This window comes from Gasterosteus aculeatus, chromosome 10, assembly GCF_964276395.1.
Source record: "Gasterosteus aculeatus chromosome 10, fGasAcu3.hap1.1, whole genome shotgun sequence".
Classification (NCBI taxonomy): domain Eukaryota; kingdom Metazoa; phylum Chordata; class Actinopteri; order Perciformes; family Gasterosteidae; genus Gasterosteus; species Gasterosteus aculeatus.
In genome coordinates this window covers 7144088-7432445 of record NC_135697.1, presented here as the reverse complement: position 1 = coordinate 7432445, position 288358 = coordinate 7144088, and the positions used below count along the sequence as shown (strand labels likewise).

The 288358-nt window shown below is 46.6% G+C and overlaps 6 protein-coding genes and 1 long non-coding RNA gene across 13 annotated transcripts in view; 3 read left to right on the top strand and 4 right to left on the bottom strand.

Annotated features, from left to right (window-relative positions):
• The first annotated feature begins 54554 nt into the window (after nt 1–54554).
• Nucleotides 54555–139134, top strand: jarid2b (jumonji and AT-rich interaction domain containing 2b). Of its 4 annotated transcripts, none has more exons than XM_078081402.1 (19): nt 54555–55336; nt 94996–95122; nt 102506–102629; nt 113849–113918; nt 114015–114072; nt 122048–122272; nt 125157–125398; nt 129731–131177; nt 132200–132759; nt 134209–134301; nt 134480–134598; nt 134761–134831; nt 134956–135070; nt 135221–135326; nt 135415–135597; nt 135803–135933; nt 136028–136214; nt 136485–136592; nt 136828–139134. In XM_078081402.1, the coding sequence occupies exons 1-19, from the start codon at nt 55292–55294 to the stop codon at nt 137041–137043; spliced, it is 4227 nt and encodes a 1408-aa protein (XP_077937528.1). In that variant the 5' UTR covers nt 54555–55291; the 3' UTR covers nt 137044–139134. The 4 variants fall into 4 exon arrangements, with proteins under 4 accessions (XP_077937528.1, XP_077937526.1, XP_077937527.1 ...); XM_078081401.1 differs by lacking the exon at nt 54555–55336 and adding an exon at nt 56209–56877; XM_078081400.1 differs by having other exon boundaries at nt 54657–55336; nt 113849–114072.
• LOC120826105 (uncharacterized) lies at nt 97507–98843 on the bottom strand. Its single transcript, XR_005713212.2, has 2 exons — nt 98627–98843; nt 97507–98131 (listed from the first exon to the last, which is right to left on the bottom strand). It is a non-coding gene; the product is annotated as an uncharacterized LOC120826105 (long non-coding RNA).
• Nucleotides 139135–139553: 419 nt separating the features above from the next.
• On the bottom strand, nt 139554–163478 carry dtnbp1b (dystrobrevin binding protein 1b). 2 transcript variants are annotated; one of them, XM_040188066.2, is made up of 4 exons: nt 162999–163478; nt 145233–145400; nt 142126–142269; nt 139554–141496 (listed from the first exon to the last, which is right to left on the bottom strand). In XM_040188066.2, exons 1-4 carry the CDS (start codon nt 163042–163044, stop codon nt 141171–141173), a joined length of 684 nt encoding a protein of 227 aa, XP_040044000.1. In that variant the 5' UTR covers nt 163045–163478; the 3' UTR covers nt 139554–141170. The 2 variants fall into 2 exon arrangements, with proteins under 2 accessions (XP_040044000.1, XP_040044001.1); XM_040188067.2 differs by having other exon boundaries at nt 142126–142260; nt 162999–163415.
• A 23559-nt stretch (nt 163479–187037) lies between these two features.
• Nucleotides 187038–201269, top strand: mylipa (myosin regulatory light chain interacting protein a). Its single transcript, XM_040187824.2, has 7 exons — nt 187038–187302; nt 188410–188600; nt 196127–196312; nt 197503–197700; nt 197824–197988; nt 198392–198818; nt 199605–201269. Exons 1-7 carry the CDS (start codon nt 187216–187218, stop codon nt 199791–199793), a joined length of 1443 nt encoding a protein of 480 aa, XP_040043758.2. The 5' UTR covers nt 187038–187215; the 3' UTR covers nt 199794–201269.
• A 5756-nt stretch (nt 201270–207025) lies between these two features.
• On the top strand, nt 207026–213042 carry gmpr (guanosine monophosphate reductase). The gene is made up of 9 exons (XM_040187825.2): nt 207026–207482; nt 209148–209267; nt 209367–209450; nt 209528–209701; nt 209782–209863; nt 210171–210277; nt 210775–210817; nt 210911–211070; nt 211232–213042. The coding sequence occupies exons 1-9, from the start codon at nt 207396–207398 to the stop codon at nt 211413–211415; spliced, it is 1041 nt and encodes a 346-aa protein (XP_040043759.2). The 5' UTR covers nt 207026–207395; the 3' UTR covers nt 211416–213042.
• A 3472-nt stretch (nt 213043–216514) lies between these two features.
• atxn1a (ataxin 1a) lies at nt 216515–275197 on the bottom strand. 3 transcript variants are annotated; one of them, XM_078081397.1, is made up of 5 exons: nt 275057–275197; nt 257908–258070; nt 235221–235336; nt 221238–223526; nt 216515–219916 (listed from the first exon to the last, which is right to left on the bottom strand). In XM_078081397.1, the coding sequence occupies exons 4-5, from the start codon at nt 223074–223076 to the stop codon at nt 219353–219355; spliced, it is 2403 nt and encodes an 800-aa protein (XP_077937523.1). In that variant the 5' UTR covers nt 223077–223526; nt 235221–235336; nt 257908–258070; nt 275057–275197; the 3' UTR covers nt 216515–219352. The 3 variants fall into 3 exon arrangements, with proteins under 3 accessions (XP_077937523.1, XP_077937524.1, XP_040043756.2); XM_078081398.1 differs by having other exon boundaries at nt 274860–275082; XM_040187822.2 differs by lacking the exon at nt 235221–235336.
• Nucleotides 275198–285324: 10127 nt separating this feature from the next.
• The window catches only part of fam8a1a (family with sequence similarity 8 member A1a), a 4333-nt gene continuing 1299 nt past the window's right edge, over nt 285325–288358 (bottom strand). The window contains exons 1-5 of the mRNA XM_040189225.2: nt 288324–288358; nt 287988–288108; nt 287661–287784; nt 286825–286964; nt 285325–286529 (exon numbers count right to left, since the gene is read on the bottom strand). The exon at nt 288324–288358 is cut by the window's right edge and continues 1299 nt beyond it. Coding sequence (XP_040045159.2) covers nt 286388–286529; nt 286825–286964; nt 287661–287784; nt 287988–288108; nt 288324–288358 — 562 coding nt within the window. The 3' untranslated portion in view covers nt 285325–286387. The remainder of the gene's footprint in view (nt 286530–286824; nt 286965–287660; nt 287785–287987; nt 288109–288323) is intronic.

The window sequence follows — 288358 nt, the reverse complement described above, 5'->3', positions numbered from 1 at the left end:
ACCTCTTATGGTTATTCAAGTTACAGAGACGAGGCATCGGTAGCGGCGGCAGCTGACGGCTGGAATTTGAACCCATTGAGTGTTAAATTTGAAGCATATGCCTTATGCGCCTGAGCATCTACCGCACTTTTGGTTGCAGAGTTTCTATTGTCAGCTGCTACAGAGAAAGGTTCAATGAATCCACAATATTAATATTTTCAGATTTCATATTTTAAGACTCAACAGCAATTCTCCTGGTCCAATTAGTTCTGTTTCTTTTTTTAATTTCAAATCGCTCCGTCAATAACGTTGAATTAAATTCACATTAATTAATGTGCTTAAAGAGACACAGAATGCATTCAGACATCATGCGCAGTTATCCACAGAAAAACTTATTTGTTCACACCTTCATATTGCTGAGTCATAACATGCTGCTCGGCTGATGTTCAACCACCACATGCACCACCAACTTGCATTCGCACGCGTTCACACACACACACACACACACACGCACACACACACGCACGCACACACGCACGCACGCACACACACACGCACTACCCCCCAGCTAAAGACTTAGCTTGCTCCACATATGGAGGTGATTTCATAGATCAAAGTGTCGCTACAGCTAATTAATCTATATCAATGTTAATTAATCATCTTAACCTCAGGCTTCACAGACCACCCTCTAATCAGTGTGTGTGTGTGTGTGTGACAGACAGAGAAATATAAAAAGTTACATGTTTTGACTTTTAAATGTATACATGTATTTAATAGAAACCGCAAGCACGACTCGATTAGATACAGGAGAAAGAACAATTAGGAGAGGATACAATCACCACGCGAGAATCCTGTGAGCTCAGCTCAGAGGGGAAAAGAACGGGGGGGAAATAATTAACCTCTGAGACATTTACCTAATTAATTCAGTCCTTGCTTTAAATGAAATGAACTACCTTGGAGCAGTATAGCCGGTCAGTGGAACTCATGTAAAATGTATGTCGTCCTATATTAACGTGTGCAACAACAAGAGCTGCCACCACTTAATACACTGACACATGTAATCTTTATTCAACCTACACCCTTGAGGCGCACCGACATGAAAACAGCATAAACCTTTAGTACAAAGCCACAGCTAAATAAACTGAAGGGCTATTGACACAAGCGGAGGCCTATGCAGCCACGTCTCACATGCAAGTCTGAGCGTTTATGTTGGTGTTAATGATGCACTAACATGGAGCTCAAGGGTGGGAATTATGTTGCAGATGTTTGAACTTGTAGGACTGCTTGCATGCAATACATTTGGTTTTGCACAATATTTGTATTTGCTGTGGTGGAAGTAGAACATTACGTATGTAGTCTGACATGAAAAGGTGGAAAAGTTACATGTGTCACGTGTTACAGGGCCGCAGAGAGGAAAACAGCAAATCAACTAAACATCACGTCATTATGGGTTATGCTTTTATTATTGTATCCGCATAATTTAAAAAAGGTTGTATAAACCTTAATTAATCACTGTTTTAGTGCTCCACCGGGCACAGGTGCATTCTGGGTCGAGGTACGTGTACTATGAGTGAAACTACAAAGTTAGACGCTCTCCAGGCTGGAATGTCAGCAGCGACTATGTTTCCTGGCAACGCAGCATGGCGTGTGCTTGCAACTCGGCGTGTTACATTGTGCTGCTATTACGTTTTGCCTTTAGTGTAGTTGTTTGTGTTGTTGCCTGGATGACATTGTTGTCGTGATAAATAGTTAAGATAAATGGTCCCTCTTGTTGAGGGACATTTTTTATTTCCTATTTGACAGTGGGATCACTTTGGTACACACAAAGCAGGAGAAAACCACTCAATGGAAGGATAACTACAAATGTACACCATGGATCATTTTATGATGTTAAAAATAAAGGTGGCATTGGGCTGCATGTTGTTCGTGTTGTTTCTGAAAACACGATTTGGGGCATCTAACATTTAGTGTGATTGGTCCATGGAAAAAATACAAAAGTGACATTTTTTCACAGCCTGATAATCGGACAACATTGGTGGTTTTAGTGTGTCTTTGCAACACAACAGAGAGGACTTCTCAATGCGTTTAATGCACAATTGTGGAGTTGCTGCATACAGTGAGTACCCTACGACTGTTTTAATGCTAATATTTGTCAAAGAACCGAAAATGACTTTCCGCTACTTGACATAAACATGATCAGGTTTTCAATCTACTCATCAAAACTATTTCATTCAAACACCAGATTCGTTCAGCTCGACATCAACAACTGCCACAAAACTCTCAAAAGTAACCTTTGGCACCCTGAAGCAGCTTTTGCTCTAAACAACCTATACGCTCCATCAACAAAGTGCTCGAACTGCTGTATGTGTTACAAGTGTACAGTGCATGGGTCGGTCTGGAAAACGTAACCCCCCCCACACACACACACACATGCACAGATTAGACCGGCAATTGTGGGATCTGGACGAGTATCTCCTTCAAAGGCGGCTGTCAAGTGCTGCAAACAATCTGCCCGAGCATTCCAGCGGTTTAACACCCTGCTTTGAAACACAAGGCCCCGGAAACACCCCCCACTCCCTCTCACACTTCACCCCTGTATGTAATAAAAGTAACGGAGGGGTTTCTGGCTCCTGCCCACGGTGAAGAGAATTAGGGAAACCATTATGTCTGCAGAGAGGACACACGCATGCATCGAAAGTATCCAAAGACATCGATGTTTCTCATATCTGTCTCACAGAGTGCGCACGAGGACACTGCGGTGACGCCTCAGCTGAATGCCAGCTGTGTGTGGCCGCCCTGCACAGAGAAAAGAGCTGGCAGCTGTGGAGCAAATGACCTTACAAACAGGCAGCACATCTGAGATTAAGAAGAGTTTTATCATTTCATAGCAGACTGAAATAACACACCGGGGTCAGTGAGATTAAACCCTGGATAAAGGGTAAAAAAAAGGCAATTTCAACAATTTGATGTATGCAAATATATCATGACTATAGACAAAGTTGCATTATCTATTGAAAATGAGTTCATCATGATCAGTTTTATATATTTCTTACGTTCACATCATAGTGAGAGACTTTGTCATGATTAGATGTTGTCAATAGTTGTTCCCTGTGTTAGGTCAGCAGTTTAGACCCGTATTTATGTCTGTATGACAAAACTGCTGAATGTGAAAACAGAACTTGTCGCAGCTGCATGTTGTTGCTTTCCAGAAGCTGCTCCGACGTGACGTTTTAATCGGGCAAATGTTTCTGAGAGATATTCAGCTCGGCGGCACTATTAAATCCCATCTGCTCTATAACAACACTCCCAAACAGAATGCATAAGACACAACATACTATTTGTGACGTGTGCATGCGTGGCTTTGTGAATGGCTGCGTTTCTGTGCGAGCGTGCGTGGGCGGCGAAGGAGACGGAGCCAGCTCGCCACAAAAGTTGTCCAGTTGAACAGAGAGCACAAAGCATGTGACCAGCCCCGAGGAAGTGTTGCACATGTGCAAAACTTTTCAGCTTTTTAAAGCTCTGTGGTAGACAGACTTCTGTTTGTGAGATTTGACCTAAAGTGAGTTTCACATCCGTAGTAAGCGGGCTGCACTTTTATTTGGTGAGAAAAAAAGCGTGTGGAAGTCAGCGAGGTGCAAGTGCCTGGAGAAGCTCTCACTTCCCTGCAGGGGATCAGATTTCACTGCTCGTCAATGGTTGCCTTCCGTAACCAAGAACCGTAACCATTGTCTGCAATAAATGAACATTTCACCAACCTAAACCAAACATCTACATATATTGTAGAAAGAAGACTCCACTGAATGTAATCTGAGCCTTTGCAGTCTAATATTACTGGTCAAAAACAACAAGAACTCTTTGCTCGTTGTTTACCTGTTATCCTTTATGATGCGACTATTGTTAAGGATAGTTTGGGTAATTTCTTTAGTTTAAAATACGTAGGTTGTCACGGTTACACTAGCAATTAGGTTAACGTGACGGAACATTTTTGCTGATAAATTCTCCCCCAAAAAATGTTAACCGTGGATTAGGAACAGAAAACGAATATCAATCTCTTGTGTTAAAGTCTGATGCTTTGTTGACTCATCCTCCCTCGATGGACTCTGTGTCTATAACACAAGCATCTGACTTCCTCCCGTCATATTATTTGCTGTGGGCCACAGAGGAACGTAAACATGTGTCTTTTCCGGTCGCTTGCTGAAACAATTGACGAGTCAGGGTTGTAATGATGTGAGTTCTATTTTGGTTTTTGTGTTGCCGGGCAAGCCGAAGAACTTGAAGTGTGATGAACCTCGACCCCTGAAATGGGCGGAACTACGAGGTCGGAGACGCAATTGAAAGAAAACACACCCAAGTAAAAGCAGATTGTGAAACCAATCTGGGACGACTGTGCCACTCGGGGACGGACGGCCCCCATCAAAGGCAGCGTCCCCCCCTACCCACCCCCCCCGCTGCCGGGCAGCCCGTGCATGGCCTGCTGCAGGGGCTGCCATGGAGGTTGAGGTGTACAAGGCCAAGGCGAATGTCGAAAATGCGTTCGGTTTAACAAAAGATTTGTGACATGCGCTCTGCTGCCCAGCCAGCGTTGAGAGAATAATTCACTGAAAGATGGAAGCGTTTGCAGAAATATAATTTTGGTGGAGGCGAATCTTCTTTCCTCTTCCTGTCCTCGTTTGATTGTCTTTCATTTCAGAGGTGCACGCTGGCTTCCATTCCGGTCAGACCGTGGTATTCTAATTTGATTCAACGGTATTGCATATTTAGGAGCCCATGCACGCACGCCTGAGCAGATTTCAAGCCGCCGTGCACCTTCGGATTAGTTGGCATCATATTTACATTACACAGACGTTGGAATTCCTGACATGACTTTCATTGGCTGTGATAAGAGCCGTTTCAGAAAACCCGCGAGATGCCATCCTGAAATCAATCCGTTTGATTTCCATTTTTGGACGGGAACACAGCCCTTCCAATATTTATTCAGGTCAGGCCATCATGTTTTCCCACATGCTATGAAATCATTTGTAGTGGAAATATATCTCAAGTGCTCTCTCTCACCCCTCTCTCTTTCTCCCTCCCTCCCCAAACACTCGCACAGACGCACCACAATGGCATTTTCTAGCGGTTCTGTGCTGGCTAATTGTTGTGTTTGTCCTGCTTTGCCGAGTACGAGCAGTGCAGGTGGCAGGTTGCGTTCTATTTTTCTGCTAATCCAAACAACATAAAGTGTTGGAGACAGGCAACTTCCCCAATAGAGACCACAAAAGCTTTATTGCTTGTTAGGGAGGAAGGAGAGAAAGGGGGTCGGCGGGGTGGGGGGTGAGTGAAAACAAGCGAGAGATGAAAATAGACTGCATTTGAGTGTGAGTGTGTATGGTTGGCTCCCAAGTCTAATCCCCGCTGCAATCGCAGGACACGATAGAGACTTTTGGTCCTCCAAAGCCAGAGGCAATGTCCACTTCACGGAGAGGTTGGTGGGTGCAGAGCTGCGGTCAAAGGTCATCATCTGGATAGTTTTAGCTATTTGGGAACGTCCCCTTTAGCACTGATTGAGGTCATGCAGTGTGGCCTCAAAACCTGTGACCCCTTATCCACTCTGCAGTCATCTGGCTGTGTGCATAGAGGTTCCAAGCACAGACAAAACGTCTCCTGACGATGCAAATGAGCAAGAAACCCACAATGGGTGAATTCAAATCTGTTTTTTTTTATTTTATAAAGATGCTAAAACTCCTAAAAAAGACAATGGTGAGAGGGTTGTGTCACACCGCGGTGAAATTGTCTGTTGTTTTACTCTGTGGGGCATTTTGTCTTGTCATTTACGGTTTTATTTTGAAATAATAACTCCTCTCGTTTCAGGTCACTTACCCTTCCTCATGTGTCACCAGTCTGATTGTCTTCCCTGATTCCTGATTGTGTCCACCTGTTCCCCATTCCCCTCCATGTGTATTAATAGTCTGCGTCTCCCTTTGTCCTGTGCCAGTGTGTTCGTCATTACCCATGTGTTCTACCTCGTTCTGCCACGTCACAGGTTCCTTTTTGTTGTTATTCAGGATCTTCGATCGGCCCAGTGCCTTCACCTCCACGCAGGTTGTTTTTTGGTTTTGCTTAAGTTTTGTATTCCTAGGTTAGATGCAACATTAATCTTTCATAGTTCTTTGTTTTTCCTCCTATAAGGAGTGATTTTGTTTTGAGACGTTGCCTCCGTCAATAGAGTGCGTTGGTTACTTTGATAAATTTAAAAGCCTTTTGTTTTCCTCCTAGAGCGGAGTGATTTTGTTTTTTGATAGTTTTATAGCCACACTTCTTCCTGGTTTATTTTATCGGAAGAAGTGTGACCTAGGATAATTTCATAGCCCGCTTTAGACTCTGTCTGGAGGACCTTCGCTGCATAAATAAAGATCTCCTTTCCTACCTGAGAACCCTGCGCCTGCTTCCTATCTTCCTCTCGGGCTGACAGTACACACTGGCCAGTATGGAAGCAGCAGGGGAGGACCTTCTCGCGCAGGCCCTAGGCGTGGGCCGTCGCAGAATGGGAAAGCGGATCCTCAATCTGCGACTCCATTCAGGATTTTAAAGAAGGGCTCCGAAAAACTTTTGATCCGGTCACAACAGAGCGAGAACGGGCAAGAGAGCTCAGTGGGCTGAAGCAGACAAGAGAATCCGTCTGTGACTACGCCATTCGCTTCAGGACTTTGGCGGTGCAGAGCGGCTGGAATACCACAGCGCTTTATGACGTCTTTCTTAAAGGATTGGCTGCGCCCATCCAAGAGCGATTGCTGCCTCTGGACCTTCCTCCAGACCTGGACTCCCTCATCGCCCTCGCTATCCGAACGGATAATCGGCTCCTGGAATTTAGGGCTCTCCAGGGACAACGCCTGGACGCTCCACATCGCTCACAGCACTACCCCGCCCTCTCCGGGTGGGCTCCCGGCCGGGCGCCACCAGATCAGCGCCGGTCTTCTTCCCCGGTTGGCGGAGACGAACCTATGCAGCTGGGTGGTGCTCGGCTCACCCCGGAAGAACGGCAGCGCCGATTGAGGGAAGGTCGGTGTTTCTACTGCGGGGAGCTCGGTCACCTGGTAGCCGCATGTACGGCCAAGACGCCGTGGTTAGGCAACCGACCCACGGCTCCAGGCTCATCGACACGGGTTTTGACCTCCATTAAGGTACAACACAACACCACAGTCATGACGTTGGATGTTTTAATTGACTCAGGGGCTGACGAGAGCTTAATGGACTGGGGACTAGCAAACAGACTGGGGTTAAAGACAAAGACTCTCGCACGTCCCATCAGGGCTAGTGCTTTAAGTGGGGAAGCATTATTCACCATCACACATGTCACTGAGCCTGCTGTACTTTCCATAGACAATCACACAGAACTGATGAATTTTTTTTTGTTTCACTCACCGACAAGCACCCTAGTACTGGGATTCCCATGGCTTGTTCGCCACAACCCCCACTTAGACTGGCCTACGGGCAAGATCATGGGATGGGGAAAAGACTGTGAAGGGAATTGTTTGCGGGAGAAGCCTCACCGACCCATCACCACTTTAATAAACACTGTTTCTGCTCACCCCGTCGCAGAGCCCCAGTACCCAGATCTGACCTCCGTTCCCCCCTGCTACCATCATCTCAAGGAGGTCTTTAATAAAACAAAGGCCACGTCTCTCCCTCCACATCGACCGTATGACTGCGTCATCGAGCTCATCCCCGGCTCCACCATTCCTAAGGGTCGCTTGTATTCTGTGTCGGGACCCGAACGTCAGGCGATGACTGAGTACATTGATGCATCTCTGAAATCGGGGCTCATCCGGCCGTCATCGTCACCTGCGGGTGCCGGGTTCTTTTTTGTTAAAAAAAAAGATGGGTCTTTGAGACCATGTATAGACTATAGTCCACTTAACAACATCACAATAAAGAATCGCTACCCACTTCCCTTGATGACCTCTGTTTTTGATCAGCTCCAGCAGGCCACAGTCTTCACAAAACTGGACTTGCGCAACGCGTACCATCTGGTCCGAATAAGAGAGGGAGACGAGTGGAAGACTGGGTTCAATACACCGAGCGGTCATTACGAATACTTAGTCATGCCTTTCGGCCTCACCAATGCTCCTGCCGTATTCCAAGCCATGATTAACGATGTCCTCAGAGATTTTCTTGACCACTTTGTTTATGTTTACCTCGACGACATTTTAATCTACTCACCAGATCTAGACACACACAAACGCCATGTACACCAAGTCCTTGAACGTCTTCTCTGCAATCACCTGTATGTGAAAGCAGAGAAGAGTGAGTTTCATGCCGACACCATCTCCTTCCTGGGTTTTATTGTAGCCCCTGGAAGAGTCCAGATGGATCCGGCTAAAGTAAGCGCGGTGGCTGAGTGGCCTACGCCCGATAGCCGCAAGAAGGTTCAGCAATTCCTGGGGTTTGCTAACTTTTACAGGCGGTTTATCAGAGGCTTCAGCGCGATAGCTGGTCCCCTTCACGCCCTGACATCCCCCCAGGTGCGGTTCAACTGGTCCCCAGATGCAGAGGAGGCGTTTCAGAACCTCAAGTGTCGCTTCACCTCGGCGCCCATCCTTACTCTGCCAGACCCACAGCGCCAGTTCGTGGTAGAGGTTGACGCTTCCAATGAGGGGATCGGGGCCGTCTTATCGCAACGGTCAGCGGCCGATGGCAAGATGCACCCCTGCGCCTTCTTGTCCCGGCGACTAAACTCTGCACAGCGGAATTATGACGTGGGCAACCGGGAGCTGCTAGCGGTCAAGGTGGCCTTGGAGGAGTGGAGACATTGGCTGGAGGGGGCACAACATCCGTTTATCGTGTGGACAGACCATAGGAACCTCGAGTACATCAAACAAGCGAAGAGACTAAATTCACGCCAGGCCAGGTGGGCATTGTTTTTCAACCGCTTTTGCTTCACCTTGTCTTACAGGCCGGGGTCCCGGAATGTTAAACCAGATGCCCTGTCACGCATCTACGACCCGGAACCAGTGGCCAAAAAACCAGAACCCATCCTTCCACAGAACTGTGTGGTTGGAACAGTTTCCTGGCCGATAGAACAAGAGGTGAAGCGTGCGAATGGGGGGGCGCCTCCACCTCGTGGGTGCCCAGAGCATTGTTTGTTTGTTCCAGTGGAATTGCGCCCAAACGTGATTCGGTGGGCCCACACCTCGCTGCTCACCTGTCATCCAGGAGTCCGGAGAACAATGTTCGCCATATCTCAGCGGTTCTGGTGGCCATCCATGGAATCAGGGGTCCGGGAATACGTCGACGCATGTCCGGTCTGTGCTCGGAACAAAACGGCCACCGGGGCACGCATGGGACTGCTGCAACCCCTACCCATCCCATCCAGGCCGTGGTCGAACATTTCGATGGACTTCATCACGGGGCTCCCGGCTTCAAAAGGTAACACCACGATTTTAACCGTGGTGGATCGCTTTTCCAAGATGACACATTACATTGCCTTGCCTAAGCTACCTTCAGCTAAAGAGACTGCCCAAATCATGATGCAACACATCTTTAGAATTCACGGATTTCCCAAGGACATCGTGTCAGACCGGGGGCCCCAGTTCATCTCACGGTTCTGGAGGGAGTTCTGTCAGCTCATCGGTGCCACAGCCAGCCTGACTTCAGGTTACCACCCGGAGGCCAACGGCCAGACCGAACGGCTCAACCAACAGCTGGAGACAAGCCTCCGATGCCTGGTGTCACAAAGACCGACGGCGTGGAGCTCCTATCTGACCTGGGCGGAATATGCCCACAACACGCTGCCCACCTCTGCCACAGGTCTCTCACCCTTCAAGTGTGTATACGGTTACGAGGCTCCTGTATTTTTTTACTCTGAGCAGGAAGTTGTAGTTCCCTCCGCCCATGCCCTGGTTCGTCGCTGTCATCGCATCTGGGCCGCCGCCCGTCAAGTGCTCATCAGACAGGGGGACAGAGTAAAGAAGGCAGCCGACCGAAGACGCCGTCCCGCACCAGAATACAAACCGGGACAACGGGTTTGGTTATCAGCCAAGGATCTGCACCTCAAAGTCCCTTCCAAAAAACTAGCACCGCGGTTCGTTGGGCCCTTCCCCATTTCCAAAGTAATTGGCCCCGCTGCCGTCCGTCTCCGTTTGCCCAGGTCAATTCGGGCGTACCCCACATTCCACGTCAGTCAGGTCAAACCCACCAAGGAAAGCCCCATGGTTCCTATCGCTGAGCCCCCGCCGCCACTGGAAGCAGCCGACGGAGGCTTACTCTATAAAGTCAAGAGACTATTGGCCGTACGCAATAGAGGCAGGGGTAAACAGTATTTAGTGGACTGGGAGGGATACGGTCCTGAGCACAGACAGTGGGTCCCGCGGCGCCACATAGATGACCCTTCACTTATTCAGGACTTTTACAGAGACCACCCTGAGCTACCTGGACCGTCAGGTGTCGGTCCTAGAGGGGGGGGTTCTGTCACACCGCGGTGAAATTGTCTGTTGTTTTACTCTGTGGGGCATTTTGTCTTGTCATTTACGGTTTTATTTTGAAATAATAACTCCTCTCGTTTCAGGTCACTTACCCTTCCTCATGTGTCACCAGTCTGATTGTCTTCCCTGATTCCTGATTGTGTCCACCTGTTCCCCATTCCCCTCCATGTGTATTAATAGTCTGCGTCTCCCTTTGTCCTGTGCCAGTGTGTTCGTCATTACCCATGTGTTCTACCTCGTTCTGCCACGTCACAGGTTCCTTTTTGTTGTTATTCAGGATCTTCGATCGGCCCAGTGCCTTCACCTCCACGCAGGTTGTTTTTTGGTTTTGCTTAAGTTTTGTATTCCTAGGTTAGATGCAACATTAATCTTTCATAGTTCTTTGTTTTTCCTCCTATAAGGAGTGATTTTGTTTTGAGACGTTGCCTCCGTCAATAGAGTGCGTTGGTTACTTTGATAAATTTAAAAGCCTTTTGTTTTCCTCCTAGAGCGGAGTGATTTTGTTTTTTGATAGTTTTATAGCCACACTTCTTCCTGGTTTATTTTATCGGAAGAAGTGTGACCTAGGATAATTTCATAGCCCGCTTTAGACTCTGTCTGGAGGACCTTCGCTGCATAAATAAAGATCTCCTTTCCTACCTGAGAACCCTGCGCCTGCTTCCTATCTTCCTCTCGGGCTGACAGGTTGGTTCCTTTTATTTGTGTGATTGTTTCAGCAAATACCATTTGAATAGCAAATTCTGGAAAAATAATTCTCAAGAGAATCCAAGTAACACGTGCACCATGCAGCAGCAAGACATTGCAGTTTCCATTGGTTCTTTTCGAGAACATTTCATCGTTACCGGATAATAGCTTAAAAAGATGCTCTGATTACCTAAATCAAACATTACAAATTCACAGAAAATGGACCAAATCCTGTTTGCAACAGCCTGTAAACTGATTGAGCCTCAGTGTCGCTTTATACAATATAATTTTATGTGCTCCCACTGGGTTAATAACATGAAGTTTATGGAGTGTGCTCAGTAATTAAATAATGCAGAATGACTTTGAGGGGAACACAGTGGATTTTCCTTTTCATGGGTTCTGCTCCGCGGTCCTGTTGTGGCTCTAATGGGATGCAGATGGTGGTCAGAGTTTGGCTGACAGGCGGTCGGCACCGCAGACTGAGACCAGCGGGGAGTGTCCTGAAACTTGTTCACCACATTACTGTGCCCCACATGCCATGCCTGGGGCAACTGAGTGTGTCACTGTGTGTGTGTGTGTCTGTGTGTGGGGGGGGGGGGACATAAAGAGACAGAGAAAACCTCTGTCAAATACCTGAGTTAGAAAAACTAAAACAAATTGTATTCACCACATTATATGGACCCTTAATGAAATACGGGGACGCTGAAACATGTTGAAGCATGAGCTTTGTGTTTGATAATTCAGGCTTAGTGTTTTTTGTTGTTAGATGATACCATACATTTCACTAGACTTTATTTGCCTAACTAAATGTAACTGGAGTCACCAGACGCTCCAATTTCACCCAGACTCCGCGGCCCGGAGCCAGACTAGACCATTCAAACATACATTGCCATGGAGGCATCTGTTAGGTGGTACATACAAACAACTTGAAAGTGTAAGCTGAGCCAATTCTTCTTAAATCGAGGCTGTCTCGCTACCGGTTCCAGCAGCACGACACTCCCTAAAGCTTCACTTACAACTCCCACAAGTTAGTCTGAGATTGGCCAGACTGTGAAACGCCATCCAAGCAGCAGATACAGCATGATGGTTTCATGGGTCTATTAAAGAGCATCTATCATTTGCAGCAAGCCTTTTTTCAAGTTTGACTGAATTGTTTTTTAAATTTATTTTGTCACACTGACTCTTCCTGCAGTGGATTTACTTGCCAAAACTATACAGTGCTATAAAACATCACCAAAAACACACCTATGAGTACTGTCTGACCGTAGGACACAGTTTATAGGATGGATTCTTGTAATTTAGTGTATTTTACTAACATCATTTCACCACAAATGAATGGAGGCGTATTTTGCCAAGTTGTGCTTTGGGAAGAGCTCACGAGGGGACGGAGCCTAGGTTTTGGACAGCCTTTGAGAAAAGCCTTTTGATTAATCATACAAATCCTCCTCAGAATGCTCCAGAGGACTGATGGGATGTGGCGTTTCAAAAGATCTGGGGGTCAGAGGGCTTTTGAACTTTGACCCTTGAACTGCGGTTCTTCACAAAGGCCCGGAGACAAAAGACCAGAGCAAACGCTGCAGCTCCTGAGCTGCACAGCACCGAGAAACCCAGAAAATCCAAAAGGAGTTTCAATTTTGCAACCGAGAGTTTTGGAGTGTTATCAGGCCCAAAAAAATGAATTTAGAGGATTTCATAGCTAATTAGCATGTCGATCTGGACAATTGAAACAGATCCCCATTTGGAAATAACCTGTATGTTAACTACGAAGCCTAGATCCCTTCGATGGACAAAGGAGAGCACGGGGCCGAGTGCAGGACAGCTGGAGGAAGCCGCTGAGCGCCGCCCGCCCGCCTGTTTGATTAGCCATTAGCCTCTGGTGATGGGAGTAGCAGTCAGAGCGTCGCTCCCTTTGATTACAGCACGAGAGAATGCTGCAGAAATGCGCGTCCCCAGCCGATACGTCTCACTTCAGGGGGCTGATTTGCCTTGTTGCTTTTTTCCCCACCTCTCCTTTTGTAATCAGACACACTGTCATTATGGAGAAAAGAGAAGAAAAAAATACCAAAAAACAGTGAAACGTAATTATAAACAAACTGATTAGTGGAGTCAGAGCTTTGGAGGGGAAGGGGTTGAGAAGGTAGACTGACTGGAGAGCAGGACCGGACAGATAGCTTCACGCAGTAAGAGTCACTTGCAGGAAAGGCAACCGGCAAAAGTCAGGAGTGTGAGAAGGTTTGCGGCCCTAAACAGCAGAGTAGCTTTTAGGATCTGCCCAAGGCTCAGAGCAACATGTTTATGACGCCAGGGACTTTGTGATGACTTAATAAAGATTCCTTTCAACTTTACAGAATGTTTGCCATCTCAATGCTGCAACAGGTTAACCGCAGTGAAATACATGAAGGCTGCTTTTCACGCAAGTGCACTTTCTCTGAAGGATCGGGGTTCAAATGTTATTGACAAAATGTTTCCACCCTGTGAAGATCAAAATCTTCCTAGTGGCTCCAAGGTCACTGCTCTTCACTCTGATATCCCTGAATAGTAACTCAAAGATAACATGTATCCTCAGAGCATTCATTGAGTATCAGTAAAGCTAATTTCACACAAACTTGCACGTTGAAATCTTTTTTAACTGCGTGGTCAGCGTTTCATAAATTATAAATCAACCCCTAAAGAAAAAAAGTATTGGCCTTGTGATTCAGTGCGAGATGACCTTTTTGGCTCATTTTACTCCGGCAGAGTGGAGGGTGGAACACAACAGCTGGCAGTTCATGCCCCCTGCTATTTTCTCTCCAACACACCCCTAATTTCTTTTCGGCTCCCCCTCCCCTCCTTTCATGCTCGGCTTGCAGCAGCTCTTGTCCTGTGGCAGAGGGGCTCGTCGGCGAGGGGGGGGGTTTTGGGGGCGTGCGGATGGAGATGGTGCCGGGGCCCAGTGGAAAGACTCGGCCGTAAGATGGCTCCCCATCACAGCCCTCGCCTCCTTCAGAGAGAGCTTACTGGCTTCATCACTGCCTAACACAGACCCATGCGCGTTACCCTCCCGCTCTCCGGCCTACTCCCTTTTCCTCACTCTCCTGTTTACCATCCTTCCTTCTTAATTACTTCTTAGAACACTGGTATTTTAAAATAAAACTAAATGGAGGTCCCAGCGTGGCGAAGCTTTAGTTCCATTCAACACCTCTATTTCTAGAGGTTCCCTGGTGCACACTGTGTTTGCATGTGCGCCTCAGGGCTACACGGCTATCATCCACTCACAGGACCTCCCGCTGTGTTTCTTGCTCGGGTTAAACCAGCCGAACGGGACTCTTTGAGATCGAGTGAAATGGATTTGGATTCCCTGGAAGACTGCTGGTTATTGGTGAAAGGGTAATGTGATGTCAGTTAAATTGTTCCAAACAAATAATATTAAAATAATAATAAATAGCTCAGCAAGATCTCAACAACATTGTCTGGGAGGGATGTCTGGAACAAACACAAGACCTCCGTCCAGAAGACCGGTGTTTGTGTGCCGTGTACGGTGACATTTTGTTGCCAGTCAGAAGTGCTGTTAGTCTCCTGAGTCGCGCGCGTTGTCACTCACGAGCTCAGTTTTATCGTTCACATCCACGGTTTTTGTGTTTTCTGTGTATGAGACCAGTTGCCGGGAAGTCTTTGTATGTTTTCATAGTTTGTTTATTGGATAAAATCTAAAGTGCCAGAAACAGGAAAACCACTTATATTTAAATTTCAACCACTTTGCATCCAGAAGATTACTTTGCAAGCATGAGAGCCTGCGACGCCCCCAGGAGACAGACTTTACTTAGTGGATAAATCCCAGTTGTTACAGCCACTAAATGTCCTTTTCCCGTAGCTGCCACACGCTTTCCTCCCAGCAAAGTAGTGGCATGGAGGCCACAGGAGTCATTTCACAGTTTATTTATTACAGTTTATTTACGGGGATAAACTGTAAAATGTCGGACAGCATTGAATTAGCATCACCCAGCAGTCTAAATATCTGACCTGTCGGGGAGCTACAGCCAATAAGAGTGTTGAGGCATTCTGGCCTCTACGAGCCCTTTTATCCATTTGTATCTGTGCGATGCATCTGAGTCTTCCCTCATTCTGTGTCAAATGTGCTGGGTGGCAGCTGGGCCACATGGAGACCATTGCGATACATAATCTGTGTTCCACTCTTCTCAATCAGCGTCGTGTGAAAAGACGGCATCACTCGCCCCCAGTTTGCCCGGGGGGGATAAACCCTACAGCAACAGCTCTCACAGGGCTCTGGCTTTACTGTTTTAATCTGCTGATAGAATAGCTAACTGACTTTGTAGATACACTTCACTAAAAAACTAAAATATCGACCACAGAATTCTTACAGAGGTGACCGTCACACTTTGCAAGAATGACAACATTCCATGTCAATCCTTCCAAAAGTTGTTGACATTATGAAGGCAGCGCTAAAGTGGTGGACAGACCAGTAGTGCCTTTCCTAGAACCAGACCAACAGCATCGTTAAAAAAAATATATATGTTGACTACAAAGGGAGTCAGGGGAGCTAGACAGAGGAAGTGGCTGGGAGTTTTTTTGGCCAGCTCGTATCAGGGAGTGTTAAAGCTAACGAGATTGTAAAAATGCCGGTCTTAACAGGCAGCAGCAGGATGTGTGGTTATTAAAGGAGAGCAGCCAGGTACAAGCATGCAAAGCTGCACACACACACACACACACACACGTCTCATACCTGCTGAAAAACGCAGATTGCATGTAAATGGCGCAACGCATTTTCTATTCAGACTCACTCACTCCCTCCCGCAGCAGGACGACCACGTGCTTCATCCCCTCAAATGCTGCCGAGGCCGGCCGGTGCTGCGCGTTCAGCCATTACTAGATGGTGGAAATTGATTCCTGTGCAGAGCCCATGGTAATACAGTTAGAGCTCAATCAGCTAATTATAAAGCATGTTGTGTGTGTGTGTGTGTGTGTGGTGAATGAGTAGATATTGTTATGCATTACAAATGCAGACATGCACACACTTGCATGTAAGCGATAGCAGCTAAAAGGATTCCTCAAGGTGCAGTGTGGGAGTTTTCACTGTATTGCCAACCACCGTGTCCGTCCCTTCTGCTCTTTCCCTGTCTGCCTGTTTCTTTTATCCTCAGCACAGACCTAGCTGTCCGTCTCCAGTATTCTAAGCCAATCAGTCGGGCATTCCGCAAATCCTTAATGAGCTCACCGGGGATGTGACTTGACTATGGCGACAAGCGTCCGCCGCTTCGTAAAAAAAAAAAAATCAACATCCAGCTGCTGGCGTCTAATTGTCAAGTAAGTGGCAAATCATAGTAATAAGGCAGACAGCGGGGAATCCAGACTTTTACCAGCACTCACACACAAACACACACGCGCACAAATGCACGTGCACACGATTCACACACACAAGATGAAAGTTGTTTTCTTGATTGTTTTCTTTCAAGTACTTTCTTTCTCAGTTTTCCACCATATAAGATTACGTTTAAGGTTTTGCCACAGAATAAAAAAACAAACCCTACTTTTGTCTTTGTGTCAATGAAAACTAAACACATTTTGACATTCTGCATCTTTTTACAGTTACAACTCTGTGGACAAACAATGTCTCCTGGATACCTCAGTCTTGCTGGACTTGGAAATTTTGGAAATAACATCATAAATCTTTCACCGAATTCAAAAACAGAACCGACATGAGTCCTCTGCATGGCGCTTCGTGTAAGGCCGTGTTTTTACTGCTGGATGCGGGTTATGAGTGCAGTGGTTGCCATAGCAACACAGTCATAATTTATCATAACCAAGTGGCTAATATGCCTATGAGCGCTTTGTGATCTTTGACCTCACCCTCACTGGCTGAAACACTTAATATTCCCATGCTATTGTCTGCTAATTCTTCTCCCCCCTCACTCTCTCTCACTCAGCAGCTCTCGTTAAACGCATGTAATTGCCTAATTCAACATGCATTAGAAATGTAGTGTTTAAGTAATCATCTCAGATAAGATTGGCATTACATTTCAATTACCTTGTCGGTGCGTTATCTTAGCCGCAGTGTACATAACAATTAACTAATCACCGCAGCTTGACGGCAACAGCTGTTATGTATACACAACATGTAGTCACATATTCACAAAATCTTATTTTATAACATGTTTTCTTTTTAATTGTTGAAACTGTCAATCAATTCAACAGAGAGAGCCTGCTGATGAGATCGTGCCTACATTTATATGCAGAAAACTAAGGTGTAAGTCTGCTGTTCATCATTGTTTGTTTGTGCAAACATATTTAGTCAACAGTCAAATATATATAATAAACCAAATAATCTTAAACAAAGAAAACTGTTAATTTGATGAAGTTAATGGTAGGAAAAGAAACAGTTTGAGATCATTTGTCATGAATTGAGTTCCCCTTGAACTGCAGGACTGAAAGCCGTACAGATGACTTGCAGAAACCGTAGCAGATGTTTTCTGTTAAGTGGGGTTGCCCTTAAATAAGCTTGGGTTACCACTTTTACTCCTTCCCTCCGGCTACACGTTTTATTAAAGGAACAAGTGAGGAATATTGGCTAATAACTTCCTTACTTAGTCTTGTGGGTTTCTAGGGGAACGGCATCGTGCATGTGTGTGTCGTTGTTGCTGTGTGTGTGTGTGTGTAAGAATTCCTGCTTTTGTGACCCACCAGGTCCTGGTGGAAACCAATCATTTCCTCTCTTCTCCGTCTACATACAAAGACAATCTGGAAATATTAATATTAAAGGTTTTAATGTGATTGCATTTGGATCATGCTCCGATCAACCCTTTACCAATTACTCTCTCACAAGCACAGACACCCACACACGCGCGCGCACGCACAGACGGAGCTTGTGGAGGTGTACTCTGCGTGACAGGGAGATAAAGGTCATAAGATACAGAAGCAGAAATACGGGTAACAGCAGATTTGGGGGAGAGATATAATGTTGAATTTCATGTTCATGCCCGAATGATGAACCTGCACGTTTTCTAAAATACTGATGTTTGTCAGTCATGCGGGTTTGGACAGTTACAGCCGGAGATCCACTTTTTACCTGCAAGATAACAACCCGAAACAGTTTGATTGCAACTTCAAAGTGCAAGACTAAGATTTGTGATATTTACGAGGGAAAACACATGCTTTTTTTAATCCACTGTCATATCCTAGTCTGAATGAAAATGTTGCCTTTATTGTATTTGATCAAAAAGTATTACAAGTAACGTCAAAAACAAGTACAGCACCTCAAAAATAAACAGCTTATTCATTAGCTGTATTGAAATGTTGTTTACACAACACAACGGAGAATACATTAGGAGGATCATTTAAACACCAAAGAACTAGCAGAGCGGGATCTGAGTGAGATATGCGTGTGTTTTATATTTGCCCTCCCTAGAAATCATTTTTATTGAGTCATATTTAGAATATAGTTCTGCGCAATCTTTATTTTTTTATTTGCCCACAGCAAGTTTAATGCACAGAGAAATTGAAACATTTGTTTACAACAGATTGTTAAATTTGATTTATTTTATTGTCAAATGAAATGCGATGGAAACGTGTTATTTTGGCTACTGGTGAGGCGCAGAAGAGAGGAGACACGCAGCAGTTAGCGAGTCTGACCGCAGACTTATATTTAGATCAGGGAAACCACAATGTCTTGTTTCTCAACCGTCTCTTCTTCACTCACATGCAACATGGAAAGAAGTGCGCAGTTCCATCCGTCGCGGCGCTCTCTATCTCTGTGCGCCTCCCTCTCTGTTTATCTTTTTCCTTCTCACACATTCCACCTCTTTTGTTCTCTCACCTTTAAACACTCCCCCACTTGACTCTGTGCGTTCTTTATCTCACATCTTTGTTATTTCGTTGCGTCTCTCACTTGCTTGTTTTTCGATGTTTCTCTCATCTGCTTTTTTCTTATTTCCCTCACAAGCTCTTTTCTGCCCCTGGGTCCTCGTTCCTCCTCCACCTCACCATGCTTTGGCCCCCTGATATTCCTTCTATTCATCTGCAGCTGCGTCTGAATTGAGCTGAGCACATGTGCCTCCGGAGAAGCCTTAAAAAAAAAAGAAAAGAGAGGAGGAAAAAAAACAAACCGATTGTGGTGAGCAGTGACCCCCGAGGGTTCATCACAAACCAGACAGCACGCAGGGCCTTCGCCTGGAAACCTTTTGTTCTCGACCCTGTTTGGAGGGGGTAAAAGTGTTTGGGGAGCATAGAGCAACCTCACCGCGTACCTGAGCCAGGGGCTGAAAGACGAAAGGCTCCATGGGAGCACAAGACCTTAAAAGGAGGCAAGTCCGCCTCCTTTGACCTGTAAACCGCTCGTCTCATAAGAATGTTCACGGCCGGCAGATAAACTCGCTCTCCTTCCTTCAACGTTTGGTACGTCTTTACCAACGTTTGTTCTCACGTTGTCCCTGATAGACCGGGCCTGCACGCAAATAACGTGACATTTTCAAAGGGGATGCGGGATGGAGAGCGGGTCAGGGATGGGGGAGGGAGGGAGGGAGGGAGGGAGGAATGCGCATCGAGTGATCCCGTGATCTGCTCGCAGACGAGCCCTCGAACGCCGGCACAATGAGCACTCTATCGGGGAGCTAACCAGCCGTGTCAGGCCATTGCCTGTTTGATTAAAGGGCAAGAAAGAGGGGCTCTATCCGCTAATGATTAGGGGGCAGAACAAAACTTATTTTGTTTTTTCGATCGGTACGGCGGGGAGGAGGACCTCTCCGTGCAGTTTTGTCGAGTCCGGCATTAGACGAAAATGTCAATGTCTGACCTGATGTTTGGGTGGAAGGATACAGTGGCTTATCCAGGCAGAGGTCAGGGAGCCCAAGAAAAGTCAATATCAGATGCGGAGATGTGTTCAGGCTTAAGGAAACACAACACACACACACAATTCTCCGTTCCTCCCCGTTCCTTTCAGGCTGTCAAATAATTACACCACTACTTGATGTTTCCACCCGCAATGATGTTATTGCTTAGTGCCACTACTGACAGAACAGAGGCTCAGAACGCCGATCACACCATCAACTGTCTTCTTCTTTCGACGTTTACAATTTAGGGAATGTCCGTCAAACTTTATGCTTTTTAAAGCGGTTTGTTGATGAGCATCTCCTCGTGGCTCAAAGAAGCTTTCAGGAGAGTTTCAGTCTCACTCTCACAGACAGATCGAGTCGGTAGAGAGCAAAAGCACAGCTAAAGGAGAGTGAAAGGAGTTGGATCAGGGATTTTAGTCTATAACAAAGTCATTGCTACAGCTCATGTTGGAAAAGGTGCTCATGCTGTGTGAATCCAGGACAGACTGTTTTATTAACATTGATACATTTGTTCAGAAAATGTGCTCTGCAGGTTTAAGCTCTTTTAGTTCACACCACAAAGAATTAGGACTCTTTGACATAAAACATTTTGAAACAGCATCTAAAGACACTTTTAAAATGTAACTAATGTTACGTTATTACTGCACCTGTACCTTTACGATGACATGCTCAAAATCTCTGCCAACATCCTCTCTGTTATCAAAAGCTGACATTTTGCCTTCCACGAAGACGACACCACCAGAGAGCGAAATATCTGTATTTAAGGACCTATTAATTGCCAGTTCTCTGATCCTGAAGGGACTCTTGATTAGTGTCTCATTAAAGAAATGTGTACTGGAAAGGTCAAACTGTCTTTCAACTGACATCAGTTGAAAGACAAATAGAAAGTATGTTGTCTGCTGCAGGTGTCTAATTGGAGCAATCAAGTCGGTACTAATTATATCCAGGTTGTTTTAATTATACTACCACACAGCATTTGTCACATTTGTAACACCAGACCAGATCAGATTAATTAAATCTGATTATTTATCAGTATAATACGGACATACGAGTGGCTTTCGTGCAGATATGCAGGCAAAGCACCGAGCTGGAAACGTGCCGCTGACCCGGACGCGACGTCAAAGCCCCTCTCAACGCAACGAGGGCCCCGGCTCTCCAGCCAGGCTGCGGAGTCGCTCGTCTTCACGTGTCACTAAAATTCCATCTCTTCAGTCTACAACTCACAGTCTCCGACCTCCAGCCGAACTCTGTGAGAGTTCAAACTCTTCTTTAAACTTCCCTGCATGTGCATATAGTGACTATTTAAACAACGTGGAGCGTAATGTTCATTACAGAAAAAGCGTCATTACCATAATAAGTCTGTGATTCATCTCTAATGCTGGATGATTCCTTCCCCGGCAGTAATATCCTTTATAGCGACTGCTGGTGTGTCAGATCAGCCATAGATAGATTGATGGGTAGGTTCAAGGCATCTGTCTGCTCTGCCTTCACCCTCAGTGCATGCTGGGAAACTCTCATGCTTCTCTGTCGTAACGCTGTTTTCAACGTTGTGTGACGTGCGTGGAAAGGTTTCTTTAGTACAATGATATTTTAGGATTCCATATTGTGTGACAAAACTCAAAGGCCGCATCAGACCAAATGTGTGTGTGTGTGTGTGTGTGACTGCCATTGAGCATATCGTAGACATGCCTATTTTCTCTTAGTGCGCAGCATCCCGAAGGAGTACTAAAAACCAAGGCAGTGTACAAAAAGCCCGTTGGCCTGCAGCCTGCTCCGATGGCCGCAGCAGATGCATAAACACTCCTCACACTTACCTACTGAGGGCTAAATGCTGGGGAGTAACACCTGTGTGTGAGTAATGATACAACATCTAAACCTACAAAGTTTTGCATTTAGAGATTCATTTGCAGGGTGGGAAAGTGGGGAATAGATTAGAAGACCATTAGGGGGAAAATGGTGATTTTTCTTCCGAGAGCGTCATTAAAATGTGCCCCTCATTTGAATGCAAGCAACAACAAATCTGTAAGGAAACGTTTTAATGCGCACAGTGAAAAATGGTCTGCCAGTCGTGGAGGTGGTTAATGCAGTTAAATGTATTATATCCCCCAGAATTAGAAATAATTTGGTTTGATCACTTGGTCATTATTTTGTTACCTGCTTATCTTGAAAAGAAAAAAAACGTTTCCTTTTAAACTCTAATAATGTTCAATTTATAACTGTTGACTAGAGAAATGGAAGCGCATTGCAGAAAACTGACACGTTGCTGATATTAGCTTTTAAAAATCAGGGAGAGGTTTCTAATAAGTTGGCAATAATAGTAACACCTTTTTATCAGTAGAATAAAAGTAGAGTAGAATATACTAAAATAATCCCGAGAGCATTACGTAATACATTGTTACTACATACAGTCAAAGGGTAAAAAAAGGAAGTAAACCTTAACGGCTTGGCTAAGGAGCCTCGGTGTATTCATTGACTATTTTGGTTGAAAAAGAGCTCACTTTTCTTCACGACACGCTCACGTGATTTCCGGGGGGGCCGTGTGGTTCTACAGTCCCTGCTTAGTGGGCGTACCTTTCGAACGGAGCCAAAGGGCGCTATATTCTACAAGCTGTGCCTCTGCAGGATGTTTTTGTGAGGAACAGGGCCGCCCATTTGCATTTGAAGCAGCTCTGCTCGGCCCCTTTCCCTCCTGCCTCCACGGCCCCCGGCTAATGCTCTCTTGTGCGTCCGGAGTAGGCCTGTGCACCTGTGGATTATACACACACAGAGACACACACACACACGCACCAGGGTCCAGCTGTGGGCTGAAGTAGACCGCTCGGTTTAGTTAAGCTAGCAGTCCAGGCTTCCCAGGCCTAATGATGCTCGACTGGCCATCTGTGAGCCTCCACCTCTCTCTGAAAGACACAGAGGAGAGCAACTTCTCCTCCGCTTCATCCGAGGCCGCCCTGCTAATCAATCCCTCTTTTAAACGTCCGTTTACGCTAACAAGAAGATGGGTTATTTTCACTGCTTCGGCGAACGTTTGCAACTAAATAGATTCTCTCTCTCTCTCTCTCTCTCTCTCTCTCTCTCTCCTCGGCTTGCTGCGTTGGATCAAATCAGTGCCCTGCAGTTCTTCTGTGGACTTCCATTGGCCTGCGGAGGGTGCAGACAGCCGTGTCATGTGGACGAGGCAGCTGGCAGGTTCTTATTGGAACACACTCTGCCCAGGTGCCCCACACAACCAGTAGGAGTCACTTGTGCACGGAAAGTATATCCTCAATCCCCCCTCCCCCAAAACGACACCATGACACAAAAGTAAAAACTTGTGAGAATGTTTACCTGAGGGTGAACCGGAGGACGGTGTCTGCGACGGCGTTGCCAGTTGGATCCTCCGAACGAGAGCAGTACAGCTCTGTGTGTGACGGACTGCGTTATAAACCTGTGGGTAAAATGAGGTAGAGTCGTATTATGTTATTGCATTCGGAATGAGAATCTATTTCCTCATTGGAAACTTGATTCAAAAGATGAAAGAAAGGGTAGACCAGGGAGGGAGACCATTAGAACCCAAGTTTTCCTGTCCGCACTATAAAAAGAAAAGCACTAATTTGAACCAAAGTGGTCTGTGTGTCATGCGTTTGTACTTTTTCTCTCACTGACAGTAATGTAATTCAAGGGGACCACCTCCCGGTGCCAGTTGTCCGGGTGCCAGGCAAACTGGCACTTGGGGCACTGAACCGTTTAGGGCATTGGCATGGCACCTGCACGGGCCTCTCATCCATACATCTGGGCGTTTGCTGCCACTTGATGAAGCCAAAACACAGAATCTGGCTTCTCAAGATGGTGTTTCTGCTCCAATCCATTTAAGGAGAGATTTCTTCAAAGCTTTCATCCTCAAAAAGACAAAAACAAAACTCTGTCGCTGCAGTTTCCCCACTGTATCAGTGAAGCTTTTGTATATAATCCTTTATATACTTTATGATCTCTCAATTTGAATGAGGGTTTTTATGTAGTTGGCAAAATAAACGTTTGATTTATTTATTTTTCTTCTTCCTTGATACTCTCACAAAGCTGTGCTTTTACTACGAGCTTTTAAGCTTCATACATGGTGGAACAATTCAAATGATTTTTGTTTTCTTTAACTAAATGGCTGTCTCGTACATTATGTTCCTTTATCTGCTGCTGGCTGTTAAAAAGCTACGTCTGTTAAAAGAAAGCGAGTTTCAGCCAGTTGTGAAATGACGCAGTTAACGGGGGTCCGCTGGTTCCCTCGTATGGGCTGCTCACTGACTCGTGGTATCCTGCAGGAAACATGCGGCACTCGCAGCCTGATGAAGATACAGTTCACCTCAGAGAGTGAATATCTCCCACCGACGTGCACCTACCGGACACACCATCTACTTCATCTCTTCTCCTTCACTCCACTGGCGGAACAAAGTGTTTCTACATCTCAGACGGTCGATATATATATATATATATATATATATGCATAGTGTGTGTATATATATATATATGTATATATATATATATACACACACTTTGCAAGAGGGGCCGTCTCTACTTTGAGTCTGTGAAGCATCCAAACTAAATGACCTGGATCTTATTTGCTTCTTCTTGGAATATAGGACAAGGAAGATAACATTTAAAAACTGTTCATGTTTGTTTCAATGCGTGGTACCTATGGTAACATGTACACACGTGTGTGTGTGTATGTACGGGTATTGGAACATTATGTGTAAAGCAGATTTTGCTGTTAAGCATATGTAACAAAGGCCGCGATATTTGGACATAAACCTCAAGTGTTACATAAGTGAAAAATGTCGATGTCATGATGACGCTAAATGAAAAGTTAAGAGATCACAGAAGGGATTACAATTCCTCCTGAGGGGGATGTAAACGTCTAAATCCAATTTCAAAACAAAAAAGCGAAAGTCCAGGATCATCAGAGTCACAAGGATTAATCATCTGGGGACCACAAATGTCTGCACAAAATCCATAGATGTTGATCCCTTATTATTTAATAACTGTCTATTAAGACAACGTCTCGGGATCAGCCAAAGTTACTCAACTACCATCAACCTTTGGCCGCTATAATTTTATTTACATATTTCATGGCATCTAGCGATTCTATTCATTAAGGGCAATGACACTAAAGACCAACAAAAAGACTGACATTGGCCTCCAAAGAGGCCAGACACGTGCACAGATAGACTCGTAATGGTGCTCAAGCCTCGAGTCTGGCCAAAAAGGGAAATATCCAGCGTCAAAATCCATGAAGGTGAAAACAACAGTGATTAAACATGCATCCTCCAAAGTTTGATATGTAAATACACACAAGCAAATTCATGTGGACGAGCCAACCGTTATCTTCTCATTCCACCCTTTCCCTGGTATCATAGTAGAACACTTATCCAGAGAAGCTGGGAGTGTAATGGCACAATAGTTTAAGCTGCCATCAGTCAACAGGTCTTAATCCGTTGAGTCCTGCTCCATATTCCTCTGGGAGAAAAAGCGTATTAGATTTCACTTATTTGGACTCTCATAGTAACAGAAATACCAACTGGCCAACTGGGATTTGCACAAAAGACTCTCTTCTGCTAACCCATTAGGGCTGGGAAGTCTTTGACATTCCAACACACATGTACATGCACAAACACACCTTTACTTGTTCGCGGATGCATGCATGCAGGGGAACATGCTGTGAATACACATGTATAACGCACTCAGAGGAGCCGGAACAGCTGTACTGAAGTGATGGATTTTCACTTGTGTTTTTTTGTTTTTTTTGCAGGCTCACAAGTCAGACTGCAGGATTATTTCTGCTTTAATGATCCGTGCACCGTGGCCTCGCCAAGTGAATATGAAGTGCAGAGCTCTTATTGCGGTCATGCATGAAAAGCCGTCGCTTCAGATCTAAATGAGAGTCCGATACGTATCGGTTTACACTTCCTGCCTTCGGCCCAGCGGTCATCCAACCCCCAGCCTAATCCCGAACCCCAAAAACCATCACCCCACCCCCCCTGAAAGAAGGTCACAGGTCAGAAATCAATCATGCAAGACACAAGCAACAACAGTTTGTGTCCGCGTAACAGCCTCCTTCAGGACTAAAGACATCTCTGCTTTTTATTGCGTGTTTTCAGCGGTTAACATTAAAAGCTAAATAGAAAAAGAATTCAGTAGAGCGGGATTAATGCATAAAAAAATTAAAATATTTTCCTACTCTTAATGCCATTTGCATATCTCCCCCATTGGCCTGTCACAAAGACCAATGAAGCTGAATGTGGGCGTGTCAGCGAGACAATGCAGGCCAGAGTCCATTCATCTCCATACGTCAACAGGAGCGGCTTTGAGCCAGCCACATTCTGGTCACTTTAAAGAGTCTGCTGCACCAGACATGAGTTAATGGGCTGCTGATGGACATGCAGAGGCAGGTGCTGTTTTTGTTGGCTGGAGCTGTGGACGAAAAAAAAAAAAAAAGCAGATTTAAAGCTGTACAACTTACAAAGCTCTGCAGTGCCTGGAGGAGCCTACCGGGACAAATCTCAATGCCGTATGAATTATTTGTTTCCTCGGGTTCAGTTTTTAAAGTAAGATACATATTTGTTTAGTTGGAAGGGGGTGGGGGGGGTCACAGAAAACATCACCGCAGATGTCAATAATATTAAAGCAAGCCGCCGATTATTTGCCATCATCTCTTTTAAAACAACCCACGTTGAGATGAAACCCTCAGACCCTCTCAGGCTGCCTGTCACAATCAGCACAGTCAGTCACACAGTTATGCAACGCAATAAAACTCAACCCGAGATGAAACAAGGAAACTGCCAAGACAATTTGCTAACAAAGACCTGGGGAGACTAAGAGACACTGATTTACAACAGAGAGAACAATTAGCGTTGAAAAGGCTCCAATTAAAATGACTCCCTTTGATCAGCGGAGGGAACGCAGCTTCAGCGTGCACGCCATCTGCGATGGCGCAGGCAGATCAATCTGAAATGAAATAATTATGGCAAATTAATGGGTGTAAAAGTCACCAATTGATACGCCGGGGATGATTTCATACGTCTAATTGGAAATGGGAAGAAGATACGCTCGAAGGGCGAGGAGAGATTTTATGGGATGAAGCAGACAGAAGGAGAGAGACTGACAAGAGACAAAAGAATAGGTAGATGGATACATGGCAGAAACACGTAATCTGACATTAACAAGTAAAGACGAAAGAAAGAGAGAAGCAGATAAAAAGAAAGAAAGGCCGTGAGAGAAGGAGAAAGCAATTCAAGGTTTTGACATCTGCATCACTCTCCTCCCCAGCATATGACTGCAGACAGAATATTAAAGCACACAAATCCTGTCTGCAATATTCCATAAAGGTGCAATAAATTTATTATGGATTCAAGGGAAGGCTTAATGCTTTCAAATCATTCCCAATACGTCCGCGATCAAAACCAACAGCCGCAAATCAAATTTGGACCAAATAACTGTCACGTTGGGCAGATTAATGAACGCAATACAGGTCCTTTGACGTGAAATTATACCGTACGAGAGTTAACACTGGAAAATATGTCCTTCTACCTACTTTGGAAAACAAAAGAAAAATACAGCAGCTGCCAAGGACCGTTATTGGCTTGTATATTTCTGCTTCTGCGCTCACCTGAAAGCTGTGTGACAGTCCTGGTCGATATTCAAATGCAGACACTCAAGCATCCTGCGAGGAGGAAAAAAGAGAATAACTGAATAGCTAATGTACTTGACAATGGTGTTGACTTGTTTTGCTGCCTGCTGTGGACAGAGAGGGGAAAAAAGCACAAATATGAGTAGAAACAGCCGGGAAAAGAATGAATTTAGGAGCGAGACGAAACTGCTCAAATTTAAAAAAGTAACAATTGTAATTGAAAATTTTGCAAGATTTTCTCATTTCTAATAAAATCACTTAGGTGTCAGATTCCTATGCTTTCTATTTCTGGAATTTTCCGGTCTTGTTTTCCTGCTCAGAAGAGGAGACTGGAACACCTGCTGACTGAACAGGTGGGACGCTCTTCCAGGAGACAAGAAACATGCTCCTGCTCGCCCCCTCCGAGGAAACCCAAACACCCCGAGTAACTGAGGTGTTAATTAAAACGAAAAAGGGAGGATGTTAAAACAGTGAGAAAAAAAAAAAAAACGCCTACTCCCCCTCAAGTTCGGCTTGGCTTGGCAGACGGCTGAGCCGGGACGGGAGGTTCATGCTAATTGTCACGGCCTTTCATTTTGGGAAGGCACGTCAGAATCCTCGGCGGAGGCTAATTTGTAAGTTTCCCTCTGAGTACGATCAGTCTGTCTCGTTTCTTTTTGTCAAATATGCCTCCCTCCTGATTCCCCCTCCCCCCGATATTCCGCAAATACGTAGGCAACAGAGCTACGAGGTTCAAGAGAGAAGAAAATGAACGTGGAAGTAACAAACCTGCCTGGATCTCAATAAGCCCAACAGCTGTGTGACTCCAGCTTAATCATTTTTTGATAAATCAGTGAAATATTTTCAAGCCAGAAAATTGCTGCGTTGGCTTTATGCAACCGGGGTGAAAATTAACTGTTTACTTCAAAGAAATCGCTTCGCATTGGTCAAGTCTTGTGCAGCCGTCAGACCCTTCATCATGCCAAGTCCACGACGCGGCGAAATCAGGAAACATTTGTGGCGGGAACGAAAGGTCGTTTCGGTCCGCTGTGATGAACCGAGGCATCAGTCAGCGTGGTTACATGGATTGGAATAACTGGCTTAGTCGGACTGAAATGGAATTATCCGTTTCATGTAAACACCTTTGTCCGACTATGTGCGGCCCGACTGCAATCCGATCAACACCCCTGGATAACTCGGTCCGATCCAGTTGATAGTGCGACTATTGCGGCATGTAACGGTGAATCGGATGAGGAACTGGACTTTGCGTCTTTGCGCATGCTTGAGATCCCGACGCCGTCTTCTCTCCGTTATCAAATCAGCCAATAGCGCCATTTCGCATTCGCTGTGCTCCTATTAACATCATGCAAAGATAGTAGAGGGATGTAGCTTCACCTTGCTCTCCGTTCACCATCTTTCTCGTAATGTTGTTGTTGTTGTTGTTGGTTGTTGTTGGTAGTGGTGAAGCGGTGAAGCGGAAATGGCTGTATCACAACTAGTCGTAATGAAAACAGCGCCACCTATCGTATCGGGTATGACATGCTTTCAGCCAATGACTCGATTTATTCACTGCCATGTATATTGGGATAATAGCACCTCCCCCCGAAAGAGAGCATAGTCCGACTAAGCAAAGATTCCAATTATACCATCATGTAAACACGCTGAGAGAGAGGATCGGCCTCCACAAAGAGTCACGCACGCACAAGTCTATCAAAGGCCTTCTGTCATCAGCGGTGTGCACATGTGCTTCGGTGAGCTGACTCACTCGCACACACACACACATTTGAAATACATACTCCTGCTCACACAAAAGGGAGATGAAGAGCGACAGATCTTTATGCGTGTGCGTGTGTGTGTGTGTGTGTGTGTGTGAGTCACTCTGTAGTTAAACCATAGTTGTCTTCTAACCCCCCCCCCCCCTCCCCCTCCCCCTCCCTCTCCCTTCCCTCTGTCTGCCTCCTGTTTACTTTAAGATCATGTTTTCCTTTGCGGCTTGTTTGAAGAGAGCGAGGTCGCCCGGCGGAGCTTCACTGTTCTCCCAGGAGCCGGTTTGTGTCGCCATCGCGCACGCGTGTTTACGTACGCGTGTGGACATGGTGGCTTTTAACACAGCATAAACGTTATAAACATTTCCTCGAATGTTCTCTGCGCTTTGGAGTGTGTGTTAATCTATTGTGCTCTGTTTTCAGTCAACTTTGAAGCCGCGGTCAGTGGACAAGATCCCATGAGCCCTTTTTTTTTTTTTTTCCAAATCCGGCCCCTGCATTGAAGTTGACACAATGGCCCCCAAGCGTTTGCTGTTCTCATGCACGACGGTTTCTATGCAGAAAGCAAATGCGCCACAATTGGTGCATGTACAACCCACCTGAGCAATGCGTTGCATGAAATTGTGAGGCAGAGTATGAAAAGCGTCAACAGGGGACGGGCGAGTCTGATAACGTCGGCCTTCATCTAACTGCCGCATGCGCACTGTGAGGCAAAGCAGGTTCAAGGGTCATGATTAGTCTTTTCCACACAGTCATGTTAGTCAAAACTAAATTTAGCTTGAAATTGTAAAAGTGCCACATGGCCCCGTCAAAACAAAATGAATGAAAAATGTTGCCGCTTCTAATTTAACCCCTTCAAGGTCTCCGGGCTGCTATCCAGTGCAGTAAAATAAGCAAAACAAGTATTATACAGCGTAATACAAACATGGTGCCCGCTGATTGCTGATAATGGTGTGTTTCCATGGTGTGTGTGTGTGTGTGTGTATGTGTGTGTGTGTGTGTGTGTCCTGTCACATTTGGGTTTTTTCAGTGATCACCCATGCGGAATAGAAACAGGTGTTATATGTTGTCAATAATTACTGTGTATACCTCTTCCTTTTACAACGGCGTGTGTGCATGTGTGTGTGTGTTCGTTCCCAAATGGTTTTGATGGGTATGTGGACAGGTGACAACATGCCAAAAACATGCCAAAAGTAAAACAACAGGCCTGCAGAATCCCCCCTTGGGCTGCTGCTGCAGGTAGAATACGTCTCACTGGCTTGTTGTCTTACACATTGTGGGCTTTCTTTTTCATTTTTCAGTGGTTAGGCTTCACCGCAGAGAAGCATCACAATGTACGTTCTTTTCTTTTTTTTCTAACATTTTGTCGACACAATTTAGAGAATTTATCTGCTTTTCATGCATTCAGTACAATGTTTATTGAGATGCAGATATCACATTTTTATATATATATAAAACAAACATTAATGGCGCACGCTTCACTGGAAATGACTTTTTCGTCGTCATATCTAAACAGCGGGCTTGTTTTTTGTGCGACGACGAAACAATTTTCTGTCCGGGGAGCGGCTGAACTCAACAAGTGCACCGCAGGCGTCCCAAAGTGTCTCTTTGGCTCTGAATGCCCGGCTTTGGATTGAGAGCAAGGTTTATGGTTTTTGCATTGTGCGTCGATGTTCACACTTCCTGTGGCAGTCTCTCCAAAACCAAGGCAACCATTCTTTTTACAGTAGAACCCCACCTCCGCTTTCCCCGTGTAACAAATACTTCCCCAGTGGACACAATCAAACAAACAATACGGCTTCTTTTACTGAAAACCAGAGTGCCTCTTAGAGAGAGCAAACGACCTGATTGTTGATTGTGTTAGCATGTCTGAGTGCCTCCCTAAATTGCCCACAAGGGTTGAACACAGGAGAGAGGAAAGGGGGGACGGGGGGACGTAGAAAGGGAAGAGTAAAAAAAAAAAAAAAAATGAAAGAAAAAACAACAACTCTTGACTTGTGAATGAAATGAGTGCTCGTTTGGAGACACGGGAATAGATTAGCTTCTGGGGTTGCAGCGTGATTACGGAGCTATTGTTGTCATTGGAATATATCATATCGCAGCGTCTCCTGCAGCCTTGGCTAAATAAATCTGTCGTAATCCCCCCGGTGAGCCCAGGCGGCTTCGCGAGCGCCTACTTAACCAGGCTAATTAAAACTCTTCCTTGTCTTGCTCTGCCCAAATTTACATGCCGAGCTTCTGTCTGGGAGGTTGCAGAGGCTCCATCGGTGGGATGCATCTTATAAAATGACCCCCCCCCCCCCCCCGACCCACGCAGAAGAAAAGAGCAGAGAAACAATGTGAAAACTTACCAGGAATTATTCTGTCCTTGTGTGATCTAAATTCGGGGGCATTTCGTTTGATGACCCACTTTCCTCTGAAGGCACGTGAGGAAGAATGAGGAACACTGGGACGCGTGACTTCATGCACACACGGCACTCAGCTTTATCAGTTCAACAATTATTGTCACCCGGCTAATTATGAAAGGCAATTAGTACTGCTTACATGGCAGGGGAAGGAGGATGAAGAGGGAGAGAGAGGGAGAGAGAGAGAGGGAGAGAGAGGGGCATGCTTTTTTCCCTCAGCACAACATTTCAAGATTTGTATCTTGAAAATTGGATCGGAGGGGAAGCGCTGTGGCTCCCTGGGAAATAAAGCGTCCTCACGTGGGAGTGCTTGTCACTTAATCATCTGGATTTGTTCAAGGTGACATGGCGATGCACTCGGGAGCCAGCGGTCCAATTCCTCCTCTGGGGGCGGAGGGGCTTAATGAATGGCTGTGTCCTCGGGCGACCTGCCTTCCCTCTCCTTCGTGCTACCAAAGATGATGGATGAGGAATCGTGTGCCGTCTTTGACTTATTATATTGTGTACATTGAGAGAAAGGAGGATGACGGGAGATGAGGAGGAGACGTGTGATCAAGGTTGTGAGTCACACAAAGTAAATATTTGCGCTCTTTCATTAAAACTACAATAACATGAAGCGGGAAAACAACAGAAACTGAAATAATGAAGTGATGGAGGTTTTATTGATTATTCTGAATGCAGCTGGTAGGGATCGGCTGTTCTATCCACCAACATGGTGTATCTTTGGAGTTAATATACCGGTGTTATATCCATCCGTATTGTTTTATTAAAATGCAAATCTTGTGTAAAGGAAGCTTTTCCAAAAATGACGGCTTCCAGCCCACGCAGGCTGTCTGGTAACGTTTTGTACTCAAGCTGCCTTCTGACAACAAAAACAGAACAAGATGCCACCGAGGACACTTATAAATATCTGTTCAGCTGCTGAAACAGAAAAGCGGAGCATCCGTCACAGGTACGTCCCAACTGCAGAAAAAGAGAGCAAATTTCACGTTTACCATGTTGTTTTTGGAACTTAACTTTGAACGTTAAGCATCTGCTTCTGTGGCTGGAACCCAGTTTGATTTATTGTATTTGCATCCATGTAACCGGTTCCCTCCAGAACGTTTTGTCGTCTTTACTGCGTTACTGCACGTCTTGTGCGTTCGTCATCGTTCGAGAAGTGACCCCACGCGTTCACACGTTTCCGTGTAGCGGGTTGATTTGTCAGCGGGTGGGAGGTGTTGCAGCTCAAAACACACTGTCACTATGTTGTTCATTCACGGCCGTCATTCTGAGAAAAACTTCTCCAAGGACAAAAGAGGTGGTTGTACGGACTGCAGTGAAAGACAAGCACAGACACACACATGGCAATGTTCGATTGATTGGACTGTAAATCCTTAGCTCCCTTCCGGCACCGCATGCGCGCCGCCCCCATCGTGTTCACGAGTCGTGACGCGCCACAAATCAGCAGAGCAAACGGGGGAACGAGTCCGCCAAGACCGCCGCCCCGTTCTCCCCACCTGGTCGGAGAGGGGAAACAAAAGCTGGACGGGCCTAACGGAGGGCTGCTGCGCCTCGCTGGAGCGCCTGACCTAATTAGAGCAATTGGAGACGGGCACTGGCTGCCATCAATCACGACGCCTCCGATGGGGTCCTGGGAAGGGTTTCAACGGGCCGCGGGGAAAGGCGGAGGAATCAGGGGCGCGCTTGTACGCGGTGTTGCACACTTTGAGGGTTGGCGGGTAGAATTCGATGCCTTGCCATAGTCGGATTTACAGCGGGTGAAACGGCGGAGTCGGCAAGGCCCTGGTTTAGGGTTGAGGCGTTTGTGGTGGAGGAAGGGGGAGAGGGGGGGGGGGCAGCTTGTCATCTGTAATGGAGGAATGTGGGGCCGTGTCGGTGGGGCAGAGTATTCCCTTTCTCACTGGTCAAAAAGGAAAAGAAGGGGCAGGGGGGGGGGGGAAGGGCCGGGTGGTTGGGCCTCTTTTCTCAGAGGTTGGAGGGGTGGACGCCGCGCTCCAGTGGCCTATTTTCAATTCCTAGAAACTCCGGGCAAGCTGAACCTTCTCAAGGTAACACTGCTGAACAAGCTCCTGGCTAATGCAAGCCGAGCCCAAAGCACACACTCACCTAAATCTATTATGACAGATTTAGTAAATTAAAACCAGCTGGGGTCATTCAACTCATTTGGGTTTGGTCAAACCTGATTAATCATATGTTGGTCAAAGCCAGGAAACTGTTTAAAATGTGTTCAGCTACAATAAAACAAACATTCCTGCATTAAATCCAAAACCAACTAAAAACAAGAAAGAGCATAAAAGGTTGTTCAAAAATAATAATCTCACAAATGCAATGGCTTCTAAACAATTTACAGTACCAGTCAAAAGTTTGTTTCAAAAATGTTGCTTTTTTGCTTTTTAAAGCTCTTCTAAACACACGTGTGCACAAAGTTTTCACGTCTCCTGCCACGTGACGGTGAAAGTGTAGCTAAACATTTGAAGGAGATGCCCCACAGATGTGGGCCCACATGTGTCTTTTGAGGGATGCGTAAGTATTGACAGCGAAGGATCTGCTGCAAATGTGGAGTTCCATTAACAAGACCGATGCCTTCCTCCCCTGCGTACGGTTTGTTGTCATGTTTTACGGGTTAGATGGAAGTGCTGATGTCAGGTTCGGTTCATCTGTGGTTCATTTAACTTCCTTCTGTGCGAGCGGCCTAGCGTGACTCTATGACGTGTGTGTGTGTGTGTGTGTTTGCAAGTCTGTATGTGTTCGGCTGTGGGTGTCTGAAGTATTCAAACTGTGAATCAGTGGTATCTTTTCAGCCCGTGTATCTCGATATGGCCCCACCTTTTGTATCCTGCTTTGCACTCGCACACAGGAACACACCTTCCTCCTTTCGTTTAGCTCTTTTACCCCGACGGGGATCACGCTGTATTTACACAATGAAATAATTAGAAACCCTTTTTGGCACGTGCTTTGAAAAACCCACCGGTCCATTCAGAGCGGAGCCCTGCTCTTACCACCTTTGCCCCCTGGCATCTGCCTCCCAACATCAAATGGAAAAATGAAGAAAAAAAACAAACGTACAACCGAGTTGTATTTATTTTGGTGTAATCATTAGGATTAAGCCGGCGCAGAAACGCATTAATTCCTAATCCCTCCCGTGTCCCCTCTCCCTATATCATCTTCTCCCTTGTCCCCCCCTCACCTCTCCTTTCTCCTCCTGTCCCGTCCCTCCCTCTCTCCCCCATGCTTTACAGCACCAAACGCTTTTAATTTGTCAGGGAGGGGTGAGGGAGTTCGGGGGGGGGGTAGTTAGAGGCGCTCGTTGGGAGCAGCTTTGAGCTTCTGCCAAGCTCGCGTTCGCATTGTGCTGCTTACAGCTGGGTTTGCCCTCCTTCCCTCTTCCTCTGCTCTCTGTTCTTCGTCTCCCTTTCTATTTTTTTCTCCTTTTCTTCTTTTCTCTTTTCGTGGGTGAAGCGCTGTCTACTTTTCTTGATGGTTTCTGCTACGGGGGAGTCGGGTAGGAGAAGGGGGTCACTTGTCATGGGGCCAACTTTCGGGGTTTCCGTCCATTGTGCACACACACACACACACACACACATGCACGCGCACACAGACAGCCGTGCACATACACACACACACACACACACACAAACACACAGCAGCGGCAATAAACACCAGGGAGGCAACACAGGGAGGCGGGACATGGTTTGAGGGGAGAGGAGGGAGGTGAAGGGGGGGTAACACGGCACGCTCTTTCCAGGCAAACTCAGAGCTCCACTTTCTGGCTTTCTGCAGTGCTGTTTGTTTTTTAAATGTTTCACACAAGTAGAAAACAATTTCTACCATCTAATTATGGTAGAAATAAACCAAGCGAAAGACACGATCAAATAGAGTGAGGGAAAGAATAAAAGAGTCAGTTTTAAAGATAGGAAGCCCGAACAGTGTGGAAGAAAGAGAGAAATAGAGAGCAGACAGGCAGACGGGTGAAATAAGAGATAAAGAGGGGTAAAACGAGACGGGGTGGCAGCAGAGAAACTCCAATAAAGGCGCAGATCAGATAACGGCGTCTCTGAGGACTTCCAAATGTCCTTTTATCTCTGCCAGCGTTGCTGATATTAAAAACCAGGATGTCATTTACTGCCTTTACCGGGTAGTGAGTTATCCCTGTAAATTGGATCAGAGACAACGCTCATCGAGGCTCATCTCCAGCACACTTCGTGACGGAGGTTTCCTCTTCCGACTCGGCGTTGTGTGCCGCCATCGCAGCATCTTGTAGCTGCGCGAAAAGCCTCGAAGGAAAGAGGAGTGACACGTTGGTTGGGTGGAAACCGCACACTTAGTCAGGGCTTACTGACTCATCCCGTGGGCCGCTTTGCCAGTCAGGTTGCCCCACAGTATCAGGTGGTGTAATTTACTCCGCGTGACGCCGCCTACAGAAGGAAAAGACACTTTGCATTTCTGTTTGAATGGAGATGAATAGAGGGATGAATATTACTGAGGGGGAGATTGTGTTTCATCCAAAGCCTTGTTTGCTGTCAAATGTTTCTGCTTTATTGTTGGTTAACTGCCTAATGGGGCAATTTCAACTGATTCACTGCCGACCGGTGAGTCCACATATGAATGAGTTTTTTGCGAAACACAATAGAGATTTTAATTAAATCACATTTTGTTGTCATTTCAGTTTTAGAGAATGTTGGTTCACAATCACTGGAGCCTCCCAAAGGAATCAGGAACATTTATTACCAAAATATGCCAAACATACAAGATAATACAAAATAATCTACCAAGTTGATGTTGCAATTTTTTCCTTCTGTATGCAAGCTTAACCACTTTCTGAAAAAACATACGCCTAAGAAACAGTGACACGCTGTGGGACACATGACGTCTATAATCCACACTAATCAAATCTCACATTAAACATCCTCACAATAACCATCAGCTGGTGCCGTATTCGGCGCACACAGACAAATTAGAAAAAAAAACAGAAGGAAAAAAAAAAAATCACATTTAATTTGAATAACAAATGATTTATTTTAGTGGGAGTGCTGCAATTTTCCTCAACGTGTGCGGATAATGATCTGACTTCCAAACGGGCCACATTGAGTTTGGCAAAGGTTGTATCACCATGACAACTTGAAGAGAAGGCAGTTGATGGAGGGAGGGGGGCGTCGGGTGCCGTTTTGACTGAGCGCCGCCTCGTGAGACCCCGTGGTGAAGGACAGCGTGGCCTCCTTATCCTTAAAACATTCCCAGGGAAAACTCAGTGTGGGCACCCAGTCAACCCAGACCAACCCACGCCTCGCATTTGGATCTACAGCCAACATGGAGCTGCACATATTTGTTTTACAATGTGTCTAACGTTGTGAAATATACTCCCATAAATCATCTCACATTATTTTCCAGCAGACATTGTGTATCTATTGCTATAAATTAAATGGGTTACAAGGCAGCTTGCGCCTGTAGCAGCGCAGAGGCCGAGCCTTCTACGAAACACACGCACACGCACACACGCACACGCACACACACGGCAGCGCGTGGAGGGAGTTAAGTGGAACAATGTGCTCAGCAGCGACACGCATATGTAAATTTGGGCTCGGCTGAGCTCAGCAGTTCGGCCTCCTCGACTCCCTTCTTCCAGCCTCCTTTAAAGCGCAGGAGGAAACATGACCGTGGCGTGACTCCTCCAGGCTCACATTTCCCTCTAATCGCCTGGGAAAACAGGAAATTGCGGTCTTGGAAAACGCAATGTTTATACTTTACACAAGAACCCCTCCCCCACCTCAAACCCTCCTTCAGTTATTGGATTTTACCTCTTTTTTTTCTTCTTCTTCTTGGTATTTGTTGATTTTCTGATATTGTCTTCTTGACACCTTGATGTAGTTTACACAACTTTCATGCATCTGTCAGAGGAACGTGATAAAAACCCCGTAGCTCTGCTTTACCATCACCGCAGTGGAGTCGCCGTCACTCGGGCTCTAACTCGTCGCTTCAGGTCTCACCATCGGCCCGTTTTGCAACCCGCACAAATCCTCATGGACACTGACGTTTTCACTTCTTCGCCTGTAATCTCTGGCAACGTCCTGTAACGCAACCCCGCGCGGCTTCCTGATCCACGCCATCAATCACGCCACTCCCTCCCTCTCCGCGCCCTCCACGCTGGCCTCAAGCTCTTACTCCCCATTTCATGGATCATGGACCTCCTGCATACTTGTAGGCGCTGTTGTGTGAGTGTGAGTGTGTGTTTGTTTGAAGGATGAGAAGCGGTGGGAGAGACAAGTGTAACTTGATCTTTGGGGATCCTGAGTGTCTCGCCTCTGCCCCGTTCTCCTTGAAGGGATGTGAATGGCAGACGGATGAACACACCTGGATCCCCGAGGCGCCACATGCACACAGGTGTACACGCACACACACACACACACACACACCCTCTCCATTCTGAAGTCTGCACTAATGGCTGTCTTAAGGCCCCGGAGTTAAGGGGCGAGCCTCTTTGGTGTCTCCTTTACAGGGCTCTGAACTGTTGACAGTCGCACATTACGGAGACAAATTGACGGCCCGGGTTCGGTGCGTCTCCAGACGTCTCAGATGGATGTTTCAAAACACTCAGGGTGGAACCTCAGACTTTTTGGGAGAGATCTCTCCGCGCAGGAATGACAAATGAGGAAACCGATACGAAAAGCCCCGGCCGACTTGTCCCTGCGCCGTGTGGGTGCAACAGGGATGTGGAGACGCTGCAGACAAAGAAAAGGGATTAAAATGTGTGGGAGAGAAGCAAAGTTAACACCTTTTGGCCCGATGTAATAATTCCCGTTTCTATTGTAACATTGGGGCTATTTTGGAACAGGAAATGAGTTATTTCTGGGGGGAGAGTGGCTGCGGCTGTCTGCGTCGCTGAAGTAGAGGGTGCCTGGATACATGGTGGTCAGGTGGTCCCCTCACATTAGCCTTTAAACACAGAGGCGTTTTCTGCGTCGGCGGCGGGGGAGCAGACCGGGGTTAAGTGCTCGCACTGAGTTGGTTTACCCAGCAAGCCTTGATTTAGTCTGTGGCGAAGGGCAAAGCTATGATTAGGAGCCCACCGGGCTCACCGCCACTACTCACTGATCACACACCAGTCTGCTGCCGGAGAGCGGCTTGTGTGGCGAGAGTCGGATCGAACATCTCACAGCGGCGAGCGTCCGCCATTAGTTCCTTTAAGAGAGAAAAGAAGAGCCTTCCCATCGTCGCCTCCGCAGGCGTCTCCGCGATGTCAAGGTTTTTCAAATCAATTTGGCTTCAGCAGTTTTCATAGAAAACAACTTTGCAATTCTTTTTTTCCAATTCAACCAATGGATTCTTGAATTTCCTTTCAATTGTTTTGTTGGCGCCTAAGTTTGATTGATTTTAAAGATTAAAAAATGGTTACCCTTTCTTTTATTCACCAACAGTGACTCATTTTGTAATTAATTTCTTGTAGTTATTTTACATTCATTTTATCTTTTAGTGAGACTCCTGTATTTACACATGCATGCAATAATAGTTACTTCATAAATTTATTTACATTTTGACAGACAGCTGTTCATGTATGTTTTAAGATGCAGATTTGTTTTATTGTTATCTTTTTATTTCTATTTTGGCCTTCAGTACACTTTCATTTACATTAGAATGTTATAATAAACAATGTAGCTTAAAGACAATCTTCTTCTATTTCTGATTCCAATTGAAAACAAAGAAAGTGAACTCCACGTATAAATATCAACACAGTTTTAACAATGAAAAGAAAATTTTATATTGTAATTAGAACTTCTAAATTTCTCTGAGTACTATAGCCAAAGGTATCAAATCTATGTTTAAAGAAATCTACTTATTTTGCAAATAGGCTGAGGGAAGAATATTAAATAAAACAGTTGTCAATCATTAACTCAAAATAATATAACTAAGTCGGCCTCTTTATTTATTTCAGAAAGAGAGGGATAAAAGAGGGATGTGTGTCCATGTGTGTGTGTGTGTGTGTGTGTGTGTGTGTGTGTGTGTGTGTGTGTGTGTGTGTGCGTGTGTGTGTGTGTGTGTGTCCTTGTGTGTCCCTGTGACGGAGATGGAGGAGAAGGGGCGAGCTGTTTACGGCCCCTTAGCACCTCTCTGCTTTTGTCTTGCATTTTAAGAGGGGTTCAACCTCATTGTCGACAGTAAACACTACAAAAGGGACTAAGCAGAGTCCCCTCTCAGTGCACACACACACACACACACACACACACACACCGGACTGGACTTCAAACGGCATAATTAGAATTTAAATAGAAGTGTACAGTATTGTGCACTGGTGAGTAAAGTGTATCGTTCATTAGCGAGGACATCCCACAATCTACTTTAAATAACACTTTCCCCATTCGCTCTTGCTTTCTGCTCTTGATAGGAGACGACAACAATAAGAATTACACAATTGTAAGAAAATTAGGGTGAGTTAAAAAAAATGTTTTGAAGAGAATTATGACAATTAGCTAAAATATTTAACTGAAAAAAAAATTAGGACAAAACTAATTTAGAGTCAAACAGGTTTCCTCTTTAACATGCAAACTGAAACGGTATCAGAAACTGAGTTGAAGCAGTAAATACACACTATGAGTAAATCCACCAGTACGGGTCGCGTTTGGAGTTCCTGTAGACACATAGCTTTGGTTTTTTGAGAATGAACCCTGTTCTGAGTTATATTTTATAAGCGGTATCCCTTTTTCTTTTCACACATCCAGAACATTTTCATTTCACGGGACAATCTTTCCCATCACCAGACAGAACACACAGCTGCCTTCAACTATAAATTCAAAAGGTTTTGTATTTTACCCGGCCAAAAACCAAAGAACAGATCCACATTATGAGGCTGTGTGTTTGAAAGAACAATATTGCACTGAATCACATCAAAGCTCCGACAATGCGCTCCACATCCTGATTGTTTGTCTGAAAGCCTCCAACGCGCATTGAGACGTCAGCCTGCCTCTTCTGGAATGATGTCCTCTGGATGAAATAGCCTCAAGGACAGGAAAGAGCCGCTGCGTCATGTTGTCAGAGCACGGCGGCCACGCAACAATGGCAAAAATCTGTCCGCTGCCAAAGGAAACGTTTTATGCCTAAATTGGTGGCCGATGACACATATTCGAGGACCGGCAGCGGTTTGAACTTCAAAGGGATCGGGTTTCCTCACCAGTTTATTTCCAGTTCCTCTCCGCAATGAGTTTTTACTGGCGTTGGCTTGGCTCGGGGAGAAAGGAGAGGAGAGGGAGATCTCACACACGGGGACGGGCAGATGCACGCAGGCTTGCTCTCGCACACACCCGAAAACACACGCACGCACACACACACACACACACACACATAGACACACACTGGGACGTGCAAGAGCTCAGAGTGTGTGCACTTCAAACAAATGGGACTTCATCAGTGTACATCAGTAATGGTTTCAGGCTGCCCCAACAGCCCTAATCATTTCCAGAGGGAGACATAGACCGAGAGACAAGGGTTTTCATTTTCACTGCCGCAGCCTCAGTTGCAAGTGTACCTTGGGCAAAGCAAACAGTAAAGCATGTCAAATCGTAGGATGAATCCCAGAAGAGACACGTGAAGGACTCTGTGAAGAGAATGCAAAGAGCCGCGCTTATGTCGAGGATATGCAACCTTCACATTCTACATGCAGTGATAAGACTGTTTCCTCGGCATGTTCTCACCACAGGATGCAGAGTATAAACATGATCCACGGTGACTACAATGCAGGCCCATTGTAAGTCACGCAGAGATCAGGAGAGGCCCCGTTCAACAAACTGCAAAGGACCTTATTGGTGCAGATGGCAGGTTGGCTTTGAATGGTGATCATTTATATCTGAGGACAACCGGTGCTCTTCTTTATGTCCAAAACAAACATGGTGTTTGTGGTTCCTAGGAGAGTTAATGTAGTGTGAATATCCAGTGCATAATCTCTGTATTTGGAATCAACTGAAGCTGAAGTCATCAGCCGGGTCAATGTGGGCCGCCACAAAGGGAGAGATAATGCGCGAGCACCTGTGGGAAATTCTTTTGTGGGGAACGCAGTGTGTTTTCAATTTGAGGGGAGAAAAAAAAGGAGTGGGAAGTCTCACTGCCTCACTGTCCGACCGCTGGAAAGAAGAGAGAAAGAGAGTCACTGACAACCGGGGGGTTTGAGCAGCTCCAGGATCAGCGGATTGAACCACTTCACAAAGTGACCACAGTGTAGGCAAGAAAAACAAAAAGAACTTCCTGACCGAGGGAGAGGCAGAACGAAGAAGAAAAAAAAAGGTTCCTCGCGGATAACGAGGACAAACGGATTGATTGTTTGTTAGACGCAAACGGACAGATTTTACAGAGAAAACGACCATGTGTGGTGACAGTTGGTCCTGTCATGTGACGGCCCTTTGGCAGACAAAGTGGGATCTGGGCGTGTTGGTTGGCTGGTTGTCTCTGCTAGGTCATGCCTGATTGGACGGTGGTCAACGGCACGTCCACCCCCCTCCGTGGGGAAGCTAATCTCTAGGTAGCAGGTCCGTATAATAGAGGACTGTGTGTGTGTGTGTGTGTGTGTGTGTGTGTGTGTGTGTGTGTGTGATGGGAACAGCCATCTACACTTAGTAACAGTGCCAGTTCACGGCTGCAGTGGAAACTTCCATATCTGCACACACAGACAAATACAGTATCATCTACACTCCCCACCTTTCCTGTTGTTCAACACAATCTCTTCCTCTTCTCTCACACACACACACACACACACACACGCACGCACACACACACACACACGCACGCACACACAACGGCGGTAAAAAGACCCTGTGTGGGAAAGAATCTGTTACATAGATTGCCTGTGATCATTTGGGTCTTTTTTTCTCAATGACCTTACGCCGCAAATATCTGACAAACGACGCGCTTCCACGACACTAATGCTAATGCAGTTTACGAGCCATTACCGGCCCTGACATCCGCGGGCTGCTCCAGCTGACACAATTTGTGGTCACAGCTTCGTTGCCTCAACAGTCAAAACACAAAACAGTTTCTGACAGCGAATTATTACTTTCCCTGGAATGCGGAAACCGTCTCCGCAGCCGGTGCAAAGCGACGGGTCCGCAACAGAAGTAGGACTCATATGGCCCCGTGACATCAGCCATCTTGGCAGAGGGGAAAAAAGTGGTTGCGATCAAACAATGAGTGCAGCCAGTGAGCCGAGGGGATATTCCATCCTGGTAGTAAACCAGCACAATGTATCCAAAGAACTGCGGCTCAGCTGTCGTGTCTCATCTTGTTCCTCTTGTTCTTTATTTAAAGTTTAATTGTGGTCGAATTATCTGTTCTCTTTTATTCATTCGTTCCTTTCAGGAACCCCTTTATTTCATAAATAGCTGAAGGTCAACATCAACTTGTTTGCCTGTTTTGAGACTTTTTTCCTAACAAATACAGTCACTCCAAATGTATGTTACTATTTCCTTTGTCGATTAGGATTCACCTTTACCCTGAATACTATCACAGGACAGCATGACTATTAAAACATCATAAGTGCCTGATGAGGATCTGACCATCTATTATACTTCATTTAAAGACAAAACGTGCTGTAAACATTCTCTCTTCAAAGACATTAGACTCCGGCGAGACAACGTTCCTCGTTGCTGATCGTCGTGTAACTCAATTTATTCAAACTCAACAGAAACAAAATGAAACTCATTAAAAACATATTTGTTTGTCTTCCCACTGTTCAAACAATCGCCAACTCTGGTTTGGGAGTTTGAAAGACTGAATAAGTAACAGATGTAAAAAATACCGGCGCATCGCTGACAGCGAACATTACACACCAGACAAAATAGGCTACTGGCAATGCAAAATAGTTCTATCGACTTATAAAGATCTGCTTATGTGCAACATTTTGGGAGGAAAAAAAGAATAATATAGAATTACCTTCAATAGCAGACTATATCTGTGATGACTGCAAGGGGAAGTGTCACTTCCACAAATGCGCCTTCACAAAGTCTTCACCATCTCAAAACAGTAGCGAGGCGTCACACCCGCTGTCTGTGAGTAATTTCAGGATAGTCAGCGTCACCGTGACTCCGAAAGGACAAAAGGAGCAGCTGTCACACTCTGTGGCAGGTTGTGTAAGGCTGCTTATCTGGCTCCTTGTGAAACTGGCCACAATGCTCCAATATCGCGGTCAGACAAGCCGGCTGTACAAAAGACGTTCAGGGACACGAGGAGAGAGACAGAGGAGGTCCATTTCCTGAGAGGAATATTGATCTGATCATCCCTTCCTCTGAGCTTCTGCCCTCAGATAGTCCTCTGGAGAAAGAGGTCGCGGGACGGAGGCGGGGTGGGGGGGGGGGTGGAGGCCTAAACAGAGTGGAGGAGACTGATAAGGGAATGGTGGCGCCACAGCCGCATCCTCTCTGCCAGGCCCACAGTTCGGCTCTATACAGCAACGGCAAAGGGAACAGATTAATAATATATCCACACAATCTCTCGAGTGGTGTGCAGGCACTCCATTATAACCACAAGTGCACAAGCTGCAGTGGAGCACTTTAGTCAGCGGGCCCTCAAAATGCTCTATCTGTCCATCTGTAATGCACACCCCTCTCGCTCAAGTTCATAGCTATCAATCACGAGCTAATAGGCCCGAGGCAAAAAGCCTCAGCTGATAAAACCCTCACCAAAGTACATCTTAATTGACGCTTCCATATTCATCCTTTGTGTCCGTGTTGTGCTAAGCTGACGTGAACCGCAAGCTCATCAGGATGGAATTAACCAACGCGAGCAGTCTGCGTTTCAGCCAGCGGGGCCAAACCCAATAAATACCCGGAACCATCCGATCATCGGATCCCGTTACAGCACCATGCAGCCCCTTGCTCTTACTCTCCTCTTCTGTCCTCTGGGATATTTACTTACTTTGGTTTTGCAGAGGTTTGAGGCTAAATTCTCTTTCGGTTATGCCAAAGCGGCATACATGTTCCCGGTGTTTGTACTTATTTACAGAAGAAACATAGTCCAGACCACCGCTCATTCGTGTTCTCCAGTGGACATGAATGTTTTGTAACAAATGGCGACCAACACAGCTGAGTAGGCAGATGCTTCCAATTACTTTACGAGGCGTTTAAATAGAATTTATGACAAGTATCATCTAGTGGGAAACAGTCGGCCCAAGTGATGAATTAGCAAACACTGAATAACGCTCAAAGAGCTTATTGGAAAAACTAATCACAGAAACTGCTTAAATCTCAAAATATCTTCTAACAGGTTTCTCCTCTTCAAGAGAAAGAAAACATATTACCACAATATCATTGTAGTTTATTTTTTCCATCCAGCAAAGTAGAGGAGAACTAATTCAAATGTAAAGTCTTGATGCATATTTTCCATCCATTGCGTCTGTAAATGCTGCGGAATTTTTCACATCTCCGCTTGAGGGTCATGCACGATCACTACGGCATGTAAAGAATGTGGCTTGCTCAACGACTACAACTTATCGTACTGAAGCATGCGACTTGGTGAAAGATGAACACGAAATGCCCTCACCTGAGGCTTTACATTATTTATTTATTTTAAAACACACCCTGTCCGACAGCTTATTTGTGTGTACATCAAATGCTCCGAAACTCCCTCGTTTAACAGGTACAGGCCGGGAAAATCTGACCCCACGGGTATATGAGCCGACTGCAGTTTCCTGCAAACCTGAGCCTGTCCCCCTGCTGCCATTGGCATGCACGCTGCTAACCTTTGAACAATTCATGAGGGCCCTCTCCATATTTCATACGCCTGAAATGGATGTTTCATGTCAGGAGAAAGGAGTGCAAAGGGGAGAGACAAAGCAACAAGATGGAGCGAGGGACCGGTGACACGAGAGCTAGAGCAAAGAAGCGAGATGAGAGCGACAGAGGAGAAGAATGAAAGAGGAGGAAGTGTGTGTGTGTGTGTGTGGGAGGAAAGAAAGGAAATTGGCCTAACCCTTGACAGTGTGCGGAGCTTCGCGGACTCTTTGACACCACTAGACGAAGAGGGAAGACAGAGAAAAATGGGACGGACAAATCAAAGTCTAGAAGTGGAGGGAGGAAGCGATGAAGAAGGAGAGACACAGAGAATCACACGATCACCCGGGCTCGGCTAATGACTGTTCGGCGGCGGGTGGCAGCTCCTCCACAGGGAGCTGCCCTCATAACCGACAGGGCCTGGCTGGGTGTAGTAATTGAAAGTAATGATAATTAATATCATCGGCATAATCACCATTCGTTATTACAGGCAGGATGTTTATGGCTCGCTCTGAAAGGGAGAAATAAGGCTTGGTTTGTTTAAAAAAAAAAAAAGGAATCTCATTAACATTTTAGCTTTCCTAATCTTGTTTTAATATCGAGGAGGGAAAAAGTGGAGGGCGTTTTGCAGGAGCGGCTGGGTAATTATTAATAAAGATTAAAAAAATAGCATGGATTTATATCCTGGTGCTTTTCCTCTCCGTCGAACAGAAAATTGATGTTAAATCTGGATAAATTGGGTTTGATGTCGTGGATAACAAGTTGGGATTAACACACATAAAGCTCCTCTGCATCGGTGGAATATTTCACATATAGGCAGCCGTAACATCACACACAGGAGAATTTGAGAGGCATATTAATGCAGTCAAATATGGGAGATGAGCAGTGGGCTATGACCGCGAACAGAGTACGTCCTCAATTTATGGTGGCTTCTGGTTGGTGTTGTAACAACCCAACTAATGTTTTTCTGTCTCTGTGGATTTGGAAGGAGAATGTCAAATTTAGTGCAGAATAAGCGAATGCATGTCATGAATATATTTCCATTTGTTTGAGATAGATATTATGTATTGCCATGGGAAACATGGAGGCAGATTAGTGGCATTATGAATTCAGTGGGATGTGATACAGGCTGAATTGGAGGAGTTAGCACATGTAGCCAATAAGGCTAACGCCACAGTCACACGTGCTGTATCTTTTCTTCATGTTCAACAACCACAGCCCATGTGAGCGATGCCTTGTGAAGCAAATTGCACTCAGCGATGATGAGCTTGAATCCAGCACACAAAAGAAAAACACCTTTCTCCCTCACACACCCTCTTTAGAAGACCTATAGTTATTCAGTTAGTCCAAGTGCAATTAAGTGCCTTTCAGTTGCAAATCAGAGCAGAGCTTCGAATACGAATAGACAATCAAGCAAGGTCGCTTCCAGAAACACAAGCTTTGCTCAAAGCCAACTGCAGCCTATTAGGGTGGGGACATATGTGGCTGAGTAACACCGTGCACCCCGGGGATATGCAAATGTGAAGGACCTCCCGCATGACTTACCTTCTTTTTTATCATGCAAACCATGTCGGTGTGATGAGCCTCGTGTGAGGAAGAACCGTGTGCACGTGAATGCTCTTCTATTGTGAGATGGGTTATCAAATTGCCTTCCTGATAACCAACACGCTGCGTTTGGTAACGCCAAAGGATTAATCAAACCGTGCGGATGAAAACGGCTGGATTAAAACACCATTAAATGATCAGTGGGGAAAGTGGAGAGAAGGGACATTTTTTGATTATGAAAACTTTCTTTTCACTTGGCTACAGTGTGTGGATGGGAGGGAGATAACTGTGCAATCACTGTTCTTTCTGTGTGTACCATATTTGTCTGTATTATTTAATGGTCCTATTTCATTTCATTTCATTTATTGCTGAATTGCGATCTTTTTTTTATTTACTTTTTTTGTATATGTGCACTTCACCTACTTTGCTTCTGTAATCCTGTAAATTTCCCCGCTGCGGGAATCTCATTTTATCTTATTTTAGCAATAGTTGTATTCTTACCAATCAAAGAATAAATAAAGAATCAGAATCATCATCTCGTGTTTGGAAGCTGTTCCCAAAGGCCTTTGTAACAGATTTTAAATACACTGTTATTTGTGAATATTTTTAGACAGACTTGGCTTCTCATGCACTTTGAATTACACCTCTTCCTCTAATGGGGGCTGTTGGTGGAAGGGCTTCTTTGGATAATTAGATATTGATGTGTACCGATTTGCCATAATTGCAGGGATAAAGGGGAACCCTCTTTTTCCAACATCTCCATCCAAACCCTCTCTGTGTCTTTCATTTCCACTCATTTCTCCTGCATGCTCCCACCCTCTCTCTCTCTCTCTCTCCCTCGCTCTCGGACCACCCAGACAGTCGTCCCTCCAGCTGTTCCCCTGCTGTGGCTGGAGTTTGTGTTACTTTGTTTCCGCATGGCTACAATTGAGGCAGCCCCCCCCGCCGTCCATCCAACCCCATCTTTTTCTGCGCTTGCTCCGTCCCTTTTCAACTTTCTGCTCATGCCCTCAAAGAATCGTCGGGGGGACGGCTTTTGTGTCCAGTGCAGGTGTCCCGGGTGGGTGAAAAGGGGCGCAGAGGCTGTGGTGTTGCCTACTGTTTGGGAGCGGAGGGCGGAGGGGGGGTATTCAGCCCGGGATCCCCCACCTGTGGCAGGTCCTGACCCACATGAGTCAGCCAGCCAATGCCGGGCTATAGAACCTTTGTGGCTGCACGTTATTACTCTCTGTGTGGCTAGATACACACAAGGGACCTGGCAACGCCACAACGCCGCTTGTTCCTCATGAGTGATTCATGCTTAGCAACTCATACTCACCACACTCCAGTCCAGACTGGTTTGAGGTGAGCAAGGGGAACAAGAGTGGTCAATGATGTCAAACTGAATGGGAAAACTGGACTCACGGTGGAAAGGATCGCTAGTGTACACATGGCAAAAAGATCCAGTCATCTAAAAAAAAAAAGAAGTATAAATTCCGAATGAGACAGGGTCGTTAATAGGGATTTGACCTCGCTGGGGCGGGCGGGATTTTCCAGTGGTTGTATCGTTCCTATGGATTCTGATGTCAGTATTCACCGTATGGTCCAGTACCAGCCGGGCCCTCGAAGCCACGGAGAGCACAGAGCCAAACGCTGACCGAGCCAATCTAGAGACTGACTGAGGGGGGATACGAGCAGCCCTTCACAATGACAATTCTTGTTTCAAATCAGATTAGCTCGGTAATTTTCAGCGTGAGATATGAGACCAGTGTTCCAGCTTATCTTGATTTAATTTGGTCTTGTTTTGATTCAGTGCAGTGGTCACATGGTGATACAAACATGGAGAAGACATCTTAAAGTGTCATCGAGGTCTTCAGTACGATAAGAATCTCTTTATTCCACAAATACTGCTGAATAGTTAAAGGCTTGCGCCCTCCTGGTGTTCACACAAAAGGCCTCTCCATCTCAAAGTCACCTGCTGGATTTCAATCCCGATACATCCGCAACGTCCTCTCTGACCGGAACACGTTTCTGACTTATAGCTCCTTGGGATCGCTGCAGCGACACCCCGTGCTTGTGTCAACGGGGCTCGTGAAGACGAGGACAAATCCTTGACTACTCCTTTCGCGCGGTGAGGGACCCTGACCTCTGCTGAGACCGTACAATGTGCTTTTACATCCAAAACCATTTGCTCATCTATTTGTCCTCAAAGTCTGCAGTTTACCAGGTCAGACTAAGCAAGGTGTGCCTCATTAGTGAAACACAACAACAGCATCGGGGGGGCGGCAGTATGCCGAGTCATCCCTTGGCTCCGATCTGAAGGCAATTATGCGTTTAGCTTCCAGATGAGGCAACTTAGGGCACGGCGAGGAGCGCGCTGATCCCATGTTAGTTGCCCCGAGGACAGCTTCTCCCCGCGGCCCCGAGGGGGTGGATATTCCTCCTGTTGCCGCGGCCGATGCGGCTCAGGAAGTGAGACGCTGAAGGTGCGAATCGAATCGGAGAGAATCTGTCTCACTCTCACTCGTTGTGCTTCTATCTTAGAGAACGGATGCGGGTCTAAACCGCCGGTGGCTGTTTTGTTTTGGCGGGGGATTTCTCGTGCTGAAGGTGTCCAATTATCCACGGTAGTAGGGTGGGGGCTCTCAAGTCCCTCCAGAAAGAGAGGTGTGTGTCTCCGTGTGTGTGTGTGCGTGTGTGTGTATCAGGGAGGTTGTCAAAAAGTAAATTGTGTTTGTGGTGCCTGAAAGAGAGAGGTGGCTGTGAGGTGGGTGTGGCTCCGCAGAAGGTTAACCTCACTTTAATGAGCACTTCACATTTCAGTAGAGTAATTCAAAGCCGCCATAACCTCCATTCTGGCCCCCATCATCTGCACCGAAGCAGCCAAACACATGAGACTTCATAGGATTTATCGAAAATAGGATTAAAATCCAGCCTCTACAAATACCTATTAAACTACTGTAACGTGTCTTTAGATGTCATTTCACCTGCGACGGTGGCGCATGGAGAAGAGAGGCTGGAACCGTGAGGTTGGTAGTTTTAACCCTGGTTGTCCCATGTTGAAGTGTCCCTGAGCACGACATCCAACCTCTAACGTAAAACCATGGGTTAAAAACGCATTGTAAGTTGCTTTGGGTAAAAGTTAATGAGTCAGCTAAATGTAATGTAAGATATGGGTTAATAGCAGAAAACGTGTAAAAGCTCCAAGTATTTGAAATAACCCAAACAAAGAGAGTATTATTAAGTTATGTATTGAGATTGCCTCGCAAATATTATATAGAGATTATCAGATGATCCGCTTTCCTTAGATGGATATTTTCTGTGCATGTAAAACTCTCTTTTCATTCTTCCCCTCTTTATTAACATCAGGTGTTTAACGTCCCCGGTGCTCGTCAGAGCTCTTTTATGAGAAGGAGAGAATCGTACAAGCCATAATGATACGGCTTCCTTATTCTGTCAACCTCAACCCTGCAGCTCGCTTAATGCGCCCCGCTCAACTCGCCACGTACCTCACAACCCCTCTCATTGAACCAAAAACGCAGTGGATGGAGCAGGTAGCCGATAAGTAACAATCAGGAGCGGTGAGGAATATTCCTTTTTTTTTGTGCAATTATTCTGCTGTGAAGATTCATAGAAACATTTCAATTCCCAAGAGCTTTTGGCTGCAAGATTAAAAGCTTATCAAGCTGTTTTAGCAATTCTGCCAAAAGCTCACTAATGTATACTTAAACTCACAGAGCGGCATGAGGAATAGTGCTACAGATTTGAAATTGATTCAGTGCCAGAATTAACCAATGTTTTTTCTTCATTGAGCAAGTTCAGTGACAGAGAAGAGAAGAGATTTAAGCCTAAATTAAGCATCTTCTAAAATGAGAGGACGTACTTCCTTACAAAAAGACAAAACTCCTCTATTACGTGGTAAGAAAACAAAAGGTGACCTGAATATTTGTCCTTCTTTATTTCAATGATTCTTCTTTTTTTATTTTTAGCAGCTGGGATTACAATTGCTTGATTTTTTCCTTCTGAAGGAAACTCCTTTGGGTTTATTTCCACAGTGTGCAGTACTTAACCATTCAATCTTTCAACATTAATTTGGGATCCCCCCTCCCCCCCCCCTCCCACCTTCCCTCACGCACACCCTGACTCCCCCTTTTCCTGGCTATCGAACATCAATCTAGCCAGCACCGTCTGCTAAGCCTCACTGGGCAATTAAGCACATTGAGAGTGAAAGCTCTAATCAATCCCTGGCCTTCTCCATCACACAAACACACACACACACACACACACACTCACACACACTCCTAAATCCCTTGGTGTAGATGTCTCTGCTATTTACACAAGAGCAGAGCAGTCCAGACAGCACTTTTGCAACATGCTGTCTCTTGAAGGATGCACACAAAAACACAGACACAAGCGCTCCCTTTCATTTATATTTTTTCCTGCATTTCACCAACATCAAATAGTTTGGGAGTTTCAGTAGTCCATCATGCGCTTACTTGTTACGTAAGACTCATGGTTTGCTCCATTACCACCGGCCGACAGATGCACATGCATGTCATTACCAAACTGGAGCTGGCTACAGTTTTAGGCATCTTACCCCCACACTAAAGTGTTTTAAAATGCGTGTCAAAAAGAGAACATTTTGAAGCACCCAAAGGCTGTGCCTTGCTTTGCAAATCTTCTCAAGGAGAAATCCATCTAAAAATGTCTCAGAGACCCCGCGTCCCCATAAGGCTGTATATGGCGTGGGCTAAATGTGAACTGTGAAGGTTACTGCTGTGAAATTCAGTCATCCCTCCGCAGCTAGTCTCATTGATTCATGGGGACCTAAATGTCAGCACCAGCAGGGCCGAGGACCCTGGTAACCCCCCCTGAGAGTGAAGGGTGATGAGGCTAACGGCAGCGCGACCCACATCCCCGTCCCAAAATAGCTGGCTTGACTCCGACACTTTCAAAAGACAAGGAGTCATTGATCAGGGGGCTGAAAGAATATGATGAGCTCAGATAAAGGTACTGTGACGCTTTTCTGATGTATTCTGTGCTTTCATGGATTTGCTTGAAAATGAAGGATTGGGATTTATTTGACCAGGCAATAGACGTGCTTATGATCAGCATTTATTCAAATCCCTCCCGATCCACACTGTCTCATTTCTGGATTCTGACTGATGCCTCGATATTTACTTCATATTCTGTTTATATATTACATACAGTGTGACTTAATGGGGGGCTACATAAATTTCATGTCATCCGCGAGCCGTGCTTAGAATTATTGACCCGCCAGCTATTGATTTGGTGTCTTTGTTCATGCATTCATGGGTAAGTTTAGTGCTTTGATCATTTGGTGCGTTATGCTAAGTCTACATCAAACACAGAAGACAAATCGATGGCTCTTCACTCGTTACACGAATGATAATGAAATCAGCACGATTGCACGGATGCGGTTGATTGATTGTAATCCACATCCGAGGGTTGTTGGGGAGGCGCTCGGCCTGGTTGTGATATTTCATGATCACGTCCGCTGGCTTGTGTAAAGAGGTAAAATGATGTGGGAACTCAAACTTACCTTTGGCCGGTGAGCCTGAATGTGTGTGTGTGTGTGTGTGTGTGTGTGTGTGTGTGTGTGTTAGGACCGAGGCTCTCGATCAGAACTCCACCCTAAACTAGATATTTGTTGTGAACAAGATGCTCAAGCTGTCCAAGAGAACATGGATCTTCTGCCTCACCTCCACTAAGGCGACCAATCAGGGGCCATGAACTTCAGACGATCAACATGGCAAAATGTCAACATGTAATCAAAGTTCTGATAATTAAGTGTGAGGGTAACATGTGTGTCGGTACCAAACTAAATTATTGCGGGACTTGTTGGACCACAGGTGTCTGTTCAATATGTCATCACAATTAGTTGGGATATTTCGGTCCGGTCCAAGGTGGTGGACCCATCCATAACCTCAGTGGAGCTTTCAGTGACCTCATCCTGGTCGTAGCCGCCTGACCATGGTTAGCTTTAACACTGGACACAGATGAGTACAGATAACTAAAGTTGTATTTTAAAGTCATACCTGGGAGACAAGGCAAGGCAACTATATACATGGGGTTTTGTAACACCACACACACACCTACACACCCACTTTACTCTTAACTACCTCCATGGTTCATACAGAGCAACCGTCCCACTCAGTATATTAGAATAATGACACGGCGAGCCCACTTCTAGTGAGGGGGATGAGGACACCCGGCCAGCTCAACAACAGCCGCGGCAGAGTGGATAACACACAAGTGTGAATAATACCTTCACAACTAAGCATGAATCTCCTCATACGGACACAATTTTTCAAAGATCTTGGTGCAGGCTTTGTAATCTGATGCATAAAGATGAAGAGATAATCTGAAAATGTGCAGTCACTTTGTTAAACTGAGGTTAAATCGGGCTGGGACTGTGCTTGCATTGTTGTTTTTTCCCTTTGTGGCAGATGATTAATGCGCATGTGGTGCAAAATGTCGGTGAGTTGACTTGTAAGCTAATTAAAATCAAAGACCTCTCAATAAGTAAAATGTATACATTTTTCTGCATCTTTTACGGTCCTGATGAATTGCAATTAAATTCTACTGAGTGATTTACGGCTGATTTTAGTAAAAACAACAACAACAACAACAGTAAAATCCAATTAGTAAGCCAATGGAATGTGTTGGAATCAACTTAATATGGTTACGAGCTACACATTGTCTATTGTACATAGGTTAGCAATATGTATTTGTTAAATATGAATTAACCCCAATTGTAGTTTTTTTTACAGTGTTGTTGAAAACCGTGTGAAAATGTAATTAGACACCAGATCGGTTCAACAGATCAGAGCAAAACGGATCTGAAGTGTGTGACTGAGCAGATTTATAGGTAAGGACTTATCTATTTTACAGCAGCTATTCAGAAAGTGGGGGAGCCACAGCTGGCACCCCAGGGTGTCCCCCTGTATGTCTCCACAGGGAAGAGCTTAATCTGATTACCAAAGTATTTTACCATGAGCTCACGAAAACAAATGTGTAAACACGTTTTTCCACAGCTAGACTTGAGGCTAGGACCTTCTAAAGTCTAAGTAAACCCCCAAAACTGCAAGTGCTCCTGAAAGCAAAAGGAATTGTCTTGTGTTAAGCTGCTATTCAGTTAGTGAGGAGATTGGGGGGTTGGGGCCTGACATTTACATGATAATTAGGGAACAACCACTTTCCCCCATTAAACTCCTTTTTTTTTTTTTTTTTACCTTGAAATGACTAATTTTGCTCTAAGAAAGTTTGAAAAAAACACATACAACTATACCATTAATGTAAGGTACCAAAAAGACTGTTGCTCAGGCACAATAAAATAGAATGTTATAACCTCAGCCTGCTGGTGACCACTCGTGTCTCCTTGACATCCCCACCGACGCACACGCAGCCTCACCAGCGAAAATGAAAACGCACAATTTATTGTCACGATTACTGTAAAACTGCCGGTTGCAATTACCACCGAACACAACGGGAGTCCATAAAGATAACATGGCCGAGGGGCCACGGGGGGCCCGAGGGGCCGGTGTGGGGGTGGTGGTCTCACCGGCGGTTCGAAGTTGCCGCTGAACGGAGGGGGGGGAGACGACGACGACGTGATAGGCTGAGAGGACGAGGCTGGGGAAGAAAGGAGCCGAGCGCAGTCAGTAGAGCGGTGCCGCTGGAGAGCCCGAACGTCGAGCGCAGCCTCCGGCTTTTTCAACGACGACGACGACCAAAAACAACAACAAAAAAACCGGGACGCGTCACGTTTTTTATATTTTTATTTATTTATATTTGTATTTATTCAGTTCTCGTCGCGTCGTCGCCTCGAACAGGATGTAACTTGCGGGCGCGAGCTGAAGTACATTCATGCATTTGGAAGGAGCCGGGAGCGAGTGCGCGCAGACGAGACGCCGAGCTGTTTTGGCGAATGGAACTTATTGCCGTGCGTTTGTTTTGACTATGGACTATTTATCCCCAAGCGGCTCCGGGTCCAGTCCCTCTCTGTCCGTCGTCGACCCTTGATTTTTTTTTTTTGGGGGGGGGTGGGGGATTTACATCCGAATAGTTTTTAAAGGGAAAACGCCGAAGGAGGATTCTGCAAGAGCCAGCGAGCTTCTCCCCCCCCCCTACAGAGCCGGGGATTTAAATCGTCATTTGGTGGTGCTCCGAGACCGAGGCGAGAGTCAAAAGAAAAGAAATCCATGTGGCCATTCTCTCTATAGCCAAACATTTTTTTGGGGGGGGATTGCATAATGAGCAAGGGAAGACCTAAGAGGAATATCATTCAAAAGAAATACGTAAGTAAAGCAATCGCTATATTCAAGTTCTGCCTCGCTCGTTTCGATGAAAATGCTCGAACTTTGGAGTCGCGCACTGTGAAGGTTACCAGCGAGGCTGCTGCGTAAAGGTGACGACTGTGAGCGTGCGAACAATTACATGCTTTAAAAACATGCATTTAAAGGGACCGCGATGTTTATTCAGGGTCCGCGCTGCAGCGTTTCTTCCACATCAGGCGTGTTTGAGGCTATTTGCTTTGAGGGGGGGGGGGGCGGCTTCGCTCGTCTTGACTCGTTTTAACGCGTGATGTTGCTGTGTGTGTGTGTGTGTGTTTGTTTGTGTGTGTGTGTGTGTGTGTGTGTGTTTGTGGGTTCGTGCTCGGTCTCCGGCTATGAGATAAAGCCGTTTAAAAAAGGATGTGCATTTCGAAAGACTTGGGCAGGGGAGGGGGGCAACTGTTTCCAGAAAGGGGCTTTTGTTCGCGGCCCCTCTCCGTCCTCCCCGGAGCCGTGAACGCGAGCCCGTCGGCCATGGCTCGGCTCGGCTCGGCTCGGCTCTGCATGGCTCGGCTTCCATTTCGTCCCGATGCCGCATTTCACCCCACGAACCGAGTTCTTTATACCGTGACGCGATCTGAGCACCCGTCACCTCGCCGAAGCCTACGTGCAGAGTTGTGTTCAATGTAGGCGGTCTGTCCCTGTGTGTGCGTGTGTGTTGAATGGCAAAGCGACGTGTTTCGCCGACTGTTGTGGCTCTTTAATTTTCTCCATAAAGAGTGGAGGGAAGGGGGGGGGGGGGTCAGCGTGTTCGTTCAATTCCCGACTCGCGGCACGAGGACTCTGTTGTTACGCCATTAGTCTCACCGGGAGTCCGCCGGTGTGTGTGTGTGTGTGTGTGTGTGTGTGTGTGTGTGACCTCTGCTTAACAGAACCGGTATTGCAGCAGCCCGTTTAGGAATAACTCGTGTTTGCCCTGCGGCGGTTCTGGTCCTCGGTTACCGAATTCGACGTTTAAGCCGCACGTCACGCGCCGCAGTTGAGCGCAATGTTTCCGCATGATCCGATCTCCTTCTTTTAAAGCGGCTGTGTTCTCCAGTCGCATTGCAGGGGCTCGTGTGTGCGCGTGTGTGTGTACCAAGCGATACCGAGAAAGCGACCATTTTATTTCTGCAAGTGTCACGGGCAGGGTTTCCCGGGGACACGCGGGTCCGCGTGAACCCAACACGTGTAAGGTTGTAAAGTGTCCCGATCCCTCCGCGCGGGTCGCTTCTCACGGACGCCACGACGCTCTGCGGGTTCTCTTCTCTCTCCCCCCGCGTTTCTTGTCTTTCCAAAGTTTGTTGCACTTATTTGGCGTATTTACGGATTGCTGCCGTTAATTATCGTCACAAGACACCGTAGTTTTCGTTTATTGGTACGTGGAATTCCTGCTTATGGCCCCCGAGCTCTCCGTCCCCGTCCAAACAGCACGTGGAGTGTCTTCTCCCCCCTGCAGACAGTTAGTGGCTGATTTACATCTTTCTAACAACGTCTACAGTGTGCTGGAGGAAGCTGAGCAACAGGTTCGTAGAAGCGAGGGGACAATACGACTAAATACAAAGAGGGTTCTTCCCCGTCAATTCGTGCTTTGATCTTTATATAATTGTTTCCCTCAAGAAGCACAGCGAATCAATTTGTATTAAGAACATTTGTGTGTGTGAACCACAGGATAGGAACCTCTCGTCAAGCCTTTTGGATTTGTTCCTATGACCGGTCCACTGTGTGGTAACTTATTAAAGAGGAGAAAAGGGCAAATATCTGTCTTCAAAACAAAATGTATAAGCAACATACATTTTCTGTTCCGTCATAGCCACTAAAACACTGTGCTGAAATGTACGGGCATCGGCGTTTGAAGGCAACAACAGATGGGACTCGTCCCCCAGAAGACAGACAGATGTTTTAAACACTAACCGGGTACATTGCAGGGCTTGTGTGTAACGCTTGTGAGTGATGTATTCTGCAGCCGTCATTAACGTCCCATAGTGTCCCCTTTGTCTTTGTCAGACCGGATTTAAAAGGGGACTTTTCCCCGATGGAAGTTATTTTCGTTTTGAATCAAGTTGAGTTTAGCAAATAAACACAACGTTACTGATGTTGTCTACTTCTTTGTGAGTCTCCTGCTCACACGGGAGAACTTTTCTCCTCCTTTCCATAATCAGGGTTATGGAAATGATTTGTCTGTGTGCGTATGTGTCACATCGGTCACGTGTCTTCGGCAGCTGCAGCTGATGCATAATGTCTGGCCCCAACAAAATACGCTTCACATATGCGCCTTTCCACATCAACCTGGAGGAGTCCAGATCCCCGAGCCCCCCCCTCCGGGCTTTGTGAGAGGACTCCTGGCCATGACTGATTCCCCCCCCCCCCTCCCCTAATTAGCGTAAGACAATTATACATGCTTGGCTCAACCATTTCCCCCTAAACGTGAGTGAGTTGTTATTCCCCTCCGCTTCGCCCCCCCCCCCAAAAAAACACTGACCACCTTTGAGAAATATTAAAATGTATCATAAAATCAAACTAAACTAAAAAGAAGAGGCAGAATGCCCCGTCAGGTGTCTTTTTTCTCTCTCCCAGAGATGCTTTGTCAGGCAGCGTGACTCTGCAGGAGCAAGCAAGCCCTCTTTCTCACTGCTCTCCGCCTTCTTTTTTTTTTTTTTTAAAGGTTTATTTTGATATTTTGTAGTAGCGTAGGTTCTGTGTGATGTGTAGGGTAGCAGGAGCTAGCGTGCGGCAGTGTTGTTCTGTCTAACGAAACATGACACATTCTGTGTGTGTCTGTGAATGTGTGCGATGGCTTGAGTGCACGCGGCAGGCAGAGTGTAGCCCTGTGCAGCCAGGGCCATTTTGTGCAGAGTCGGCTCTTCCTGTAGGCCCCAGCTGGGGCTAGGCCTCTGATTCAAAGGTTGTGTGTGCATGAGTGCGTGTTTGTGTGCACGTATTGTGTGTGTGTGGGACAAGCACAGCTGCTGCAGGGGCCTTTACAAATGTAAAGAGGCTGTCAGTGTTTGTTTCATCAGGCGCACAACTGATGAGGGCCAAGTTGGAACTCCATTGCACCGTGAGTGTGTGCGTTGTGCGTGCACAAAAAGAGGAAACAAAAATAGAGAGCTGGGCGGAGTGGTGAGTGCAAAGGCACACTCCCCCCCCCCCCCCCCCTCCTCCTCTCCTTCTTTCTCTCGTTATCTCCCTCCCTCTCTCTTCCCCGTTCTTGGGCTGTCCAAATGAAATGTGGGCCTCATGTTGGACCATGAAGCGAGGGTCACAGGGTCTGTTTTTTTTTTTTGTTTTTTTTTGTCGTGCCTGAGCCTCAATGCGCTTCATTTAACCTTGTGTTTCAATGCAAATTCTTCTTTCACAAGCTGCCTTCCCCTCACGCGTGCAACACGGCAGGGTTCACTCTGCAACCTCCTCGTCAACATGGCTATCAGGGCAAAACCAAAGTGTACTGCCCGCTTATTTGACTGCGTACACCACGGTGATAAAAGTGCATCACTTTGATGAGTCAGTTCAGCCATGTATACCATCGCAGACCGTCGAGTGATGAGTGTATCAGGTTTGGAACCAGCGTCGATAGCCACAAACAGAAGGCAACCGAGGATAATACGTTTTAATTTGATGGGAACATCAACCTGCCTTATTCACCAATGGGGGGAAATTAAAGCAGCTATTTTGGTATAAAAGTATTTGCCAAGAATATAAAAAGTCCTCCTTGAAGAATGGCAACAATTCACACAGGATGGGGGGAAAAACTCCCTGCAACAAACCAGACGAAGCACATTCTAAATACATAATTCCTAAAATGCGTTTAGCAGCCTTATTCCCCTTCGCCTCACAGTGGCCGGTGAGTATTTTTTGGCTCTCCCCTCAGCAGTTTGGCTTCAAAGCACACATGAAGCTGTGTCCACCCCCCCGCTCCCCCGCAGTCACAACCCCGCGGCCCGAGGCTCCCCTCGCAGGGCCGAGGGCGAGCACAGCCCAATTTAATTCAACCTCATTTATTCCTTTTATTAACTTTACTGAAATTAGAAGAAAAGCGCCGCCTCTCCTCTTTTATTTTAAACGTCCGTGTTGCCAATGCACTTTACTTCCTCATTACAGGCTTGGATTGGATTTGGGCCCCCGATGGTCTGCCAGGCGGTTAAATGCATCCCCACTCGGGCTCCTTTTCTCTCTGACACCAATACAGACGCTCTCTCTGTTTACCCTTTTACTGCCGTTGTCCTCCTCTTCTTCTCTCCAGCATTATGTCACGGACGGCGCTCACTCCTGTCATGTAATATGACCTTTTCTCTTATCAGCTGTTGGCACTGAGAGCGATCTCCGGCGCGCGCACACACACACACACACACACACACACAGGTAAAGGTCTTGTGGGTGTACACTTACCAGTCAGTAGGTGAGATAAACCGGTTTTAGGGCCGGCCTTTAAGCCGAGGTATCTTTTGGATATCTGCAGCATGGGCCGTTTATGGGAGTAATCACACAACGCCGGGCGTGACTCTTTGTTTCTACCGTGAGCAGCATAATGCTCCACTAGTTGGACACGAGGCACGGACGGACACAGTGCCACAGTGTGTGTGTGTGTGTGTGTGTGTGTGTGTGTGTTACGTGCACCACGTGCACGCTCCTCCGTGCATGAGGCGATTTATATCCTCCTGCTCATGTGGGTTTGGATGGAGAGGGGGGAAGGGGGGGATTGAGACAGCTGGTCAGGCCCCGAGAGCCGTGTGTGAGAGAGATATATGTGTGCACACACACTTAGCTGTGTGTGTCTGTTGTGTTGTTGTTTTTTAAGAGACTAAAACCCCAAAACAGCCAAATCTTCAGTCTCCCTTTGCCTCTGGGTGAAACGACAGCTTAGCCTCGTGCTTCCCCATAAGCTGAAAAAGGAGGCATTAGAAGGGTTTTCATCCATTTTCGATTCACCCGCGATGGCAGCCGGGTCTGGCGTTAGCTTTTAATGACCAATGTCTGCTCTTAGTCCGTTTAATAAACACTCCTTACATTTTCATCCGGTGGTCAATCCCGCCTGATCCCCTATTGTGACACCGGCGTCTTTACGCATCCAGTGAATTGAGCCTCGAGGGATGAAGCAACAGAGCAGCGGCTCAGTCATTATCGATCCGCCGTTACTCCGTCTCGCTCTGCCGGGATTACCAGTTTCACTGTCACTGATTATGCCAGTAAGACTCTGTATCATAAAATGTCTTGACTGTACTTAGTAGTTTATCCCCAAATCTTCCTCTGCGTGGTCTTAAGAAAGGGAGGCGGGAAAAGCCAAGAAATCAATTTTCCCGTGAAGGTAGCTGGTCGTATAGTCTCGTCAGATTCCATTCGGGCGAGGCCTGTTCGTTTTTACTATTCAGTGTAAATTCATAAATGTTCTTGTTATGCGTTACGGCCTCATGAGTCTCCTGCCGAGGGCAGTAACCTATGAATCACTCATTTTACGACAGAGCAGTTTGGTTTCTTCCTGCCAACGAGCCACTGGACCCTCTGTTCAGGTCCTCTTTGGCACTGCGCTGCCCCGGCCGATAAATCGCTCTCTCATGGTGGTAATTTCCTGTGATAAAGAAATAAAACTAATATATATATATATATTTTTTTTTTAAAGTTATTTGACCATCATTATCCTCGTCATTTGTGGCTCTCATGCACAGCTAGTTGTGGAACGGCGACCTCTCTTCTGTGAAAGAACTCTCAAAAGCAACCCTTTTCACCAAGCATTTGGCCCCTTGCAAGGGGGTCCTTAAATTATAATGGCGCGCACCCCCCCCCCTTCCTCCTCCTCCATCATCCCTGAACCGGTGGAGTAATGAGCCGGTGGGGCAAAGTGGCTGGGTGACCACCGCCGCTGCTGCCTGATCCCCTCGTGTCGCTCTGCTGTAAAGGTGTAAACTGCATCCGGCCCTCACGCGTCTACGTCTTCTCTCAATGCTGAAACACGGTTGTGCATCATCGGTCAGATGCTCTGGTTAATGTGTCGGCTCACGTGTGAGAAAGCGGAAGGCAAAGCGGGCGTTGGGTGGTGGAGGAGGAGGGCGGCTCTTGAGAGGCTGAATAAACTGTTTATTTGATTCCCAGGTCAATACATACACGTTTGGTACAGAAACGCATTACACCCCCCTCCTATCGTCGTAATAGAACCCTGCGTGGATTTCTCCCACCCCCTCCTCCCCTCCCTCCTCCCCCCTTCTGTGGGATGGCGCTGGAGGCGGGACGGAGGAGGCGAGGGTGTCACCTTGCTGCCATATTGCTTCGCAGGAGTGAAGGAGCCGGCACGCGACCCGGCAGGGGAATGCTCTCCTCGTCCTTTGCACTCGGGGTTTGTTTTTCCTAATTTTACCGAGCACATGTGATCGCGCGTGATGATCATTTTGCTTGAAAGGCCCGACCGCTTGGCAGCGCGATGCGTTGTCGGTGGTTTCGCAGCTCTTTTCACTTGGCCTCCCACTCAGTCGGCATCTTGCATTCTCCCAGCCGTTTTGTTTTGATTCTGACTGCCAAAGGAAACTTTGGGAACCTCGATCCAGTTTGATCTTACACAGCTGTGGGAATTTAACCTCCTCCAACACCACCCTGCCAGACACCCCCACAACCTCCAACACTTACATGCATAATGTGGCCCCGTGTGGTTGTCATTCTTCACTTGGTAAAACTTGTTCTCTCTTATTCCTTTAGTAAAAATTGCATTGGACCCATTTTCAAAGCTAAGTGTTCATTTTCCGCTGTAACCAAATGTGATTTTATTGAAGAGGGGGTTTTCCTTCTTCTTCTAAAAGTGAAAAGCTGAGTATGCGTTGAGTCAGAGTCAGAGCGGCGGTATTGATTTTCCTTTTTGCCTATTGGTATATTTTATGAGCAATAGGTGCTTTTTAAGTTTCTCCACAGAGCGAAGCAGACTGTGAGCCAAAGGCATTGTTCCCCCCGCTGTAACCTCGGCTCACTAGATGAGGCCTTTTTGTAATTCTCCCGGCTGCGTGATTTCCTCCAGGCCTCGCAGCGGGGAGGTAGAGCGCACGGTACGCCGAGGGAAGGGCGCCAGATTCCGGGCTGAATGTCTGGCCCGGCCTCCGCTGGCCCCGAATCAAACATCATGAGGCCCGAGGGGGGGAGGGCCCGCCGTGGAAATTACAACCTGTGATCGTTGAGGAGCAATCCAGGAGGATAGAAATAATCGAATTAGGCACCGTCTCAAAGTGGAATATCCACAGTGACAGCGAGGCCCGTCTGCCGAAATGACTCTCCAGACTGATGATGGGAAACCACTTGTAAACGAGTAATGCTGGTGTTGGTTAGCGGTTAAGAGAAAAACAAAGCCAATTCTGGGTAAGCCAACTAGCGGGAAGTTGCCATGGTGACTAGAGGGTATCTTCCTCCCCCCTTCCATTGTTTTACACTTCTCTTTGCCTCCGCAGTGGGTTTGTTTTCGGGGCACCTATCCCTCCCGACCCCCTGGTTTCCTAAGGAGCGGAGTTTCTGCGCCAGTCTAACTACGTGTCTGTCTTTTTTTAATTTTAGAGGGAGTGCTTGAGGGTGTGGGAGCCACGTTGTTGTCGACGCGTCTGGTTCCGGGCTGCATTCTGGAGAACTTACCAGAGCAGCCCTGCAACCACGTGAGTCAGAGAGGCAGTGAAACCGAGAAAACGTAGCGACGGGGCGTTTTATGTTTTAATGCGTTTCATGTTCAAAGCCTTGGTGAACTTGAGTAGGTTCTTCCTACGTAACCTTTCAACATTCCTTCCAGCGGCTAAAGCGTCTCCTCCGAACTCACAGGACGGTGTGTAAGGAAGAGACGTGGTAATGGAATAAGAGCCCTCTCAGATTAGGAAAGAGTTCTATCAATACTCCCTTCTTCTAGTCATCTGCTTTTCTTGGAATACCCAGCTGCGGTTGTGTCCAGTAAATTGTAGAAGTCATAAGCAGCCGGTAAGCTCTCATGACACTGGTCCATTTCCTGACAGTAGATCAATTATTTTACCAATATTGACAGTTTTTTTTTCCCCCCGGTGACAAACACCCCCCCACCACCACCACCACCACCATCCAGTCACTGAAATGGAGAGTGGAACCTCATTACTCAAACCAAATTTGGTTTTGGTTCCTGTTCTGTTCCTGAGTTGTAGAAGTGGTTAATTTACGATGACAATTAAATGAATGGAACTCGCTCGCAACAATGACAAAAGAAGTGAGGAGGAGCATAATGGGTCCGTGTGATGGGTTTCCTTGTCGTTCTTGATAATAACAAAGCCTCAGAATACAGAAGCTGTAATTTATTTTGCATTTAGACATGCAAAGCTGGTTTTAATGTAGATCGAAACCATAATTCTCATTATAAGGTGATTGGGGGAAAAAAATACCATCTTCCATTTCTCCAAGCTCCAACTCTACGTATTGATAAATACGTCCCGATAATTAATTTAAAGCAACTTCGGCATAATGTGAGACACCTGATAAGCTGAGTTAACTCAATTGATTTGTTTTTTTTGATGTCAGACAGAATCCTCCGTTGATAAAATGATCTCTTTGGTGGGGGACCACCAGAACACAATCTGACGTAGTGCACCGTTTTTTTTGCGCTTCCTCTTTTCTTCCCTGCACCTTGACATAAATTCATTTACTTCACTTCCTGTTGAGGTCCATCTCCACTGATAGTCTGCCATGCACGTGTGGTCGCCTCCCCCCCCTCTCTCTTTCTCTCTCTCTGACGCCATCTAATCGCCCCTCATGCATCACCATCATTCTTCATCCCCACTGTACCAACGCTACTCTTCACTTCTCTCTCACAGTTTGCTTTTCTCTCCACCATCTACACCGTGTGCACAGTTTCTTTTTTAATACTCCGTCTTCTTTTTTTTTTGCTGTCTATCACCTCTCATTCTCTGCCCCCTGTATTCTGCCACCTCCCCAGCCTCGGAGACTTTGCCTTTGTGTGCGATAGTGTAGCGAGGGGTGGGGTGAGGTACGAGGGTTTTGTCCCAAGCTGTGAGGTGAAAATCATTTCTTAATTGCCTCTTGTCTGTTTTGTGCCAGCGGTGGTGCTGGGGAACGGACTCCTGGGCTTGCACTACAACTCCCCGAGCAGAAGAACTCCCTCGCTTAAGCCCCGGCTTTGTTTCATAGCGCTCTGTGGCTACACTGTAATCTGCAGCCATACAGCCACCCCCTACACACACACACACACACAGGCTTTAAAAAGGCTCAAGATGTCGGACACAGCAGAATACAGAGAAAATAGGCTTTGCGTACAGCGCTATGAGGTCTAGGTGAATCGTGTATGAGCATTTGTGCTGCATTGTAAATTGGGTGCGCTTGATGTGAATCATAGCGATGTGTTGGATGGTGGTTTCGATATTGTCTGCGGTCCTAACAAACATTCTGAGCTGCTCTCACCCTGTGCTTTCAAACTCACATAATTTGCCCTGGATTAAATAATGGTGAACAGCAGCTTGGCTTTGGCCACATTGTCCTGGCGGCTGCCTCAACGGTTGGTTTCTTTTGTTCAAAGCAGTGTTTATCTGTTTTTAAATCTTTTGGGTCCATTTTAAACATGGTTGTGGCCATGCAGAGCGAAATTAAAAAGGATGTAACACTGCTGGAGTCACTCTAACACAGTAAAGTGTCACTCTTTACTTTCAGGTCAGTAGAAAGTTTGGCGGTCAGTTTGGTTTACAGAGGTGTGAATCTTCTTTTTATTCCATTTTATTCAATTATAAAAGATTCTCAATTTTTCTAAAGCACCGCACGTGGCTTCCTTTTACAGAATAAATGCAAGCAGTCAGATAAATCCGAATCCCTTTTGTGCAGAAATTGCTTCCTGCAACAATCTGTCATAAAAAAGCTGCACATTCTCGACGGCAGTTTCTGCGTGAGCCACCTCGGTACATAAACAAATGTGTTGTAACTGACAAAGATAAGCTCCCCGCATAGCAGCTCGATGACGGGGCAGCCAGTGGGTGGTGGGTTCCATTAACCACAACATTAACTAGTAATCTCTATCTCCGTCTCAGCCTCCCGCCGGTTAACCCCCGACAAGCCACAGCACCGGCATTGCTTTTCTTTTGTCCACGGTGGTGCGTCGCTGTGTGTTGACAGGAGGGGGAGGATCTTGTTTTCTCTGTTTTTCTTGGTTTATTTTTTTGCCGGGGGTTGAAACTTTGGCCTGTTGGAGAGAACCGAGTAGTGTTTGAGTGACGGGGTCACATTCTGCACAGGATCAGTCCGTCATAGCTGCTTGGATGTAGAAGAAGCTTCTCTCTCTCTCTTAGTTCTCTCTGTCAACTCCTAAAGGAGGGCGTATGAATTGTGGAGCAGGCTAGTTACATAGCCCCCCCACCCCCCCCTCCCTCTGCCTGTCTCACTACTCCCCTTTAATTTGACTCGGCCGCAGTACGCTACCCAGACCCTGATTGTTGTTTTCCAAGAGTCGGAGTGCTGTCGTTTGTAGCATAATCATTTAGTCTCCCTCCCGCGGATCTGCCAAGCGGCACGCTGAAAAATATCCACTCCTCATTTTTTTTTTTTTTTATGGGGAGCGAGTTCCTTGCAGCCAAGTGCGACTGCTGCTGGTTCACCTTTTGCGCCGTGTACACTCGCGTTGATGGATATCTCGCCTGCAAAGCGTCGGAGCGATGGCACATGTCGAATGCACATTTAATACACCCCAGAGGTCACGCTCGTGAATTTGATTAGCACAGGCTGAAATATGATTGTCGTGATATTTAGCGACGTGGCCTGTATTGAATTTTTTCATCTCCGCGTCGACTTCGGTTTACACGACGTGCCATTTGTCCGTATCGCTGATGTTTGGGGGCTCATTACATTGAATTAGTGTAGTTCAATGTGAGAAGTCACGGGCTCTTTTTGTAAAGATTACGTGGAACTCATTGTGGAAAACACAAGATGTTGTTTTTGTTGTTTTTTTACCCTTGTTAACCCTAACTGGATGTGACTTTAGACCCGTGACGCATCATCTTGCTTGGCGCTAGTGGTTAAGGTGATATCCTGGGAAATGAAGCTGCTCGTGTGCAAACCATCCCCTTTATTCCCTCCTGTTGGCTGCACAAAAAGGCCCTCGTCCTGTGACACAATGTGTTGTTTGGTTCTTCCTCAAGTTCTGTGAATTTACTCCCCACATGTGACGAGACGTAAAGCTGACGCTGGTCACCGTCTCCACGCCAAACACGCCCAACTCTTGAGTATTCCCATCATTTGCATATTGCATGTGCAGCGCACGCTGAACCCCATTGATTACAGCCTCACTTGTGTCACACGGGCACAGCATGGGGGAGGGGGGGGGCGCTGATCGATGCAGGGGACCCGCAGCATTGCACGGCCCCTGTAACATGACAGGGGATTAGATATTTATTGTTTCGGCCGCAGAGTGAGCTGTTGCCACGAGGCCCAGAATTCCTGGTGTGCCTCTGGTTGTGAGATCATGAGGTTGTTTAAATCCATCCTTCTCCAACCGACCGCAGCTGCAAAATCGCTTTCTTCATGCATACATTTTCATGTCAGCTCCTTTTTAGCTTCTATTCTATGGAGCCAAATCCAATTTGGTTCATTTGAAAAACAAATGAACCTGAAAGTTTTGTTCTTGAACATTGAAAAATACAATCATGTATTCAAAATAAAAATTAAGTGCACAAACAGTATTTTTGGGTGGAATACAGTTTTGACTCAGTTTTATAAATTTTTTGAATAAAATATTTTTTTCATTCTTCACTTGTATTCATCTTTTGATATTCACTGTATTATGTTTTTCGGTTGCAGATTTTATATTTTCAGATGGCTCCATACTATGGCATCTCCAGGCTAGCACAGTTTATGGTTGGCTCACATTGTTAGTGGAAATATTCCCAGAAAGAAGTATCTTTTTTTGCGCTTTACGTGCAAAAAACACCAAATAATCTTGTGGGGGAATTTTATAAGTCCCACGGAAATGTGTCTTGCGCTCGACAGCGAGTTTGCATATGATTTCCATAAAGGAGGGGGTTGATGTATGAATGAGTTGTCAAATGGATTGATTTCAGGAGGCAGCTGTCACTCACATGGCATTCTATTCTGAGCGTGCCCAACCTGACCCATCAGACGCGCGCTGGCTTATTAAATGGCTGACTGTTAACCAATGCAAGTTTACCCAGTTACATCTCTCCTCTTTCGGTCCGCCTCGCTGCAGCTTTCCCAAGGGATTATCTGTTTGTTTCCATCGCCTCGTTATGAAGAAAAAAATGTCACAAGACTCCTTATTGGGAAACGTGTGTGTGTGTGTGCAGCGACGTGACTGGATCAATTGTATCTAAATATCCACTAAAGGGCTGCAATGCCTTTTCTCTTTTCCTTTTTTTCTCTTCTCTCTCTCCTTCCGTATCTCCATAGCTCGTAGGTGTTATCAATGCAGCTATTGTCAGGGCTGAAAGAGCAGTGGAGGGAGGGAGGGGGGGGGCTCATGAGACCCCCCCCCCCCCCCTCTCTCACAATGGGCACATGCTTCCCTCTCTTGGGGGGGCTTCATGTGTGAGTGCACTGGTTGAAGGTCTGGGGTGAGGCCTTTGTGTGTTTGGGATTCACCTCCTCTTCCTCTCTAAAAGTCACCTGTTTTAAGACGCAGGTGTTGCCAAAAACCGGCCACGGTGAAGCAGCTACGCATCGGTGACCGTGGCAAACCGCAGAGCCGTTAAAGGAAAGGTACACCACAGCTGCGTGGTAACGTTACACGGCCTTGATTAGCCGGCGACTTACTGGATCACCTTCTGTGTGGAAACCACCTGGAATACCGTGTTTAACTAGCGGCCAATGCAGAAGGTCTACTGGAATATCGCGTAATTACACCGTATGAAACTTGTACGAAATTCAAGGCAATTTTCAACCTCTTGTCCATGTAGGACTTGTTGCAGAAAGTCCAGTGGGTTACTTTTGGGATTAGTGAAACGTGAACAGCATACCTTTGTTTCCATTGCAGGGCACCGCTCTGCTCAGCTGGACACGTGACCACCTGCAAAAGTGCCCCCCCCCGTAAGACGCCGAGTCGGCGCTGCTAATGCGTCCCGTGCTTGATACTAGTAGATACCTTGAAATAATGGAAGAGGGCACAGAATGAAGGACACGATCTCAGAAAATAAGAATCCCTGAAAGTTTAAAAGCCGCACGTGTGTTAATAGCGAACATCACCCCATCTCAACACGTCGTTTCTGCTTTCCTTTTGTGCTCTCGTTCTCACTCACACAACAAGATGGCTGCTGGAGGATGTAGCTGGCTGTTCACACCTCTAGTCTACAGAAGGGGGGCCTCTTTTTGTTGCCATCTCCTCACCACAGGAAACATACGGGGGGCGAGAGAGAGGGAGGGAGGGAGGGAGGTAGGGGGGCCTTGATCCTACACATGCACCTCATGTGAACACCGGCCTTTGTTGCAGAGTTTACATTGAGTGCCAGTGTGCCCGGTGTTTGCCTCTGAATGACGGTAAAGAAGTAGGTCAGCAGAGAGACCCCGCTGCACCCGAGCTGAGCGGCGTGTGTGTGTGTGAGTGATTTGTTTCCTTCCGCCAGGAACCTGCCTGAGCTCCCCCGGCCTCCGCGGCTCTGTGTGTGTGTAGTTGTGTTGTTGTGATGGCCGAAGCCCCAGCAGAGCTCGGTTTGACGTCGCCGCGAGGGTTTGAGTCGGCACTCGTACGGAGACTGACAGGCGAGCTGGGAGGGGGTCGGCGGGGGTGCCAGTGCTTTTGAGACCAAAACAAGTGCGCGCAGCAAAGAGTGAGAGAACGACAGCGGGGGGCAGGCACGAGGGGAAAGTTTTTTTGTTTTTGTTTTAAATGGAGAGGGAGGACGCGACGAGGTGAAATTGGACGAGTGGATTCGCTCGTTCTCACTCATTTCGCAGCACGCTGCTGTTGTTAGGGGATGGCTGAGTGCCCCCCCCCCCCCCCCCCCCTCCGCACCAGCCAATCCACTCTCCTATTTCGCTCCATCCTGCTCTCTGATTGGTGGGCCGTCTTAGCCAGTGGAATGAAATGGGATTGATGGGTAATCTGGAAGTGGGGGGAGAGAGGCAGTGGAGAGGTAAGGCTGACTGAGCCGTTGGGCAAGGATAAGGTCAATGCAGTGGATTTGCATTACAAATCAGTGTTTCTGCGCTGGATTTAATAATTACCATATTACTTTTTATGAGTTTCTTTGCTTTTTAGAAGGGGGTCAGTCACAAAAATGATTTTCAACACTAGTCGGGTTTGGGTCGGGACTGAAATCAATGTATGTACCTCGGGGCCTCCGTGGGTTCCCTCCCTCACCCCTTTTATACAGAGAGAAATTCTGTTGGGATATCAATTTTAATTGAACATTTAGTGAAAATGATCTTACTAACATGGGACCTCCTGTAAGAGGTGGTGGGAGAATATATATGTTTATCTATAGGGGGAGAGCGAGAAGCCATGGCTGCATTGCCCCCCCCCCACCCCCTCGGGTATTGTCATGGCGGCCCTGAGTGGCTAATGGGAAGTGAAACCCGACCTGGTTTCTCCTTAATGGCCGCAGAACTATGTTGTACACCACTGCTAGAGCTACAAAATGTGGAATAACCGAGCAAGCAAACACACACACACACACACACACGTTGCAAACAAGTTGGCTATATTTGTTAGATGTATAAAAAATATGGTTCAAAGGGCAGAAGAAGCATCAAACTGTAAAATGTTTATATCAGTGATGTGATCGGTCTGTGCAGACGTACTGGTTGATCCAACACACACATGTTAAGTACACGCTGCTAAATGTTAAAGCGCCGACGGCATGTGGAGCCTTCCCTTGAGCGATTCTGAGCATATTCAGAGCGATTCTTTGTTTTATAGAGTGAGCACCTCTGACCCTGAGCCCCCCGTTTTCTCCCTCGGCCTCCTTTAAGAAGCCTTCAGCGTCTAAATGAATATAGATGAGCGGCGAGATCAGCTCGTGTTCAAATCAATGGCCTGCCAAATGCAATAAAAGCTGCTGCTTGCTACCAGTTGCGTCAATAATCCATCGATTTCGGAAACGCAGGCGTTTTGCTGAGGTTCCCTCCGCCCACTTCCCCTTTAAGGGAAACTTTCAATGTATCTTTCCAAACATGAAGCAACAAAACAACAAGCTTGTGTCTTAAACTTTAGTGACGTCTTGTCAGTCAGAACAATTTGACCAAACCTCAAAGGTGGATGTATAGGAAAAGTTGTATGTCGCGATTCTTCCCGGAATGAGGTTCCCCGGTAATGTCCCCCCCCCTGTTCGTTCAGTTTTCTCATCATTTGTGTTTTGTACTCCGACACCCTTCAACAACACGTAAGCAGTTAGCAGAAATCTACGGGTTTTCGGGAAACTGGGAACAGATCAGAGAAGATGTCTCACAAGTCGGTTTTAACTCTTTTCGTTTTCTTTTCTGAAATGACTTGCTTGCCGCAAACCACACACTTTCACACCTCGAATAGGAGAAAGTGTGTTAGTGTGCGCGCGTGTGTGTGTGTCTAGGCACAGTCCCATAAGAGCCAGCGCCGTCTCCCTGTTTTTTAGCCAAAACTCCAAGGAATTAAAAAGGGCGAGTCAACGGTCCAGCAACTCTGAATAAGCCCGGCGGATAAAGAGGCCCCAAGTTAATTATTCAAACCAGCGGGAGGGACGCCTGGCACGCAAACATGCACAGGGTTTCCCCGGGGACGGCGCACGGGCCTCCTGTTAGGCCGCCTGCAGTTTGGTCATGCAAAGCGCTTTGAATGGCAGTGGGAACTGTGGTAAAAACAAAACAAATGCACAAAGCTGTATGTTGTGCCTTTTGACAAAAACATCCTAAGTGTTTCTCTTCCAAGATAAATGCTGAAGCCACGTGAAACATTACTTTCAGACAATTTGCCAATCTTAGTCATCGTCTTTACACTTTCCCCCCCGGCACCACCTCCTCCTCTCCAGCTGCACTGACAGGAAGACTACCGGATTTCAGCGCAGTTTCACTATGACACAACCGGCAAGAAAAGCCTCCATCACTGATCGAGAGCTCAGAGAGGAAAATCCTTCTTACGTCACCGCTGGGTTTCCAAAAAGTAGTAACAACCCCCGACCTCTTACGCACTCGTTCTGCTCCGCCCCCCCCCCCCCCGGACGCGCGTTTGCCATAAAACGGGTCCCACGTGACCCTTGATTTGGAAGCTCTGCCGCACGGAGCAGATTAGCTTCACGCTACGTGACTTTAACCGAACGGCGGCGGCGCAGGGTCCCACTGCTTTATGGGCAGGGGCTGGCAACAGAACCCCGACGTTTGCCCCTGTATGCTGAGAAAGGGCATCATGCTGTGTCCACGCAGCCGGCCGCATCAGTCGATTTCCAGCAAGCACTCGTTTTGTGAGTGCGAGACAAGTGAGCGACACACACACACACACACACACACACAGAGGAAAGAGCCATGTATGTGCTTTCCCATTGTCGTTCACTTTGGCCGGAAAGTGCCGTGTGTGTGTGTGTGTGTGTGTGTGTGTGTGTGTGTGTGTGTGTGTGTGTGTGTGTGAGAGACCTCGTTGGTAAGCTGAGGTACGGAAACGAGAGAGTACAGTTGGTGTACATGCAAATGCACTGACACATACTCACTCCTCCGATGTGACGCGCAAAGCCGAGATGATGCAAAGCCACACACACTCCTCCATAGTGATGCATCGTCCTGATACCATGCGCAGCTCGGACTGACGCCAGAGAAGCTGGTGTGTGTGTGTGTGTGTGTGTGTGTGAGATTTTTAAGTGTACAGTTGTTGTACAGACACATTTCCCAGCACAAAGAAAACGAAGAAACACAGCTGGAAAAAAAATCTTGGCGTTAAAACCTAAAGCGATAAATCTTTGGTTAAAACAAAAAGCCTTTTCTGTAACTGTCACAGTTTCTGATTTACAATGAATGGCAATAAGCATTCATTCCTTTTCAGATATCAAGCGCCAAAAAAGAATCACGGTCATCTGTGTGGTTCCCCCCCCTCCCCCCCCATTAGATCTGCACACGCTAGCCTAGCACCACATGTGGGTGGCTGGCCGGCTCACAATGGCTTCAGTGTAGCTTCTCTCCCCACTGAGTCCGCACTGTACTCGGTGCTCACACAGAGGATTCCTGGGTCTTTCTGACAGGATACCATTTAACCCCCCCCACCCCCCCGGTCCAAAGCTTTAGTGGGAAAGAGACCCCAAATAGTGAGTGATTGCTAACTGAGGGGAAACCCTGACAATCGCCAAAATTCCTCAGTGTCCCACTAGGTGGTTTTATGGCAAAAAATACAGAGGTCCCCTGGGATTCACATCACTCTGCGGACACGCGGGGGAGGGGGGGGTTGATTGTGTGGGAAAACAATCTTGGGAAGTGGAACCGGTCCAATGGAGCTTTTCATGTTGTGCATTCAGTTTTGCGTGGCCATCAGTTACACAGCGTGCAGACACAAACCCGCCTCCCCCACAACGCAGAACCGCCACTTACAGGAGGAGGGGGGGGATAACCCACTTTTAATTCTGAGTGATTTTTTTACCTGCTGACCGATGACCGACGCAGCCTGGCAAAGAGCGACAGGGGAGGCAGAATAAGTGGTGGGTAGAGGGAGACGGATGGGAGGAGGTGTGGGGGGGGGGGGGCACTGAACAGATGAAGGAAGAAAGAAAGCGAGCGAAAGAAAGATCAATGGCTGTTCCCTGAATAACGGATGTTTGGGGCGGCAGCTCCCGTCTTCCGCTGTGTGCAGACACTAGCAGTTAACCTGTCTCCAGTGCACAGGAACACTTCCCTGTGTGAGCTCACACACACACACACACACACACACACACACACTTCCCCTGTACTAATTCTGCATCTTCTCCCAGTCGGTCTGGTTAGTGATCGTGTTCGCTCCAGACTGCCCCTGTGGTCAATAAATCCTCAGAACCTCCTGGGAGTTGTGGTTTCAGAGGGCCAGAATCACAGTGCCCTCACCCCTCCCCTCACCTCCCCCCCCAACTCAGTGAATTCACACACGGCCGTTCAGCTGAGCGCGGAGCTCAGTGTTACGACGTGTGAAATGATTTTATTTTTTGTTTCTTGCTGTCGCGCGGATCCTCTCCTTTTCTTCGCTGTCGGGTTTCCCCGGTCAAACCAAATGCTCGATCTCAGGAATGCCAAGAATGTCGGTTTAAACCTCAATATCTTGGCTTACGCACGCACACACACACACACACACACACACAATTCCACGTCATTGTCGCCGCAACACATTTCTCGCCTATTGATTTAGTTTCCCTCCCTCTGTCAATGCGAAATGATAGGGACACGATAGATTAAGATTGATTTATTTTTCCAGCGACAAATGGGAACATTTTTCTTCAAGTGATGAAAATGATTGAAAGCGTTCGGTGACGCTTTTGTTCTCGGGCGAGAGAAGAGAGGCGAGCGTGCACACGGCGGGCGTACGGGTGTTAAGCTCTCCGGGGCGGGATAAATGCATCGCAAATCATTTTGAACTCGCTCCTCCTGCTCGGCCGAGATAAGGGCACCCGAGCCGGGAACGCACGCGCACTCGCATCTGCATGTTTTTGCGCGCTTCCTTCCTGCGGTGTCGGAATCCGAGGCTGAGGCCGACGCGCAGTGACGCCTGAGTGGAACATCCATTCAGGTCGCCGTCTGAAGCCCCCCGTAATTTGCTCCTTGGCTCAACCGGCACGTGGCCGACGTGTGAAAACAGAATCCCCCTCATAAGAGGCGAGGAGGCGAGAGTTTCGTGCTCTCATCGGGGGACACGGCAATCACCAGAAGGACGCCGACCGTTGGGTTCAGTCTGTCAGTGCCGGGGACGGGCAGGAGGAACCTTGAGTCAAACTGCTTCCCCCCCACCCCCCCACACGGCGCGGCAAAACCCGAGACGCAATGTATTGGCCTCCTGCGACTCCTGCGGTCTGTGCCTTGTCTTAAAATGCTGGAACGAGGAGGGCTGCGTTCAAACGCGTGACCGGTGGAACATCTGTTCTTCTCCCTCGAGAAACCTGTCAGCTCTGCTGCTCAAAGCCCGACGATTATTATTAGCGCTGTGGTTTTTGCAGTCGGACAGAAAAGACTTCCAGCAGCAAAGCGCAGCTTTAGAGAACCATAAACAGATTGTCCCGGCTCGGTCTGCGGCGAGGGTCCAAACGTCAGTCGTGTTTCGGAGCGTGTCTGTCTCTTGTAGCTCGTCAGACGTAAGGACAGATATGCCACAAACTATTAATCAGCCCTGGAAACGTTTCAAGCAGGGTTACTCGACGAAGCTAAACCGCCTCCCCTCCCTCCTCCCCCCCTCCTCCCCCAGGCTTCCGCCATTCATTAAGAGCCTGTTTGGCTGGAGACATTTTGGAGACCCAATAAAGTGTCCGTCCTATAAATCGAGGCGGTTTAATGTGGCCGGGACGCCAATGCGAAGTGTTTTTATGAGGATACGCAGACGGCCTTCAGTTAAACTAGTGAGCTGGCCTCTCTGTCGCTAGCTCACTCTCCTTGTCTCTTCCCCCCCCTCCCCCCCCTCCCCGAAATGGTACTTGCACATCGCTCCTCGGGTTATTTAGGACCGCCTTTGAGCTCACTTTGATCCTGCCAAGCCAACCCCCCCCAACGCCTGCTCACGGCCGATGATTAAACAAAGGGTCACAGGGTTTGGTTGAGGAAGTTGTCTGTGTGTGTGTGTGTGTGTGTGTGTGTGTGTCTGTCTGTGTTTGTGCGCGCACGTGTAAGAATGCGTGTCAGCGTGCATTTGTGTCGACTGGGTTTAAAGGGGACGATGTTTTCTAATAATAGCCCGAAATCTGTTTCCGTGTACCGGGTGCACAGCAAAAAGGGGGATTTGCGACGAACGCATGTGTACTTAAACCACGGGAAGAAGTACGGACAATCTGACATGTGGATGCTGATTTCATGCGTGTAAATGGAGCCCGGGTGTCTCGTCACAGGCCGAGGCCAGAGATGGAATGCAGTTTACACTTGGATGCTGCCGGTCGTATAAGGCAGGGGAGCTTTGAGTGCCGATTATATCCAAGCTTTTCGTTGGATTCTGAACATAAAACGTTGAATCAAAGGGTTGTTTTGGGGTGTAAAAGACACAAAATAGCGGCTCAGTTCAACAACATGGCAGCTCCGTGCATTTTAATGAACTGCGGCTGTCTCTGCAATAAAGACTGCGACAACGAAACAAAGATGTCGCAACGGAATTTTTCATTTAGCTGCTTACTAAATCCACAACTGCAGGGTTGCCGAAGGTGTTGCAAGAAGTCCTCATTAAATGAAACAATTAAAGCTGTGCTGTACAGCAAGTAAAGTGCGCTGGGGCTCGGCTCTGCCGCAGGACCAGATTATCGGACTCCTCGAGTGTGCTGCACTCCAGCCAAAAATAGTACTTTTATCAGACGGAGACGGCCGTTTTCTCCCCGGGCTTTGACCCTCGCTGTTCTATTCTGCTTGTGCGTACCTTTTCTGGGTGTGGATCCGTCTGACAGGTTGTGTACTTTTCTCGGCCCGCCGTTGTGATGGATCCACGCTTGCTGGCTGCACATCAAGATCGCTTCTCTCTCTCGCTGCGGCCCTCGCTGCTCTGTCTGCGCGCTCGTCATCCAGTCAGCCTGACTCACACAGGTCTCCGAGCACAGACGCCGTGGTCCTCTCTGCACGCGCGTGTGTGTTTTGTGTGTGTTTGCGTGCGTGCGCACGTGCGCCTCCCGTTAGGGCTCAGCGGGACTGCCAGTCAGGTTTGCGACTACACTCCCACACGTCCCTCGCCTCTTCTGCTTTCTCACCGCTCCTCTCGCTCTCCTTAGCCCCGCTTCCCTTTTCTGCCCGTCTTTTTTTCTTTTTTGTCGCCGTCTCTTTTAACGGACTCCTCAAATCAACGGAGAACGTGCTCCATCCGGGCGAATGGCCGTTCAATTACGTGCTGCTCCGCATCCAAGCGCGTTCCGTTATGCCCATGTGGAATGGTGGGAATTCGGGGATTTTGGACGAGGGCCTGACACATGCGAGAAAGGGCCCAGATGGTTCTCAGGCCCCGCCTCATGATGTAATGTCTGCCAGAGCATCAACCGGCTCTTATAAAAGCTCGGGGGACGGCGTGTGTTTTTCTTTATTACAACCGCAGCTTGTGTTTAAGAGGAAGTTGGTACTGATATAGATGCCTCTCTGAAGTATGTTTGCACGTGTTTGTGCACCTTTGACATATGGCCACAGGGACACAGCGCATTAAAGGTCATTTTGACCGATCGAACCGTTTGTTCAATTTGAAATGGATGTTAATTCAATAACGTCAAGACATTTGCTCTTGCTGCTTTTGTGCACAGGCCAATCGGCCGCACCGCTCTCCCTTTCTCTTTCTTTCTGTCCTTTCTTTCGGCCCAATGGCGTTGATTTGTTTCAGGTGGGCTCGTGGAAACACCTGGTTTCCACCTTCAGCTGCTCTCTTAAAGTCAATCCCTGTGTCGTGTCACAATCCCAACAGTTTTAAGCTTTTTAAGCGCGCTTTGAATGCCATCAGAGCCCCCCGTGTGGTTGTCTATCGGCCCAACCGGACCAGTGTTTAAGCTTGCGTACCCACCCAGCCGCTCCCATTGAAACGCATGCATACGCACCGTGATACAGGAGAGGCTGTCTGCTGCTGCTTCGGGGTACAAATGGACAGAGAGGACCTTGTACAATCTCTCTCACGCATACACACATGCAGAAACAGCACTTAGTGCATTACTGAGAAAGAGAGAGAAACACAATCGACCTCTTTTCTACTTTGCAGACCGTGGGCTCTCTAGTGGCCTCGACCCGTTAAGTACACACACACACACACACACACACACACACACACACACACACACACACACACGCTGTGACCACTCTGACCTTTTAGCTTGCAGAACGAGACTTGATTTCCAATATGGGCTTGTCTTACAGCACTCTGCTCCGTCCGTCCCGCCTCCAGTCGGTGTTGATGCGATTAGGCTCGTGTGCCGTTTTCTTTGTCTCGTCGTCTCTTTCTTCTATCGTTTCATCCCTGTTCCCGCTGTAGCTGAGGTGACGCCGCGCTGGGGCTCTTTTTTTCTGCGCTCCTCTGCTGCTGTGTGCTAATTCACCAATTCACTTCATCCATCCCGCTCTTCACGGTGGGTCGTTCCCTCCGTTCTTAATCTAATCTGGTTTACTTCTAGTCGCCCCCTCTCTCCTCCCAGCCTCGCTAATGCTAACACAATGTCATTTCCTGTCTAAAGTGGCTAAATGTAGCAGGGCCAAGGGACTCAAAGCATGCTTAATGAAGCATAGTGGCCACTTCACCTGCCGAAGGCTGCAAGCTCTTTATCGCCGCGTTGAGTGTGCGTGTACACATGTTTGCATGTTTACATGGGTCCCGTGTCGACCGCACAGGCTCCCATTCGCTTTCTTTTGTTTATCGAGATGGCCGTCAAACCCTTGCGATGAGAGGAGCGCTGCGTCGGACAAAAACAGAACTATGGTCGGCACGCGTGCACGTTTCCCGCGGCGAGCTCTATATGGCCGCGTGGTTGACGTGACCTTTTTATAAAATCCACCAGCGACAGCCCCCTCCTCTCAAGAGGGTTCATTCGAAGGGGTCGCTGAATATTTCCTTTTCCGTCACGGAGCAAACACCACCGGGGCGGCTGCTCCACACTTATTCATCAAGAACCCGATGCTAAAATGTTCAAAAGCGAAACAAGTTCATTGAAACGCTGTTTTGGCTTCACGGCTCCTTCGGCCCCTCCAGCGCGCCCCGAATCTCCTTAAGCAGCGGAGGCCCCTCGCGGGTGGCAGCTGAGGTTTTGAGAGAGTCAAGTAAGCTTCTTTTTTTTCTTTTTTTTTTCTAAAGCGAGGTCTTATCCGGAGTTGCGTTGGCTTGAATGTAGCTGCTCTTATCTTCACGTGCTGAGTGTCAATAGATTGAGGGCATCACAGTGCAGGTGGGGCCGACTCCGACGTGGTTAAATGGCCAACGGGGAAAAGAGATGACCACTTAAGAGCACTCTGACGGTGCCCGCTGGGGTTCCATTTGTCCTTTTCCTCTCTATCTCTCTCTCTCTCGCATTCTCAATCCTGGCCTCCAGGCTGGTGGCCGATGGGTGGCGTTGAGGTGGAGAAAGGGAGCGTTTCGCGGTTTAAAAAGGTTGAGGAGGAACTACCAAACTCTGTGAGGGCCAAGCTGTCCCATGAGCTTCAGGGCAGTTCGTACAGCCCCTTCCTCCCTAAAGCAATATTTACGAGCATTTTTTTGGGCGGGTGAGCGTAATTGAACAAGCGTTTGTTATTTGGCAAACAAGCCCTTTACACCCCCCCCCCCCCCCCCCCCAACACGGAACAAATCGCACCGCCTCAATTGGCAAAAAGCACATTACACTCCAAGTTTTTAACATTCTGCTAATTGAGCCACAGTCGAGCAGCGGTTTTAATGTGTTCCGAAGGATCCAAGGTAATATTTTATTTTATTACTTGGGGATGAACATGTGACACTCGTGGTCCTTTCTAAAGAATTGGATTCACTGTATGAAATGTTCACGTTAACGTAACCTTTTCTCACACAAAGTTTCTGCTGATCATTAATGCAGTTGCAGAAATGAATATCATTTAAAAAAGTAATAATAAGCAGAATAAAGACAAAGGTTACTTTCAGAAGTCAAGCCTTATACCCATCAAAACTACATATATAGAAGTGGATGCAAGGAGTTAATTATAGATATTGATAATGTTTTTGAAAGTGCAGAGTAAGGTTTTGCTTCTATTCTCTCATTATGGCCCAAGCCACCAAACTCAACGTATAACATTTTCATTCTTTTCTTTAATTGAACAAATGTTATTTTAGTTTTCAGCACTCTGCCACTTAGGTATTAAATGTTGCCTTTATGCAAGATTGCATCAAAAGAGAAAAAGAAGCCATGTTGATTTGATTCCACATTTCTGATGTCTTTAGCACATTTTTTTTTTCTTTCTTTTTTTAAGCGGCACAAAAGCGGGATTCAAGTTGATTGCAAGTGGCGTGCAGTTATGCCCTTATATTTCCTCTGCTGCGCGCCCCTCTTTCCCTCCTCTCTTTTTCCAAGCCCCGGTTTTTATTAACAACGAAGTAGAAATAAAACCTCCGAAGGCGTCTCACCGCGCTCACACAGGAAAACGATTGTGAGCGTTTTTTTTTTTTTTTTTAACACCGGCTGAAATGAAATGGTCCGATTCACGGGAGCTCTGTATATCAGGCAACTCACCTCAAGAAATGGTTTTAAATGCTACATTGGGCCCAATTAGAGGCACTCGCACCGATGGCACCTTGTTCCTTGGCACGGTGCTATTGTTGGATGGTGAAAAGCGCTTTTAACGGTCTCAGCTGGTCAGCCGGGAGCGAGGGACATTGCTCTGACTCAGCAGTTTTGTTAAAAAGGAGCCCCGGTTCGTGCGGCCGTCGCGGTGAACGGGCCATTATATCACGGAGCGGCGGCCCTCGCGACAGAAAGGGCAGCGGCGACGTGACGACGGGGGCCAAGAGCAACAGCCGATCCGCACGCAGCTAACAAAGAACGACACCCGCTGCCTCTTTCGCTCCTCCGCCGCAGAGGAGGAAGGATCTCTGCTGACATACTTCTTTACGCGCAGGGCCCCGCGTCAGCTGCAACTGTCTGTCTGCAACCCCCCCCCTCCCCCCGGGCCCCCCCACGCTCCGTACAGTGCGCCCCTTTCAAACCGCTGATTTTATGTGACGGGTGCATTCCTGTGGGCGGGAGGAAAGGTTCTTTTTTTCCTTAAAGTACATGAATCAATTAAGAGCCCCGTTGCCGTGGGGTACAAAGCAAGGCACTAGCACACGCATGGCATCCTTACTCCTACTTGGGATCGCGCCAGGAAAGGAGCCGGCGTGGTGGTGGTGGTGGTGGTGGTGGTGGTGGTGGAGGTGGTGGAGGAGGAGCGCCATTCGCCGCTGGGGCGTCGGCCGCCGGCGTCACCGGTGATGAGAGAGGCGGTTAGCGCGATGCTGCAAGGCCAGATGAACAGGTGATGCAGGAAGGGCTGGTGAGAAGTCACGGTCGGTCGTCAGCGTTCAAACTGCCTTATTCAAAAATGCTTCATCATCACTGTGGAGTTTAGAAGAACGTGCCGCAAAACCGGCGCTACAGTTGTCACACAGAAGACAAATAGGGAACTCATTGGCAAAAGTGTTCTCGTCATTTTCAGTGTGTTTTTTTTTTTTCTTGCTTTTTTCGTTAGGCAGCAGGGGAGTCTGGGCCTCAGATGTAACGCGCGGCGGTTTTGCCGTTTGTATCCAGACACAATGGGTCACAGTCGGACGCAAAGCGAAATGCCACTCTGCAACACCTTCCCACTGGGAAAAACATGCACTCGATGCAGCGCCGTAAGGCCCCCGAAGATAGAAAACCTTTTAAAATCAGAGAAATAGAGATTAGCACACAGCCTGAAATAGATAAATAGCTGTGTTTCAGGTGATATGCACATTAACCGGTCACTGCCTGCACCGATCCTTCGCCTTTTCTCCATCCTTTCCGCCCCTTTCTTGACAGGTCTGTGGCAGGTTAATAAAATAAACATATATCCACCAGTGTCAGACTCCCGTGGCTGTCATCGGCTGCGTTGGTCGGGGAGGGGGGGGGCACAGACTGTCAGTTTTAGCCGGGGCTTGTCTGTCAAAGCCTTCTCTCCGTTAGTGACCCTTCGTGGGCACATTGCAGTCCAAATGAAAATGAAATGCCCCAAAAATATGCAGGTTCGAGGTTCTCGAATGTGTACATTCACCCATCTTATTGTGTAAGAATTAGTTACTATAAAAAATGACTATAATGGATAATTAGTAACAGCCCTAATATGTCCTATGCTGCCTCGGGGTAAATCGGTCAGGTTTCTACCATGTCTAGTTACTCTCTTTCTGTAGAGATCAACTACTGCAGGACTTCAGAGGGGGGGGGGGGGGGGGGGGGGTGGTGTGTGTGTGTGTGTGTGTGTGTGTGTGTGTGTGTGTGTGTGTGTGTCCTTGTCATCTAAAAGGCTTTGTGGTGTAGGCCAAGCACAACACAGCTGCCCACCCACCCAATCTGTCTCCTCCTCTCTCACACACACACACACACACACACACACCGTCTCTCTTTGAAGTTTGTCCCAGTCCGGTGGAGTGGTGCAGGGTCAGGATGGAGAGGAGGATTAACGAGGCCCCTGGTTTGGACGGATGAAAGGATGGCGGGATGAATGGTCTTTATGAAGTGTTAGATGAGAGGAGGCGAGGCCAGGTGATGACGGCCGGTGGACTTTGGTTCCAAGGCAGGCGCCGTGATAGAGGGCCCAGATCTAAGGTTCACATTAAAGACGGGGATCGGTCCTGAGGCGGCGCTCATATCAGCGCAGGACCCGATGCGCATCTCTGTGGTCGCCTTGGACGCCAACGGGCGTCAAAGATTTCTTTGAATCTAGATTTGAGTGTAGCTTTGTCTTCAGAGGCGGTCAAGTTTTAACCACAAAGTGGTTTGAATGTAGTAAAAAATTGCCCAAATCACCAAAATGGGATAAATTAGAGTTTGGGCTACTGCAGGATCGCCCTGATGTTGCCTTATTTATCCTTTGCTGACAGTCAGGCTCCCGTGAGGTTTTCACTGGTTGTGTGTGTGTGTGTGGCTCACACAAAGCATACATGCTACACACTGCAAAGGTATGTGTGAGCACGTGCCACCGCCTTAACCCCCCCTCGCAGCCTCTGCGCTGCGCGACATTAAACAGACAGTGATTGATCTGCGCTATGATTGTTTATTTTGCCGTCCTGTCAGTGATGGATGAAGATTTGCGTGCATTTAAAAGTCTGTCGGTGTAAAATATGAAGGAGGAAGGGGGTTGTTTTTCAAATCAACCTCCCCAAGGAGAAATACCAGCGGGCCTATACGGGACGAACTGTCATCGTACCTCCACCTCGTCTCAAATTTAATGCCCCCCTCACAGCACTGCGGGGTATCAGCAATCAACATTTCCATAACTGACGCAAATTCCATTTACACCACAAGGAAAATAACTGTTTACAATCCTATGAAGAAACCAGCTGATTGTAGAGGAATTAAATGCCCCTTTTTATTTCAAGCCACACGTATTCAGCATTTGAGTAAATTACCGTCATCCTGAGAGTGACCCCCCCCACCCCTTTTATTTCCCATCGTTGGGTTCCTCTTTCGCACAACAGGCCACATGCAAATCAAAGTTGCCTCATAACGCCATTGTCTTCGCTGGCCCCGCTGCTGCTTTTGAAGCTCGCTGGCGACGTACATTCAGCTGCAAATGGGCGACGCATCTCTTCAGAAGCCCCCGGTGCCATTGATATTCAGTGGGCTCCGTTGTCCTCCACAGATGCCAGATGATTGAATTCCTTCATCCTCACACACGGAGCACCTCGTACAAAACTTCCTTCTGTCTGCAGATGACAGCCTCTGAGCAGCAAGACATTTCTAACACCCTCTTCAGTTACCATCCCCCAGGAGGCCAAAAAAGGAACCAGGGTGAATGAATAGAAAGGAACTCGAGACAATGCCTACCTGTCCTCCCTCCCTCTCCTCCTCCTGCTAACTCCCCTGTGACACCCCTTCTTTTCCTTTCTTTCCTGCTGGCAGAAAACCCGTCTGACTCCTCCAATTCCTTTCACGCGGGCAGATGGCTCGATCAGGAGTTCCTCCAGCCCAGACTTAAAACAAAATCAGACCCCCAAATCCTCAATCGTCCCTGTGCTAATATATACATTTTTGTTCCGTTTTTTTTTTTCCCCCCATCACAGACGCCTTGTTTGGGTGCCAGTTTCTGTTAACCATGGAAACCAGGCTTCCCCATTTTCACATCTTGTTTTCTCTCTTTGAAAAAATGTTCGCTCTCACGTGCCAAAACCTGTCCCTCAATCCAAGCTCATTTTAAGACAAAAAAGGAGATGGGTTCGCTTTATTCGGCTCGTCTCTTTTTAAACGGCGACAACTTCAGCACATTGCACGTCATTAGCGAGGGCGAGGTTCAGATCGAGGTGAGCGGGCATACAGCTGCGAGCTAAAGTTGTAACACATGCTGTTGAGTAGCTCTGAGTTTAAGCATTCAGAGCATCCCGGGCTAATTAGGCTTCTAGTGTGCAGACTGTTACAAAGACAAATGTGATTTTGTAAGAGTGCCTATTATGCCGCAGCTGGATGCAAACTAATAAAAACAGCTTTTAGGATATTTCAAAGCTTTAAACGTTACATATGGCGTTCTACGACACCACGGCCGTGGCGAGGTTCTTGATGCGAGTTAGGCCGGCGGAATCCTGAATTCCCATTTTACCTTTCAGTTTTAAATTAGAACCATGTGACCGTAACCCCTTGTGGGCAGAGGATTTGCTCCCCATCGGCAACTGAAAGGAACTTCTTTTCTTTTCTCTGCCTGGGTCTTCCACGGCACTTTGTCATGTAAAGAGGCCCTTATCTGCCTCTGGTTGGGGGCAAAGAGGCGGGAGAGAAATGGCAAACTGCATCCCTGGGGCCAACCGAGATCGACGCACGGTGAATAAGTGGCTGTGATTGACAGGTCCTTTTGAGCAGCGTGGCTCGGGACCCGCCCACTGATGTGCCTGTCGGGAGGTCAGCTTTGACCCCTTCTGGCCACCTGCTTGCCCCCCCGACCTTTAGCCGGACGGCATATGGCCTTCGATAAGACGTTATGTGGTTTTCCAAGCTTTTTATTTAGTTTTTTTAGGGTCTGTATTCCGGACATAGACACAAAGCGATGGACAATATTGTTGTTGCATAATTCAAATGAGCTTTTCTTTTTCCTCTCCTCTCAGTCCACTTGAAACACTTATGCGCCGACCCTTTGTAACCGCAAACAACTCTTATCCATCTCATTGAATGTTTCAGCAAATGATTTCTCATTTAGCCCGGGGGTACTGCGCCTCCCACAAACGTCGCCGGGCGCCGCAATTTCCGCCACGTCCTCCCGTCTTGCTGCTCCGCTCCTCGAGCGTAACATTTGCCTCGCTGCGTCTCATAAATGGCCCCCGGCCCGACGATGACAATTCAATGGACGAAACGTGGGCCTCGTTGCAGCGATTTCACGAGGCCTGATTTAATTTCATTCTCGCTGAATTGGACCACGCTGACGGTTTAAATAAACCAAACGCATCCGGACTGCAATAAAGAAAGTGAAGCGGCAATGAGAGGTTGTGCTGGAAAGGTTGCGCTCTCCATTCCCCCATGAACAGTTATAGATTTATTCCAGATTGCTTGTCTAGCACTTTGCTTGTGGACTAGCTTAGCCTTTTAGAAGGCTGCAGTAAATAAAACATGTTTTAGATGCGTGTGTGTGTGTGTGTGTGTGTGTGTGTGTGTGTGTGTGCGCGCGCACGTGGACTGTGCACGATCACAGATGGCCACCTCGCTCTGTTTAATATTGGAGATTCGTTGCAGTTTGCTGTAGTCGGCTGTGATTAGAGATTTTTTTTATTTTTTTGCAAGATTAAAGTTCATGTTTTTGTTTTGGCTCCGGTCCACTTTAAACCACTTTCTATACAAATGCATCTGTGTTGCCAATTCCTAAGTGAAACTAAATGGTATGTGAGATGGATTGCTGAACAAAGCCTTCCTTCGCGTGTCCGTGTACACCTGCCTACACGATGATGGGTTTGCACACCCGGGAGCTCTGAATGTCACATGTTTACCCCCGACTCCCATGGCAGCACACGTGGCTTCCAGATTATAGATTATTATATATAACTTTCCCTCCGGCGAGTGAAGGCCCTGATGTACGCGACCATACGTGCCCGGGGAAGACAAACGGCATGTACATACTGGGAGATTTAAGACAGGCGGCCGTATATGTACCTCACAAGTGTGAGCTGCAGCAAACAAAGAGATTTAGGACCCTCGGACACACCCCTCGCGCTCCTCTCGTCTCTTTGATATTAAATTACCCCAACGACCAGGGGAGGCAAGAAAGCAATAACGGGCCTTAACTATTGACCCACCCCAGAGCTCCCACGTAGCTCCTTTCTGAGCCACTCTGCTGACGTCGGCTCCCCACAATGCAACACAAGCCTGTGTGTGCACACGGGGTCTCGTTTCCATGAGTTCTGCTCCACTCCCAGCCAGAGGGTAATTATTTGCTTTGTTAAATTGGGTAATTAACTTGTCACCCAAGTGATATTTGTGGCTTGCTCGCAACAGTTTGATTTATCCCCCCCCCCTCTCCCCCACCCCGCCCTGTTAAGCAATGGGAGGCTGCGAAATAATTTGTGTTGTCTATGGAATAATAGTTATGTTGCCTAATTATTGCCCCATTGGAACGGTCTCATTTGTCTGGCAAGTTACACAAAAGATTGCACACTATTGTCTTCAGAAATATTTGAACGGCAGCGTACCCTTTCTATAAATGCTAGACATGCAGACTGAACAAGCTTGTTGTGTGGGGCGGACGGGGCTCGGAGGCGGGTCGTGGGCATTTTCCTGTGTGCTGCAGTGGAGAAGGATGACGCGTGGGAGGTACCGTGCCCTGGCTTGTCCTTTTCGACCCAGACGGTTTATTTGATTCAGATGTAAGCCACATTGGAAGGCGTGTAATCAGTGGCCCACTCTTGTGTAGTGTGAGCGTTTAAGTCCTTCAGAGACCGTGTTGTGTACCTGCGTGCGTGTGTGTGTGTGTGTTTGTGTACAGTGCAGAGAGGGCGCTGTGTTCTGATGTGCTTGTTAGTGGGATTGTCAGCCAGAGAGAGACTTGACCTTGCGTGGTTTGTACAAGGTGCTCTGTTGTCGCTGCCATCAGCCCCGGTCACCCTGGTGGAAAAATGGGTCTAAGCATCAAGACTGTTTTTGCGCTGCAGTAATTGCATCTCCGGTGTTGGAGGTCAGGCTAAAAGACGGAATCCTGAGAGGATTCCAGTTCACATACCAAATTTTATTTTCCTTTTTGATTTCAAACCGATGAGCCGGGGAGGAATCTTGTTGACGCGTGCCGCTGTGAAGTGGCATCAGTCCTGAATAGGAGGTATTTGTCATCATTGTTAGAATAAAAATTTAAAAAACGGTCAATCAAAGTTTTTTATTAATTTGTAGTAAAAGCCTCAACTTTTCGGAGTTGATTCGTACTTTCCAAGGTTATCTGCAGGCGTTTGATTTGTTTATGGTCTGGATCCTCGCACCATCTATCACTGCAAGCAGCTGCATGCACACACACACACACACACACACACACACACACACACACACAGAGGGCATGTGTACACGGTTGCATACACCAATTCAGACTTGCCCCCCAAGTGACGAGTCACAAGTGTGCACGCACATCGGGGCCAACAGAGGGCATCTGAGGACGTACACGGCAGCACACAGACACCCACACAGAGGGTGAGCTGCCCCACCTCAAGCCTGGCCAGTTGCCGTCCCGCGTGCCCACACCAGCCGACTGCCAACAGCCGGGTTAATATTGCCACCAGCTGCAGAGGGGGCGACGCCAACCGGCACCAGGCCCGGGGTGGCCACACAGGAGCCACTGTGTGCTTCTCCGCGCTGCCTTTCTCTTCTTACTTTTCCTGACACTGTTTATTTTCCCATTGGCAACGCTTTTTCTGTTCTGCTTCTATTCAAAGGGAAATTTAAATAAAAAATGACTGTGTGCATATTTATAATGTATATAATTAGTGCAGTGTGAAAGCGGGCAGTCACCCATCTCAATGACTGACACGTGTGAGAGAGGTAGCAGTAATGTAGTGATGCATTATGGGCAGACAGGCATTTTGTGGGTCCTTTGCTCAGTCAGTCGCTTCTTCCTCCTTTTGCGCACGCGCACAAAACCAACATTTCACGACGTTTGTCTGTGTCATACACTTAGATTATTTGGAACATAAAAAAGGCAAATGCACCCTTGTTATTTATTCCCTGTTGCAGGCAAACGATAAGTGTGCTTTCATTGTACCACCGCTTTCTTTTGAGGATTATTACTTTTATTTCCATCCATAAACTTTGGCTTGTTGCTCCTTTTGCGGCTCCAAACACTCGGCGGCTACTCCAACACTCCCACAACGCACACAAACGGGCGTATCGATTGAAGTCCCCCCCCCCCCCCCGTTCTCATCGTTGCAACAAAGAGCGCCTATGCTTCTGAAGTATCTGCTTTTTCTCCCCTCCTTTCTGTTCCAAATGTACTCCGAGGCGTCAATCTAACTCACACCCCGCATTCATTTAACTCTTCACTTTTGTGAGCAAGCGGCGGCCTTTTTCACACGCCCAATATCTTTTCATGTCCTGCTTGTGGAGAGGGGGACTAATGAGTCCTTTTAGCAAAGCGGCTTGCATGCGCCCTGGAGAAGTTCTGCGAGGGGCGAAACGACGCCTCGGGCTAGGAGGAGCTCCTGTGTGTAAGTGTGCCGGTGTGCACCAGTTCTTCCTGTCTGACAGTTTACAGCCTCGGCTCACCGGACGCCAGATGTAATCCTACAGTCTATGGGATGAGTCCCGACTAGCCAAGGCCAACGCGGCGGCTCTCTTGGAGACCCCCCCTCCCCCCCCCCCCCCCCCCCTCAGGCGTCGGCCCCCGTACCGGCTCGCTCCCACATACAAATGGCACCTTCCACTAGTAGCAGACAGATGCTGCGTAAGCTGACCAGAGGCCGGTGGTTCTGTGTGTATTCCGATAAGCCCGCTAGCCTGCAGGCTGTTCCTGTCAGACAAGGCACGGGGCTAATGAGGTTACCCTGTTTCCTGTTTCTGCCTTCCTGTCCCCTCCTCGTGAGGGTCCGGTGGGGTGGGGGGAGCTTTCGGTCGTGGCACGAGATGTCTACTCGCTGTAACACTTATGCTTTGTGTGTATGTATGTATGCATAGACACCGTGGCTGTTATGTTGGGTGCTGTAGTATCCTAAACTCTAATTTAATCACGTGATGGGACTGACGCACCTCAGTTGTCTCCACATCCTCTTGCATTAGTGGGAAAATGTTAAAGTGATGCCACATAAAAAGGCCGAAGCCGGCGGCCAGGAAATATCACTCTGTCATATGAGAAACTCTGAGGGAGTTGGTTTTTACTTGAATCCAAGGGTGACCTGCCCCCCCAGCATGCCCGTCATTTAAATGCATTCATTTCCACTCCTGAGACCTTTTGCAAGTCCCGCAATCGAAATGTTACATGGCTTTTAAAGAGAGAAAGGAAAAATATTTCGTCCATTAGCACGGCCATGGCCCGAGGCCATTTGCACGGCCAGCTTTTCCTTCGGCTGTATACAGAGCTAAAGAAATAAACTACTGCCACCGATGTTAGAAATCATTTCTCATATCTTGGTGCAGCACAGTGTGTGTGTGTGTGTGTGTGTGTGTGTGTGTGTGTGTGTGTGTGTGTGTGTGTGTGTGTGTGTGTGTGAAGGTTAGACACGCAGCTCTGTTAAGAGGGATCAGCAGCAGAGGTCCTTCAAAGGCTCCCGAGGGAATAGACATTGCTACTGCTACCGTGATGAATGACGGCCCGCTGTGGAGCGCCGTCCATCAGAACCGTCCACGTGACCGCAGCCTGTGTGTGTGTGTGTGTGTGTGTGTGCACGTGGGCCTGCAGTAGCAGGGGATAGAGTCAAACCCCTCTGGTCGGAGGCCAGTAGCCAAAGTGAAAGTGATATTGTGACAGAGTCGTAGGGTAAGTGTGTTGAATGTTACCACTCAATGGGAGCGGTCTTGGTATGCAACCGAATCTGAAACCGAGCGCACACACGCACACGACGGTTGCTTTGTGCTGTGTTGTAACCTGCCTTTCTGAGACGTGTGTTTTAGTCCACGCCGTCTTCTGTCTGAACACTCGGCTCAGACAAACGTGACTTAAGGATATGAAGACTTTTCCTCAAACGAGCCCTAAAAACCATGGCAACACCACTGTGAAACTGACACGGCTGCAAAGTTGATATCACGCCGTTACTTTAACGTTCCACTTCATGAGAGACACTTTAAATTCCCACAGCCACACTCGCAGCATCCCTCCTTGGCTTCGGGGCAGTGAATGAAGAGGAAAACGGTCGCTTTGAGTCCCGGCTCTTTACATTAATGCTCCTCTGCTGCTGCGTGCAGAGAATCCGTCAATGCTGCTGCAGTCAGTGCTCCGGGAATGTGTCAAAAGGGAATTTTTAATCTTTAAACCTTAGACAAACCGCATAAAACGAATAGCTGACAAAACGGCATTACACGTTTAGAAGGCGGATCGGGAGCCACGTTTCCCTTTTGATTTAGCGAATTGTAAGCCTTTCGTGTTTATGTCCCATAAACTGCCGCCATCCCCCGGCAGAGAAGCTTTTCAAAATGCGCTTAAAAGTAGAAACGCAGACTACGTTGCTGGATGTTTGCGTGTCGAGGGTTAAGGATGAGAAAAGGGGTCAGTTGGTCACACAGCCAGTGTGGGTGGGCCAACCGGTCAATTGGAAAGCCTTTATTATGCTGCCGGTTGGGCCTCTTTTGCACACACACACACAGCTTCTTCAATACTTCAACATTTATTCAGTTAAAATAAACTCTTAGAATCTGAATTTAAAATCTCTCTCTCTCTCTCGCGCCCTCTTCTTCCGTCTGTGCTCCACTTTTTACCAGCCTGAAAGTGCTTTATGCTCGACAGGGCTGAATGGCGCTGGCAGTCTCTCACTTATGCATGCTCAGATGGATTCAGACTGTGTGTGTGTGTGTGTGTGTGTGTGTGTGTGAGAGAGTGTGCAGACAGCTGACAGGGTTGACAGCGGAGACGCTCGGGGTTTGTGTGTCTGTGACACCGAGATCGGCAGCAGAGTCCATCATGGCCGGGCCGCAGACTGAAGGCATTGTTCTGTGGGAGAAGCCTTCGGCTGCTGCATACGTAGGTGCAGGGAGGAAAAACAGGCTGAGAAAGTGGTCACGCAACCAATTTCTTCCACTTAGACCATCTGAATGTGGCTGTTCTGAGATGTAGATTCTGTCTGGATCAAGTCGATTTGGACAATTTGTGCAATTTCATGTCAGCTTATGGAAAATCTGTGGTTTGATTCACTTGTGGCATTCCTCTCCTCTCCTGCAGATGGAAGCGTTCTGGATCCCTCTACTCTAGCTTTTGGGGCTATCCCAGCTTGGCTAGTTTAAAGGGAAGGCCCTGTGGCTGCACACACACACACACACACACACACACACACACACGCACACATTCCGATGCAGTGAGATTTTGGAGTAATGAGGCGATTATATAGGGCCTCCCGTCCCCGGCAACCCCACAACCTTGTTCCATTTGTTCTATTCTCTAAACTCCGAGCTGACCTCAGCATCCGGTCCCCTTGAAGCCATTAGGGACGTGAAGAACCAGGATGTAGTTAGGGTTGGAATGCAAGTTCTGTAAGCAAACGCGTGCTTCTTAGTTGGGGAAGTTAACCTGTTTTAAAACCACCGCGTCGGTTGTTTGCAAATCGAGCCGACGTTTGAACTGCTTGTCGTATTTTGTTGGCGCCAGGGGGCTTTTTTGGAGAAAGACATGAAACGCCAGCAGAAAAACAAAGGACGATGACCTGGGCTGACCTTTTTAAATTGTCGGGTTTCTATTTTGTGACTTCTTCTCATGAAATGCTGCAGCAGTGTTGCACATGTGTGCACATTGTAGCCCTTTTATTATTGTGGGCGCGTCATTGTGACGCCAGCACCACCTGCGAACCCCGAGCTGTGATGGTGTTGCAGCCAGTCATCTGGGGCCCACGTGTTGGTAAAAGAAAGAAAGGAGGAAAGCTTAAGATGGGGCGGAAAGCGGGTAGTAGCCGGGTGAAGGCTGAAGTCACGACTACTGGATACAGCAACCCAAGCTTTGTTAAAATAACATTTCTCCTGCATTGATTCATCCATCCATCTCTCCATCCCGCCTCCTGCAGGGAAACGTGTGTTATTCTAACACACGTTTTGGGCCTGTTTTTGTAGAGCAGATTGCAGCTGGAGCTTGGCCCACATTCCTCTGCCTTGACATCCGCACAGTCTACAGCAGCGCGGCGCTAATAATAGAACAGCCAGTGAGAACACACACCCACACACACAGTTACATGTGCACGTGAATGTTTACATGCGTTAGCTCAAAGGTAGTGTGTATATATATACTTTTTTCTTCTTTTTGAGACTGTATGTGTGTATATAGTGTATATCATTATGAATGAACCTTAATTTGACCCTTTTTAAATTTCTGGTTTCCATCTCTTCTGTACAGTGAACAGTGATGTTAGCGTGTCTTTCTGTGTCACACACACACACACACACACACACACACACACACAGCTAGAGCACAACACACCGGCCCTGTGATCCCCTTAAAGGAACAGTGGGAATAAAAGCACAGTAGGAAATTTCACTCATACTTTGAGTATTTCTCAGAATGCTGGTGTTGCGCTGCTGATTGTTCTGCCGTACTGACTAAACTCTTACGTATCCCACTTTCTCTTTCCACCTTCCCACTTCCCGTTTTGTCTATTACGCAGTCGATGCGATCCACTTGTTTCCCCATCAGCTGTCAGTTATTGGATTTGTCTGCTGTGGGGGGAGGAATGTTGAGTACGCCTGGGGTTATGATGTGGAACCAGCTCCCCTTTTCATCCAGTTAGACCAGCAGATACAGATGCAGTGATGGATTGACGCCGCTCAGACTCTTGACTTTTTATCCTTTTATACTTAACATTTGCTCTTTCACTGTTGATAAAACAGTTTTTCTTTTTTACTTGACTTTGAGTAGCGAAGATTTCCATTCGTGTTTTGGTAGACGGCTTGTGGAGTAAAATGTTTGAATTACCCCAGCGTTGTTGCAGCGTGCGTGTGCGTGTGTGTGTGTGAGACAGTGGAAGAGGTAGAGGCATGCCCTTAAAGCACAGTAACTCCATGGATGCATAAAAGGTATCCGCCTGTGTCTTTGTGTGTTTTCTGCGGGTCGGTGGGATTACCTGTGTGTACCATAGGGGGGGGTTGGTTGGGTTGGCGGGTGACAGTAGGCACATAGTGCTCCTGATGCATCACTGGGCTACACACACACACACACACACTCTTGTGTGCACAGAAAAGGTCCCTGCGCTCATTAGTGGGATTCCACCAGCCTGATGGGAGCTGGACGGGGTCTAGTGTGTGTGTGTGTGTGTGTGTGTGTGTGTCGGTGCCAGGTAGCACTCGGCTGCTCTGTGTAAGAACTGTCTCTAAAGAGCTCTGGCAATACCTCAGAAATATGCACACTGCGCTGTCTGAGAGTCTGCGATGCAACACGATTTGGTCTCATCGCGTATTTGAGTAGATGTTTCCCCTCCTCTGTCATGCTTCACTTAGCGCTCTGGCAAGCAAGAGCGTCTCCGGAAGGATTCTGCATGTTATTCCTGTCCATCACTTCTTTATTTACTTATTGTCGTACCTGTAGAGCACATAGATGTAGGCGGGAACTCGCTTTTGTGGACAGCGAAAGGAGAGCAACGCCTTGAGATGGGGAAACCCCCTCGAAGGTCAGAAAAATAATTAACCTGCAGTGTTGGTGGCGAGAACCCATTTACAAGATGACCCGAGATGACCCCCGGCGAGGTTTCAGGGCACGGCAGCTGTAATAGAGCCGAGTTTTAAAACCTGTTCTTCCCCCTCAGCTGATGAAACGTCACTCAGCATTTTCTTCCCTTCTGCTCAGATGATGTCTTTTGTTGCTATGTGTACTTGGAGCAGGAACTCTCGCTGGGCCGCTGTGAGGAAACCTGAGGAAAAAGAAATGCAGATTACAGCACTTCTTTTGTCTTCTTAGTACAGCCGTGCGTATGTGTGTGTGTGTGTGGACAAGGATGCAATCGAAACACTATATGTATATTGGGTTTGTAACCCACAGATATAGTGTGTGTTCATATGTGTGTCACCGTGCATTTGGCCCTGTGACACTCTACGAGGGGAAGGGTGCCAGTGAGCTGTCTCACTGTGAGCTGTAATTGCTGCTTCCCTGGCAGGCTTTTGCACACGTGCTTGTGCACGCGCAGCCGACCCATGCGCAGAATGGATTAGATGACATTAACCGCAGGGGAAAATGGAATAAATGAATACTTGCACGACCTCTCTTGCTGGCAGTGACAGTGTGACGGTCGCGGCCGCGCGGCGCGCGCTGCACGCCACCTCCACCGTGGCTCGGCTTCCTGTCCGTATGCGGGCTGTCACCAATCCGCTCCATCATGTGCAGACACGCAGCGTTTAATCGTGCTTTTAATTTTAATCAGCTTTTAATCTTGCCCCCCCCCCCGCCCCCCCACTCACCACCTTAGCTCGGCTGAGGCCTCATCCTCGATAAGCGAGCTTATTTTCATCTGCTGAAGAGACGAAGAGCGAACAACACAAAAGCACGATAAACAAACCGAGTCTTCAGCCCTGTCAGAAAATATTTGGACTTGTGAAATGAATCAAGTGAGTGAATGAGGTCGCATCATTTTTCGTAGGAATCCAGGAGCCGTGCACACCAAATTCTTTGTGATTTGACTGTGATTGAAACCCTCACCCACCTGTGGCTTTCAATTTGGCTTTCTGTGAATTAGACCGTAAACAGTGGTGACACAGCGAGGCTCATCTTGGTCTACGGTCACTCACACAGAGTGTGTGTGTGTTCATTTCAAAGTTTTGCAGCTATGATAAGCCGTGAGGCGCTCGCACTGATCAGAAAGCATCATTTATCCATCATCACAGCGTGTCAGCACTGGACCACGGTGCTTGCTGGATGAGAAACGTTTTGTGTTTAATTCATTAACATGCATTAGTCTTCTATTTTCAGCCCTTCCAGCTGAAATCCACACGCCCCAGAGCTCAACTAGAGAAACGCTATTTCCAGTTGCCATCATTTATTAATACCTCTTTGTTGTCGCTCATGTCCTAATGTCATTTCCTTTAGTCATTAGCGTTGTTCGACATCAAACACAGCTGCGGCAGTAATGCGCGTAGAGGAAAGGGGGAAGAGAAGCGCGGCTATCGCTATCGGACGCTCGCTAAAGACCCTTTTTCACGTTGCTCGTTGCAGTTGAATGTTGTTTCTATTCAGCCGCTGAAGTTCTCAGTGCGAGCAATGTCGTTTGTTGAATGAGGTTCTAATATGCTGTACATTTTGCCGTCATGTTGGCCATGTCTCGGGGAAGGATTGTTGTGCGTGTGTGTGTGTGTGTGTGTGTGTGTGTGTGTGTGTGTGTGTGTGTGTGTGTGTGTGTGTGTGACTTCTGGTGACCTCTTTGACAATAACCTCTTCTGTCTCACTCGCGCCCGGAGAGATTAGCAACACATGAACTCGCCGTCCCGTGATGATTTCTACCTATTCATTACCACATCGCTCTTCTATAGTGGCATTGAGCGGAGCTGCAGTCCTTTTGCTCATTGTTATGCAAATGCTTTGCCCTGTGTGTAGCTGCAAGCTAACGCTGTGTTATCCTAGTGTTGTGTCGCGCTAATGTCGCGATACAGCAAGAAATGGCAGGGAATGATTTTACACAATGTTTTACGATTGTGTTACGTTTTCCTTGTGTGGCCAAAGGGGGCTTGTTCAGATTTGTTTTGGCACCACGACTGATAGACACTTTTTTTTCCCTTTGCTGTTATTTAAGTGATGAAAGAAAAAAACAACTTTACTGCTTTCAGTCAGTTAATGTTACGTTATGCTGACCCGTCCTTTTTCTCTGGATGTTTCCGCAGGATGACAGTGATGGGATCCCGTGGTCAGAGGAGCGGGTTATGCGAAAAGTGCTTTACTTGTCCCTAAAGGAGTTTAGGAGCGCACAGAAACGGCAGCTCGACGGTGATGGACCCCCAAACTCCAATGGTAAGTGTCAGCAATGCTTGTAGTGAGCACGTCTCAGGGTCACTTTTCATAGAGTCCAAATGTTGAGACTGGCAGCCTTTTTATGTGTATGTGACCACGTTTGGTGCTATTTTTCAAATATTCATTTCCTGTGGTAACGTTGTGACATCTTGGTAGGGCTTCATGCTGTGTTCCCCTTTGATTGTCATCCAATGAGTCCCAACTACAGTCAGCTTCAGTTACCGGTTTGCAAAAAAAATATGTAGGTGGAAATAAAATCCCTCTTTTTCAGTTTGTTGCTGCTATCATTCAATACGAGTGGTTGTTACGGTGATGATGAGTGTTGAGGGGGCGTTTCAATTTACTTTGGGTACGCATTGGATAGGCATTTTAGGCAAATTATTCGGAATGGTACGGTTACCTTAGGTTGTCCGAGGTTTAGACCGATCTTTGAACATCCAGTACCATTGCGTGCCAGCCCAAGAACAAGTTTGATCAACCACTTTGCTCTGACAATAGATATAGATGTTAGAAAACATTTATCCAGTACTCATCTTTACGTGGCTCAAGTCCATTCAAATTGAACAAAAGGCAGACACCACTGCAGGCGATCTATCAATTTGACATGCAGAAAACTTTTGCCTTGTTTTGATTAAATGAAAGCAAAGAACCGGCTGCCCTGGCATTTTGTGGCGTAAATGTCAGAGTTGCCAATTCTGTCGGCTTTTTTGTCCTCGCTGCCTCGCTCTTCATTCCTTTTAATTGAAGGCGACAGTTTTATTAGTCTGTTTGTAAGCGGAGACTAAGCGTGTTTACTCTGACGACAGAAACTAATTTGACTTATCCAAGGAGAACAGATGATCAAGGACCCTCATTTTCCCTTTGTTGTGGTCGGTGGGCAGCGAGCTGCTGTCTCACTGTGGCCTCCTTTAAAAGAAGCACTTTCCACCAGTTTTTTCAATTTTGCATACGCATCAATTGATGGGACTCGATTCTCGCACAGGAAACACCTGTGTGAAAGGAGAGGATTGTCTTTTCATCCTTGGACTCATTTAAACATGGACGAATAGATGCACCGAGAGTAATTAATAATTATTAATTAAAAAGTGGAAGCTCCTACAGTAGCAGTCAAGGTGCATTGCTGTTAAGGCTGTTTACACCTGAAACAATGCAAGGCGAATGCGGTTGGGGGGGGGGTGAACTGCATGTTTCAAACCAAGCTTCTACTGTGTCTTTGTTTGACACCGGTGCTCCAACACACACACACACAAAAGACGCCCTCTGCCATCCAACCGCGGAGATCTTGAACTTCACACGTGCCTCAGAAGCTATTCTCGGCTGACATTAACTCAACCCAGACACCGAAAGCAAAGGAAACGAGAGGAAAAAAAAAAAAAAGAGCCCCTGAAAGTTCACACCCAGCCGAAGAAGCCAGCCGTGCAGCTCGGCAGAAAGGGGGAAGGGGGGGGGGTCTCGTTCCAAACGTAGCTGATCTTTTATACCTAGTGTTGTTTTTGTTTTTCTGTCCTCTATCATGCTTTTTTGACACCTCACTTCTTCTTCTCTCTCTGTATATGCCGAGACCCTCCGCCCCCCCCCCCCCCCCCCGATCCCCCGATCCCCCGCTTCCCTACAGCCGGCGTGTCTCTGTGTGTCTGTCTGGCATCTCGTAGCCGCCACTCCAGAGCTCCTCTGGGCCTTTTAAGCCGCCGCGGGTAGCTGACCTTATCGCCTGAATAAAAATGACTCATTACAAAGCGCAGGCGGCCCACCGCGCCGGGGGTAACTGCGGCGGCCCCCTCGCCGACACAAAAGGGAGCCCGGCTGAATAGACGGGCCCCGCTGCTTTTAGAGCGCCGCGGGTTAGCGAGGCTTTGGAGGCTGCGCAGTCCCCCCCGGCTCGCGTAGACATTGCGGTGGAACTGTCGGCCATTTTGGAAGATCAGGCTCAGCGTGCGTAACGTCCCGAATGGGCAGCGCCTGCTGCTCCGGAGGACCAGAGGAGTGCGGGCTCACGTCGTCGGTCTCGTATGGGGATTATTAGGAAACGTTCAGCCATTTTGAAGCCAGGCACGTGCATGAGCTCGGGAAGATAATGGGCTAGATGACTGCACTGTGAATGATTAGTCGCTTAATGGATTGATTGATCGGCAGAACATTTTTGGAATTGGGTGATTTGCACGAGCAAAAATGAAAAGTCAAAGGTTTCAGCTTGTCAAATGTGAGGATTCATTGCTTTTGTCTGTTTGATATTGTTATAGGTTAAATGTTTGGGACTTTTGGTTGCACACATTGTGCTATTTTAAGGCATCGCCGTGGGTTCTGGATAGTATGAGTGGCAGTGTAAAGGCTTTTTTGAACAACATTTGTTTACTATTTTACAAAGGAATAAATTAGAGCTCGGGTGCCGCCAACTATTTTTTTTATTAGCAACTATTCTTTTGTCAATGAGTTTTTCCGTTTAGTCGACAGAATGTCAGAAAATAGGAAAATGTATTTACTGTACAATAGTTCTGCTAAGAATAGCAGAAAATGTCCACATTTGAGAATCTTGTACCAGAGAATGGGAATAAAAAAAACAACAATTATGGAAAACGTAACATCAATTTTGTCTCATTTATGAATGAGCTAATAGTTCTTGCTCTGCTATACACAAGATCTGGCCACAGTTCTCTCTGCTTCAATTTATTTTGGGATAAGCGTCCACCATTTTGGGAAATCGGTGTCATCCGACGGAAGGCGGTCGCAGAAATACTTCCTTAAAGCGGCGTTTGTCCCCTCGGCCCCCCAACGTACTTCCATCCATCCGTCGCTCACTCTCTCCTCCTCGCTCCGTCACTATCTGGCAGCGGTGGCGATCTTTCTTTTGGGGGGTGGCAGCCTGTCAGTCGGCTGCGTGTGTGTATGTAACTCCACCCCCTCCCCGTCCGTAGCCAGCAACCATTCCACGTCCTCGCCCACTTTGCGTCCCGTTGTTGGCAGCCGTCCATCTCTGTGTCCATCACACTTCCTGCTTCTCCCGCTCGCCGCCTGCATTATTGAACAAATGACATTATGCCCCTCTGCGCCCCGGCTTCCGCTCGCCCGTCTCCCGCTCCATCACAGTCACGTTCTTCGCCACCCCTTTTCTTTCCCCCCGTGTCATCCCCGTCTCCATCTGTCCTTCCGGTTCCCCCCCCCCCCCCGATGGAGGGTTTCATTACACATCAATAGGACTCTGGTTACTGGCTTCTCTGCGAGCTCCTGGCTCCCCTCTCCCTCCCCCGGTTCTCCATCTCCTCCATGAATCTCTCCCTCGCCGTAGCCTCCTCCCCATCAGTCCCTGTCTCTCCCTCTTATTTCCTCACCGCCTCCCTCTGCTTTGTCCTTCCTGTCCTCTGCCCCGTCTGCCTTGATCTGTCACCCAAACCCGGCTTCCCTCTGTTTCCATTCTCGCCATCGCCACCCTCCCTTCCCAGTTTCCCTCCCCTTCCTCTCCTGTTTTCCGAATCGTTAAAGCCGCTGTTTCTTCCTCAACCTCCTTACCTCGGTGTCTCCTCCCGCTGGACTCCAGCTCCCGTCCCTCACCGCCCCTCCTCCATCTCCATTTCTCTGAGTGCTGTTGATGGAGGAGCTGGCTGCCGGCCAGAAACCAGAAGGGGTTGAAGAGAGAGAGCGAGCTCCCAGTTTGCCCATTTCTCTGCCCGTCGCCGTGCTGCCTCTCCCTGTCCGTCTGCCCATCGGTCCTGCCCCTTTTTTATGTATATATATATATATATATATATATATTTTTTTTTTTAACCCATGTCGTCCCCTTTCCTTCAGCCCGTCTCCGCTGTCGGTCTGTATTTCCTGCGCCGTGGCCGGAGTGGCAGCTGAAACGCTGTGTGGGCCCACTACTCAATACCAGCAGGACAAGATGTTACGGTTGGATAACAGCAGATGAATGAGAAGGTCCCAGTCGCCAAACGAGGGGAGAGTTTAGGCTTAGAATCAAAAGATCGAAAGAGATTCCATCTTTTATGTCCTCACATACTCTATTTTTTTTGCTTTTTATGAAACAGCTCAAGCCATTAGAGAACCACAGCCGTCTCTTTGATGCTGCAGATTTACGGCCCCAAACTGCACAAAGCAGAAGCGGTGTTTCTGTTTCTGAACTGCACATTGTTTTACTCTTTTGTTCTGCTTTGCGGTAAGCGTCATGCAGCGTTGTTGGGTCCTATTTTGGAGGGAAGAGCAATTTATTTGGCGCTATTTGGAGTTCTCCTGCCAGGCACTCAGTCCGTTTTACCATTTGCCTGTCCTTCGACAAGCTTCTGGGAATAAAAACCCTGAGGAGTGTCCCTAAAATACAGCTTCCCATTGTTTCTTTTTGTACCACTTTAATTATATACAGGCCCAGGGAATTACCTGGAACAAAGGGCATAAAATACACCGTTTGTGCTCTTGTTTACAAGAAGGAAAGGAAGATTAAGGTCTAGTGAAACAATTCCTACCTCGAATTGTAAAGACCTGTTCATTTATTAGATGGAAGTCAGACCGATTACTTCCATCTATCTGCAAAAGCGAGAAAACAAGAAATAGTGCATCTTAGTTATTACAGTATATTAAAAACTCTTATGTTTCCTTATACATCAGGTGTGGCATTGGGTTCGTTTCCGCATCAAGCGTGTGTTTCGTGTGTGTAATCAAGAACCTATAAGGGTCCTCTCGTCCCCATTGGGATCGTCTTTGCCGTACCATGTCTTACTCCGCCATAACTTAGTGCAGCTCGCACTAATAGGCTCCCCTCAGCCCTGTGATATGCTGTGTTGCCCCGTGTTCCTCTGCTCGTTCCCTTCTGCTTTGAGGTGAACATTAGTTAAGCGTGCATAGATCTGATTAGAACTCCTCCCCTTGAGGAGCAGCTATTGGGATGGCACATTAGCTTCGCCCCTGTAGGCCCAAAACCCCCTTTCTATACCAGCTTTTAACCTCTTCCACTACCGGAGCCTGGATTCGGGGGGGATCAAGGCATCGGCCCTTTTGGCTCATTGCCTGTTGCCACGCTCGCCCATCTCCAGTCCTCGGCCTTCCCGAGAGTCCCCGCTACGGCCCTCAGGTGGGCGTTCATGTGCAGCCGGCATATGTCAAACAACTCTTTGGAGAAATGGGGAGGATAGATGGAGAGAGAAGAGGGGGGGGGGCAGGCCTGTGCCTGTTTGTTTGTGCTCTGTGGGGACATCATGTGTCAGTCATTTTCTGAGCACAATTAAAGTTAATGAGCTATTTTTTTTTTGCTGTGGTGCAAGTTTCACTGTCCCAGTCGTGATAAGAGCCTCTATCTCCTCTCTGCAGTCACTCCGCTAATTATCATTTTGAATGTCCCAATTTCTCTCAATCTTTGGAATCTATCCAAATCTATTTTTCATATATTTCCTAAATGGAGATTAGTTTAATTCCTTGTTGCAATTTGGAGTTTTTCCATTTAGGGACATTTCAATATCGTTCCCTAATCGGACCTCTTGATCATCTTAAATGAAAGGAATGTAGGCTTTCGTGCTAACTGGCATTCAAGGAGTGATTCACCGGCCTAAAGACTTAGTGACTCAACAAACATGAAGCACTTCCTGCAGGGCGCCGGCGCCTGTTTCGCTTTCTGACCGCAGAAAGTCTGATGACTATATCTCCGGCTTTCAGGTACCTACCTGCCCGGAGAAACTAACCGCCTGTGTGTGTGTGTGTGTGTGTGTGTGCGCGCTCACACACTCATTCAGCATACCTTTTTCAAATCTACCTTAACTCTACAATTGCTCATCTTCGTGCCGTGTCCACTTCACAGCCTCCGACCTCCCAGGAATCCTTCTCGCACGACGCACAATGCCTGGGCTTGTTCGACAGCCCCCCCCGCTGTTTTACCCCCACCCACCCCCTGCTAATGGGTTATCCTTCAAGTTGCCACTTATCATAACCGGCGCCACACTGTAGCTGTGACACCCTCCGTTGGGAGGTTTTGATGCGGGGTGATCGACACTTCCCTCCAAAGCATCAGTCGAAAGGAATTTCACTGGGCGCGCTGGGAAGGCGGCGGCCTCAGCATCCCTCGGGCACAGCGACACGCCTGCAGAAAGGTGAATGAAAAGGTTTTCCGACAGCGGCGTGGTTAAACAAAGCCCTCGAGGCTTTGACGTTCAGTGATTCATCATTTGTTTTTAAGCAATGAATCTTAATAATTGCTCAACATGATGAACTGTTGTCCAGTCAGTCATGAACAATGTTTGAAACGGACCACAGCAGCTTAAATTAGAAACCGTTTAAGTGTTTCACACGCGGAGCTCTGCTCGGTGAATGGTGTAGCTCGATAAACACAGACGTCGTTGAAACCCCCCCCTCCCCCCCAGAAAGGTGTGTGATTGTAAGACGTTGTGGTGGGGGTGTGAGTGTGTGAGTCGGTGGGGGGCCCCGGGGTTTTGTTTGATGAGCCCAGCTGCAGATGGGAAGAAAGAATGTGATGAATTATCGTCGCTGTCGAATGTTTTGATGGCTGCATTGTTCACTGTGATATAAATCTTTAGTTTTCAGCTCTGCTTCAAGGATGTTTCAGCCCCTCTGGCTCCAGTTGGCTTCGGTCTCCTTTCTCAGCTCCCACATTCTGATTGTTATTATTTTTGATGTATATTGATATGTGGAAATGCTAAAAAGTTTTGAACATCCCCAGTTGTTTCCCAGATAAGTTTGCTCTTTCACGCCATGTCGGGCTGTGCGACGCCTTCTGAGAGGAACTGACTATGAAATCGTGGCTCGTGTTATCTATTTCATTTGGTTGTCTGCCTTAATTACTATGGAGTTTCCTCTTCTCTGTTTGACCTAATTTGAATTATCTATGCCTGTTGTTGCTTTTCATTTCAGAATCTATCTGTGGGCTTATTTTGTTTGTCTGTGTCGCTCGCTGAATATTTAATAAATACTGCCAATTGGGTTTGACAATTGGCAGTATTTCACTTCCCTCACTGCCCCGGGGTAAAAAAAATACATGCACTAAAAAATACAGCGTCAAGGGGAAGACATCACGTACGTCTGCAGAGCATGGCGGGGGAAACGTGGACAGAAACACAACAGTTATGCTGAAATAGTTTTGGCAACAGGTGATGTGAAGGACTGTATGCGAGTTTGTCTTTCAGTCCCCATCACTGAATAAACTATTAATATGATTATTATTAGTCATTACTCTTCCATCGGTAGCCGATGCTCAGAGGCTGACTCCGTTTGTTCAGTCTGGATCTCTCTGTATTCATCCCAGTTGCTTCTTTTTATTTTATTTTAATGTTGTGCAAACGGTCAGTTGGAGGAATGTATCTACTCGGTCTTTAGCCCTCCTGTATTGCATCAAATCAAAAGAAAATAAGCACACTGTCTGGTAACGGCTTTTGGTTCTTCTCTCCTCAGGCTCACTCGCCAATGGGCAGCTGAACGGCTCGGGGTCAAAGGGCAGTCACAAAGAAGATGGGTCCCTGCGCTCTCAGGGCCATGGGAGTCGGGAGTACAATGAGGACGGTCCTCCAAAGAAAAGGTGAGGCGGCGTGTGTGGTTTTCCTTCTTTTCCTTTTTTGTTACGTGTGTGACGTTGTTGAGTCACGGGGTCGTTGTAGAGCGCGAGAGCTGAACGTTGCATGGGCGTCGAACGGCGAGCCGGCCTTGGGTTCACGATACCGTGAGCATTAAGGTGGCAGGTGGCGCTGTTTTGCACTTCCTCTGTGGTTTTTCTCCTTTGCTTTCTTCGTCTCCGTGTAATTCATTCCTTCACATGTGTTCTCTCGAGCTCCCGCGGAATCAATTCAGAATGTTTCAGTCATTGCAATGAATTATACATTCAGTGTATGGCCTCTCCCTCCGCCTGCTCTCCCCCCTCCTCCTCACTCGCAAGGGTGTGCAGTACGTTTGTTTTTTGGAAGAGAGCAAGTTGGCTATTAGTTCTGTAATGGAAGATGACATTCAGTAAAGTGTAAACAGTATCGCCACTTTAAAGAGCTGCGAGGTCTTTTAATGATAATAATAATAATAATAATGCAAATGCCATTTCAGTCAATTCAAATTAGCCACTTAAAGGAATGTTACCATGCATTTCCAGAGGAATCATTTAAAAATATGTTGCAGAGTGCAATAATCCGTTAATTTCCATGGCAGGATTTTACAAGACATTTGTATCTAAAGTGGATTATTAAAAAAGGATTGTGTGTGGAAATTGTTTTTTTATTTTCAGATAGATGGATACAAACACCACTCTGTTGGTGGCAAATGGAATAAGGGGTATTTTGAAAATGTGATGCTTCTATAGCGCGTTGGGAGAAACCGATTTTAAAGTCAGAAGCTGGAAAATATAATTTTCCAATAAGCACGTTCTACAGAGTGACAGCAGATTAAAACGTCTGGCACAAAAGGCTCAATTTCATCCATGCTTATATTATCAGTAGTGAAAGACGTCATTCCTCTTCTTCTAATTTCAGGCAGCCGGCTACTGTGTGTGTGTGTGTGTGTGTGTGTGTGTGTGTGTGTGTGTGTGCATGCGTGTGCTTGTATCTGTTGTTTTGTTTGGCCGCCCGCTAGTCTCTCGCCCTCTCTGACAGGGCATCAAAGCGCCAGTGTAAAGCTGTGGGCGGAGTCTGGGGGGGGGCGGGGGTGGGTGGGCGTCGGACAGCAGCAGATGTCCCTCTGTAATGAGCGGCCCAAGCAGGCTCCATTCACTGCGCGTCGGACACCTGCCCGAGTCCCGCTAGCCGTCCTTCGATGCTGTAAGCTCAAAATCCGAGCGCGCTCGCTGCAAGCTTTCATCTACCTGCCTTTTCAGAATGAAGAGCGAGTCTCTGGAGCCGCTGAGACGGAATACGAGTTTCTTTTCCTGCTCCAGAGACGTAGAAATGAGAGGTCTCCTCGACTCTGGAATGTCTGGCAGTCGTGAATCCTTGACCGTGACACAAAGATAAACGTGGCAGAGAAAGAAAGAAAATGCAAGTCAGACAGGATGAATGAGGTTGTATAGTAAACTTGGAGGGTAATCAAAGGGAGGATGGCTTGACTGACAATAACAAAGATTTGAATAGAGACCAGTTCCCCCTCTGGCGTTATATTAAAGCAAAGCGTTAACGCTGCTCTCTCCTCCAACTAAGCACTGAATAAATAACAGATAGCAAGGACACTCTCATATTTGTATTCTCTTGCTCTTGCTCTTGTGTGTGTGTGTGTGTGTGTGTGTGTGTGTGTGTGTGTGTGTGTGTGTGTGTGTGTGTGTGTGTGTGTGTGTGTGTGTGTATTGAAGTTGGAGAACTTCAGCCTATTAGTTCACTCCACACACACACAAACACTTAGAGACTCACTGCAAGACTGAATGAAGAAATGCTTTCTGTCTGATGCTAATGAAACACAAGCCGAGAAGGATGACCCCGTCCGTCCCCCGGTCCCCCCCTGCTCCTGAGCAGGACGAAGATGCCAGAAGCTTTTACACCTGGCACCGGCTGAAACAGACGGGAGAGGAGTGGCCGGTACCGATGTCGAGCGAGGAAGAGGTTTCGCACGGTGTAGCGGGGATGAAGGGATAGAGGGAGCGACTGGGAGGAGGAGCAGCGGCGGGGAGAGGAAGGGAGGCAGAGACCGAAGGACAGGTGCGAGTGATTTCTGGCAGGAAGCCCCCCCCTTTAGAAGCCTTTGAGATCGACTCTATGTTTGCCTTCCCATGGCTCTTGGGAGTGGCGGCGGGACTGGCAGCACATCTCCTCAGACACGCCAGCTCGCCGTACCCGTCTCCCGCCGGCATGACCGTATTAACCAAATGGGGTTTCCCTGCCAAAAGTGGGCCGTGCCCTCACACGCGCACGGATGTGAACTTCCATTTGCGTCTTCACCGCCACGGTTTACTGACCTACTTGTGTTCCTCTCCCACATTTGCTTTCCAGTCGCTGAGGTGTCGAGGCGATTAAACGGCGTTTGCCGTGAGGTTTTGGCCCTTGCTAAGTAGCCTCGTCCTCTGCACGAGTTCAACATCTGTTGAAGTTGATGTTTTTGGTCCCACGTGGAAGTATCTAATGAACAATGTAAAGTCATTAAAGGAATGACTTTATTACTCACTGGTATTACATTGACTGTTGCTGATCTAACATTGTGGTTATTTAAACATGACCAGTTGATCTGATACGATTTACTTTGTGATAGAATCTGTTACGCTGTTACATCCCGCCGCATCACCTCTCGGCTCGTGTGATTGGTGAAAGAGGTTATTACATGGCGTTGCCCCCGGCAACTCGGCTTTTGGTTAAATTGTGCAGGAGTTAAATAAAAAGAGAAAACCCATCACGTAGTGCGAAAGTGTGGGCAGAGCGTGTGGTTCACAGGTTGAGTGGCCCTCTGAATGAGTCTTCTTAACTTCCCTTCTGCATTTCTCTCGCTCCTCTTTCTTCGTCCCACTTTTCTGTGTCTCCCCTTCTTCTTCTCTCCCTCCCCCCGTCTCCACTGAACCCTACTTTGGCTGCCTTTGAATCCGCTCTCTGTGTTGTCTCAGCCAAGACACACACTCTCACACTCAGCTGCTGCCGCTTGTTTTGTTTCGACTTGATGAATGCCAAGTGTGTGTACACACACACACACACACACACACACACACACACTTGTCTTGTCTGGCGTAACCAATGACTCTTGTCAGTAATGCATATTCACCATTTCCATTTATGAGGGATTACATGCATGTGTTAATAGAGGGCCATAATGTGTGTATTGATTTACTTTAGATGTGAGGGAACCTGTATTCCGTTCTACTCGCGTGTTGCTCACGCGGCCCTCGCGCGCACAAACGCGGCGACCTACATCGGTCTTCTCGCTAAAGACGGACAGCCGGCTCTTTCATCCGGTCGACCGGAAGGACGACATTTACAGTCATAAAGTGACTTTGCGGGTCTTTTGGAAGAAAAACAAAATGGCAGAATCCATATTTGCCGCACCACTAAAAATTGTATGTCTGTGTCACTGGACAGTTTAAACTCTTCTCACTTCTCGGCTCACTTCTTTTTTCAGTCAGTCTCCAAAATCTCATCGCTGCCGTGGGTTCCTGAAAGCCTCCCGCTCCGCTGGAACGTCGAGTATTGGCCATCGACCCCAGCGCACGGTGTCCGTCAGCACACAGACTCGCTCCCATAATCACTGTCAAATACCGGTGCCGGCATTGTGATTGTAGCGCGGATTAACAGGGTGTCAGCTGGTCTGCATGGGGGCCTCTTGACAACGAAGTCAGAGTGATTGACAGGACGGACTGTAAGCTGTCGTTTCTGATGCTGGAGCCATTTCGGCTGCCATCTTAAAGGCCCGAGAGGAAATGCAAAACCAAACAAGAAAGCATTTATTTTGAAGGAAACTCAACTTTTATGCCAGAGTTCAGTACGAAGTTGTTTGTGATAAGAAATATGTTTCTCGTATGCACCCTGCAAAGTGCAGTGACCCAATGGAGCGGTCGGACGGGCACATAAAACTGTGAATGATCACTCTGGATGGGTGCTGTGTGTGTCTGCTTGCGGCGTTTTGTGTGTACCTTTGTGTTTCCATAGCTCTTACACAGCATGCTCATATTTAAATAACAAACAGTCGCATTTTCAAATATTGCAACATAAAATAAAACTCCCTTTTTTTTTTTTTTCTCAGTGCATGCACTTTGATCCACCCTCTATTCCACTGGTCCGAGTGTCCTTTGTTTGAGCCCCGTTCTGCTGTGTCTGTAGCCCCGAGGCCTCAAGTCCACTCAAGGTCTCTGAAGGTCTCCATACGGGACGCTGGCTTAATTAGACTGATCGCTGAGCACATACAGAATCCTCTGATGTTTATTGACTCAATCTGGCTGTTGTCAGCCCCTCCCAGAGGTAACCGGGGAGGTCTGCGAGGTCAGGGGTCATGGGGTTTGAGTTCACCATGTGCTGTGGTGGGGGGGCTGCTAACAAAGCCTCTTTCTTAATGCAGCAGTTTATCTTCTTCCTCCTGAAGTAAAAGAAAGCAGAGCAGGGAGAGCGCTTTCTGTGTACCTTCTGCCATGTAGTTCTGCACAGATTCAAAAACTCCGGCGACACGTTGGCAAACGTCCGTTGGTGTCCTGGAGTCACTTCAGAGGCTTTTAGCTTAAGCGCAGTGCCCTTTTTGTGCATTAGCATTTCTAAGGTGACAAAAGGGTACATTGGCAACTTCCACCTGACCTATTATAGCATTTATATATTCAGAGATACAGTTTAGCTCAATCTATTGTCAAGATGTCTTTTCTCTCCACATCTGCCTATCTGGCCATCTCTCCTCGTTTTATTCAATAAAAGGAAAGCCAAGATTATATTTAAATACGCTCAGAAGGCCCTGCTATGTCTTTTATCTCAAATGTACATTAGCCTCATTGGTCCTTCGTGAAGCGTTTAGCTGTCAGGGCTGAACTGGGACAAAGACACACACACAAACACAACACACACACACACACCACATATTTCAATAACAACCTCACATTTATCTTGATGTCAACACGAAGCAGCTGAGCGTTGAAACGATATGCTGACAAAATATAGAGAAATAGTGTTGAATATACATTACGTTGATGGCTGTCAAGCTGTGTGTCCAACACAGTGAGCAGAAACTGGATGACTGCGTGCAAGTGTGTGTGTCCCCCCGGCGGCCTTGTCTGAGTGACTAATGTTGGTGTTTATTTGTGTTTGCCGTGCACATGCTCGCTGTATATGCGACCAGGGTCAATTCAGGGGCTGTTTGTGCATGTGAAGGTCAAGGGGTCATTGGGCCGGTTGACTGCAGTGCCGCCCTTCTCTTAAGTACACGGAGACGGAAAAACAACAAGCCAACCGCGCCGGGGCGAGTGTTCGGTTACGCGTGTGTTCAGTTCGCACAAACGCAAATCCTAAAATGGACGATGTGGTCTTTCAAAGGCTTCGCCAGCTCTTGGTTGGTGTCATTGCGCACGTTTAATCCCGGCGGTTGCTCCGTAGTAAATTATTTCCTTCATTCGATAAACCGGAGCTCTTAAACCCAGACAATTGAAGGGCTTACAGTGAATTAACAGTTGCGACAACAGTTTCCCTGCGGAGACGTACGTCTTTCATACAGATGCTCACGGTCACACGTACACATGGTGTCAATTACAGTGTCATCATTGCGAATGTACACACTTTCTCCCCCCCTTCATCTGCTGATGGATTTGATTGTAACAGACTGCCAGACAACACACACAGAGACAACTATAGATGGAGACATTGATTAAAGGCATATGCACATTCTGTAATCTCTGCATATAAACATGCATACACATTTAAATCTTATGTACATAAACATGTACATTCATGCTGCTCTGATTTGGACAAAATGAACTCAAGGGCTCTCTCTCTCTCACACACACACACACACACACACACACACACACACACACACAGCCAGCTGCAGTGAGGGCGTCTTTTATCAGGACCATGTGGTCCATCTGGAGCCAGTTAATACAGCCTCTAAGTTACAGACTCTGGATCAGTGCTCTTCTTTTCACACAGTAACCTTTACTGGCGAAGGAGCAGAACGTCTGACTCCAGTACAGCGTCACGCGCAGCGTGGGACACGCTGTTGACACGCTGTGGACACGCTGCAAACTGCTCGGTTCAGATCTGCAATGTTATTTCTGTGAAATGTCCCACGGGTTAAGAATGTCTACTGGGGTGAATGTGAAGCGCAGTTATTCCAACTTTATATTCTTAGTTTTTATCGGTTCATCGTTTTCAATCAATTTGCTTCCTGTCTGTCTAACAGGTGCGTGAACAGTAAATACAGAGAAAATTGTCACGCTTTTTTTGTTGTGGTTTATTCCCGGCATATTTTTTAATCAAAGCTCTCTTTCCTGTCCTGTCTTTCTTGCTGTTTCTCTTCCTTTAACTCGTTCTCTTTTTATCAAGACTTTTATCGAGTTCTGCAATGGATCCAATTAAGGTGTTCCATTATTTTCCAATTAATACTGCGGCCACGGCTCGTCGAGAGCGTCACATTACTATGTTCAGTGGAGTGCTTTAAAAAGTCACAAGACACGTTCGCACAAATCGACTTGGGGACCGCGAGCTCGTGTTCCACTTGGCGGCCCGTCATCCGAATATCAGATAACGGAGGCTGGGAAAGGCCTGAAACCAGAGCACACATCACAGCCAAGGCTCAGCGGTGGAGGGTCGGGGCCTCGTGTACAAGGGCCGCAGTGTGGCGTCTGACCTTAGGAGCACAGACGCACACGTCATGAGATGCCCCCACACTGAGGGCCATTCTATCCACTAATTCTTTAACGGTTTTCATTTCGGGCCTATATTTGGTTAACATGGGAAAGTCAAAGTAAACACACAAAATCAAAATAATAATAATAATAATATAGGTTTCCATCTAATAATAATTAGATGGAAACCTGAGTGTTGGAGCTTTTATATAAGATGTTATTTTATTCATACATAGTATTGTTTTATTATTCCTGATATTTGCTTATTTACTGAAGATTGTTTGGTATATTAAAATGGTTTTATTTTTGTTAAGTATCCTTAGTCTTGGTTGGTTAGTTTGCTGATGAGCTGGGTAACACAACTAACTGGTTATTTACTGTAGTAGACAGGTACAGGACACCGAGACGGGAGTTAATTTAGTTATTTTGTCTGTGTGATAGATTTTAGCGTGCAAGACAATCTGACAAATACAAAATGCAACTGTTTCCTCAAGCTGTTGCGTTTCAAACCGAGTCCTCTGTGACCTGCTGTCGAGTTCAAACGTCTTTGTTTGTTCCCTCTGCGGTTGCGTAGCTGCTATTTGTGCCCGTTGGACTACATTCATCGTCAAGATATGACGGATGCTGAGCCAATAGCTTATTCAATAAACCAAACCAGCACGAGAGACTGCTTCATCAGTCCTGCCTAATTGGCATTGATAGTACCGTTTCTCCTGTTATACCTCGTATAAGTGTTCAAATCCCAAAATGGGATCAGGCTTCTGATGGAGTGTGCGGACCGTGTCTCAGCGGGGGGGGGGGGTAGTGCTAACGCCCTCGTAGCAAGAATACAGATGACCACAAGTCCTGCCATCACGGTAGTTCCCATGGAGACGGCCATCGCTGGAGAGGTGTTGACGATATTGGGACGGAAGAAGGGACGGCGCTGACTGACGGGGGTCCGCGTGCACGAGTGCGATCTGACGCCTGCGCTGCCTGAGCACGCCGGCTTGTGCCGTGTTAAAACACATTACAAGAAGCTGCAGCTCGTCTTCCCCTCCGTCCCCGTGTCCCCCCTCATCACCGCCTCTTTTCCCATTTTTATCAATCTTACGTCGCTCTATGTGTTAGAGGGAAATCACAAACGTCCCTTTATCCTCTCCCTTTCTTCTCCCCTCCTTTTCACGGGATTGCTGGCAGACCGGATCGCCAAATTCTGTCACTCTCAGCCACGATGGCACGTGCAATGTTCGACATTAGAGCGGCCCTTTAAAAGGGTGCGGCCGGGTAGTGGCAGGAAGGGAGGGAGGGATGAAGGAACGGATGAAAGGTGGATTAGAGAAGGATGATTGCGGACATCCTGCTGTAATCTCGTTTGCTTTTCTTCCGCCTTTTGGATCTCTGTTTTCTCTTTTCCCTCCCAGCGTCTCTCCAGACCTCCTCTCATTTCCCGGCCTAATTTTCACCCAAGCTTTACTGACCCGCCGCGCCGCTACACCTGTGCATACACACAGACCCAATATACTGTAGCTCAACACGCCTGGGACACGCTCACTCATGTTGCAGTGGCAGAACAACTCGTTGCAAATTGTTCCCACGCTGATTTCTCGTTATTTACATGGTCCTCGGGACGCTTCGAGTCCGCGTACTCGAGCCCTCCCCGTGCCTGCGCTCCGGTCTCTTCAGCATTACTGATGTTGGCAAAACTTTGGGGAGGACCCGTCGTTTCTGAGGAGTCGGGACACATTCTTTCCTTATGTGTTACTATAATTGCTTTCATGCTGTAATTTCCTGATGCACTTGAAGGTGATGAAAACAGTAATTCCGTTTTGCCACTCGAGCACAGTTTACAAGGAACACGGCTCTCTGTCATATTTATAGCAAGTGCTTGTTATTTAAGTTGCAGTTTTCGTAATGCGAAGTGATGGGGAGATATTTATCCCTTCCTCCGCCTGCGGATTCGCTGCCAGACCCTTCATTATAACACCATCTGTTTTTATTACCTTTTTATTATGCTCATCTTTGCTGTTAGCGTGCCAGAAGGGAATTTTGCATAGTGAAATGTACATAAACAGAGTTTAGTCCTATTACCGAGGATTACCGATAACTAGAAATGCATTGTCAGTGATTGTCAGACTGCCCCCCCCCCCACCCCCCCCCCCCCCCCACCCGGCATATCTCCCATGTTAGTTAATAGATAACAGAGGATTGTCGGAGGGGAACCTGAGGCTCATCAAAAGAGGCTCTGCTCCACTGTCTAGACAGGATGCAGTAAGCACAATGCTTTATTAGCTCATCTGTCTCTGTCCACGCTCGTTTGCACAGTTGCTTGGGCTTTATTTCTGTTGTCAAACTGTCTGTCTTTTATTTTTTCAGTGTCAGTTAACTCACAAGTTTTAGTTTTTTGTTAGCCCTTAAACAGGATCCTATTTATCTATGGCCGGAGCAATAAAACTATCCACAGCTTGGATTACCAAAGAGGCTTTTATTGAGGGCTCCATCTCTGCTTACTCTTTAGAAAGTGTTCACGGCTCAGCTGGGCTCAGCTTAGTCTGCATTCCGCCCCCATTTGCGCTATTAAATTGCACACCATTAAATTCACGGGGCGGAGGGACGGGTTCGGGTGGGTGCACATTTGAACCGTGCATTACAGTTCCGCTGCCGGTCACCACAACACCGTCGCACAATTTGAAAGCTTTGTCGTGCATTAAGAGATTGTTGCTAATTACTCAACACATTGCTGTTAGAAAAAAGAGGGTTTTGTATGTTTAAGAAACTGTTTGTTAAACTCTAAAAGAGCGTGCGTGAACTCATTTCTGTCTTTAGTTGCAATTTGAGCATGTTAGAAGAACAATACGTTGTTTGCAACTTCTTTTTTTTGCAGCTTTCGGATACGTAGGCAATAAAACAAATTGATCGTGGACATTTATCATTTCCATATAGTTTTGTGTATCTGCTTATGTTTAATACACTGTGTGTGTCTGTGTCTAAAAATGCCCCCCCCCCCCCACCTCCCGATTCAGTTCAGACTAGAAGTTGGCGCGTCACGGGTAGAAGCAACTTTTGTGTGTTTTGCATCTGGAAGCATTTGCGGGCCAAGCAGATGTGGACATGTGGCTGGAGGAGGAGCTTGAGGACGATTGGCGCCTCACACCTTTCCTCGTCTTCTGTCCCCCGGCTGTCTGCCGCACTCTTCTCCCGTAACGACGTTCTCGTATTGGGTACGATCGTGCATCTCTCCCCTCCCCCGCTCCCTCGGCTCTCACGTGAATAATGTTGCTCCGTACCGGAGGACACTTGCGTCATTGTTAATGTGACATTTGTTCACGTTGTTTCCGCGGAATGCAACATCTTGCGCTCATGCATACTGTTGTTCACGATTCCCAGACGACGACAAGCCTCTTGCCTGCGTTCCTGCGTTTGTTTCTCCATGGAGGTGCATTAAGAGGACGTGATCAGCGCACCCTGCTTTAAGTCACAGCTTTTTGTGAAGGGACACTTCACTGTGTGGGAAGGGTTCAATGCAGAGAACAATCTCCTGTATGTGTAAAATAAAATGGCAGTAAAAACAGCTTCTTCTTCTTCTAAATTTCACACATTTTGAGCTTACAGCCATGTCACGGCATGAAATCGACACATTTTGACACCACACGGTTCTCTGAAGTGTAACCGGAGCGCTGCACCAAATGCATTGTGGGTGTCCTCCAGACATGATCCTATCTTCTTACTTTAATCGAGTCCACGGCAAATTGACAAATAATATCAGGACATCACATTCCTTCTATCATAGCTCTCTGTCCTTCTCCCTGACACGCGCACACACACACACACACACACACACACACACACACAGCATCGATAATCGATTGAAGCCACTTGCTGATTCGTGTGTGTGTGTGTGTGTGTGTGTGTGCGCGCGCGCGCAACGAGGGGACTTGTGGCTTCTTCATTTTCTTTCACTCGGTGCTTTCATCCGTAGCTACACGTGTGTTCTTTGTGTAATTCACTGCGTGGATACAGACATTTACATGCAAAGCATCCAAACGCTCACTGAATGGCTGTCGGCTGGAGAGTGCGCGGGCATCGGCGCCTCGGTGACGGCCTCTCGCCCACTCCTCTGAACCGACGTGCACATGCTCGTACACAAAGGTGATCAACTCCTCACTGCAGGGTAATTGTTTCAGCAATCCACTCCACAGCGAGACAACAGCCACCGGGCCACAGTAATGAGAACGATGAGAGTGTGTGTGTGTGTGTGTGTGTTCGTGCATGTACGTTTTAATCGGCTGCATACCACTTTGTATTCCGCCGAGATAGCTGGAGATGGATGACATCATCGCTGCTTACCGGGTGGACGATACAGTTACCACACTGTGCTAACGGTGTGTGTGTGTGTGTGTGTGTGTGTGTGTGTGAGTGAACATGACTTTTTTTCACCCTTTTATTGGAGGAGTGTAATTGATGAATATATAATATCAATGTGTGTGTGTGCGTGTTTTTTATGTGAGCAAATAATACACGTCAGCTACTAACTCTCTCCTTTGTCTTCTCCCCAGACCTCGGCTCCAGGCCCAGAGGAAGTTTGCCCAGTCGCAGCCCAACTCGCCCAGCACCACACCCGTCAAGGTGGCCGACCCGGGCAGCCTGAACACCGCCGTGGCCACTGTGCCCTCAACATCCCTGTCATCGCTCTCCTCCTCATCCCTTTCCTTGTCCATTCAGGAGCTGTCCCGACGCAAGCCCAAGACGGAGGACTTTCTCACCTTCCTTTGCCTCAGAGGTGAGACGGGTGCAGAGACATTTCCATGCAGACACACAACCAGCTGTGGGATGTTTGTCCAGCAAGCAGGCCGCAGATACTGCATGTCTGTCTCTCATGTGAGGGGTTTTAATGCGCGCCCGGGATTTCTTTTTTTTTTTAAAGAAGCTGAAGCAGATATTTATTCTGAGGCTGGACAACAGTTTGCTACTGTCTGGCTCTCTTTGACTGGGCCGGCACTGCGTAAGCCTTCTGGTTGCAATCTAATGAACACGCACCTGTCAAACCGCAGATACGGTCCAGTGCCGAGACGGATCGCCTCACGCGCAGGTCTGAAGGGCAACCTGGACTACAGCTAAACCCCTTTTAGACACACACAGACGCATACACAAGCAATTCCAGAGCACTTGTTAAGAATACGTTTTGTTAAGTCGTGTTGAGATCACCCTACACGCACGCACACACTCAAAATAACTACTGGCATGTAAGATCCCATCCTGCATTTAATCAGCTTACAGAGCTCCCTCTCCTACCTTTCAACAAGTGTGTGTGTCTTCAACACCCCGTCTATCACCCTGTTGCACAGCAGCTGTCGGTGCACGTAGTACTCGCACGGTCACACGCCCCACACCACAAACACCACGCGGGTTCATCGCCACTACGTCGCACCTCACGTGTCGGGTGAACTGGAAAAAAAAAAAAAAGCCCCGGCAGAGTAATTAGCAGCATTTTTCTGTGTTTTTGTGCGCACGCGTGCGTGTGCGTGTGTGTGTGTGTGCGCGCGGCATTGATTTATTGGGATTGTCTTCACTGGGGAAACTATTTGTGTTAAATGCAGGCACTAAGCAGAAGACACTCCAGGCTTCTCCTTTGGAGTTAATGAAGGATTCTTGTTGCCTATGATCCATCGCTGCGTTGGCCAGCAAACGGATTGGGCTGGTCCGCTGCCAGGACAAAAGGTTCTATCCTCTAGAGACCAAATTACACCGTAATTATCACACTGGCAGAAGTATACTGTGAATTGTTTGAGCGTCTCTGGATCAGACATCAGGGATGCTTTCTAAATTCTCTTTATAGATGATGAATTGTGTTTTCCCAGTCGCTCCGCGTGCTGATTTTACAGGGTAAAGTGGAGGTTATGCACATTATCTAGTCTACTACGTGTCCTTTTTATACAGGCGGACTCAATGACCCTTCACGGGAGACTTCAATTAATCATAAGCTCCACCTTAGATTCATGACCGTCTCAAACAGCCCTCTTACAAAGGCGAGGGAGTGACGCATTCACGGCCTGAATACAAAAAAAAGTTAAGGGCCACAGCCTTAGACGTGCCTTCTTTATACTACTTTATCTTCTCCTTTGTTAAATATCTCACTCCTTTTTCTCCAACGTGTCGTTGAAGCGGGCGTGAAGACAGAGCCGCTTGCTTCAGATGAATTTACCGTTATCATCATTAACCTCCGCCCGCCTTACAAAGTAGGCTAAAGACTCAGGAGAGTTGAATTTAGATTCAAACCCGTTGGGAGAGGATGGCCATACGTTGCTATTCTGACGAGAGCGCTTCCGATGTAGAACGCCGTTTTAACCTTTCAGGGCTCCTTCAAGAACGCAGGGGGCTTTGATCTGCATATGTAGGCCAGGCTGTTACGTAGGCTAATGATATGATGTCCCGTATACCTTACACTTGGAATTATTCTGGGCTGTGGGTGCTAAACTAAGTCAAGCCTTCCATAATGAGGTGTAGGTGGCTGGTCCTGTTAAGAATGGGGCTACGCTGCTAAGCTAATGTTTGCATGCTTTTGCACTGGGCTTTTTCAACTGCCGCTTACTGCTGTATTTATAGCTCAAGTTTAACACTGTGTGTGTGTGTGTTTTGAGTACTGCGAGAATGACATTTTCCTGAGGGGGCTTCTTCTGCGTGGTTTCTCCCCTCGGCCTCTCACGTGACCCGTATGTAGCGACCCTCACAGAGAGACGGACACGGGAGAATGTCAGCAGAGCCCTTGAGGTTGTGTGGAAGTGCGAGTGTGTTGAAGTGTGTGCGTGAGCCAATGCTCACCACTGACGTCCTGCTCATCTTCTGTGTGTGTGTGTGTGTGTGTGTGTGTGCATTATGGGTGTACGGTGAGACACAGCCGCGTTAGCTTGGTTAATCTTTTTAAAGGGACAAGTCTTGGACATCCTCTGAAACCCCCAAATCCCCTTTTAAGATCTAGATGCACGTCTATGCGGTGATCTGACCTCCACAAACATTAGGCTGCCTCCCGTCTGCAACCCGGAAGCCCCTGACAGCACCTCTGGCTATATTATGCAAATCACCAAAGCGTCATCTCCTCGATTATTTCTCTCAATTTCATTCAAACTCACTTTTCAAAGTAATTGTAATTGTACGTTCAGCAACCTTTTTCTCTCCCAAACCCCATCGGTGAGGATTCCTGGGAGCTGTCCCAGGTCAAACGTTCAGTGTTTATAGACACACACACACACACACACACACACACACACACCTACACACCCGCTGCAGTGTTTGCTTTTCTTATCTGGTAAACAATACGCATTCACCCCACAAGGCTTCTATCATGACTGCAGCTGACAGCTACATAAAAGCAGTTAAAACGTGGAGCATTTCAGTCTGTAAAGTGAGCAACAAAAACTCTTGTGTCAGTCCGTGTTGTGAAAACACAATTTAAAGGGATGCTTTAACGCCGAACACATTTCCCCATTGAGCAGCTGAATGTCGGTACTATCGGAAAACGGTTCAAACATGAAACTGCGCACAAAAGGTAGTCGGATTACCTTGATTAACCGCGTCGTTAGTTCCGACAATAGAGTTTCGTTTGTTCAAATATACTTTCCTCCTTTGGCGCTCTGAGCACCAGAGGCCGAGTGTGATCCGTTATGTTTTAGAGGATGTAGGAAGGGATGCATTCAGAGAGACGGTATCTCCAAAGCCAACAATCTAATTGAATAAATAGCTCTATAATTATGAGGGAAAAGATGTATTGTATGATTTCTGCGGTGAAACAGTCCCTTTTTAAATCACAATGTCACGATACCAAGTTCAGCTTTCACAACAGTTGTTTATTTTTTGTTGCTTATTTTACAGCTTCAGATCAGTTTTATGTGCTTTTTAGCCCTCAGCATGACGTCTCACTCATTCTGCATGATACTCTGGCTCATTTCTCTATCCAAGTTTGTAAAAAAACGTATTCTCTCGGGATTACAGCCCCCACATTAATGAAGCGGGTAGCTGCTGTATCTGAAGACAGCATTCTGATGCAACGTGGGAGTAACCGGACAGAGAAGTAAAAAAAACAAAAACAAAAAAAACCAAAACAGGATTTGTTTCTTGTGTTTTAAAAGGATGCGGATCATGTGTGCTCACCACCCACACTGTCTACGGCTGGTATTCTGTATTTATCTGACTGCTCATCTCGTCCTCCTGCAAACACACACACACCAGCGGAGTGCTCAGGCCATGCCCGTGCACTCAGAATGGTGTTTATGTGTGTGGTCCAGGCCTGTCGTTGCTCTGTTTATATCCACGGAGAAAGCCATTTGGGTGGAAGCCAGACAGTCCGCCTCTGGCTCCGTCTACCTCTGGTAACACGCAGGGTGCACTGATGCCGTCGGCCAGTTGGGGGCAGCACTGCCAGCAGCAGAACGTGGTCTATTTCTGGCCCACGCCAGGTTCTCCCCAAATGAAGCTGCCCACTGTTTAAGGCAATGGCCCCAATGTTTCAGGAAGGATCGCTGTCATGGATGTACACTAGACATTCAAGTGTCAGTGGTTACACTCTTACTTTGTTGTTTTCTTGCATCTTTAAAGTATTCATCAATATATATCGGGCACGGTTTGTTTTTTTCAGGGCTTCTTTTCACATCCACATAGAACAGATAAGAACAGATTAGGGTGTAAATGAATAACTGTCTGTGCACACACACACACACACACACACACATCCTGGAAAAGAGTCCCTTACATAAGATCCATTTTAAGGAGTGCGCCTTTCTTTCCAATTGTGTGCGTGTGTCCGTATTCCAGCAGCGCGTGTGTACCGTTTCCACCTAGTACCCCTCTGGGCCTTCTTCCACGCTCGCCAGCGCCAGCGGGGTGCCTTTCCTCTCCGGTTCAGCGGGTTCCTCTGCTCTACTTGCATAACCTCCGGCACTGACCTGCTGAACCAGAGACCTCAGATTCTGAGTATGTGATCACACATGTGAGCAAATGTGGACTTTTCACATCTGGTTTTTGAGGAAAATACTACCAATGCCGGGTACTGGGCTTTGGGACGTCTGTCTCTGCAGTGGGGTTGTTAGATGTGAGTTTTGTTTGATGGTGTTTTTACTGTGTGTGAATCAGCTTTAACTAAGAGCACATTTCTGCTCCTGGGAATAGGGTTTCAAGTCTGACAGCGACTCATGAGGCTCTCGAGTACATTGTTGCTGTGACAAGTGAATTTCCCTCAGGGACCAGGAACTTTTCTTTCTCTAATGTACGATTGCTATTTGATAAGCCTGAAAGCTACAGTTGTGACTCTCTTGTCACTCACGATGCAGAGGTCGGTCACACAAGCAAGACAGATTCAGCTTTTTCCCTCAAGTGCACATCCACTGTTTGTGGGGTTTGTGTTCTGACATCAAGAAATGTAAATTGGAAAAGTAATCCGTCACCCTCTCAGTGGCTTGTACGCTTTCTCTCTACTGTTCCTTCACTATTGACTTATACACAGTTTGTCAGCGCTCAGCTGTAGTAAAATAACCCACATAGTCCTTTCTGACCCCAACCCTTAAAACCTCCCTCCCCCTTCCTGTGCACTCACGTGGCCCTTTCAGTGTGTCCCCACGGCAGCTAAAGCCTCCTGATTGACTATTTAAATAGTCGTCATTGTTTCAGTTTCAGTTAAGGGGACAAAAGAGAGCCCCCCGCCCCCCCCCTCCTCGCCCATCAGCCACCCAAGAGCCCCCTTAGAAAATGACAATTCCAATAGAATGTTTGAGACCTAATTATGATTTGTCTGAGCACGGAATGAGGTGGAGGAAAAGGTGGTGTAATTGGGAGGGGGGCCTTCAAGAAGCACTGGGATCTGTCTTTTTATGCGTGTACATATATGGGCATGCACGCGTGTTCTCTGTGAGCTGGCCGGATGGAATTAGGGTCTCCGGTGGTCCTGTGTGTCGGTCTCTTTGTGTCCCAGCTGCATTTTGGGGATCTGAGATCTGTGCTGTTGTTGCATCTGTTTCTATTGGACGTCTGGTTCTGGTCTTCTAGCGCTCTGCTGCTCCTTGCAGCCTTTAAAAGAGGAGAAAAACATTTCTGTGTTTCATACATTTGTTCTATTTCACACTCCGCTCCACCCCTTCCCCTTTTCAGTTTCTACTCTGTCTGTTCTTACCATAAAAATGAATGAAGGTTTTCTTTTCTTCCCAAACCCAGAAAGCTGCCCAGTTAAACTGTTTCCCAGAAGTATTGTTAAGTTGCACACTCACTTCCTGCAATATATTTCAACGTTTTTATCTCCACTTCCCTGCAGTTCCTAAACAAACACACGCACTCCTCCCTCCATTTCTAGCCCCGGGTGCCCCTGTGGTCTGTTTGCTATTGGCCCTCTGACCCCTGTTCAGAGCGGTAAATTACAGCCATTTAGCTAATGAAGCAAGTCATTAGAAGCTGATTGGGTCGTGTGTGTGTGTGTGTGTGTTTGGTCTGAGAGGAGCGTTTGCTCTGTCGCCAAGATGAACGAGGTGTCTGTGCGTTGTGCTTCTTTGTGTGGCGCTGCGCAGTGGCACGCAAACATCCGCCATTCCTGCAGCCCGATACACAAAATCAGAAAACATTCAAATAATAGTACACAAATATGGAGTGTTTTGAGTTGTCCTTTCTTTAAGGCAGCTAAACGACATGTTGCTGCTTTCCCAGACAGCAGTACATTGCTCTGCTTTTAGGTAATCCACTGAGAGTAGGTAAGAGCCTTGTACAACCGTACTTCAAATAATCCCAACCAACTCGCCGTAACAAGTCCTTTCTCATTAGGAAAGCCCGGGTCAGGAGGTCAGGGGGTCATTTATGTAGTGAGTGTCTACGCTCACTTACAAATGTTTCTGAGCTCGTCTCCGCTGTCCACTTACAGTGTAAATGTGTATGTTTCTGCACATATATTCATTTATGCTCTCACTCTAAAAGCGATATCCAAATCTATATAAGGACCTCAGGAACTATCTGTGAAGCTGCTGATTCTAACAATAATTAAGATATATTCCTGAAGTATTCTTTTATAAAATATAGTAATTCTATAATAATAACATACTTGTGTCCTCTATATTTGTATTAACCCTAACCAAAGTATTGCATGAGTAAAATCTAAGACGTATTCTGCACCCTCCAAAACAAGGGTGCTAATTAAATAATTGGCTTGGCGAATTCCTAATTCACTCTGTAATTTGAAGTGCTCTGTACAGCTTAATGCAGGCTGGTTAAATTCAGCCGCTTTTCGGAGGCGTGACATTATTTTAATAGACTCATAATCATGCATTGCTTTCTATTAATGGGCTTTTAAAAACCAGGGCCTTGATAAGGGTAATAAAAACCCCAGTAGTTGCTCATGCTATTGATTTATGTAGCATTAATATAATCCAGGGTTTCCTGCTCATAAACCCCTCTGTATAATCAAGGCTATGAGGATGTTGCATAAGCACATTGCATTTAACCATAAATCAAAACAAGTCAAAAGGAGCGAAATTAGCTTGTATACAGTTTTGCCCACTGTGCTTTGCGGCTACACACACAGGCACACATATTCACGCGCGTCCTATGTTGAGGAAGAACGGTTTCCTTCATGTATCACATGTGCATTATTCTAAAGAATCATCCTTCCTTCCCATTGTGTGCGTGCATAAAAGGAAAATCTTCTCTCTCCTTCCCACTGGCCCTGCAGCGCCTGCTCCTCTGGTAGAAATCCATTCAGAAGCGCTCTGTGCAAACACACTCACAGGCGATGGAGCATTCTCCTGCTCGGGTGCTTCAGTTGTGGCAAAGATCATCCTATCGCTGAGCAAGATTTTCATGTGGTTTCTGGAAGCCCACCAAGGGAGACTATGCACGCCAGTGGCTCCACGAGCCTGGCTTAGGTTTTTTTTTTATTTTATTTCTGCATCTGTATGAGTTGAACAGCTGTTTGCACACTGATTTACGAGTGCAACATTATGAGATTTAATAACGCAGCTCTTTGGGCTTTACGGCCGTTTATGAGAGTGTGTGTGTGTCTACGTCGAGCTAGCCGATGTAACATTATAGCCTGTCCTCTGCCGGACGTCCCTTACCCCCCTCCAGCACGCACGGGGCTAGATTCCTCAGAGATGACGATGAAAGTGACGGAGTGTGACAGAAAACGGAAAGAGAGGGATCGCCGGCGTTCTTCTCCAATAATGGGAGAGATTGACGGCAATCCTGTTTAGAAGAAGGAAGGCGGCCGATTTGGGATCGAGCTCCACAGTGACTGTTTGCTTTTCTAAAGTAACTCTTTAGTTTGATGTTTGAGCAAACGTACGGTATCTGTGGTTCTCAATAAAACTGTCAGAGTGAACACTGCGCTGCGTTTGTGCGTTTTAGTATGCGTGTGTGCAAATATAACAATGGAGGCGCTGTGTGTGGAGCGGTTTACACCGCTTCAATAGGCCTCCAGCTGGGATAATGACAGATGAAAAAAGAGCAGCACAATCACCATTATTCGCAAATGCTTTTGCGACTTCTATTTTTACATTAATATTTCACCACTCGCATATTGATGTTGATTCATCCGCAATTTCAGAGATTAGAATGAAAAAAGAGGTTGTTTTTTTTCCATACGTGTCTCAGTAAAGTTGTGTTTTTCAGTGCCGGTTTCAAATTTAATAGTTAATTTAGTTTACTTAATTATTTTCCTTTTTCTTTGCCTTGCTCTCCCACCTCCCCCTCCGCACCCTTTCTCCCGCTTTCCTACGCCTCTCTGCACTCAGGTTCCTCGGCCCTGCCCAGCAACATGGCCTACTTCGGGAGCTCCCAGGAGGAGGAGGACCTGGTGGACGAGGAGGAGGAGGAAGACGCGGAGGAGACGAGGAACGGAGGAGGCATCCACTCTCAAGGTGGGGGAGGCAACAGCCAAGTGTCGGCCTCCTCCTCCTCCTGCCACTCGACGCCCCGCAAGGGAAAGCTCCCCGCCAGGCAGCCGCTCAACGGGCACGGTGAGCGCCGGAATAGAGCTCGCAATTAGCCGCGCGTACGGGCGGCTCCTTGACTAACGTAATCACAGGGCATTATGGGAAATGCGTGCATTCATGAAGGGGAGCAGCTTCCCTTCAATCCCGTCTTTGCTTCCTTATCTGAGGAGAAGGAGGAGTTGACAAGGGGGGGTAAACGGAGAAAGAAAGAGCCCTCTGAGGGAGATGGATGAGGAGGGAGGTGAGGGGAGAGGACAGAGTAGAGTGAAGGATGATGCACCGGCGGAATAACTAAAGATAAATGGAGGGATGCATTTCTAGGAGGGAGGATTTGATGGAGAGGAGCAACACAGGATGAGTCACGAGACAGACAGACAGACAGCGGACAGACAGACAGACAGCGGACAGAGGTGCTGCTTCCTGTGTGCGCGTGACTGTAATTTCCTAAGTTTGCGCTCGTGTTTTTCCACGTCCAGAGACCCGGGTGAGTCACGTAGCATAGCATAGCTGCACATCAACTCCTTCCACCCCAATTAATACTGAGCTCTCTAAGCCCTAACAAGGTGTTTATGCACTCACTGCGACAGCTGTCCGGGGCCCTCGGCACACACGCACACACCCCTTGTGGGGCGCGTGGACATTTTGGATGAGTAAACGTATACACACAGTTGTGGACTTCATGTAGCATGCATGCATTTGATCCCCATAACACGAGTTTCAATCCTAATCCCATAATTATTGATTTTGTATTGCAGAAAACGTAGGCTTGATTTAAATAATCAGGCCATTTGGTTTTCAAGGCTCGGTCACGGGAAATATTTCTGCGTATTAGGTCGAATTTACCATCATCATATTGCTACTACAGTTTTTATTTTTATACAAAGGACTATTTTAACCTGCAGGCCCTCCTTCTGGCCAGGGGTCCCCCCCCGACAAAACAAGGGCTGGATTTTATGCTTCCTCCCGGATGCTCTCCCTCCCTTCTTAGTCTGTGGAATCGCCCCAGGAAAGGTTCAAAAGGTGAACGCTTTGCTCAGCTCTCTCCTCCGTCATCCTCTGGAGTGGAATGTGGAGGAGGAGAGAGAGGCTGGCAGGGCTCGGAGAGAACCAGGGAGACGGCTCCATGGATTTGCTCGGAATGAACTCTTGGAGAACTGCGCACCACCTTTTTGTGTAGTTCACAGAAAAGTGTCTCCCGTCCAAAACGAGCACAGATGCATGTACTTCTTCTGTCTTTCATGAACATCTGTAGCTGCAGCTTGAATGCTAACCTGCACGCATCCGTATCAGGAAAGTGGAACCTGTTTGAACAAATGCAGGCTTGTTGTGTGCATGAGCACAGCTTAGTCTCCGTTCTTATCTCGTACACCAACACTGTTTGCAAAGCAGCGCGGCGGCGTCACTGTGATATGCTAAATAAATAGATAAGAGGGAAACCAGCAGAACAATATAGATGAAGGGGTTAAGGCCCCTGAAACAGACGTTTACACACATAAGTGTGTGTGCGCACAGTCAAGACGGGGTCGTTGCTCCAGTGTCGAGTTAGTATTTGTGCCGTGTTTCGTATCAGGAGATGGACACACACTCAGTGCATTTTGTGGCTTTAGTAATTGTGTCAAACGGGACACTGAGCAGGAGCAGCGTCATATGAGCGAGGGAGCGAGCAGTTGGCGAATAGTGGAGTAGTAATAGTGGAGTTTATTCTGGGAGGTAGAGCGAGACAGGAAAGGCCCCACATCGTAAGCCATTCATCAGCGAGCCGTCTCCCCCATTCTCTCTCCCGCTCGGCCATGTGCCATGTTGACATAGCTAAATTAAACAGCCTTTATTGGGCTCCGTTTCTTGCTTAGCTCACTTCTCAAAATGTCAGGATGTCTCTCATTTTTCAGAGAGCCGGGGGGGGGGGGGGGGGGGGGGGGAGTATAGCGCATACACACAACCTCTGTCGACGAGAAACGTGCACACACACACACACACGTCGCGGCATTGCGCTCGTGCTGTAAATGCTCCGTGTGTTTGCGCCTCGGCCCCTTTTCATCGCGCCCGTTGGTAGTAAGGCGCCGCGAAACTTTAAATTGAGCCTCATTAAAGCCGAAGAGGGAGCCATTGAGTGTGTGTTAATTAGCTTGCTCCCGTTCTACCTGCTTAACGTCGTCCCGGGGGACGGCTGCAGTCTAGGTCCACTTTGACGTGTAGTACAGAGAGGTTTTCATACACGGCTTAAATCATGCATATTTTGCTGATCGGGCACTATGAGTTAGCCAAAATCCTGTCACTCCCATGTTAGGGGGGGGCTTTTCCACTGGGTCGCTGTGGTTTGGGGCAGGGAGTTTATATGCATACTACAGGGGGGGGTATTGAGACTCATGTGCACATACTGGTACATGTAGACGGTAGCCTGGAAAAACATACTATATGTCCAAGTGTATTTATGCCTCGATACGTTATAGGAATTTTCCCACTTTTTAAAGTGTTTTTTTTATTCCTTATTTATTTACTTTGAACCTTTGTACATTAATAATTAGAAACTAGGTGGCAGAAAAATCTGTGTATCCATGGTCCATAGATTCCTAAATCTCTACAGTCAAACATGCAATGCTTCTACGCAAGGTGTCCAAAAAAAGAGAAGAGAAATCCCAAATCTAAGAAGATCGTCAAATTATTCGTATATTTCATACACCAGGAGCAGATAGACGGCTGAAACCAGTAGGCGTCATCAGTGATCACTGGTCAGGAACAAATATGCGGTTTTCTCATTTAGCTTCATTTAAGATGATGTGTGGAAAATCTCCCAATTTCCACAGCAATTTTCCTCTTAAGCGATTTCTGCCTCTCACACATGAAGATAAAAGAAGCACACCCTGACTCTCTCTCTCTCTCTCTCTCTCTCCCTCCTCCCCCCTTCCAGTCTTCAACAGCCACGGTAAAGCAGGGACGCGGGAGAGTCCGAGGCCCAAGGCGGGAACTCACGGCAGGGACGCGCCAGCCCCGCCACTGCCGCCTCCACCTCCGCCGCCTCCGCCCCTACTGAGGGAGCGCAGCGAGCGGGCGGAGGCCCGGGAGCACGCCAGGCAGCAGGCCCTGGCCAGCACCCGGGGCTCCGCCAACGGGCTGCCACCGAGGAGAGCTGCCGACGAGCTGCGCAAACAGGTACTGTGCGGCAGCCGCTGCCGGCTACTCGCAACCGTGACGCGGTAGACGTCCTGTGGAAAAGGGCGGAGGACTTGTGACGGTGGCACACAGAGAGAGTATTCTCACATGGCGGCGGGGAGATACCGGGGGCTTTTCTGTATTATTAAGTGGCTTGAGGTGCAGGATGCTTGTTTGGCTGGAAATCGTCTCGACTCTTATTTTCATTTTCCCCATCTGTCACATCCTCTTTTTATCTCCCCTAAATGATTCATCCTAACGACTGCGATGTATTTTTTTTCTCTACTTTGCTTTTAGTGGCTGATTTCCTCCTTTGTCTTGTCTCCTCCGTGCTCTTCCTTCTCCTCTCCTCTATTGTGTCGGGGAGAGTAATGATCGTGTTTCGGCCTGCTGCGGCGGCAGCTATATTTAGTAGTGCTGGCTGGGGTCTGTGAACGCCTTCCTTCCTGTCCGTGGCCCTTAGCAGGTCTCAAGGAGAGGAGGGGTCAGAAAACTCATCGTATGACCTCATTTTCTAGTCAGACGCAAACCACATTTCATTCCGTCTTTTCCTCTTTCACAAAATATTTAGCTGGTTTTCCTCCTGTCCAGCGATGTGCTTCAGGTCTTCAGAGTGGCTGCAGTTGTGCAGTAAAGCCACCAATGGCTCTGTGCCGTCGCTCTGCCTCTATTCTCTCTTTGCGTTCACTGTCGTGGTGTGTGTGTTTTTTTTGTTGTTGTTTTGTTTGTTTCTTTGCGACCATTGTCGCGTGCTCTTGTTGAATCTCTCTCCCCCTCCCTCCTGACTCCCCCGCTCGCTTTCCCTCCCTGCTCCCGTGTCAAAGAGACGGATCTTGCCCTTGACAACATGGCTCCAATCATTTGGAAGGATTAGTGCCTTCTTTTTTTTTTTTTCCCTTCTCTCCCTTTTACTCTCGCTTCAATTAGCACCAACAGTATGTGTGTTAACCATGTGTGTTACAAGACTTGCACACATTTATACCCACGGCCCACTGCGAAAATACAGGCTAAGCCATATAAAAGGTTAAGTGATTATGTAGCCGTAAAGAGAAGCAGGGGTTGTGTGTGTAAAACCGAGGGCTAAAGGCGTCGTCATAATTCAATTCACAATGATTCTGTTCTGCTTAATTTAACAGCGTCTTGTAGCAGCAAAATACACGCGCCAGAACAGGACCTCTTTCTCTAAAACAATATGATTGTATCCATTTTAATTAAATAACAAAAGCCGGGTTGTCAGCAAAGCAGCTGCGCAGACCGGCGAGCGCAGGTGGTGTGTGTGTGTGTGTGTGTGTGTGCGCAGGGCCAAACCATTAAGCCGACTCGGCATCATTTGAAAAGGACTTTGCACTTTCTTATTTAGTTGTTCCCCCCCCCCCAGCCATCAATTAACCTCCCTCATAATACTGCATGTGGAACATATGAATCGATATGAACCGACACGCCGAGGAGAACAAAATAAAGTGCTTTTCCCAGCTCCTCCATGTAGATCCCTCACTCTGTGAGTTGATAAAAGGGCCCTTTTGCGCTGTGCGTTATTAGTTCACAGGCTGTACTGACCTTTCTCTAGCGAGCTTAGAAGTCGACCCGCCCTGGGCCGCATCGCATCGCTCCCTAATAAGACAGCAGAGGGGGAACGGAGGCGTAAGCCGGATTCATGCCCCGCCGTCGCGGCGTCCTGGCAGTCATTTACTCCGGCGCGGGGATTTGATTGATTGGCAGCTCGGCGCGGGGTTTAACCCGCCCACCGCCGCACTTGACGGATGCGTCGCGCGCCGTTCAGGACGTGTCATGCATTCGTTCCGACGTGTACGTTTGTAGCCCCCCCCCCCCCCCCCCCCCCTCCCCCCTCCCGCCGCGGACGTCACATCCCCAACAAGAGCATTGCTGAGCATTTGGAGTGTGTCGTCGTCTCTGTATGGACATCCTGGAGAAAAAGCCCTGATGTGCAGTTCCGTGGTTATTGAGGCCGTGGGGCCCGTCGCTCCTAGTGGCCCCCCAGGCTGACTTAAAGAGCCCCACTGACGTCCTGACAAAGAGGTGGAAATCAGTCTGCGATTTGTCAGGCAGCAGGGCTTCGCAAGGGTTAAACTTCCTCCTGTCTGGCCATAACCCCCCCCCCCCCCGCCTCCTTTCTTCTCATGGCCAGCTCCTGCAGATGTTGACTGTTAAAAAATCTTCCTGCCTGGCCTCAGCTGGGCTATAGCAACACATGATGTCATCTAGACACCCCCCCCCCTCCCCCCTCCCCGCTCACATGCGACCGATAATCCACTCCAGAACAGTCTCGGGCTGCTTGTGCGTGTGTGTCTTTCCCCTCGGCTCCATTGTTCTGTCCGTCGTCCTGCTCGTTTCTGCATCAAATGATCTCTACCAGGCGCGTCGGCTTCCACGTCCTTCCACGTATGCCTTGCTTCCCATCTTTCTTTCTTTCCGTCCCCAGCGAAGTATTTAAACTATCTCCGGTCGCTGCGCCGCTGCTTCGTATTTCCCATCGCTCATCATCACCCCCTCGCCATCCTTCTTTGCCACCAGACCGAATAATTAAAGGGAGCAAAGAGACAGACTGGGAGAGCCGGTCCCACTGAGCCCTCCTGTGGCAGGAGGCGGCCACAGCAAACCCAGCAAAGAGGCTTTCTGAACAACTGCTACTTTTTTTGCTTTCACATTGAACCGTGTGTTGATTTGGCATAAATGAAACGTGTGGAAATAAATTAGTTTGATATTTGTTTGTGTGGATTACGTTGGACGCCCGTACTGCTGTGCAGCCTGGCTTCAGTCTGTCTGCACGTCTCTTTCCTCTCCCCACTCATCAACACCCCGTCGTTATTCCCTCTCCCCTGCTCACCCCGGTGTGTGTTGGAGGGGAATGATTGACGGAGGCAGGGTTAGGTTTCAGGCCCCCCCCCCCCTCCCGTCCCCCTTATCTTTTAATGGCCTGGTCTTTGTGTCGGCCCGCCGCCACCTGAGACGAACACAATACAATACATGAGCAGGCCCCCATATACACACACAACTGTGACACGAGAGCCCTTCAAAGGCAAACCTGTCAATGGACCGGCTGCCCCCCCCCCTGCGGTGCCCAGACTGTGATTGATAACTTCATCCCTCCTCCTCTAATGTTTTCTGTGGTTCACTTCCAGCTGTTCTGGACAGAAAGCCACACAGCAGCGATTCATTTACGAAAGGACTCCATGATGTCTGCCCCGACTTTGCATGCATCGTTTGGCTATTAGAGAATACAAACAAAAGGAGAAAATAATTTCAACCTTTTGTGTTCATATTATTAAAGAAATGTCTTATCAACTAATTCAGATATTGGCATCCACACATCTTTTTAATTTTCCAAGATGTCCAAACACCGTAGCTCTCTCCATCTGCCTCCCTGCATCCCTCCCTTTCTCTCCGTCCGTCAATGTCTTTCCCAGTCTCTCACTCAAACACACACTCATTGGAGGGAAGGGAATGAGAAACTCCTGGCAGCGCTGAAAGTGGGCCATGAAAACAAACATATGAGAGAGAGAGAGAGAGAGAGAGAGAGAGAGAGAGAGAGAGAGAGAGAGAGAGAGAGAGAGAGAGAGAGAGAGAGAGAGAGAGAGAGAGAGAGAGAGAGAGAGAGAGAGAGAGAGAGAGAGAGAGAGAGAGAGAGAGAGAGAGAGAGAGAGAGAGAGAGAGAGAGAGAGAGAGAGATATTCTTAGAAATGCAAGCAGCGGAGGAAAGAAAAGCGATGGAGCTCGACAGTTACGTTTCACACAATGGTTTTTTTTCCATGTGCCGACACTGGGGGAGAGGCTGACCATGTTTCTTCCCAGTGGAACAGCCGCAGAAGCAAACCACCGGGCTACAGCTGCAGGCCTCATGCACGTCATGTAGCGCTTAAGGAAACTGTTGGCGAATAAAAGGCAATTTTCATTTGGCCGGATGGGATATTATTCCATCCCCTCACACTGTCCATCTGCTAGCAGAAACCATGGAGCCATCCCTCCTCTCCCTCTCATGTCGTTTTTCTTTTCTGGACCCGTTGTGTTTATCTCGGGATGTAGTGGTTTGGGTTTGCCATTTTCTTTTCCAAATATCTGTCTCTCTGTTGACGGCAGTCTGAGCTGCAGTTTACAAAAGTGTACCGCATTGGAGAGCACAGTAATCAAGACGGTGGACGGTTCTCCAATGCATAGTGAAGGGTTCCACAAATACCTCTGGTCCCTTCTGTGTGTGCGGGTACACGCCTCGCTTTCCCATTTCACTGAAGATTCCTGTCTTCCAGAATCGATCCAGAGCACTGTGATAACTTCCTCGTCTTCATCGTTTCCCATCTCTTTCCCGTCTATCCTCAGGTCTCTAAAGTGAACGGGCTGACGCGGGCGGGCTCGGCGCAGGCTGTCGGCGGGACCAAGAAGAGCCGCGACTTCCGACTGCCGTCCAAAACTGTGAAGAAGTACACAGCCACCGTGTCCAAGGGCCACGTCACCTACACCAAAGCCAAACAGAGAGAACTGGGCAAGAAAACCAAACTCAGCAGCAGCAACAAACACAACAGCGCCGCCTCGCCACCATCGCCGGCGAACAATCACAATCAGCACAGCCAGCCAGCAGCCAGCAATGGGCTGGCTAACTCAGGAAAAGCAGCGGCACCAGCTCACCACAGCAATGCAAAAACCCGCAAACAGGTGCTACTATCTACTAACGGGCTGCACAACGTGGCTGCCATCGCCCGCCTCAACGGCAGGCTGAATGGGCAACGGTACAACCCCCCGGCCAAGGAGGACGGCCAGAGACAGTGCCAGCAGGGGGAGGGCCCGGGTCGAGAGGGGCTGCGTAACTCCAAGCGGCGCCTGGAGGTGGTCCTCAATTCTGTGGGGGCCGGGGTTGTCGAGCAAAAAGCCCAAAACGCCGGCATTGAGGCCAAGAAGGCCAAGCTCCAACCCGCTGCTCTGGAGACGCGCAGCAAGAAGGCGGCCAATCAGGAGAAAGCTGCCACACAAACCGCCGCCCCAGTTTCTAACGGACATGAATCAGACGCCTCCCCTTCTCCCGAGCAAACTCCACCTGTTACCCCACCTCCAGCTCTTTCTCCCTCTCCTCAACAAGCCCCGACTCCCAACACACCAGCAGCCAACGCGGAGCCGGTGAACCAGCGACCCAAGCGGGCGTCAGCCGGCAAGCTGATGTTGATTCGACAAGCACAGCAGCAGCAGAGCAGGTCTCACGGTCGGAACTCCTCCTCCTCCTCCTCCCCCTCGTCGGGCCCGAATCACCCACAGAACCCCAGTCGTGCCAACTCTACCTCAGACCCCCAACAAACCTCTGTGTGCTCCTCCAACACCTCCTCTCTGCTTACCTCCACCAACAACCCCGGGCCGCTCAAACCAGCAGCTTTTCGGCCTGCCGACCGAGAGAAGGAGTGGGAGCGTGAAAAAGAGATGGCACGCCAGAAGGAGCGCGGGCAAGAGCGGGAGTGGGAGCGCCAGAGGAGCAGGCCCGAGGGGTGGGTGGCTCTGGGCGAGGTCCCCGTCTTCCAGCCGGTGCCGCGGGAGTTCCAGGACCCCCTGGTCTACCTGGACGCGGTGAGGGAACAGGCTGAGGTGGCGGGGATGTGCCGCGTGGTCCCGCCGGCAGACTGGAGGCCAGAGTGCAAGCTGAGCGAGGAGATGCGCTTCGTCACGCAGCTGCAGAGGGTCCACATGCTGGGCCGGCGCTGGGGCCCCAACGTGCAGCGGCTAGCCTGCATTCGCAAGCACCTCAAATCTCAGGGCATTACCATGGATGAGCCACCGGTCATTGGTAAGTGAGCGACGCAGCAGGGGGGGGTGGGGACACACACACACACACACACAACCAGTCTCCAAAAACTCCTTCCGGAATCGATTTGAATTAACCGAACAGTTCCTGCAGGCTCGATTATACGGCAGTGTGTTAAACCCAGACACACCTTTCCTTCGGAGTCCTCGTCTCAGTCACGGCTGCACTCGTCGCCGATTCTCTTTTCCTCGCTTTTGTGCAATGTAGAGGACAAAAAAAAGGATAAATCAAATGATTGATTAACTATTGACTTTAGCGTTGTCTGCACCCTGCGTTGTGTTTAAAAGTATTTCATCACATTTGCCACGATCAAAGGCTTCCATCGGGGTTGGTGGCACTTTGCCTCGGCGATATCTTTCCGTTCACGTGACAATAACAATGCGGCGAGGGACCCGACGGTCCATTAAAACGATATTTACCCCAGATTGTCTGGTCACCTTCCATTTCTCACAATGACATCAGCATTTTATGAGTCTTTAAACAGCCCAGTTAAGACAGAAAAATGTTTGTGTGAGTTTTCTGTTCCCTGTGCGTACTTGGTTGTTGAATTTTATTAGTTTAGCCCCGGTTCATGTTGGGCATGTGCCGTGCAGGGTTTGTTGCTTTAATGCACAGCTGTTTTCACTTTAGCATCGGTCGGGATGCGGCTGTTAGCCAGAGAGACCTGGCAGCCTGCGCGCTACAAAGGAGCGGCCTCCGCCAGCCAGAAAGGCCTCATTCCAAATGACTTCCTTTACTGCGCCCAGCAGATCAGTTTTACATTAACAGAATTTGTGTCTGTGTTTGGCACCCTGATGGTTCCGATCACTTTTGAAAGGCGATAGTTCAGTTGGCTGCTCACAGTAAAATGAACTGGGATGCATGAAAAGAAAATGTTTTGTCCGAGCAGCAGATGCTCAAAGACGGCAGCCTTTCTTCATTTCATTTGATTTGTGCTTTTTCATAACTTCCTTTTATTTTCTGGTGTGAGCTCACTCTCCCTTCTCCCCCTCTGCTCCTCACAGGCGGCTGTGAAGTGGACCTGTCACGTTTTTTCCAGCTCATCAACGACATGGGCGGCATGCAGCAGGTGATGGACCTGAAGAAGTGGACCAAGCTAGCCGACCTTCTGCGCATCCCGAAGTCGGCGCAGGACCGGCTGGCCAAGCTGCAGGAGGCGTATCTGCAGTACATCCTCTCCTATGACTCGCTCAGCGCCGAGGAGCGCTTGAGACTGCTGGCCGAAGTGCTGCAGGAGAAAAAGAACCTGGAGTCGCGCCGGGGCCCTCTGGAGGGCCTCTCGGACTCCTCGGCACCTAGTGCGCTGGTGCTGCCGCGCTACGAGCCCAAGAACGGGCTGGTGGGTGGAATCGTGGGAGGGGCGACGGGGAACCACCACAGCAATGGAGTGTATCATCGTCTGAAGGAGCTGGAGGCTCAGGTCAAAGCGGGCCGTCGCCGGCTCTTCGCTCAGGAAAAACAAGGCAAAGAGGACAGGCAGCATGAAGAGGAGCCGCAGCAGCCGCAGCCGCAGCAGGAGGAAGACACGGGCGTTCTCAGTGACCAGCACAAATGTATAAACAAGGTGAGGATGAAGGAAACCGTAGCGGTTTATGCAACATATTTGAAACGCACTAGTCAAGCAATCGGAAAGAGCTGCGCGATGAATTGCGCTACAGGACTGTGTTTTATTGTTAGAGCAATGGACAGTACCTTGCACCTGTTATGATTTTGCTAAACATTTGTGTGTGTGTGTGTGTGTGTGTGTCTAGTAAGGTGGTCAGTGCACTTGCTTGTGTATCAGTGTACGCATCAGATGTATTCCCAACGCTCCTTCCTTCTGGCAGCTGTGTTGATTCTGTCTGAAATGTAGGTCAGAGAGAAGGCAGCCCCTGTCCCGCCCCCCCTTCAAGCCCCGCCTTCTCCAGCTCCTTTAACCCCCCCCCACCCCGCGGCTTCCCTCGTTCAGCACATGCCCTTGCTCTTAGCTATTTAACCCAGTCTCCAGTCGTTTCTCCGACCCCGTCTTTCTCTATCGTGGCCAGTCCTTCCACCAATCCCTCTGCCAAGCCCCCCTACACACACACACACACACACACACATACACCGCTGCAGGGCTAGTAGTTCTCCGAATCCACATGTGCAAACACATACATCATGCTTGTTTATTCACACAAAAACTATGCATGTATTGATGCAATATTTCTTTTGCAAAGAGTACTGTTTGATCACGCAAAGTGAGTGATGTGTGAATGGCTGCCAACATCCTGACATGAGCCATCACTTTTCTCCATTTTTCATCCCGACTGGCCTCCCAACAGGAGGTTATATTTCCCCTTCTTATCAAGAGAACAGAGTGCATTTCAAGGGTATAATTAACCCAAATTACACCAGGAAAAGCTTGGATAAGTGCTGCTTCTGACTCGCCTAAAGAAAGTGCTGCTTTACTCTGCTGTGCACTTGTTAAGAGGTGCAGCTTCTTTAATAATATAAATTTGAGTTTGGTCAGTTAGTTTTTGAAAACTTATATACCCAAGAAGGGAAAAAAAGAAGAAAATACTCAATGCGAGGATGATGAATTCCACAAGATCATGTTTCAGCAGGGTCCGGACTTCTCAAAGCCGCGAGTCGGCAGATTTATGGGAACCTTCAAAGCTTTTCTGTAGCAGGAATGTCTGTGGGAAAGAGGGTCAAATGCATGGGGAACATATCTGTGGCCTGTAGGGAAGACCGAGATGGAGACTGATATAGCGCGCACACACACACACACACACACACACACACATACATATATGTACAGTTCATACACCCGTGTGGTGGGATCGAGCAAAACTGGTAGTTCATTAATGTCCAGCAATATTTTCCTTGCTCATAATTTATTAGTGTTCTCTTCTTGGTTTACATTCCCACCGGTTATTTTAGCAAGACAGCCGACCGTAAATATTTGGAGTGAAGTCGAGTTTTAAAATTTTTTTTCAATGTTTCCCCTCAGATTGTTTTAGTGTTCATAATGTTTTATGCCTCTTTGTTTCAGGGGAAATCGGTGTCTTTGACTAACTTCTTCAGGATAGCCCGGAACACCATGACCATGTGCTTCAACAAGGAACCAGGGGCTGCTGACGTTGAGGTTAGCGTTGCTGTATTAAAACATGCTCATCATGCTATGGTAGTGGCACGTCTTAAAACGTATCCTATTTTCCTGATGAAACATTAATTTACCAACCAAGCATGCTCAGCTAGCGGCTGAAACCCGTCTTCTGCTTTCTTCCACTGATTGTCTTTCCTTCCTTTTTTTGTGCCTGCAGGAAGAGTACTGGAGGATTGTGGAGCAGAGAGACAGCCATGTGGCAGTGCATTGTGGGAAGGTGGACACTAGCACACATGGCAGTGGATTCCCGACAGGAAAGTCAGAGCCATTTTCAAAGTAAGTAGCTCAATGCTGCACATGCTCGCTTTAAAGTTTGCACAGAATATTCGACCCGTTTTTGCACGTTTTAGTCCCGCGCTGTGTCTCCGCCCCCTCAAAATGGTTCAGCCATCTTGTCCTTGGTAGCCCTTGAAAAGACTCTTCTCATCTTTTCTTCAGACATGGATGGAACCTCACTGTCCTTCCTAATAACTATGGATCCATTCTGAGGCATCTGGGTGCTGTGCCTGGTAAGGAACTGAAAAGTCCTAATCCTCTGGGACCCGTCCCAGAAAGTCCATTCATTGTTCTGAGACTGTGTCTGGGTAATTTGCAGTTATTAATAATAATGGCTGTTACTTTTTGTCTCCATAGGGGTGACCATTCCCTGGCTTAACATTGGCATGGTCTTTTCTACCTCATGCTGGTCTCGAGACCAGAATCGCCTTCCATTTATTGATTACTTACACACTGGTGCTGATTGCATTTGGTAAGTATTCACAAGTTGTTTCCCATCATCATCAGTGAAATAACAATGCCGTTTCCCCCCAAATCCCCATATAGGACGTCTGGGTAAGTAACAGTATGGTTTGGACCATTCTTTGCATTTGGAGTAAGTCTTTGGGTGTCCGTCCCACAGGTATTCTGTCCCTGCTGAGGAGAAGGCTAAGCTGGACAAGGTGGTTCATACACTGCTTCAGGCTAATGGCACCCCAGGACTAGAAATGTTGGAGAAGAACATCATGGTCAGTGTTTTCTGAACTCTTTGTGACCAAAAATACAGTTTCAGAAATTTTGTAACCTTGTTCCCCTCGCGTATTTTTGGTGTTCCAGATCTCTCCAGAGGTGCTGTGCCGTGAAGGCATCAAGGTTTACCGTACGGTGCAGCGGAGCGGCCAGTTTGTGGTCTGCTACCCCGGTGCCTTTGTCTCTAAAGTGTGCTGTGGCTACAGCGTGTCAGAGACGGTGCACTTCGCCACACCGCACTGGATGAACCTGGGTTACCAGGCCGCAAAGGTCAGCATGTGGAAAGTTACATTTTGCCACGGGACTACTTTTTACATTTTTATAAATACAAGATCAAAGGCCTGTGTATTCAAGATTTTACATACTTGATTTGGTTTAGTTGCGTTGTAATAAAACTGGTCGGTAAAACCGGTTGAAAGCGTCGCCTTTGGTATTTTAACGAGAATCTTAACGAATCAATTTGTTTTGTGTGCAGGACCTCAAATGTCGCCGCATAGCCAAACCCTTTTCCATGGAGAAGCTGCTGTACCAGATCGCTGCGGCTGAATCCAAGAGGGACAACGGCCTTCTCCTCACCACCATCTCCGCTCTACTCAAAGACCTCAGGTGGGACGCGGCAATGGTCCTCAGTGAGCACACACTTACACATATGTAACGGTTTCCCGGTCCCAGCTTAACCAGGATCCTTCTTGTCCCACAGGAACATAGAGATGCGCCAACGACAGGAACTTTACAAGGCGGGTTTGCTCTCCTCCGCCCGCTACGGCACCCATGACGGCAGCCTGGGCCCCGTGGAGGGACGCAAGAAGCCTCGAGGGAAATGGCTGGCCCTTGAGTCCTCCGAGAGACGCTGCCAGATCTGTCAGCATCTGTGCTACCTGTCCATGGTGAGCGCAGAGGCCCAACGACGTCAACACGTGGAGCCCTTTTTTCTGAAAAGCTTTAGCGATAGTAGTTTTAATCATTTTAATTTAGAAAAAAGCCAAAAATTATCTAATCATGGGACAGTTTCAGTCCGTAGAAATGATTTATCATTTGCATAATACTGTAATAAATGCAGCTTATGCAAAATAGTGTAGGAGTGGAAGACATTTGAATGCCCCTCAGTAGAAGGAGACTTGGTTCCTGCAGTGACGCTTCGGTTTCCATCTGTGCAGGTGGTTCAGGAGACGGATAACGTGGTCTTCTGTCTGGAGTGTGCCCTGCGTTATGTGGAGAAGCACAAGTCCTGCAGAGGCCTCAAGATGATGTACCGATACGATGAGGTGAGCGACCGGCGTTTGGTTTTCGGCCGTGGGTTCAGTTCGCTCTCCGTCCAGATGGGGGCGACATAAGCCAGGCTCACACTGGAAGTAGCTCATTCACCAGTGTTCATGATGTCATTCTTACTCTATATAACTGTGTTATAGATGAACAAGTTATGTTGCTAAAAGTCATTCAAAAAAAAAAAGATAAATGGTCCCTTTTTATTTAATCTTTTTTTATGTGCTTTGCGATTAGGAGCAAATCAACAGTCTGGTGAACCAGGTGTGTGGCCGGGCCATGTTAAAGAACGCGGCCGGCGGCGTCGTCGTCACTGCAGTAGGGGGGGACGCTTGCCACGGCCTCAGCCCCGCCAAAGCATCGCCAGCCAAGCGAGGCCCCCGAAAGCGCCCCACCGTGGAGGTGGCACGCCTGTCCTCCAGCCACATACCCAAGGCTGCTGCTGTGTCCTGAGGAGGACCCCCCCCCCCGCCCCCCGGTGTGCTCTGCCAGACCCTCTCAAACTCCCCCCGTTATGTTTTCCATTAAGCAGGATTTCTAGCAATCCCTCCCCCACCACTCAATATTTAAGATTGTTTTTTTACTTTGAAAAATCCCCTCACCCGACCTCCACCCCCCCCCAAAAATTCACCTCCTCCCTCAGTATGACAGGCTTGTTTATAAAAAAGGAAAAACAAAGAGGGGGGAGGGGAAAGCAAGATGTCTTTTTTGCACTAGTGTGAAAGAAGAATTATTTTTGTTTTTTCTGGATGATTTTAGAATCCCGCCGTCCCTCTTTACGTCGTCTTTTACAACATTACAAGCATTAAGCGTAACATTCACGAGAAGACTTGGTGAGCCCTTTACCTCCGTCGCCCCTTAACTGCAGGGGGGGGGAGGGGGGTACATTTGTTACCTCCGTCTTGCATCACTCTTTCCTGCCCTGCCCTCACCTCGCCTCCCGAGACTGAACCCAATGCCTGCTCACCTGTGAACGTGGGACAAATGAAAAGGACATCAAGTAGTTACCCAAAGTTTCCCAGGAGTCCTTTTATAATTATTTTATTATGTCATGGTGCAGCTCCTGCTTTTTTATTTTAAGGGGGGAGGGGGCGGTTGGTGCCGCGAGGTAAAAACTTGAAAGATAACGATGTTTGTTGGGCTGTTTTTTCAAGTTCTATTTTAAATTTTAGCTTTGCTTTTAAGAAGTCTTCTGTGTATTTTATTTTCTCTGTCATTGTGGATGTTTCTGTTTGTTGGTGGACGTGAGAGGTGGCAGATCTACAGCTGCTCGACCTGTGAAAGGTCACCGCTCACCTCGCTTCCTGGTCGTATGGAGGGATCCCTCCTTCGCTAGCAAGTGAAAACTGTGCCTGATCCGTAGCGAGGAGATCCATTTTAATGGTGCTGTTGGTTATAATTACTGTATAACAACACAAATTTAAAATCCGGGGGTTAGCACATGCTATCTACTAACAGCTAGCTTAGGCTCCCCCCCTCACAAGGCAGAAAGGCCATCAGGTTTTTCTGGTTCTAGATGTGCAATCGTGTTAACATTCCATTCTTCCAGTTTCCTCTGTAACAGTAAACATTAATTATTATATTATTATTTTGTGTTTTTTTTACTTTTGTTGGTCTGACGTGTTATCTCAAGTAGAGCCACTAGTCAAAGAGTGTAAAATGTGAAATATGAAATCAAAGTTTTGTTTTTTGTATTTTTTCAATTGACCTTTAGTTTTTTTTTCTCCCTTTTCCAGATATACGAGTGATTCTTAGAGGAAAAAGTCCAACACAAACTAAACATCTTTTTTTGTACATAATCCTGTAAATCTCTTTAAATACCTGAGCCTTGTTCCGGGGCTGAGGAATAAAAGGAAGAGAGAAACGTTCCAGAGGAGAGTGGTTGATGAAGAAAAAGCCTTAGATTTCCCTTTCTTCATCCGTGTGAGTTTGACGCTTACAGGGTTGCTCTGGTTAAACGTGTATAAAAATTTTAAGTGCTGCTTATATCACTAAGAAAGAAGATATTGAGTAGCCAATGACTGCCCCCCCCCCTCTTCCCCATAACCTAGTTTTGTTTGTTTAGCTTTACTTTTTTAAAGAAAAGGGAAAAAGATATGTTCACAAAAAAAGGGGTTTTTACATTTTCATTACTGAAAATTCAACCATAATGTAGTAGCTACTCATGTTGCACTGAGCTTGCCAGTGGTGACTGTCAAGGACAAATCCTATAATCCAGTTTGTTGGTTGTCGTCCCTCACAGAAGACTGAACTGTTTAGGACTATTTAATAAAATACCAAGTTGGGTGTTTTCAACATAAAGTGGTTGTCAAGTTTTTATGGCCTTATATTCTGATGGGATTTTTATTTTTCAGCTTGCTTTTTTGGTTGGTTTCTTCCATTTTCTACAGTATAAACTACTTGCTCACAGTGGGGTCTCTGGTGACTTAATTTATTAGTGCCGCATCTCGGCCTTTCCCTCCACTTGGAAAGAGTCATGTTGGTTATATTCAGTTTTTTACTTTTGCAGTTTGTACTTAAGGTTTAATAAAAACTTACCGGCAATTCACTGTCATTTCTTTCCAGCAGGTTTGTTTCTTTATGCGGAAATGGTTTTGACAGCATTACCATTTAGGTGTCAAGTACCAGGGCAAGCTGTGAGAAACTACGGTCATAAAGGGCACAGAAAAGTTAGTTTATATTAGAAATTATATTGAAATACACTGGGGCCTGTAAACCCAAACGGCTCCTCAGGATCTCCTACAAAAAGTTATTCTCACCATTATCAATTTGTGTAAAAGACCATGTATTTTGGTCCTTGGTTTAATTTCTGTAATTAAATATCAAAAAGATAAGATGACATGCAATTAAGGGAAAGTGTTATATTCCTAAAAACGTGGAGAGTCAGATTTAAAGAATCAGTTATTCATTTCTGAGTAAAAACGGCCTCTAACTTAGGGGCTTTGATGGAAATCAAACGATGCTTGGGGGGGAAAAACATTTATTAAAGTCAGAAACTTGTCAGGGGAGAAGGAGCGTCGCTGTCACTTCACACAAATGTAGAACATTTTTGCACAAAAAGAATCCGAACACAGTTCAACCTTCTGGATGTTGTCCAGTGCATTTAGCACACGGTCCCAACAGATGCAAAAAGTTCCAATATTATTGGTCCGGAATGGCAATGTGTAACATGATTCATATCCTGATCTGATCTGTGGTCTGTCTGATATACAGTCACTACGGACGGGACAGCCCGCTGCCTGTGGCTGGATCTATTTAACCCTGTTTATCAATGTATTTTCTAATTTGGAGCATGTATTTATTGCAATATGTAGCTTATAAACTAGTCGAATTGCAACAAGCTTTGGGGATTCAGCTCATAAAGTAGTTAGAAAATCCGTGTGCCCCATGCAGATTTAATATCTGCTTTATTACATTTCCCAGATTTTCAGTATTATTAAAAACTCCTTTACTTGTTGCTGAGGTTCTTTGTGTCACAGCCGTTATTCTGCATCCCAGTGACGCGACAGCGGCGTACTCATTGTATGAACAGGTACCAGAGGGCTAGTACGGGAGCTGTGTGGCGCAATGCAGTCCTTGGTTTTTGGAAGAAAGTTCTTCTCCTCACTCAGACAAAAGGAGTGCTGGAGACAGACTTCAGGATCCAGAAGATAAACCGCACCAGACGACCGAGACTAACGGATTCCAGGTCTCCCACGCGATCCGTGGGGGGAGGGGAGAGGGGGGGGGGGGGCACTGGACAAGCATTCATGTTCACACCTGCAGGCAGTCATCAATTAACCCGAGCTGTATTCCGTCCAGTTCAAACTTCAAGGTTTTTTTTTTTTTTTTTTTAAATCAATCCAGCGGTAGTGAACACACAATAGTCTGTTTTGGGGATTAATGAGTGACCAACTGGTGACTCTCGGCCGAATGAGTCTGTGGTTGCTAATAAAACAAATAAAAGATAAGGTGGGAAGTGCTTTTGTCAGTTTTCCCAGACTACAAAAACAAGTTTTATCAGTCCAGGTTTTGAGCTATTTTGAATTTCCATTTGTTCATCAAAAAAAGATGAAACAAAAGCAAAGTATCTAAATGGATCGATACCACGAGTCAATGGGGAGATAACGTAAACCTTTGACATTTGGCAACTCTGTAGATCAAAACACCATTATGTATTTATATTCTGCAAAAGAACCACAGTCTCCACCACGTGGATGAATGTTGACTGCTGCCGTTCAGTGAGCGTGAACGCAGCGAGCGACACACGGATGAATTCAGAGTGGAACGATCTTACTTCTTCCTTGTGGCTCACAGGTCTCCCCTGGTCTCACGCACAAACACAGAAACAGACTACTTATGGGAACGTTAAGCCATCCAATGCGATTATGCGAAAGGTGACTCAAACCTATTTTACAGGAAAACTCTTCAGTGTTTTTTTTTTTTTTTTTAAGGCAAGGCCGTGTGGCAGTTAGTGCAACCTCAGTGTGTTTATTCTCACATCTTTTTCCTCAGTATGACAATTTGGTGAAGGAAGCCAATGTTGTTATGTATCGGAGTTAGATTCGGTACTTTGCGTTGGAATCCGGTCCGTGTTGTCCTCAGACCTTCGGCCTGCGAGCCTCCCTGTCTTTGCTGGTCTGCTCCACCCCGTCCACCAACGCCGTGTCAGGGTGCACCTCCTCTTCGTCCAGGGTCACCACCACGGGGGCTCTTCTCCTCCTTCCTCCGCCGCCTGATCCTCCAACACCACCTGCTAGCTCGGGCTCTTCCTCCTCCTCCTCGTCCTCCTCCTCTTCCCCGGCCTCCGTGTCTTGGCTGGCGGAGTCGGTGCAGGTGGATGAAAGCGAAGACAGCTTGTGGCGTAGCTCAGCCTGCGTGGGAACCTGGAGACTGATCTCCGTGGTGAAGGACTCCACGTCAGGACCTGGGAAGAAGAGGAGTGCCGCTTTACTCATTTAATCACATTCATGTTCCATCATCAATAAGAATGATTTAATACTTTATTAATAAAACAGATCTGGGCGGGCACCTGTTGACCTTTGAAGTTAAGCAATTGTTGAACATCTGGTGGTGGTCTTCACATACACCTGAATTCTCAGCTAAAACCCAGCTACATTTGGGCTTTTGGTGAAACTAGTGAACTTAGAAGAAAAATAAGAGCTGCAGTAGAGACTTTTAATACATTCTACTGGGTTTGGTAACTGTCCGTATTGTTAGAACGGCTTCATTGGGTTTTGTTTAAAATCACTGGTCGCCGAAAGACATTTAAAAACCTTGAAGGAATTTGGTTTCATCAAATCATTCTTGGAAGACTGAACTGTCAGTTCGATGCTGTAGGTTGTTACTAGGACAGGAATGTTCCCAAACAGATGTGGACAGATGGTGTATTTTGCCTCAACACTTCGTCTGAGTCACATATTTCTACTCCATCTTATTCTGGGAGATGAATTAGCTGTACAAGTGTATTTCCGTCTAGGGATGAGTCATTGAAGTTGAAATAAACTTAGCCGACGTACGAATACTGTGGCAGCGTGTCGGCTTGTGGCCACCTACCTGCGACGGGCGAGGCAGCGCTGTTGTCCTCTCCCCCGGAGTGCAGAAACACATCCAGGGCTTCGTGATCCGACATGTCCATCAGATCCATCTGCTCCAGCATGTCCACGTTCACCTCCATGGACGACATGCTTCCTATGGGCTCTGGACACAGCGAGATAGTAAGGTATTAGCCCTGCACGAGGTCGGGGAGGAAGGCAGCAGTGCAGGAAGACCAGCACTTCAAAAGGTGCGTTTTCTTAAATGTGCAACGCAGAAGCAGATGGGCACATTTGGGCAGAATGGTGTTTGAAATGAGAAAGCTTGTGTGCACAACACATTTCGTTTACCTCACAATCCAGCGAGTACCACAAACAATGGATTGCCAAGTTTCATCATATGTGGGGAGCATCATGTGAAGGTGACCAGCAACAGCATTTCGCTGACAGCGGAAAATTCAATACGGCCTTTTCCTCCACTTTCGCGATGCCTATTTTCGACTGAACCGGGATTGTGGACTTGGCTTTGATTGATAGCAATAGATGTTTTCACAGCAGAGAAACACCTGCAGCAAACCATCTTTCCCAGTATGTGTGAGCATAGTTTTTAAGACAGACACGGGGAGCACAATGAAGCCGTCTTTTAAATGGACAGATTGCAGTGGAAATTCTCCCGACAGACAATTAAAATGTGCAAAGTTTGAGATGATTGGAATCAAGCTTAAGAAATGGATAATGCTGATTATTATCATGGCACCCTTGCATGTATTTCAGGGCTGGGTAAAACCTCTTTGGATTTAATTCAAATACCCTGAAAGCTTAACCTGGCCCCATAATAGAGTAAACCAACCCACTGACAATACATTGATTAAAGTTTGAAACCATAAAATACATAAAACGGATGAAAGCCACACAGACGAAACTTCATATTCATATCGAGCATTATAGTATTTGTTTTGTGGTCAATTATATTCTGTCCACATCATCGTTTTCGACATGTAATGAGGACATACATCTTTCGTTGATGTTCTATTTGAATATGAAGCTGGTTTAATTAGCAGTACAACATATTGGATCATTTGAAACTCCCACAGGCCTGGATTCACCACCTTGCCTGGGTACAACCCCCCTGTTCACCGTCACAATGTGCTGCATGCGCCACAAAAAGCCAGTCAGTGCACTGTGGGGATGAAAGGGGGTGTGTGGGGGGGGTGTGTGTGTGGGGGGGGGGGGGGGGGGGGGGCAGCGACCACAAGAGGAAGAACGGAGATGATTGGTCGACGCACAGCAGTGAGAGGAGATGCCGTTGGCTACCGTACCTCAAGGAAATGAGGAGAGCAGAGGAGGGCGGCACAGGGAGGGAGAGCAGAAGAAAGAGTGAAGAAAGAGAGAAAGAAGGGGAATGTTATTTCCCATGAGACTGCCCCAAAAGTCTCTCCGTCCTTGAACACACACACACACACACACACACACACACACACACACACACACACACACACACACACACACACACACACACACACACACACACACACACACACACACACACACACACACACACACGTGTCATATTTTCAGATCACTCAACAATTCATTTGATTGACTCACACATTAACAAATTCTAATTTACAGAAACACACAAACCCAGTTGGATTGTGTTTTATTTAAACACACACACACACACACACACACACACACACACACACATCACTCCTGCACACATATGACTGAATAAGATGGAAAAAATGTTCTCCTTCTCTCTCTTTCTCTGCGGATACAGAAGTGGTGATTCCTGTATCCCATCCCAGGAGGAACAAGGGTCTGATGCTTCTTCGTCTCGTGTGCATTTATACATCACTGTCAGCCACGAAATTACCGCACAGCAGCCATCCAGGCCCACAAAACCACATATCATGGGCCATGTTTATGTGTTCAGTCTTACAGCATCTAAACACACACACACACACACACACACACACACACACCGACTGCATGGCTGTTGGATGTGAAAGACTTGGTTCAGAAAGCTTTGCTTTGAGAATATCACTTCCATGCGACTGCCTCTAACATGCTCTGTTTTTAGCCTTACTGTGACCTCACCTAAAAGGTTCCGCTGTTGGACTGTGTTTGCCCGCAGTGAGATTGCATGTAGTATTAATGTGTGTGTGTGTGTGTAAGACTGGCTTTTGATAGCTCAGTGGCTTGTGACATCTGCAGCTCTTTCTCTCCTTTTCTTTATTTTTCCTTTCAGTTTTTGTTATTCTCTATCTGCTCATCTTCAATGCCTGCAGCTGTATCTTTGCTCTCCAGTGGCGCCTCCCTGCTGTAGGGATTTGTAGTCACAGTGTTTTGTGTGTTTTGAGTTTTGAAACCTTTTTCTAGACAGAATTATAATGAAAGTCTAATTATAAACATTTTAGTCTTCTTACCATAAACAACTGTCGGGACAAATCATTCTGACTATGAGCTGATGATCTACTGCAGCACAAACCTTTGGCGATAGTTTTTGTCATCGACATTAAGACGACAAAACATTGATCTGAAAAAAAATAGTGACAGTGACAAGCGTAATTCTCTCTGCTCGTCTCTATTCACTTTACCCCTCCTCCATCTTTACTGCTTCACAATGCTCTCTAATGAGCATAATGAATGGGGATAGGTAGAAGATGAACAAACATCACGTTGCAAACTCTGTGCTGGTCGAGTCCAATACATATTTCAGTGCAGGGCGCAAATCTCAAGAAGCCCCCCGGTATATTAGCACCAGTTTAGCGCTAAACTGCTGCAGGATTCCAAGTGGAAGCCTATTCACATTGCACAATGGCACGGCTTAGCGCAGGAAACAGCTCTGCTTGTGTGTTAAGTGAGGCACCCGGATGGTGGAGTCTTGCTGCAGAAAGCGGTTGCGGCTCAATCTCGGGATATGCAGTTGAAGTGTAAAAGATCCAGCTGAAGGAATCAGAACTGTGGAATAAAGTCATCCGAGTGCAGGTTGGCATTGCATTCGCCCTCGAACAAGTAACAGACACCACAACTTAAACATCAACATGTTCTTCCTTCCTCTGCTGGCCAAAAGAAATGCTTTCAAATGGACAGCCTGTAATCTAAGGTTAGGGAGGAATCTCTGACCTCTCCGCTCAGCGATCTGCAGGTAGCCAGTGGACAGGTACTGCTCCATGTCTTGCTGGAAGGCCTCCTCAAAGAACTTCTGCCTCTCTTTCAGCTTGACCTGGGGGGCCGGGGCCCCTCCCTGTTCAGCCCCAGGGACTCTCTGCGCGTGCTCCGCGTCCAGCTCCACTGGGGAAAAGAAAGAGGAAAGTTTTAGAAGTTTACAGGTGATTGTTGGAGGTGCAAACTTCCAACCAAAAGGGCAAAGGGGAAAACAATCTCTTCCTCTACAAGCGCACACAAAACCACTTCTAAAAAAAACCTTTCACCTGAAATGAATCCATGGCAGATCGAAGACAGACAAATGAAATGTTTAGTAAAGCACACAGTAGAGCTTAATGCTCCACAGCATTTGCCTTTTCTGCAGGTCCCCCCCCCCCCCCCCCCCTCAGTGACTCAAGCCTTTGCCTCCTGCAGGACGCACGGTAGGAAGGACACTCACTCAAGTATCCCACAGTAACGGCTGCACAGTTTATTATGTCCTGCTGTCCATCTCCTGAGACATGCAGCGGCATTAAAGGAGCTTCAGGATTAAAATGTATCACTGCTGCCTAGTAAAACAATTAACGGATACGTTTGCTTGGTTCCCTCTTGGGGTTTAGGGATGAATTCATTCATCGATTTAAAGATGAATTCATTCAGTTACTGTTTAGTCACTGATTTTGAAAGATCAGTTAGGTTAAAAAGGCCTTAATGGCTTTCTGTCCTCTCCAAAGACATGCTAATATTTTGACAAACATCCATCGGCAGCATAAACGAGCTTAATGAGTCCGGCTTGAAATGTCCCATTTCCTCATTTCTCACTTTCTACATCCTTGATTCGTTACCTCGCCTCCTTTCCTCTCGCATTAGTCCCTCCCACCTTAGATGTGAGCACTCGAGGAGAGTAGAATTAATGCCGTCTAACAAAATGAGACATCCGTGTTCCCGAGCAGCATTTTCAAGTGACTCAATCGAATATGACGTGTGGCACAGCTGCCTCACCTGTCACGCCTGATTAATACGTCACATGTGTCCAAAAGACTCAGCATCCTTGCTTCATAGCTCCTCTGCCAAGCTTCCTCGCCCCTCTCACTCGAGATGCATTTTAGGTATTGAGACATCCTACAATCTCCAGGTCAGAGGCAGGAGGACGGAGGAGGAGGCGCAAAACAGAGAACTTTAGGGCAGAGAAAGATGTCTATGTGGACAGGACGGAAGAGGGAGGAGCATATTAGCAGGATGATGCAAAGCACGACCCTGCAGACAGAGAAACGTGTGTGTGTGTGTGTGTGTGCACGCACACTGCTGCACCCTGGAGTCTCAGAAAGGCTGTCTCTTTAGTTCACTGGTCTCCCTCTGATAGATGGCAGCATTATATAAGACGACTCGCTGACACTAACAAGTGCCACTGCGTGTGACGTGTCTAGCGTGTTCCGAGCGGAGCGGAGGGCGGTGGGGGGCGTCGACATGGCTGCGTCAGGTGTGGCAGGAGGCACAGCTGATCTCGGCGTCAGGGAATGACGGACAAGGAAACGGATAAAGGGAGAACAGGACTTATCCTGCGAGTAGAGGCCGGTGAGTCGGCCGGTGACCCGCAAGCAGCTTCTACCTTCCCTTAACACTGAACCTCAGTCACCAATCTGACTATCTGACAATAAACAGCATTTTCATGCTTGATAATAAAAAACAACAGTGAAAGCATGGAAGCATGCGGACAGCTGGCCGCGGTACAAAAGAAATAACATACAGTGACATGTGCCGCATGCACAGAGGGCAATGGCCGGTGCGTCCTGAACATCGCCTCCTTATGACGGTTGCATTTACCTCCCGGGTCCCACTGAGCTGCCTGTCTGACGCAGCTCTGCACTAGTTACTGCTGCTCCCCCGTGTACCCCCCAAAATCAATACACTGCTCCGGGAGTGTTGAGTGTTCTGCAGGATCACAGTGGGAAACCTCACACAGGAACAAAACAGTCCGGGGGCTCATAGCAGATTGACACACACACACACACACACACACACACACACACACACACACACACACACACACACACACACACACACACACACACACACACACACACACACACACACACACACACACACACACACACAGGGGTCCCAGCAGAGCTCCCTCATCATGGACACCACACCAACAGCCCTTGGAGAGCTCTCTTTCTGTGTTATTCCTCAATCAGTGTCCAATTCATGTCCTTTATCTGTCTGCCCGTCTTCTTCCTCCCTCCCTCCCTCCCTCATCCTTCCCTCCAGACTGTCCTACCCGCTTTGCAGGCTGGTGTGTGTGTGTGTGTGTGTGTCTTGCAGAGACTGCTCTATTAGATTAGGGGCCTCTGGGAAGCTTTGTTCAGATTGTCGAGCATTGTGTGGGGTTAGTAGAAGGGTAGTGAAGGAGGGAGGGAAGGAGGGATAGAGGGCAGCAATGATGGAGATAGATCCTGTCTTCTCCATCCATTGTTAGCCTGAGCGGCCTCGTTAGTTAGACCTGTGCCTAACGCTGCCAGGGTCGAAGTCTAAAGCCTTTCTTCTTCCATCGGTATTCATAAAAAATAATCAGTATCCCAAGTATATGTAATATAAAATGAAACCTTAGAGCTTCTTAACCCATTAAGATCAGATAGTGATGGTTCATTTCTTTTCATGCATTTATTGATGATCTTTCCAGCACTCTTTAGAACATAGAAACCTCCGTCGTTAAATTCCTCTTCTTAAGCGACGCCTTTTCCTTCTAATCTCTCCTCTCTGCCTCCTGGCTTTTCTTCGTCACCATCTACAAGACAACCGTATCCGGCCACGCGTGTTACTGTAGCTACGGGGGGTATTTTTAGCTCAAATTCAGCTCGCAGGATTAAGTTAGCGCTGATGACTTTGGCGGAGGAGCACACGCCATTTAATCCAACGCATTTCCTCCTCACAGGCTGAGCTGCACCTACAGTTGGAGAGACTGAATCAAGTGAAACTCCACACCAAGACAAGTGCTCAAGCGAGCCCCACAAGAACGTCCATCACTCATGGGTCATAATTCCAGATGTACAGTGGAGGGCGAGTGCTCACACAGACGCGCACATCTGGCAATGATTCATAGGCACTGAGGCAATTGCATTACGTCAGTCACAGCAGATGACGTCAAATGACTACAAATACAAATATTTTGACCACTTGTGTTGGAAAGCACCTAAAATCTAAAACGGAACCACCTCTTAAGAAAATGGAGAGGATTTTTTTTTGGGGGGGGATCTATGAAATTGAAATTAAAAAACAAAATATACAAAAATACATGGAATGAATTTCCTTTGTGCCGCCTGGGTTTGTACTCGCTGTGTTTCTCAGCGTGTCGGTTTCGGCGATCATCATACAGGCAAAAAAAAAAAGAAAAAAGGAGGTGATACTTTCCGCCTGCTTTTGCACAGAAGCGCGTCACCCAAACTCGCACACCGTGCACCGACAGAGCTGCTCTACTTCTCACCTCCGCACCCAAAAGCCAGGGCGAATACAAAAAGAACAAAAACAACATTTAGTGATCTGGTTCCCGTTAGTTCAGGCTAGAAAATGATACTTTTGATGTTATTATTCTCTTTTTGATTTTGTGCGTTAGGATAAAAAGTTGGTGTGTACGTGTCCACGTGAAGGTGTGTGTGTGTTTGCTTATGGGAGTCTGCTACCTGCGCCAGTGTGTATCTTATAAATATTCATACGACATAATGAACAAGCAGTAATCCATTTAGCTGCAGATCAACATCTCCATCCATTCTCCGAAACAGAACTGCAACTCTTTCACGTGTCGTCTAAACTGTCAGTAACCGTTCAGAAATCACCAGCGTTTATTTATTTGCAGCTATTGTATCGCGGGAGAATACACTGGTAACCCCAGCAGAAAGGAGAGAAGGAAACATTAAGGGAAATTCTAATCTTTAGAATTCAAATCACGCTTTAGATTTGACTAAACAGTCGTTGTCGAACAGGAAGGTTCAGGTTTAAGTGTTCATCACGGTCACCACTTCTCCTTTGTACAGAAAATGCTCATCTAGGCTCAATGCCACAGGAACTGATCTTAATTCATCAAGGACTCTTTCAATAGAATTTCATGAAGCATTAATCTCAATTAGAGCCCTTTCAGAATTTAGTTGGGTACGATTCTCAGCATTTTGAGTTAGAGCAACGACGGGCTGCATTTAAGTGGCCGTAAATAACAAGCAACACTAACAGCCGCCTTTTTCAAATGGAAATAAATCACTTAGGGAGTCAGTGACAGCCAATTCAAGTCACCGCCGGGCCGGTCCACCACCGTTCACACTTTGTAGTGCACTTCACATGTGGAGGTGCTGAGCCAATGGACGGAAGGTTTTGTTTGAAGCCTGGGGTCGACAAACAAAGGGCTGGACGGACGGATGAAAGTGTCCGTTGGTCTTTAAAGCCAGCCACAGGCCCGGGACCAGAGCCAGCTTCAGCGAGCGCAGACACCATTAGAAGTGCGGTGGTCCTCTGAGGCCGTTTGTGTATGTGGCATGAAAAGACGGGGTAGATGGTCCGTGCAGGGTTATTCTTTAAGAAATTGATGACAAAATGAGAGGGATATGGCGACAGCAAGTGACCTTGAAGTCAAGGCGGAAGAGGTCAAAACATTTTAAACACTGAAATGCACACTTAACGTGCAGGTCCGCGTCGCACATCGTGTCACACCACGGTGTAAAACCAGAGCCAACAAACTATATACTTTAAAAAAAATCTGATATAAAATACCCCTTGTTCTACTCATCACTTTAAATTAGCCATCTGCCATCGGATGGATTAGTTTCTGTTATAACAGAACGATATTTCTTTCTGAGACCAAAAGGCAGGCCTGACAGCAGAGACAGCCACTGCTGCTGCTTCTTCTTCTTAAGCCCGGCTCACTCAGACGGGTTATTTTTAGATCCTGTCCGTCTCGCTTTATCTCTCAAGTGCTCAGGTTTCCGCCAAAGACAGACCCATGTTGTACAGAACACATGTGCACTACTTCTGCACACACGCATCAAAAGTACTCAAATGCAAAGGGACCAAATTTGCATGATACAGAAACTGTTTTTAGGCGGCGAACTTCCTTGCGTGTGCAAATGAAGACAGATTTGAGCATGCACAGGTGACGAGGGAAATGAACACACGATAACGAGAAGGAACGAGTCGCTCAGTGGGACTTGACAGTGTAATCTGTAGCATAAACCATACAGTCGTTGTTCCGTTACCCGAGTGCTCATTTTTAATGACAATACAAGCACACACACACACACACACGCACACACCCTGCTGGGCACAACATAACTACACACTCGTCCCCAAACCAATCATCCTCATGCTCTGTGGATCACTAAAACAAAGACGCACGGTCCCTCACTTCTTTCCTGCTGATAACCAGAGTGACAGCAGACAGATGTTTTCTGTCCAGACTTCTCAAGCTGCAAAACCTCAGCTGCTGCTGTTCAGGCACTCGCACTTTTGTGGGGACAAAAGAGTGGTGTCACCTGTATGCTGAAGGGAGACAACATCATAATGTATGTAGCAACTATCCTGCACATCGACAGCACATATTAATTTTCATTTTAAGCCTCTGACGGCCTTCCAGCGCTAAAGTGGTATTGTTAGACTAGATTAAACAAGTTTAAAGTCAATTTCCCTTAATTTCACAACTCAAAAGTCAATTGATTACCTTGCGGCTTATATTTATCCGTTATCTCACCATTATTTCACCCTTTTGCATTTGTACACACACCTTGAAGGTGTGCGGGTTCAACTAATTCCTGAGAATAGTTTTCTGTTTCCCGTAGAATACGCGTCTCCAGGACATTACAAGCATTCGTTTCAGACACCTTTCCGCCTACGAATGGCGCGGTGTAGTGGCGCACTAACGCAGTTGCCACTTTACGTGCAAAGCATTCACCGCTGGCGAGCGCGCCAGAAACTTGTTTTTTCTGGTTATTGAGAAACTAAACGTTTGCAGTGATGCCGCAGTCAATGACGGGCCTCTAATGAGGTGCCTTGTTGGGAGGAAATGAATGCAATGAAAATACGGAGAATGTTGCAGTGACATGTGGAACGTGGAGCCGCTGTGACGGCTGCCGATCTGTATGACAGATCATTTAAAAATGAATGAGTCATGCACCGGACCGGAATGACGAGTTATGTTAAAAAGGTTAGTTACACTTCAAACGCCATCTCTCCACGCCCGAAGCCGTGTTCTGAAGAGAAAGATGTGGGCGACAGTCAGAGAAGCCCGCTGAATATTTGCTTGGTCCACATGATTCACGAGACGCACACATCAAAGTTTTGCTCTCTCACTCCGCTGGTAACCATCATCTGATCGGAGTGGGAGTGAGGACGCACATTAAAACAGTTCTGCCAACCACACATGTAACCAGGCAACCGCTCTCTAACATGCAAGGCAAAGCTCAGTGGGCGCGATGCTCTCTGCCAAGTCGTTCACAGCCCGAGCGCCACCGGAGGACAGAACACGCCGCTCCACCGATCAAGAGTTATTATTCGTGAAAAGATGCCACAGCTTTAGAGAAACCATACAAAATGTAACGGCCCCGAATGATGGAGTTTATTCCTTGATACTGACTGAACAAAATACAACAAGGTGCTACGGTCGTTGGTCACAGAACAACAGACATGTATGAATGGTGCCGAAGCGCGCGCACACACACGCACACGCACACAGCAAGAGATGGATGGGTCACGACGAGGCCAGCAGCAAGTCAGAGGTGTCAGCTAGCAGCAAAATCACAGCAGGAGGCTGTACGGAAGGATTAGGAATGCACCAGCCAGACCTCAGAGGGGGAAGGAAATGTTTTACTATAGGACTTAAAAACGTTGTGGGATTCCTTCATGTTTTCTGAATGGTGAATAACGTTAATAATACCCCCAAAATGTAAAGATCTCATCAGTCCCTCAGTCATTAGCACAATGATAAACCTCTGGTCGGATGCTTGAATGCCGGGGCGATGAGGATGCAGCCTCAGTCCGTATCGTCTAACGAGCTTGGAGAGTTTGATAAAAACCCAGACAGGCTAACGGAGGCTAATCAAAGCACCAGCAGCGTCAACCGCTTGAGCCCTCTGGGGTAGAAAATAAATACAGCTTATTGGAGGGAAAAAAATAGTCTTGATCCAAGTTTTTAGTGACCACGGAAACAGTAGTTAGAGAAAATCAAACAACATTAGACATACCTGACAGATTGTTGGAATGATTTTGTTAAAAAACAAATTCACTGTTGTAAATGTGCTCCAAGAAAGATGTAAAACACACACGCTACAAAGCATACAGCCACGGTTACATAATGTGACACATCACGATGACGGCCTGCGGGATTTCAAGCTGCATTATTATTATTATTTTTTTATCTGATTTGAAAGTAAAGCAAAGGAAATGTACTGGCAATGTGAATGTAAAAACATACATAGAGCCTTTTCCTTACTGCCAAGTGACATTTACCTCAAAACATTTCCACTGCTGCAAGGCATCCGGCCTTTCTAGATCTGTATAATCAAGTTCCCGGTGCACACGTGAATGTGGCAGCATTTGTCCCAATACGGACCGGCCCAGAAAATAACGTTAACACCAGCAGGGGCCAGATTGTGAGAAGGTCAGTGGATAAAGCTATGGAACGTATCCAGACTATACATTACTCAAGCTGGCTAATATGAATGTACACGAACAGCAAGCGGGGAAATCAGGATGTTCAGAGTGAATAGTTGGTGGCTCTGTAGAACAAAAACTTCGCAGAAGGAGCTTTCGCACAAGAGTTTTGTGCATTTTCCTCCTTCTTCCAACCTTTTAGTTCAGGTTAAAGTTCAAGGCTTAACTGGAAAATACACACGTATGCAAACCAAAGCTGTTGGTGGTCTTGTTATGGTCAGATGGATGTCAATAAATGCATTCCAGTGAAACCATCACCAGAATATATATTATATCTACAAGTGGAGGATTCAAATGGATGACGATTAGATGTGTTTTCAAAGATTGGATTAGATGATACTTTAAACACTGACTGTAGAAGCCCGGTGACCTTAATTCTCACCCAAAGGACTCAACATGTCTAATGCGTGTCTGAGGGCCTGACAATATATCCTGTTAACCCGTGACAGGGAAAGAGAAAGATGGAGGGCAGGTGGTTTAATCCGACAGCTCCTGACAGCACGTTGTCAAACAGAGGGGCCGTCCATCACGGGGAACGAAGGGGGGGGGAGAGGAGAAAGCAGACACGTTGTCAGAGGTTTGGCGGCTCTTCAGAAGCCCGTCGAGCTGCCCGCCGCGTACAGTCCGCTCAGAAGCCTCAACAACAAACCGCGCCGCCCACGTGAACCCGTCTCACCGCAGGCCGCTTCGGCTGACACGGAGACTCCTGCGAGGATACAGAACACACAACGCAGCTTCACTAGGAGAATCCACTAGAACGAATGTTTGAGGCATGGGTGAGAAATGGCGTTACCTAAATTAGGTGGGAATTGAATTCCTGGGCTAATCGGAATTTTGCAGTTCCAGTCCTGCTTCATTTGCCGTAAAATGCGGCTAAACCCATCCTTTCAAAGCAGGGATTAAATGCGTCTTAAAGAATAATGAAAAATGTAATTTCCAATACTCTCCTCGGGATAAAAAAAAAAAAAAAATGGGAGAAAAGGGAATCTTCAGGCTGCCAAATAAATCTGCGTTCAGCCACTGGGCTCTAAGCACTTGACAACGGGGGAATTGAACGGTGGCTGATGCAGTTTATTTCCTTCACCAAAACCTCTGTGAGGTGTTAATAGAAGCTGGATGAGGAAGGTGAAAGTGGGAATTTTCTAACAGGTTAATTGCTCTCCTTTTAAGGGACCTTTACTCTAGTCTAATGATGGCTAGTGCAGTAATGAAAAGCATTAGCCTGTAAATGAGAAAGGAGGCGAGTGCAGCGATGCCCTCGAGGGGGTTTCGAGCAATCGAGCCTGAGCAGCAGGGATATTCTGGACGGGCAACAGCTCTCCACAATAAAATATCACCGTGTCAGCTTCAAACATAAGCCGTTTTCAGACGACAAGCTGCGCGCGTGTGGATGTTCCCATCCGATTTGCACGTGTGTTTAGAACACACACTGTTGTATATCGGGCATGAAAATATGTGAGATCTCTACAAGATTCGCAACGGCCTTGATGCATTATGCAGGAGTCTTTGCTTTTCTCCCCACCGCAGCAAATACTGATCTTAGACGCCACTCAAGAGCTACTTATTCACTCGTTGTGAATACAGTGTGTTCTACCAAGCAGAGGCGAGTGAAGAGACACAGAGAGATATGGAGGACCGAGACGTGGGCCGACTTGTATGTGAGGCTGTGAGCCAAAAGTTGGACTTGAAACTCGGCTCTCTCACTTTGAGCAGACCGGAGGGGATCTGTGTACACGGTGCTGTGTGTGAATATTAACTGAGCTGCTCGCTATACAAGAAATGATTAAAGATCCTGTTTGAGGGCCTTGCACAAAATCAAATTAAATACATAGCTCTGTATTCACTTCCTTCGAGGAGTCATAGGATACGATGCTAAATGCATACAATCGTAGCTTTGCATAGAGATGCATCCATCACACTCCCTGTGACTACTTGTTGTGCATTCTGAGCCACCAAACTATAAAACGTGTTTTTGAGAATTGATACAGCATCACAAAAAACAGTGATAGTGGAGCTTATTAGGTAAAAACAGGTCACATGTTTTGTAAAAATAAAGGGAGACCAGCAGGTTTACAAACGCACAACTAAGACAGAAAAAACCCAGAACATAAGTCCAGTGAAGGATACTGTGTGATTAAAACAACTGTACAAATGTCCTTGGACAGAGCTGAAGGAACTCAAGGAGCCACTTCTACTATTTGAACAACCTTTTTACGTTTAACGTCTCCTGGGGTTAAACAAACATCTACAACTAATACAACTTGAGAGGAAGTAGTACATTTAATACATGAATTATCCATGAAACATTACTAAAAGAAGAGTTTTGAGTCTCGTGTCTGAATATACCATCATCTCAACTAAGAACATATGTTTTTAGACATAACATGTGCACACATTCCCTTTGATCAATTTTTCATCAGAGCGTTAGAACGAGAGCCAGAATGAGTGTGCAAGTGTGCGCCGTACGCAGCGTCTTCTTATTTAGGGGGGCTGAGAAATGAGAGATTTGCTTGCATGCAAGGGGTCTCCAGCAGGTGTTTGGGCATATGTGCAACACAGGATGTGGCTTTCTGCTGTTTGTATTCAACATTTCTTGACAGAATATGCTTCCATGTGTTGATGCTTCTACGGGTAGATGGGTAAAAGGATCATAAAACTAAGGCTAATGTGTGGCCATGAAGCTGTCACTTTGAGCTTAATGCAGGCCACTAAACCAGGTCATAAACTACTCAGCGATGAGCATGCGACAATGTAAATGCACAAAGTCGAGGCATCTCTGCGTGCGCACTGCTCTCCCGGGGGAAATGTCTGTTTCGTCGTCTTCATGGAACCACGCCGTCCCCAACCTTTGCCTTTATTTAACAACCTCATTTCCTATTTGCGCAGCTCCGCAACAATAGAGGAGCTTCCAGCGACGAGGATGTTTTGAATGTGCGTCTGTGTACGGTTAAGAGGCAGCCATGCGGGATAATTTGGACCATTGTATGAATCTATAAATGGGATTCCTTCACTTCCTTCCCCCCAAGAGGCGGCCCGCTGTCGTCCTGCGGAGGGAGAGAGCGAGATGTTCTGGGTCGGTGTGCAAGTGCGGCCGCAGCAAAGTGGTTATAACTCATGTTCTATTTAGTTCTCAGACTTGTAGTTCATGACCTTGATAACATTTTTAAAATGTGAGTTCACGCAGACTGCAGATGCCCTCCTGCTCCTCCTTCAGGAATCATTACAGTGGTCATGATTTGTAATGCAAGCTTCTTTTTCACAAACAGGGTGATGCTCGTTCATCCACCTTAAGCGTCCCTAAATACGACGGGTGTATCGCAAATGATGAAAACCAGCTGCTGCGGACTTATAAGCGGAAACGTCTTAACTTATTTAGGATACTAAATAAAGTTGCGCATGATAAGTCAAGCAAACGTTCAACACGACAGCTGCCATTAACAACGTGATGATTAGGACTTAAAAACCAAATGCTTCTGAAGGAATGTTTCCCAGATCAATTTTGAAACATGCGAAGCTAAAGGCTGGGATTCGGTGTAAATAGCATAAACCCACGGACGCGTCAAGCTGAGTGCCAAGTCCAGAGACATTAAACGGTGTGACCAGGGGATCCTTACATGGGTATAGAGTAGACGATTCTTTAAAATTGCTACCAAAGGCAGGAAAACTAAAACTTTATTCTCACTATCTTCAGACAGTATCTCAACAGATGGCCTTAAGTTCAAGCTGACAGGATGTTTGCAACATTAAGGTGGAACAACAAAAACCAATGTCACCTCTGAAAACTGGGACATGTGGAGGACACAGGCGGTCAACACGCTCTAGTAGTCTTTACCGTAGAGAACACTTCAATGAGACGCTTACGCACTGCAGTTTCAATGACATGTTGATCGTTTCACCGCAAACCGGCCACGTAAGCAGCTCATAAGAAAAAATTTAAATTCCTTCTTCAACCTAAAGGATTGTTAAATTGATACCTTACTATTGATTTGAATGCCAAAATGATTCTCTCTCTTATGTAAGCTCATCCCCTCCACCTCAGTGGGCGAAATATCGGGCAGAGAGCTCGCTGTTCTCATCTGCACACACGTCCGCTCAATGTTTCAGTCGGTGTCTTTGTGACGGTGACCGAGCCATCAGAAGCCATCAGCAGCACCTCTTTGTTTTGTCAAGCTCCACTTCTCCGTCACTGCGTATTACTCACATTTTCCCCTCATCTCTCTTTTGCAGATTTTTCTTTCTCTCTCCTTGAAATATCTGCAGTCTAAATCAAAAAGGCTGTTTTTTTTATTGCACATTTTGCAGTTAAAACCTTGGAGGCAGTAATGAAGATCTGTCCCTCACATACCGTAGAGTCACTCTTTATACAATATATATATATTTCTCTCTCAACGGTCAATATGAGGCTTTTTTCTTACTCAGGGCAACTAGATAAGGTTTGAGCAGAAGCATCACACATAGGAGTGAAACCTTTGATTAGTAGCCCAGTGTTGATGCTGTACTGCAAAACCATCTGTTGTTTTTGTTGTCTCGGACTTCTATTTGGGCCACTCAGTCACCTGGTTCACAGCGGGAACCTCTTCCCTCCCCCACAGTGACCCACCCCATTTACACACACACAAACCTGTAAATACACAACAGAAGTACACTGACTGTTCTCACGTACATGCACAACATGAAGCATATCAACTCCCTGACATCGATGCAACACTTTTTCTGCAGAGTGAGATACAGTAGTCACAGAGACGAAGAGGGAGGGAGACTCATGTGAGGAGTCCTTGAGGGGGTTATCAGTCTCTGGCTGACCAGAGTTATTTAGCCTTACATAAGGCTGCGTGTGAGAGGGGGGGTGATCAGAGGAAGGGAACAGGGAGAAGAAACCCTTGGATGCGCTTTAGGAGCCCGAGCAGCGGGCACAGAAGCACTAATGGCCTCAGCACGCCAAGAAAAAAGTCTTTATACTGCAGTAAAAGACAGAACGACTTGCTTAAGTCTAAAAGGACTGAATGAAATGCAAAAGCAATGCCACAGGACCTGCCAGGTGTAACGGAGTCCTTAAACACTGTTCAACCATGGACCCAATTAGAGAAACTCTCTGGCTGTCTGACCATACTGGCTTTTTTGGGAGTGGGAGGAGAGAATGGAGCCATAACCCACCTAGTGAGGTAGATCGCACAGGGAGGGAGAATGCAATTTCTGAACCATCTGTTGTGAACATGAGACAAAAACACCGGTCTGAGTCTTTTTCGTCTAAGGGGGTGTTTGAAATAATCTGACGGACTTAAATTCAACCCCCTCACTCTTGAAGAAATGGAGCACTCGCTGAACACTAAACTACTGACATCACTCTGTATGAAAATGATAAACCAGCTACCATTGTCCCTTGAATTACAATCATTATGCTCCTCGTGGATCGGTCTCTTTATTATTCTTCTGTCATACCGCACAGCTCACAGCATAATTTCTCAGCGTGACGAGCAGTGGGAGCTTATTTATAGCTGTGATACCGACTGGCTTGTCACCATTACTGTGATATTAATTGGTGTATGTATGGCTGGATGATGGGGTGAATCTCATCGAACGGAAAGAAGATTTGATCTACTGTAGGTAGTTACATAATTAAGCCAAATTGTTTGACTTATTGTCAACTTATTTAATAACGACTCCAATAATGTCTCCAGATAGAAATGGTGCTGTGTGTGTGTATATATATAGTTACAGATACAGATAAATGTACAATATCTTGCAAAAATAGAGGCTAAACTAAAATACAAATGCATTTATATACATATAATATCTCCCCTTGTTAGGTGAACTTACCTGTAACATATGGATGATCAGTCTTCAGGCTCCATTCAACTACATCCCTGTCCACATGTCTTGTAGACAACACTAGATTAGAAATATAGCACCAATATCATTCAAATAATAAGTGAGTTTTATTCAGTATGGTAGTTGTGGTACTGAAAATCCCACTTAATTAAACCATTTTATGTGACAGTGACCAGGGTTTCCCGTTTCCACTGTCTGAACTAACCCTAACCCGTCAACCAGGTAGTAAAAGCTAGAGATTCTCTGTTCCTGCAGTGTGTGGACTCTGCATCAACTGCCACCAATTAGCCAACTCCCAGACAGTGTGTAGGCACGGTCCTACTCTCCTCCTACTCATTATCTGTAATGCATTCTGCTCTGGCTCGTTCCCTCCTCTTTACCAATATTCTCCATTATTCTGGAGTAAATATTATTCTCGGTCTCTTCACCCACTCCCCTTCCTCCGCCACCTACTCGCACTGCTTTCTCTGCACTACTATCTTCTTACTCTTAATTTTCCACTCGCGTTGTCCTCTCTCCTGGTTCATTGTTCATCTCGTCTCCTAATTTTGGTGTCCTCCTTAACTTCTGTTCTTTCTTCCACCCAACCACCTATTTACCGCCCCTCTCCTCTCTATTCCCCTCCTTCAATCTTTTATCATTCCTTTCCCTCCCTTTGTGGCACTCTTTGCAACGCGTTGAATCCCCAATGCGTCTTTGCTGGGAGACTGTTCCTCCTGATCTTAGCAAAGACGGTGTAGAGACTGCTGAGAAAGCCTGCCATTAGTACACTTGAGTAAAGAATACGAGTGTTGAGAGGGGACATAACATTACATGTTTTTCTCCAAAGACACCTGTTAAGCTTGGTGTTCACTACCTGCAACACAGAGGGAAGGGAAAGGTGGTAGGAAAGCATTGTTGGGACAGTAGAGATCCATAATGTGTCCTGATTCTGATTCATGGGACGTGTTCCTGCAACCCTGGAGGATACGATAAAACAAATAGATGTGAAATAGACTATTTTAATGACAATATTAGTAGTTGTATATACGTGTCTGTATTCCCTGTATGTAATATTTGTAGCCATGTGCATGTATGCAACTGCACACATGCATCAGTTGTACAACTGCTATACAAAGAAATCGATATGGAACTAAAATACTGAAGGAGCGAATTACAATGTCATGCACGTGCAGCCTAAAGAATGAAACGATCAATTTCAAAATGTAATTATTATATATGTCTCATGAACATCAAGCCGTTCTTTGTCCTCGACTATTATTTCACCTCTTGAAGAAAATCCATATTTAATGACAGTTAAATTCCAGTCTGTTAACCCTCCATTGGTGGCTTCAAGGAGCGCGACCTTCACAGAAAGGAACAGACGAATTAGGATACGTCTGCATGTGTGCACAGCGTCTGCGTTTACATGCTGTGCGGGCGCCGTTTGGACGCGACTAATTAGCAGGCTAACTGCATCTTGGTTATGCATGTATGGAGAAATGTTTGCAGCCACACAAAAATAAACACAAGTATGCACACAAGTCTCTCCGTCACAGGAGACGATGGATAAAAAGTCAACACAGGATCCAAACATTGGCCCTCCGCAGCATCTGTGTCACTTATAGCAAACTTTTCAGCAAAGGAAAATATTTTTGAATATAATATTTGGTCACCTGCTAAATGTCACATCTCAAAACAGCTTTCTTTTCTAGTAACTCAGTCCCCAATTTCTTAGCAGAATGAGTACACTTAAAGCAAAGTACCAATTTAAAATGTCGGTAAAACCCGATTATCGACATTACGTTTATACACAAACCTGGATATGCTTTTACTTTACATAGTATGTTAATATCAGAATGAACACTTCTAAAACCCATAAAACACTAATATGTTATGAACAGAACATTTGTCTACATTTGATCCCGTGAGTAAGTCTGCAAGGCAAATTAATGAGCCTTTTAGAATAAGCATTTTCAGCTTCTTTTTTTCAAGATTCTCTTAGGATTTTTTTTGTTATCCACTAAAAACCTCTTGAAGAAAAAATGTCTTATTAAAAGCAGAGTTCGCCTGTGGTTTAAGCCACCAGAGGCAGTTATGAGCCACCTACTGTAACGTGTTCCAGTAGTCCAGAACCACTCATTAAAGCAGCACAAAAGACTAATCACATCTGCAGTGCTTTGATTTACATGCAATTAAAGTTTCATGTGAACCCAGATAAACCAGACAGGGGGAAGAGAGGAGGAGAGGGAGAAGAGGAGGGAGTGCTGTATAATACAGAGGACCGGAGATTAAGGAACAGAAGAGACACCAGCAGAGAAGAGACCAGCTGCGTACAGCAAGCAGGCACAAAAGGGAGAAAGGTGGGGACAGAAAGGGGGAGGGGGGGGGGGGGGGCGAGTAGACGAGGGGAAGGCAGAGAGGAGGAGAAGCAAGCCATCATTTGGCAGAAGTGATGACAAAGCACATCCGTCTCAGTGGCAGCCGCCTGCTGTTGCTCCTTTACAGAGGACACAAACTGAGAGCGCGAGAGAGCTGTGTGATAATAACACACTGAGTCAAGCTGCAGGAACTCTGAGGAGATTAAAACGTGCTACAGAAAGGCTTATCCAAAAATATTACCGCCTTAAATGTGAAAGGGCTTTAAATAAGAGTCATTAAATTGTCCGTAACCGTGCACTATTTTGAATCAGTCGCTGTAGCATTATGTAATTGCAAACTGCTGTTTTCAATCAGCAAAAAGAGCCCTGTAAGGCTTTTACTTGATGTTTTAATGAGTTTATATCATAAATTATTCGTGCTACTCTGGCATTGTTTGGTGTTTATTTCAAAAGGAAAAGCGCAAAGTAATAATCACAACTCATGTAATAAAAATATGAAAATGTTATGTAACATTTCGGTTGGTAAATCGGTGATCATAGCCTGCGGCCACTTGATATTTCTGTTGAAAGCGCTGCTCTGTAAGAAGGTAATGCGATGGATGGATCTTGACAAGTAACAAACTGGTCAAATGCTAAGCAGCAAAAAAAATAGAGCTAAACATGCGAGAGCAAAACGCAAGTTATACAGCAAGTAAGCAGTCGAATGACGTCAACTGTGGGTGGCTGATTCAGCATGTGATCATTAACTCATCACTTCAGACACACAAAAGGTTTCCACGCAAGTTGTATGCGAGGTTGGGCAGTAAATTACCACGTGAAAACAACAAGAGGGGAGAAGGGGAATAAAAGCGGCAAGGGGGGGGTGGTGCAATAATATGAAAGCAATGAAAGGAGACTCATTTCCAAGATGGGATCGCTGCCTCAGTCAAGGCAGTGTGTGTGTGTGTGTGTGTGGGCGCGAGAGATTATTTCTTGTGTGTTACCACGGAGCTCTCCGATGAGTCAAAATGAGTCTCATCATTTTATCAATCACCCACTTACGGTGCAGCAATCCTTTGGTTGTGTGTGTTTGTTGCTCCAGAATAGATTAAGAGTTAAACATTAAAACTGCACAGCAGTCCTAGACTCCCACACACTTCAACCCACTGAACAACTGACACGCTACACACCATCACGTCAGTCCTTTACTGTAATCCCTTCACTACCCTAAAAAAAGTTACGCCGATGGAGTATTTCAGTCAATATTCAACCAAAACAGGTTAAACGGTAACAATAATAATAATATTAAAGATTGTAGAAGCATTGTTTCTTGTGGCTAAAGACAAGATACTCCTCAGTAGTCTACATTATTGAATAACACCAGCAGGTCCTGTGCACGTCTCCTGTTGCTGAAGATGCGGCCGATCAACGCCCAGCTCCTCTCCGATAGATCGACAGCTGGGGGCTCCGGGGAACAAACAAACACTGACTCATTCAGCCAAAACACCAGCCCCGCGTCTCCCTCAGACACACGTGCTTGTGTTATACCTGCTTTACTTTGACTACTGGAAGACGTCATCTTCCCTTTATACACACTGTGCTACACGATCAAAACTCGTTCTGCTGTCACACACACATACACACACACACACACACCTCATATTGCTGCAGCCAATAGATGGACAGATGTGTACTTTTTACATTGTGAGAATATAAAGAAATGTTTTTACATGTACCACATTAGCATTAGTAATATGCATCACATTTCCTTTAAATACATACTTGCCCAAAGTGCGTCAATTTGAGGTTGGTTATAAACACAACCATTGCCATGAAGACCTCTGGAACGGTGAAACACACAAAAGACGACAAAAAAAAAGTCACTTACAAGAGTTCCTTTGGCTCCCGTCTGTTGCACCGGGCGAGGTGGACATCCCGGCTAGACGCTTACTGCCCTCACAAGATAACCAAATGAGCAGGAGGGGGAGGCGGACAGCACGACGATGGTACACCCAAAAAGTCCCCCGATCACAATAACACCTTTCCACCACCACACATCTTCACGCTGTCTCGCTCTCTGCACACATGCTCCTCCATACAAAAAGGACGCTCCCGAAAGGCTCACGCGCACATTCTCTTGCAGATCAGCTCGCACACTCCAACGACGGGCGTTTTCAGGAAACCAGCACCCACGAGACACCCCCCCCCTGTACACACACACACACACACACACACGTGTGCGTATGTATGGATCGGCGCTGCACCAGAGTCTGGCTCTGGAGTGGAGAATGCTGAGGCTGAGAGTGGAGAGAGAGAGAGAGGAGAGGAGCGAAGACGAGTGGAGCATACCACTGTGCTGCTGAGGGAGGGAGGGAGGGAGGGAGGGAGGAGGGGGGCCGGAGCAGGGGAGAGGGGGTGTGCTGAGTGATCGAGGGAAATAAGGAGCACGGATGATTAGGAGTTTGTGAGCGGCGTATGTTTCCATAACTAGGGACACATTTGCCTCTGACCTTTAAAAACTGGTGGGTCGGCCACCTACTCAGTGGGCTGGAGGAGGAAGCTTCTTTAATGAAGAAGGATGAGCACCTAATAAAGGGGAAACAGATTGGAGATGAAAAAGCAACCAATTTTATTGTTTTCAAAAAGAAGAAGAAGTTTCTCGTGTGTGCACAGGAACTGCCTCACTCACAAATCACAGTCAAAAGTGCGCCCACACCCTCGCTGTCCGTCTCCACTGCCTGAGGAGGGGGGGGGGGGGGGGGGGGGTAATGATAATCTTCCTCCTAGTTAGCATGATGCTGTGAAGAGCATCACAATTTCACCTTCCTCTGTCTCCCGCTCTCAAGTCCTTCACTAGCTCCTCCCCTCTCTGGTCCCCACAGATGCCTCGCTCTTCTCCAATGCATGTCAAGTGCAATTGAAGGGAACCACTAAAGACACATTGATGATGCATCAATTGTGTATCACACACACACACACACACACACACACAACCCTGGCCTTCATCTTTGTATCACATGGCAGACGTCAAAGCCAAACAAACACCAGGAGCCACAATCAACAGCATTTGAGTACAGCAGCACAAGTCACTCTGCAGGGAACAGAAATATCATAAGCTCCTTAATGAGCCATGGCTGATTATAACTGCGCCCCGGAATGAGCAGGGAGGAGGGTGATAAAAAAAAATTGATTGGAGCCCTCAACTCCCATTAAGAACATGAAAATACTTCAACCAGATCCTTAGAAATAACACTTAACAGTAGTTAATTCAGAAATTACTGCACTAATCAAACAATACTTCTATGAGTTTGTGTTAGTTAGCACTAACTTTAGCTGCTGTCCAGGAGGAAATTATACAACTTAAAATATAAATGTACTGAAACTTGAAGCCTTGAAAAGGTTGTTCAAACGTTCCGTCTTCTAAAACAGTTTATATAAAAGATCCTTGGCAATGGTAAATCTGTAAAAGTTGAGAAAAGAACAAGCAGCTGTAGTTACTAGATTTGTGGAAACAAAGAAACTATATTGTATGAATTGTATGAAACTATATTGTAAAATTACATTGGAGATTTCTTACATAACTCTGACAAAGAAGGCAACACCTGACTACGACCCATTTTCTGTCTGAATCTTGCGATGAATGTGGCTGGAAACATCTCAGTCCTTTAACTGCTTCAGGCAGCTGACATGCAAAATATGGCAGCGTACATTTAAGTTCCTTAATAGCCTGCGCTCCTAACCGTCGACTAACGATAATACGCTTTGGGCAAAAAAGTATGAACATGTGAACTAGTACATTAACCATGAGCATCCAGTGTGGAAATACGAGACAGATTTATTGGTCATTGGATGAGACTTTACAGCACTTGTTTGCTGTTTGCTGACCAAGTACTCAGATTTCCACAGTAGAATCTTGTACTATATCTCACTAGTTAATCTCAGATGTCAGAGCTGCTTTGCAAATTCCCATTTGTTACTAAATCCTGTTTAAGGTACAATAAAATAAATAACAAAATAGGACCACAATGTTTAATCATAGCCTCCGTGGCTAAAGCATTGACCATTACTGGCGGGTTGGTCACATTAAACATTGTAAATGGTTACTCATCAAGTGTTTTTTTTTTAAATCTCTCGTCTGCAAACACATTTTCTACACCAACTATTACGTAATCTTACAAACGCACTTAGGAGTCAGTTGACGAGACGTCTGCAGAGTGTATTGGGAACGCTGACTGATAATGAGACCAAAGACAAGAACACGGTTGCCTTGGAAACTGCCAGACATTCTGCAGTCCAGTTTTATGTAATGTATGTCCAGACACGGCATATTCTCAAGGACAACATTTAACTTTTCATTAACTTTTCATGGCCAAAAGTCCAGCCCTACTAACGTCATGCGCGTATTCACGTATCTGCTGTTAGCTTCATGTGACATTTTATTTCACATTAAATGTTAGTGTGAATATGGCAACGTTTTTGTTTGATGATGTTTTCTGTTCATCTGCGCTGCAAACCGGAACGTAGCGCTGTCCAAGTGTAGTGGAGGTGTGCAAACAATCATGTCTGTTGTAAATGAATTGTGGAAATTTGGTGGCGATTTGACAGAAGAATACAAACCCCCACCAAAATTGTTTTTCTACAAATGCCAAAGTGACAATTTGTGTTACCTGCAGCAGCTGACTGGTTGGGGAGCAGGTCTCAGGGACTCAAACTTCTCACTTTGTTGTCGTTTTAGCACCTAAATACCTTGAAAATGCAAAACAAGGAAATGAAACATTCCTTAGTTTTTCCTAATTCAGCCAATGAGAAGAAACTTTTAATCCTTATAAAGGTTTTGTGAGCGTGACTCCAGAACTACACTAGAGAACTGCAATCTCACCATGATCTAAACACAATAAGGCCAAAGCCACAGCTGGAGGTCCTGGTAACTGTAAATCAGCTGTGGCAGCTTGAAAGCCAACAATGAGTTTATGACCTGAAAAGCCACGGCTTTGATTTCCTAGATTACTGGGAAAGGTGAATGAACAGCACCCCTCTGTCCATTAGTGTCCCGCTGTAATCCACTAACGAGACCGCTACCCGCATCTCTACGTGCAAGTAAGTGCACGGCGAAGGGCAGAGAACGCTGCTCCTACTACAGCGCAACATTAATGTTGCCATTGGACGCCGTCGACGTCAGAGCATCTTCAGATTTAGTACCGTTGACCACTGAATGCCCGAGGCCATTAGTTCAGATCACTGATGCAAGATGATGATCCTCCACACAGCCGTGGAGAGATGTGCAGCAGACAGAAAGGACGTTTTTGGGCTGTATTTCCAAAACCAAACTGGCAGTTCAGTCGCACGTTATCCTTCAGCGGTTCCTTTTCACCCACTCGGTCGCTTTTTCGCTCCTCGTTGTGCACAAACCAACTCTTATGCCGTAGAGTTTATAAATGTCTACCCTGCAATCTGATGAAGGCCAACTCACACAAAGACGGCAAGTTGTTGCCAGGCAACTCTACACCTCAGAGACTTCTTTATTTTTTGACATCACCACAAAATAAGAGCAGTTTTATGCTGACCCGTAGTCCCCGAGCACATTGCCAGGGAAATCACAGACAGAAGCCTGGAAGGTTAAAAAGGGCGATTGAAGCAGGGAAAGGTGGGGGAAGAAGCGACAGATCAGAGAAGTAGAAGAACAGGAGATTCATTGAAAAGTCGAGCAGTGAACCTCAAGACTCGTGACTTTTATAAAGTGTTCAAATAAAAGAATGTGTGAGAAAATAACATCAACAATCAGGTCACATTTGGGTTACAGAGTATTAACATTCCATTTTAACAGAACCGCATCGGAAACTTGTGATTAAAACTGTGAAATAAGGTTTTACTTTTGAGTTTGACTTTGGGTGGAAAAGGATCGGTGTTAACAAAGACACACAAACATTCTGAGGTCAACCTTATTTTTTTAAGTAACAAAAGCCCTCTTTTAGCTTCACATTTCTTGCATCTATTTTTTGAGTCATTTTGGCTTCACTTCACATCTGAGACTGCCTACAATTCTGGATTAACAGCATAAAACATTTATACATTACAACATTATCGTCATTATTAGTCATCAAAATCTCAAGCAATTTGCTTAAAATTCTTTGGTGCATTTTAGATTCAGGTAAGAGTGATAAGTATATATAAATAGCAATGTGTGAGGCTTTGCGTTCCTGCCACCGTGCATGTGTGTTTGACAGAGATTTGGGCAACAGATGCCGTCTTTAGATATCAACACTTGCAGATATCTTGAGAGTTGATATCAGATATCAACTCTCAAGCCTCCATCATGATCCTGTGCGGCGTCACTCACGTTAACAAGTCTGGGGGTTTGGGTGTATGAGCTAAAGGCTAGAAAGACACATTGTACAACTCATTGTGTGTAACTCTTCTTGCACCCACAGTTCATTCAAACACAGGAAGTTGGCTTGAAGACTGCGAGAAAAACACTAAAAAAAAACCTGATATTTATAGAGACCCACTTCCTGCAGTTGAAAAAGACAACATCTGCCAAAAGGAAGTGTACCCATCCTCCACAGGCTTCAAAGTAAACTCAACAGACATGTTTTAAGAGGCAGAAACAAAATACAAATAAAATACCTAAAACACGCAAACGCACCGTTGTCCTATTCTTATGTGACCGCGATGGCTCAGTAAGACCACATTCTCATTGTGCCTGGGAGTAAATGTTGGAAAAGAAATCCATCACACCCTGTGAACACACGTCCACATAAATACAAATGTTCAGACGCACACTGACTCACACACACTTGGTTTTCAAAGATGTCACAGGCACAGTGAGTGTGTCTGGGTTCCCCCCGTGGGGGCCGTCTGTTCTTGCTTTGGCCAATAGGAGGAGATGTGAACTGAGGAATCATTAAGGATGCAATACGGCTCCCCATGTTAATCACAAGGTTTCGCCATTGCCGATGACAATGAGCCGTGGGGCAACGGGGAACCGTTTGGAGCTCACAATATGTTAAAGAAATTAACATATTTAGAGGGCGGTGGGAGAGACTGTGAAGGCTAATATAAAAAAATATATTTGCCCCATTTCTAGCATCAAAGAATTTTTCTAAAAGTTTCCAGATGCACTCAAATGCACTGCTTTTGTGCAGCAACACAGTATCAACTGATCAATGCGTTGAACACTTATTTGTGTCATCCGACACTCTTCGAGACGTAGGGATGCTTATTTTTGGTTGCCTTTGATGAAGGGATGAAAACCTTTTCAATATCAAAATGGGCCCCTTTGTCAATGCATCTGCTGAGTAACATGAAGACAATAAAACGGTCCATCGTAGAAGAAATGCAGAATTGTGAACACAATATAGGAAAGTGTCGTTCCTTGTTACACAACCCGGCTGCTGTGTCCCTGCTAGACCGCATCCTTAACTCGGTCCTATGCATCAGAGTTCTTCCCCTCATGTTCATAAACTACGCCTTCCATCTCCACGTTCTGCTGCCCACAAAAAACGCTGTGGGCAACGAACGACCTGCACCACAATCGTTTTCATCACTTGGAAATGCCACAGGGAGCCTCGTTGGTAAGACTACATTAGATCACAAAAAGCAGGCCTTTTAGAATGGACATGGATTTCCTCCCCCATCACGTTGCCTTGCTTTAGAAAAAAAAAAAAAAGGCCCCGGGAGCTGCTGTTGTTCACGGCTGCGCCCCCTGTAAACTACTTCTACTTCTAATATTGTGAGCATAATGTTAGATGGCACAGTGCTGCGGGTCGATCATTATGCTCCTGTAGCAATAAACAATTTACAAAATTGATAAACAGCTCAGTTATCCTGGAAAGGCCTGGATGAAACTTGTGTGCCATCACGTTTCATAATGAAATGCACAAATACACAAAAAAAGAATTAGAAACAAAAACATACTTTTGTATCCGTAGTAAACGGGGTCAACAGGGAGCAACAGTTGATCATATTGCTCAATAAACGAACCTGTTAGCTCTACTCAGAAAGGTGACTTCCAACAGAGCAACTGAGCCTTATCTGAAAGTGATCTGCGACCATTTTGGTTCCCGCTGATTCTATTTCAAGGATACACAGAAAGTCGTGGAGAATGTGAAGAAAATGATTGTAAAATGCATGAGCTGCACTTTATTCTTTATTGAATTAATAGGACATCAGACAATGTCTTTGGTACCAGAGATGTTGCTCTCCAACAACAAAATAAGAGTGAAAAAGGTACTACGGAAAATGTCCAGGATTCCACTAGAAACACAATTATTATAATTGAGATTATTTCACTCAATTATTCCGCTTGTTCTATCTGATGCTTCTGTTCTCAATTGGCTCTTGGCTCTCCTTTTAATACATTGTTTTGTTGACTTGCAGATTATTTGTAAAGAAATCCCTGGATTAATGGCACTGAATTGGTAGATAGGTGCTGTATTTTGGTTTTCCTCTCAGGTTCAGTGTGATCGCATCACCTTCCCAAATAACGGTAAGCGTGTGTGTGTGTGTGTGTGTGTGTGTGTGTGTGTGTATCCTAAGTATAATGGAAATGCTGCATGCTGGGAAGATGACAACAAAAGACATTGAACACACTATGAGGTCCACTCAGGCAACATTTGTGGAGCAGCACATCGGCCTGGTGAAGAAACATGCTTAAAAAACACAATCCACCACAGCACCGTAACCACCTGTTATTGTCATTGTTACGTAATTATTGGTAATGCACTGCGCAGTATTCAAATCAGGCACGCATTCTGGCTGCATAACCACAACACTAATTTTCACAATTCATTTTCTATTTTGGAAGCACATGTTCATGCGATCTGATGATAAACCCTAATGAAGGGATAGAAGGTCTAAGCTGCATTTCCATGAAATTAAACAGTAAATCTGGCATACTTTGGAAGAATTGTGAAACATGCACAAGTTATCATTTGATAATGCAAAATGCTATTTCAAAAGAAGATCTTAAAAAGTAGAAAAGTAAACCTGCATGTGTCCCGTATCCTCTTTCACCTTTTCATAAGATAGCCCCATCTGGTGTGAAAACAACACACTGCACAAGTAACCAATTCTATGTAATGATTGACAAAATGTAATTCTCCACAAGCTCAATAGCCCTAAAAACAGACAGCAAATGAGTGAAAAAATAATAGAGACCGTGACAATTTATCTTGAAATTGAAGGCAACATCTACTAACAAAGTAAAGGCCTTGTGGCATGGATACAAAACGGAGTGGTTTTCTTTTCCTGCTGTTGTCTTGAAATGCAGCTTTGTTTTTTTGAGGAAAAGTTGCTAGTAGCTCAGTCAGAAAGGAGGATCGGATCAGTGGGCCTCAGAATGCCCTCTAACAGGGAAAGGAGGTGCTGCTAAATGATCACGTTACATAGAAAATAATGTTTGAGGCATTTGCAAAACAATTCTTTGGGATTTCCACATCTGCTCACAAATTCACAAAATAAAACTGTGGTTACTCAGATAAAGTGTTGTTGTTGTTGTTGTCATGGAGTAGTTATGCTAATAAAAGTGTGTGGAGTCAGGATGACCCTGGATCCATAAAATCTGGATTCATAGCGGCAGGAAAAGATGGGCAAGCAGAATATATATTTTGGTCTTTACGGCTGACAGTGGCATAACATATATAACCATAATGATTTTGTCATGTATTTTGTAACACTTTTTTTACTATTACCTTTTTCTAAAGAAAAGCATAATATAAACTGGTGCATTTAGCTTTTGTGACACCGTGATCCAATTTAAGCAGAATAGTCCCGTGTGGACACTAGCTCCTCGTATAGAACACAGTGCAAATAACATAACATGACAGACACAACTCCTCTTGGATAAATCTGAGACACGGTAAGCAAAGTCAGAACGCCTGCAAACAGAAAAAGGGTGCAAGGAGATGGGAAAAGGCTGGACGTAAGAGGATAAGAACCAGATTTGGATGTTTGTGTCTTTGGATTCACCTAAAGGCAGCAACCCCCCCCCACCACACACACACACACACACACACACACACACACACACACACACACACAATCTCCCCTGCTACTGCTGTCTTATTGCTCTCTTATTAGGAGACAAGAGAACATCGCTATTTACCAGACTCTAGTTGGGTGTGAGGGTTATGACCAAGCAAAAAAGAAAAGAGCAGAAATAGGAAATAGGGAGAGTCAGTGACAGTGAATGCGTGATGTTTTGTGTGAGCCGCCTTCGGATGGAGGACCGTTCACAGTTGAGTTGACCGCCCCGCCGTGCCACAGCCACAATATATAAAGGCCCAAGATCAAAGAGAAAGGGAGTTGAACACATAGCACATCTGTGGCGTACAGATGAGGAGGGATATGCAGAGATGCCTCTTTTTCCAGTGGCCTTTTCAGCATTTGACGTTCTCCCTCAAATTATACCAAATGGGATTTTTAAAGCAGCGGTGAAAGGGAGTTCTTTCAGCTCTTTTATTCCATTGTTGACATTTTAACTAGCCGAATGCAATACTCCTTTTGTATACAATAGAAAGTTGATTACATTCTCATATTCCGATGTGGTCTAATAATAACCTTTCATGTCAACCTTGATTCCGGTCACCACTCATGTTCTTCTTTAAGCCGGTAGTGTCCTTTAATAAACGCAATCCTAAAGTAAATACTACTTATCCCACATTTCTGTCTGAACACGACTGAGAGAAGTGCATTAATTATTTCTGCCTAAGTTGGAAGATCGTGACTTAATTGAGAAAGACAGACGTTTTCCATTTCATTACATCCTTTGTATTAATCTCCATTTCAACTGCTCGTAGGGAAAGTAAAATAATGCAGAACATGTGATCATTTGTGACAAGCATTCAACGAACCATCTCGGACATTTAATTTCTGTAGAGCTCAGAAGCGCTGACAAAAGACATATTGGTTTACTGCTTTTAAATTGGCCAATGTTTCCATCTAGTGGTTTATTTTTGTGGTGAGAGGGGTTTTATCAGTGTAATCTCTCAGCAGCAGAAGTGGACCAGCATAACAATTTGGTTGAAGTGTTTATTCTTTTTGCAAAGGAATACTTTGTCTTTTCTTTGAAATCTTATCTAGTTCTTCTCAGTTGTAGAAGTGGTGACTCTACATATAATAACCTCTATTTGACACAGACAGTTAATCTTTTATCTAAATGCTAATTCAATGAAATAAGGAACTGCTGGAGAGATTTGTTGGCTCTGAGAGGTCTGGAGGCCTTTTATTTAGTGTCCGATCTTTTGTAAATTCATACAACCAGTTACTAAATACTAAAAACATACAAATCACAGGGTGGAAATAAAATACAGTACAAACTAAGTAAATAATAACTCTTCCGACTGAAAGGGTCGGTTTAAATGTCATGTGTATGATAAACGTGTTGCTAGGTTATTATGCGAGTGCGTCCCCATTTCCCACGTGCACACCGACGGTTTACCACTGTCCTACTCATCTACACCAAGGACAGCAGCAAGGCTCCATTAAAGACCACTAGCAGGTACCAACATGTTTAATGACCAAAGAAAATAAAAAACAAAACATGGGCAAATGTTTCTTGAGGAAGCATGATACATTCTGCACATGTGCTCGGCCTAATGGACTTTCTCTCTCTGAGGTAACTGCACCAGCAGAGGGCGACTCTTCCACACATGTTAAACATGCCCACTTATTGCCGCCCCCCACACGTGGAGCGCTTCAGAGATGCTGTGACCCTGGACAAAGTGTTTCATAAAGCTTTTTGTATGAGTAATGTCACACAGGGTCAACCAGTCACAGCCTGTGAACACTGTTCAGTTTGTCTGGTGTGCAAAAGGTCATCACACACAGTGGTGAGTCTGGTCTCTGCTCAGGACCCTTGGAGAGGGCCGAACAGCTTCACGGGCTCTCATTAAATCACACAATCAGCTCCCTCTCACCTGAATATCAACGCTTCTGAGTCAACTAAGGTTATTTAACAGCTGACAGAAGTCTAGCCTCGAGAAATCAGATTCCTGAAACCACTTCCTGGTTGAGCACAACTCTGGTACGTTTTGTTGTTAATCGGAATTTTGAAAAGTAAAAAAAATATTTAAAGGGTTAAAGTACCTTCTCACTACATGAAATGCATGTACAGTATGTATGCATGAGCTGATTTTGAACATTTGTTTCTCCGTTTAATGATTTAATTCTGGCTAAAAATAGCATTTGTTCTAAAGTCCTCATTTGTAGAATGAAACATTTACCCCCGGCTGTTGGTTCAGTCATAAATAAGACATGTACCTTGGATTGCTCCAACGAGCAAACAAGACAAGCAGGCTAAATAAAGCACTGAACAGCGTCCCCGCCTCGGATGAATGGGGGCAGTTCTACAGTACATATGAAAAGTATACTCATACTTGTCTGTTTCACTGACCTAGAAATGTCCCCCTGACTCAGTGAACTCCGATGCAAAGTGAAGTGTCCTCCACATCTGTCGTAAAGGACTAGCGCTTCGCTGCTCATTCTGGGGAATGTGGGGCAGATGCCTCTACTCGTCTGCAATTACTCCATAGTCGTAGTAAAGACGCGAGTTGAAAGACCAAGTAGATGTACCAATTTGAGTCTTTGTCCCACATGTGACTTCACAGTGTTGGGACAGCCTTGTTTTGTTGGGCACGGCGGAGGGGTAATGCGTTTCAATAGAATTCAATTCAATATAATTATTAGTAATCGCTAAAGATAATTAAAAGGGCACCAAGCTAAAAAGGGACTAATAACCAAACTATTAAACAAGTCTCATAATTGATATTCACTCATTAGGAAGGAATTGAAGGTTTGAGTTGGTACACTGGCTATGTTTCCAGCACTACAGTACATATTAGGAACAAGGAAATCACAGAAAACTGCTCCTTAAAGTAGAACAGCGTTTATTAACTTCAACAATACTAATCAGATCAATAGCATTTGAAATCAACAAAAGCTATTATGCGATATCCTAATATTTGACAAGCGCTGAACTCCTGACTCTCCACAGAATGTGTAAACAGTTTATATTTACAAAAGATGGAGCGACCTACATTATAGTTGTGGTTACAAATTCAGTGACGCGTTAATGAAAGAAGCTGCCTCTTAATTATTATAAGTTCTTCCGGTCAAAAAATGCAACTGCTTTGAAAATATAATTTAATTTACTTTTTACATCACACGCATGAATTAAATGTCTTAGTTCTACACATCAGCCATTGTAACTTCCCGAGGCAGCATGGTACACATGGTTGACACATGGTGACGCTGCCCGTCACAACATGTTTTAGCACAGCGAGTTATGCAGTGCTAATTATGCAGAATTACTGAATTACATAATTAAAGAGACATGAGATGTTAATAGATGAATCCTTTGATGTAAAAGTTAATAGGAAAATGGGAGAAACGCTAAATTTGGCCCTGCCAGCTGGAGACCTATATATATAAAAGTATGAAACAATAAGCTGGACGTGTGCTGATCTGTATGGCAAGTGGCCGGTGTGGATTCTACCGAAAAACGTTGCCACATTTCCACATCGCCTCGCTTTCTATTGTGAACTAAAGGAAGCATGCAAGGGACTCATGGTGACTTGTTAAAATGATTCATAGTGTGAATTCACAATGCGTTATGTTTCTGTGCTCTATGAAGAATGTTTCCTGCCTTTGTGCCCAACGCATTACAGGGGAGACTGCAGGCTGCAGTAACTGTAGTCACAGGCAAGAACACGCTGGGACATGGGCATGAAATAGATGTAATACGAGTAGTGCATTATCTAACGTTTAACACGCAGCTTGATGGCAGACATTGCAATTATATATTTACTGTAAATAACAAAAAGCTATATCGCCGTGGTTAACGAGAGCTGTCCGGTCTTCATCACATCACTTGATCTCACGTGCTACATGTTCTATACATCAACCAACGCTCCTCTCTTAATCATGATCACAGGGCCTATTCCAGCAGTCGCTAAAGGGATTGATAAAAATCAAATTACTTTTAAAAGAGCTCATAAATGTAATGTTGTCAAAACACTAAACAGCGGACAGTTCAAACCAGTCAACCAACCTGTTGCCTTATATTCATTTCAGTCAAACAATAGTGGGGGCACGTGCTTTGTAAAATGATTAATATGTGGCCTCGGGCTTCGTTGCGTCCACATTGCGTATCACATGCCCTTATAGCAGTGTTGGCAACTGTCGCAGTCACCAGGATGTGTGCCAATTTAGACCTGGGCCAAAACAACACATCAGAAAGGCACAACTGTCCCTGCACTTGCATCTGCAATACACAGACTGCCCATAACATGGGTACACATCATTCCTCCATTCAGCAGCACAATGCATCCGATTTGAGTGCGTAACCAGTAACAGCTGGAGTTGTTCTTCCAAAGAGCTGGTGAGGACTACTCAACTACTCACACCGACAACCGACTGCAATTACATTCATGCTATTTAGTCAGAGATGAAATAGGATTTGTATGCACGAGTGCGCAGGCGATGTACTGCCTCTGTTCCCCATTTCAAATGCTCTCTCCCCCTCTTGAGGCACCGCTACGTAGAAAGCACTGAATATGCTTTAATGTGTAACCAGACGCAGCTTGTCAGCTTTTAACTAGGCTTGTCTGACCATCTTTTCTTTGCCCATCAGCCACAAGCCTCGTAATAAATTGATTCTGCACACCAGAGATCTTTGAGGATCGGCGTAGACAACAAAGCGAGGCCTGACGGCAGACTTGAGAAGTACTTAGGGCATGTGAACAGCAGCGAGAGAGGAGTGATAGATAAAATGGGTGAGATACGGCAGTGATGTCTTGTTTGCCTGCAGGGCAGAGGTTCACTTCATAGATTTCCCCCACGAGTCTTTGCACCCTACCCGCTTGTGCTGATGTGTGATCCTGATCCTGCCGCTGGAAAAGAAAGTGCAGATTCTGCTTTGGTGTGAGTGCTGCGACTGAGAGGTCTCAGGGTTTACCAGACATCGACTAATGGGACACGACAGGCTCCTTGGGCAAATCACCGACCTGTCACCTGCTCACAGAGTGAACAGAGTCGCACCCACAAAGATACATAGAAATCCCAGTTTGAAATAACGACATGTTTTGACAAAAGGATTTTAAAACGGTCAATGCTCACTTCTGAATAGGTAGTCAGGTATGATGACTATCCTTGACAGGAGTGAAAAGAAGGAATGACACACACACACACACACACACACACACACACACACACAGAGCTGAAACGTTGTCATCTGCAATGCGGCCGACTTTAGCATTGAGCCATTTTGGCAGTAAGCTTGTTCCCGATTCAAACTGTCGCTATAATCCACATTTGTTCACGCTATCCCAGCTTTTGCTAATGTGCTTCTATGGATTTCAGTTTAGCAAAAAAAAAAAAAAAAAACACTTTTGAAAAGCAGTTTAGAGGGATTTTTGTCTGGAGATGGAAAGAGATAATACTGCTGCAAAACAGAGGATGGTGCTTCATCTGAACTATTTAAAAGGAAACATTCTTTTAACTGTAGGCCGGTGAGCCGCCTGATATTAGACATCATGATTACGGCATGCTACATAATGGGCAGCCTCTTGCTCAAGCATGTATATAGGTCACATGAGAATAACCAGGGTATGACGCTGCACATGCAAACATTAACATATCGCATTATAGCAGGATTTAGTAAATACCACAGACTTTGGCTGGGCCCGAGTCGTGTCAATGTGTAACCAATAGCACATTATCTATCTGGGGCGACTGTGTGTGTGTGTGTGTGTATGGTACACACGCACGCACACGCACCGAGTGAGGTTCAAGTGAGGTGGTTACATAACAAAACGATTGACCTCAACGATTCTTGTGTGGGCTACGTTGTTAAACGGAACAATACTTTCTCACGTCAAGGACCCCGCCAAAATACGAGCCTCTGTTCTATATCGTTACCGTTAAATGTGAACAAGACATCGGGATGGTAGTTGGAATATGGGAGCAGGTGTAGCACATCAGAACTCACAGCTCTCCTCGCAGCGTCTGTCTGTGAGACGTGACAGCTCCGCGGGGTAAAGAAGCAATTAACGAGGAGGATGATTAGTCTGATTGAAGCAGGAGAGAATAACGTCAGAGTGGGAGAGATAAAAGAAGAAACTTCTAACAAGGACTTTGAGAGACACACACACACACACACACAGACCCACTAGTGACTGATTTCCCTCCGAGGCTCCGGGACGCGGCTGCCTTTGGAGATAAACCACACTGCTATCTGTTGGAGATTTCACTTTCTTATAAGTTCCATGAAAGCTGTCGCATGCGTTTCATGAAGTCGGCACAAAACTGTGCCTTGCTTTTGGCTTTTTGGCTTGTAAAATCTTTGGAGTTTTCAGAGTTTGTGCGTACCTTCGACAACAACCAGATGGCTGCTTTTTGGCAAAGTGGTTCTACTACCGCACGCGTGTGGGTTTCAAATGTGTCGCATGTGGACCAAGGATGCGGTGGGAACAACGGAAAATCTGGATTGATTTGCCGAGCTCCCTGAATTTCTCAGCCTTGCACATTACGCTGCTTAGCGGACAGCATCCGACCCGCTGGGGCGACGGCCCATTTATCCCGGTGGCGCACAGCTATTTCTCGGATAGTGAACAAATGTTACACAGTTTCACCAGCACAGCTCGGTGAGGAGCAAAGGATGTCCCAGAGGCATATATCATGCACAGTGACACTGCTAAAGGAACACACTGCTGAAACTGGGGATTAAACAGAATCATGGACCATGATATCTTTGTTATTTACTTGGGTTTCATCCTTCAATAAGTTACTTAAATGCAATATATATATTGCAGGCAAACTGAGTTTATGAGTGCAACGTGTGTTCCCATCAGAGAAACCGTGGAGCAAGCAGCTGTGTTTGTGCATTAATCAGTGTTTCCTTGGTTCTGCAGCCTTGTGAATGTGCAACACGAAACAGCCAGTTCCTTCACTTAAATTTCTGCAAAAACACAGATTCTCCCTGCATTGATACTTACAGGGAAACTTTCCCCAAATGGAACAAGACGCCCAGAATGACTCATTTTCATCTCAAGATGATTTGACAAAGAATAGACAGAGACATTTTGTTTAAGTGAATTGGAGTCACATCTTGCGTATCAATACAAACCATAAATGGTATGGATTTAAAGTCACCAACTCTTCATCTGATAACACTAGAATCATTCAAAAGAAGAAATCCTGCAATAGCAAAGCATTGGTATCATACAACTTCAGACATAAAGGCCTTTTTATTTTTGCGATTTACATACTTCGAGGCACCAGGTAAAGCTACTTGTCGTGTTTGCTCCTCAGACCACACCTCTGTCGACCATGTCTGCCCGGCCACTTGCCCCCTCCTGGGCTCTTTTCCTCTCTTCAGGATATGTTCCATTGCTCCAGCCCTCCTTTGAGCCTTATTATCCTAAAAGCAGGGAATAGGCATCATACTCTACCGCTTAAAGCGAAATCCTCCCCTACTGAATAATTCTAAAGTAACAGTGCTGTATCTCCCAATTTAAAAAACAGATGAGCCGTGTTTTGAACACTTGTAAGCGGAATAATTAGTCTGACGTAAGATGGTATTGGGTGAATTGACATGAACATTATTTAATTAGCACTCACACATCGCTGAAAGAATGCGTTTATGTTTGCTATTGAAAGTGATTAGATTGGATGCCAGATCTCCCTCGGGCAGTCGCATGCAAGTTCCTTTGAACTTTGCTCGGGTCGCTGAGGCGTGTGGAACTACAGTGGGGCAGATGCGAACGCGTCTAAATAATCCCCAGCTGAATTCAAGAGAGATGGAGGCGCACGCAAGCGAGCCGGAGCACGAAGAGGCGAGCAAAAGCACATACATGCAGCCAGAAATTGTATATTGCATTTGCCAAAACCAACAAATCATTTATTCTCAGTTTATACATTTTTTACTGAGAAACCAAAAATGTGCGCTCAAATAAAAAAAGTCCATTTTACTTGCCATACTACACATTGAGTGTTTACAATGTAATCAGGAAACAAATACATTTCCACATGTTTATCTACCTGGTACTCCACACGGGTGTGTTATACACTCAAACACTAATTGAGAGAAAACACTGCAAACTCAACTTTCTCACAGAACAACTCTTGACTTCCAGCCCCTCGCGGACACATTGTGAATTAAACATCGTTAAAGTTATTCATGTGGGAATTTTAGTAACTTTTTTCCAGTTTGAGTCTCACAGCTTTAGCAGTGAACAATTATTAGAAGAACGGAGCGATTCAGACACAGTTCACATACTGAAAAGCCTCGTCCTGCAATTGAAATCCATACCAAGTCCGTGTTCCAACAGAACATCTCGTCTGTATGGAGCAGAACGTCTCCTTATAGTTTATATAACAAGCTTGATGTATTTGCAGGCGGCAGACGTTGGGTTTCTAAAGATTTTTTCCCTGAAACACAAAACGTTTTACTCTGCCGGATGCCAACAACGAAAAGCAACATGCCAACATAAATTAGAAGTGAAGTTCAGCTGATGAGGACTAAAGCTGGATAATGTTAACCACTACTTCCAAGTACTACATGGAAAGTAGAAAAATTACCCACTGCAACAGTGTCAGCAGCACCTGTTTGCAATCTGAACTACTCGCACAGTGTCACAGGAACGTACGTACGTGTGTGTACGTGTGTGTGTGTGTGTGTGAGACACACACACTAACCCTGTGACAACAGGCGGGAAAATTGAAGAGCCTCATGATAATAATCAGTCAACCGGCCGTGTGCTGTAGCATAATGCCAACTTGGTATTCCAAGCACACGCACGCAGCAGACTATGAACCCACAAGGACGGACACGTCTCATAAGAAGCCCAAACAGCCTCCACAGTACTTCCATCTGCAGAGCCGGTTGGTGTGTGTGTGCGCGCGCGCCCAGGGCTCACTAATCTTGGCAGTCATCGCAAATACCCCGCTGGAACCATCCATCAAATTCTTTGTCCTGCACGGACACACACCAAGAAATACACACACCATTGACTCCCGATTCATCATCCCGAGTCAAGTGTTCAACTTGCAAAGTGCCTCCTTTACCCCACCGGGGTATCAGTTTACTCCACCAAGATCACACCTGAGGCCCATCTGCATGCAGCCCATCTGCATGCAACACACACACACACACACACACACACACACAAGATGCAACATCTATGGTACATAAGGGAAGCAAAGTGAGCAAGGATGAGCAGGGATTAACCTTTACTGACAAAAACTAAAGTTTCCCTGATTAAAAACAAACGTAGGTGAAAGCAGCGTTTTCTATTGACTGTGTGCCTAATGAAATCTTTACTGCACAGGTGGATATAATGCATGTGTAAGTGTTGGGAAAACTGCAATAACGTTCCACCTTAAGTCAGTACTAATTAGACGACAGAGAGTCTGTGCTCTTTCACATAGACTCACATGGTGTTCTGGGTCAAATGATAGCAAGATGTTTGCGCGTTGCGGTTTATTATCTTGTGGTGCCAAAGATGATCGTCTACATCCGAGGTTGATTACCAGCACTTTGTTTTTGCCCAGAACCCCACCGCCTCCTTTCAGCATGTTTAACTTCCAAATTCATTAGTCCCGCTCCGTAGATGGAGACCTCCGAGTCCTCTACAATTCTGTCTGTTTGCAAACAATAAATATCCTGTTTAATTATCTTACATAGGTGTCAAGTGAGAATAGGCTACAACTGTGTATTTGTTTTCCACATTCGAACATCCTTTCTGCATTCTCTAATAAAGGACCAAGTTAAAAAGTTTTGTTTGTCCTTTTCTCCTGCATGATGTAACATTGTGAACATTAAACCTTTTAAAAGACATTGGAAATATTTCTAATCAAAAACAGAAGTTGCCTATGATTGGCAATATGGTTACTGGGAATTGAAGTTGTGACCTATTTGCAGTGAGCAAAGAATCAGTATACAGTAATCTGATTTAGTTAAAGTCTGACAAGAGGGCCAGAGACACTGCGTTCCAATACATTCCTAAGATTTCAGCAAAGAGGCAGACAAATATTTACATGATGCAAGTAAGCAGGTCTTCTTTTCCTGCCTTCCTCAGGACTCCGGTTTGGAAAATGCTTTTTTTTTTTTAGGCAGCAACAGGCTTATCAAATCTAATACAGGAAATAACTAAGAGGCAGAGTAGATAAAGCAATTACAGCGGCGGGCCTCCTAAGGCCCATTTGTCCTTCGACGTCAGGAACGCGTGTCCTCTGCCGGGATTTGCAATCCATCAACGCGTTACATAACTATATTTGGGGACAGTTCCTTCCAGCACAGTTTACAGTTGCACTATTGCACTCGTATGACTTGAGGGGGACGAACCGGGAAAGAGGAACATGCCGTTCTATGCTTTCTCCCCCTCTTGGTGACAAATGAGGAACACTTCCCTCTTGCAGTCTTGATGTTTTCCAGGGTAAGATGGTGTCATTACAATCTTGTGAGTGCTTCCTGTCAGAGGAGGTCAGGCTGTTGATCTGGAGCAGCCGACCAAAGACAAAGTCATGAAAGACGCTTATGCTCAGAAGTAGAACCAGAAGGAAACAGTACAACTCAACAGTGTCGCGTCCCGTTTCCAACTTCACTTGTGTTACAACGCATGTGACTGACTTTTGTAACCCTGCCAAACTGAAAAGCAATAAAACTTTAAATGAAAAATATAATTATTAACTTTTTCCATCTTGGGTGCTGTCCAGCACAATTTGTCAAATGAAGAAGATTAGATTACTTTAAGCCGTTAAATATTTAATAAATATTTTTTTAGGAGCTTGGCCAGCTTGGAGTTTCATAAAAAAAAGTTGGTTTGAATCCAACACTTTCTTCCGTACGTTTTTGGAATGCAGATTTTCAGCAGCTACATCTATCCACATATATCTTAAAGAAAATGACATAGTGACAATGAATCTGGCACAATTGGAAACAAATTAGCATATATGACATGCATAAATGGCAATAAACAGAAATATCTACTTATGAGTGTTTTGGTTGCTATTTGCTCTTCATTTTCATACTTTGAATACTCGCTATAAGACGGTGGCACCTGCATAATTTGCCTAATGAAGCGGTCGGCTTGTCAGTATCGTGGCTCAAAGTGTTGCCTCACCGCACACTTCTTCATTCTCAACTCTTTCATCTTCTGGACGTTAACGTCCTTAGTGCCAATAGGCTCCATTTGCATTCAGTTACATTAATCAGTCACACCGCTGAGAAAACAGAAGAAAATGTTCCAGAGATGGAGCAATTTGTTTCATGTGTTTCGTTGCAAGATGCCATTTGCATGATGTATCGTCAGCTACGGACGTACATACTGGAATAGAAAGAGTTCATTTCAAATAAGGACGTGACAAGCGAGCCGTGAAATGCAAAGATAACAATAGACCGTTGCGGCGTGCGACTGTTAAAGTAAACAATACATTAGACGTTGGTTAAATTTGAGATAGCAGTCCAATAAAACATGCACTGCATTGTGTGAAGTCTGTATACGTATTGATAGCGACATAGTTCAATGGAATCCTACTGCTTAAAAAGCTGCACAGCTCGATGGAAACAGCAGCGATATAAATAGCACAAATAATTTTACAGACACACTTCTTAGTCGCTCCAACAAGGTTGACTAGTAAATGAATACAATGATATTTCCAATGATTTGGTCTCAAAGTGTGGAAATGAAAGCCTGTTAGAATGAATAAATTAAAAAAGAAAAACTACTCAGAATTCTTCTCAGCTGAGAGATTATAGAAAGATGTGCAAATGTAGTTACTGTGACAGACATGAAATACATTTAAATAATTTCCATCATGGTCTCACTCACACAACCCCCACAGCCTTGAACATGCTGTCGGATACTTTTAAAGACACTAATCACCAGATGAATAAGTAAAATAAAGTCTGTGGGATTTGCTAAAGACTGCTGGCACACACAGAGCATGACATTTTAATTTGGGTTTGGACTGTTTTTTTGGTACGTGTATAAAATACATTGCTTCTTGGTTATTGTTCAAATGACTATAAATCCTAATTTAGTTTAAAAATCATGAAACGGCATGCAGACAAAAAAAAACAATGCTCCAAGATGTGTCCTTAAATAAATTTTCTTGAAAAGGATGTTTGAGCACGATGTAGCAGCCGGGATTCTCCCTTCCAACACCACTTTAAACATGTCACCTGTACTTGGCAGAATAGCAAGTCGTGCAAAAAAATGTCAAACCTGTATCCCAAAAGGGCATTTATTCAAAAATACATGACATTTATATTAAATCTCCCTTGACGCCAATGCATGGAGCTCGGTATGGTTAAAATCAGAAGGACATAGAAAGGCAGTAAAATCAACACCACCACCAACTGTGCAGAGTTTCCAAAAATAGCATTTCTAATTAGCTAGCAACAGACATGGCATTCGTACCAGCGCACAGCAGTTTACACGGCCATCATCAGCAGTCACATGACGATAACAATAACCAAAGCACTGATGGTTGCGATAACCAATCCAACTCGATGGGGAGAATAACACACAGACGACGCAGTCAAGGCGACCGAACGTCCCACTCAGTACGTCAACCCGTTGTTCTTTTGGCTTCCTGAGAGCCACACACCCTCTGCCAGCTTCTTCGTCCTCTCCGAGAGCTTCCACTCAGCCCGGTAGCAGAAATCATCTCTCTCGGCGTCCGATTCCACCAACTCAATCCTCAGGAACGTTTCTTTCTCCAAGATCAACGAGGCTAACGCGGAGTCTGTGGCTTGTCTGGCTCTTGGCAGTCTGGGGGAGGAGCGAGAAACCCAGCGACAGGCGGCCGGGCCGCTCCTGACCCCTCTGCTCCGAACTCTCTCTTCCGTCACCACTGTCACTTCCCTGTCGTCCGAGGTGCAAGCACTCGAAGAGCTCTCATTGGTGGACTCGGAGCAGGCAGAAAAGCGCACGTCGTCTGATTGGTCGCCGTCCGCTTGGTAGGCTAGCTTCCTGTTGCTCTGCCTGTTGATGGACAGACAGGGAGGCCATCGCATGGCGAGACATCTCGTCATGGCCAGCCATAACTGCTGAGGCCTGAAAACACTTGACCTCGGAGGTTGACTTGTGTCACGACAAGCATCCTGTTCCAACCGCATGCATTCCGCCGCCAACTCTGCCTCCACCTTCTCGGTTACTCCGTCAGAGTTCTTTGGCGACGGTTCTTCTTCTTCTTCTTCTCTCTTTGGCCGAGGCTGATGCTCTTCCTCAAAGCTGAAGGAGCTGCTGAAACCCTGACTCCTCTTCATCGCACTTCCCGCCTCCACGGCGAACCCGCTCGGCGAGTTTGCATCGGGTGAGCGTCCACCTGGTGATGGCTGATCTCTATGATCCGTTGACCGCGGCTGTTGATTCTCTTCCGACTCAGAGGAGCTGCACGCCCTCTGGACTTTCCTCATAATTGCACAAACAGGTCGTCCTTCTTTGCCTTCATGCGTCAGCTGCCTTTTGACGCTTAGAATTAAAAAAGGGTTGTCATCAAGGCTACCGAAACAACAACAACAGCCGCGGCTCTGCTAGCATGGCCCTTTCTGACATAATCTCTGCTTGAAGAGGCACAGCTTTGGCTATGGAGATGGGCAGTGATGACGCCGCGGAGTCATGTGCTCACATGCATGCACACACACACACACACACACACACACACACACACACACACACACACACACACACACACACACACACAAACACACACACACACACTGAAAACCCTGCGTGGCTATGTGTTCACGCTCCAGTCGAGTGAGCGGTGACTTGCCTCAGAGGGAAGTGATGTCACATTACATGATGTCATACTTAGCCGCAAAACACGAGTCAGCTATGGTCTGTATTTTGTGCAAGAACCCAGATGGTACAAAAGATGCCCTACCCCCAAAATTGACCTAGATGTGCAAAAGGAGTCTTGATGAATGAATATCGTTTTTGTTTTTTTGCCAGCTATTCTTATTCCAGTTCTTCTACAGCTATTGATGTATTGGTATCCAATCCAAATAGAGTACATTTTAAGTACATGTTAGTAGAGAAGGCGGACTGTGTTTACATAATGGTGATGATCAGTGGTCTAACATAGTCAAAGTTGATGGAAAATGTTTTCCCTTTGTAGAATTTAATGTTAAGATGAGTCATATTATTCACACGGTGGATTGTTTTTGTTGCTGCGGTTTACATTCTCTATGGAACAAAAAAAGCATAACAGGAATGCACCAGTGTTTCGGTTTTGTTTGCCAGGCCTTTCTTGCGTTGCGAATGGGCTACAAATAAATTCCATTGTGCATCTCTGCATTGCGCAATATCAATTACATCACATTGGCACGTATGTCTGTTGCTGTATTTTGGAGGGCGATGATGATCAGACACCAGCTGTATCACCTCCGCGTTTGTCCGTTTGTGTACCTGAAGTTGCTCCATCTGCAGTACTATTGCAGCTCTTGAGTATGTGTGTCAGTAAGTACCTTCTTTGACACGCGGACGGTGGATACTTGGTCACTCGCTATCTTCCTCGCTCTTCCATTTATGGTGATAGGACGGCTGTTCAGGCGGCATGTCTCTTTGTGCGTTCAGCGTACACCTTCTTGCATCAGCTTGGGGGAAAGGGACACCAGCCACAGCAGTCTCCAGACCTGACCTGACCTTATTGCACACAGAAAGACACACGTTACAGCTGATAAGTCTGGCCAGTCAAGAGAGAGCGAGAGTTATAAAGTTGTAAATCAGAAACAGATCCGAACACCTTCACAGTAATATCAGGTGCAGTCGCATCACGTTCCTATAAACACTTATGCTGTGGATTGCGTGGCATCAAAACTCATTTTCTCCTCCACAACGGGCCGATCTAAGTGGCTTAGACTCTCACATTTAAGGAGCATTTGAGGGGCGAGTGTATTTTAATAATTCCACTTATTAAACACACAAATAGGACTGCCTGTCGTCATTACCACCACTCTCTTTTTCATTGACTTGATTGCGTTTAGGAGCTCCTTCCAGGTCACGTTGAAAGTTACAGTAGTGGGTGAGCACAAAAATATGGAGAGACACGCCTGCGTTTTCCCCAAAAAGTCTCCTGGCAGACAGAGACAGGGCCTCGCCAGTGTGTGTGTGTGTGTGTGTGTGTGTGTTTTTCTGCAGTGTCTCCTGACTGATGAGGTCTCCTCCTACAGTGGAAATCAACACTCTTTGTTCATGAATAATACACCGTTGAAGAGATGAGGATGAATACAGCTTTAACTATTGAAAAAGCCTCTATAAATCATTAAAGTTGTATAAAATAGAGCTGAGCAGTACTTCACATCACGTGAGGCTCGGCCGTGGTGGCGAGAGGCCAAACCGCTTTCTCCTCAAACCTTTTATCATTCCATTACTCTCCACGTCGGCTCCTCGCGACCTTTTTTTCGTCTCCTTGCCAAAGCCCTTAGCAAATAACTTCTATTTAAAAACAGCAAACTGTCATTTTAGCAAAAGGTGTCATCGATTCAAGGACACAAAGCGGTGCTACAAAAGCATAAACCGTGTGGAATCTGTGCAAATGGGCCGGGAAACAACATGGCCAACTCGACTTTAACAAAAGAAAAAACCGGCAGACGAGCCGGTGGGGTATTTCTGGACTACTTTCTCCATACATTATTCACACAAACCCGTACACGGGGCCATTCAACTCACCCGAAGGTATGCTGAAGTTCACCAACATGTCTAATTCATTAGGAGCAGGTGAGTTGAAAAGGCACATTTTAGTGAAATGCGTCGAGCGAGCCAGACGAGGGCGCAGTGGACTCCTCGCGCTTCCGCTCGCGGGGCGACGAGCTCGAGCCGCATACGGACGTAACGCGACCTCTGATTGGTTGGACTCCCCCGGCGACGTTGTCAGACTGGCCGCCGTTGGACGGCTGGAAGTGGGCGGGTCCTCACGGGGCATTTCATTGATATAGCCTACAGCTGGTGGCTGCGGACTCGCCATAAGGACTGGAAGGGCTGTGGAAGTGACGAAGGCTTGATGTAGGGGTTGGTGGTTTTAAGAAGGCTCGAGAAGTGTTTTATTGTTATTTTTTTTAAAGGGTGGCACACCAAAGATTCACAGAGTACACAGCCAAAATGCTCTGTCACGTTACTCGGCCGGATTCGGTGGTGATGGAAGTGGAAGTTGATGCGAAGGCGCACGGGGAAGACTGTCTGAATAAGGTAGGCTGTGCTGGAATACAACGCACGTTTTCTCCAGGATTCCTCTCTCAAACACCCTGTCATGGTTTGCCGGTGCAGCAGTGCCCTGGTTGTCTTTTGGAGACTGAAGCTTTTCCGTTTTCCTAAACTTCAGCTCGATCGCGTACTTGCGACTCCAGCTTCTGCATAAAGAGGAACACCTGAATAAGATGTAATCGCTGCACGACTTATTTATCCCTGTGTAGGATTGCGTTTTCTCTCTCAACAAACCTTGCGATCCATCTGCTTTGTTGCACGTTGAGACTGCGGAAGCTAAATTTCCCGTTTTGCGCGACTGAAAAAAAGAAACGTCTTTTTGCTACGATGGAACACTTTTTAAAATATTGATTTATGATCGAAAACGCAAGGCTCGTTATAACTTTGGAAACGTTTCCATGCATCGGTTCAAACTGGTCACATCTACATGCATGGCTCACTTAGTTGGGGGCGGGTGGCTTTGTCAAGGTTACTTGAGTTCATTCTTCTGCTCTTGCGACCAGTCAAAGCTCTTGCTCCACTCAAACAGAAACTTCATTGAGAACTAAACCGGTCAGATATTCACCTCCATTCCCTCCAACGTGCACACAATGGAAGAAAAAACCACACATTGCATGCACCCTCCAATGGTTGTGGTTTTACTAATAAAGTGTATTTAACGCTGCTTCAAATGCACAGCGAATCCCCAACTCTGCGTGGGAAGAACGGGTTTTATCTCACCCCCCCCCCCCCCCCCCCCCCCTGCAGACGGGCACTGAATAACCCCACGGCCGCCCACGGGGCGTGGGAGTGTGGGTTTGATGAACCCTTTCACCCCGGAGGAGGCTCAGAGTTTACTTCCACTCTATCTTTATCTAGCTTCATCATGTTGATGGGCTTTGTCCGTGCAGCAGTCGTAGGAATGAGGAAACACAAGCCCAAATGATGATGAAAGCGATAACAGCGGCCTTGTTTCTTTCCTGGAACTTTGTTGACTCCTGTTTTTAGGAGGTTCTGTTGATTCTTGCCACTTTTACTAATGTGGATTATTGTATGGCTAACATTACCCTGTTCAAAATCCCCCTTTCAAAAACACCCTTCACCTCTCTCCAGGTTTGCAGAAAGTTGGGCATAATTGAAGCGGACTACTTTGGGCTGCAGTTTACGGGCAGCAAAGGAGAGAACCTCTGGCTGAATCTGAGGAATCGCATATGCCAGCAGATGGACAACGTGACGCCCTGTCGGCTGAGGCTGCGGGTCAAGTTCTTCGTGGAGCCCCATCTCATTCTGCAGGAACAGACGAGGTGTGTTTACCGAAATCGCTCACTTCCTTTGTGGCCGAGCGCCTGCAATATTTGCATGTTGCCTCCTCTGGAAGCGCTCAGTTAGACCTGACTGATCACGATGCGCAGCGATCAGCACGTGGCCCAAAAAAAAAAAAAAAAGAAAAGTACTTTGTTTACCATACAGTAGAATGCCCTCCAGTAACCTCGTCCACGAGCCCTTCCGGGGTTACTAAAGGTCGTTTCGCTGGAGCACCCTGGCAGGAAATGTGATTCATCAGCCCCCGGGGGCTGTGTGTTGCTGTGTGCCCGCCCCAAGAGACCATCTGAGGGGCAGCCAGGACCTCTGTCACTGCCCCCATTCAACTGAAAATAACTTTGGATGTGCTTGTTTTGTTTTAATTGTTTGTAGCCATTTTTGTATGAACAAAGACGCGCTGCTGCATTTGGTTTTTTTTGCAGATGTCGTCTGGAAACTGTGACCGCATAGGTTGTTTTCCCTCCCAAAGGTTATTTTTCTCTTGTAGAAACGGGTCACATATAGCAGCTGGTTTTCGTAGAGATACAGTATTTCCAAAAAATGATTCATTTGGACACTTAATAGCCAGTCAAAACTTGGCATAGGGGTTAACACATTTTAGTTAGTTCAGTTTAATAAAGAAAAAACTATTCAGAACAAAGTAACCAACTGCGACTAGTCCAGATTCTGACTCTTTTCAAAGGCTTTACACGCCGTGTCTGGCGTGGTACCGTGGATGTCTCCCCCCCCCCCCCCCCCCCCCCCCCCAACCGGCAGTGCCACGGGGGGGGGTTTCCCACTGCAGAGTTGGAGACCGTTTGGTCTCTTATTTTAAACTCCTCCATGCTGCTCTTGCCCTCCCACTCCCACTCAAAGGCAGCATGCCACTGGAGCTGTGGATTAAACTGACACGTATCTGCCTCGATCAGGATTTGCTGGGTAGTCCAGTGCGCTCCCAGTTGCTCCCCAGTTCGCCCACTGTCCCATCGTCCGCTGTGCTTTATTCTACTGCCACATCTTTATCGCTGTCGGGTGTGAACCTTCGGCTCCTGCAGTCCTTTTTGAAACCGTTTGAAACAAAAAGTGAAAGGCAGCCGGAGGGGGGGGCTTGACAGACACTTGGCTGCCTGTGCTCTGACCTCTGCTAGATTAGCAGAGGTTATCCACGGATGGCTGGCGGGGGTTATCGGGTTGTAAAAAAATGTCCGGCACGGATATGTGGGAGTGCTGCTAATAGATACTTACACATGCCATTGTGCTGTGAAGTTGTGTTTTAATCTTGGTGCAAGTAGGGGCCTGTTTTTTTTTCATTCTTGGACATGTCACCTTTGACCTACTTTAGGCTACTAACGTTTACACTCAACATGCTCTGACTGCAGGCAGGCCAGCGAGCACTCGTCATCACAGTTTCTACATGTCTATTAGGACGTGGTCGTTGGGAACGAGTCTACAGGCATTTGAGTGTGCGCAACGCCGTGTTTACCGCATTCACTCTCAAACGCCATCAGGTCAAAAACAAGTTTGAGAAGCCTGAAACCCGTCCTGAGACACACACCCACTTTATAACCACGCAGCGCGTTTCACTCCACTGGTGGATGTGAGCTGGAGTAAATGTTCCCAACAGTTTACGGGGAGGACAAAAGGCGCTGTACGGTAGCGCGACTCTCTCGGGCCGGGGGGGTGGGCCTCTTTTCGCCCTTCTTTAAGGCCATATTACGTAACCTGCTCACTGCACACAGAGCTGCTTACGTAAGCTGCTGTGTACTCCGCTGCCATGTAAAAGGCCGGCAGGTAACATGTTCTCCCATGGAGCTGACTATTTTGGGACACTATTTTGTGTAACTTGCTCTACCCTGCTCTAAAAATGTACAATGCAAGATTAGTATTTAAAGTATTTAAACCAATTTCTTAATCTGTAATATATCCACATATTACCGAGCACAACGTGCAGGCTGCATCTATTTGAGTCGCAAGGCTTAAGCTGTGTTTATACTCTCGTGACATGCGGCTTGAGTTATGCGCGCGCACAAAGGCATCCGTGCGTACGGTGTTCTTTGTTGCAGCATTCTCCAGCGCACAAACTCAATGTACTGTTTAGGAACAGGGTTTGTTTTCAATTTGGCTGGCGAAACACTTGTGTGTTTCTAAAGCTTTTAAAAAGAATTGACTCGCTTTGTAAAAATCTTCCCGACACTTTTTAAAATGACTTTTTATTAGTTAAATATTTGACTCACCAAGCTACAAAACAACAGGAGGAATGCAATGGCGTAATTATGCGACGCACACCTCGCAGTTTATAAATTTAGTGTTTTTGTGAATACGTAAATTTGGCTGCTCAATACTGAAAACTGGGCCATACGAACCCTCCAGTGGTTTGACACAATTGCATTGAAACATTTTTCTTGACTTAATTATTTTTGATTTAAAGCCAGTGGAAAACAAAACTTTTCTAAAATATATTCGCTTGAGAATAAATGGGTTTTTCTTAATCTCTTCCCATGAAGGCAATAATACTTTTCATTGGTTTAAGCGACACTGACCCAGGGGCCTCGACATCAGCCTGGGTTTTCCGTATCATTAAACACCATTGACTCGGGGGTGTTTCTGGTATAAATATGTGAATGTTTTCCCTTTCATTAGCCCTCGTAATTAACATTCTGCTCAGGCAAACATTGGATATCCTGACAGGCTACAGCTATTATTAGCACAAGCTTTATCAAAGGTCGGAATTGTTAACTTGTTAACCTATTCGGGTGTTTATCAAGGTTATCTTCCACTCAACAAATAAAACCTACAACTATTTGATTTTTAAGTCCAACTTTCAGGACTCCGGTCAACCGCTGTCGTTGCTCTCCAGAGTTGTGTTCTTGCACAATCCCAGTTTGAAGACATTCTGGTCAGTGGCACATGAGACCCGATGCGCACATGTAAATGTGCGCGTTGACCCCGCGACAGATGATCGATCCGTGCACGGCGTTTCCTTTTCCTTACCTCAGTGGCACAGGTTCCAACACTTTTGGATCAGCTGAGAATATATTATACAATGAAAAGGCTTTACTTTGCATGGATGTACCAACATTCGCATTAAGAATCATTTAATAATCACAAAAGCCCTCGACCTAGTATTCTGCATGATTAGGCTTTGTTTTACAACATATGGAAGTTTTTATTATACATTATTAGTTCACGTATGAAAACAGGGACACGGGCATAATCTCTACTCTGCGTTTTCAACTGAATGATTTGCCAAAAACGATTGGAGATAATTTATTCAGCTCACACATAAGTTCCTCTGGCTATCTCGCTGTGGGAGGCTACAGAGACAATCGAACCCAAGATCACACAAGATGCGCGTGGGTCTTCAAGTGTTCCAAAGCACCACCCAAATTATTCATCAGCCTGCTCCATCATCGTCCGTGTCTTTTTAGCTCTGCGTTCCATTTCCTCCTGTGCATTTGGGTAACCTAGACCTGATTTGTCTTGTGCAAAGTCACAACATTAGCCCTTTTCCAAGAACAACAGAAGTGTTATATTTCTTTGGCACCTGAATGTAGCATTGATGGTGAGTTCAAGTCACTGTTTAACCATGCAGTACAGAGCGCTGGCCTGTAACACGAGGCATTAAGCATACAAACGGCCTCTATGTTCTAATTGCTGTTCAACCCACAGAGCGAAGGCTGGGCCACGTTTAGTGCTTGAGACGATTGTCATGCAACTTTATGTTAAAAGTTCAAACCTCGACGAGCGCTTCAGTTTGACTTTCCCTTCAACCCACGCCTTTGGGGGAAACGCGCCGGGTTTACTCTCGGTCATTGACCGATAGTAACCTCGCAGCACACGGCTCCTGTCAGGGTGTCATTTGACTAGCTCACAAGCCGCATTGTTGAGAGCCCGGCCGACGAGCTCTGAAACTCCACTGGTGATTGGCTGGCTGAGGTGCCGTCTCCAGGCAGAGGTGTTGGGTTTCATTTTGTGGGGACTTTTTGTTCTTCTGTGAAGTGAAGCGGCTGACGTTCTGCCTACTGGGAGAATGGAGCCTGGGTTGGGGCACAAAACGTTAAAATGAGACCATGGCTTTATGAATGGGCAGAAGAAGACCTAGACTTGGTACTGAGTGTCCGGTTACTTGAATAAGTCAGTTCCTTCCATTCTCTGGTACTGGAGGACGTATCAATTCTTTATATTTTTGTGTTTCATGGGAGGAAATGTGCTAAACTACATCTCCTTAACTCTGCTGCGTAGACAAGCGGTAACCGATGTTCAGATCTTCTGCCTCAGTTTTCTGGTCTGCTTTAATTTAATTATTCCAGCTCTGTCCCACACAACGGCCTTTTTGAATATGGTTTATTTCTCCTATGTGCTGTTAGCATTCGCAGGAGTTATTTACAACTGTAAATAAGAAAGCCTCGCCCATGAAGGACAAGGCAATGATGAGATGTACACAGCAACACACTCCTATAGACTAGGAGAGTATCTCCACAGGGTACCTGTCATTTACTGTCCGTTGCGATAGCAAGGTCTAAAGAAGGCGGGCAGCGCTGCAATGACCACTACCGAGTAACGATGCACGTGCGAATGTGTCAGAGTAGTAATGCGCGTTAGTCACCGACACGGGGAATCAAACTGGCTGAAGCACACAGAGAAGTCGAGCTGCTCTTGAGAAGCTGATGCAGCATGGCATCCTCACGTCCCAACAAGAGACGGATTCCTGTGATTCTGTCTGGTCAAGTCACACTGGAGACCGTCACAGTGATTTAGGTTAGCGTTCAGCTGTTCTGCCTCTTGTCTCGTCTGCTTTGTTACGGGCCTGTGGGAAAGGGCTGTACAGGAATAACACTTATTTTCGGTAGGTCTGAAACGTTATGCCTAACTAATCGGCCTCAAACACCCCGTGAAACCATGGAATTTATTGACTTTCAGCTCTCCAAAGTGCAGTATGGTCCTTGACGATGGACCTTGACAGGTATTGAAGCTGCTCCGGCCGATGCTGGGAAAGGACATCCTTCCCAGAAGCTATCTGCTTACTCCGGAGGCTCCCCCAGGAAGGCAGTGGAGCTGCATCTGTACAAAACATTTTTGCTTGTTATGATAACCAGACTTATTCGGCGAGTTGTTGTCCCTGCCCTATCTGCCCTGTTATTTCGAGCAGATACAGTAGCGGGATAGCGCCACAGGGATCTTGTTACGTTCTGCTTGTGAAGCAGCTGTGTCTTGTGGATTTAAGCGATCTGTTCTCGTGGCGTTTGAGGCATCATTCAGCCTCGTTGTAGGAACACCTATTGTTGAACTTTGGTTACCTCTGTTGCAGGGCCTGTTGACCTGCTCTACTGTACTTGTTGTAGTTGTTTGCTTCCAACCGACACCTTTTTTAGAAATGTGAGCCCCCACAACACTGGGAAGGTAGGCGTTACATTTCCTGCCCAGCAGCTCGGCGGTCAAATGCCTCACCTCGTCATCGGTGGTTGGATTTTGGAAACATCGGTGGTTAAAACACATCATGCTAGTTACTCAGTCGGTGTCACAACACCCAACCTAATAGGCCGAGACTTGTCCTGAAGGAAGCTATTTAAGATATGTATGAAATTACCTGCTGGATGCATAGTGACTAATGTTGACTTCACGGCAATCCCCATCGAACTATAGTAACCTCCACGGCTTGCCCTGTAGTAACCTTTTGTCTGCACCATGTAGTAAACTCCAGTCAGCCCTATTGTTTGCGTCAGATGGGTAGCTAGCTAGCCGCGCTGCATCACTTGACGCCTGCTGGGCCTGACACAATAGAGAGCAGTGCGTGTGTGTTTTTGCGTTGGAGGGGAGGGGATGGGATGTTTAACACCGTATCAAAGTACTGTTTGTTATGCCCGAGGCCAGGTTGGCTGTGGGGCTTCGTTGTTATGGTCTGGCTTTATCAGGCGTGGTGTAGAGCGACTCTGTTATGCGTGCCTCACAGCTGCTCGCGCCACCGTTGTTGCTCCTCGGAAGCGCCATGAATGTGCGTTGGCCGATGGTGCCTCTGGTGTTGCCCGTTGTGAATTGCCTGTTGTGCCCTCTCCCTCAAGAGTCTGGTTTGTAATCCCCTGAGATGGGGAAGGAAACGTCACCTCCAGGTTATTCTGCCTTCCCCTGTGGTTCCCACGAGGGACCGACTGGAAACACAAGAGGTTTGTACAAAATAAAAGAGGCACTGAGCGCTACCACTCCCTTACACTCGGCGTCCCTCTGAAATATCCTCAAGTCACGGTGTGACCTGATTTGCAAAGATGAAAAATATCTCTCTGCATCGTGCTTCAAAGATAACTGGCCTGGGGGGGGGGGGGTCGAGAATAAGTAGTTTCTGGGGTAGTCTGCTTTTAGTCATACCTTGGGGTAAATTCAGCCATCATGTTTTTGACACTAAACTGTTCTACTGCTAGAACTGCGATACCTACATCTCTGCCAGTGTCAAGTGAGCTAAATCAGAGCCGCAACAAATGCTCAATTGACATTTGCATATGAGCATATTTGATCGTAGCCGCAAACTGCATCACCGAGACTTTGTCGACAACACCAGCCAGTGACATGCTGTTGCACTGGTTGGTGGCCACAGAAGTAGGTGACTGGAAAAAGGCTCTTTGCCAGTACAATCTTCTTAAGGCTACGGTGTCATAGGTAATCTCAGGGATCAGTTCAGGTTACTCTAGTTCAACGGTCTTCGTGACGCAAGGATCAGGGTGTTTCTCCTTTTGACGTTTGGTCTCAAGCTGCGAGAAGGAAAGAATTCCTCACATCTTCTGGTCAAAACAATGGAACGGACCGGCCACGGCTTTTTCTTTTTGTGGGGATTTAGCTGTTTTCCTTGACCACACCAGAACACTGTGTTCTTATCATTTAATCATTCAGGCCGAACAATAACAACTTTTTTGTTGTTGTTGTTGATTTTTTGACCATTAACCGTTGAACTATTTTCTCATCCATCACTTCATAAAACACATGTCATTTCAAACCACATTTCCCCAAACCAGGATTACTAGTAGAGGTTTGTTTTTAAATGGGCCAGATTGGACAGCATTTTGGCAACAAGCCACAGAGACCCGGACAGGATGAAGTTCATTGTGACTCATATTGGGTCCCATTATTGCATTGAAAGTTCCTCATGGTCGCACTTTGGCATGTGAGATCGAGTACACTGAGTCGCTACGTTAAAAGTCCAAGTACTTCCTCTACTAGAGAAACTACTCCACTTCTGCTTTTAAAAACCTCAAGGGAATTCACTTCTAAAGAAAGTTTTGATTGTGTGTTCTGAGGAAGACGATAAAAAGGGAAAGTGAGTCATTACGGCTCTTGAACAAATGTCAAACAACTGCTGTTAGCCTCGTACGTACGAGATGTCCTGACTCCTCCTACGCCGCTGCAGGAGTCCGTTGAATAGTAAAAGTTGGTGGTATTTGTAATTGGGTACACGGTGTTATTCCAGACTATTTGTTCTTCTTTCTGGACAAACTTAAAGTAAAGACATTGACTTATCTATTTCTTTCCCTCCGTCCTCCAGACACGTCTTCTTCATGCACGTGAAGGAGGACCTCCATAACGGTCACCTACGTATGGGCTCCGAACAAGCGGAGGAGCTGAGCGCACTCCTGGCACAGGCCGAGTTTGGAGACTACAACCAAAACACAGCCAAGTACTGGTACTCTGAGCTGTACGGAGAGGAGCCCGACACCGCGACCGTCAACAGGTAAAAGTCACACAACACGGGCCTCAAGAAGAGCAGCAAGTGCCAGTGTTGTTGTTTGAGCAAAAAACTTGTTCTCCACATATTTTTAAAATAACAACTCTACCCTGACCTGAAACCAGGTCGAGCAGGGAGGGTTTACACAAGATAACTTATTATTAGTATTATTAGTATGTCCAAATTCCAGTTAAGAACATCTGGTTAATCATTGAAACCTGAATCCTGAATCTCTGCCCCCACAATATCTCAAAGGGAGAAAATCCACCCAATAACGACACGGTGAAGACATGATGAAAAGTAAATAATGGGTTAATGCAATCAGTCGTGTGTGTTCTATCATTTGACAGATGGTGTTCAATTAAATGTAATACATCAAAATACTGTCTGAAGCAAAGACCTACCCAAACTCTAAACCAAGACTTTATATTTTTTAAATGAATGGAAGGATATTTCTTTATTTAACTGAGAGGAAATGCGTTGTATTAAAGTACATCTCTCTCACATACACACATACTGGGCAAACAGCGGCGGACAGCAAATCCGAAGGCACGTGTTTCACAGGGTTCAGCGGATGGAGCCTTCTACTTAACATTTTCCCTGTGATGAGAATAGTGAAACAAAAGTTCCTTAGAGCAAGAGTTGGCAGCCCGAGAACATGATCCCATTGTATTGTGCAGAAGCCGCAGCCATTCAGAGTCTTAACTTGACACACAAACCATTAAACCAGCAGGCACCACTGTTCACTGCTACACCTACACTCACATCCAGCATGTTATGTATGCAGATGCATAAAGTACCCAACTACTTTTGTTAAAAGAATTCACATTGAAACCGTAAGATTCCGATTTTAAGTACAAAAAGCACTTTGTTGCAGTAACAAGATAAAATAAACTTTTTGTTGTATTCGACCCGTGGCCACCAGGCATTTTCCACCACCGTGGGAATCAGCAGACTTCTCTGGCTAAAAGAAGGAATCCGCTTTGCCCCCCCCAAGCATTCATCTACCAAGTATAGCAAAAGAGAACCAGTTTAGCATCAGAGCCTTCTGCCTAAGGATGTGTTCAGCTTTGACAGCAAACACACTCCGTAGCGCTGAATTCACGCCTGCGATATCGAGTGTCTGTGATGAAGCTTGTGTCAGATTATGAGCTTTGATGGGGGAACTAAACATAAATGCTCGTCTTTCTCTGCAGCATCGTGTCCAGACACAAGGCTCTGGAGGGGTTGAGCCAGGGCTCCGTGGAGTATCAGGCCCTGCAGCTGGTCTCCTCTTTGGAGCATTACGGCGTGGAGTGGCACTGGGCCCGCGACGCAAATGGGCAACGCCTGGCCGTGGGCGTCGGCCCGGAAGGCATCGCCGTTTGCAAGGAGGACTTCAGCTTGGTCAACAGGTACGATCCACTCTGACATCTGCAAATGGCTCTAGTGATGATAGGTTTCATGTTTTGTAGTTTTAGGAACTTTAAGAACTTTTACAGCATTTAACAGTTTCTTCTCTATTTGCCTCCTCCCAGGATAAGCTACCCGATCATCCAGATTGCCACCCAGTCGGGGAAGAGCGTGTACTTGACGGTTAACAAGGACATGAGTGACAACGTCGTGCTTTTGTTCAAGCTGATCAGTAACCGGGCCGCCAGCGGTCTGTACCGAGCCATTACGGAGACCCACGCCTTCTACAGGTGAGAGCTGTCCGTCAACCCTCAGCTGATTCACAAGGCCGATCTGCTTTGGACCTCTAGTCAGCGTAGCATGCGTTAATGTTCTAGTCACTAAAGACTGGCAGATTATAAAAGATTTCCAAAAATGTGTTTATGTAAAAAAAAGATGTTTTCTCTACTTGGAACGCAATGCTTCCTGACTCACATCTGTACACATTGCTCACTTTTTAACCCTTTTTAGTAACAGAAGTACCTGCACAGTGGGTAAGACACGCAGGATGAGTTGAGGTGCAAGGGGGATATTGGATGACGTTCTGAGTCGTACTACAGATTAGTTTGGAATAGTCCGATTTCTGTCTGGTCAAATGCCCTTTTGGATCCTTCCGACCGTGGCAACCATGGCTCGTCTTTTTGATTTTTCCAGGTGTGACACGGTGACTGACGCGGTGATGATGCAGTACAGCCGGGACTTCAAGGGCCACCTCGCCTCACTGTTCCTCAACGAAAACATCAACCTGGGCAAGAAGTACGTCTTCGACATCCGACGCACCTCCAAGGAGGTCTACGACCACGCCCGGCGCGCGCTCTACAACGCCGGGGTCGCCGACCTGGTGTCCGGCGGCGGCGGCGACGACGGACGCTCCTCCCCTTCCCGCTCCCCGAGCCGAGACGACCCGCAGGACGACGGGCTGGACTGCGGCGGCTGCCAGCAGAACCGAGCCCTGCAGGAGCGGCTGCAGAAGCTCAGGGAGGCGCTGCTGTGCATGCTGTGCTGCGAGGAGGAGATCGACGCCGCGTTCTGCCCCTGCGGCCACATGGTGTGCTGCCAGAGCTGCGCCAACCAGCTGCAGGTGAGACTCTTCTTCACTCGTTCTGTGAGGGGGGGGGGGGGTTGTTTGTGTGATTGGCATTCTTAGGTCATTGGCTTTTTTTTTAACATCCAAAGCTCTGCTTGCACTCTGCTGACCTGAAGGTCCCCCCACTTAATCAGCCAAATGTTGCCCCTCTTTGTGGAAGCAGATGGTGGGTGCATGGAAGGATTATAGCGGCCAGGCAAATCTTCCCTCCATTGGCTGAACTAATTTTGGAAAAACAAGCTCGTAGAAAACTCGAGACAAACGAAGGCGAGAAGGGGAAAGTTCCGCCACTTTAGGCGATCCGTTTCTCATTTTCATGATTCAGCTTGCCTTCCCTTGCTTCTGTGCATTTGCCACGGTGTACAGACCGATGACCCGAGTGGTGGTTAATTAGTGGCCTGGATGGCAGTGAACATCGCTCGCCACGGCACGCTTGATGAGGGGCGAGTTGCTGTGCCTCTCGGCAGTGAGCGTTTGCTGTTACGTGTTCTCTTAGCTCGCATTGTTCGGTTTTGCTGGCGTTGAAACTTCTTGGCAACGTGTGCTTTGACCCACTTTATCAAACATTACAGGGCTGTTGTTGACTTGGTGTAACCCTACACGGATCTGCTAATGCGGCCATGGAATTATTGTTTGAGGAGATGCCTTAAGCATAACGCCGCGTATCGCCATTGGGTTAACAACTTTTAATGAATTAGTTGGACAGTGAAGCATAAATTAGCTTCTTTAAAAAAATAAAATAAGCCCTGATCTAAATACTTTTCCTTTCCTCTCCCTCAGATGTGTCCGGTGTGTCGGTCGGAGGTGGAGCACGTGCAGCACGTCTACCTGCCCACCTGCACCAGCCTGCTGAACCTGACGCTGACCGACAACCACCAGCACCGCAGCAGCATCCCGGCGCCCATCCGCAGAGAAATGGCCTCTCACTGCTCCGCCGCGGAGTACGAGCACAAGATCTACCACACATGAAGACGCCCTGAAGCTCAACCAGGTTTCACGCGGAAGGAACATTCGTAGTCCGTCTGGGGTTCCTGCCGGGAACACGTGGATTAACCAAACATGTAGAAACTCCGGAGAATATTTAAAGACTGACACGCTCGTACCACTCCCTGTGTGTGATGGTGTTTTAATGTTATTTACCGTCGTCCCTTTTGGACGTCAGTTTGTCTGATTGATTGTTAGTATTGTTGCAGTTGGTTTGTGTGTCCTTCTGTTCCGATGTTGTTGTTGTTGTTTTTATGCAGGCCCTGCCACAGGAAGATGTTAGATTAGGCTCATTGTCTTTAAATTATTGCATCAGTCGACCTGATGCAGAATAGACACATTTCTTTGTTTTGTTTTTTCTCAGCTCCTCTTCAGGTTCTTAGTCGCAGAACCTTTATGATCAACCTTTTTTTAGAATAGCTAAACACTGTTCAGAATGATCAGTCTTTTTTTTATTTTTTTTATTTTTATAAATGCTTCTTGACATTTTAAAGCTTATGTTTTTTATTTGAGAACGGAATTTTATTGTTTGAGTGAAATGCATTTCTTTCTTTTTTTTTTTTTCCATTGAAAAATATTTGACTATTTCATGTTTGTTATGTTCCATGTTGTCTACGCCAATAAGGGGGTATTTAGAGGCAAAGCAGGGCTGCCCTGGATATAGCATAGCATACTAATAAGATACACAAGGCGTTAAGACCACCACGGTCCCATTCTCGTCTCTCAAAGGGGTTCTCGGAGGGTCTTTTGAAATGCAGAGTCTTGCTGACTCTCACGCTGCCTCCCTCACCATCAAATGGGAATTGTTGATTAACTGCCACTTGTCCAAAACATCGGGCCAGATTTTATAGATTGGTGCAACTTTCTTTTTTTTTTTTTTTGTCTGCGGGCCAATGAAAAGTTAAAAATTAAGAGCAGGAACGGCTCTTCTACTAGATGCAGTACCAAAGTTCTAAACAAAATGTGAATTTGTCCAGCAGCACCTGCTTCCTTTGCTATCCATTTCTCCTCTGGGACATATATAGTAGTGAGTTGATATTTTTAAAAGGGTACAAGGAGACCTGTCTGTGCAATACTTACTTGCTTTTAAAGTTTTATTTAAATTCAAAGACTATTTAAGAAGAAAAAAACGACTGTCACTTTACCAAGGAAGTTTTCCATGTGTCTGTAGATGGGTTTTGCCTTAATGTAGCAGCAACACATTGTATATTATAAACTTTCCAGACTTTTCTTTTTTCTGTTAAGAAAAGGAAAACTTTGTATTTTTAATGCTGGCTCGATTAAGCTCAGTCACTGCAGGGGAAGAACTTTTTATTTTCGCATTTTACAAGTAGTGATTTGTTTCTGTTTTCTGAAGCAAAAGCCACTATTCTTTGTAAAAAAAAAAATAACTGAATTAAATCCTTTTTTATATTCTGTTTTTAACAAAAAAGTATTAATAAAGTTGTTTTTTAAAAACTATGGATTTTGCGGACATTTAGATTTTGTTATCTGGAAGCAGTTCTACATTAACACCCTGTTAGCCGTGGCTCTCAATCTGCAGGTTAGAAAACTCGGGCACCAGGTAAATTAAGGGATTTTTTACTTTTCAGGCCTCAGTTTCAATAACTAAGTTTAAGAAACCAAACCTGCCGTCTTGAAACAACAACGCGGCCCTGGAGGTTTCAGATGACACTGATAGGAGAACGGAAGGCGCGCGCCCGCAGAGACTTGCGCCGTCACGTCTCAAGCACCCCAGGTCATTTATTCCTTGAAAGGTCAATGCGTCATTTGTTGTCCGACTAGGAGAGGAAGCCAAGAGTTGTGCACTCTGTAACTAAGACTCCGTATGTTGATGAGAAATAACAAGCTCCACTGGACTGTAATTATGAAGTCTGCAAATAAGCGTTTGTTGATCTCCGACTCTTTCCATGACACTGCGATTTCTAGAGTCAGCCATGGAGAAATCCTGTACTATTGCAGGTTGGAAAACAACTCATTGAGCAGCCTCTCATGACATCGCAAGGCTTAAGAGTTAAACTTAAAGACCTTAAAGTACAATAATGAGATAAATCCTCATCTACAATTTTGCGTGTAGCGTCTGCGTCGCTCACACAGATTCACATGCAGCACATTTAGCCCTAAACCGGACTTTGCACTGATTCTTCGCCCGGATATCATCGGTCATATCAGGGAGAAGGAGGATGAGCCTGTGGTATTATGAAACACCGCAGAAACGTAAAAACCTGAGCACATCGCCGCTGTCACGCTAATCCAAAACTGTAGTACCACACACAACTGAACTAATCTCTTGTTGAGAAATTTCCAACTAAAATAGATTTTTCAGTGGGCGGTGACATGGAACCAGTCAGAGACAAATAGAACTAAAATAAGGGCTTAGCGGATTCATTGGAGACTGGATTTTAGATTTCACTAATCTGCATTTTTTCCTGGTGTCTTGTTAAATATGTTGCCGCTGGTATTCTGGGCTTCAACAGCCTTTTCAATCAGTCAAGCAATTTCCACAATAAATATGTGACTCACAGTCAGACATGTCGTTGAATGCTCTGCCACAAACATTTTCACAGACAATTATTTGTATTGTATCCGGTTTTATCGGCTTTCTTTTGCAAACGTCCATTTCTGGTGTGGGTGCAGCCAAGAGCAATAGTCAATAAAGCCTGATGGAGGCTCTGTTTGTGACCCACTTTGATGTCAGGCTGCACTGTACTGGGAGCGATTGTTCATTTTGTTAAAACTGCAGAAGCATTCAAAACTAAAGCCGCCGTCCGCGTTGCGCTGTGTGTGTGAACACAAAAGCGTAACACAAAAGATGGAAAACGGCTTAATATACAAACAAAAGGCAGGTGTTTCAGGTGTGATATCATTTGTAGCTCAAATCCCACGTCACCCAAAGCTGTTCTTCTATCAGTGATCCGTGCCATCCTTGACAACTTGCTCTGTCGGCTCCACTTCTGCTGTTTGACCCGGGCAGAGGTGTTTGCATGTGGTGCACGCTGCCGCGTTCAGCGTGAAATGACTTCACGGTCGCGTGTCGATGCGACACGGAAACACGTGAAACAACCCAACGAGACACTCGGTGCCACTTTAATTCTTTACCGAACTGTCTGACGGAAAGCACGTGCCTTAGGCCAGCTGTGGCTGCATGCAGGGCCGTGGTTGGGAACCGGTTTATGACTTTAGAAGTAGGTCTCGCATGTAGATCATGTTCTGCGTGTGAGGCACAAAGGAGAGAGGAGCACGTGGTGCGTTTACACGTCTGCTCCGTTCCTCTCTGCGATCAGCCCGGGCCTCCGAAGCCGGGCTGCCTCGTTAACACACAAAGTTGGCCCACTTCTCCGGAGTTAAGGGCTTCTTGTCATTTCCCTGTTTGTGCGAGTGTAGTCCACGTAGAAGACCTTACAGAGAGAGAAGAAGCGCTCCACGTTTAGCGTATCCTGCATTCGAATTCCCGTTCATCACTTCAAACCTCCTCGACACAAAAAGCGGCGCCGTTCCCCCCCCAACGGAGAAGCTTCTTCTTCATCCTCGTAGCTCGTAGCCACTCAAGGTGGAAAACAAATAGAATTTTTTAGTTCTTCTAGTCATTTCAACTCGTGCCAGGAAAAGAACATCAAAAGATCCTCAACGACTCCCCCCCCCCCACTGGCTACCATGTGGTTCTCACATCTGCTTCAGCCCGATGACGCGCCGCCGGGGGGGGGGAGATGCGGCTCGTCTGCAAGTGTTTGAGATGACTTTCCCGCGGGCAAACAGAGCACCACCTCTTCACGGCATCGTCAGCTGCTCACCGAACACAACGCCCGGTCCGTGCATGCGTGTGCACGCCTCTGGGAGGTTTAAGGGCCCGCTGGTACCCGGGTGCACCGTGTTCTCCATGCAGAGAATTGAAGTGCCGTCGTTAGAGCGTCGGCTTTACCGCGTGTACGTGTTATTGGGAAGTCTGCTGCTCACTGACTAAATGACTTATTTCATAACTACGAAGGAATAGTGAAACTATTCAGAGTGGTACAGAAAAGAGTATCCAGCCTGTAAACCTGCATTGAGTAAGCAAGTCTTGAGCCGAGTGATTGTCGTATGAGTGACCCACACCACACAGGCGTGTACAAACACAGCTACTTTCTACATCAGGCCGTTATCAGGAGGTACACCTGAGACTCCAGCGGTACGCGCTGACACAGGAGACGTGCACTGCACAGACAGCGGGCCAAAGGGTCTTCTTATCAGTTTTAATACCCTAAAAGGCTTTGAAGGACTTATCTCATTCAGAACCTTCTTATCAACGCAGCTGAGGACCACGTGGGGTTCACAGGTTAATGGGGCATGAGGTCGGGCCTGTAGATCCTGTGGTGATTGTGGTTACAGAATTATTTAAAAATACATACTGTTGTGTTTTTTTTTAATGTTGAACAGCTGTTTGAATTTGGGGAGAAAGGTGCTCTATAGAAAATGTTATCTTGTATCTTTTAATTGAAAGCCAACTATTTATTTATACTGAATACCTTTTTTCAGTTCAGTCAATGTGTCAATACGTCAACCAAGTCATTTAAATCAAAAGACTTTTTCGTCACTCGATTCTTCCATTCATGCGGAAATGCAAACTTTACATTCAAATGTCCTGCTGAATAAACCCCCTTGATGCAGGAAATGAGCGCATGCACGTGGAGAAAAGTTCATTCCCACATTTCTTGTTGCCAGAACACACTTTAACAAGAGCTTTGACACTCGCGCTCATCCTGCTGTTAATCTGGCAGCTGATTTCCACAGCTATGCTGACATCTACTGGTCTCCCCTTGTGCTAACAGCTATGTGTGCTGCATGGACGATACTGGAATGACTTTGAAAAGCAAGTACTAAATAACTTCAACCTAACACAGATAAGTAGATTATTTCAGGGTACGTCGCCTCATTCCCCCGCTGCTGCTGGTCGTCAATACTACAAAATACACAGCAGAACTTTCCCATTCTCAAAATCTAAATAAATTCAAATGGTACAAAGCTGCACCCCAATCAGCTCCTCCACAACCAAGCACATCACAGTCGATTGCCTGCTGTGCTTTCTTCAGTGCAACTGTCCCACTGCCTAATTACGGCCTGGTCTCCGTTAAGCCTTTTCAGGACAGCCGTGTGAAATGTAGTACTTGCTACAGGTGGAACATTTTAGTACGGATCTGTGTGTAGTATCGATACGGCAGTATATGGGGAGTAAGGCATTTCGTCCACATTTTTCATTTATGTGGTCGTGTACGTGTGCGTGTGTGTGTGTGGGAGGTCACAACCTTGCATTGTGTTACGGGGTGGGTATGTAGTAATAAAACAATAGCATGGAGACAGGGTGACCAGGCATATAAGTGCTGATGTGTGCGTGTGTGAGGTCACACACTTGTATGTGACCTTTTATTGCAGGTACCAACACCGTTGTAGGAAGGGTGACCAGTCACACAACTGTTATCAGAAACACACACACGTCTATAACATTTTATTGCAAAGGGAGAAAACCGTTGTAGGAAGGATGACCGTGCACATAAGTGTTGATACGTGCGCGTGTGTGTGAGAGAGATAGATCAAAACCTCGTATGTGCCAACACGGTTGTAGAAACAGTTTTTTATGACGGGTGAGAGGGGAGGGGGGTCTCAACATTACCAACCCAGATACAGATAAGGATGACCAGACATATTTCCACCAGAAAATCCCCAGGTCCTCACGGGTCATTTAGTTTACTTTATGTAAAATCGTGCGTAACCACTCCCACACAAATGCATGTGTTTAAGTATTTGTTAAGCATTTGGTCAGTTTTCGAACAAGAAACAAGATCTCTAGAATGCTGGAGCGGTTACTTTCATGTATTGTGATTGAATGTATTACTGGAGGGAAATGCATCGTGTGATTTAGGGACACCGGAATAAGATGAGCTAATGCACATATTTTGGTTATTGCTTTGAACTCGTGTGTTTGTGTCGTGAACACTGAACAGTAACATATGGTTTCATACAAATGTGTGTGTGTGTGTGTGTGTGTGTGTCCTGGTGCTGTCTCTTTTCTAATTTTTCTCGGAATAAGTGGCCCTTTATTACATTACTTTACATTACAGGTCATTTAGCTGACGCTTTTATCCAAAGCCTCTCTACCCCTGCGCCACGTCGAGGGGTCCAGAGCGTCCATCCAAAGTATCTGGGACCAAACGTGGTCGCCTGGTTCATACGTGTATGCTCTGTCAATTGGCTGGTAAAGCTGGACAAGTGACAATTTGAATTAGCTGTAAAACAAGTTTAGAACTGCCGGCTACTATCATTGACTTTATTATATGCATAAGAGGCTAACAAAAAGTTATAGGTTATAATAATGTTTTCTCAACAGAATCCTTTTTGCTAAAACTTTCTCAATGTGAGAATTTTTGTTCCCTCTCAGTAGTCAAAAATTAAGTGGGAGAAATCTTAAAATCATCTAACAGTTCAAAAAGTTGAACCTCACAGTCTAACATTGAGGAAGTGTTTTAAAACGCTTCTGTCTTTCAGCTTCTGTGACTTAATTTGCACGATGTACTGCTTTCTGGAAAAATGATGGCCGTAATAAATGTGGTAGCGCACAATTTAACAGTAAACTAAAGAACCTGTGGGGACCTGGGGGTTGTATGTCTGGTCATCCTTATCTGTGTGTGGGTTGTGACCCCTCTCTCACACACCCGTCGTTAAAAACACACTCTGCAATGAAAGGCCACTTACAAGGTTGTGACCTCTCTCTCTCTCTCTCACACACACACACACACACACACACACACACACACACACACACACACATGCATCGCTGTTGGTGCCAGCAATAAAAGGTCACATACAAATGTATATAAATAAATTAAAAATGTGGACAAAATGACGGCATGTGCCCCACACACATGTGCACGCATTCATGTGCACGCGCCTACCCTCCTACCCCCCCCCCCCCCGCCCCCGCCTGCTGCCCTACCCCCCATATACTGCCGTATATATATATACTACATGTGTGATAATCAATTACCAAATTCCATTTCATTTTTCCTCCTTTGCATCCACACATCTCTCTCCTTCTTCTTTCTCCGTACTGCCGGCTTAGCGAGCAATGCCCCAACTGGACAGCGGGTGTGCTCTTCAGCACTGCAGCAACACAACCCACTGCGGTTCTAATATGTGTGTGTGAGTGTGTGTGTCTATGCGTCACCGCTGCTCCTGCTGCTGCTGCCACTCTGCAGAAGGAGAGTAAAGCGAAAGCGCGCGCGAGAGAGAGAGAGACAGGGAGACAGAGACAGGGAGACAGAGACAGAGAGAGAGAGAGACAGAGAAAGAGAGAGAGACAGAGACAGAGAGAGAGAGAGACAGAGAGGCCACAGGAAGAGTGGAGGGAGAAAGAGAGCGAGAGGGATAGAAGGGGGAGAGAGTCCAGGCCCAAATAAAGCCAAGGGGGCCGGGGCTGGGCTGGGCCCCCCTCTGCTATAAATACGCTGGCTGCTTGGAGGTTCGGGTTCTGTGGTTGGAGCTCAGGCTGCAGCAGCCTTCCTCCAGAGAGGGTCCTCCGTGTTCTCATCATCCTCATCCTGGTCGCTGGCTGCAACGATGCCTCGCGTGGACTCCGACCTCAAGCTGGACTTTAAGGATGTCCTCTTCCGACCCAAGAGGAGCAGCCTGAAGAGTCGCTCGGAGGTCGGTGCGGTTCGTTAGGTTTTCCTCTGATAATGTGATATTCCAGCTGCAGCTCAATTAACCGCCATTATCTCTCAGGAGGGGTGCAATCTGTTTACTGCTGCATTCAGAAAGTTGATTTCCCCTTGTGGTGTGTGAGGCAATGGAGATATGTTGACTATCCAGAGGGGGCGGGGAGGTGTGTGTGGGGGAGGTGAGAGGGGGGCAGTATTTCTTAGCCTCCTAACCCTTTATTTCCATGATCAAAGATGAAAAATGTACATTTTGATTTACGGAGCATCCACAGAATTGATCAAAAAGTAACAGCTCAGGCTTGAGACACTCACACAAGCTGAAATAAACTTTGTTGTTGTCTCGTGTCAGCCAGCAGGTGCACTCTGCCTCCGTACCGAGCATGTAACAGCAGAGTGACCTTCTAAAAGGTGACAAGAAACAAAGCTAGCCTGTACCAGACAGAGGTAAACAACAACAACAACTGTCCAAAATGGCCAGAACCAACCAAAGAAGAGGAGGAGCAGCATGGATAATAATTACAATTTTGAGTGGATTAAGTTCTTTTTATTTGACACTTATATAACCAGCCACAGTTCCTTTAGCACCCGTTGGTTTAGGACTCAGGGGCAACACAGTCCTCTCGTTGTCGTTTTTACGCGTGCTACTTCCTGGACCCGGCCTCGTGTCACTGGCCTCGTGTCACTAGATCTGGGACTGGTACCGACACAAGATCACGGTACTGGTGCGGTGCCACTAGATCTGGGGTGGATGGTGGGAGAGGGCGGGAGTTGGCTTCTGACGACATGAGAGCCGGGACACTTCTCAGAAAATGGGTTTATAAATAGTGCTGTTAACAGGGGAACATTGCATTTGTCACAGAGGCACCAGGATAACATTGTATGTATATATATATATATATATATATATATATAAACACTGACGCACACAACAGCACTGAGACCACACAGCACTCAAGCTCGCACTGATGCGTACGCAGTGTAGTAGGGGCTCTCGATCTGGACTTAATCAATTCTTTTGCGGATGCTGACATGAATTCTCCCCGTACCTGCTGCATGCTGATTAGTAAAGCGGACAGCAACTCTGGTTAAGCCCTTCAAATTGTACTGCTGCACATCTGCATCACCTCAGCCAGATGCATTGGGATTCAGACCCCGAAACTTCTCTCTATAAAAGATTGTCAGATAAATCTAGGGAATACAAGATGGCCTCGCATAAAACCGTAGGATGTTTTATGAGAAACAACTTGATCTCTGCGTCACGTTTTTCTCCGGTCACTAGAGTGGAAAGACTTGCTGAGTCAGTGTGTCTATTTACTGTAGCCAGACGATACATTTCCTCCCTTCTCATCCATGCTCCTTTCTCCACCTTCCTGTTTCTGCTGACATTGTGAGTTATTGCCTCATTTTGCTGCGGCTCTGACAATAATTGCAGAGTGAAGGTGAAGGCACACTGTTACCCATTTCTACACCTTTGCATAATAAATGTCTTGCCAATACTCAACAAAGCCTCTTAGTACCATTGCAATTGGTTTTAATCCCTTTTTCTTTCTAAAACTCTATGTGTTAATAATAATATTCTAGAAGTTGAAAGTATTGAGCTTGATATGAATACTCAGGCCTCCAGAGGGACTCATGTCTCGTCCGCCCTCAGGTGGACCTTCAGAGGACCTTCACGTTCCGCAACTCCAAGCAGACTTACACCGGCATCCCCATCATCGCCGCCAACATGGACACCACGGGGACCTTCGAGATGGCCCGGGCGCTCAGCAAAGTGAGCTCAGACGGCCGGATGGAGGAGAGACACGACGGCACGACCGGGCAATTGCCTCCGTAATCTGTGTTGATCCGTTCCGTCGTTCTCTCTCCGCAGCACACTCTCTTCACCGCCGTCCACAAACACTACTCCGCGGAGGACTGGAGGAACTTTGCTGCGGCTCACCCAGAATGCCTCGAGGTAACACACACCGCCGACCCACGTTTCCTTCTTCACGTCTCCGCTCATCGGCCTAAACGCAGGCTCCTCTCCCCCAGCACGTGGCCGTCAGCTCGGGGAGCGGCGTGGCGGATCTGGAGAGGCTGTGTGCCATTGTGGACGCCGTCCCCGCCCTCAAGTACATCTGTCTGGACGTGGCCAACGGCTACTCCGAGTGCTTTGTGGAGTACGTCAAGACGGTCAGGGGAAAGTTTCCCAAGCACACCGTCATGGTAAGAGGGGCGCTCTCTGGTGCGGCTGCGTTGCGTTGTGAGGCCGCGTGTCGCCGGCTGACGCCGTCTGGCTTTTGCAGGCCGGCAACGTGGTGACGGGGGAGATGGTGGAGGAGCTCATCCTCTCCGGCGCTGACATCATCAAAGTGGGCATCGGGCCAGGTGGGTCGGAGCGTGTCTGCGTGCAGGCCGAGTGGTGCTTTAACTCTAAAACAACAACTCGATCGGTTCTTTAGGTTTAGGTTATTTACTGCAACGGATTACCATGAAAGAGCTCGTGTCCGTTGTTCTATTTTCGCTATTTTGAGTTTGATAAATCCCCCGTGAACTTGGCATTCGGAAGGTGCCGTTTTGTGACTTTCTGCAATGAAAGATGACAGCAATCACAGGGGGGTGGGGGGGGGGGGGGTGATGAGGACATGACGAAAGGCCTTCCCTGATGCCCCTCCGTGTGGACTGTGCATCGCAGGGTCCGTGTGCACGACGAGGATGAAGACCGGAGTGGGCTACCCGCAACTCAGCGCGGTGATCGAGTGCGCCGACTCCGCCCATGGACTCAAAGGACACATTATCTCTGTAAGTCTCTGTAAGTAGTAGCTGGTAGAGTATACTGTACGTATGTTAAGGTACGTATATCCTCTCTGCGTGGATTGGCTGTAACTCACATTAGTCCAGGTTGAGGAGAAGGCCTCCTTCACAGGGCGGAGCAAAGGACTGAGCAGCGAAATGTGATTCAGATTTAGAGGAATTTAATGAAACGTGCTACAAAATAGTTAACATTTAGTAATTTAGCTTTTCAAATAAAAAAAAGCCACGTGATGGAAGATGGAACGTGAACAAACGTAAGCGAGGACCCTTAGATGGGGAATAACGGTCATCATAAATATATACTGACTCGGTTTGGTTCATGTGCTCCCAGATATGCTGTAACAATTTGCCAGTTTCTAACAGTCGAATTGTCGATAATGAGAGCAGCCACTAGAGGACGTCCTCGGTCCTCTGAGGCTGGCAGAATAACAACTTTAGGACGTGAGATTCACAGACACGAGTACGATTCTTCCCTCTCCGTGCAGGACGGTGGCTGTAGTTGCCCCGGAGATGTGGCCAAGGCCTTCGGTAAATATTCAGCCCCACCATTCATGTCCTTTTCACAAGGAATCAACCACATTGTTGGACAACTTCAACCACCCCCCCCCCTCCTCTCCCCAGGTGCAGGTGCTGACTTTGTAATGATGGGCGGGATGCTGGCAGGCCACGACCAGTGCACCGGAGAGGTCACCGAGAGGAACGGCAAGAAATACAAGCTCTTCTATGGCATGAGCTCCGACACGGCCATGAACAAATACGTGGGTGGGGTTGCGGAGTACAGGTGAGAGACGGAGGAGTTGGTTTCACAGCGAGCAATACGCAAGGAACCCCCCCCCCCCCCGGAGTAGAACTTTTCACAAATACCCTCGGTGAAATACCTTTCCACAAAATGATTGCTGTTTGTATCCGCCTGTGTTCCTACCTTCTCTGCTCCGCTCTCAGGGCGTCGGAGGGAAAGACCGTGGAGGTTCCTTACAGAGGAGATGTGGAGAACACCGTCCGCGAGGTGTTGGGAGGCCTCCGCTCCACCTGCACATACGTGGGCGCCGCCAAGCTCAAGGAGCTGGGCAGGAGGACCACCTTCATCCGCGTCACACAACAGTCCAACCAAATGTTCACGGCGTAGGACACATGCGTACGTACACACCGGTTGCAGAACATACATTGTCCATGTATTGTGTTAACAATAGAGGGAATATTTCTAAATTTACAGTTGGTAATAAATAAAAGAATGACAGCTAAGATGAACCCATTGCATGTAAACACACTGAGCAGGAGGAGGCGAACACTTGTGCTGAGATCCTTCTGGGATACTATTCTACTCAACTGTATGTTGGAAAGAACGTGCAAATCAATATGCAAGACCCAGAGACGTCACCCGTTAACGGCCATGACGCAGGCGGGACCTTTCCTCCTCAGTGGTGCTGATCATTCTGTGAATTTTAAACAACACAACATAATTAAGTGTGTGCATGTGTTTTTGGTCGTGCGAGGAAGATTGATGAGGACTTCTGAATGTGTGCATCAGAAACATGTGACATATTTGCAGATAAAACAGTCACGTTTAAGTCCTCTTCATCGATTCCAGTGTGCCTGACATTTACGAGTGATGGCGTCCTGCGGCCTCTACTGTTCTTGAACTTTACACAAGGAACTTCAGGGAAAAGCCGTGTAAAGTTAACACTGTTTAAAGTAAATTCTAATATACAGTATTAAGTAGGAAAAGAAGCACTTGAGACAGTTTTATTGTTATTGCAAAGATAGAAGAAGGTGGAAATAAAGCAAAATTAGTGGGATTTTTTTCTGGAGAAGAAAATGCAAATTTGTTTGATTTAAAGAATGTTACAGGTCAGGATTTGGGGAAAAACAAAGGTTTCTGTCATAGATCTATAACCCTGATGAAAGCCACAAGCCTAAACACACATGGGTCATTGGATCATTCGCATGTAGTTAACTGACACTTCCTTTCAACCTGAGAGTCAGCAACCATCTGTCATATAACCTGTGAACGTTGTGCCGGCGGTTACCTCGAGCCATTATGTCCAATTATTTATATAAACTGAATATTAAGTATGATTATTGAAATGGCCAGACTCTTTATCAACAGCAGAAATAGTGTGTTCACTCTTTCACCGCCTGTTTTTCCTTTCGGCCAATCGGCTTGTGTACATGCTTCAGTAATGCCCGACTCAGATTTAATCCATCAATAAATGCACAACATATCATGAATCCCTGTTGCTGACTATTAACAAATGATGAAGTCACTATGGCTTTTTATGATTAGTTTGTCCTTAATTAATCATTAATTAAAGAATATAACTTTCAAACATCAATACACCTCGCTGTCAGATAGCATTTAAATCACATCTATGTTGGGATTTTTGCACAATTTGTGTTATAATAGTTGCACGGTTGGAAGAAATGTAGTCCGGCACTAAACATAAGCCAATTGACAAACTGATGCCACATATACTTCATACTTTTGTTCATAATAATAAAACATTTTATTTCTATAGCGCTATTCATAGGACTCAAAGACGCTACATTAAAATCATCATATAAAGACAAAGCTATACACGATTTTGGTCAGACATTGTTAATTAGTGCAAAACGGAGTTTTAGGGGCCTTGTTGGAGTTATAAAACACTGAGATGCTGTATTCTTGGTGACCGTGTCGGGAAATGTTCAACGTGTTGCTGCTGTGTGTATCTTTGCAATAACAATGTATTCAGTACAATAAAGACTATTCTGTATTTCCTCTTCGTTTTTTGTTGACATTAAACCAAAACCTTCAAAGACAACTAGAGCAGAAAGATGACCTGAAGGGCGACACAGCATTCAGCAAAGTGACCCTGGTGTCTAAATGGTTGCATCAAGTGGATTTGTTGTGCAGCGTATTGTGCACTAGAGGGAGTTATTGTCTCTTAAACTTCAGCACTAAATCAACCGTAAGGCGGAAATCATAGTGTGTGACAGATGTGACAGCTGTTTTAAACGCAGTGCTTGTGTCGTGCGTGGGTATCGCCATCAAATGGTGTTTTGTTTGATAGCGTTGGTGTTCAAATAAAGACACAACTTGCGCATTTATTCCAGATATGTCAAGGTTTCATTTTCTTTTTCAAAGTGGTGCATTTGTACAGATGTCAAAATACATACACCGACAGCGTTTCTCCATTGCTATAGAGGAAAAGGGGGGGTTGGTGAGACACAGCGACCTGGTGAGTACATTGTAGTACAGACCAGTTGGCTGGGAACGTCTCCCTGCAGGCCGGACGGTCCCGAGCAGATCTGTGCTGATGTCCAGTTCTCTGCGTCCATCGCGCGGGACAAAGCGCTTCAGTTCAGTATTTGGGCGTCACGGGTTAGCAGAGGAACGTCTCGATGGACCGGAGGCTGGCATCAGCGCTCAGTGTTCAGAGGGGGGAGTGGGGGAGGGAGGGGGTCAACTTACGGATAAGCTCTACCCCCCCCTCCCCCCACCCTCGCCCCTCCGTGGCAGGGTCAGAGGTCACGGAAAGTACAGCCTGTCCCCTGTCCAAGTGTCGCCTTGCGCAGAGAGGCAGAACTAAAGACTAATCCGAGCCTCCTCCAGCATAACACACATAATATCATAATAATAATTCATAGTTAATTGTCAATAATGACATTTGTTAATCATATCAAATAATATGTAATACATTTACATATCTTTATAACAGCCCATGACGTAACTTGATTGGGGTGAAACTGTTAAGTGGGCCTCTATAATTTTTTTTTTCTTTCTGCCTGAGTTGGTTATCCAGCGCTATGGACATCGACGAAACATCATAAAAAAAAAGAAAAAGAAAAAACAATTTGACAAAAAATGAATCCTGATTGAATTCTGTTAACTTTAACACACAAACTGCCAAAACACATCCTGTATGCAAAATGAAAGTACAAACATCAAGAAACAAAGAGCACACATGCCTTATTTTTCTGATCGAAAAAAGTCAAAGCTCACACACCAACATTCATTTTATCTGTGAAATTGTGCAAGAAGCCAATTAAAAAAAAAAGAAGACATTAGCAGTGTTCCTCAAGTGAGGAAGCTTGTCGTAAAAACTCAACAATGACACATTCTGTGAATAGTTTTAAGTCCCCTGACATTATATTGAGTGCTACAAGGAGACCGAAAACACACAAAAAGCTTCTGCACCAAAAAAAAGAAACGCAGAGGTTTGTGCGCACGAGCCGAGCCGACTCCCTACACATCCCGCCCCCAAACGTGACCACAACACAACCCATCTAACCGCACGGCGCGGCGGGGCGCGTGATGGGAGCGCTTCCAAACAAACCCCAACGCAACAAAAGACGGTGTGCGTCCCGTGACAAAAGGCTTTCCCAGTGGAAAAGGACCAAGGGGCCACCGATCACCTTCGGGCCCGTCGGACCCAAGAACGCGCCGGGCGCCGAGCGAGATGGAGCGCGGACAGATGAACGCGAGGTTACGGCGAGGTGATGATGTGCAACTCTCTCTTTTTCATCCTCATTCAGCCCCTTTTTTTCCATCACCTTCTCTCTGTCCGGTGTAAGTAAACCCCCCCCCGGCCCCCTCTAGGGAAAGTATCAGCCTGAGACACCAAGCCGGACGCAGGATTAGAAAGTGCTGAAATATCATCAAGTCTTTTACATCTACTTACATGTGCATCTCTGTTGGGTGGTTGTTTTTTTCCGTTTCTTTTCTTTTTTACATTTTGTTACGCACAAACACACTCAGACCAGCTCAGGACACAATTGAACACCGGGGTTGTGCACAAGCACACATTCCGCATTGTGCAGACACACACCAGGGAGACACGACACGATCTCTCACAAACACTCAAAATTAGGAAGGCCGCCGAGACAAAAGGGGCCGAGAGGTCGGGCTCCGTCTGGTTCGTTTCTCTTCACAAACCCCCCTCGCCTACAGATGTGACGCACACACACACACACACACACACACACACACACATCGACAGACAGCAAAATACACAAGCCATTAACGCGGATGAGACGCTGGAGTAGGACTTTCAAACATATACTTGGCACAGCAAAGAGTGGCGCGGGGAACGAATGGAAGTATTGCACATTGCGGTACATTTCAAGTGGCTGAAGAGGTTCAATTTGGGGATTTATATTAACAAAATGAAAACTACAATAAACCCTCACACAATGTTGACCCGCTCCACTGGATCCAGAGTGGCTCTACACTTCAGACCGCTTTGTCTCAGGGTCCATTACTAAGCATGCGGAGCATGGACACCCTGATCTTTGTGAGCTAGTGGTGAAAGGAGATGGTTAGGGATAAGAGTTAGGGGCTAAGGGTTAGGGGTTAAGGGTTTAGGGATAGGGGTTAAGGGTTTAGGGATAAGGGTTAAGGGTTTAGGGATAAGGGTTAGGGGTTAAGGGGTTAGCAGGCCGCGCAGGCCGCGCCGAAAGGTAGCTAACGGTTGTTGAGGGTTAATTGATTGCGTTGCCTCAGGAGGAGGTGTGAGGCCGGCTGGCTGTGACTGGGTACCTGAAACAGAGGCTCAGAACGTCCGCCGGTTACGTCCTGCGTGACGACAGGCGGCGACGTCGGAGGTTTTGGGGGTCGGATACTGCATATATGAGACACTTCCCTGAAAAACTAGCAACTGACATTGCAACTGCACTTCCTAGAGATTTAAAATGTACTTTATGATGAGGGGAGAGGTACTAATTGAAGCGAGGTGTGTTCAGGTATATTAGCTTTTACGTGTACTTTCTAGTTTATGGCATGATTGTGTTTTCTGTCTACGGGTGTTTGCAATGAAAAACGATTACTGTGATTTAATTTTATTGCAGAGAATGAGTGGAATGACATTGTGTGTGTGTGTGTGTGTGTGTTTGTGTGTTCCACTCATGCGTGAAGAGAGTGCCTGAATACTGTTGTACTATTGCTTTCCAAACCAAATTAAGATTGGCATCACTTAGCTTTGGCTAACAACGTTTCCAGCCGGACAGTCGAAGTGTTGATGGTCTGAGTGGCTTGAAGGATTATTCATATGTTCTGCTCTTTCGTGAGGAAAGGTTGTTGGACATAAAAAAAACAGGTATGTGTGACATGTATATACATTTACAAACGACACAGCCACTCACGGATTGCCAAACATGCACACGCACACATGCTACTATTCGTACTAGTAACGATCATGATGTTTCAATAGGAAAAGGAAGAAATGAAGATGTACTACTGCGGTGATGTTGATCTGAGAAACCCTGTTTATTATAAAAAAATAAAGCATTTTCAAATCTCATTTGGGGTCTACTCTTCTACTCGCCATCCATCGCATCCATTCCGCCATCACACTGCGTAACTCCACCCACATGAAGCGCTGCCCTGCACAGCTAAACCGGGGTTATTTTTGTTGGGATGAGAATACAACTGCTCTACTTCCTCGATGCAAAAAGATCCCGTCTCTGCAGTGAGAACGGGTAGAAAGCTCAACAGATGCGCCTTAACAGCACCTTCAGACCGGCAACCTGCGCATGTTAACGGCTTGGTATGAGAGATGGCTTAATGTTCAATGGCATTATGCGAAGATATTCCACCCTCCACCAAGTTTATCAGGTAGATTTAAAAAAACACAAAAACACCGTCCAATTTCATTATGTTTTGATCAACTTTTAACATTTTTAAAGGAAGCATCTCTGCAGTTCAGTTCCACTGAAGTTAGAAGATAGATGAAATAAAGAGCAACCGCCTTTACATGCGGTGAAAGGATCATGCGTCGGTGCACACCTTGCGTTACGTGTCAAAAATCAAGCTAAGAAAAGGACAGAATTTGAGCTTTCAGATGCAAGAAAGAGACGTTGAGAGTGTTGAACTTCTGACAAACGTCGGGCCGACCAGGCAGGCGTATCTGTTGAGCTAACTGCTGCATCTCGGGAAAAAACGGGCTTCCAGATGATTTGCGCCAAAACTGGACCCGAGCCGCTGAACCCTGGTTTCAACAGCAGGTAAAGTGGAGGGAAAAAAAAGTTTCCTTCGGATTCACTACATGGCATATATTTTAAATTCAGTAGGCAGGCACGTGTTAATTATCCGGTTTTTACAGCTGTGGTAATGTTTGTAAAAACTCTAATGAAATGTGACCGTAACTGCGTTAATGTAGAAACTTTTCCTCTACAACGTTTCAAGTGCCTGTTGAGGAACAACAACCCTGGTCTCCTCCAGTGTGTCGCGTGGTCTAGGGCTCGTCTTTGTCTCCACCCGTCTCCCTCCTCCCGATGTGCAAATTGCAAAGATTCTATTAAGTACGACTCAAAGTACAAACCCTGGACATTTAGCATCGACTTTATATCAAATGAGTATAACCTGTTCCTATACACGGTATACATACAATCATACACGCTCACACACAAACACGCCGACACAAACTCACCGCCGAGCGCTGTGTGCTGTGAGCGGTGTGTGTGTGTGTGTGTGTTAATCCGATGTCAACTAGTGTCTTCAAATCATCTGCAATCGTCTAAATACAGAACATATAATAGGTCATTTAGTCATATGGATGGTCTGCATTGCGTTGTGATTGTGTGTGTGTGTGTGTGTGTTTGTGCAGACAGACACAGACCTGCATCATGCACACTCCAGCACACACACACACACACACTACAAATATATGACACCTTTCCGGAATTGATCCTTTCGTCCGGATCCCAAAAGTTCAAAAGACATTCCAAAGCGTTCAACGTACTCAAAGCTCACCGACTGAAAACTGTCATGCTATAGTTTCCTCTGAGCGTAACCCAGGAAACAGACGTCCCCGTCCTCCCCGTCCTCCCTGTCGCTGTGATCCGATGGCACATGCGCTCCCACGTTACCAAACCACCCCTTCACTTCTCAAAAAAAAAGCTTCATCATTACAAAGTGCTGCTGCTACCTTCTACCCCTGTCTTTAAAAGAAAAGAAAAGAAAAAAAAATAATCTAAAAACATACAGTACTGCGTAAATAAAAGCGGCAACAAAAAAGTTGTCGGATGCATGGCGAGTGTGACGGGTCTGTTAAGTGCTTTGAAACATCCCGACCCTCTCAGAGCCGCTTCCTCTCGCGCAGCCTTTCTCCATAAAGAAATATAAAGTAATCCATCAGGAAAAACAATGAGGATTGTATGCAGTCTTCCTCTTAACACATTTCTTAGAGAGACGTTCTCCAACCCAGTGTGTTTGCACTTGCATGTGTTAGATTATCTCACATCTATACATCGACATCGACTCACCCGGGTTCCGTCTAGGACTAAATGACCCCTGATTAAGGTTTTTGACAATCATTGAAAATAACTATCTGGTGAGATTGAAGACGAAGGGTTCATGAAAACCCCCCAAAAAACATTTTTTTAAATGAAAGCGCTCAAGATGAAAGCAAAGGCTCCACTGAACAAACACTGAGCAAACGTTGTTCCCTCTACATTTTTGTGTGGCACACTGGCACCGCCTGATGACATCACCGGTCAGGCCCGGCACACTCTGATGACAGTGTGTTTTGTTTGTTCTCAAGAGACGGAGAATGGTGTTTTTTTCGTTTTGTTTTTCCTCTCAGGATTTTGGAGAATCCTTCATGTTCTGGATCGTCGGACGTTGTTACATCACTCCCGTGGCTCAACGTGTGTAGAAGTGTTTTCCCCTCCCCAGTTGCTTCATAGAGGTAAACCGTGTGCATACTCAATTTGACATCTACACTGTGTGTGATGTATAGCCGGCCAGAAAAAGAGCCCTCAAGCATTGCTGCTCCCAACACCCAGCACGCCTCACAAATCACGTCCTGCAAACCACCAACTCGCCTTTGATTGTGATGTCAAATCCATCTATATATATATATACGTATATATATATATAAAAAAAGAAGTTAGATTTTTAACTATATGGACTTAACGTAAGGTAATACCATGTAGGGTCAATTTGCCTCCACAGTACAGTATTCAAGATAGAAAAATAAAAGCAGAAAACAAAACTTTTAAACCGGGACAAATGAAACATTAATGTGGGCATTCGTGTTGTTTTTATCCCACATCCCAATAGTTCTTTAACGGTCCCGGTAGCCTTCACTTGCCAATATTTGACCTTCCCTCGATGCTGACTTTCACCTCGTGAGGGATGAAGGAAGGCTTGGGCAGCGTGAGGGGCGGCTCCTCCTCCGATCTGTCTACTTTGCGCCCTTCCGGCGCGGACCACCTTCGCTTCCTGACTCTCGATGGCTTCCTGCCGCCGGCTTCTGCGCCGCTGGCCTCCTGACCTTTCGAAGCGGACCCTCTCTCCCCGTTTACCGCGCCGGCGGCCCCGGCACTCCCGTTGCCCGCCTTCCCCCGCTGGCCGATGCCATTCTCCCGCTCGCCGCGCCTGGAGCCCTGGGAAGCGTCTGAGACACCCCTGGGGGGTCTGAGGTGGCCCGAGGCCGGGACGGAGGCAGCGGCGGCCAGCTCCGCCGGCTGAGTCTTCTTCAGAGATCCGTTCCTCAGGTTCTTGAGGGTCAGCGAAATACAGACGTCGCCCACGGAGAGTTTGGTGCAGGGCAGCTCCAGAAGCTGGGTGGTCCGGTCCGGGCAGCATGAAGACCAGCCTTGGCCGAAGACAAAGAAGGGATACTCCACCAAGACCTCCACGCTCACCTGCAGGAAGAAAGATGAAACAGCAATGAAAAAGCTCTGCTGTGCTCTGAGGCGCCGAAAAAACTTAAGCCACAAAAAAATAAGCTACAACCTGGAAAATTACAATTTTGCTCAAAAACCAACCATCTGGGATGCCCGGATTTGGAAAGTAACAATCACTTTTTTGTTTTAAAAACAAGAATAAAAAGATGGTGTTTTGTCTAAATTTAGCTGAATAATATACTAACTGGGACAAGCTGTCCTTAAGATCAACAAGACGATTATGTAATGACTGATTGAGCTGCATATTGTTGGTATAACAGTGGGAGAGAAATACAAACATTTACTAGAGATACGGGAGAAGAAATAAACCATAGAAACATATTGTGGTCTTTAGGTCCCATCACACAAAAGCAATGAAGTGAACAGAACGTGTCTTCGGCCGTGTTGTGTAGCTGCAGCACTGATTAGGTGTGCGTCATCATTAGTGTGTATGCCAGAGTGACGCGATGACAGAGGAGGCCTGGAGGCACGATGGGCTGGGAGGGGGGAAGAAATGCACCTGAGGAGAAAGAGGATGGAAGATCTGAAACATAGTAGAGAGCGTGAGAAGGTGGTGGGGGGGGTCAGGAGGGGGGGGAGTCACCGAGAGGGAGATGAAAAGACGAGTTTGCAGAGGGAGGTTGTGTCGAACGAGAGGAGGAGAATGTGAAAGAGAACAATGTCAAGAGCGATGCAAGCGTAAGATGAATCAAACGACATGTTTTCCCTTCTGTATTATTATATTTTGAAGCTGCTGCCACTTCGCAGGAAGGAAATATATATAAATAACTAAGACGGGCCACTGAGGGAGTAAAAAGAAAAAAGAAAGAAAGAACGATTTTTTAAAGATTGTCAGCTTTTGTGGGACACGGTATCAAATGAGCAGCCGGGGCTGGAGGAGACGGTTAGAGATGTGCTGTGTGGGTGGACGAGGCTGGACCGTCGACAGTACTGGAAGTTAAGAGATTACTGAGTTCTCTGTGACCTCGACAGCAGGCAACTACATAGAGCAGCAGAAACACGATCAGCGCAGACTGAATGTGTGAAGCTCATAATCACAACATCAGTGCATTACAAAGGGAATGATAGCAGAGTTCTGTGAGGTTCACTGTCACAAAGTCATAAATAAGGGAGCAGCTCAATTCTTGTCATTTAAAATTTACAGCACCAGCTGAGAGAGAGCGTCGAAGAATCCTGCACAGATGCAAACAACCGCTGGCCCGATTAGCTCGGCGCCCTCCGCTCTGCTTTCCTCAGCAGTTCCACACACGTTCAGCGGGGGCGGCTACTTGCGTCTCACCTGTGCCCGGTGCTCGCCGACAGAGAACTGAACGGCGGCGAAGTCGGCCGAGGCGTGGCTCCCCTCGATGCGCTCCACCGTGGACGAGTCGATCTTCAGCTCGCTGCTGATCTCGGCGCTCTGGATGAAGTCCTCCGTCTTCAGGTCCTCCACGCGCTTCAGCTCCCCGTCGGCCAGCTGGATGATGGAGCCCTTGATGAAGTACGGCGGGAGGGAGGGGGGCACCGCCTCCGCACCGGATGAGTGAGCGGGGGCGCAGGGAGCGACCAGCCCCGGCGCGGCGGGGAGGTGAAGATGGGCTCGGACCACCGCCCCCGAAGAGCCCTGCAGATACGAGGCACCGGCGGGCTCCGGGGGGTCCCCGCCCTTGGTGGTGGCGGCGGCGGCGACGTATGTGTGTGGGAGCGTGGTGAGGAAGGGCGAGGCCCGGGTCGACGACGTCACGTGAGAGGTGACCGGCTCCAATGTGGCGACTCCGCCCCCGCTGACGGGGATGATCACCGACTGGCCGCCAGGAATGAGTAAGTGTTGTTGCAGGCCGGGGTGGTAGCCGATCGGCGCGTGGTGGCTCCCGCTGCCCCCCGCGATGTAGCCGATGATAGACGGCTGGGGGTAGATGGTGGAGGGCAGCCCCATCGACAGCGACTCCGTGGCGCTGTGGGTGGTCTGGATGACGGTCTGCGGCGACAAGGTGCTGACGGCGGCTTTCAGGCCGTCCACGCTCAACGGGGTGGGAAAGGCGAAAGGGGTGGTGGTGCTGGAGGAGGAGGAGGAGGAGGAGGGGGTGCGATGGACAGGCTTGCCCAGGAGGACGCCGCCCTTCTCCAGGTGTGCGGTTTTCTCGGGGTTGGTTCTGGGCGGGGCCAGCTGGTGGTCCCCGTGGCTGTTGGGCATCAGCATGAAGGAGGTCCTCAGCTCTAAGGGGTCGCGAGCAGGGTAGTCTGAGTGCATGACCAGCTGCCGGGCCTCGTAGGGGGACAGACACGAAGCGGCCTCCCGGGACTTGCCCCCCGGCTTCGAGAGGCCAGACTCCTGGGACGCTCCGCCGAACCGCCGACCCCTCTCCAGCTCGCCGTTGTGGTGCTCTCGGGCCCTGGAGCCACTTTCCTCTTTCCTACCGGGCCGGTCCGCACACTGCACCACGAGGTGGGACATCCCATGGCCAAACGCATGGTGCGGGTGAGCGCCTCCTTGGTAGTGAGGCGACGGCACGGTCCGTGTCGAGGTTGACATCTGGACGTAGTGGGGGGCGTGGTCGGTGGACGGCGGCGGCATGGAGGTGCGCCCTGCGGACGGCCTGTGCTGGTCGTGCTGCTTGGAGGCGTGCGAGGGGGCCGGGGCCGCCTCCTCCAGCGAGTGTCTCTGCGCGGCCATGGAGGAGGAGGAGGAGGAGAGCGGGGGCGGTGGCGGGGGAGGGGGGAGGAGTTGAGGGGAGATGTAGCCGGAGTACGGGGCGTAGGGGGGCGCTATGAACTGCAGGTTGGGGGGCAGCTGCGCGTAATGCACAGTCCCTCCGACCGTGGACTGCGACAGGGGCGACGTGTACACGGCGGGAAGGGCCGAGAGCAGCCTCAGCGAGGAGGAGGAGGAGGAGGAGGATGAGGAGTCCGATGCGGAGAAGAGGGATTTACTCTGGAGGCCGTCGGACTGCCCGGAGCTGCGGTGTGCACCCCCGTTCCCGCCGGCCACGCTGGCCAGCCAGGCCATGTTCTCGCTGCGCTGGCTGTCGCTGGCGGGCGGGACGGGCGGCGGGCGGCTGTCAGACGCCAGCGTGCACGAGGGGATCTCCCGCTTCTTCGGGGGCAGACATTCGTTGCTGCGTTCGTGGCTGGACTTCATACTGACTTTGCTTTACGTCTCCAAACTGTACTTTGTTCCCTTTAACCTTTTATCTTTGTTCTCTCGGGTCTCTGGCTTTTTATTCCACTTCACAGTCACTTTTTCTCACTTTCAAATCTCTCCCTCAGTCTCTCTTTTGCTCTCCGATCAGCTCAAATAAGGCCGTTGATTATTGGGGCTTCGCTTGGCAACAAAGAAGAAGATCCAGACCGTACGGAGCCGGCGAGGAGGGATTAAAGATGGTGGTGAGTATGTTGAGGGGCAGTTCGAGGGGAGGCTGGGGCGGTCCGGGGGTCTTCAGTGGTTCGAGGGGCTCAGTGTGATAGCGCAGAGTGTCTCGTCGTCGCTGCTGCTGCTGCCGCCGCCGAGGACGACCGGGGGCCGAGTGCGTCGCACTTCATGCGGAATCATTTCCTTGTAAACGCAAGCCTGCCCACAGCCAGCGCGGTCCTGTGGAGGAGAGGGACGGACACGTTAGGATCACGATGTGCTTCTCCAACAGATGAATAGTTAAATACAGCAAAGTCTGTTTTCAACCTAAGCGGCAAACATGACGATCCCCGAAATTCAAAGCAGCGCGAGCAAGTGCAGTGCTGTTGCTTGATCCAGGAAACACGGGCCGAGACCAAATCTAAAAGGAGGACATTTGAGGCCACAGGGAAGACGTGCCCTGTGTCTTTAGGGGCTATTGTAACAGTCGGCAACAGGTTTGTTATTTATTCCTTCAACAGTTGTTGAGCAAGAAGCAGAATAAACACTGAAATAATCCAAAAAGTTATCAAGGCCTTACAAGAAGATGTACAAGAAGAAGGCCCTTAATAATAATCCAAACTATTTCAAGGACCTTCCAGCACCTGCTGTACTTGGACATCTGATAACAAGCATGTGTGTGTGAGTGTGTGAGCCACATGTGTGTCTGTGCCATCTGTTAGCAAGGACCCCCTGCTGCAGAAGGATCTTGGTGTGAATCTCATAAATAATGGACACACACACACACACAGGCATATTCAATTATGCTGACACATGTCCTTTTACGGGCACACAGCTCAAGTTCACACATAAATACACACGTACGTGTGTATGTGCACACGTACACAGCGAGCAACCACAGCGACTACGATAAACATTTGTCTCATTAGAGGTTCGCAAAGTCAGTGAGTTATGTAACTTCAAAATGTGAAATCCAGCCCGATGCTTCAAAAGACTTCCGAAGGCCACCAAGAACAAAAATGATGGAGGGACAATGGATTAAAGCATTTATTATTGTGCGTTTGGAAAAAAAACGATGATCTGTGGGCAGCACACTCTGATGATACCGTGGGCATTTATGTAGCTGGTCCGGCAACATCACACAATGTAATTGGCGCCCACGTGGCGTGACCTCTCGTACTAGTGATGTCTCTGAGTATCTGATCTCTGCGGCGGCGAAGCCTCAACGTATTTAATCTTTCAACCGGAGAGAATGGGTCAACACCTCCGAGGCCTCCAAAAGCCGCGTTTGCTCATTACCAATCGTGCCCACTGTGCGTGTGTGTTAGTTAGCGTGTGTTTTCCTGTGGAAAAAGGCACATTTACATCTGAAGCAGATTCCTGTGAAGTGTCTCTTTGCTACTCTCACACAACTGTGGAGTAAACACACATGCAAACTGCCATGCAAAAACAGCAAAGGAACACACACGCAGGCTTTGTTTTATGGTAGTGAAAACACACACACACACACACACACACTTTCCCAGGCAAGCAACATCTGTTCAATCAAGCAGGCATGACTCAGAGGTGCTGTTGATTGGCGAGCTTTTAGCACCGATATGCACTCTGCCGTGCGTCTCCCTCCCTCCCCCCGGCCTCAGCCTGTCCACCTCCCCTCCTTCACCGCTCCATTCTCAACTAGCAGAGCTTCTCCTCCCTCGGCATCCTGTCACGTTATCCTCACGCGACTCGCTGAACGTGCTCCACGAGCTGTTGGCTTGTAGTAAAACCTTTTGCGATAAAGAGGAATATTCGGCGTCTCTGAGCTCCGAGATCAGAGACATAATCGGCCGTCACATCAAACGCTGACAGAGTGTGTAGATCCAGCAGCCGTCTACGCCACACAGCTGGTGTTTCATGCAGTGAAGTGCAATAAGCATGGATTGCTATGGGCGGCGTTGTTACTGCAAGAGACGGGGAGTAAACTACTACTACTACACAAAAACAGGGGTTTGTCTTACAGCGAGAACTGTAAATTAATCATTGTAGGAAAAGAGGAACAATATTTAGCCATTTAGTTTCATCGCATGAAGGTAATACGACAAACTTGTTTGCTGACGCCTGTTAGTATTTATTTAGACATCTATGTGTTTGTGTCATTTAATCAATTGTTAATATGAAAATATCGATTAGAGCAGCTTCAGATAAATTCCTGCAGGAGCCGAGGGTCACAGACGGACCCTTAACCGACTTCATTAGGGAGCTTCCCTGCAGCGTTAGTGGAGATTTAAAGAGGGAGACGGAATAAAAAAAGAGGCCGAGTGAGGGAGAAGAAGCTGTGAACGAGACAAAGTCTCACTGTAAACTCCTCAGATCACACTTTCTGGGATGCGGGGTGCAGACATGAGGAGGGGCGAGCTCAACTGACCCACAATGCACGCAGAGCATCGCTTCACTAAAACCGACTCACTGAGAATCTTGCTGAGTTTGCATCTGTGTGTGTGTGTGTGTGCGTGATATCAGATGACGTGTAACACCAGCCGTCTGTCCTCCATGTGCTTCAGTCTCTCTCTCTCTCTCTCTCACACACACACACTCCCCCCGGCCCCTCACACACACACACACACACACACACAGAGTCACAATGATCCACCAAACCAAAGTCTCTGTGTGGATGTGAGTCAGTAACCTGAATCGTTCACTCATGCGCTGTACTATTGTCCTTCTACGGTCAAAACAGTGGAGGTTCTCGGGTTTCTCCCCCCCCCCCCCCCCCCACCCCCCACACACACACACACGCGTTACACACGTACTACTGGATTGTAAAATACTCACACATGTTTTGATTAAAAAGGAGGTACCTTTCATGTACCAATTATGTATAAAACATATAGTTACATATAGTTGTTATAGTTACATGTTAAATGAATAGGTTAAAACATCTAGCGTTCTGTAACTCAAACTGTAATGTGGTGCTTTGCCTTCATGGCATCCGGTCTACAATAATAAGGGCAGCAGCACTGTTACTATGGTAACCCCATCACGAAGTGTTTACAGCCAGGTCAGACATACAAAGACACGCGCATTGGGTTTAATAGTTCTACAGTACGTAAGATACAAAGTAATGAATTTTGCAGCAGTAAATGTGTGTAATGTTTTTCAACAATACATACATGTAAGGAATGTGTCCCTCGTCTATACAGAACGCTCTTAAGATGGAATGCAACATTATCATTGCATCGCTATGTAATAAACGTCACTGAACACGACATTATCACATTCTATTTCAAAGAATTCAGTGTTAAACCCTCGTTATTACGTTCTGTTGGTGGAATTAAGTGGAGCCGGGGGCCCAAAGCGTCCAGACGACCTGGGAGCGATTTGTTTTTTACTGAAGATGCCCCGCCATCGACACAAAGACAATGTTCATCTCACAATATGATTAATAATTATCAACTAACTTGCCACTCTGTGGTCTCCAAAAGCTTTTAGATAAATGTGAGTGTGTGTGCGTGTGGGTTTGTGTGCGTGCGATTGCGCAGTCATCATCATAATTGTGATCAGAGGGATAAGTCCAGCGTGAAGTGTCGTCTCACTGCTAAATATAGTCCAGCTGGAAAGTACGCTGGAGGTGCTGCAGGCTTATGCTCCTCTCTCACTCTCTCACTCTCTACTTCCTCCAAGTCTCTCTGTAGTTTTTTGCCGTGGGTTTTTTTCATCAGTGCGGGTGTGTGTTTGCGTTTGCTCGTCGGTACCGTTGGTGAACAGTGCAGACTGGGAGCTCTGACAAGACGGCAACTTCCCCCCCTCTCACTGTCCGCTGGGGATTAAACACAAACAACAACAACAAACACACACACACACATATGGTCAGATAGTTGGAGAGTAATGGAGGATCTGCAATCGACAGACGGAGCGTTAGAGGAGAGGGAGAGAGTGAGGAGTGGAGCAGAAGCGAGGTAGAGGGAGATAGTGGTAAAGAAAGAGAGACATAGAGGGGAGTGTTTGGGAGGCAAATGACTGGGAGTCTCTTTTGTAAAAAAAAAACCAAACACTTAAGGCAGCGTCGCATGACTTGCACTTTCTCACCTCTCAATAACCCTCTGGAAGGGAGGAGAAACACAGAGCCCGATGGAAGGAGAGGAGGGGGGAGAGGAGGCGGGGGAGGAGGGGGGGAGGAAACACCAGCGCTCGAGAAATGAGCATCGACGGTTGTAGGAGAAACTAGGACAGACGCAGTACGCACTTATAAACGACAAACTGTGATACAACGAGACGAGCTTTGGGGACTAACGGGTGTATGCCGACTCTCTCTCTCTCTCACACACACACACACACACACACACACACACTCACACTGTGCAAAGTGTACTTACCAGGGCAGCCGGTGGAGCCCACTTCTGCAGCATGCCCGCCCCCTCCATCTCATTCCTGCTCTCCCTAAACTCCCCCCCTTCTCCTGCTCTGCCCGGGTCCCTTGTAAAGCGCCCCGAGTCTCCCTCTCCGTCTCCCTCTCTCCCCCCTCCAGCGAAAAATCCTGAGCAGATTCAGTGTACCTGTGCCACAAACTGCTCGCGGCCTTTTCTCAAACCACGGCCCCCCTGCCTCCCCCCTCTCCCCCCACTACATAACAGCCCTCTCTCGTCAATCTTAAGAGCGAGGGGGGAAGCTCCCGAACTCCGAGTGATACGCAGCGCTCAGGTGATCACACACACAAACAAAATCGGTAGCACACACTCGCACACGCCCACGGGGAGGGAGTCCCGCATGCAGAGCTCCAACCGCTATTATGCAACGGGCTGAATGTGAGCCAGAGCTCTCACACTGCCTGCCCCCCCCCCACCACACACACACACACACACACACACACACACACACACACACACACACACACACACACACAGCCCCTCCCACGGTTTGCTCGGCCAACTTCATCAGGTATTCATTCAAAAAACACACACACGCCAGCTGGCTTCCCGCCCAGAGACCGCTTACAAGCAGAGACTAGAGAGGGAGGGAGGGAGGAGGTTACAGTGAGAAGGGAAGAGAGAGGGAGTGTGGGGGAGAGGAAGAGGGAGGGAGGGAGCGAGTGAACGGTAGAGATTATAAAGAGAGAGTACACAAAAGACACACATGGAAAACAAACAAATGTATACGTGTGTCTGGGGCAGGGACTATTGTTAATCTTTTGAGTGCTTTTCTACACTTGATGCATTAGGACACACGATCTCACAGAAGTGGTGGGGTAGTTTCTTTTCGTCAGACCGAGTGTAAAACCCAGATTCACATAAAATAATAAATGAAAAAGCTAATAGGCGACAAGTCCTCACGTTTGACAAGCTGTAACCAGAGTGCCACTGTACTCGTTGGCCTTTTCTGTTGCGAAATATTAACCAATTACCAATTAATGCAATTCCAAAAAACAGTTCAGACCATTGACAAATGGCAGGATTGTGTGTATTATCAACACACATGTGCACTTAAAGGTAAAGGTAAAAGGTAAATCTATTTCCCCCTGTTGTGCTCAGATTCAATAAGGCTGCACTTCCCACTTTCGACCACTGGGTGTCACAACGGGTCCCCTCGCTGACAGCATGCAGCAGTCTATTACCGGCAGTTAGCTGACCTACTTAAAAGAACATTTGGAAATAAATATAGATGAAATGCGCTACTCAATGCAAAGCGATGTGGCACGCACGGGGAACACGAGAGTAATCACTCATAAGACGCAGACACACACACGCAGAACACAACGGATTCCCACTGGACTCTACGGGTCTAAACATGCACTAAAAACACATCCTGTTTGTGTTGGTTGGTCTTCCTGTCTGCTTGATTTCACCAAGCAAAAACTAACAAATTGTACCGAGAAAAGCTCAGCTGGATAAGGAGATTGGGAAATAGCCCTTTGCGCAAGTTATAACATTTTATGTCGGAAAGCATTTTGGGTGAAAGCACTGTGAGATGATGTCATGTACCCTTATGTGTTTGCACTTTGTGTTGGGGCAGCTGGACTTTCTGTGGATGCAGTTCAATCCTTGCTACAATGTCTACAATCACAAAATATCCTTCCTGTTCTGAAACCAGACCAGTTTAGATCTAATAACATTTCTTTAAAAAAACATATATGGTATTAGGGACAGTTTGGCATTCCCTCATATTATGAACACATATTCATTTATGTGTATAAGAGATACATCTTATTAAATCTATATATATTATCAAATTATTACAGAAAGTTATAAAAGGAAATGATCTGATGTACAGCCTTAAGAAAGATGTAATATCAAGACAGAGACACAGCGCTTTTCTCTTCTGACCACTCAAAGGCTTCCACACAAGACCAGAGCACACTTTGTTTACAATTGGCGAGAGAGAGAGAGAGAGAGAGAATACCACTTCATCAGAACTGGCTAATGTCCATAGCCACTGAGCAAAATGTTGCATTGCCCCTGAGCTTAGAAATGTCTATAAAGCACATTGCCTCCTAATTATGTATGTGTGTACTTCACGACTTCAGCGTGTTATAAGCATGATATTGTATCACTGAGGTCTCCTCTGCACAGCTGCATCTTGAATACATCGTGGGAAACTTGTCGCAACTCTCCTCTGTTTTTCATATAAACATATTCAAACGATGCAGCTGTAGTAAACACGGGCTGCATTATGCTGAGCCCCAACGGACGGAAACAAACAAAAACAAATTGGGATTTTGTGTTCTTCCTCTGGCACAATTAACCCCACGATTTGGAGGTAAAACGTTGTGGTAAAATGACTGCTCTCTTTTCCCTCCTCGTGTGGCGGTCTCAGTCGGAGCCGGTCACTAAGGAAACGGATGAAAAGCTTCTACACACTCACACCTATATACATATCCCAGACTCTCACACAGAACACACACACGCTCGCCCCCGCAAAACTTTACACACACTCTCTCTCCCCCCCGTCCTCCCCCTCCTCGTCGGGGCTCTCGCGTTGGCCCTCGTCTTTCCATCCATCCGTCTGAGCGTGCGAAGCGATCGAAGGCCGCGTTCCCTCGACGATCTATCGCTCATAACCTCGTTGTAATCGTTGCGTAATCGCGTCAATGGGCGCCCTGCGAGCGCCGCACACAAACGCAGCCTCCCTTCGCCTCCCTCCGTCTCCCCCAACGAGCCCCGTGCCAGTTTGCTGGCAGTGTAGTGCGCGACGTCAACCCAGAGCCACATCCCATTCACAAACCTACTAATCCACACACACTATTAGATCCCGACAGTGTGTGTGTGTGTGTGTGTGTGTGTGTGTGTGTGTGTGTGTGTGTGTGTGTGTAGGATTAGGGAGGGACTGGAATGGATGGGCAAATCACTGCTAAGCTCCTCTATTGCTCTATAATCCTACTACACACACACACACACATGCATTCACACAACGCACACAAACACGAACCCATGCACTCTCACTCTTTCTCATTTTCACACACGTACAGTGGACGTATTTACAAACACACACAGACGTAAGGCCGCACCGACATTCAGACACACAAACGTGCAGACATACACACCCAGGCGTTATTTCAAAGACAATACAGTATGTAATCCTCCTCAGGGAATGTGTGTTCCTGCATTAAAGGGAGGAGGAGAGAAATATGTAGGAAGGGGGTGGAGGGAGGGAGGGGGGGGGGGGGGGCAGTTGTAGTGAAAAAAGGAAAAAGATAAAAGCTAGAAAAGAGAAGCGGAAGAAAGGAGGACAGATTTAATTCATTCATCATTCCACCATCCATTCATTCCTTCCACCCACGCAGCCATCACTCCTTTGTCAGATCCTCAACCAGAAGACGCTCACATGAATTGAGAGCGAATGTTACTCACTTTACAAAAATTAAAATATGAAGACATTTCATTGACCACTTTGATTAGATACGACGGCTCAATCGGCGATCGAGGACAAGGAGACGTTTGTCCACGAGACCTTAGAGGGCAAAGCCTGTGATGTGCGATATGACGAAGAGTCTCCTTTATCTCCTTCATCTGGCTTTTCATTGCCCATTTTATGTCTTTTAAATCCAATTTATTTTGTTGTCCATATCGGATAATTAATTATAAAAAAAACCGTTATGGGTTGATGAATCATGTGATTATAGTGTCATTTTCATCATAATATTAATACATTTTTGCAAAGCAAAAGTCAGATATTCCCTTTTGCGTTGTATTTATTTTTGCTTAATATGACGATTAATCACTATTCATCATTCAGTCCTAATACCATTTCAAAGCAAGTCCTCCTCAGCGTTTATCACACCTCACATTTGTGCTCCCAAGATGTTTTCACGTGGGTGGAACGCGGTGAGATAAAGCGCGTGCGATCGTCTCTCCGAGAAGACGGGTGGAGGACGGGTGGAGGACGTGCTGACAGGTGTGGGATGTGCGGCTGCGTCGAGGAGGGTGCTAAACCGCCTCCGCGGCCCGCCTGCCCGAGACGAATGGCAATAGAGACACAACTGTAGACTAATGCTGCACACACACACACACACACACACACACGCAGGCTACGTGATGGGGTCCGCATGTGTCCACACATCGGACAGCGAGTCGAGGTGAGCGGCTGTGAAAGGCCCGGCAGGCCGGCTGGCACTGACGTGGCGTGGATGCTCGTGTCAGCGGCCGTGGTTTCCACCTTTTGCGAATAAAAAGGCTCAGGGATACAAATGTCAGACAGAGTCGTGGTTGAGGACGGAGAAGACACAAACACACAAACACGCACATCCAATGTGGTACCATTTAGGGCTCGGCAGATGTGTTTCTGCGTTTAATATTTGAAAATATAAAATGTTCTTAACAATATATTTTACACTATCATATTCTTATGAACAGATGAGTATACTTATACAAACAAAACAAAACAAAAAATCTAAATATACATAAAAAGGTGCTAGTTAAAACCGATTGCTAGTTAAAAATGATTACTAAAACAGTTTGTGCTTCCAGTCCCTCCTGCCTTAACGGAGCAGTTTGCACGTGGAGGCTACTGTTGGAATATGAGAAGAAACACGAGAAGACAGAAGACAGACTGACTGCACACGTGTCTCGTTGCTTATCTCACTTTGCTTACTGATCTTTGACTTCCTTCAACATCATTATTTTCAGTAGTTTCTATGCACGCACAAACAAACACACAAACACACAAACACAGATGAAAGGAAATTCCATCTGGCTGACATTCTCTGGTTGGACCTTTTCAAACTGAGGAAAGACCAGCAAGTGTGTGTGTGTGTGTGCACGTGAGTGTGTATGTGTGTGTCTGTGTGTGTGTGTGCACGTGAGTGTGTATGTGTGTGTGTGTGTGTGTGTGTGCAGTGCTGTGACAAAAAAAACATTCTTGCGGCCAAAATTCTTCAGCCTGGATGCAACTGTCTCATGGACAGACACACACACACACACACGCACACATTCAGTTGTCTTGAGGGTGGTTGTGTGCGAACCCTTTGACCCCGACCCAATTTCAACAACAAACACGGTTAATGCCTTAAAGAGCGCCAACACTTTGCTTGTTTGTGGGAAAATTGTGGAAAAGAAAACGTGTGAGGAACAAAGGAGGGGGGGGGCGGACGACAAGAAGGGAGGTGAGAAGGATGAAGGGAGTAGGAGGGAGAGGACGAGGCAAGGAACCGGAAAAGAAAGGCCCGAAAAAACCTGCAGGGAGACAGCGATGTCACCTCGTAGTGGCACTGCAGCGAGAGAGAGAAAGCAGATTGAAACGGACGTGAAGAGAGAGACTAAGGCGATATATTAGCCGATAGAAGTCAAGCAGATAACTTCCCACTCCTTGGGCGATTGATTCAAGGGATCAAATGCAGGATGCTGTGTGTGTGTGTGTGTGTGTGTGTGTGTGTGTGTGTGTGTGTGGGCGTGTGAGAGAGAGACAGTGACAGTGAAACTCTGGCTTCGGGCCTCGGGGCATGATGTAGTACTACGAGAGATAACTCTTTTGAGACAGCACTTAGTCTTTCTCCTCTCAGTGCGTGTGTGCGCTCGCGTGTGTGTGTATTTGTGAGAGAGAAGATACTCAACAGATTGTAACCAAAGGAGCTCGTAGATGTAAAAAGTGTTTTTTCCTTGGCGTTGTGGGTCACGTCCAGTCAAGGTAAACCGCGGTTGCGTCTTCGCTTGCTGGTCAATGTGAAGGTTGGTTTGAGCGTGTGGCGTTCAGTCTCCAGCGGACCGTCTGCATCAATGCCAACACCCCCCCCCGAGTGTTGAAAACAAGTTTGTGTCTGTCTCCGTGTGTGAGTGTTTCGAGAGGACAGCATAAAGGAATGCCTCGGCTCAAGAGTTGCCAAGAGCACTTTTCCCATACGCCGGGGAGCCAAGACTTCCCCGAGCAGCCAAGAATAGCACCAGCACTCTCTCTCCGTTTCTCCCTCACACTTAAGCAACCACACTTTTTACTCATTGGCTTCATCAAGGAAAGACGGCGATGGCGCGCGCACACACACACACACACACACACACACACACACACACTCAGCACAGTGAGGGAGACAGAAGGAAGGAAGGAAAAAAAAAAAATGAGAAGCACATCTTGTGAAATATCGGTCTGACATGCGTCGGCTGCAGTGAACACGATAAAGCGCCGCCGACAGGTACTGAAAACGACACGAGGCAGAAAGAGCGAGTGAGAGGAAGGGAGACGGGCGGAAACTCCCCCGCTCCCAGTGGGGTGAGTGAGAGTGACCAGCGTACAATTATGTAATGTTTTTAATTAGTGTGATGCACATTATCAGCGCGCAGCCGGACAGACCAGTGCTGCTTTGGGACTCCACCTGCCGCTAACGTTACACATTAATCCCGCGCATCCATTTTTTTTTTTTATTGCTCACGACAGCAGTAAACAGACACGCAGAGAATCCATCAGGGAGAGAGGCGAGTGGAAAATAACACTCATCTCCAAATGTACGAGGCAGTACGGGAGGAAAGAACTTGAAAAATGTTCCTTAAATGTTCATATTGATTTATTTATTTTTTTTCGCGGTGGAAGAATGCCTCGCGGTGAGACCGTCACGACCAAAGGCCCGAGATCCAGTCCTCAACTGCTGCGCAGAAATGCCCCCCAGCAAGATAATCGGTTATAAACCGCTAAAGGTGCTGTTGTGCGGCTGACCCCGCGACCTTGCTGCCTGATGGAACCAGAGAAAGTAAAAAGGGAATTCCTCCCCCGGGAGTCAACATTAACACAGACGTAGACAGCCTTTGTGTCAGACAACAAAGCAAACAAGTGGTTTACTTGTAACATGAAGGACAGATTTGTTTTTGTAGAGATTCAGCAAAGACGTTTGAATGAATTACGAGACAGCAGCAAAGTGCATTCCCCTTCCAAAGGCCTCATCCAGGCATCTATGGGACGCGCTTCATACGCTCAGCGCTGCAAATAAGGCCCCTCGCTAACTGGTTCCTGAAGGTGTTATGCGTGAAAATACATTGCTGTTCCAAAAGAGAGCTCCGATGCGGCCTCATCACCAGGGAGACTAACTCACCCGACCCTGAAACTGCCTACGATCACAGCAGTGAACAAACTCAGTGAGGCAAGGCCCGCTGGCTCCAAATCTGTATCCGGAAGATCCCCTCTTATCTTTTTCTCTTCAATCTCTATAAAGAGGTTGTAAAGAGCGAGTGAATCCACCTTATCTTTTGCTTATTATAGTCAAAGACAGAGAAAGAGGATTAAGGGAGTGAGCCATGAATGTCAACCTGATTCACTCGCTGCCGAGACAAAAACCTTGCATTGCAATGAAGTGCACTTTGCTTAACATGCGTATGAACTAATGACAGTGAAGGAAACATGACAGCTTTTCGCTCGTAATAGCAAAATGGCAGCGGCTTGTCAGCAACGATTCAGCAGTAAAGAGGATTCTATTTAACGCCATACGGGTCTCCAATCTCTTCACAGAACCAGCTAACCGAATCTATTCAAATGAAAACTCGCCTCATTCAACGGAACCCCTCCGGACCCCGCTGCTTCCTCAGCAGGTGGTGGAGCCCATGCAGAGGCTTCCAGGTTGTCCCTCAATGCCGTGCGTTGACTCCGGGACTCGCCACTCTCTGGTGGAGGAAGCAACAACAAGAGTTGACACTAAATAAGGGAGAGGAGAGTCACGGGATGATTTCGATGGTGGAAAATGAACGTAATATTCACTCGTTCAAATGAAATTAAACGGTTTTTGAGACATTTAGACCTATGAAAATCCTTTGTGTGTATATTCTTTACAGGCATCCATACGCATTATTCCAAATGCATCTTTAAATCAAATGAGCAACAAGCCGACTTGGACGCCCACACAAACACACACACACACACACACACACACCGGCACAGGAGACGGACACACACACACTCTGGGACGAATTAGTCCGGTTGTGTTGGGATGATTGGGAAGTTACAAAAGACATCTTCCCTGCTGCATGTCATCTGAGGTGTGTGTGTGTGTGCATGTGTGTGTTTGTGTGTGCATGTGTGTGTGCATGTGTGTGTTTGTGGGATGTCAAAGATCTAACTGGCCCACTTCTCACATGTCTAAGGACGAGGGAGGAGGTGGGAGTGTGTTTGTGTCGCTGTCTAGCTGTGGGAAAGTTTGTTATTGCCGGTAACAGGAAGAGAGAAGGGGGGGAATTCAGCACCTTGCCGCTTTTGTGTGTGCGTTGCATTCGTAATGGTGGCATATATATCTTTCCACGCACACTTGTCGCGTTATGCGTGATTACTCTGCTCTACGGGGGATTGAGAGCTACAGTGGAAGCGAGAGGTGATAATGGGACGGTGAGGCGGACAGTGAATAGTAAGAGAAAGAAACAGGAAGCGCTGCAGACGTGTTTAAATCAATGGGCGTCCAGTGTGTTCTGTAGAGCAGCGGGGAAGCTGTTTGTAATGTGTGTACGTCAGGCAGAAACACAGGAAGAGATAATAGTTGTGCACTGAGGCCACGGCTTAGCGGACGGTCCATCACGGTGCAAAAAAGAGCGAGGGGGAAGGAGAAAGAGGGAGAAATAGCCAAAGGTAATAAAAGAAGGTTGGGTACGTGGGCCAGAGGTGACCTGAGGGGCGACTGATGGAGGGAATAGAAAGGCCGTGAGGTAAAGCAGACACAGAGGAAGAGAGAGGTGATGGGAAGGCGGAGAGCGGAGCAGACAGATGGTGGCGGAGAAGAAGCAGATACAAACTCACTGGGAGGACAACACTGGCACGACCGGCGAGGAACAGCGGGGAGCGCGGAAAGCCGGGACGCGTCGGTGAGAAAAGGGAGGACGGAGGCTTTCTTTCCAAAACGTTTAAGAGGTTTAAATGCAAATTGACACACACGGGGGATTCGTTCAGACGAAAGAATTGTACTCGTTTGTTTAACACATGTACTAAAAATGTTGGTTCTAACGAATGAGACTAAATGATAAAAATAACTAAACCATACAAATAACTAGGTGGTGCGCTGGTAGAAGGGGGCCCCTTGTCTAAAAAGGGGGAAAGTATTTCACGTGCATTTCCAGCGTTCCACTCGAGCATCGCTTCATCTGTTAAAGAGCTCGCATTCTTAATCTCTCAGAGTGTAAAAACAACTAAACCCCCCCACAATCACCCGATCCTTTGATTACTGTACCAGTTCTTTCAAACAGTGCAGCCTCTTTTTTTTTTTAAATGATTGTTGGGGTTCAAAGGTCAACAGCAGCAGACTTTCCTCCAAATGGCCTCTGGAGGCTGCACTCAGAAAAAAGCACAGATGAATGCTGGATAAAAGCTTCCATGTGTGTTTAAAGGTTACAGCAGAACTGGGGACGGAGGACAGACAGACAACGCTAAAAACTAAATGCTCGCCTAAAAATGTGTGTATTTATTGCGTTCTTTTTCATTTAACCTTTCCAACCGCAGTCGTGGGAACACCTCGAAGCCCTCTAGCTTTCAATTTCTCTTTCCACGTGCTCGGGCGAATTTCCCGTCCACGCGTCCTCTGGCACGCAGCTAATCACTCGTCATAAATCAAGACCGGCAAATCACGGGAACACGCACGCACGTAGACGGGAATAGTTCAGAGCTGACGCAGTGTCTCACAGCTGTTGTTTGGTTGGCTGGGACAGAAGAATGCGGTGACTGACCATCGCTGCGATGTAAGGGAAATGCCTCGCTCAACCACAGACCCATTTTCCTGGACTAGTACATCGACATATCTGCCATACCGCAAGCGAGGGATCCGCCCCGTGAAGGCTCAAGGTGCTCGGAGCAGGGAGGAATGTTATCTTGGGTGCACACACGTCTGGAAAGGCCAGCGTCCTTTACACACTCATTTGCTGTGTTAGTGGAAGTGTGTACGTGGCGGCTGTGTGAGGTTCAGAGTGCTGACGTGAACATTATTTTATACTCCATTTTTCACAAGCCAGGAAGCAAATCAAAACTCAATTCAGCGAAGGTAAAAGGTCTAAAATATGTTGTCTGTTACTCCCCGAACTCGCCCACCTCCGATGTGACACCATCTATAGCCCAGAGAATCAGCGGGTGTTTGGTTAGGATGCACTCGTGTGAAGGTTGGAGATGTCGGCGCTGGAGCGGATGGTCGCGGAGGAGAGGGAGAACAATGGCGCACACGCTTAAGAGCGGTCCTCGCCTCATCATTCCATACTGAGCACCTGTCAACCCCCCCCCCCAGACGAGAACCAGGCTTTTGGACTGAATATTCCTCGGGCTGTGCACTGCCCGCCCTGACACAAAGACAACGCGCCGCCCAGAGGAGGAAGTCAGCGATGATCACATTGAACTTCACAGTAATTTCATTAGAGTCACGAGGACAAAATCTCAGAAAGTGTGACCTGGTTCATTGCTCCTTATCCGCAAAAAGGTGAGAAGGAAAATAACCAATGGACAAAACAAGTACTCGTGATTAGGTGATGAAGTAGCTGAAGGAGGCAGCTGTTGCTCACATTCTCTCACACACACACCGTAACCACGTCAACACCAAGCTCCGCCTCTATGCGTGACAATGACTGCTGTTGTGTTAAGTAAGTGGAGTAGAGCGTCCTGTCTGAGCTTCGCTTTGTGGAACTATAAAATGTCACTTTTGGGAGGAGCACGCACACACACACACACACACACACACATACACACACACACACACACACACACACACACACACACACAGAAAGGACATGCATTCATTTGTCCTAAATAAGAACAATGGGTAGAGACCAATCTGCATGGGTGTGTTTGTGTGTGTGTGTTGGTGTGTAAGCTTCTGCGTTAAGGGGGCATGCTGAGAGAATAGGAAGCATGCTTCTGTGCCAACCCGATCCTTGGCAGTCAAACAAGGACACTTACACACAGACGCACACACACACACACACACACACACACTGCTGAGCGTTTTTAATTGGCTACTGATTTGCCAGTTAGTGTTCTTGCTACTCTCTTCACCTCACTGTGCTGGCCCCCTGCCCCACAGCCTGGCAGAGACACAGCTGGACCCGGACAAAGTGTGTGCGGTATTGTGTGTGTGTGTGTGTGTGTGTACTTGTGTCACTCTGAAGCAATTAGTGAGTGTGTCCGTGCATGTGTGTAGGTAAAGGACGGCGTCACTTCAGATACATTTCACGTTTGCTCGTGAGCATGCAAATTAAGAAGGTTCAGATCAACGGCCAGACATCTTTTTCATTCTCAAGTATCACTTCATTCAAGTTGTTCTAAGTTTTGCATTTTCAGTAAACATCCGCGATGGTGTGCGCTGATCTTGTGTGGCTGAGGCCACTTTTTCTCCTTTAATGTGGATGTGCACCAAGTCCAAAATCAGTCAGGAAAGTACGGTACGTTATCTAATGTCAAAATACTCGTGAGGCTCTTGATGCTCACAAATACACACCACGTGCACTATGGCGCGCATCGCCAACACGTTGTAGGCCTGTACAACAGTAGCGCGCACAATATCCGTGGGGTATCTTTTGTGCTCAATTGCTTGTAAACGTGTAAGTGTGCGTGGATGGGCGAGTTAGCGGAAGAAATGAATCAAACGTAACACACTTCGGTGACTTTTCAGAGTAAAGCAAAGCTCTGCCTGTGTGTATATGTGCGTGTGTGTGTGCACGTGATGTGTGTGAGATTTATGTAGCCTGTGAGCACATTGCCTCCTACAGCAATATTTTGCAAGGTAATGACAATCAACACTCATTTCTCAACACACTGACACACACACATACACTACACTCTTATCTCATCCTCTTTGTTTTTGACCTTGGGATGCTCATTGGTGTGTGTGTGTGTGTGTGTGTGCACCGTTGTGTATGTGATGACATCATTACTGGAGCAGAGCACTCTATAGCTGATTGATGGAGAGAAGTCTTGTTATGGTCGACGGCAGCGAGCACATTGCCCAGCAACCAGACAATTGGACCTGGCCGCACTGTGTGTGTGTGTGTGTGTGAGTATGTGATCTCGGCCCTGCAGCTCACAGGACGTACAGGTCAGCCTGTCTCATGCACACACACACACACACACACACACACACACACACACACACACACACACACACACACACACACACACACACACTCATCTGCTTCACAGACAATCCAGACGAGCAGATTGCTTTTCACGTACACAAGGACGCACAGACACACGCGTACACACACACATACATCCATGTACACACACAAAGTAGCAGAGGTTGTAGGATTAGTGCTTCTACTGCAGCAACAAAGTTGTCTCATACATTTGATATTCAAGCTGTGATTATCAACCGATCGTCATACAATGTGTGAAGTAATGATTTGGGAGGATTTATCCTTCACTAATCCTTTGGCATTTTTATCTGCTAAAGTTCCGTTCACGAGTTTCGATCTCTCCCTTTTTCAAAATTAGCTTTATTTGTTCAGATGCACGTTGTTAAAACATTTTACTGCTTTTCACATGCAATCACAGAGTAGGTAAAAAAGAACATTGATGCTTAAATGTTGCACATGAAAAACAATGACGCAAATACATTATGTAATGCAAACTGTGTACTGGAGTTTGAGTCGAGCGATGTAATAGATGTTTTATCTTTAAACTGAAAGCAGGTGGTAATGTAATGTGCAGATATATTGCAGATAATGTGCGTCTGCGGAGGAGACACAATACTTCAAGTCCCTCAAACAATCAGGGCTCTGATGTCATGTGTCAAGCTTTGTTTTTCTTTTCCTTTCAATGAGCACGTCAGCTGAAACGTAAGGCCGAGTGGCCGGTTGCAGAGTTTATCATAATTAATCGATGAGTATTTAATAACGTGGATGTCAGCCCAGCTCGCTTTCTGTCTGCAGCGTAGCTGAGAATAATGAGGAGCAGTTAAACCCGAACTCAAACACCATGCAGAATGGAAACACAGCATCTCTGAACCAAACATAGATTTAGGAAAGGAAAGAATGCAAGAAAAGAAAAGATGCAGTGGCAGATGACTGTGGGACGATAACAGAGAGAATGAATAAAATAAAGAGACGCAAAAAGAAGAAACAAAAGGAACAGAGTCGATGCTGAGTTTGATAACAGAAAAAATGAATTTGCGTCTCTCTCTCTCTGACGATCTGAAGATCTTCAAAGGCTAATGGAGCACTCCTGAGACGCTGCTACCAACACCGGTAGGACACACACACACATACGCGTACACACACGCGTACACACACGTACACCCTGCTGGGAGACAAGCTCAGTGGTGCCGTCCTCTGAACCAAAGTAATGATTCACCAGGAGCTCCCAGACAGATGCAGGGAGGGAGGGAGGCAGAGTATGACAGGAGGAAGAAAAGCAGATTGCAAAGAAGGGAAATGTGGAAGAAATTAGACAAACCTCATAGCTGCAGGCCTCGTACTCGCCTGATTTGTTTGCAAAAACCACTCAAAATAAGAATGAGAAAGCATAATGTGATCCAACAAAAACAGATAATAGATAGATATAATGATGGTACAATAAAACTTATTATCAACGATTAAAACCACAAGCTTATGCCAATGTTATCTTCACTCACGTGTATTCCTTCCATAAAATATTAAATAAATTAAATGAATACAATAAAGAGACCTGCCCTCTCCAGAGCAGCGACAAAGCTCTTTTCCCTGCACTTTGGCCTTGGGAGAAAATGTACAACCCGACCTAAACGGCGCCTCTCCCTGCTCAGAAGATGAGTCGGCGTGAAAACGTGCACAAAATCTGCACGGCTGATGAAGTCGGGCTCATTATTTGCTGCGGCTGTTACTGCCGCTGCTCGGTCTGGGGAAATAATATTCTTACACGCCTCGTTAACTTGCTCTCTCTTCACTTCTTTGCCCCCCCTGCCGCCCCTCCCCCCCATGCCTTTCTCATTCGTTTCCCTCTTCCCAAACGGCCGCTCGTCTCCCTCGCTTCCTTTTTCTCCGATGTCGCCTTTCCTCATTTGACCTTCCCGCTTCCCCCGGTCGGTTTACTCATGTGTGGCCCATTGTGCGCTCCGTGCACGTGTCAGATGAGCACTCGGAGGATGTTTTACAGGCAGCTCAGTTCCACGCTCAATTGGTTAACTGACGGAGCGGCAGCGCCCGCGCTGCGCTTTTGAACTTTTGATGGAAAACAAGTACGTTGGCGCGGTGCATCCTCTGCGTTAGGAGCACGCGAGGAATAACATAAGGAAGAAAGGATGTTTTCATGTTCTCGTGGCAGCGCAGCCTTTTTCTTTTTCTTTTAAAAGACGTGTGCAGCTTATTTTATTCAACCTGGTGCCTGTGTGTGTATGTAAAATAAAAGTAGAACCAACAAAACATAAAATAAAAATGTTTTCCGATGCTAGTGATCTAGATATGGAGACGGTTGTTGTCCATAAACTACACTTATTAGCACTTTTTAATGTTCAACCACACTGCATTATACGCTCTCTGCTGTATCTTTTAAAAGCAACGATTTAGTAACTCAGAAGACGATGAGAGTAGCTGCGAGTGGTACTAAAATTCAAGCGACACCGATACCTGAATGCCACCGGGGTTCTATTTAGTTGCTACAAACCAATAGAACCAACTTAAAAGCCACTCGCTGTCCCTTAAACCCGAAAACCCCACCTGAAATGTACCCTAATAATTGCCATCATATTCCTTTAAGAGTGCGGGTTCTTTTCAGCAGTCACACACTGAGCCAAGTCTATTTATAGCCAGTCTGTCTATGAGCCCTACTACATTTACATGGGAACCGGTCTCACACACACGCACGCACACACACACACACACACACACACACACACACACACACACACACACACACACACAAGTATGCACGTCACAGACACTCCCACTGGTTGATAGTGAGCATGCTTTTCCTGCTGTGGTTGAACATCCCGCTGACAGTAAATGCTCGGTGCTACTCGACATCGCAGAGCAGTTCGGCCACAAAAGTTGTGTGAAGACAAACTGCAGCAAAACCTTTTGACGTCTCCCAAAATGAACAACGGGTTTATTCCTGGCAGAAACCACGCAGAGCGTCTTGTAGTCTGAAAGTGGAAACCGACCAACACTGACCTCAAAGTATGCGAGATGGCTTACTTTGCTGGTGGACAGCATGAAAGCTGTAGTAATGTGTTGTTTAACGACGCTTCATGTCATGTTTCTATCGCATTAAATCTGTCATACATTCGTTGCTGTTTAACTCTTAGCTGTGGACGTAAGCGGTACCTTGCACACACGCATGTGTTGGATCTGTATGTGAAGCAACCACAAAGTCACGCTGGGAAAAGCTCGGGTGCAAGCCGTGTAATCAATGTTGCTTCAGTTTCAATTTAGCTGCCTCAAATTCAAGGACCTGCTTTTGAATTGTTGAATTGTCACCCTGTGACACTATTATTGTGTTTTCTTTTTTTTCTGTGTTTTGTGATAAATCAAACTGCTGGGAAAAGCACATAGTTTGGTGTCCGTGTTCATGTACACGTCACAGCAATTTGAAGCCACACTTACTTGATCAAACTCCTTTCGATATGCGCAGTAATGTTGAAGGTCGGATGGGTGCTGTGCAAGAAGGGATATTGGTTTCTGAGTGTGTGAGTTTTGGTTTGTGTGGTTGACAGAGAGGCAGAGAGAGAGAGAGAGAGGGGGGGAGACATCATTACTATGACTGTTTTTAAGGCCTGGTAGATGGGTCAGGGTAGGGTAGATGTGAGCTCTTGGTTTGTTTGTGTGTGTGTTTGTTTGCACATTCTGTCCTCTTCATCAGGGTACTGGTGATATTTGATTGAGTTTATAAACATAAAGACACCCACACAGTCCATCGCCAACATGACATTTATGCCTGTAAAATGATGTATTTGTATATCCTTCTTTCCATTTCCTTTCTGTCATTCTCTTCCTGCAGCATCACTGTTCACTTCCATCCTCCTTCACTTGCAACCCGCGTGATTCTTTCCCTCAGTCCACTCCCATCTACTATCCACTATGCAGTAGAACAACCCGGCTATTATCAATGTATTTAACTCCCTCCTCCCACTGAGATCAGTTCCAAATTTTCCTTTTTCACATCCCTCTCAACATAAATACCTCCCTCCCTCCCTCCCCGCTTCCCTCTTTCCAAGCAGTGCTCGTCCTTCTCCCCAGTGTTTTACCCCCTCCCATCCTCCATCTGTCTCTCCCCACTCTCACCGTCCTTCACCTTCACACCACAACCTCCCACTTTCACTGTCTCTGGAATCGCTATGAAGGTGGGTGAGGTAATCATAAAGCCTCCCCACGCACACAGACACACTCAACAGTGTGATCATAAAGCTGACAACGCTGTCATTTGGGGAGAAACACACCCAGAGATAAAGTAAAGGGTCAATCTGTGTGCGTATATGAGGATATATGAGAAGTGTGTGTGTGTGTGTGTGTGTGTGTGAGAGAGTTGAAGGGGAGCCACTACACAAATGTTTGCAGTAAAAGCAATGAAGAGAAAACTGTTCTATAAGCTCCAGTCACAAGCCTGTGCGTGCGTGCGTGCGTGCGTGCGTGCGTGCGTGCGTGCGTGCGTGCGTGTGTTTAGGGGATTCCGCACTGCTCGCTGTCTCATTACTTGGTCCTTTGCGCTGACTCGGACACACTGTGAACTCACAAGCAGACCATGTCCCGCGCAGGGTAACGTTACATGTAGAAATGGAAGTGGCCCAGCAGCCAGCTTAGCCTAGCAAATAGCTTAGCATAGTGGTGCTTTGAGTGGTCGTTTTTGCCACTAATCCCCCTGTTCTGTTTGACACGTGGAGGAATTACGCCCTGCACAGTTCAGAAGTAAACAAAGTCGCGTTGTAAAATATTTTATAACATTTTGACAGCCTGATAATTACTACACGGAAAGGAAAGGAAAACCGTACAAAAGCATAGAGAAAGTAAACAAGGTGAAGCTGAGATAAAACAGAGAAGAGTTGAGTCAACGTGAGACGGAAAAACAGACCAGCAAGACAGTACAGGAAACTGTTTAATAACGAATAACAGCGATCGTTTTTTTGTGTCCTGACCTTCCGAGTCACTATTTAAGAGGGACACCATTCAAAAGTCTCTCATTTGCGATACGGGTAGAATTGTTTGCTAGAGATGTAGGTCAGTAACGGGGAACAAATGTTGTTTTGTTACTGAACTAGTTCACATAAAAAGGCATCTACCTGTAACTGCACAGCTGTGTGTCAAACAGCCAAATGCATTTTCCATCCCACTGGCTGGCTGGTTACTGAACAGCTGCTCGTTGACTGCTGAACGGCGAAGACTTGACCACCCGCAGGCAGGTTGTCTCATCGAGCGCGGGCTGTAAGAAATCCCCCTAATAAGGAGACATTATGTGCATGTTTGTGTGTGTGCGTGTCAACCACCTGAATGACTGTGTGCGTGTGCGTGTGTGTTGCATGTCCGTGCACAGGAGGGGTGCTATTGCTCGCTGCTGTTACACAATACACATTGTATAACAACTGCTGGTGTGTGGGCGGTTCCCGCCATCTGGAGAGATGCAACCCCGACCGCGCCTGGCACTACGCACTGACTGTGTGTGCCTGTGTGTGTGTGTGCACTTTTGTGTTTGTTTGTGTCCACAAATAGAGGCCGCGTCATCTACAGTAGCTGTACGTTTCTGGGTCCGTGTTCATGACGGATTAAAGCACGGGAAACGAGGGTAATCCATTGCTGCGGATGCACTGCGTGTTTTGCTGTTTGCGACCTTTTTCCCCCTGATAAATACCCCAAATGCATTATTGTGAAGATGTATTGCATGTGAAATTGTATCCGCACACAGGACTCCTTGACCGTACCTTCGTGGCAAGGTCTTCTGGGGGTTTGACGGGTGATAACCAATTTAGCCGAAGCCAAAATGTCCCTCCCAGGAAAATTAAGTCAACCACACAAACAACGTCTTGGAGATCCATAAACAAACAAACATAAACAGACAAACAGACAGTCACGAGAAGTGTACAGAGCACACAACACAAACACACACACACACACTAAACAAGGCGAGAATCAACTCTGTCAACTCCAAGTCGGAGCTCAACAGCGAACTGTTGCTATGGAGAAGAAAAGTGTGGCTTTCCAGTCTATTTTCGGGAGAACAGTGTTACTTATTCTTTTCGCTGCATATATCAGATGCAAACGGAACCAGATATCGAGCACTGGCTCCACACTGTCTGTGAACAGTGAGAGGATTTCAATTAATCAACCTCATTATTCACCCTCACTGCAGCTACTGATCTGTAACTAATCAGCCTACCAAAAACACACAAAGACAGCAGTCTGCAAAATGTCTAAATTGGACCAAACAATGTACTTAATCAGGACCACAATAAGGCAACAATCATCTTAAATAGGAATGAACAATTTCCCATAATGTGTTCATGTTATAAACAGCAGCACAGTAACGGCTTCTATGTGAATGCAGCTTAGGGATCATTGCTTCCCATCATTACTGACTCCTCTGCATATCAGAAGCTACAATAATTGGACACATCTGTTGTGCACTCTATTACACACTATTGTGTGTATTTAGTTGTCTTGCTTATGACATATTGAGAAATATCAAAGCTTTTAGTGATAAGAAGTAAAACGACGTGGCCAGTACTTCCTCAGAGAACACGGGTTCCACTGAGAGCATGACTACACGCTGTAATATGGTACACTTTGAGTTCACTTATATTTGCATGAGGCACATATGGGAGCCAAAGTGCATCCACACGCGTGTGCATGCTCCTGCATTTTCACTTCTCAAGGTGAAGCCACGCAGTGAGCCAACTTGCCTCTGATCCTATAGCAGATGACATCACAGCTAAAGAGGAAGTCGCTGGACTCTCATCCCGCCTGCTGTCATTGAGAATCGCAGCTTCTCTATTGCAAACACCTCCCAACTCATTGCTGTTGATCATCTCCTGAATGCAATACTTTATTTGAGTCTCCGTGTGGCTTGTATGAACCTGTGGTTGATGTATTTTGTCTTCTATGTAGAGTGAGAACTGAAATAATGAATAATGAATTTTTATTCTTCATTCTATTTCAGATAGCTACAACATTTTGTACCGAGGGTTAAAAACACACTGAAAACAGATACAAGTGTATATAATTAGGGAAAGTTTCTGCTGTATCAAAAGCCATAAAAAAGATCAAAACATTTTCAAATCCAAATCCTCAGTTCAGATCTCAGGGATCCACATTTCATTCCTCCTGCTTGTCAAGCAAGAACCCCCCATTGTGTTGAAAAGCATGAAATATGTGGGTTTAAATAATGACGAGAGCACACCTGCTGTCGGTGGGAAGTTATGCGAATTTTAAAAAATGCAACCGCTTACTGGCTGTCACTGGACGTCAAGTTGGGGTTTTGTCTTGTCATTTCCTGTTTTATTTTGAAAGATTAACCTTCCTCTCGTTTCAGGTCTTGTTTCTTAAGAATGACCTCAAGTTTTTTTCACAGCATTTTTGGTTTTCCTCCTAATGGAGCAATTTGGAGTTTTTTTAGGTATTCCTCTGTGAAGAGTGATTTACTGTTTATAGATCATTTCTTTCAGATTTTGTTGATAGGTTTCTTATAAGGTTTTTTTTATAGCTGCTTACTTTATCACCCAGTGTGGGAGATTCCTATTTAAAGTCCAGGTCTGACACTGGCTCTCTCATGCCCTTCCCTTCGATGAGTGATCCACACTCCACTCAAGTCTGTTTGCCAGGAGTTCAACGTCAGACTAAGCATCCGATCAGGCATCTTTGTATGAACCGTTCATAATTGACCGTGAACACATTTCGATTGGTACTCGGTACTCACTGCGTATAACAGTGTATGAAGGAAATGACTATAAGTACATTAGTGTCTTTGGGACGAGCTGAGCTCAGATCTCATCATTTGAAAGTTCGCTTTCTTTTCAAAAACAGGCCCCAGGGGGACTGACTTCACAGAGGTGGCTGTACACAAGGTCAATTAATGACCCGGGCCCTAGTGGAGCACACTGGAGGACCACCACTGTTGTTACGTTATATTTCATCCTCACTACTAACAGGAAATAGTTCCTACACAAGTCCCCGGGGGCTGCAAATGTGTGTGTGTGTGTGTGTGTGTGTGTGTGTGTGTGTGTGTGTGTGTGTGTGCCCGAGGAGTGCGTGGCCTTCGATCTGTCTCTCATTTAGGACCTCTCTTCAAAAACACACACACACAGGTCTGAAGAGGTTATGGGAACGAGTCTTTGGCTGCAACTCCAGGAGGAAGAGAGTCAAGCAGTGAGAGGAGAAAACTGGAGAAAGCAAGACATCGAAAGCAAACATCCATGCGTGTGGAAAACGCACCAGTCATGGCTGTTTGTTTTTGTTCAAAGGCACATTCTAAAATGTAAAACTATTACATTTGACTAAATAACCTCTACATTTACTGAGTCCTGTCACCTCCCTCTTTTTCATTTCAAGAAGAAAAAGGGTTGACAGCCAACTGAGCCACAATGTGTATCAACCTCACCCTGATATTCCTTAGAAATGACGCTACATCTAAGCATTCAGAGAGCACTTCCACCACCCGGGACGCCTGCCCGAAGGTCCGTGTGACCAGGCGCGTGCAGACAGTAGAGGGCAGAGCCGCTGTCAGAGATAAGGCCTTGGGCGATAAACCGCAGGGGAGAGGCAAGGATACGTGCGGCCGTATTTCCCCACTGGTTTCTACATGCGTCCGGCTGCTGGTCAGTCAACATCCGTTGGGGGTAAATTGTGTGATCTGGTTCGGTCTGTTTGGGGATGGTAGACTGCATGTGGAGCACGCGCGCTACAGCGTCATCATTTAATCATTCGCTCGGTTCTAAAAATGACTACGACCACTCTGTTCCTCCCTCTGCCTGTGCTGTGATTCCAGATGAAATGCTTTATTAGCAGACTGCTGAGCTCTCAGGAGTTTGCCGGGTTGCGCATGACGGAACAGCAAATAGTCCCAGCAGTCAAGAAGACGTGTGAATTTAAAAATCACATAAAGTGGACGGAGCGGCGTGTAGAACAACACCATGCCGCCATGGGACAGAGCCATTTTGGACATAAACACATTGTTGGAAATCTAAATACCTTAAATTCCATTACGGACATGAGATATGTTATGTCATATGATCTGACATATCTAAACATGAGAGTTTATTTACATCTCCGTGTTGTTTTGTGTTCCCCCTTGGAGAGCTGGGTGGACCCTCATTAAAAAATGAGGTGGGACATACGCAACAGTAAATAATGACGGTCTTAATGCACAGGAGAGTTTGGGCACAGTGATAACAGGCTGGAATATGGGCCTCATCTTTCCCCAAGGACAACACTGGGTTACCCAACATCACTCAAATGACACAAATACACACACACACACACAGTCATTGAACTAGTGCTTCACAAATCAATCTGACCCCTTATCTACTGAACGACAATAAAGTAGGTAGGAAGGGGATGATAAGAGTCTGTAAGAAAAGAGAACAATTAGATCTAAAGAGGAAAGGGAGAGAGAGAGAGAGGAGCAGAGGAGCAGAGGAAGAAGACCGGCGTTTTAATAATTCACAAACTTCCTTTAGAATAGAATCAGTGGCCAAACTGGATCCGTGTGTCCTCCACACAAGTCATCCTCGCTCATGAACTCTATTTTCAGTGGATGCGCATTAAAGGAGAAGTGCAGATTGAGACGAGAGGGGAAAGAGACACGGACTGCGTTACATCTTTATACATAATTGGTATTTTTCTTCATACAAGTTCACACGGGCCGGTATGTTCGGCGGTGGAGCAGCCACATACCTACTGCAGATGTTAAAAAACACTCCATGGCTGCTGCTCTAGTAGGGCTGCGTATGAGTGTGCGAGTGTAATTGTGTGTGCGTGACAACAGAAATCAATAGTCCTGAACATGGAAACGGACAGATGGATCTCCGCGTGTGTAGGTGGGCTCCGTATGTCCCTTCGTGTTTGTGTTTGTTCGGCTTCACGCGGCTCATCAGAGCCGTCTCGTCAGGTTTGTTCATGCATTCTCTCGGGGTGGGAAGCACTGTCCCACGCTAAACTCTTTCCTGCACACACACACACACACACACACACAGTACATATGACGTGCAGCTCGTCAGGCTGCAGGTCAAATGGAGCGAATGCAGAGACGAGAGAGCGCGGCTACGCCACGTTTGTATTGGTAATGATTTCCACGTGCCTGCTGTCATTCACGGTGACCTGCAGCAGCGGGCGTCTCTGTTATATAATCCTCGCCGTCAAACGTATTCACACACACACACACACACACAGACACACCCGCGGTGCAGAGCGGTAGAGCCTTCTTCACAGCTCAGAGGTCGTCCTGGAGTCGCGGTGACAGAAACCTGCGCGGTATTTCAACGCCGTCGAGACAGGAGCGGTCGTCCCTCCCACAGCTCGTCGGCCACTAACCAGCACAGTTAATGGTTCCAGTCTAAGGTTCGTTATGCTGTCATTGGCATCTATTCCAATGTTTGGATTATTCTAAAAAAAAAAAAAAAGTGCGACACGGATTCATTATTAGAGCATTCATATCATATGTTTAATCAAGACATTTTCTTGTAGAAATTGTGAAAATAAGCAAAGGACTGACAAAGGTCTTTCTTCTTGAGTGTAAGTGAGTTCTGTCTTGGTTCTAGTAAGATTTGCACACCGTGCACTTTTGTTCAGGGTGAACAGGGTGATACATAAGCGATCTGGTCTTGAGTTCAAAAATAGTGTTCCGAATGTGAGGACATGCAGCTTCTTTTGGTCCTATATGAAAGAACACTACGTACTTACTTGTATTTGGAATTGGAATGTGTATTGTAGACAAAAACTAGATATTTACTAGATGTTTCTCTCACTTCGCTATTTGATAAAGAAAAGAAAGGATCGAATCTAGTACTAAAAATATTTAGCAAATTAAACAATAAGGAAATTGTCATTTCTGAAACTGCACCAGGATGAAAACAGCTTTCTAATGGCAAGAGGAATTTCTACTAAAGCCTCCACTGCAGTGTGGTAGTGGTTCATTCAAACCACATATTTGTCTCCGGTCGCCTTGTTTTAGAATCCCCGCTGGCCGTTACCATGGCTGATTTCATAGAAATCCTTCAAGAGAGCGTTATACCATTCAGGAAGCAGCGGGGCGCTGGCTGCATTAGCCCCAACGTAAATCCGTGGCCCCCCCAAGTGAAGAAATACTTGATTGGCTCTACGGACTATTAGATCAAACCTCTCCACGCATGAAAGGATTGAGAAGCGGAGCGGGAGAGGAGAGTATATAGTGATGCTTGTAAGTGGCCATCCATCAGCAGGGCCGCGCAGAATGCACCGGCAATTTTGTGATGGAGGAAAAGCTTGCGCTATATGCGGCGCTGTGCAGCACAAGAATAATGCTGTTATAGAATCTGACAGCAAAACTAGACGTGCAGACGTGAGGTAACCCGACTCCAGACGAATCCCGCTGCTGCTTTAGAAAAAGAAAACACGAGTACTACGAGTACTTCTGCGTGCTTTACACTGTATCTACGCCTTCTCCACCGCCACAAATGCAGTACTCGAGGTAAGCTTATTTGTCTCCTGTGTAGTTAACTTAAACTGGGTTTCTGATGGTTATTATCACAGAGTGTGGGGAGATAACTTGCAATGGTTTCATTTCATCCAATTACAAAGAGCACTAATAAAGGGAAATTTCTTATTTCTTCTTCTTCTAATACGGCTTCTTCTTCTCCTTCTTAAAACACGGCTTCTTCTTCTTCTAATAATACGGCTTCTTCTTCTTCTTCTAATACGGCTTCTTCTTCTTTTCCTTCTTCTAACACAGCGTCTTCTTCTTCTTCTTCTTCTTATAATATGCCGTCTTCTTCTTCTTCTTCTTCTTCTAATACGGCTTCTTCTTCTTATTATTATAATACGACTTATTATTATTATAATACGGCTTCTTCTTATAATATGGCTTCTTATTATTATTATTATTATAATAAGGCTTCTTCTTATTTTGTTTTAGTTTATTTTATTCAATAATTTAATCTTTTTTATCTTATAATATTGTATATAATGTGTATCTTTTAATAATATTTTCTTCCCTGTATATGCTGCTGTGATACCAACATTTCCCTCTTAGGGATCAATAAAGTATCAATCTATCTATCTATCTATCTATCATCTTCTTCTTCTTCTTATAATACGGCTTCTTCTTCTTCTTCTTCTTCTAATACGGCTTCTTCTTCTATAAAATATAACTAACAGGGATTGCAGGGAACTATTAAAGACCGGGCAGGAGAGGAGATCTGAGAGGAAGGTGTGTCAAATGCACCACATGGAGAAAAGCAGAAATGAGGATGAAAGGGGAAGAAAGAGGTAAAAAACAAGTGAAGGAGATTAGAGGTGCAACCATGCACAGAGCCGGAGTAACACACGGAGCGATATGAAGAGCAAACAGTGTGGGTGGTCAGAAGGACGGTACTTTATCATCCCGCCTGGCTGCAAAAGCAATAAGCTATCTATAGGTCTCAGCATAAGGACTTCCCAGGCCCCAAAAAGGCCATCGCCATTCATCTCACTAAAAGAGCAAATGTTGCTGAACTGAGCTCATCCGCTCCGGCAGGAAAAGGGTTTGTCATCACAAACCCCCGACGATTTCAGAACAAGAAAGTGTTTGAGAGAACGCACCACCTTTCTTTGCTACGTTTTTTGATGTCATGTGATGTCATGTGATGTGCTCTACAAATGTGACCTTGTCCTTTCAAAGAATGCTACGCTATTTAATAACCATTTCCGCTTGCAGATGATTTGCGTCCCGATGTCTGGTATTCAGACGTCCCGGGCATAGCAGCCTTTGAAAACTATCGTGATCAAACAGGTAGTTAAAAGGCGACAGAAAATAAGTAGTTCTGTGATCGTACAGATTCCATTTGTGACAAGATACTACGCGGGGAACCTCGACCGAGACGAGGAACCTGTAAACGATGCCATTCGCATGACTTCTCGGTGCAGCTGATTATCACCCTCTGATGTGATCACTTCCGCCTGTCCCCCCCCCCCACCGCCCGCCCCCTTAACACCCCCCCACTCCCTCTTCCATGTGCTCCGTCTCACTTTGAGCACTTATACTGGAGGTGTGATTGCATCAAAGTGCTGAGAGCGAGGGCCTCTCCAGTGTTAATGCACGGAACAGAATGTACGGAGTAGTGACTGTAAAGGGGAGCATGCGAGGGGTTGGAGTGTGGGAGGAGGGGGGGTTGCATCCATTACTATAATCGTTTTGCCTCACTTGGAAAGGTGGCTCTGTGGAAGGAAGAGTACCGAGACGAGAGTGAGAGACTTTTATTGTTTTCTCACACGGCCACAGACAACCTCTTAACACACGAACCATCGATCCAAAGCGCAAACTTCACGACCTGCTTGCAACCGACTGAATGAAACCAAACCCAATTCCAAGCCAAAGCAATACGTTGATCCATGAAAACAATGAGGGATATCCTTCAAAGCGGGAGGCGGACGTCGTGGAATGCCCTGAGGGAATAACATTTAATGCAATAAGATCGCTGTGGCCAATCAGTCGCCACCAGCCGAGCCGGAGATGATGTCAGTCATCATTACTCATTGCTTAATGCTGTAGAGCGGGACGGAAATCAAGAGCAAACAAAGAGAGGAGCAACAAAAGTGGGTCGGAGTTAGGGAGGACACTGGATTAATCACGCTGAAAGCAGACAAGCACGCTTATGTGAATAATGGCACCAACACAAAGCGGAATTAGACACGCGTGCGTCTCTTATGTTCCTAAAACACACGCTTCATCTGGCGCTCAAACACACATGTGAAGAAGCTTAGAGCCATCGAGTCACTCTCACAAAAGGTACAGTGCACGCCACAAAAATGCATAACAGGCAAGCACCCTCAACACACACACACACACACACACACACACACACACACACACACACACACACACACACACACACACACACACACACACACACACACACACACACACACACACACACACACACACACACGTATGGCTCATTAGTAATGACCTACAGAAACTTGTTTTTCCATGCCGCAGGTCGAATACCGGTCGATTCTCCTCAGCGCCACATGACATTTCCTTTACATCTGCAATCAGCGTGTTGTGGTGCACCTTCAAGCCAAGGCCGTGTCTCTCGCGTACATACAGAAATGCATGTATACCTTGTTTGTAAAGTACACTCCCGGGTGAAGGTGTAGGTTGTATCAAGACAATGGACAAAATCCCTGAGCGGTAAAAGACATGCGCACACGCTGATTAGCTCCTATGGAGGAAGCCATTAGACGCCCCGTGTGATTGTCAGGCTCCACTCTAACATGCCAGGTCTGTAAGCAGACGGCGGTTATACGGAACATTAAAAAGAAGCTGCTGCACGAGTTCTTATCCTTGAATTGATTTCTCTTGTGTGGTTCTCAGATCCAAAAGAGTGACACTTCCCTGAAATTCAATGACATCAGCGCTCGGCCGGGTCGTAGAGAGAGACTGAATGGTCATTGTGCCGTTTCAGGTCAGGTTTTGGATCTGGGGTTAGGCTTATAAGAGGTCACTTGGATGACGGATCTGTTTGTACGAATCTAATGTGAGGAAGATGAAACGCACCCTGTAGAATGCAGATCTCTGCCAGTGAGGCTCCTCACTCACAAGGAAAGAGGAGTCGAATGTCACTCAGTCGTCCCTCCCGGCTCCCCGACATGGAAGAGGGGAACGAGGAGGCTTTGTGGATCATAACATTGCAGCGGATGAACTCCATCTGGAAATGCTCAACATGAGTCTGTGGTTTGCCAGATTAGCAGCGGACAGACAGACCGATCACATGATCTTCCCACAGGCTTTCCAATGAATATTAAGTCAAATTCATTTTGTTCAAGTGTACTACTTCAAAATAGTCTTTTCTTCTCTCTTGTTAAGATTTTCCTGTGCATTCACAACATGCAGTCTCATTTCCACTCTTTCACTTCCATAGTCTTTTCTCGGCCTCCTCTCCCTCCTCCTCGCTCTCTCCCTCTCTCTTCTGTTGAACTTGGCGACACCGCGCACGGTAATTAACTGATTGCTCGGTGTGCGCAGACAGCCACACGGTACGTGCGCGTCGGAGAGTTGTGTTCGTGGAGGGTGAGGCACGAAGTGAAGAGACAAAAGTGAAAGTGAGTGAGGGACTCAGAAAAGACAATGCAGAGAAAACGGGACGAATCAATGAAAGACCTTATTAAATGGCCGGTACAACAGCAGAAGACAATACGTTCATTACACAATGCAAGTTACGCCTCTTCCCTTTTTATTGCATTACTCTAATATTACCTCTTGTTCCCCTCCCTCCTTCCCTCTCGCTCTCGCTCCTTCGTTCCCGGGAAGCTGCCGTAGCAAAGTTGCCCGTCCCAGGTGATACTTACGCGTGTGTGTCCACTGCCCTCCAAACCCAATTAAATTATACTAAAAGAGAATGGGGGCCGAGATCAAATAAAGCAGAGAGCAGCTTTTACAAGAAAATAGAGACGGGGGAATCCATGCTTACACTCACACACACACACACACAGATTAAGGACATTTGCTCAACCTACTGAAAGCGCAGAGTGTAACAGGCTCCCTGCTGCAGGAAACCTCTGAAGTTCAAAAGATCTTCTGACATTCAAAGTGTGTTAATGGTAACAATGTAGCAGATCGCTGAATCCCCACAACTGGTGAACAGCAGTTTAATGTCAAAGCACAACTCAGTTTACCTCATATTGAGACGTCGCTCAAGGACTGATAGTCGCCGGCATTGTTGGACATCTGCACGCTCCAGTGAAGCTTTATTTTAAAGAGCACTGCTGGGTTAATTGGTAATTTGACATCTTTCAGATACTGTGAGCTGTTGCTGCAGGCTGCGCTGAGCCTAACGAAGAAAGTGGGTGGGAGTAATTTCAATCTCATATGAGGGGAAGAAAAAAAATCAATCTCTGCAAATTGATTGAATCCATATAAAGCTTTCAGATTTCCTGTGCAGGACATAAACACGTTAACTTTTTCTTTTGGCATCTAGACTTTGCAGCCTTGGGGCTTCATCTGAAAATAAAGTTGGCGTCAACCAGTAATGCGAGAAACTCGCATTACTGAGATGACTAAGATGCGACGCTTCCAGTCCAATAAGGTGGATTTCTGATTCCATTTTGTACAATAGAGGCAGGTCAAATAACACAAAGTGGCAGCAATAGCTTCAAAAACGTAAGGTAAAAATCAGTGTTTTTTGGAAAATCCCTCCGGCACTTTGTCAGTTGCATCATGATCATCATCATCACAAGTAACCACATTCTGAGCCGTGAGCTAACCTGTGCACCAACCCTGTACACACACACAGCTGAACTCTTCCCCCCCCGTTAACTGCTATTTTCCGACGTGCCGATCGGACGACGACGCTGCACGGCGTCATTGTTTGAGCTTCGAGACTGTCAGCGCTTCCATCTGCTCAGTTCTGAGGCTTTCTGCCCAAAGAAAGGCAACTGTCAAAAGTGAAAGGACAAAAGAGAGGGGAAGCAGAAAGTAGCAGGGAGTGTTGATGTGCAACTTCCATTCAGCAGGAGTGATGGGCGAAGAAAGGAGGAGACAGAAAGGAGAGAGGACACGGGGAGGAAAGGATGGAGGATGAATTCTTGTGAGTGAGAAAGAAAGTTATTTATATTTGTCAGACCACTTTATATTCCAACTTTGTATGTAATCATCTATTTTTTTCCTGCATTTGTTTCATCTAAACGTGTACCTTTTCTTTGTACTTTCTTGAAGATGGTCTTCATTCTACGCCATTCCTCGCCTCGAGTTAATTTAATAAACTAATTAGTCTGTACTTCAAAACATCTTTGTATAGTTGTGGGATAAGTCCCCGAGCTCACTGAGGTTCCTCGCAGCAGAATCCACTGTCGGTGAGTCAAATGCAACCGCAGACTGCTGGAGGGCGGTAAACAAAAAGATGTTTTGTAAACAGCAACTGGAACGAGACTCTGAAGACATTTCTCGTTGGGCTTAATGACTTTATTTTTTGAAAACTAATTACACTTATTTGTAGTATAATTCAAATTAGAACATAAATGCAGTCTGTGCTGGTTTTGAGAATCTCTTCTCTGAAATACATCTCCAGAAAGACGCAGGATTGGTCACAGGAGAGTGTTAGGACAGAGGAAAGGATACAAGGGGACACCAGAGGAGTCAGAGATGGTTTCAATGAGACAAAGGACAGGGATTGGCTTCCTCCCCCTTCCCAGTGAGCGGCGCTATTCATACTACTCTCCCTCGTAGGGGAGAATGGAGCTTCCACACACAGCTGGCGAGATGGAGATAAAAGACTGACGGAGGAGCTTTAATAGGTGGAGACGGGGAAGAGGATGCAGAAAGGAGGAAGAGGACAGAGGGAGAGAGGAGAGTTGAGGGAGATCAGGGGGGAGGGTTAAAAAAAAGCAGGGAATAGGATCAAAAGAGAAAACATGTGAGTGGAAGAAGTGAGGGTGAGGAGGAGAAATGGAGCCTATTATGTTTATTATCTATAGGCCACAGAAACACACAAGCCAAACCGCCAATAACACATCGCAACAGTCCAACTGAACTCTAATACTGACAAAACACTCCACAGGAATCCAGCCTGATAAAACATCTAGTGAATGTTTTCCAGTCTGAGAATTATGTTATTTTTAACTTTGGCACTGAAAGCTGAACAAAATCTGACAAAAATAACAATCAGTGGGCTCCTCGGCGTCGGTAATTTAATAATGAAATATTAGTGTTATTATTGTCAGCTGTCCAATGTGGTTTTCACACCAAGGAAAAGATCCGTTTGTTTTGCCTTTCAGCTTTTCATTTGTTTGTCTTCACACGAGGAGCCGAGAGGTGGAAGCATGATGATGTATGGGCCGACAAGTACGACAAGTCTTTGGACAGTTTTGGCGAGTCCTCCTGCCTCATTAGCACTAAATGCAAGGTCTTATTCAGCGGGTAACAGAAGGTCACGCAGCGCTTTGCTCCGTCTGTACCCGGAGCTCGAGTGTCATTTAGAAGCCCACACTCCCGTAGTGAAATATTATCATTGAATAATCCCTCTGGGCTTCTTATCCAAGAACTGCTGGAAACAAACCATTGAGCTTTCGAGTGATCTGGGAGAATCCCAGCGACCGTGTGAACATCCCGCTCTCTCGGCGAGCGCGTCACGTGGGCGAGACCTCCGTCCTACCTGAAAGGCGGAGTAGGCGGAAGGTGCGGTTCCTGGTGCACAGTCTGGATTCCTCCTCCTACGATAGGAGGGAAGCGCCGCGGGGGCCTGCGCCCTCCGTCCACGCTGTCCGTCCACGTCCGTCCGTCCACGTCCGTCCGTCTGCAGGCGCTGTCACCATTCCCTGCGAGGAGACGCAGAAAGCGTTTCAACAGTGCTCCCGGCTGCATTGTGTTATTCTTCTTGTTGTGATTATTGCTCAATTATCACTGCATAATAAGCAAATCCCCCGCTGTGCAATTACAATCATCAGCTTAACCTTCAGCCAAGTGATTTTTGTCCCCAAATGATTTGCTCTCAGTTTTAATGGCTGTTGTGCTGAGCAGCAGCTTATGGAGAAAGAGTAAACTTATCCGTAACATTCTGACAACCTTCAACTCGCTCACTTTAAACACATTTAGAGCTTCCTGATCTTTTCAGTGCTCTAAAGTCAGCAAGAAAGTTTATTCATCCTCAAGAGAAATTGAAAGGTATATACGAAACCTGCACGTATGCGTGTGTTATTTGTGTGGTTGCATTCCGTGGTTTGCTGCTATAAAAACACCCTCCTCTTAAATGTCAATAGAGGCAACCTGTTAACCTTTGATGCACATCGATTGCCACAGCGGCCTTACTTGACGGATCAACGGAGCGATGTGTAAAGGCCGGTTCTCCCTCGCTCTCGCTCTCCCAGGGGCTGTCAGAACAAACACCCATGCTATTTATACACTGATGCCCCATCGGCATGGCAACCCCTCTTTGTTTATCCACATCCAGACAATGGTTTGAGGCATGTATCCTTCCTTTGAAAAAAAAAAATCAAAACACAGTTATTTGGAGGCTCTTTCAGGAACTTGGCTCGCTGTTCGGTGAGGACAATGTTTCCGTCTGACCAAATGCCTCCGGTTAAATGAGAGCTACTACGAGGGAAGGAAGGCTTCTACTAAAACTAGTGTATCTACTTAAATCTGTTGGTTTTCCAGTTGTTTGAGTTGTTTGTTACTTCAGTGCAAGTCACTCAATACCGAACGTCAGCTCAGAGCCTTCGTGGATCACCGAGGTGAGACGGGTGCTAACGCCTCCCGACTAAATAAATGTAGTAGAATGTGGGATGAGAAGTGCTGCGTGTGCGTAGCCAACACAGTCTTCTCGTTTACAGTAACCCTGGGGGCCGTTACCGTAGCGACCTGTTGACCCAAGGTCAAGAGGCGGGGCAACACAAAATCCCATCAGTTGATTGTGTGGCAGCGGACACACACACCGATACTAAAACACACTTCTGTGCTAAGTTAAGAAAAGTTAAATAAACGTGCATGCACACGGGCATGCGAAACCGCTATAACACTTTATATACACGTATAAATGATCACAATCACATACAAGCCCACACTAGAAACATTTGCACAACCAACAACACAAACACACACATTTCAAAAGACCACAGAAAGTATTGAGGTTCTATTTACACTTTGGCTTTCAAACATTTTACTGCAGTGGCTTCCTGTACCAGCAGTATAGATTTAACAACTCATTTAGTATAGTGAACATATGCAGCGTATACCCAACAGCACATGTGTGATCATCATGTGTGTGATTAGAAGAGGGGTTGAGCTTATGCAACATTACGATCGCTTCATTAATCACTGAGCTCACTGATCTAAAAAGCAAACCACAGGTTGTTAATGAATCAATAACTCACTTCTTGAAAAGGGTTTCAAATAGAAGGATTTAGGAAAAGACGGTTTTAGGAGAAGAAGTGAGCATTAACCTGGTAAAAAAAAAGACAATAATACTCTACAAGTTAACTCGCCTACCTTCATTTCACTACATCAAGGATTTACTGTGTTTTGGAGTCTCCCTTTCGAGGCATGACAGAAAAACACCTTTTCTTTAAGAATTCAACTCAACACATGACGAGTAACTAAATAGAACGGCCTCCTCCCTTGGATGAAGATCTATCTGTTAATTTCCGGGGATTAATCAATACAAGGAGATTTTTTTTATATGGGAAAGAGTGGTCTAAATGTGCACACACTTAAAAACACACACACACACACACACACACGCACACACTTTTTTGCACCGACTCAGCAGCTCAGCAGCTCAGCAGTCAGTTCCCTCTCTGTCTCACAATGAGTTCAATAACAGTGCAGCCAGAGTGTGCGTATGCGTGTGTGTGCATCTCCATGTGCACCTATCCAACCATGGCCTGCCCCCCTTTCAATCTGCTTTTCTATTGGTGCCCTGGTCTGTTGCCCCAGTGACGCAGGCAGGGTCGGACCCACATGCACGCACATTAAACACAGCTATTAAGTGTGTGTGATGAGGAACCGAGCAGTATCTCTTGCAGGATTACACACTGACATGTCTTGTCTGGCTAATCCAGAGACTCGGCTCTCTGTAGCTTATTATGACCTGTTCTTCACAACAGCCTTTTTTTTATTACAGTTTTGCCTCTACGTCGCCGTCACATGTCACGTCTAATCAGCTTCTGCCCCTGATCATTATTATTATTATCATTATCATTACAGAATGAACCCATGAGGAAAGGCAGTGGACAGAGTGCAGCAGAAGCCACTTGTCCTCAGAAGGGAATTCCACTGAAAGTGACTAATCGGCAAAAGGTACACTGCAACTGAAATGCGTCATAAGTGTTGACTTACTAAGACTGAGGAAAGTGCAGCGTTGCAACGCTGTTGTATTGCACTGCAGGGCACCGGGTTCACTGGTTGCGTGCAACAGCACCAGCCCCAAGCCGGTCAGCATTGGGCTGGTTAGTGGGAACACAAGCCCCACATGTGAGGCAAACCAAAGTCACGTAGGGGCAAAACGACCCCCCCCCCCTCTCAGATAGATGCAGTTTGTGTTGGAGGCGATCCATGAAGCAGACTACTGTGACCGTAGTAAAGCAGATTACACAGGAGCAATGTGCACATGTGAGCCAGAAATGGACCCGTGAGCCCGTCAGTGTGTCGTGAACGAGATTATTTACAAACCATCAGCACAAAGGCGCAGTCGCAAATATTCTCAGCGTATTTATTCATTCCGTGCCTAAACCAGTGGCTTCAGTTCAATTACACGTGTTCAAGCATAAGCACGGCCTTCTAATACTGTTTGTGAACTATTATGCAGGTTAAGCTCAATGAATTAAAGTGGCAAAAAGGCGCATACGAGAAAGGGAGAGAAAAGAGACTGACACACGATGAGACACGGAGACAGAAATGAACCACCTCTTGGTCTACAAAGCTCCATCCAGGTCAAAGTTCAGCCTGCCCTTTAAAAGCCGCCCGGAATGTGCCCGTTTTGTACCCGATGCTGAAGAACACAGACGTCTTCACCAGCATTCACGCAGCGCGCTCACACGCGGCCTCCACGGCTCGAGCAGACACCAACGCTGACACAAAGATGACAGGGACCAGCGTAGGAAGATGAAAGAAGAACCCTCCAGCTTCTTCATGAAGAATGCACACAATGATCAAGCAATAACTACTGCAGATGTTTATATTACAAGTGCTCGCTTCCTCTCCGTCGGGCCTCCACAGGTGGGGGCTTTAATTAAGCATCTCCTCGTGTCATTCAACTTTTTATAGAACAACAACAGCTGTTTGCCATGATGTGATCATGTTACTTCACAGTGCAATTTAAAGTCAACTCGATAACGATATGCTGCAGTATTGAGAGGAAAGCTCTTAGTAGTAAAGACTGGCTTTCATCAGCGTGGATGTTTTCGGCGTCTACGCGCTTAAACCAGACGATTTGAACGTTGACTTCTCATCTCTTCTTTCCCTCTCGTTTCGTACGCACTCCTCATCTTTTCCCTCCTAAGGTCTCATACTCTTCCTTCCTTTCCCCCCCTTACTCTCTAATACTAGCATTCTCCAAGGCAAAACACACACACACACACACACACACACACACACACACACACACACACACACACACAGCTCAAGTGGAAGAGTAAAAAAACTTGAGCGACAAAGAACGGAATTCCTCCACATCGCGCGGTATTGACCTCTGAACGCACACGCGTGTGAGGAGTCAACGCGTGTGAGCGAGACGGTTGACAGAGAGCACCAAGCGCTGAACATCAAAGGACAAGCCCCCCCCCCCCCAATCCACCCCCCAATCCACCCCGAAGGGAATTACTCAGCGTTCCTCGGTCGGGCAGCGTTAGCGCAGAGGGCCCCGAGACGCAGGAGAAGCGGGTCTTTGATCCCACACACACACACACACACACACACACGCCTCCCATCATCCGAGGATCTGGATGAGGGGAATATGCTGAGAGGGGGGCCTGCAGGGAACACAATCACATCTTCAAAGTGGCACACATGCGCAGACAGCAGGCACACAACTAGCGTCCTTCGACTTATATTATTCCAAACATTCAAAAGACATGTGCTGCGCACGCACGGATAGCAATTACTGCTTATGATCATTTTTCAAGTCCACTTCTCTCTATCTCACGTGTGTACTGGACAAAACAATACTGTGGTGTCATCTTTGCATATAGCAAATTGTCTCTCCTTCATTGAAGCACATGCTTTCCAGCTTTTGTGCGCCCGACGCACAATAAAACCAACCAGCGAGCCACTTGTGAATTACGCAGTGAAATCTTTTTAAATGAACAGTTGTCGCAGCAGTAATGTAACAGTGAAGCAGACGGGAGGAACAATGGGCGCCCGGATTACGGCGGCTCTGTCTCCCAACACATTAGAGCAGAGGAGATACGAGCTGCTGCTGTCAGAGCCGGAGTCATGTGACCTCATCCACCTTCACGCAAAACATGTAGTCTCCCGAAATGTGAACTCAACTTCTAGTTAATTGTTGCAGGATAGAAATACGATGTTACAAGCAGAGTGATACGGTGGATTCATCACAACACAAAATCTCTTTGGCAATTATTTTGTTTCTTGACAGAGTTTGAGTTGTTTTTGAGTGGCGGATGGAGAAAAACAACACATATCTATAGTGCACCACGTGGGTGAGTGGGGAGCACGGTCGTCCTCCAATCAGAGGGTTGTCGGTTCGATCCCAGGCTCTGCTAACCCGTATGTCGTTGTGCCCTTGGGCAAGACACTTAACCCAACACTGCTCCTGTAGCTGTGACTACAGTGTGTGGATGGTAGTTACTGATGGGCAGGTGTCACTGTGTGTGGTTCTCCTGTCAATCAGTGTGTGAATGGGTGAATGATGTCATGCAGTGTTAAAGCGCTTTGAGTGGTCGGAAGACTAGAAAAGCGCTACACAAGTACAGTCCATTTACCATTTACATTCTTCATTGTCCTTCTTTGGACACCAAAATGAGGTGACTTTAAGAAAATAACAGTTAAAATGGAGTTCCCAGCACGACTTTAGGAAGCCACCAGCTATACGTCATCGAGCACCACGGCTGTGGAGGGCTCCTGCTGGCAGCACAGGTGCTCCCACACACACACACACACACACACACACACTTGGCCAGAACTCTGCAGCTACCTCCTTCCAACCACACTGATGTACACAACCACACGCCTATGGATACACACACACACAAAGCACAGGTGCTCACACTGCCCCACCGGCTGTCCCTTGAGATCCCGCTACAAGGTCTGATGACCGAGACAGAGAGGACAAAGGGACAGAGAGACTACAAGAAAGAGGACTGAGCGGACCCCAGCTGACAGGTGTGTGTGTGTGTGTGTATATATATGTGCGTGTCAGGTCATGGCTCACGTCCAACATGCTGCACTGCCCTTAACCCAAATAAAGTCTGGTTATCTTTGTTTAACCTTGAATCTTAGAGTTGTGTGCGTGCGCGTGTGTGTGTGTGTGTGTGTGTGTGTGTGTTACTATACCATGCTCCTGCAACATGCTCATTTAAATATAACACTGAGAGAAAGGTGGCACGTTGGATCTGTTGGTCCTTGTGACTTTGGGACACGTCACAGCCGCGTGACACATCATGCAGAACGCTGTCCTCCATCACTCCGACAAGACTCGGGTTGTGTCACCGAGGTCACAGGGGTCAGAGCGTGGCCACACCCTGCCAGGGTGACACGGTCGATACTCATCGGACTGCTGATGTACAACACTGACGCGCCGGCTGCGTGCGCCCCGCCGGCCTCTGTAGTTACACCCCACAGGACGGAGCGATACGGGAAAACTTTGTAGTGCAAAGACAACCGATTGTAATGAGAGTTTGCGTGAAATCAGGTGGATTTAAGGTAAGCAGCGATTTGCATGCTCTTTATTCCCCCACAAAGTGCCCGCAAGGAAGCAAATGGTCAAGTGCTGGGTTCATACAGGGAGTGTTGGGACAAGATGCTTTACTTGTAAAACTACCCTGAGGCAACAATACCATTGAGACACGGTGTCACTTAAAATCTAAAATTCTAAATATGGAATTTCGTTTTTTATCTGTATATCACAAAAATGCAACACTCACTGCACCACACAAAGACATCAGGCATGCTGAAGCCTGCATCAAAGTGTTGTCTTTCCCTCTACAACGGCCCAGCAGCTGGTTAGGATGAGTGTTAGTCACAGGGACGGGCATCACGGGGCGACAAACCGCTACAAGGTCATACTGAGGTTGCATTATTGGAGGGTCCAACGAATGAAACGTGTGCTCACACAAACGCACACTCAATGTCACGGCCCCTGCAAGTATCTATATTTCGATATCAATATTTCAATATCTTTAAGATTCACATGATTCATATTAGGAAAAAAAAACAATTTTAAGTCTCTCATTGTATTAAGTGTGGATTAAAAATCGGAACAAGCTCGAGTAGCAAACAAAGTTCAATCCGATGAACTGCTGCCAACAAAGCTATTTGCAAAAAAAAAAAAATGAGGATAGCGATGTCTTGGTGACCAATTCTGTCAAATGCATTAGAAGACACACACACACACACACACACATGCTGGGTTCAGGGACTCCTAAGTGCAACCTCCTCCGACACGCACACTGTACCGAAAAGCTCACTCACACTCACGGATGAATACGGATACAGTAGGCGCACACGGCAGCGCCCCGAGTGTCTATACATGATTAAAAGACTCAGAGTGGGGCAGCAACATTCTCACTCTGTGAAATTACTGCAGCTTTCTTTCAACCCACCTTGAGCACATAAAAACACACACACACACACACACACACACACACACACAAGCTCTTGTGCACGGCTACACGGATACAAGCGCCACATAGCGTGGGTTCAATATTTGAGTGATTCCACAGCGGGACAGAGGAAAGAGCCAACCGGCGGTTGGTGCCGACCACGAGAGATGAGACCATTTCCAGAGCATCCTCCGCTCCTCCCATTCACCAAAGCCACGGAGTCACTGGTGTTTTGCACTTAGACGTACAGTTGACATTATTATTTCATAACCGCCGTCTGTGAAACCCCAGGAAACGAGAATTTGTTTTCCTTGTCGCCGTTTGCTTCGAAGGGGTCAGCTGGTTAGAATCCGGTTTACTTGGATGGTATTGTGCATTTCAAAAGTTTATACGGAGCTGAGTGCAAAATAAGGATCAACTTAAAAACTATCATGGGGGAGTTGAAAGGCCTCATTAGAGTCTTGATGCACAATTGCTAAATGCTGCTCATTGGGATATTATTTGCATAGTAAGGGGTTTTTTTTTGGGGTCAGCTCTTTTTTGTTAAAAAACGATTGACATATTTAGTTTGTGACCTAGAATTCAGATGTACTCTGAACTGCAAACACATTATCCGGTCACGTAAATCCGATCTCTGAGGCAACAGGCATATTTTAGCCAGGTGGAACACCGAGTCATGCACAGATGTTGAGAATCAGACATCAGTTCTTCCAATAGTCACACAGGTTTGATTCTGTTATATAATGTGTATTATAAGCTATACTATATTCTGTTACTTTGATTTACATGAAGAGGGGCATAAGAGAGTTCCGTCCAACCCCACCAACATATCATAAATCATGACTGTATTGGTGAATTAGGTTTTGAGAAAACCGGCTCACAGTTTAATGTCAATTCACCGATTTGTTGAGTTAAAAGGAACATAAATGTGGCGCGCCGGTGACGTGAATGAGACACTGGTGCAAAGCCGAAGGTAATTCTCCAAGAACACTGTTGCACATCTGGTCAAAGCCTTTTTTTTTATGTCTCTCTTGGCTTACCGACGGAAACGAGTATAAATGATCACAGGACACAGGCTTACTACTTTTACGAGGCATTATGAAACTCCGCCTCAGTTTTAAAAGATTAGTAAGTAAACAACAACCATATAAACCCTATAAATCTCCTCTACTAAGCCGGACCGGAGAGCTGTATTACTATTGGTGGACACTAATCATGTGTTGCTCTTGGCAATCACACAAGCGAGAAAACCTTTGCGGAAAGTTCTAATGGAAACCTGCAAATGCTGCAGCTTCTCGGCAGCCTTGTGCCAGCTTTCTGAGAAAACCGGCGCAGGTTCGGCCTGCGGGGGAGAGAGTCCAGCTTGTCGGTTTCTGTGTTGTGATCCTGGAACTGAAAGAGCACTTTTGCAACGTGAATCTTTGAACTGGTGGATGTGAGGAAATGCACTGTTGCGGTTATTGCGACAGCTGTTGTCGGTGCGACGCCACAAATGGTCAATTACGAGAGAAAACAGATGACCCGAGGGCCGTGGTGATAAACTCACACTTGTTGGTGGTCAGCGGGCAGGAAGGGGAACACAGTCACGCTGAACACACACACATTTCAAAATGCTTGTTGTTGACTACATTTCCAGAGCGAGCGTACACTGCAGACAATGACACGGCCCGACGCGCTCAGGCTGCAGCGTTGCCCCCCCCCCCCGAGCGGGCCGACGGAGACGCAGCGGTGTTTTGCAACCCTTTCTGTCTCTGGTACCCTGGACATCTGTAGTTCCCTCCCTATCAAGATATGGCCATTACCCAGGGAACCAAATACAAACACACCAGCAGCCAGCACTGATACTCCAGCTGCAAGACAGAGGCTCATGTGTAGTAACCTTATTGAGCAAACGTCCCCAAAAACTCAGATGTACTGTCACCCTGCAGAACAAACAAAACAAACTCCTGCCTCGCGGTCACTCGTGAGATCAACCTGTAATGGCTGTACGGTTCGGGAAACAGGTTATCTTGCACGGCTACTGATGTATCAGCAGTGGTGCGTTGCCGTGTGATATATTTGCAGCAGAAAACTGAGTAGAGGACTCACTGGGAGACAATCTGGCTTCAGCTGTAAAATTATCACTGACAGCGTGACTCTTCTCTGGAAAACAGAACGATGAAGCAGTTCAAACCAGTTCACTATTAACGGGTATTAGCAGATGTTGGCCCTCACATAGTTCAGGGTCAGTCTAGTTCTTGGTAAAAGGTCATGGAAGTCAGGTCAGTCTGACCAAACCTCCAATCCAAGAGTGCATGTGTGTGTTTCTAAGCGGACAGTGGATCTCCTTCAGACGCTCAGGAAGCCTGGCTTGCCTTGTACAGAGAGACTGGCATTCTGTCAAGTACAAGCTGTGGCAGGCTGTGCATTTCACACGAGGGCATTGAGTGATGTCCTACAGAGCCCTACCTGAATTAAGCCATCTGCTAGAAACCATACAGAAACGCATCCCTTTGAAAAGTCTGTGGCGTCGCAAATATATCTGCGTCCAAATCGATCTCTTCTCCTCTGTCGGCCATTGATTGCCGACTGTGAGAGGATTGGCGGTTCGATCTCAGGCCCCCCCCTAACCCGCATGCCGATGTGTCCTTGGGCAAGACACTGAAGCCCTGTTAGTTACTGATGGGCAGGGGGGGGGCTGTGTACGGTACCTCCTGTCATCAGTGTATGAATGGGTGAATGATGACATTGAGAGTTAAAGTACTTTGAGTGCTGGGAATACTAGAAAAGCAGCGTACAGGTACAGTTAATTTACCATTATCATCAATGGGACACCCTCTCTTTGACCAGAGCTCTGAAATGTTGAAAACGCTGAGCTAAGTTCCAGTCGTTGACAAACGGTACACTGTATGCACATGAATACTCTTATTTATCATTTCGAAATCTGAACCTTTCAAACGGGAGGAGTCGGCCGAGACGGTTCACACACTTTAGCAGTAATGGTCCTCGGTCTGCCATCAGAAGGACGTAGATGTTAACCCACCAAACATACAATTCCAAAAGATATTCCGAAATGCATTTTCCGCGTGTCTGTGCCTGATGAATTCGCTTTGGCAGGTCGGACGGATGTATTTTGTTCCGAGTCCGATGTCGCAAAACAACATGCATTTTGCATGCCCTTACTCATAATGTCCCCACACTCACACAAAGTCTCTCCCAAACCCCCCGGTGCTCCTGCTTTAAGTGTAAAAGGTATCCATGAAGTGCCTCCTAAAAGGGTTACGCCGCCTGCCTGCCAAACCCCCTCCTCTCCCCCCCTCTCCCCCTCCCTCCCCCTCCGCCCTCTCAGCAGTAGTTAGGTAGCGTGTCCTGTCAGGTTGCAAATGCACTCAGCTATCCATCTCTGCTGCTGCGGGGGCCCGTTGCTAGCCGAGCTAACGTTGGGTCGCATTAAACCCAAAAAAATACGAAGCACTGGGGTGAAAGAAGGAGTGGGAGAAAAGCACATTTTCTTCCCAGGAAGATTGTCTGCCGTTTGGTTTTGACGCTAATTGGTGGTGAGAGGCTGGATGGGAGGCCGGGAGGTCGTTTTTTTTTCTTCTTTCCTTCGGTTAGTGGTTAACACGACACATCTGACAGGCAGGCGTAGCAGCGGCCCATTTCAGGACGTGTCTCAATGCAGGATGTGTTCAATTGCCGTGGGAAATATTGTTCCAACACTTTCAGAACACATTACCGATCAAACAATGAAGTGAACGTGTCAAACTCTGTGACATGCGGAGTGCTGTCAACTGAAAATGAATGTTAAAGGAAGCGGGCAAAGACAGAAACAACTGAGAAAAAAATAATTTACTCCGGTCTATTCACCATTCAAACTTCATTAGCTTGTTTCATAAAAAAAGACGATCAGACCTTGAAACAGCAGAAATACTGCATTTTTTTTATTCATATCTTTAACTTTCGGCAAAGGTTAACAAATTAAACCTTTAAGCAGAGATGTGGGTTCAAACGATACTTATTTGTTCTATGAAAAGGACGATAATCCCAAATGACCTGACACCATAAGCAGGCCGTATTACAATCTGACATCTTTCAGGTGACACATTTTGGTCAGATGAGGATTCCTAGAAATTTCCCATTAGCTCAACTGTCTCCTCCCACCACAGGTATTTTCCCTGGTCAAGCCCCGGCATCGAGCGCGTGCACACACAGCTGCGCCGGCGGTTGTTTATGTGCTGTGCATCCATGCAAAATATCCGCTTCCAATGTCTAAAAGGTTGAATGAGTGTGTCTTCTTCGCGTCACAAGCTCGTGATAAACGCGGTGTGCGCGAACGTGGCTCCTGAGGCATTTCAGCGCGTGTTACTTCCCCCGCTGTGGCATTTGATAGTAGGTGACATTGTCAGAGATGCGGACCCGGCCGTGAAACCTCAAATGAACGTAATTTATCCGTGTCGAAAGCTCATCACCTGACCCCTGCTGCACACACGCGCTCTGGCAAAAACACAAGCCTGAGCCGCAGCACAATAACAGCAAAGTATCTAACTTCAGTCTCAGATACACAGCAGCGTACGAGCATTTAACACAGCAATAGTAAGTGTACTTTTAACTTTTTTTTAAAGTGCGAGAACAGGATGATATTGATCTGTTTTTCCTTTTACCTCCGCTGTACCTCACATCACACCAGAGGGAAATGAATCCTGTTAGGTACGTGCTGCCATATGGGTCTCGCTCGGGGCTTTGGGAAACGTGATTTATGTCTCAGATGACGTCACCTCACCCCAGCCAGCAAAGTACACAATCCAGATACATTCAAGCAGGCGACTGCAGAAACTATGTGGAAGTATAATATTACAAAAGAGTCCAGTGAAGAGCAGCGAAGGATAAAGTATCCCTGACAGATGACCTGATGGATGACGGGCTCACAGACTCACAGGGAGGCGGGACGCACAACCGGGCTCACGAGGTTGTATCTCTGCGAAGCCGTGTTTTAGCGCGCCTGAGCGTAGAGCTTACTGCACGGGGGAGGGGCCGCCGATAACAACGCGCGGCCCGTCGGCCAGCCGGATGAGGCCGGTCAAAAAGATGATGCCCATCCATGCACGTCCGCGGGCGCCCCCCGGTCCTGACCCTCCCCGCGCTGCCGCGTGCCGCGTCTTGACGTCAGCGTCAACGGTAGTAATGGAAAGCAAGAGTTTGCCAAGAGCAACTCGGGTGAAGGGTGGGTTTTGGTATTCAAGGGATTGTTTCTATCACTGGCTATTTTCCTGTTATTGAATTCCTCTCTCTCAATGCATATCCTCCTGGCTCACGCTTGGGTCATTGTTGGTACCCACGCACACACCCATCTGGCAGCTGAGGGTCACGGGGGGGGGCTCCAGGTCCAATGAATGGAAGTAGAAGCACCAATAAGGCGACTGAAGTAGTAACGTTTTCGCAGTTAAGACCTAACGGCTGGGAAATGGAAATCATCACATTTGTGCTCCAATACATGTGTGGTACCCCGATTCCTAGCATTCTTCTTTCATCTCGCTCCTTCATCACTATCTATCTGGCCGCGTCCCAGGTTGTCAGCTTATCCTTGTCCCGGGCCTGGAGCGCTGTGGGGAAGAGAAGAGTCTGCAGGAGCTGTCTGACTGCCAGTCAGCGTCAACTCCCCGCTGTAATCCTCCACCGCCTCCGATAAGGATGAGGCCCAGAAGACTCGGATAGCAGGAGAAGAGGCGAGGAGGGAATCGAGGAGAAATACAGGAGGAATGTGTGTTTTTTTCATGGAGCGGGCCACAGTTGAAGGAGCTCATTGCCATTATTATGAACGAAGCAGGGCAGCTGATAGAAAACATCTTCATAGAGACGGTTTGTGCACCAGCGCTGAAGTTTTTAATCGATTTGAAGAGGTTGCCCCTCTTCCACCGGACAAAAACCCCCCACCAGCGTCTGGCGTTTTACAGACTGCAGGTATTAATCGGTTACGGCCATGGAAACTTGACTCCCAAGTGGACGCTGTTGTTGTTTTTACAGACAGCAACAACTGACGGTACCCACGTTCAAGTGGATATTTAATGAATAAAACCAACAAGGATTCGGACAGTTAATATCATTTGTTATCATACAAAACAAACTACCAATGTGAACTCCTCAAAGCCACCAGACGCCAGTCAGGCGCCAGTTGTTTTGTCTCACTTTGAATCTCCTAAATGCACGTTCATTCAACCTTGGCAGCAGTAAAAACCTCACACAACGATCACCAGCCAATTTTAGTTATGAAGGGGCATTAGATTAAAATTGAAGCAGGGACTCAAACTGAACAGTGATCCCCTATGAATGTTATAGTAAGTGTTTTTATTGAATTAACCCATTGAAGGAATTAGCGATGTGCGTTCTAAACAAGCACATTAGGGAATTCACTGATTCACGAGACCATAAAAAGGGGGTTCTCATTGACCCCCGACATGTTTTCACTGGCATTAATAGCAGATTTAAGTGCCTGCCGTTGCATCTCGATTGAATTGCTATCGGAGGCTGCAGTCTAAGAAACACAAGATTGTGCACGAAGCACTAAAGGGACACACACGGATCACACGGTGGAATGTTCTTTCACACAAAATACACAAAACTCTCATTGATCCCCTTTAAAAGCAGGATTCTGTGTGCGCGGGTGTCCTTTCTCTTGTGTGCGTGCATGTGTGTTCGGCGCGCTCATGAATAGAGGAGGATGAAAGGAAAAAACTGCGCCGCATGGTTCAACCAGACGGCTCAATCTCTTGATCCGGCCCACCAACACGCTCGCTTTATGAATTCAAAATCATTCCTCTCACACTCGTCTTTTTTGTGCCACTTCTGTCTCACGCTCGCCGCATTCCTGTTCTGTTGCACGCTCCCGCAGCGCTCGTGCAAAAGGGGCGAATCGGGGATCTAATCTTATATTAGTCAACAGTTAATTTCCATTATCTCGTGTCACACCAAAAGCTTGTGTGTGCCAAAATACATGGACCTGACGATACGCAGGAGAGGAGGGAGGAAACAAGAGTAACAATACATAAACAAGCAGACAGTCAGGGTTCTTTCGAACAAACGCCTTTGCTTGTTCTGGCTCATTTGTGCTATTTCTCCGGAAGAGTTTAGTCGGGGCCCTAGTTAAGAGGTGAGGTGCACCTCTGACACACTATTCTGTCTGAAGAACACGGCGAGAACAGAGCGGGAACTTTCACTCGACCGCGCAGGCTCCCAACGCCTCAGAGGATACGGGTAAAAGGCGCTTATTTGTGTTTACCCTTGACTACACTGCGTGTCTGCAGGCGACTGTAAAACGTGTCCTCTGAGCAAATGTTGAGACTACTGTTAATCCACCGAAATTCATCAACATAAAACACCTGTTGCAGCCATTGGTTGATCCATTTTCCCAGCCTGCCCGGCATTAGCTCATTTGCAGAATGGAGCATAGAGACATTAGTAGAGCAGTGAAATCCCCACCCAATAATTACCTGGAAATCTCTCTCTGTCTCTCTCAACTACACACTAACACACACACACACACACGCACACACACACACACAAGCAAGTCCACGTTCCTCTTTTCTCTTACAGGCAGCAAATGCTAGATAGATAGAGAAGACTTGAGCTCAGTCAGCAGACGTGTGGTTTCGATTGTGTTTCGGTGAACGTGTCTGCGTGCACATATGGCTCGGACCGATGAGCCGCGCTCAGTCAAATGGCTCGTGATTAGCACACATTTGCTCCTAATTGCCTCTCATTACCATCTGAAAGCGAGTGGTGGCTGGAATCAAAGGCGATCGTGCCAGTGGTAAAGTGCATGCGTGGGTGTGGTAGGCGGGTGGGCGGAACGGCACATCTGATTCACAGCAGCATGACCGCACTCAGGGCCCTGGCAGTTTTTTGCTTCTTAAAGCAAGCCTGATCGTTTTTGCGCTTGCTCTTTGCTCGGAGACCCATTCGACCCTCTGTTTGACTACCTCGTACCATAGATGCCTGTGTGTCATCACCCTCTGCGGTGTTCATCTCTCCTCTCACATGTACTCACCGCCCATAAGACGTCAAGCTGTTTGTTGTCGATTCCAATCCTAATTGACCCAGTGCTAAAGTTCAACTTTGTTCCATCCCATCCCTGAATTTCATTCCTATGTGCTAAAATGCCCCATTTCCACTCGGTCTCCGCCCACATCTGCAAGGCAAACACTGTCACGGCACCAAAACTGTTGTATTCAAATTCACAAAGCAGCCAACTATGGCCCACACTCTCTTAATACTGTTTGAGGATTGATATTAAGCCAAACACGACCAGAACGGCACGCTACATCTTCCCCCGAGTTGCCACACGTGTCCGAGCTCCGTCAAAACTCAAGTTGGTCCACTATAAAAAACGCTATCCCACCTTAAATGCACCTGAGCCGGAGTTTTTGCCAGTCTATTGGGCTTTTAACAGCAAGTGGCGAGCACGACCAAGAATAACGCTCTCGACAAGTTGTAGCATTTATTCACTGCAACGATTCATCCACACTTGATTCAACCATTGACTTTATAATCACTCACTGACGAAGCTGCACACAGGCACCAGGTCTGTTTATTGCAATATTTTGGCAATACTACAGATGTTTGGGGTGTGCAGTGCATACAAGCAGGTAGCTACACTGCACAAGTGTAAGTATACGGATGTTCATGGTACCTGAGGAAGTGTTTGTGCGGTGATTCATAAAGTGGGGGTTTGGGACCATAACGGGGGTCTGTGAAAAGATTGATGAAATTCATAACTTAGCTTTTAGTTGTGATTATTAAAGGGAAAGCACCTGACAGTACATTTATTAAATTGTAATAAAACCATCCGTGAAACTTTTACATTTTGCAATAATTTACACTCTTTGGACTGTTTGTTAAATCGACATGTCAAATTCTTGTGTTTACATTTAGTTTATCATTTATATATATTCAAATAGATTATGACGAGATATCTGTGTAAGAAGCAATAAGGAAAATCAATACTAAAGAACTTGCATAGGGAAGATTTTTGCAATCAGAAATCCAATGTGCAATTGGTCATGCAACTTTGCATTTTATGATAATAAACGCTTCAAACGGGAGAAACATCAGAGCGCGATGCAGCTTTTCATTCGGCCTTCTGCCCGGTCTCGTTTAAACGCACAGGAGGAAGCACCGGCTCCCGGTCCACCCGGAGCGCGACTGCGAGGTGTAAACAGAGTAAAAATAGCCCGCTATCGCACGGCTTCCCTACGGTCCCGTTATATAATGGCCCGAGCCCGGATGAATGACATCACGCGCAGCGCAGCAACCACAAACCCGATGTCCTCTACAACCCGCTGCCGGCGCGAGACGCTCCGTAGTAGCCTCCACGTTACGTCCGCGGCCGTGTGCGATGAGCGGCCCGGACGCGCGCGACGCGAACGTGGCCACGTTTTCGCAAAAGGAGGACGAACGCGGAGCGCGGTCCTAGTTTGTTTCTTCGCCTCTTTTTCGCGCAGAGAAAAACACTTCCGCGATGGTGAAACTGTTTTTAAAACGCCTTTGGCAGTCGGGAAAGAGTTGGAAAGGAGACATTTGTTGATAAAAAGCGACGTGCTTTTTCGCGGCGCGTGTCAACGTAGGAAACAAGCGTGTAAAGCGCAAACGTCGAGTGGCGCAGTTGCTGAGTGCACAGCGGCTCGCGCGACGCCGGCTCGCCCGGCGGACGCGCTCTTCGCCCGGGCAGAATCCAACCAAACTCCCCCCCCCCCCCCCTCCCTCCCTCCCCGCTGCCTTTCGCACCACTTAAACACAACTTTGCATTCACGCTCCGAAATGACAAGTAGATACACCCGAAGCCCGCGCGACCACGTACCGTTTGGGTCACTTCACACGTCACCCCACGGCTTTGGAGTAAAGAAAATTAAAAAAAACACACAGAGCGTCAGCGCCACCCGGCCCAGTTTCTTCCAGCCATTTTTCTCTTCACAGCTTCCAAAAAAAAAGAGGTAAAAAGTGCGTGGTGACAAGTGGCTTGAACGAGCGCTGGCCGGACGGTTCGGGCCGACTTACTGTTGGGAGAAACGGGCTGCCGACTCGGTGTCCCTCCTGGTCGCCGGGGCTCCCCTGCTCTGCTCCGGCGCTGACGGTGGGAAGCGTCTCCCCTCCTGGTGGTGCGTTCGCAGCGCGCACGGCTAACAGCCTCTCTGCCCCCACCTTCAGAGAGATGGAGGGAGAGGGAGGGCGGGAGCGAGAGAGAGAGAGAGAGTTAAAAAAAAAAAAAAAAAAGAAGCAGCAGTGTGTAAGCTACTCATGCGAAAACATGACAAGGCTCCGAGCAGACAGTGAATTACAGGTTTACTATCAGCGGCCACTAGTGCGTCACAGGGCACGGGCCGCTTTCAGTTCAACAGTGTATGGATATGTATTTATTTTATAGCACAGACTGCTTCAAGCGTTGTAGGAAATCCACGAGGTGCGTGTGAGTGTTTTAAAAAAAAAATATTAAAATATGAATAAATGTCCATCATGAAGCTTTTTCCACAGATCACTCACAACGCGTGAGGAGGATAGTGTCAACATTTCTACTACTTTTTAATTAACATTTAAATGTCAATCCATTGTATACATATGACTGCTGTTATTTATTCGTTAGAATTCACGTTTCAAATCAGTTTTTAGAATGGGAGGCATTGTTGCACATTAAACTACCCAACAATATATTCACTATAACAATAAGCTCTGCCCCTTTCAGCTACAACCTCAAATGCTAAAGATAAGATGTTATCATTCAGACTAATATACCACTGACAGGGGGATTCTGCTGCATAATTCAGTTGTAGTGTTATTACTTTTACCTAACTAATCAATTTTACTATGTTTTTCATCATGAACAGGATCAAATGTAGTCGTCCTGTGCACAAAAATGACTATGAAACAAAAATAAAAGCACAAAGCCATTTTGTTCCCTCATGAAAATAAATGTGTAGCCGTAGTGTCATTTGACTTGAATAACGTATAACAACGCGAGGCGGAGATCTCCGGGTGAATCGGCTCAGCTGACGGCAATGACTGAAAGTCAGCTGACAGTGACACGGTGGAACATCTGAACTGCTAATAGCACATAAACACACACACACACACAGCATGAAAACATACACACAGCATTGTAAGTAAATACTAAGAAACATGTGATGAAAGATGCTTGCTTGTGAGCTGCTATATTAATTGGTTTCTCTATGGCTCAGTTACATATTGAATTTAACAGGCAGGTGCTTTTACTCTATTATCAACCACAAAATGACAATTGCATTGTGTAAATATATATATTATAAAAAGATACTGCTGCTGAAAAGCATTGAAATCTTTTTTCTTTTTCAACTTGACCTCCGCGACCTCTTCCAGATTTTCCGACGTGGCAACAAGCTCTTTCGCATCCCGGTGACAGGAGAGTGCAACCTGACACTGACCCGTGGCGCCGAAGGGTGACAGACGATCCGGGATGTATCCCACTCCCTGCCAGTCACTCAATAAGTGGCCTATTGTCCGGCGCTCCATTGTGCCCCCTGTCACATGTGTGGCAAACAAAGAGACGGAGAGGCAGGCCGCACCGTGTGCCAGGAGGCTAGCGTTACATTCGTGGCCTGCATGCATAGAAACGAAGAGGCACGGTCTGGTTGTGAAAAGGTAACAAAGGAGATTCAGTTCACAACACTTTATTATGCAGGCTGTATCCATGCTGTCTGATACTTTAACTCCCCACAGTGTCCCCTGCGATGCAACTTTCACGTTGTAGACAGAATGAGTTGCCCACACAGCGTAATGGGGGTCTTTTCAGAATTCAAGAGGAAACGGGGAGCTGACAACATGTTTTCTTAAAGTAAATCCCCGGGTCAACCTGATTTGTGATTTAATCGTGGGGTTGCTGGGTGTTCTGCTTGCTCAGAGAAGTGCATGCATATCCTCAGCTGCAAGAACACAAGCATGTACTCGTTCCTGTCTTCACTCACTCTCTCACTTTAGTCTCTGCATGTACTCACAGGAATACACCTCCTCAGTGGGTTGATGAAGACATGCACAGTTTAGCCAAAGTCAATTGTGCAACTTCCTGTCTGCCAAATCCTTCATTCAAATAAACTGCACCATTGAGGCTGCTATTTAAATACACAGTTTTGTGTGTGTGTGTGTGTGTGTGTGTGTGTGTGTGTGTGTGTGTGTGTGTGTGTGTGTGTGTGTGTGTGTGTGTGTAGTGTAGTGGGGTGTGAGGTGCTTGAGGAATTAAAAAGAGCTGCTCCCAAAAGGAGGAGCAGATTGTTGCAGGGTTGGGTTACTCCCTAGAGATGTTTCTGTGTTCTTTGTCTGAGGGACGACACAGTGAACCAGGTGTGGAACGTGAAATGGAGACTTGCTGTTTCTACCTGCATGCCGTTTTTGTGTGATTAAGTTCAAATGCATCTTATTTAACGGCGAGCAATTGAAAAGCTCTCTTTTTGGGTAAAGGTTGGCAAATGGAATATTAGAAACATGACTTTGCCAGATGTATCATCTCTGTTCATCCTATTATAAAACAGGCTTCTCCCAGACAACAAACAACTGACGCCCAATTGTTGTGTCAATTCATAACCTCTGCAGGTCAAAAAACCAAAACAGATGTTCAAAAAAGAGTCATGTTCTTTAAGGGACGTCTCTGTCTAAATGTGCAAACAAGGAATTTGACACCTCACTTGGGATATGAATAAGTAACTCTTAAAACACACACTGAGATACGTAAATAATTAAAAATCCCTCGTGTTTGAGGCAGCTTTTAATGGATTTTTCAAGATTTGAATGCCCATGGACGTCTGTGCAGAGTAAGAAAGCGGCACACAAAAGCAGCCGCCACTTGTCACGGTGCATTCAGCTATTGTGCACCACAGCGTTTCAGTCTCTTTATCTCTATGTGAGGGTTACCAGTTACCGGTGTGAAGATCTAAGCAGGAGAAAGCGGAGGCCATTGCATCAACCTGTGGGCTCATTAAACTCTGAGCAAAATGCAATAATGACTTTCACAGCAGAAGAGGAACGGACATCCCGTATGCTTTGAAAATAGCTGTCACTTAAGATTTCAAGGTTGTCTGCTTAAGCCCTCACACTGTGCACAGAGGAAGGTGTGTTTTACAGCTGCTAACTGCTCCCCCTTTTGCTCAAAAGGTGGAAGTGTTTACAAGTTACAGATGCTGAAAGGGAATCATGATAAACACGGTGCATGGAGAATCAATGAGTTGATTCCTCCTTTTAAAAAGCGCATGGTAATGTTCCCATTCCAACAATATATTAGATATCCAGGTTTCCCTCTGCATTGTTCGTGTTATATATTTCCTCTTCCACGTTGGGAAGCTGCTGTCTGTAATTCGAGGCGCTCCTCCTGTCGACATCGTCCCGGACGGGCCACCAGGAGAGGCATCGAGGGGCAACAGCTCCCATTCTGGTCCACAGTTCCTTCAGCTATTTTAACTGCTTATCCATAATTAGGAGTTTTTGAATAATTTGCGTTAGCATACTTAATATGAGGATATTTTAATTTTAAAACTAGTATTTAAAAATGTATATTTTTACTAATTAGTTGGGCTACACAACAATCCCTAGAAAGGGTTCCCCCCAAGCTTCAGCACATGCCCTCGGCTGCAGGCTGTGGTTGGAGATCACGTGATTGTAATATCTATATGTTTGACCTGAGCATTTCTTTATGACCGTGTCAATGCTGTACAATCTGGAGTCCAAAGTTCCTTTTGGTTTTGGTGGCCTAATACAACCAATAAACTTGAGTCCCCATTCGCTTCCAATTCCTTACCTGTTTAGTTTCATGCCGTATGCAAAAAACAGCTTCCTCAGCATTTTAACATTAGTAACAATCTCAAGCGCGCTGATGGACGACTACTTTCAGCGTCTCTCTAACAACCAAATCACACCGGCTTAAAGTTGCCCTGGCAAGTGCAATTCTACAGTGAATGTCTGTCGGCCAACCTGTTCTCACACACCTTCCCACCGCGCGACGAGGGAGAAGGAGGAGGAGGATTAGGATGCAAACAGAGTTCCCTAATCGGTGTATTAGCAGCAGCCAATTCAATCAGGCTGTCTCTGCGAGGCAGATTCTGCCGTGTAATCTGGAGCGTCTTAATGTGATCTGTGTAAAACAGGCCAGACCTCGTTGTAAAGGAGGAACGTATACTTCACACACACACACACACACACACACACACACCAGCGCGCATGACGCAGTCGGTATGACATCCTGATGCAGCAGATCAGCATCATGTTTAGCTTCTGATGGAACAAAGAACTGCGGAAAGAAGGGAGAGGTTTGTGTTCCCACTGTATGAAAACATATGTGCTGTTGTTTTACTCCCATTCCACTTCCTGTTTAAACTGCAGATCATGTTGGTGGAAGTATAAAATTCTCCTTTCACCCTCAATGTAATTCTTTCTGTAAGTTCTCTGCTGTTCTTTGGATGTGATGCGTTCAAATAACAACAACAGCCCCTCACGTCTCGTGAACGAGGATGTCTCCTCTCAGACGTCTTTTCTGCTTTAATAAGGCTAGAAAATTCTCCTTCTGCTCTGCAGGGACTGTAATTATTGACCGGGCCGGGGAGGCTCTCCGACACACCTTGTAAACACACAGACGCTCACATCGGACACTGACATGTGCAGACAAAGAGCGTGAGTGAGATCAGAACAGTCCTCTGCATTACACAGCCACCAATGCCGGGTCAGTGAGGAGTCAGCTGGATAATAGGGGAGCGTGAGAGAGACAAATCTGGGGCACTCATCTTATCACCGATCTATCGGCCTCGGTGCCTGATTTTTTCCTTTTTGTGTGTGAGACAATGAAACTGTCTAGAGGGACAGCGAGTGAAACCGGCAGTCTGAGCAGTCACTTGTACGAGGGGACCGTTTAAGTATTAACCAAGAAGCAATTAGTTAATTCAATAATTGATTATTTGACAGAAAGGAGAGTGTTGTTATTTTTGAAAATTGGGTAAAGGGTTAGGGTTAAGCTATATTAGCTTAGCATAAATACCAGAAACAGTGGAAACAGCTAGTGTTTGTCTTAAGGTAACAACATTTACCCAACACCACCTTTAAAGCTCAGTTATTATCTCATATGTTTAATTCTGGCATTGTACTTATCGGCTGGACTATTACCTGGATGGGACACGGTGGTGGTGTCTGTCCTCTCGGCGTTGTTTGTCCAATCCCACGTATGCACCACTCGCCATGACAAATTCCTTGTATGTCCAACACACTCGGCAAATAAATGGTTCTGATTTTCACATAAAAAACACAAAATGAACCCAGAGGGACAAAACAATCGGGCACATTTCATTTAAAAAAACTTGCTTGATTGATTGGACACATCAGTGCTTGTGTGTGTTGGCGCCATCTCAACGTCACATTCTAATTCATCACAAATGAAGTCTGACTAGGATGGTCGTCCACGGACAGCCTCCTCTCCGACCTTCTGATGTGCTTCAGCTGATTCGCACCCTTGAATGTGTGTTAACTTGCAGAGGATTGTGAGGATTTCATCCCCGGGTGATAAAATATAAACAATGTCCTCTGTGGAGTAACAGACACCGTATTTGTCGATCAATATTGATAAAGGATTAATTGAATTCAAGAGGATTGAAATGACTATAAGCTATTTAAGGCTGTGTCTTTCTGACGCTCTTCTTCCATTGAAAAAAAACCCTTCAGTCTCTATTTATAGATCACTTCGTCTTTCATTTCTCAGGATTTTCAATTATGCAGACTCTTTTAAGTGTACTAGCCGGTTTTACCATGGAGCCTTAGCTGCTTTCAGCAGACACTGCAGGCTTTATTTGAAATAAAGCTAAAAGTGCTAAATACAGGGCATAATTTGTCCTACAATTAACCCACAACTTGGAACGATCTTACTGGCTTTTCAATTAACACACTGTGTGTATTTGAGACATGTATTGAAGCTCATGTTTTTTTTTTAATTCTCCCATTCATGATGGAAAAGGAGTGGTTATATGAACACTAAAGGTCTTTGGCTAATTCGGCTGAATGATCAAATGTACACAACTGGGACGAAGACACATTACACCATCAGCACATACTCAACATCCTCCTTACACAGCTGATTATGAAACGATGAACTAAGATATGGATTGTGAAATGTGACGTCCGTGTTGTAAAAGATGTCCTCCTGAAATGAACCACAAAAGTCACACAGCCAAAGCGTGGTGAGTTGAGGACAGGACATCGATGTTTATCCAGTCAAACCGAAGGAAATAAGTGTCACATGTAAAAGACACAATGCTGTACAAACCGGCACAGATAATAGGAAATTGAAAAATATAATGTCAATACTTTTTGCATTTTCTCAGCACACGCAGCCTATATTAGGGAATACACTGGACAAGGAGAACAAACTCACGTTGATAAAGATCAATGTTCATTTAAATAGAAATGTTCAGACACATGCTGTCTTCAAATAGACATCTCATCCATCAAGGGCAACCAAAACCCTTGAAAACCTCCCCGCCATTATTACTATTCACACTATTCACTTTATAGCTCCTTTGGCTGCCAATATCCTAGGTGTTCATTTTACAGTTTGTTTTGTACTTTCATGTCAGAACCACCACTTGAGTTTGTCTGTCTACTCTACTTTATGTTCTGTATGCGGGGATCTCGATCTCACTCTCCTTACTCCCGTTAATAGCCACTAGAAAAACATTTAGCAAACAAATGAATCATACAAGAGTCCTCCTGCGAGGGGGAACGTTGCATCTCGATGGGCACTTTGTGCATTCGTGTCTGTGTTTGCTTGCTTTCTATTCTATTAATAGCAGACCTCCAGTGGATGAGCCCGTAACACATGTTATCAGTCAGCATGCCAGATTATGACCAATCAGGTTGTTTGTTTGCCACCTACGATCCCTCCCACACGCACGCACAAGCACGCACAGACATGGAAACGCCCTGTTCACTATCCTGTACATACAAGAGAGGAAGAACATTGTCACGACATCTGATCATCTGATCCGATCATCAACTGTAGCGCTGCACGTGGCATATTTCATCTAGTAAAATGACACACTTAGTCCTTAGTGTGTAATCAACTCCACTGCCTCCCTGCTCCTTTGACCCTTGAACATGCCCCCCCGTCCTCCCGTCCTCCCCCTGTCTGCATGCTGTATACATGTACACATATGGTCAAGCCTCCATCAGGGGGGCTGCTGAGGCCCCATTGAAGAGGCCTGGATGCATGTGACCTGCTGCCACGCATCAACAACACTGCCCCAGCAGTCTGTGTGCACACAAGTTGCGCAACAGTGTGCACGTGAGAAAATAAACTGCGTGTGAACTCACGATGGGGGGAGAGGCACTGAGGGCGGGGCACACGTGTTTGGCAACGCTGAACAGCTGACGGCGCGGCTTTGCAACACACACACACACACACACACACACACACACACACGGCCCACAAAAAGACTACCGCCCTGTCATCGAGCGCTTACCACTTCCTCCCCCTCCCCCTATCTGCATGTATTACAGTACTACATGCTCCAGTTGACAGCTCATGCCGAGCCAGCACATTCCACATTATTACTACTTCAGATGTTTGTGGCCCAGAAGCGCGCCGATTGGCTGAGCTGCCTGGGAGAACCAATGAGGAGCCTGCTCTGGGGAGCTAAGAGGATAGTAAACTCAAAGGGGACTCCATCTGCTGGCCGATACTCACAATAACTGGGTTCGCCTGAACACAAACACACAAACAATTGTCTGTCAATGGATTTAAATGTATTATTCCCTTCACGGGGGAAGAGAGCGCCCGAAGGCCTTGAATGAATCTGTTAAAGTGGAGTGTTTTTCGATAAACATTCCTATGAAATACGTGACTACTGAGTCAGACGCAAAGTCCAGTAAAGTAGAACGTATATATGTGTGTGTTGGTAAGTTTAAACTTTATATGGTTTACTTTCAGTCAAAATGAAATGAGACGGATGTGATCAACATTGATACTGTCACGTAAAATATCACGTTTCTTTCATTTTCACTTGGACTTATCATTGACTCCACCTGGTTAATTATCACACCAAGCTCGTGACTCACGACAAACTTGAGTCTCATGAAATTAAAACACACTCTGAAAGGTTGTAAGACAAAATCGGGACATCACCATGGTAGCAACCTACCTCAGTTGCAACCTATTTTATATTTCTCTTTAATAAGACCATCCTTCATCAAATAAGCATTCCTCTGTATTGAAACTATTTGAGACAATGAACTCATTTCTTATTACAACATTTAATGAGCTTACATTTCAAGAGAGAAGTAGTGTCATTTTTGTTGTAGACTTCTATGAAATCAGACTCCTACTGGCTATTGAATATAATGCCGGTTTAATGCGCTTTGGCATTGCCGTCACTTTTCAGACCCTGAGGTTGCCGTCTGGGTCGAAAGCCTCATCTGCAGGTGTCTTTCACTGTCTGCCGTTGACAGAGCTTTGGTTCTTTGTGTGCGCATGTGTTTGCCTCTGCCTGCTGTGAGAGTGTGACGGAGAGCAAACAGAGAAAGCGGAGCTGCGCAGGGCATCGCTTGCATAATAACCGAGAGCTTCAGCGAGGCTGTATGAATTTCAATAGAGTTCTGCGGGGCATCCCATCGCCTCTGGTCCCACGGCTCAAAGATCAGAGAGAATTTTCAAGCATGGTGTCCCTCAGCCTCTCACACTCGCTCCCTCTCATTCCTCCCCCTTTTCTCCGCTTCCCATTTTCACTCTCCCTCTATTTTTTTTTTTCCAATCCTTTCCTCCCTCTCGGGCTCGTCTCTCTCATAATCCCTTTCTGCATCTCACACTTTTCTGTTGCTTTCTCTCCACTCGGTCTCCCTGTGAAATTTGTATTAGAGCCACTCGAGGCGTAATTATTGCTAAGCCGCTCTCAGTTCTCTGGCACAAAGAACAACTCATGACTCCCGGCACAAAAACTTGGTGCTGAAGGACAAAATGCTGCGATGAACTTTTAAAATCACGCACAATGGCTGACAAAATGTTCTCATTTTGCCCCAAAGCCATTTCAGGAGTTTAATATTTTTATACTCTGCAAGCTCTGAATTTATGGACGATGTAACATTTATAATTCAGAAAGTGCATTTACATACGTTCTACCACACTGCGGTCACACCACACATGTGGCTATTGCTGCAAAACCCCTGGATGATCCCAAAAGGCCCAACAGATCGGAAGGAATTGATGAAAAAGGGAGACACCAAAGAACTGTGCACAAACAGCTCAAGGTAACACAAATAGGAAGACCGGAGCCGGTGGAAAAATAAAGAAGTCCTGAATGGTGGCTGTGATTTGTGTCTTTTGTATCGGGTTGCACGTACGTTGGAGTGAGAAAGTTGGCATGAGACTGTTAATAATTACTAATTCATAAGGATTAATGGTTGCTATTTAAAAACGTACCATTCTGGGGAGAGCTGAACGAACGCTGTGTCTTCCTACTGGGACCACGAGACAAAATATGCCCCCGGCCAAACTTACAAGAACACGGCTCATCAAAATTCAGCTTAACAGCACTTTGGAACTGGAAATAAATTCCCCCCCAAAATAGTGAAACTGAAGTTGTGCATTAGTTAACGTCAAGCAATTTGTCTCAGAATGACAGTGCACTAAGTCCATAAGTCATTTAATCAAATACAAAAAGTGTATTGACTTGTGAGACGATAAAAACACTAATACCATAAAGTTTATGTGCGGTCGATGAGCCCCAGGGCAACAATACAACAGTCAACAGTGCTCAACGGAAATAGATTTGAGGGTTTAAAAGTTTGAAAACGACCACAAGCTACAACATACCTCAATACGAGCATGTGACATGTAGTCAATAAAGCAACGCATCGGGAACAAGATGCATCGTTCTTTATCAGAGTAAATCCTCTCGCATGACCTGAAGTTGTTGTCGCTTCGTTAAAGAGTTCACTTTCAGGGGAAACCCAAAGACGGGAGGAGGAAAGCAAACGTCTGAGGATTAAAAAAGGAATGTGTGGTCAATGTGACAAATAGACAGGAAGGTACTGCAGAAACATGTCTGTGCAAGTCAGCCTGAGTCGTTTGCTGTTATAATATAATTCTTCGATAACGCAAACATCCAGTATGTGAGGTCTGTTTCCGTTCACGTGTGAGGATCTTTGTTGTTTAATATCGCCCTCGTGTGGCTACACGCGTTAGCAACAGGGGAAAACAGCTAGACGATGCAGCTTGTTAACATCTACATGGAATTGCACTTTTAAAACTAGCAATTTATCAATGTAAACATACAACATTTACATTTTTTTAAATCAAATTTTAATGAGATTGTCTTTCGAGAAATTTATATTCAAGACCATGAGCAAAATACAACCGCAGACGTAACACTTCACACTATAACCGCGCTTATGTATCAGTGGCCATACCGTGGATTCAAGTAAACTTCAAACTTGAGTGCTAACATTATAACATGAGTTTTAAATAATGCATATTAAGTAGAAATCTGAGATGAGCAGTGCTATTGAATAGTGCAGTTGAGACAATCAGTGGTTCCGTTATGCAAAATCTTTGCTCTGAAAACATGAGCAAAGAATTCACAAACATCATTTCTTACATTTCAACCTCAGAAAAGTTTTCACACATTTAAAACAAACCAATACTTCATCAAAATATTTTTTTTAAAAGGCACAAAGAACTGGCATTATCTTTCTTCTGGCCGAGTGGTTAAGAATAATTGAAATGTAAAAGAATCATTAGAAAACCAAAACAGCTGATTCACATTTATCACCTGGAAGAAAAGAACAATTCATCCATTCATATGCTGCTTTTAGAACCTGATTTCTCCTTAATTTAAATCCTTATGAGTAGTACAACTGTGATTATAAAAATAAGAAAATTGTCAGATTGTTGAAACGGCCTGTGCTTTGTAAAAGATTAATAATTAAATCCTACACAGGGACAGTAAGCACCACAAAAATAAATTAGTAAATGAGACAGCATATAAAGATTCACATCATATGAGGCCTCGAGACAACTCGAAACAGGACCGCACCATTTTAGGCTGAACATATTTTTTACTTATCAAAAATCACAATACTTTAGAGGGTTTCCTGACAACATATTTGATGAATCAGTGATGAAAATAAAAACAAATCAAAGCAGGAATCTTTTGATGCCTATAAACCAGGCCCCAAGCCCCTTTGCATCAAATTAAAAAGGCCAGTCCTCGTGATGAAATGGCCAGCGCATTGATTTGGTTGTTGGTAGAACTTAAAGACACTCGCCCCACATGGGCCCGTAGCGCCGTTTTCATTGACCTGTCAAATAAGGAGAGTCTGCTGCCGGAGGAGAGGAGGCCATCAGCCCCCTCGCCGCTGCACAACGATGGTCCCTGCCACAATGTCATACACAGTCCTGTTGTGCTGGAAGAAGAGGAGCGTGATGAAGACGGGAAAGAGGAAAGCAATGGAGAAGTTCTTATTAAGGGCCCGCACAGTAGAACTGTGAAAGGGGGGAAGAAAAGGAGACAAAAACAGTTTGAGGATCTGCACACCGATGTTCTGCAGGTAATAGAGAATATTAGATGCATTGGTTTGCACTCTGCAGTCTATACAAAAGTACATGGCCAGATCAGTCTCAATATTGATGAAATAATGAATTAAGTATCTTGTGATTTTGTATAGACCTACAGAAATATATTTGAGCAATACAAAAAGAATTGGATATAAACGCAAAAAAATATGAGTCCGGTTTGCTTAGCCAGGTCATATTGAGGCAATAGTACTAAATCACTCACGCGGAGAGGGAGACTTTGGATGCTGGGACTACGAGGACTCTGTTCGGTCGGACCAGTGTGGATGTGTCACACGTCACCACCCGCAGGCCGAGCAGGAACTTCCCTGGTGTGGCGCCACCAGCGCCCCAAATGCAAATGGTCTGATTGGATAAGAGGGGGGAAAAAAAACAAAAAAAAGGGACAGTTCGCAATGCAATCTATTTTTCCTGATAAGAGAAACGCACGTGTTCGGTTACCCTTTGTGCTCATGAAAATGCACTGGAGAACACTTTAGCAGGTCGTATCAATAATACCGCACTGCTGGAGCAAATACATTTTCGGATTAGCACAAACAAGGTCAAGAGCTTAGATGGAGGGAACCCTGCCAGATGGCATTAGTCTGAGCCGAGGTGTCTCAATGTCCCACGGCTGGTTCCCACCGGGGGAAAACAAGCCGCTGATGTCGACGTCCAACCAGAGCAGTGCTACATGATTTCATCTCGGGCAACTGTGCACGCAACGTTGCATCACGGCCCTCCGTGGGAGCTAATGAGTCGTTGAGTGCCGTTATATAACAAATAGATCAATGGGAAATTATTAACTATTATTACCATCTTAAAATAAAAATACCAAACCACAGCTAAATCAACATGAACTACACAGCTCACATGTGACCTGTCAATCGCTTAAATAGTGCGTAATAAATGCTAATGACTATCATTTTATTTAAACCAGTTTTAACGCTTTTACGTCATGTTCCACACGTTGTGTACTCATTACTCATTGTCCGCTCTGTGAACCGATGGGAGATTAAGGAGTCATCTAATGGGGATCCACTAAACGACCAAAGGACTTACCTCGTAGACGCAGACAAGCACCCTGTAGACCAGAGCCACGGCCATCATCTTCTGCAGGTCCTCCATGGACGTGTTCTCGTCAATCTCCTCCACAATGAAGTGGGTGATGAACTTGGCGATGTCTCTTCAAAAAAGGGAGGAGAGACCGTTTGTCAGAGCGGGTGCATACGTGGGTTGTGGAATAACCTCGGCCTTGAAGCAACGCTGCAAACTATTTGGTCTAGCAAGTTTGGTGTATTGCATAACTGACCCAAAGGAACACTAGTTTAGGGAATTTATTATTATTATTTATTTGTTTGTTTATCCCTTTAACCTATTTTCACTCACTTCATTCCACTCAGATGCATGACCCAAAGCACAATGGTGGCTTTCACACAAAACAGGATAAAGAAGTCCACGGTCTCAGCCAGGAACCTCTGCAGAGGAGAAGGGATGGTGTACTCCCGTCCTGTGTGGAGCAGAGGAAAAAGGACAAGCGCGTCTAACCTTGACTACCTAGTACAGGTCAACACGGCATCAGTGTTTCCAAAGGGCATGAGCCTGCTTCCCATCAGACCCATCAACTAAAGCACACACATATCTGCGGGGGGAGGAGAAACAGGCTTTGGGGCGAGTCAGGCCCTTTAACTTCAACAGCGACCGCACAGACAGACGGATCCATACCGGCCCGAGGAGGACTCCCGTTCTGCAGCTGGGCC

Excerpts from the sequence above, each read along its gene's own strand:
- jarid2b (XM_078081399.1), top strand. The coding sequence starts at position 56,749 with ATGGCCCCCGAGCTCTCCGTCCCCGTCCAAACAGCACGTGGAGTGTCT. Across the intron at positions 132,760-134,208 it reads AGCACAAATGTATAAACAAG|GGGAAATCGGTGTCTTTGAC; the intron begins GTGAGGATGAAG and ends TCTTTGTTTCAG. Across the intron at positions 134,832-134,955 it reads GCATCTGGGTGCTGTGCCTG|GGGTGACCATTCCCTGGCTT; the intron begins GTAAGGAACTGA and ends TTGTCTCCATAG.
- dtnbp1b (XM_040188066.2), bottom strand. The coding sequence starts at position 163,044 with ATGTCCACCTCGCCCGGTGCAACAGACGGGAGCCAAAGGAACTCTT. Across the intron at positions 142,270-145,232 it reads GCAGATCGCTGAGCGGAGAG|AGCCCATAGGAAGCATGTCG; the intron begins GTCAGAGATTCC and ends CGCTGTGTCCAG. Across the intron at positions 141,497-142,125 it reads CGCTGCCTCGCCCGTCGCAG|GTCCTGACGTGGAGTCCTTC; the intron begins GTAGGTGGCCAC and ends TCTTCTTCCCAG.
- mylipa (XM_040187824.2), top strand. The coding sequence starts at position 187,216 with ATGCTCTGTCACGTTACTCGGCCGGATTCGGTGGTGATGGAAGTGGAA. Across the intron at positions 196,313-197,502 it reads GACACCGCGACCGTCAACAG|CATCGTGTCCAGACACAAGG; the intron begins GTAAAAGTCACA and ends CTTTCTCTGCAG. Across the intron at positions 198,819-199,604 it reads GCTGCGCCAACCAGCTGCAG|ATGTGTCCGGTGTGTCGGTC; the intron begins GTGAGACTCTTC and ends CCTCTCCCTCAG.
- gmpr (XM_040187825.2), top strand. The coding sequence starts at position 207,396 with ATGCCTCGCGTGGACTCCGACCTCAAGCTGGACTTTAAGGATGTCCTC. Across the intron at positions 207,483-209,147 it reads GCCTGAAGAGTCGCTCGGAG|GTGGACCTTCAGAGGACCTT; the intron begins GTCGGTGCGGTT and ends GTCCGCCCTCAG. Across the intron at positions 209,268-209,366 it reads TGGCCCGGGCGCTCAGCAAA|CACACTCTCTTCACCGCCGT; the intron begins GTGAGCTCAGAC and ends CTCTCTCCGCAG.
- atxn1a (XM_078081397.1), bottom strand. The coding sequence starts at position 223,076 with ATGAAGTCCAGCCACGAACGCAGCAACGAATGTCTGCCCCCGAAGAAG. Across the intron at positions 219,917-221,237 it reads TCGGCGAGCACCGGGCACAG|GTGAGCGTGGAGGTCTTGGT; the intron begins GTGAGACGCAAG and ends TTCTTCCTGCAG.